This window comes from Erpetoichthys calabaricus, chromosome 1 (assembly GCF_900747795.2).
Source record: "Erpetoichthys calabaricus chromosome 1, fErpCal1.3, whole genome shotgun sequence".
Classification (NCBI taxonomy): domain Eukaryota; kingdom Metazoa; phylum Chordata; class Cladistia; order Polypteriformes; family Polypteridae; genus Erpetoichthys; species Erpetoichthys calabaricus.
Genome location: NC_041394.2, coordinates 18,454,176 through 18,742,533, shown reverse-complemented (window position 1 = coordinate 18,742,533; position 288,358 = coordinate 18,454,176). Strand labels below are relative to the sequence as shown.

General features: G+C 41.5%; 3 protein-coding genes across 5 annotated transcripts in view; 2 read left to right on the top strand and 1 right to left on the bottom strand.

Moving 5' to 3' along the window:
- The first annotated feature begins 72,749 nt into the window (after positions 1-72,749).
- Positions 72,750-170,762, top strand: hif1al (hypoxia inducible factor 1 subunit alpha, like). Of its 2 annotated transcripts, none has more exons than XM_028795926.2 (15): positions 72,750-72,845; positions 129,599-129,789; positions 130,375-130,511; positions 134,341-134,425; positions 134,783-134,907; positions 136,047-136,249; positions 153,964-154,070; positions 157,614-157,761; positions 157,941-158,131; positions 161,608-161,783; positions 162,351-162,449; positions 164,793-164,935; positions 165,574-165,676; positions 165,784-165,901; positions 167,479-170,762. In XM_028795926.2, the coding sequence occupies exons 1-15, from the start codon at positions 72,820-72,822 to the stop codon at positions 167,535-167,537; spliced, it is 1,911 nt and encodes a 636-aa protein (XP_028651759.1). In that variant the 5' UTR covers positions 72,750-72,819; the 3' UTR covers positions 167,538-170,762. The 2 variants fall into 2 exon arrangements, with proteins under 2 accessions (XP_028651759.1, XP_028651768.1); XM_028795935.2 differs by lacking the exon at positions 72,750-72,845 and adding an exon at positions 115,144-115,283.
- Positions 170,763-174,184: 3,422 nt separating this feature from the next.
- opa3 (outer mitochondrial membrane lipid metabolism regulator OPA3) lies at positions 174,185-178,419 on the bottom strand. Its single transcript, XM_028795947.2, has 2 exons — positions 178,245-178,419; positions 174,185-175,133 (listed from the first exon to the last, which is right to left on the bottom strand). Exons 1-2 carry the CDS (start codon positions 178,384-178,386, stop codon positions 174,811-174,813), a joined length of 465 nt encoding a protein of 154 aa, XP_028651780.1. The 5' UTR covers positions 178,387-178,419; the 3' UTR covers positions 174,185-174,810.
- A 15,820-nt stretch (positions 178,420-194,239) lies between these two features.
- ppp1r13l (protein phosphatase 1, regulatory subunit 13 like) overlaps positions 194,240-288,358 on the top strand; it is a 215,275-nt gene continuing 121,156 nt past the window's right edge. The window contains exons 1-2 of one of the 2 annotated variants that reach the window (XM_051933989.1): positions 194,240-194,418; positions 280,042-280,196. The gene's annotated coding sequence lies outside the window, so the exon portion shown is untranslated. Of the gene's footprint in view, positions 194,423-280,041; positions 280,197-288,358 lie in introns of both variants that reach the window. The other variant, XM_051933986.1, reaches the window with a different exon arrangement.

Here is a 288,358-nt window from a genome sequence, read left to right as displayed (position 1 = left end):
TATGGACATGGGATTTCTCAGTTTTTTTATTTTTAATAAATTTGCAAAAACCTCAAGTAAACTTTTTTCACGTTGTCATTATGGGGTGTTGTGTGTAGAATTCTGAGGAAAAAAATGAATTTAATCCATTTTGGAATAAGGCTGTAACATAACAAAATGTGGAAAAAGTGATGTGCTGTGAATACTTTCCGGATGCACTGGATATTAATGTTTTGTTCACTTTTTTGAGGGGTGCCAATATTGCTGGAGTTGACTGTAGTTATCTGCCATAAGGCAGGTCTTTCAGTCTCCAGTTCCTCCATTGTACTCTTCTCTTCTGCTCTTCTTTTCATTTCTTGTTATGATTTGCCATCTTTCAACTAATATCTTACATGTCTTGGCCTTGGCTTTCCTCTTTATGTCTTTCTCTCCAGTTTACCCCCAGAACTCTTTTCAAGAATCAATCTCCTCCTAGTCCAAGTCCCATCCAGTTTTGTTTCCTTCTGCTCACTGTTTCAAGCATGTTCCTTTCCTCATCAATCCTACCCAATTCATTAGATAATTTATCCATTCAATTGATGTTTTCCACAAGTGGCAGATTTAGGTATGAGTTATATGGACAGTAAAAAATTTGAAATGGTTGTTACTGCCTGAGCCAGTTGATCCATTAGGGGCATCGTTTCTGAAAGTTAAGGGGTGGGCAAACCGTAAACCCCTCGTTATATACACAGAGGTCTGCCTATTAGGTAACTGATGGGCTGCGACACAAAAGGGGAAGGTTGTCTAAGTCTGGTTGCAACGGCCGACCCCTTACCCAAACCGGCCACTACACTACCAAGACTATTTCTTGGATCACCTGAGGCTTCTTGCTCTAATAACAAGGCATACTCCTTACAAGTTGTCTTACTTTTCCCAACATGACAAAATAACCAGAAAACAGTAACAGATATGTAAAATCAAACATGGATATATTGTAAATTGAAAAGACAAACAAATATTCAATAATATAAATATATATATGTGCACAAAACACCACTATCCCAATGACATCAGTGACTAATTACTATATGAGACACGACTATACAAATATTTACATTGAAACCTCCTTTGCCCGTAAACAATAAACAAAAACACGTAACACAACACAGCAATTGAAATGTGGTGAAAAATGAGCCCAAAATAAAGTCTGGCGGTATTGATACTGACCGTAGTGTTATTGTGCTCCTTCCCGAAAACAAAACGACCTCACAGTGAAAAGTCCTGGCAATGGCTGGTATGTATCCGAACCCCGGGGTTACTCGGCTCTGGCTGTCGTGATGTTCAATTGGATGTTGAAAAAGCAAGCAGTAGAATCTTAATACATAATTCGCCAGCCTCCTCACTCACTCACTCACGTCCGTCCGAAGCCGAATGTGCAGTCGCCTTCTGCGCAGCTGCCCGAAACACCTTATGAGACAGACATCGCGGCAGACGGCAGATTTACTGCCGTTAAAATTCAAAAAGAAAGGCGACTTCGACCGATATCCAACCCCAACATCACAGCAGGCGGCGGATTTACGGTCGCAAAAATTCAAAGAGAAAGGTGACTTCGATTAAAGCTCTAGAGGCCTGAAAGGCGGTTTCGACTACAGCTCAAGGCCTAATTACACATTCTGATTCAATTACGCATTCATTTAATACACCTTTATCAGGTTTGTGGTGCTTATACTTATTACTATTCCACTCGTGCCCGTTTCATCTTATGTTGTCGAAACAGGCTCTTTGTCTAGTGATGCAATAAACGGCAGTGATGAATTTGTAAATGAACGGGTCAATTGTCTTTTTTCTCCTCTCGATTTGTCTCCTCTCTCTCTCTCCTCACCTCTCTCGCCTTCGCTCCTCTTTTTTAATACAGAATGTTCCGGATGTGAGTTTAACAGGTGATTTCCGTCTCGGGCTGCAGTTTCTCTCCATTATCCTTCCCCTCTTCACTTATGGGGACAACATTTACTGACACACATATAACGGACAGTAAACGGGACAATGAAAATAAAACGCATTCAGCATAGACAAAAAACAAATACTTATTATTATGTAGCCCCGTTACATAGTAATACTGTTTGCGTGGTATCACCCAAGTGGCACTGTATATGAAATGTAAAGGACGAGGGCTCCATAAATTCCACAGTATGTATGGGCTGCTGTTTATGTAACTGAAGGGGCGTGTGGCCCAGACACTGAGTGGGGGCACCACCCCCTGGTTGTCAAAGTCAAATACTAACTACCAAGGTGTGCTGTGGGCACCTTTCTGCCTAGGGTTTCAAATGGGCTTTGACTGGCACAGTTTTCCATCCTTCCCCACAGCCACAGTTTAAATGCTTCCAATAGATTCATATCCATTTTCCTCATTATCCATGACTCTGCTCCATATAATGCAGCACTCTAGATTACTTTTTTTTAATCTTTTATTGAATTTATTTAAAGCAAGTATCATTTCATACAATCAAATTAAACGTAACAAAACTAAATTCTAAATTCAATTCATCCCTCACCCATGAGAAAGAGAGAAAGGCCAACAGCCCGAGTAAAACTTTGAGGGTAGTATAGAGGAAAAGGAGTCTTTCTCATCAATATATAGTAAATGCTTGTTCTAAAATATTATAGATTAGATCCTGCCAGATTTTAAAAACTTTTTGAACAGATGTGAGAATTTGATTTTTTCCAGTTTCAAATGGTATATAACATCAGTTACCCACTGACTTAGAATAGGAGAGTTAAGATTCTTCCAGGTGAGCAAGATAAGTCTGCTTGCCAATAGTGAAGTAAAGGCAATCACAGTTTGTTTGTCCTTCTCCATTTTAAGCCCCTCTGTGAGCCCACCAAACACAGCTGTTAATGGATTTAGGGGGATTGTGACACCAAGGCTGTCTGAAAGGCATTTAGAAATTTTTGTCCAGAATGATGTTAATGTGGTGCAGGCCCAAAACATGTGACCCAGTGAGGCTGGAGCTCGATTGCAACGTTTGCAAGTTGGATCTTGGCCTGGAAACATTTTGGACAATTTTAAACAAGACAAATGTACTCGATAAAAATTTAAAGTTGAATAAATTGTACGTTTTGCGCATATGGAGCTCGAGTGAATTCTGTGCATTACGGTCTTCCATCTCCCTTTCTGAAATGTTGGGTAAGAGATCCTTTTCCCACTTAACTTTGGGATCTTTAAAAGGAAAGGGACTTTAAAATTGTTTTATATATTACAGTGATCCCTCGCTATATCGCGCTTCGCCTTTCGCGGCTTCACTCCATTGTGGATTTTATATGTAAGCATATTTAAATATATATCGCGGATTTTTCGCTGCTTCGCGGGTTTCTGCGGACAATGGGTCTTTTAATTTCTGGTACATGCTTCCTCAGTTGGTTTGCCCAGTTGATTTCATACAAGGGACGCTATTGGCAGATGGCTGAGAAGCTACCCAACTTACTTTCTCTCTCTCTCTCTCTCTCTTGCGCTGAGTAGGGGGGTGTGAGCAGGGGGGCTGTTCGCACACCTAGACGATAGGGCCGTTGCTACCTTCTGTGTGCAGCTGCTTCCTGAAGGACATGCTGCACGGTGCTTCGCATACTTAAAAGCACGAAGGACACGTATTGATTTTTTTCTCTGTCTCTCTCTCTCTCTCTCTTTGTCTGCTCCTGACGGAGGGGGTGTGAGCTGCCGCCTTCAACAGCTTTGTGCCGCGGTGCTTCGCATACTTAAAAGCAAACAGCCCTATTGATTTGTTTGCTTTCCTTTGTCTTTCTGACAGACTCTGCTCCTGACGCGCACTCCTTTGAAGCGGAAAATATGTTTGCATTCTTTTAATTGTGAGACGGAACTGTCATCTCTGTCTTGTCATGGAGCACAGTTTAAACTTTTGAAAAAGAGACAAATGTTTGTTTGCAGTGTTTGAATAACGTTCCTGTCTCTCTACAACCTCCTGTGTTTCTGCGCAAATCTGTGACCCAAGCATGACAATATAAAAATAACCATATGGTTTCTACTTCGCGGATTTTCTTATTTCGCGGGTGGCTCTGGAACGCAACCCCCGCGGTGGAGGAGGGATTACTGTATAGGAATGCTGTCTGAATCCTCAAGACTGATCAATATCTTTTCTGGAATAGAAGTAGGTGGGAGTTGAGGAAAGTTGGCGAGATTTTGTTTAGCAAAGTTTTCTAATTTGGAAATAGTGGAAAAATTGTGTTGATGGGAAACTGAATTTGGAGTGTAATTGTTTGTAGGATGCGGTATCCTTCAATAAGGGCGCGTAAATAAAGGCGAGCCTCAATTGGGTGCAGCGAAAAACAGGAAGTTGTCCAACAACCGCTGATGACAGACCTTGGGTTGCTGTAGCCACGAGTTCCTGCGGTCCGTCAGTAGAAGAAGTTGCTCATTATTTGATGTCCACTATTGCTTTCCTTGTTTCGATCTTCGCCACATCTGGAACATGGTTGTGCGTAGATGGTCTCCTGACGAATAATCCATTTTTGGTATGACAATGAGACAAACATTTTCCAATCCTATATTCAGTGCATTTCTAGATGTGTTTCCCGTTGATAGTATTCTCCTTTCTGAATGTGTAGCCTTCGACTACGAGTAGATCTGCACCTTTGTTGCTCTTCACATATTCCAGAGCCATTTGAACTAAATTATCTACGAACGCCTTTATTCGCCTAGCTCAATTGAGGTTGCCCTTTTGAAGCTCGCCTTTATTTACGCGGGCCTTTATTCGCCACGCCCAATTGAGGTCACCCTTTTGAAGCTCGCCTTTTTGTGCGTGCCCTTATTGAATAGAGCCATAGGATGCAAAGATGTTATCTATGTTCAGATCTCTAAGTGATTTAATTCCATATGTTTTCCAAACATTAAAAACTGTGTATGTTTGAGAGAGTGGAAAAAGGTGGTTGTCATGCAGAGGTGCCACAGATAAAGTATTCTGTAAAGTAAAGTGCTTCTTACATTGGTTCCATATTCTGAGTGAATGAAGCACCATTGGGTTGTTAGTATATTGACACTAGCTTGTATCTACTGGGGTACAAAACAAGGAATATTAAGAAGTGCTGCAGGATTTCCTTTCTATTGCAGACCAAGCCTGTGTATGTTCATCTATTTGTGTCCATGTCCAGGTTTTTATAGTTTGTATGTTTGCCACCCAATAATAAAATTGAAAATTAGGTCGAGCCATGCCACCTTCTGATTTAGGTCATTGTAGTGTTGCCTTTTGGAAGCGTGGATATTTGAAATTCCAAATAATTGAGTTTATGATTGAATCTAATTTCTTAAAAAATGATTTGTTAATGTATATGGGAATGTTTTGAAATAGAAACAGAAGCTTAGGGAGGATATTAATCTTGATAGTGTCATTTCTTCCTGCTAAAGTAAGATGGAAGGTAGCCCATCTATGCACATCTTGTTTAAGTTTGTCCAGGCAAGCAGCAAAGTTTTGTTGAAAAAGAGCTTTATGTTTACTTGTGATGTTTACCCCTAGGTATTTAAACTGATCTGCGATGATAAAAGGGAAGGTGTCTAATCTAATGCTGTTTGCTAGAGAATTCACAGGAAAAAGCAAAGTTTTGTCCAAATTTATTTTGAGACCAGATAACTGTTGAATTTCTGTTAGTGCTGTTAGGGCTGCAGGCACTGAATGTCGTGGGTCTGATATATACCGTACCATATCATCTGCATAAAGTGATATTTTCTGTTCAAGTCCTCCTCTGAAAATACCTTTTATCTGTGATGTGTTTTGAAAGTGAACAATGGCGATTGCAAATAGTAGTGGTGACAGGGGATATCCTTTTCTAGTACCACATTCTAGTTTGAAGTAGTCTGAGATCATGCTGTTAATATAAACTGAAGCATCTGGACTGGTATACAGTAGTTTGATCCGTGCACATATGTTAGTGCCAAACCCAAATTTATGCAAAGTGGTGAACAGGTAATCCCATTCACCCATATGAAATGCTTTTTCTGCATCTAAAGATAACATGATCTCTGGAGAGTTGGACTTTATGGGGGAATATATTGCATTAAACAGGCATTGAAGATTGGAAGCCAAATGTCTACCTTTAATAAATCCAGGCTTGGTCTTGTGATATTACTGAAGGGAGCACTCTCTCAATCCTTCTAGCTAGGACTTTGGAGAGTATCTTAACATCATTATTCAGAAGTGAGACTGGTCTGTATGATGCACATTGTAATAAGTCCTCATTTTTCTTAGTGAAAACAGTAATTAATGCTTTGCGGAAAGTTTGAGGTAGAATTTTATTGTCTCTGGCTTCTATAAAAGTTGCTAATTAAAAGCAATATTGATTGAACATTTTTTATAAAATTCAGCAGGGTAGCCATCAGAGCCTGGTTCTTTCCCACTCTGAAGTGAGTTTATAGTATCTAAATTCTGATCATGTCAGAGGTTTATTCAATTCCTCTACAGTGAGAATATATAGCTGTGGTATACGTAATGTATCAAGAAACGCATTAGATTGTGTCTTGTATTCTTTAAAGTGAGTAAACTGAATATAAGGACTTATAGTAGTCTCTGAATATGTGCATTATATTTTCATGGCCAATGATTTTGTCTCCGTCTGTGTTGTTAATTACTGATATTGCATTGGGAACTTCCTGCTTGTGGATTTGTTCAGTGAAGATCTTAGAAGCCTTCTCTCCGTGTTCATAGTAATGATGTCACAATTTAATAATACATTTTTCTGTTTCTTTTGTTGTCAAAAGGTTGAGTTCTGGTTGCAAAGCCTGTCTTTTCCTAAAAAGTGCCTTGTTTTGAGACCTAGCATGTTCTTGATCTGTTCCGGTAATTTCACTGAGGTCTTCTTGGTTTCCGATTTATTTTTGTGGTAGAGATATGACGTAATTTGTCCTCTTAAAAATGCCTTCAGAGTTTCCCAGAGTATTCCTGCAGAAACCTTTGAGAATGCATTTGTCTCTAAAAAAATTCTGTACAGTTCTCATCAGCTAACAACAGGGGCTTAAGGTGCTAGCTGCGAGATGAGTATGTGGGGCGTAATGATGTGAACTCCAAGATCAGAGGGGCATGGTTGGCGATAACAACAGTGTCATATTTGCAAGATAGCTATCTATAAAGAAATGATCGATTCTTGAGTAATAATGATGTACTGGTGAGAAGAAGGAATATGCTCTTAAGTATGGATTTAGAAATATCCATAGGTCTGATAAGTTATGATCAATTAAAAACTGTGTGATTATTTTTGCAGTGTTAGAAGTTGTCGCTCCTGTAGCTGAAGATCTGTCCAGGTCTGAATTTAAAACACAATTAAACTTTCCAGCCATCACAATTTTGCGAAAGTTCAAGTTAGGAGTCAATGCAAATACATTTTGGATAAAGTCTCTATCATCCACATTAGGTGCGTAGATATTTATCAAAATCACTTTACAATTAAATAAATTACCCATCACCATCACATATCGCCCTTCAAGGTCAGATTCTACATCTGATACTGCAAATGAAATTGTTCTATGAATTAAGATTCCCACGCATCTAGTTTTCTTTGTATAGCTGGAATGGAATATTTAGTGTTTTTATTTTTCATTTGTTCAGTGTTTGATCCATCCAATTTGTTGGCCATGTGCGTTTTGCATTGAAGGTTGCTTTTCCCATTGCAATCCACATTTTTATTTCTTCTTCACCTCTTCTACCCTTTGACAGCATGCTTCCCAAATACTGAAAGCTGTCCACTGTCTAATTGTTTCATTGTTCTTTCCTTCGATATTCACATCCCTGTTATTTTCTTTATATTGTTCTTCATTCCATAGATCTTGCATGTGTAATCTGATTTGTTCATTAGTTTCTGTAGTCCTTCTTCACTGCTGGATGCTACTGCTTTATCATCCTGCAAATCTTACCAATGTAATCAGTCTTCCTCCTGCTTTTCCCACCAGAGTCATTGTTTGCCAGTGCTTCTTTGATTATTCTCTCAACGTAGATGTTAAACAGGATTGGTGAGAGTGAGCATTCCTATATCTGACATGCCTCCGTTAGCTTGTGTATCGTTCCTACTTCTGCTGACTGGTTCATGTATAGGTTTCTAATTTGTCTTCTGTCCTGCCAATCTTCTCCTGTGTCTTTCAATATTCCTGGCACTTTTACTGCATTTACTCGGTCAAATGCTTTCTCCAGGTCCTACAAAACAGACACATAGCTCTTTGTTATACTTCTTTCACTCAACGTTCTCAGCAATCTGATAGCAATTCTTATTCCTCTCCCTTTCCTGAATGAAAAATTAATCTTCTTCCATATAGCACTGCCCTCCGTTATGTTTAGGACAAAGACACATTTTTCATTGATTTACCCCTCTGATCATGTCTCCTTTTTTCTGTCCAGGACACTGCCCCATATTCAGTCTTGCTTTCACCCTATTGGTTACTGGTGCTGTTTGCGTGGCCCGTCAATCACTTCTTCTGCTTCCTTCATTTGAATAAAGCCCACTCTCTGTGCAGCACAAAGCATGTACCTTGGCATAATATTTAAATTTCTGTTTATCTCACCAAATTTCTATCAAATCAGTCAAAGTATTTTTGAGATTTTTGGGGAATTTAGTTTTTGTGTTGTCAGGGGATTAACCCCTAAACATTGGTATATAGAAATGCCCTTCCATAGCAGAAGCATCATATGTCAGTCAACCACAGCATTAAACCATCTGCCTAATATTCTGTAGGTCACCCTCCCTTGTACCACCCAAACAGCTCTAACCGGTCAAGGCATAGACTCCACAAGTTCTCTGAAGGTGTCCTGTCCTGTGGTATCTGGCACCAGGGTATTAGTGGTAGATCCTTTAAGTCTCGTAAGTTGTGAGTTGGGGCCTCCATGGATCAGACTTGTTTTCCCTTCATAGCCCACAGCTGCTCGATCAGATTGCAATTTGGGAAATTTGGAGGGCAGGTCAGTGCCTTGAACTCATTGTCATGTTCCTCAAATGATTCCTGAACAATTTTTGCTGTGTGGCAGGGCTCATTAGTCTGCTGAAAGTGGCCACTGCCATCAGGGAACACTGTTGCAATGAAGGGGTGTATTGTGATCTGCAACAATCTTTAAGTAGATGGTACATGTCAAAGTAACATCCACAGGAATGACAGAACCCAGTTTTTTAGCAACAGAACATTGCCCAGAGCATCACATTGTAGTGGTGCTACTGGAGAATGAAACTTCAACTCCCAGCAGTCCTTTCAGTGGGTCTGATTGGTCATCTGCTGATGGTGCAGGGGCTGCTGGGGACAAGGAGGCCAGCACGACATTTAAAAGGGGGCCAGTTCTACAGTGTCTGGAGTTGCCTGTCTGTTTGCCTTCTCGTTTTGATACCTGTGGATTCTTGTTTTATCCTGGATTGTCTTCTGTTTTGGGTGTATGGACTGTCTGGTGTCTTCCTGCTGCATGAGGACTGCCTAAGGATTTGTTGTCATCCTACGAACAGAGCAGCGCTCCTGATCCCATCACACATCATCGTCTTGTCAGGAAATACCGGTAGGACTGACCTTTACATTCACATACAGCGTACTGATCTCTGGACTATCTACCTTCATCATTTAATTTCATCATTATTCATGGACTTCATCGTGTGTGGTTTTTGTTAGTAGTTTTGTATTATTGAATTTGTGTTTATTGTATAATAGCCGGAAGGGAACTGGGGTGGGATCATTGTAGTTTGTATAGTTATATTTAGTTTATTACTGTTTAATGCATTCTTTAATTTCTGCTTTATTACTAGTTGCTTTTTTGTCACTGTGAGGGAGTGTGTATGGGTCGGGCCAAGGCTGGGTGCGTTCCTGGGATCCCCACCGAAAAAATAAATAAATCACCATCCTATCGACGGTGTGAATCTTAACTGGGTTTTAGTCTGCTACAACACTGCCTTTATCATCTTGCAGTCTTCCCATACTTGCATCCTGCTACCATCTCTTACCCAGACAAATGACACACACACACACATTGACATGATCATCAGACCAGGCCACCTTCTTCCATTACTCTATGACTTAGTTCTGATGCTCATGTTCCCATTTTAGGCACTTTTGGTGGAGTACAGGGATCAGGATGGACACTCTGACCAGTGTGCGGCTATGCAGCCCCATATGCAGCAAGCTGTGATGCACTGTGTGTTTGGACACTTTTCTCTCATGGCCAACATTTCTGTGGGATCAGACTAGATGGGACAGCCTTCTCTCCCCACAAGCATCCATGAGCCTTGGGAGCCCATGACACTGTCGCCGGTTCACCAGTTGCCCTTTGTTTTGACTTGGTAGAGAAATATATTGCTCTACTTTCCCCTTTTGTATTATTAATATGTAGCCTTTGTCAGAATGCCTCAAATCCCACAGACTTACCACTGTTTATAAGGTACTGTACCATATAACTTCTCCCCACCTTCCCTTCTACATCTATAACATCAGGCAATTAGGTGTAGTAAAAGACAAACAAGAGTTAAGTTACAATTTAAATAATGTATTATTGATAATATTCATAAATAATAACAATATGCAAAGTACATTTAAATATCAGCAACCATACAACCTCATAAATGGTGATGTGTAGTTTTAGGCGGCACACATACTTGTTAGTTACTTAAAATGTCTCTAGTTAAGGCATCATTGGTGGTCAGCTTTCTTCAGAACAGGCCGCATGCCTGTCTCAATATGGCTGCCGAGCTGTGCTCTTCATTGTGTTGCCCTTTTCAGTTCATGGTGTGTGAGATGCTCCTTCATCATTTGGTAAGAGCGAGGGAGTGAGGGAGTGAGCAAATTTATAGATTCTCTGTCCAACCCCTACAGCCAATAGGGTGTTATGGTACTTAAAGGCTTCTGACACAAGCCAGTCCCAAACAGCCATACTTCAGACCAATGGGGGAATAGAACACCTTCACACCTGCCCTCCAAAACATTTGTTGAGTTAAAGACTGCCAGTTGGGAAGTCTGACTTTCCTATGGGGGTTGACTGAGAGACTTCAGAGAAACATTAGCCAAAGTTGTTTAAGGCACTTGCCCCCAACTCTGTCATAAAATTCAAAGAGACCCATAACTGAAAGGGGGGGGGGGGGTTGTAAACATGAAGGCTTCTCACTAATGTTACACTAATATTACATTGCTTTGCCTAAGTTACAAATAAAGACATACAAAATATTTATCAACTTATATGCAAAATCTTACATCACAATACCCTTACTTAGACCACTTTTGGTAGGTACTAAGTACTGCATACTGGGAACATCCCACAAGACCTGCCATTTTGGAGATGCCCTGACCCAGCTGCCTGGTCACAATTTGGCCCATGTCAGAGTAGCTCAAATGCTTATGCTTGCCCATTTTTCCTACTTCCAACACATCACCATTGTGATAGAAACACAGACCAGACATCATGAAAAGGTTTGGAGTAGCCACCCGTATATAATCCCTGGCTGCAAAAGGCTTTTGAACATAACAAAGTTGCTTACAAGACTGAGTCCAAAACAGAACTGATTCATTGGTGGTAAGATGGCGGCTTTAAAGGCCCGTTTAGGAAGTAACATCATCTAAGGGCCCGGTACCAGAAGTGACGTCATCGAAGGACTCAGAACCAGGGGTGACGTCTGCTGGACCGGAAGTTACATCATCTAGGCTGGAAGTGATATCTTTGGAGGCGCCGGAACCTGACAGGATTTCTCGGGAAAGGTCTGCAGGGAACTGAGAAAGACAGTCAGTGCACCCCGCCGCCCCCTAGTCGGATGTGGTATTACCATTAGTTAAGTCCTTTATCTGCCTCCTACTCGCACGTGTGTAATACCATCAAGAACTGAATGTTCACTTGCTGCTTAATCTGTCCCACCCCATGGCAGGTGTCATTGTGACGAGATAATCAGTGGTTTTAATGTTGTGGCTGATCAGTGTAGTGCCATCTTTTCTAGAATATTTGTCATGGTGTTTTCTCCATTAGGTGTCAGGAAATGGGAACGAGTGGTATTAAAATAATGTGTTTTAATACATCATAATTTAGCATGACACTGGAGAGTTTTCATGTGTTGCATTTTGGGTGCACATGCAAGTAACAATTTCACTGTATGCTGTACACATGGCAATACTATCTCACTATTTTGTTTTGTTGAAGTTGGAGCTCTAAGGTTGCCAGTCTAATACTGTTAGTGTCCCATCTGCAGATTTCCGCTCCTGGTAGGTCTTAATTGTCATTTTCCTGAAAGTACAGCATGATGAATCAAAATCTGTTGTATTTCTCAACAGTTATCACTCTATCATTTCTGGCCAGATCTCCTACACCATTGTTAGAACAATCTGGAAGAGAACAGGCCAGTCAGCCCAACAAGCTCACCAGTTGTATCCACTTAATACTTCCAAAATAACAACAAGTCAAGTTTTGAAGGTCCTCAAACTTCTACTGTCTACCACATAACTCGGTCACTTATTCCATGAGTCTGTGGTTCTCTCCATAAAGAAAAACTTCCTAATGCTTGTGTGAAGTTTACACTTAACATGATTCCCATAGTGTCCTCATATTCTTGCTGAAGTCATTTTAAAGTCACAGTCTCCATCCACTGGACTAATTTCCTTCATAATTTTAAACACCTCAGGTTTTCTCTTAATCTTCTTCTCCTTAAACTGTATAGGCTCAGCTCTTTTAATCTTTCCTCATATCTCATCCCCTGTAGCCCTGGAATCAGCCTAGTCGCTCTTCTCTGGACATTTTCTTGTGCTGTTATGTCCTTTTTGTAGCCTGGAGACCCAAACTGCACACAGTACTCCAGATGAGGCCTCACCAGTGTGTTATAAAGCTTCATCAGAACCTCCTGTGACTTGTACTCCATACATCAAGGCGCTATATAACCTGACATTCTGTTAGTCTTCTTAATGGCTTCTGAACACTGTCTGGCAGTTGAGAGTGTTGACTCCACTATGACTCCTAAATCCTTCTCATAAGGTGGACTTTTGATTTTCAGACCACCCATTGTGTATTCAAACCTCACATTTTCACTTCCCACATGTAATACTTCACATTTAATGAAATTCAATTTCATCTGCCTCAAATCCACCCAAGCCTGTCTGCTGTCCAAGTCCCTCTGTAATAATTGAATGGATCTGAGATTATCTGCCAATCCACCTATCTTGGTATCATCTGCAAACTTAGCCAGCTTGTTATTTATATTCCTGTCTAAATCATTTATGTATATTAAAAATAGCAGCAGCCCCAGCACTGACCCCTGCTGGACACCACTTGTAATATCAGCCAATTCTGATAAGGTTCCTCATACCATCATCCTTTACTTCCTGTGTGTTGATCATATTATGTTATATGTCGTTTTGTTTATAATGTAACCTTCTCAAATCTGCTTAATCCAACTGAGAGTCACGGAGGGCCCTGAGTCTTTCCTGGCAGCCCAGGGCATGGAGGAGGCCAGTGTTTCATAGACACCTACACTCCAATTCACAAAGGGCCTCTCACTCCATCACCCTCTGCTTTCTGTGTTTTAGCAAATTCTGCACCCATCTACACACACCGTACCCTGAACTGCCACTTCTTTTAATTTGATGCCAGGCCTCTCATGTGGCACCTTATCAAATGCTTTCTGAACAACAACAACAACAGCAACAGCAACAACATTTCTTTCTTATCGGCCCGGGGGAGAAACTGTCCTGATAATACACTCTCTCCCAGTCCTTCCACACACTGGGTGTCTTGGCCGGGTAAGGATTCCAGTCGCCCACCACAGCACATTTTTGTACAAATGATGTAGCTCAAAGTGCTTTACAAGATGAAGCTGAATAATATTAGGCAATACAACAAAGAACAAAGGAAGAACAAAGAATAAAAAACAAAAAAAAAAACTCCAGCGGGCTGGAGAAAAAAAAAAACAAAATCTGCAGGGGTCCTGAGGCCACGAGACCACCCAGCCCCCACTGGGCATTCTACCCAACATCAATGACCTCAATCAGTCCTCATGGTATTCAGGCTTCACATGGAAGAACTTGATGATGATGGTCATGTGGACCTCTGGCCTTTAATCCATCAATGGAGGGACATTACGGTGGTTTGATCAGGTGGTGGTGGCGCAGATCAGCACCACAGAAAAACGGAAAAAGAACAGCAGAGTAAGTAGGGGTTAGTACAGATTGTGAAGATATGATAAAAATGATAATTAAATACATATAAAGAATATCAGTGTTACACTAAAATGAAGCTGTGAGAAAGCCGTGTTACAGTAATGAGTTTTTAGAGTTTTTTAAAGTGCTCCACTGTATTAGCCTGGCGAATTTCTATCTGTCAGCTATTCCAGATTTTAGGTGCATAACAGCAGAAGGCCGCCTCACCACTTCTTTTAAGTTTATCTCTTGGAATTCTAAGCAGACACTCATTTGAAGATCTAAGGTTACGATTTGGAGTGTAAGGTGTAAGACATTCTGAAATATAGGACTGAGCAGATTATTGAAGGCTTTGTAAACCATAAGTCGTATTTTAAAGTCAATTCTGAATGGCACAGGTAACCAGTGTAGTGAGATCAGAACTGGAGAGATCGGCTTGGATTTTCTTTTCCTAGTTCAGATTCTGGCAGCTCCATTCTACATGAGTTGCCATCGATTGATGTCTTTGTTGGGTGGTCCTGAGAGGAGTGCATTACAGTAATCTAGCCGACTGAAAACAAAAGTGTGAACTCATTTCTCAGCATCTTCCAATGTTTTAAGAGGTCTAACTTTTGCTATATTTCTTAAGTGAAAAGATGCTGTCCTAGTAATCTGATTAATATATCTCTCTATTATAAAAGGAACTCCTGGGATGAGACTATCTCTGAGATCATTTTTGTGAAGAGATTTTGCCAAGTCCTCCTGTCAAACATTTACAACCACGCCGATGGTCCACGCACTTCTCATTCGTGTGAATGCGATTGTCAGACTCAGTTCCTGAGCTCTCAGCTCCAAGCGGGGTTGGAGATAAAAGACAAAGAGTAGAAGACAAAGTAGAACGTCGTAAAGAGGTTCAAAATGTTGGCGTGATACACATACAGAGCAGGTTAGACATAATGAAAGTACTAAAAGTCTCAAAAATCATTTAAAGCTAGACTGATTACAAGCTGGACTGCTGATTTGGCTGCGTATGGACTATTTTTCAGCCTATCTCTGCCTTGAGACTTACCTGGCTTTGTTCTCCGGACATCCGAGTTGTCTGTGCCTTCGCTTAACCTGTGGACCGGTAGGATATTTATTTAGTTTGTGTTTGTTTGATCCCTCCTGTCTCTCGCTATCCTACCTGTGATGGGCCTGCTTCATTACTCAGCTGCCGAGGTATTCCTCCCCTGTCGGAGATACTTCCACCACGGGTCCCGCCGGAGTATCCAAGCTGACAATTCGAAAATAATAAACTGCATCTGGTCCAGTTCTCGACGTCCTCCACGTAATTTAGGCAGAGTCGCTGACCACAGTGTGTTAGCCAGCCTAGCCCAGTCGGCTAAATGCGATAACGCCTTTGTTAACTTCGGTCTGCTGAACATCCGCTCACTGACGAGCAAGGGGCCTCTCATCCATGATCTTCTCACTGATCGTAAGTCTGACTTTTTCTAACTGAGACATGGCTACAACCCCACGACTTTTCCCAACTCAATGAATCCACTCCCCCGGGGTTTGTTTACATCTCTCAACCCCGTGGCTCTGGCTGAGGTGGAGGACTCGCGTTAATGTATCGTGAGAAATGGAAAGTCCTGCCGTTGTCTGTTCCTGCCTTCAGTTCTTTTGAATCTCTTGCATGTCAATTAAATGGACCTATTCCTACTACTATTGCAACTGTTTACTGGCCCCCTAAACCAAATAATGACTTTCTGAATGATTTTGCTGTTTTGTCCTTGAGTGTTTAGAAAGGCGCCTACAAGTAAATAAAATGTATTATTATTATTATTTATTATATGACAGAAGTATGTAGATATTGTTTGGCTTTAAACTTTAAGTCGGAGACTTCTAGATCGTCTAATTCGTGTTGCCATCATGGAAAAGTAGTGTTTCCTCCTTATGAAGTGGCGTATCCACAAGAATCAAAAGATTTGTTGTTTGGTGAAAGTGAAACCCACATACACGAGCGGCAGAGATGCAAAGTGGCTGGTGCGTAGCGCCCGCCCGGGGGTTGGCAAGTGAAGCAAACAGCGGGCAGAGCCCCCTAGTGATTAAAAAGATGAAGATAAATAATCTTATCTGATTATATCCATTTGTTGCGTCCTCATAGAATTCCAGCATGTTAGTAAAACACGACCTCTCTCTTCTGAACCCATGCCAACTGTTCAGAATAACTCCTGTTCTTGCCATATTCTGCTCAATCTATTCCTTAATAATTCCTTCCATTAATTTACATGTGATGCGCATTAAGCTTTACTGGCCTATAGTTGCTTGGATCTGCCTGGTCCACCCTTTTTGTAGAACTGGATCATATTTGCCATTTGCCAGTCTTTTTGAATTTCCCCAGCGCACAGTGGGCATGTCTAAAGGATGCCCTCCAGGTAGCTCCCACTAGAGCTTCCCTCGGCTGGCTTGAGACCCTGCAGCAGACCCGGGGCACTCTGGAGGGTTTATATCTCTTGGGTGGCTTGGGAATGCCTGGGAAATCCCCAGGAAGAGCTGGAAACAGAGATGGCTGGGCTGATCTGCTTGGCCTGCTGCCACCACAAACCTCACCAGGAAAAGCAGTTCCAGAAAATGAGGTGAGATAAGACTTTAATTTATATACTGCAAAAAATAAAAAAAAAACATCTATTACTCATATATTGTCATGTAACAAGACCTTAACAAGGGCTTCTTTTGGTCTTAACAACACTAACTTAGCATCAGGAAAATGGCTATTCATCTCTGTGACACTGCATATTCAGAGCCTTTGACTTTTGCATAGGAAGCATTCTGAAGGCTGCAATGTCGAGAGAGATGTGTGTCACTTAAACCACCTCAGACCATTGCAAAGTGAAGTTATTTTTGTAGGCTACGCTGCAGAGATGAATGTCCACTTTATACGATATATACGATATACTTAGCATTACATGATTCATGAGCTTGAGGCGCAGCATCCTGTCCATACGTGAGTGTGTAAATCTGGAGGATCCCACCAGGTGGCAGTGCAAGAAATCATCATGGAGAGAAAACAATGTCTGGTTTTGCTGTGTTGTGAGCTGAGTGAAGGAAGATGTTAAAAATAAAGTTCTTTGTTAAAAAAAAAAAAAGACAGCAACAGTGACACAGAAGATGGTGTGTGAGACCTTTACATTGTAAATGAGTGGACGCTTGGTGGCACTGTTGCTCACCTTTTCCCCAGCAGACAAACGCACTGGACACAGGTTAAAATCACCAAGAAGTAAATTCATTTCTTCTTTTTTCTGTGTTGTCGCTAATTTCTCCTCCACACCTCCCAGCAAGCTCTGTCACACTCCCTCCCAACTGCGGCTCACCTGCTGGGTTCCCATCAGTCCTTAAACTAGTCTTTGACCCGGAAGTGCCTCTCTCCTTCCGACCACGTGACTGGCTGGCACTTCCGGGTCTAGTAAAGTTCAGGGATTTTCTTCAGCCCAGAAGTACTCCCAAGTCATGGAGACAGAAGGACAGACGTACTTCAAGGCTGAAGAAAATCCCTGTTCTTTATTAGACCCAGAAGTGCCAGCCAGTCACGTGGACGGAGGGACAGGGCTATATGGGAAACAGAAATTCCCGTGTCTCCCTGCAGCATCACCCATGTTACCCATCACAGTGGCGGACCGTGCGTTTCACACCTAGGCCTTCAGTAGTGCTCCGTCTGAATCAACCCGCCCCTCAAAAACTAATTTATGGTTATAAAAACCATCTTAATATGCAGAAATGCAGTATAAAGAGCCGTTGCACCACAGATAGATAACTCCTGTAGCCACAATAAATGCCTTTATTGAATAGACAAACCAGGGGTGAACAAGTTCCTTTCTACTGCAGCTACAGCCCACGACACACATAAAAAACATCAATAATAACTCATAAACTTGCAATATTATTTAGGAAAATCGCAACATTTTATTCACCAAAAATTCGGATTATTTGTAAACAAAATCCATCCTCCTCTCTTTCCTCAAAAACAGTTCAATTACTCTGTCGTACAGATTATCCGTGCGCTTCAGTTCCATCACGAAGTCCCTTTCTATCGCCATTGAAGCTAATGCTGAAAGTCGAACCTGCCCTGTCGTATTTCTGGCATAAGTTTTAATTCGCTTTAGGGCTGAAAATGTCCGCTTGACAGAAGCAGTGGACACGGGAATGCTCACCGCCAAACATACCAATGTGTACTAGCTGCCCCATGATGCTCTCATTCAGATTTTTCTATTACACCATCTTATCCAATCAACGGGTCTGAATACGGTGACGTTGCCGTACGCCTGCTAGAGGGCCCTAGTGAAACCAACTCAAAATCTGATTGGTTGAAGCTACGGTTTAATCGACATCTATTTTGTGTTAGAGGGCCTGCAGAACGGATTGTGAAGGCCTCCTGGCAGACTTCTTTGACTTTGACCCTGCCTGGCAACAAATGATGGCTCAAATGTGATTGGTTAAATGCTTTAATACGAAAATACATGTCTCAGCCATCGGAAAAGCTATGAAAGGAAGCGGACAGACTATCTGGAATTATTTAATAAGTATTCATGGACAAAATATAATTAACATCAGTTTGTGATTCAGATCTTTTTTTAGGCCAGCAGAGAAGGCCTTGCAGGCCCTGATGACCCGCCACTGACCCATCAGGGATGTGAAGCCGAACTCCATCTCCCATAGTGCCCTGCGGGAATCCGGGGCACCGCTATGCTGCAGGGAAGTCGCCATCTAGCGTCCTGGGCATGCCGGCCGTCCATCACAACATATATCACATCATTACGATGGAGAATATGCAAAGCTTGTATTACATGTGTGAGAAATGGATGAAGAAAAGCACCATAAAGACATTTGTGTGTCAGCATTTAAGTTTGATGATTTGCTTCACCGCATCAACCCATTCATCAACACTGAACAATTTACATTGATCCTGTTGGAATGGCAGGCCTGCTGTCACGTGTAGCTGATGTCACGTACCAAAACTTGAATGCTCACGCCAACCCATATTCGTGCTGGTGCTGCAACTCGGCCACATGTCTCATTAATTTCTGAAAATGTGCTCAAAAGAACGCTGGGAACGTGCGGCAGCCATGATGCGGGTTCATAAGTGTTCTGCGGCCCTAAGTGTCACTAAAACCAAAAGAAGCCTTTGTTAAGGTCTTGTTACAGGACTTTCTATCAGCAAACAGGCAGATAAACTTTTGAGCAAAAACCGGGAGATGCGTATAAAAAGCAGAACAAAACAAGGAATAGAAATAAAGCGAAACAAAACCGAAGACCATTACAGGAGACAATAATCATAGCTGAGAGTATACTTCAACGATTTGGTATCCACAGATTAGAGAAGGATGTGCACTCATAGTTGTCCTTTCATCCCATTGTGGGTCACGACCTCAGAGGCCATGCCCCTAGCAACACTGGAAGCAGACCTAATGGTGGAAATAACCACTGGTGACCTTTGAGGACCAAAAATCATAGCAAATCATGACATGTGACAGCTTATGAGGAAAGTATATGTCTGGGTAGTTCACTGATTTAGCATTCTAGCTGGGCTGTACAACATTTTAGTTACTTATACTCTACTAGCGGTGCCCCGCGGGTGTGCCCATGTAGTAGTGAAACAGGACAAACTCTAAAAATCAATAGACGCTGGCACTGTATCTGATTGTGTTCAGGTCTGATGAGAGAGAGTCCCCAGGCACGCGTGGGTGTCACACTGGTATACACGTCCATTACTGACATGGTAGAAGCCACTATGTAGGTGGGGGTAAAGTATTTTAGTATATTAGATTACATTTTTAGATAAAACTTTATTAATTCCATGTTGAAACATAAAAAGCAAGGTTACAGACTCATAGGACAAATAATGCAATCAATCGATCAAATGATAAATAAACTTAACAAGTGTGCGCACATGTATGTTTAATTTAGGTATGAATATTGGGGTTCAGATATATGAGAGAGGACATACAGGTGATGGGTGTAACAGAACAAGATGCAGAGAACAGAAAGATATGGAAGAAGATGATCCGCTGTGACGACCCCTAATGGGAGTAGCCAAAAGAAGAAGAAGAATATTGGGGTTCAGATATGTGGTTCCTTATGCTGTATTTCTCTTTCCTGTCTTTCTTTTGTATGTAAACCCTTATATCTATGTTAGTCTTTATTGATGCACAAACCAAATGAATCAATCTGCACCTAAGAACCCATAATGACAAAGTGGAAACATGTTTTCAGAAATTGAAAAATGACAACCAACATCTCTTATTGCTACATATCTTAATTCATTACTTTGTAGAAGCCCCTTTGACAGCAATTACAGCTTTGAGGCTACTTGGCTAAGTTTCCACAAGCTTTACACACTTGGATTTGGGCAGTTTATCCCATTCTTCTTGGCAGATCCTTTCACACTCTGGTTAGATTGGATGGAAACGACCAGCTTCTGGCCTCTCCACACATGTTCTACGGGGTTCAAATCTGGGCTTTAGAGTTGGGCCACTCAAGGACACTCACAGACTTTCACTGAAGTCACTCTAGTGTGCTGCTGCAAGAATTATTACAAGAACAAGAAAATATGAACACATAACTCCAGTTCTTAAATCCGTACACTGGCTCCTGGTTAAGTTTAGGGCAGATTTCAAAATCCTCTTTTTAACATATAAAGCATTAAATGGCCAAGGTCCGGCTTACTTTTCTGAACTTATCATGACTTATAAACCTGAGCGCACATTAAGATCTCAAGATGCCGGTCTGCTTATGATTCCAAGGATTAATAAAATAACAATGGGAGGTCGAGCTTTTAGTTACAGGGCCCCTAAACTGTGGACTGGTCTGCCTGCTACTATAAGAGATGCCCCTTCGGTCTCAGCTTTCAAATGTCACTACTTCAGTTTAGCACACCCTGACTAGAGCTGCTGATTAACTGTACAGACTGCGTCTCTGTTGTTAGTCATTAGCACTGAAACATAAGTAACATGATCGTTATAATTTGTTACTAACCCTCACTTATTCTGTTTCTCTTATCGGTACTCAAATGTGGCACTTGGTGCCACGGCCCACCTGCCAAGTTGTTTTGCCTGCCTAAGGTAAAGTCGTCTCTAATGGAGGAACACAGGAATCATGGGAAAGAGGGGTCCTTTCATTGGACTCAGCTGTGAAATGGCCAATGGGGGAGGCAGCTTGATGGCTGAGATCTCCAGGACTCTAAACAAATGCAAATCATATTATGTGAGATCATCTACTGCTAAATTCTACCCTGTACTTCTAAAATTTTTATTTTTATACTGTATTGATGATTTGTTCTGTTCTGTGTATTGTATTGTATTGCCCCCCTTCTTTTTGACACCCACTGCACGCCCAACCTACCTGGAAAGGGTCTCTCTTTGAACTGCCTTCCCAAGGTTTCTTCCATTTTTTCCCTATAAGGGTTTTTTTTGGGAATTTTTCCTTGTCTTCTTAGAGAGTCAAGGTGGGGGGGCTGTCAAGAGGCAGGGTCTGTTAAAGCCCATTGCGGCACTTCCTGTGTGATTTTGGGCTATACAAAAAATAAATTGTATTGTATTGTATTGTTGTCATGGCTGAAGGTTTCTGGTTATCGTCTTGCTGAAAGGTGAACCATCACCCCAGTTTGATGTCCAGAACAGGAACAGGCTCTCCTCAAGGACTTCTTTGTATTTGACTGCATTCATCTTTCCAGAACCCCACAGCATGATGATGCCACCATCATGTGTCACCGGGGATGATAACAGACAGGTGATGAGCAGTGCTTGGTCTTCGTCAGCTCTGCCAAAGAGTTTAATTTTAGTCTATCAGACCAGAGATTCTTTTTCCTCATTTGCCCTCAGAGTCCATTAAATGCCGTCATATACCTTTAATTCAAGAGTGGCTTTGTGGTGTTATGGGTCCACAGCTCTCCCAGCAAAGGCTGTTTTTATTTAAATAAATAATTGCCGCGCTCGCGGCTTAGCGAGGGGGTGTGGTGGCTTTAGCAAGCCACAGGGCGATCTGCGGTGTGGGCGTTTCTCACCTAAGTGCACAGGTGAGCGACTGCCCGCATCCGTGATTGTTCCTGTGGCTAATGGGCTGCAGCTGCTATGTCCTCTCTGCATATAAAGAGAAGCGCGAGCCGGTTAGAAAAAAAAGAAGTAAAAGGAAGGAAAGAGAGAACGGGAGGTAGCAGGAAGCAGGTGGAGAAAGCCAGTGTGAGGAAGGAGAGCGAGCGAGCGAGCGAGAGTAGGCTCGTATTAGAGAAAGCAGGCAGCTGGAAAGAGAGCCCACGTGGGGAGTGTTTGGCCAACACTCAGTGAGGATGAGAAAGCGGTCGCTCCAGCTGAGCGACTAAGTAGCTGGAGCGACCAGTGGAGGAACTGACTTGACCATAGAAGACAGTGGGAGTCGATGAGGCTTTGGACTGGCGTAGCCTCAGTTTGAGTGCCTTGGCCGCTGGTGAATGATCCAAAGTCTTGATCCGGTTGGGAGCCCGATGAAGCCAAGGAACAGAGGGCTACCGGACTAGGTTGAAGGGCAGCTGATCTTGCAGGTAGGCGACTCTCCTGTAGAGCAGACCAGATGGGCGTAGCAGGGGAGCCGCCGTGGAAGCAGAAGACACCGGGCTTGTGGTTTTAACATTACTTCCTGTGACATTTTACCTCGTGGTTTTTAGAAGAGTTTTTCTATTTATTGATTTTAACCTCCACATTTCACGTTTCATTTTATTGGATTATTTACAGTGGGTACGGAAAGTATTCAGACCCCCTTCAATTTTTCACTCTTTGTTATATTGCAGCCATTTGCTAAAATCATTTAAATTAATCTTTTTCCTCATTAATGTACACACAGCACCCCATATTGACAGACAAAAAAAAGAATTTTTGAAATTGTTGCATCTTTCCCCCGATTGCAACCAGTCGTCCTGTCCCTGCAGCTGAAAAACACCCCCACAGCATGATGCTGCCACCGCCATGCTTCACTGTGGGGACTGTATTGGACAAGTGATGAGCAGTGCCTGGTTGTCTCCACACATACCTCAGTGCAAGACACATGACAGCCCGCATGGAGTTTGCTAAAAGACACCTGAAGGACTCTGAGATGGTGAGAAATAAGATTCTCTGGTCTGATGAGACCAAGATAGAACTTTTTGGCCTTAATTCTAAGCGGTATGTGTGGAGACAACCAGGCACTGCTCATCACTTGTCCAATACAGTCCCCACAGTGAAGCATGGCGGTGGCAGCATCATGCTGTGGGGGTGTTTTTCAGCTGCAGGGATAGGACGACTGGTTGCAATCGAGGGAAAGATGAATGCGGCCAAGTACAGGGATATCCTGGACAAAAACCTTCTCCAGAGTGCTAAGGACCTCAGACTGGGCCGAAGGTTTACCTTCCGACAATGACCCTAAGCACACAGCTCAAATAACGAAGGAGTGGCTTCACAACAACTCTGTGACTGTTCTTGAATGGCCCAGCCAGAGCCCTGACTTAAACCCAATTGAGCATCTCTGGAGAGACCTAAAAATGGCTGTCCACCAACGTTTACCATCCAACCTGACAGAACTGGAGAGGATCTGCAAGGAGGAATGACAGAGGATCCCCAAATCCAGGTGTGAAAAACTTGTTGCATCTTTCCCAAGAAGACTCCTGGCTGTATTAGCTCAAAAGGGTGCTTCTACTAAATACTGAGCAAAGGGTCTGAATACTTAGGACCATGTGATATTTCAGTTTTTCTTTTTTAATAAATCTGCAACAATTTCAAAAATTCTTTTTTTTGTCTGTCAATATGGGGTGCTGTGTGTACATTAATGAGGGAAAAAATTAATTTAAATGATTTTAGCAAATGGCTGCAATATGACAAAGAGTGAAAAATTGAAGGGGGTCTGAATACTTTCCGTACCCACTGTATTTATTTAAAGAAGACATTGAACTGCACAGCACTTTGTTTGCACTTTTGGATTTGTTGTTTAAATAAAAGCACTTTTGCACAATTATACATCATCCCCTTGCTCAAGTGTTATTGCCTCACTGTCTAGCTCATCGGTGACATTACCGACGGTGTTGGGTTCAAGAGCTCCCTAACAGGAGATGGGAGCATGTTGCAGAACCCGCATCGTCACAGGCTTCCTACTAGCACGCCTCTGCCATGAACTCCTGACTGCTGGAGTGCTACTAAGATGGTTATTCTGCCATCTCAGCTGAAGACTTCTGAAACTCTACTAGAGTGACCTTTGGGTTCTTGGTCACCTCCCTGAATAAGGCCCTTCTTGCCTGGTGTGACCACCAGGGGGGCGCACAGCTCCCCAAACACCTGACACAAAGCAAGCACACAATACACAATTCCTACACAGCCACTGATCATTTTTTTTGTATCAAAAGCATGTCTCTCTATTATAAAAGAAAATCTGGAGACGAGACGAGACTATTGCCAAGAGATTTTTTCAAGTCCTGTCCTCCTCCCAACCATTTCAGGTTAACGGCCCACACCCGCGGTCCTCTCACCTCTCATTCATGTGAATGCTTTTGTCAGACACAGATCCTGCGCTCTCACCTCTTATAAAACTGATAGTAACGATCGCATTAGCGCTAACAAACAGAAATTATGACTCGGTGAAATAATGGAACAGTGAAAAGAGATCGAATATATGGACATAGGTGATATGACAGAAGTATGTAGCTATTGGTCGGCTTTAAACTTTAAGTCGGAGACTTGTAGATCGTCTAATTCGTGTTGCCATCAGGGAAAAGTAGTGTTGCCTCCCAATGAAGAGGCCTATCCATGAGAATTAAAAGATTTGTTGTTTGGGGAAAGTGAAATCCACATACATGAGTGGCAGAGACATGAAGTGGCTGGTGCGTAGCGCAGGCAGGGGGGTTGGCAAGTGAAGCGAGCAGGGGGTGAAGCCCCCTAGTCTTAATAAAATGCATTGCATTTGTTATTGTGACAGTTGAAACAGCACAAACATTTGTAGATGTAATTAATACTACAAACATTTGTGATGCGCCATCTGTTGGAATTACAAATGCAATGCATTTTATTAATACAAATGTGCCATTAGTGGGAATGACTAAGACACAGTGACCAGACAGACACACAGACATCTTACCCTTCTATTACAGTAATGTGGATATGGCAGACTCTGAAACCCAAGGCGGCCTCCCAAATCGGTCTGTTTTGTAATTCATTTAGAGCAGCTGCCCAGACTGGTTAAGTGACTTGTTTAGGGTCACAAATAGAGGTGAAGGCTGAGACTCAACCAGCAGCTGACGGCTTTAAAGCCCCACACCTTCGCCCAAGGCCACACTGCCACTTACGCAATTACCAGCCTGTTGGAGTTTCAGACACTGGCCTTCCCTCAGGCCTTCAGCCCAGGTGCACATCAGTCATGGCGACGCTCACCTCTGTGAACTCTCTGCTTAGATCAGCCCGCTGGGCTTTAGGCATTTCTCGCCTTCATGTTGAGATCTGATCCCGTGTTTTAATTCTCTGTGGCACAATGGCTGTACTACTGCTTTGTGGTAAGAAGACAGGGGTTTGGACCTTGGATGGTCTCTTTGTGGAATTTGCATGTTCTCCCTGTATTGCTGTGAGTTTTCACCAGGTGCACTGGTTTATAGCCAAAGTCCAAATATGTGCAGGTGAGGTGGACTGTTGTTGCTACATTGGCCCTACTGTGTGTGTGTGTGTGTGTGTGTGTGTGTGTGTGTGTGTGTGTGTGTGCGTGCGTGCGTGTGTGTTTGTGTGTGTCTTTGTGTGGACCCACTGATGACTTGCTGCTCTGTCCAGGGATCATTCCTGCCTTGTTTCTCTGTGACCCTGCTCAGGATAGTTAGGTGTGGAGGATTTACTACTTTTATTTTGTCATTATCATAAATCACTGTCATTGAAACAGTTCATTACATAGTCACTGGAACACCGGGTGGCAGAGGGCATTTAATCATTCTTTCAAATGATCTGCAATCCTTGTCTATTGTGCAGATAAAATACAGAAAGTTCAGTAAACACAATGAATGGCCACCTTGAAAGTAGTTATTTATACTTAGGCTGAAAAACAAGAAATACAGACACTCCGCTACACTGCCAGTCAGCTCCGGTGCGACAGTTTACTGTCTGAGTCTATGCCAGAAGGTTTAAACAGACAGACAGACAGACAGACAGACAGACAGACAGACAGACAGACAGACAGACAGACAGACAGACAGATAGATAGATAGATAGGAGAGGCACTGTATAATAGATAGATAGATAGATAGATAGATAGATAGATAGATAGATAGATAGATAGATAGATATGAAAGGCACTATATAATAGATAGATAGATAGATAGATAGATAGATAGATAGATAGATAGATAGGAAAGGCACTATATGATAGATAGATAGATAGATAGATAGATAGATAGATAGATAGATAGATAGATAGATGTGAAAGGCACTATATAATAGATAGATAGATAGATAGATAGATAGATAGATAGATAGATAGATAGATAGATAGATAGATAGATAGATAGATAGGAAAGGCACTATATGATAGATAGATAGATAGATAGATAGATAGATAGATAGATAGATAGATAGATAGATAGATAGGAAAGGCACTATATGATAGATAGATAGATAGATAGATAGATGTGAAAGGCACTATATAATAGATAGATAGGAAAGGCACTATATGATAGATAGATAGATAGATAGATAGATAGATAGATAGATAGATAGATAGATAGATAGATAGATAGATAGATAGATAGATAGATAGATAGATAGATTGTAACGATTTTTTCCACTACACTTCACTAAGTTTACACTGAAAAATTATACTGATGATTGCAGGTCAACCTTAAACTGCCTTCAACCCCTTCCCACAGCGCCAAAAGATGATTTATAATAATAAAACTGACATTAACTAAACCACATAGAGAAAAAAATGCAACAACAAAAAAACTATAATTAATACATTTTTACAACACCCCCACTTCCAATATATACAATGAACACAAAGCATAAAATTATATATCCAAGAATTTTCCCCTCTGTCCTTTCGATTTTGTCTTTTTTCCATTTTCCTATGTCCCCATAGTTCAGTTCATTAGACATGCCAATCCCGGAATAAAAGATTTACGGTTCACACTGCTTTCGATCCCTTTCACGGTAACCTCAGCGTATCTGGAATCTTCGAGGTGGCCATCCCAAACTGCGATGGACTTGTGGTACTCCCCAAAAACAATCTTTCTCCTGGACTCAGATGTGTCATGTTCTATCCTCCTTGGCCATAAATACTCGGGCTGTCTTTTCTTCCTTCTCTTCCTGCCTTTTCGTGCCCCTATTTAAATAGTGTGTCCGTTTCCATGGCACTCCCGGAAATCGCAGTGACAGCCCTGTACCTCCCAAAAGGCCCTCTCTATCCAACCCGCCTATCTTATTAACTACTTCACTTAAACAGTATGAGTTTATTTAACTGTGGAGGCAATAAAAGGGTTAAATGGCAACGGCGAGTCAAACTGTCACCTCGTGTGCCAAGAATGTGTGGCTTGGAGCTGTCCAGTTCCTCATCTAGTTAAGTTCACTAAACTCTCACATAGACTCACTGAACAAATTATTAGGACCACCTGTCCTCCTGCTTATCCGTGCAATTATCTAATCGGCCAATCATGTGACAGCAGCGCACTTCACATATGGGTCAGGCGCTTCAGATAACGTTCATAGCAAACACCAGAATGGGGGGAAAAATGTGAGCTCAGTGATTTGGACTGTGACATGAATGTTGGCTGCTTGGAGTGTTTCTGTAACTGCTGGAATACTCGAGTGTTGTACCGTCTTAGCCATTCTGGATGGAATGAGAAGTCAAGCAAAATGACACCTTTAATTGGCGAACTGAACAGAATGACAATAAGAAAATTTTTGAGGCAACTCAGGGCCCTTCTAGGCAAGATGTGTGGGATTTTCACGCACAACAGTCTCTCGAGTAGGGGTGTTGAAGTCCGGTCCTGGTGGGCAGCAATGGCTGCAGCTTTTCATCCTAACCATCTTCTTCAGTAAGTGACCAGTTTTTGCAGTTAATTAACTTCCTATGCCTTGGTTTTAATTGACGTGACTCAGGCCCTTTAGTTGTCTCTTTTTCTTTAATTAGCAGTCAAACAATAATGAGACATAAAACAAGACGCCAACCTGAGCAGCTTATCTGTGCCCATCACACAATATCTCTCTATATACTGTATAAAATCCAACGTCTGTCTGTCTGTCTGTCTGTCTGTCTGTCTGTCTGTCTGTCTGTCTGTCTGTCTGTCTGTCTTCTATTCATGAGTGATCTAGTTAACGGATTTAGATCGGGTTTTTCTTTTATAATTTGCTTGATCATTCCAGTTGATTTTGTGAATTCTCTCAGAGTTCACTTGCAGGAGCGATGTATTTGTGCTAATCCGAGACAGAGACTCGGGCTGAGGGGAGGGCGAAGCGTGATGTCAGGAGTGGGGAGGCAGGCAGGGTCCTCCTCACTGTCCTGTTTCACTTCTACGTGAGGGACGGCTAGTATATAAAATCCAACATCTGTCTGTATGTCTGTTTGCTTTTCTCGAGAGAACTACTTAACAGATTTAGATCGGGTTTTTTTCTTTAATTTGCTTGAACATTCCGGTTGATTTCATGACTTCTCTCATTGTGCTAAGTATCAGAGTTTGTTTGCAGTACCAATATATTGTGTGCGAATCCAAGAGAGGCACTGTGGGACCAAGGGGTGGGGGGTGGGGCCAATTGGTGGAGGCGGGGCCATCCTCACTCACGTGCCAGCCTCGTGGCGGGTACCTTACATCCGCTTAGCTAGTGAATGAGAGAAGTGCTATAAGAAGAAGGCCCTCAAGCACCTGGAACTTGTCAGGGTGCTCTATAAAAGGAGCTAGCCGCCACTACCCCAGAGGCCAGAGTCGTGAGGTGGAGGATGAAGCTTGTCAGGAGGAGTGGAGGTGGACAGAGAGGAAGAGACAGAGAAGAAAATGAAGATGATGAAGCAGTAAGTTACCACATGTAACTTTTACAAGGACAGACATTACCATTTACAATGAGAGAACTTAAAGTCACATGCAATTGCATTCACTTTCTTTCCTCCCTAATACTGCTTGATCACCTTCATTTTTGTGTTGAGATCAATTGCCTTTATTCCTATAACTGTAAGAAAAATGTAACTGAATGTAATCGAAACCAGTGCTGGTAATAAACTGAGATTGAGATGAACAAGACACAGCATATGGAGCTGGCGTGGTGGAAACTGCCATTTGCCTGAGAGAAGACATGGTAGGAGTCGTAAGTTGAATATCTATCTATCTATCTATCTATCTATCTATCTATCTATCTATCTATCTATCTATCTATCTATCTATCTATCTATCTATCTATCTATCTATCTATCTATTATATAGTGCCTTTCATATCTATCTATCTATCTATCTATCTATCTATCTATCTATCTATCTATCTATCTATCTATCTATCTATCTATCTATCTATCTATCTATCTATCTATTATATAGTGCCTTTCATATCTATCTATCTATCTATCTATCTATCTATCTATCTATCTATCTATCTATCTATCTATCTATCTATCTATCTATCTATCATATCGTGCCTTTCATATCTATCTATCTATCTATCTATTATATAGTGCCTTTCATATCTATCTATCTATCTATTATATAGTGCCTTTCATATCTATCTATCTATCTATCTATCTATCTATCTATCTATCTATCTATCTATCTATCTATCTATTATATAGTGCCTTTCATATCTATCTATCTATCTATCTATCTATCTATCTATCTATCTATCTATCTATCTATCTATCTATCTATCTATCTATCTATCTATCTATCTATCTATCTATCATATCGTGCCTTTCATATCTATCTATCTATCTATCTATCTATCTATCTATCTATCTATCTATCTATCTATCTATCTATCTATCTATCTATCATATAGTGCCTTTCATATCTATCTATCTATCTATCTATCTATCTATCTATCTATTATATAGTGCCTTTCATATCTATCTATCTATCATATAGTGCCTTTCATATCTATCTATCTATCTATCTATCTATCTATCTATCTATCTATCTATCTATCTATCTATCTATCTATCTATCTATCTATCTATTATATAGTGCCTTTCATATCTATCTATCTATCTATCTATCTATCTATCTATCTATCTATCTATCTATCTATCTATCTATCTATCTATCTATCTATTATATAGTGCCTTTCATATCTATCTATCTATCTATCTATCTATCTATCTATCTATCTATCTATCTATCTATCTATCTATCTATCTATCTATCTATCATATCGTGCCTTTCATATCTATCTATCTATCTATCTATCTATCTATCTATCTATCTATCTATCTATCTATCTATCTATCTATCTATCTATCTATCTCTCATATAGTGCCTTTCATATCTATCTATCTATAAAAATCCAATGTCTGTCTGTCTGTCTGTCCGCTTTTCATGAGAGAACTACTAAACGGATTTAGATTGTGTTGTTTTTTTCTATAATTTGTTTGATCATTCTGGTAGATCTTGCGACTTCTCTCATTTGGCTAAGAATCATAGTTCACTTGCAGGAGTGATATATTTGCACTAATCTGAGGGGAGGAGGCGGCGTGACGTCAGGAGTGGAGAGCCGGGCAGGGCCCTCCTCACTCTCATGCGCCAGCCTCCGTTCAAGTCAGTCTACCTCTGGTCACGTTTTGGACTGTACTTTGCCTCCACTTAGCTAGCAATACCTTTTTCTTTATTGATTTTTAAAGTCTGTCCTGTTTCACTATTACATGGGCAGAGATGCAGGGGACAGCTAGTCTGAAAATAAAAAAAGGTGAAGGTCTCAGTAAGGTTGATCTCTCAGGTCACTAAAACATCTTGATGGTGCTCTTGGAAAAAACAGAAATATCAACAGTTTTAGAAATGTCTGCTGTGGTAGAATGAGAGCAACAACATGTCATGATATTCAATAATAGCTTTAATTAACAGTGAGAATCGGCTTCTAATTAAGAGACTGGTTTGGGGTTTAAAATCCCAGTTTAGCTGGTCATCTGTTGGCTTGTTTCACGTCTCATTTCTGTTTGGCTGCCATTTAATAAAGAAAAGAATCAATTCAGAGGACTGAATCCTTAAAAACAGGGCTGTTAAAATGAACGGAAAAAGAGTTAATTAGCAATGAAAACTGGGCACTGATTAGGAAAAGGGTGTGAATGAAAACCTGCACTGTGGCTGATCACGCCTGGAGTTCAACACCCCTGCTGTAGAGGTTTCCTGTGAGTGGTGATTCTGTGGATGGAAAGGCCTTGTGGGTGAGAGCGGTCAGAGGAGAACGGCCAGAGTGTCCATGATAACTGAGCAGAAAAGCATCTCAGAATACACAGCATGTTAAACCTGGAGGTGGATGGGCTACAACAGCAGAAGACCACGTCAGGATCCACTCCTGAACAGAACGCTGAGGCTGTTGGGGGGCACAAGCCCACCAGAACCGGACAGTTTGAAGAGCAGACAAACATAACCTGCTCTGATTAATCTCCGTTTTTGCTGAAGGATGCCTGTGGCAGGGTTAGACTTTGGTGCTACCGAGATGAATCCATGCACCCCAACCCACCTTGTGTTATAAGTTCTGGTTGGTGTTAGTGGTGCGATGGTGTGGTAAATGGCACACGTTGAGCCTGTTAACACCAGTCAATCATTGCTTGAATGCCACAGCCTATTTGAGTAGTGCTGCTGACCATGTGCATCCCATCATGGCCACCCTTCCTCTAATGTCTGCGTCCAGCATGGTAATTCACCAAGTCACTAAGCAAGAGTAGTCCCAAAATGGTTTCTTGAACATGACAATGTGTTCAGTGGTCTTCAGCGGTCTTTCCCAGTCACCAGATCTGAATTCAGTTGAACATCTTTGGGATTCAGTAGAACAGGATGCACGTGCGGCAAAGAATTCTACAGAAATGGAGTGACATGATTACGTCAACATGGGCCAGAATCTCAAAGGATTGTTTCTGACATCACGAGGAATCCATGCCACGAAAAACTGAGAGCAAATGTAGGGCCCCACCCAGGGACAGTATGGTGGTCCTAAGGATATGCAGGGCCAAAGTCTATCCTGGCAGCATCAGACACAAGGCAGGAGCCAAACTGCGGACAGGGTGTCATTCCATCCTAAGGCCCACTTGAAGACACAGTCAAACAAGACTCATTTTCAGAGTCAGAATCATCTTTATTCACCAGTGCTTAATGTACAGGAATTTGACTTGGTAGATTTAGAGCTGCTTATAATGGAACACAACATCACATCCAAATAACATTCTTCTTCTTCTTTTTCTTTCGGCTGCTCCCGTTAGGGGTTGCCACAGCGGATCATCTTCTTCCATATCTTTCTGTCCTCTGCATCTTGTTCTGTTACACCCATCACCTGTATGTCCTCTCTCACCACATCCATAAACCTTCTCTTAGGTCTTCCTGTTTTCCTCTTCCCTAGCAGCTCTATCCTTAATATCCTTCTCTCAAAATACCCAGCATCTCTCCTCTGCACATGTCCAAACCAACACAATCTCGCCTCTCTGAATTTGTCTCCCAACCACCCAACTTCAGCTAACCCTCTAATGTCCTCATTTCTAATCCTGTCCATCCTCATCACACTCAATGCAAATCTTAGCATCTTTAACTCTGCCAACTCCAGCTCTTTCTCCTGCTTTCTGGTCAGTGCCACCGTCTCCAGCCCATATAACATAGCTGATCTCACTGCCATCCTGTAGACCTTCCCTTTCACTCTTGCTGATACCCGTCTGTCACAAATCACTCCTGACACTCTTCTCCACCCATTCCACTCTACCTGTACTCTCTTTTTCACTTCTCTTCCACAATTCCCATTACTCTGTACTGTTGATCCCAAGTATTTAAACTCCTCCACCTTCGCCAACTCTACTCTCTGCATCCTCACCATTCCACTGACCTCCCTCTCATTCTCACACATTTACAGTCATATGAAAAAGTTTGGGAACCCCTCTTAATTCTTTGGATTTTTGTTTATCATTGGCAGAGCTGTCAAAGTAGCAACTTTCTTTTAATATCTGACATGCCTTATGGACACAGTAGTATTTCAGCAGTGACATTAAGATTATTGGATTAGCAGAAAATATGAAATATGCATCATAACAAAATTAGACGGGTGCATAAATGTGGGCACCCCAACAGAGATATGACATCAATACTTAGTTGAGCCTCCTTTTCAAATCTAACAGCCTCTAGACACTGTCCTCCTGTAGCCTTTGATGAGTGTCTGGATTCTGGATGGAGGTATTGTTGACCATTCTTCATACAAAATCTCTCCAGTTATGCTCAATTTGATGGTTGCCGATCATGGACAGCCTGCTTCAAATCATCCCATTGATTTTCGATGATATTAAAATCTGGGGACTCTGACGGCCATTTCAGAACATTGTACTTCTCCCTCTGCATGAATGACTTTGTAGATTTACAACTGTGTTTTGGGTCATTGTCTTGTTGGAATATCCAACCTCTGCATAACTTCAACTTTGTGACCGATGCTTGAACATTATCCTGAAGAATTTGTTGATATTGGGTTGAATTCATCCGATCCTTGACTTTATCAAGGCCCCAGTCCCTGAACTAGTCACACAGCCCCACAGCATGATGGAACTTCCACCAAATTTGACAATAGCTAGCAGGTGTTTTTCTTGGAAAGCGGTGTTCTTCTTCCGCCATGCAAAGCGCTTTTTGTTATGACCAAATAACTCCATTTTTGTCTCATCAGTCCAAAGCACTTTGTTCCAAAATGAATCTGGCTTGTCTAAATGAGCATTGGCATACAACAAGCGAGTGCAGAAAGGGCTTCTTTCTCATCACCCTGCCATACAGATGTTCTTTGTGCAAACGGCGCTGAATTATAGAACGATGTACAGATACACCATCTGCAGCAAGATTTTCTTTAGGTCTTTGGAAGTGATCTGTGGGTTGACTGTAACCGTTCTCACAATCCTGCTCATATGCCGCTCCTGTGTTTCTCTTGGCCTGCCAGACCTGCTGGTTTAACAGAAACTGTGCCTGTGGCCTTCCATTTCCTTTAACTCTATTTAACTTCCATTTCCATTTAACTTTAACTTTAACTGATTCCATTCCTTACAGTTGAAACTGACAGTTTAAACCTCTGAGATGGCTTTTTGTAGCCTTCTACTAAACCATGAGACTCAACAATCTTTGTTCTCAGATCTTTGGAGAGTTGCTTTGATGATCCCATGCTGTCACTCTTTAGAGGAGAGTCAAAGGGAAGGAAGCACAACTTGTAATTGACCACCTTAAATACCTTTATATCTCATGATGGGACACACCTGTCTATGAAGTTCAAGGCTTAACGAGCTCATCAACCAATTTGGTGTTACAAGTAATCAGCATTGAGCAGTGACAGGCATTCAAACCAGCACAATGACAAGGGGACCCACATTTGTGCACAGCCAGTTTTTCACATTTGATTTAATTTCATACAACTAAATACTGCTTCACTAAAAATCTTTGTTCAGAAAACACCGCAGTACTCAGATGTTCCTAGGAAATGAAAGACACACCACTGTTATCTTTTTTGTTGAAAGGAGAGTCAATTATTATGCAGGCTGAGAGGGGTTCACATACTTTTTCATATGACTGTATTCTGTCTTGGTGGTCCTACTGACCTTCATTCCTCTCCTCTCCAGAGCATATCTCCACCTCTCCAGGGTCTCCTCAACCTGCTCCCTAATATCACTACAGATCACAATGTCACCAACAATCATCATAGTCCACGGGGACTCCTGTCTAATCTCGTCTGTCAGCCTGTCCATCACCATTGCAAATAAGAAAGGGCTCAGAGCCAATCCCTGATGTAATCCCACCTCCGTCACTCCTACCTCAGACCTCACCACTGTCACAATTCCCTCATACATATCCTGTACCACTCTAATAGCATAAGTTAAAAAGAAAAACTTCAAACAAAGTTACAGAATAGTCCAATTATAATGGCGATGTGCAAGTGAAAGTCTGAGTGTGTAGTGTGTATGCATATGCACACACTCATACGTGTCCATACACTGTACACACACGTGGTGAGGTGTTTAATTAGCTTATCATGCTTGTTTTGGGATGGGAGAATCGATCTGGAGTATCTGGAGAGAACACCCCACCGGAGCACGGAGAGAAGCTGTAAATTCCACATTGATAGTGTCTGTTAAGGTCGGGATTCAAACTCAGAGACCTTGAGTCTGTGAGGCAGCAGCACTAACCTCTGAGCCACCCAGCACTCAGGTAGCTCCTCTCAATCTCTTTCTTTCAAGTACAACCCTTAAAATTCAAGACTCCAGCCAGGGCCGGATTTATATGAAAAGAGGCCCTAGGCTATTCCACTTATGAGGCCCTTTCACCTTCCATTTTTAAGTTTGTAAATTACATGAGAGATAATAAAATTTTGCTAACAATTTGAATGTAGGCCCCTCTTGATCTTGAGGCCCTAGGCTGAAGCCTAGTTAGCCTATAGGAAAATCCGGCCCTGACTCCAGCACACACTGCAGTTTTTCAGGGTAATAAATAAAGTGCCATTTAAATTGTTGTCTGGTTGTTATCATCTACCAAAATCAGCCCACCTTACAGGGAAAACTTGGGGGATAATAATAATAATAATACATTTTATTTATATACAGTTAGGTCCATAAATATTTGGACAGAGACAACTTTTTTCTCATTTTGGTTCAGTACGTTACCACAATGAATTTTAAATGAAACAACTCCGATGCAGTTGAAGTGCAGACTTTCAGCTTTAATTCAGTGGGGTGAACAAAACGATTGCATAAAAATGGGAGGCAACTAAAGCATTTTTTGAACACAATCCCTTCATTTCAGGGGCTCAAAAGTAATTGGACAAATGACTCAAAGGCTATTTCTTGGGCAGGTGTGGTCAAGTCCATCGTTATGTCATTATCAATTAAGCAGATAAAAGGCCTGGAGTTGATCTGAGGTGTGGTGCTTGCATGTGGAAGATTTTGCTGTGAACAGACAACATGCAGTCAAAGGAGCTCTCCATGCAGGTGAAAGAAGCCATCCTTAAGCTGCGAAAACAGAAAAAACCCATTGAAGAAATTGCTACAGTATTACGAGTAGCAAAATCTACAGTTTGGTACATCCTGAGAAAGAAAGCAAGCACTGGTGAACTCAACAACGCAAAAAGACCTGGACGTCCACGGAAGACAACAGTGGTGGATGATCGCAGAATCATTTCCATGGTGAAGAGAAACCCCTTCACAACAGCCAACCAAGTGAACAACACTCTCCAGGGGGTCGGCGTATCGATAGCCAAGTCTACCATAAAGAGAAGACTGCATGAAAGTAAATCCAGAGGGTGCACTGCAAGGTACAAGCCATTCATAAACCTCAAGAATAGAAAGGCGAGATTGGACTTTGCTAAAGAACATCTAAAAAAGCCAGCACAGTTCTGGAAAAACATTCTTTGGACAGATGAAACCAAGATCAACCTCTACCAGAATGATGGCAAGAAAAAAGTATGGAGAAGGCGTGGAACAGCTCATTATCCAAAGCATAGCACATCATCTGTAAAACACGGTGGAGGCAGTGTGATGGCTTGGGCGTGCATGGCTGCCAGTGGCACTGGGACACTAGTGTTTAGTGATGATGTGACACAGGACAGAAGCAGCCGAATGAATTCTGAGGTGTTCAGAGACATACTGTCTGCTCAAATCCAGCTAAATACAGTCAAATTGATTCATGATACAGATGAACAATGACCCAAAACATACAGCCAAAGCAACCCAGGAGTTTATTAAAGCAAAGAAGTGGAAAATTCTTGAATGGCCAAGTCAGTGACCTGATCTTAACCCAATTGAGCAGGCATTTCACTTGTTGAAGACTAAACTTCAGACAGAAAGGCCCACAAACAAACAGCAACTGAAAGCCGCTGCAGTAAAGGCCTGGCAGAGCATTAAAAAGGAGGAAACCCAGCATCTGGTGATGTCCAGGAGTTCAAGACTTCAGGCTGTCATTGCCAGCAAAGGGTTTTCAACCAAGTATTAGAAATGAACATTTTATTTCCAGTTATTTAATTTGTCCAATTACTTTTGAGCCCCTAAAATTAAGGGATTGTGTTCAAAAAATGCTTTAGTTGCCTCACATTTTTATGCAATCATTTTGTTCACCCCACTGAATTAAAGCCGAAAGTCTGCACTTCAACTGCATCTGAGTTGTTTCATTTAAAATTCATTGTGGTAATGTACAGAACCAAAATTAGAAAAAAGTTGTCTCTGTCCAAATATTTATGGACCTAACTGTAGCACCATTCCCAGTCCAGGTGGTCTGTCATGTGGTGGGTGTAGCCATTCTCTATCAGCGGATCTTCCCAACAACTGCTCTCCTTCCAATCAGATAAATCAGACCAGCATGGCCACAGCCGGATACAGGATGAGCAGAGCTACCCTGCGCTGTACAGTGGGGGAAACCACCAGCCGGGGAAACGTTTCACTTCTTTACATCTTCATGTCCAGACTCTTCCATAGAGATGGATGCTTCCTCAAATTGCCTTCCATGCAGGTTTAAAAAATAAAAAGAAAAGAGCAGCAGTCATGTTGTGCACACACAGGAGGTCTTTGTGTTGGGTCCTTTCATTTACGAGACGCTATTATCATTTCAATGAGGCGCCTGTTTACAGGTCACTCTGTGCCCTGGGCGTGCTACAAAATGAGCCATTGTCCACATTTCACAGGGAGAAGGGCTTATTTTTTTCTGGTTGGCAGATGCTTTTCATTGTGTCGTCTGTTGTAAACTGATTTTATATGAATTAATTATGGCATATTATCATTGTTTGTTTTGTTTTTTATATTTCTTCAGAGTTAAGTGACAGCTTCTTTGTTCCATTCAAAGCAACAGAAGAGATGACAAGGAGTACACGGTAGAGTACGGCTGTGGGAGGCACCTGGGAACATTTATGAAGCACGGGTTCAATGCCACATGGATTTAGAATAAAATTCAATAGAAGTAGTGGTAGTGCCTCATGGTCAGAGGACAGGAAAATTCATACTTACATATACAGGAAACAATGGCATTTATGTGCTTAGCAAACACTTTTAAAGAGAGATATGAATGACACTATATAACCGATAGATAGAAAGATGTGAAAGGCACTATATAACAGATAGATAGATGAATAGATATATGTGAAGGGCACTATATAACAGATAGATAGATAAATAAATAGATTGTGTGAACATGTCAATGTTTTTGCAGCAGTTTTGTAGCCGGGAAATATTATATGGGTGGCTGCCCCAAACCGTTGCAATGTCTGATGGTCATTCTTCTTACAATATACTGTATATATATAATGTCTTTTTTGATTATATTCCTGGCATTCATTATATATGGTATATGTTTTTTTCATATGTAAGGATTTTAAATTTTTGGTCAGAAATGGTGTATCTGGCTTATTTTGGAGGCGTATCTATTGCCCTCCATAATGTTTGGGACAAAGACATATTTTTCCTTGATTTACCCCTCTGCTCCACAGTTTAAAATTACAAATCAAACTATTCAGAGATTGTGATTAAAGTGCACATTGCAGACTTTCATTTATGGGTATTTGCATACATTTCAGGCAGAGCAAATAGAAATTACACATGATCTCTCATTTCAGGGCACCATATTGTTTGTGACACCGCAATGGCAGGTCGCTTGACTCTTGCATTCAATGACTGCTTGAAGTCTGCAATTCATAGATGTCACCAGGTCTCTGCCAAACAAACCTCTAATGCAGCCATCTTCAGCTCCTGCTTGTGTCGGGGGACTGTTCCCTTAGGTTTTGTGTTCAGTATATGGAAGGCCTACTCAATTGGATTTAGAAATTTAAAAATTCAGTAGAAATAGTGGTAATGCCTCATGGTCAGAGGACAGGAAAATTCATACTTACATATACAGGAAACAATGGCATTTATGTGCTTAGCAAACACTTTTAAAGAGAGATATGAATGACACTATATAACCGATAGATAGAACGATGTGAAAGGCACTATATAACAGATAGATAGATGAATAGAAAGATGTGAAGGGCACTATATAACAGATAGATAGATAGATAGATAAATGTGAAGGGCTCTATATAACAGATACTGTATATATGTGAAAGGCACTATATAATAGATAGATACATTTGAAAGGCAGTATATAACAGATAGATAGATTTTAAAGGCACTATATAACATAGATAGATAGATAAAAAGATATATGTGAAATGCACAATATAACAGATATAGATAGATGTGAAAGGCACTATATAATAGATAGATTTGAAAGGCACTATGTAACATTGATAAATAGATAGATGTGAAATGCACAATATAACAGATACTGTAGATAGATGTGAAAGGCACTATATAACAAATAGATAAATAGATGTGAAAGGCGCCATATAACCGATAGATAGATTTTAAAGGCACTATATAAAGATAGGTAGATTTGAAAGGCATGATATAATAGATAGATAGATAGATAGAAAGGCACTATATAATAGATAGATAGACATGAAAGGCATGATATAACAGATAGATAGATAGATAGATAGACATGAAAGGCACTATATAACAGATAGATATATAGAGCCCTTCACATTTATCCATTTATCTAACAGATACTGTAGATAGATGTGAAAGGCACTATATAATAGATAAATAAATTTGAAAGGCACTATATAACAGATACTGTAGATAGATTTTAAAGGCACTATATAACATAGATAGATAGATAAATAGATAGATGTGAAATGCACAATATAAAGGATAATGTAGATAAATGTGAAAGGCACTATATAACAGATAGATAAATAGATGTGAAAGGCGCCATATAACAGATAGATAGATTTGAAAGGCACTATATAAAGATAGGTAGATTTGAAAGGCACGATATAATAGATAGATAGATAGATAGATGAAGGGCACTATATAATAAATAGATAGATAGATAGATAGATAGATAGATAGATAGATAGATAGAAAGGCACTATATAATAGATAGATAGACATGAAAGGCATGATATAACAGATAGATAGATAGATAGATAGATAGATAGATAGATAGATAGATAGATAGATAGATAGACATGAAAGGCACTATATAACAAATAGATAGATAAATGGATAAATGTGAAGGGCTCTATATAACAGATACTGTAGATAGATGTGAAAGGCACTATATAATAGATAAATAAATATGAAAGGCACTATATAACAGATAGATAGATTTTAAAGGCACTATATAACATAGATAGATAGATAAATAGATAGATGTGAAATGCACAATATAACAGATACTGTAGATAGATGTGAAAGGCACTATATAACAGATAGATAAATAGATGTGAAAGGCACCATATAACAGATAGATAGATTTGAAAGGCACGATAGGTAGATAGATAGATAGATAGATGAAGGGCACTGTATAATAGGTAGACAGATAGATAGATGTGAAAGGCGCTATATAATAAAGATCTGAGATGAAAGGCACTGTATAAAATATACATACCATACAATACAATACAATTTATTTTTGTAAAGCCTAAAATCACACAAGAAGTGCCCCAATTGGCTTTAACAGGCCCTGCCTCTTGACAGCCCCCCAGCCTCGACTCTCTAAGAAGACAAGGAAAAACTCCCTACAAAACCTAGTAGGGAAAAATGGAAGGAACCTCAGGAAAGGCAGTTCAAAGAGAGACCCCTTTCCAGGTATACATCTGGTGAGATGCACTATATATCTGATTGACAGACAGATATAAAACACATTGTATGATAAATAAATAGATAAGAAGGATTATTGGCAATTTTCATGTTATTCTAGCTGTGTGTTTCAATGGTAAGTTCTTTTATGTTATTTTGACTTGTGTAAAAGCTCTATCTTTAACCACAGGAGGAGGACATGTTAGTGGAGATAGCAGACAGAAATCGAAATTATCAAAAATAAACGTTATCAGTGTAAAAGGAGCATTCTTGCAAAATGAAAGGTTAGAAACCTGGCTGGTCATTTTCAGGACTTCCCATTTGTGTAAAATCGAAGCTTGTGATCCATTGGTTATCTTCGTGCTTGCACACAGTGAATGTGTACTGATAAATGACGTTGGACAGAGAGGGGCCAGGGATGTTCACCTTAAATGTGAAAGTAGTGAAGTGACTAGAGAGGGAACAGCAGGAAGAACACAGCATCAAGACGTCAATGTAACCTTAAGAGACTGAATGCCATATTGGGTGGGTCGGCCAGCACTGTGTATGGCAGCTCCTGAAACAGTCAGGTTGAATTATTGATGATTTGCCACAACTATTTACTTTTAGTTGCTTTCGCTTTTTGCACATTAAGAATATTTAACAATGTTACAAGTCTGTAATGATTAGAAAGATTTCATAACCCACTCCCCTTGCTAGCCTTGTTGCTGTTTCTTGCCATCTGGGGGTACTGAGAAAAGAGGAGATGAAATCTAATGTTAGAAGTGAAGCACCCTAGCAGTCAGTTGCAGGTTAAATCAGAGTCCAAAGTCCAGCAACAAGTGCGTTGTGTCAGCAGGCTGCGTCTCCTTCCAGGCCAGGTAAGCAAAAGGAAACATAGAACTAGAGATGGGATCTGTGGGTCTGCGTAACAATGAATCTGGGCCTGGGAATAAAAATGTCTTTGTGTCAGGATGGGGTCACCTCAAAACCTGTCCCAGATGAAACAATTGGGATCACCAATCTTGATTTTGCCCACTTTAAAATACCCAAAGCAAATCTTTGAAAGACAGATACAGATTATCTACAGTACATGAATAAAGCTGACTTGCCGTCTGTTTGTATTTATGTTTGTTCTGGCATCACTAAAAAAGAATTGAGAGTATTGTTTCCCAGCCTTTGTGGTGTGATGACCCAGTTTTTCACATGCCAGTGTGTTCTTGACTCACGGGGGAGTGGTGGGGTGGGGGAGAGGAATTTCCTTCTCTGTGAATTTAGCGTGACCCACCCTGTCCCACTCCATGAATCAGTCGCGATCGTCAAAGTGCTGGGTGGCGGTCCAACATGATCAACAGAGCATTAGATGAATCAAGCGTGATTGTCAGGGCTTTTTCTGCTTGGCGATTTGAGTGCGATCATCAGAGCGGAGTTTGGGGAAATCATCCAAGGATGGCTGTGATCCACCTGTGATGCTGCTGCTGAGAATCGACGGTGGTTTTGGGTTGGGTTAGGATTCTACCAGGGGTCAGCCGTGGCCCACGTACACTCGTAGCCAAAAGTTTGGAGAATGACACAAGTGTTGATTTTCATAATGTTTGCTGCTTCAGTGTTTTTAAATCTTTTTGTCAAATGTTTCAATTGTAGTACTACAATCATTTCATAAGTTTCAAAGGCTTTTATTGACAATGACATTAAGAATCAATATTTGCAGTGCTGGCCCTTCTTTCTTTTCAATTCGCCCTGGCATTGCTGTCAATCAACTTCTGGGCCCAATCCTGACTGATGGCAGCAGCCCATTCTTGCATAATCAATGCTTGGAGTTTGTCAGAATTGGTGAGTTTTTGTTTGTCCACCCGCCTCTTGAGGATTGGCCACAAGTTCTCAATGGGATTAAGGTCTGGGGAGTTTCCTGGCCATGGATCCAAACGTTCGATGTTTTGTTCCCCGAGCCACTTGGTTATCACTTTTGCCTTATGGGCCGGTGCTCCATCATGCTGGAAAAGGCCTTGTTGGTCACCAAACTGTTCTTGGATGGTTGGCAGGTGGCCCTGCCTCTTAGGAAACCACCCAACACTACAGAAACCTAATAATCAACAAAGTTAACATAATAAAAAAAACATAAATGAGATATTTGAACAAAGAGACCCTGTGGTGGACGACCCGGGCTGAAACACAACAGTATTAAGGATCTCCAACTCTACCTTTAAAACTGACTGCTTGAATATGAAGGGGCAGAAGAAGAGGCTTAACTTAACTTAATTTGTATTTATTTCTCCACCTCTGAAAGGCAAACCAGAATAGATAAAGGAATAACAAATTAGCTTCTATTGAATATGGCTTCATATTCTTTATGCTTAAGATCAGCTGTGAAAATATAATGTTAAAAGCCCTGACTTCATGAGCGCCCCCTAGCATGAGACAGAACAGCATCAAAGATATGAAGTGTAATGACCTGTAATTTTATTTAAGAAGTGGCAGTGTTTATCAGATATGCCCTACATCTTCAGAGCGCGCCTTACTTATTAGTTCCATTATTTTTGTGCTCCCATCCCTTTCCCGTTTTCCTCTCAAAATGTTCCCATCAGCACTAAATCATAATTTGCACCCTGAGTAGCACAGTTAGATATCTGATGCTGTCTCTTTGGTGGCATCTCAGTGCTGTCCCAGCAGATGGTGACTTTCACACTGAGGTGTCAATGAGATAGATAGATAGATAGATAGATAGATAGATAGATAGATAGATAGATAGATAGATAGATAGATAGATAGATAGATAGATAGATAGATATGAAAAGGCACTATATGATAGATAGATAGATAGATAGATAGATAGATAGATAGATAGATAGATAGATAGATAGATAGATAGATAGATAGATAGATATGAAAAGGCACTATACGATAGATAGATAGATAGATAGATAGATAGATAGATAGATAGATAGATAGATAGATAGATAGATAGATAGATGTAAAGGCACTATATGATAGATAGATAGATAGATAGATAGATAGATAGATAGATAGATAGATAGATAGATAGATAGATAGATAGAGGTAAAGGCACTATATGATAGATAGATAGATAGATAGATAGATAGATAGATAGATAGATAGATAGATAGATAGATAGATAGATAGATAGATAGATAGATAGATATGAAAAGGCACTATATGATAGATAGATAGATAGATAGATAGATAGATAGATAGATAGATAGATAGATAGATAGATAGATAGATATGAAAAAGCACTATAGATGGATAGATAGATAGATAGATAGATAGATAGATAGATAGATAGATATGAAAAGGCACTATATGATAGATAGATAGATAGATAGATAGATAGATAGATAGATAGATAGATAGATAGATAGATAGATAGATATGAAAAGGCACTATATGATAGATAGATAGATAGATAGATAGATAGATAGATAGATAGATAGATAGATAGATAGATATGAAAAGGCACTATATGATAGATAGATAGATAGATAGATAGATAGATAGATAGATAGATAGATAGATAGATAGATAGATAGATAGATGTAAAGGCACTATATGATAGATAGATAGATAGATAGATAGATAGGTAGATAGATAGATAGATAGATAGATAGATAGATAGATAGATAGATAGATAGATAGATAGATAGAGGTAAAGGCACTATATGATAGATAGATAGATAGATAGATAGATAGATAGATAGATAGATAGATAGATAGATATGAAAAGGCACTATATGATAGATAGATAGATAGATAGATAGATAGATAGATAGATAGATAGATAGATAGATAGATATGAAAAAGCACTATAGATGGATAGATAGATAGATAGATAGATAGATAGATAGATAGATAGATAGATAGATAGATAGATAGATAGATAGATAGATAGATATGAAAAGGCACTATATGATAGATAGATAGATAGATAGATAGATAGATAGATAGATAGATAGATAGATAGATAGATAGATAGATAGATAGATAGATAGATAGATAGATAGATAGATAGATGTAAAGGCACTATATGATAGATAGATAGATAGATAGATAGATAGATAGATAGATAGATAGATAGATAGATAGATGTAAAGGCAGTATATGATAGATAGATAGATAGATAGATAGATAGATAGATAGATAGATAGATAGATAGATAGATAGATAGATAGATAGATAGATAGATAGATAGATAGATAGGAGGGCTTGTGCCTCCTCCAGGACACGAGGGGGCATCCTCCCTGGTTGCCTTGGGGACCACAGAGCTTTGAAGCTCTACCCTGTAGGGGCCCGTGGTCACTGCCAGGGGGCGCCCCGATGCCTTGGGAGCCCTGGACCTCAGTACTTCCGCCACACCCGGAAGTGCTGGGGGGAAGAGGATTGGGGACACCCGGAGGACTTCCGGATGTACCGTCAGAGCTTCCGCCAAACAGGGGTGTGGCTACGGAGCCCCTCAGGATGCACCTGGAGTCCATCCGGGGTGAATAAAAGGGGCCGCCTCCCTCCAGTCGGGGGCAAGAGTCGGGTGGAAGTGGACGAAGCTTGGTGGAGAGGAGTGGAGGTGGACCAGAGACTGAGAGAAGGCATTGTGCGTGTGGCCAAGGACTTGAGGGGTGATTGGTGCTGCAGCACTGGGTTTGTGCTCACGATAAGTGTAAATAGTAGTTGTGAATAAACGTGTGTGGTTTAAACATCATGTCTACCTGTCTGTGTCCGGGCTGTTCCCCACAATAGATAGATAGATAGATAGATAGATAGATAGATAGATAGATAGATAGATAGATAGATAGATAGATAGATAGATAGATAGATAGATAGATAGATAGATAGATAGATAGATAGATAGATACTTTATTAATCCCCAAGGGGAAATTCGCATACTCCAGCAGCAGCATACTGATAAAGAACAATATTAAAATAAAGAGTGATAACAATGCAGGTATACAGACAGACAATAACTTTGTATATGTTAACGTTTACCCCCTCTGGTGGAATTGAAGAGTCGCATAGTGTGGTGGAGGAACGATCTCCTCAGTCTGTCAGTGGAGCAGGACGGTGACAGCAGTCTGTCGCTGAAGCTGCTTCTCTGTCTGGAGATGATCCTGTTCAGTGGATGCAGTGGATTCTCCATGATTGACTGGAGTCTGCTCAGCGCCCTTCGCTCCACCACAGATGTCAAACTGTCCAACTCCGTGCCTACAATAGAGCCTGCCTTCCTCACCAGTTTGTCCAGGCGTGAGGCGTCCCTCTTCTTAATGCTGCCTCCCCAGCACACCACCGCATAGAAGAGGGCGCTCGCCACAATCGTCTGGTAGAACATCTGCAGCATCTTATTGCAGATGTTGAAGGACGCCAGCCTTCTAAGGAAGTATAGCTGGCTCTGTCCTCTCTTGCACAGAGCATCAGTATTGGCAGTCCAGTCCAATTTATCATCCAGTTGCACTCCCAGATATTTATAGGTCTGCACCCTCTGCACACAGTCACCTCTAATGATCACAGGGTCCGTGAGGGGTCTGGGCCTCCTAAAATCCACCACCAGCTCCTTGGTTTTGCTGGTGTTCAGGTGTAGGTGATTTGAGTTGCACCATTTAACAAAGTCCTTGATTAGGTCCCTATACTCCTCCTCCTGCCCACTCCTGATGCAGCCCACAATAGCAGTGTCGTCAGTGAACTTTTGCACATGGTAGGACTCCGAGTTGTATTGGAAGTCTGATGTATATCGGCTGAACAGGACCAGAGAAAGTACAGTCCCCCGTGCCGCTCCTGTGTTGCTGACCACAATGTCAGACCTGCAGTTCCCGAGACGCACATACTGAGGTCTCTCTGTAAGATAGTCCACGATCCATGCCACCAGGTGTGAATCTACTCCCTTCTCTGTCAGCTTGTCCCTAAGGAGCAGAGGTTGGATGGTGTTGAAGGTGCTAGAGAAGTCCAGAAACATAATTCTTACAGCACCACTGCCTCTGTCCAAGAGCTCTCAGTTTACTAATTGTCGTATCAGTGTCCAAATAGTCAACTCCCTTAGCTTATTCTGGTTCTCGTATAGTTAGTACACTTGTCAAATTTGCAGAGGACAATAAAATTGGAAGAATTACTGTAGAAAGAAGGATGTATCCAAGAAAGGTAATGTAGTACATCTTCTGTGGATAACATTAGACAACAAAGGAGATCTTGATATGCCATTCATAATAAAACGTTAACAGTTTCCTGTTAGAATAGCTTTTACAAAGACAATTATCAAATCTCAGAGCCAAATATTTGAAAAAGTTGTTTCACTCACGGGCAGTTATACGTTGTATTGTCACGATGAAAGTCCAGACGCGGAGTCAAGATTCAATGTGATATTGACGAAAATTTAATTCAACTTTTTAGTGAAGTTTTACAGTAAAAGTGTAAGTTTAAAAAGTATTTGAGTGTTAATTTCAAAGCCAAACAGAACAAAATCGTATAACACAACAAATAACTTTAATGCAACATGAAACATAATTTTATTTCAAATTTTACTATTTTTTACAATGGTTAATTACACGATGTAATGTAAAATAGTTATTTAGTTGCATATGTAACAATTCTATGGAAGCCGAGAGAGGATGTGCAATATCGTTATTTTTTTAAATTGTTTCCTTGAGATAACGGACTAATTTTATCAAGATCTCGAGAAAACGAAAGATATTGTTTTCTCGAAATTATGAAGTAATTGTATGTAACGTTTAATGTTTAGGTTATTGAAGCCACATCCTGTTTGAAATGGCAGAAGAGCAAAACTGTATTGATCAGCGCGTCACATTTTTGTTCAATCAAGGGCTGACGCAGGCCGAAATAAGTTTATGCCTTATTTAAGAAGACAGTTAGCGAGGCTTCAGCTGTATAGGTGTCACAATCTAAGCGAGCCTGATGCCAAGAGCAAAGGTTAAGTTTCGTTTTCTTGAGATTGCAATAAAATTATTCCGTTATCTCAAGAAAACAAATTTTCGTTTTCTCGACATCTCGATAAAATTAGTCTGTTATCTTGAGACAACAAAATTCGTTTTCTCGAGATCTCAATAAAATTAGTCTGTTATCTCGAGGAGACAATTTAAAAAAATAACGATATTGCATGTCCTCTCTCGGCTTCTATACAATTCCCATGAAAATAGAAATCTGTTTAAATTGTACATCCAATTCCCCATACACGAGCAGCAAAAACGCAAAGTGGCTACCGTGTAGTGTCAACCCGGGGTTGGCAAGCGAAGTGAGCAGGGGGCAAAGCCCCCTATTTTTAAACAAAACTATTAATACAAAATAAATAAAATAAAAATCAGATAAAGCTTGGGGAGAGATGAAAACACCACCTAACCCATATAGCGTCCACCATGCTTCTGGTGGCAGAGCTAAGAGACGTGGTGCATGCAGGTTGTGAGGTGTAATGCTGATTAACGCCCGTACTACAGCATATTATACAATCGGTGCTCTACTAACTATTTACAAGAATTAATTAATTTTGGGGAAGTTCATTACTAAAACAAAACAAAACTATAAGTAACATATTACACTTTCTGCGGTGGGTTGGCACCCTGCCCAGGATTGTTTCCTGCCTTGTGCCCTGTGTTGGCTGGGATTGGCTCCAGCAGACCCCCGTGACCCTGTGTTCGGATTCAGCGGGTTGGATAATGGATGGATGGATATTACACTTTGCTACATAAGCAATGACCAACTCAAGTGCCTTGTAAATGTAAAGTGATTCCATTGCATGATGCTGCCAGGATAAACTTTGGCTCTTCACCTTCATGTAGGGCAATCAGAGGAGTACACAACAAAGAAGAGATACAGTAGCTGGCTAGACATGATAAAGATGAAATAATCCCCCTGTAACAGCCAGGTCTTAAGACCTCTGTTTGTTAACTCATTGTTGCTGTAGTTAATCATAACATGTTAAATAAAGAGAAGATTTATCAAGCAGAATTATCTCAGGAGTCAATGATGTGGGCATGTTATGGAATTATCTAAAGAGACAATGCAGATTTATGCACATTAAGCTGCTATTTCAGTGAAATAATAAATGATCACATTGCCGTTTGTCACACATGCGCGTTGGAGGATCTCCTCACAGGTAGTTGATATCCTGCTGGGATGAGAGGGGGCACTGTCTCCAATGTTGTCTCCTCCTTCTCTCACCCCAAATCTGAAGGGGCACTCCGGGAGCTCCACCCCTTCTGGTCTGTGTGACAGAACAAGCCCAGGCCACCTGGAAAGAGGTGTCTTTTGCAATCAGAGTGACCCGCCAGACAGAGCTCCAGTAAATAACCCTCAATTCTGTAGCGAACAGCAGAATACTTTCATCGTTAGTGACGCAAAAGGGCTGCTTGTATAGACGCCAAGAGGGGTGATTTTTGTTGGACCGCATTGAATTAAACGGGTTGACCCGCTGGAGTCACAACTTTTTATTCTTTCTGTGACCTGTCATTCCTGCACCCAGCAGCACCTCATTAGGTGCCTTGTTTAAATGTTTATATCACTACACTTTTGTCTGAATTCTGTCTGAGTGCAGGATGTTCAACCAGCCATCCAATATCAAATACACTTAAGTCTTTGAATATCTTCATATGGCGACACAATGCTGTGCCTCGTGGGTCTTTTTTGACCCAGTTCTGACACCCTCCCTTTTCAGGTGCCATGGACATCAAATGTTGTGTGTTGTGTTGACAGTCCATCTTCACCTGTAGTACCGATGATTTTAGAATAACTGTTAGAGCTTGTGGAACGAGACAGGCAGACATGTTTCAATCACCACCACACGTTTATTTACACTACTAATATTTACAAGTCTTTAAGTGCTCCACAAACCCCAATCTTCCCCAAAGTCCAGGCCAACCACACTGCCTCCTCTTCGGACTGCCTCCTTCTCTTTTTCTCTCTGACCTCGTCTTCTTCCACCCGACTCCAGCCTCGAATGAAAGGAGGCAGCCCCTTTTATCTGTACCCAGATGTGCTCCAGGTGTGCACCGGCAATCTTCCACCCGACAGCCCCAGTGTGGCAGAAGTACCGGCTGTCTCCCCAGAAGCATTCCAGGTGTTCCCTCTCTTCTTCCCCCCAGCACTTCCTGGTGTGGTGGAAGTGCTGGGGTCCAGGGTCCATCAGGCATGGGGACGCCCCCTGGTGGTGACCAAGGGCCCCTACAGGGTTGAGCTTCTAAGCCCTGTACCGTAATCCCCAATACAACCAGGGCGGTCACCCCCTCATGGTCTGGAGGAGGCATGAGCCCTCCTCCTGTCTCCCCTAGTAGGAATCCCAGCCGGGTGCCACAGTGCCCCACAGCCAGTGAAGACCAATCAGGAGGAGCGTCATGCCCCGCGAGGGCGGCACACCCCCGAAGCGGGTCCTACTCCTTAAGTGCTGGGGTCCAACTCAGCCTCTGAGGCTGTCGTGCCCCTTTTGTTAGCACCACTCGCCCCTCTGTAGCATCCACCTGCTGTGGTGGCACCCCATCGCCAGCGAAGTGTCCTCCTGCCAGACGGTCCGTCCGATGAGGGCCGGCTTCCCACGAAGCACGTCCTACTGCTCGTCCCGAGTCCGGTCCTGCAACACACAGAAACAAGGGGGCAGAGCCGCTGCCTGGACACCCTTCCCTGGCGTTCCTCTGTGCCACGCACTGGCAGCGCTCCCCTCTCTGACGGGGACACCGGAACTTGCCTGTTCGGCACCCCCTCCGCGGGTTCCGTGTCCCTCCTGATGACGACACTGACGGGACCGCCTGTATTCCTTTTTTCTCTGCTGACTTTGGGGATCGGCCCTTCTCTGGACGTGCGCACCCAGCTGCACGTCCCTTCCTATCGGAGAAACCGGCATTCACCCCTCGATTCCTCCTATCACTCTTGGACGCCCCGACGGTCTGGGTCTGCTCCCCTCACCTCGCAAACAGCCTGCACTGCCGCATCCGCTGTTGGAGACCCACCTACTCGGTTCTGATCATGAATGTCACGGGCCCCTTCGGTTGGATCTCCCTTATGTTTTACGGGGTTGGCTTTACCTACCTTCCCGACCGTACAGCTCCGGCCAAAGGATCCAGCGACGCACCCTTCCACCGCAGCATGCAGCGTCTGTAATGACGTGCCTGCCTTCACCTCCAGCTCCTGCAGGTCCGCATGGAGCATACTGAGCACCTGCAACAGCGACACTACGGCCTGAAGGGACTCCTCCAAGACACGCAACACTACAGGCAAGGACAGGAAGTCAGCCGGCCAAGAGCCTACCTGTCTGTCAGCCCCTTGCTTCGACTGCTTCCTGTGGGCCTCCTCCTCCGGCCCAATCGGGTCCCGGTCTAAACCCCTAACCCGGCACGAGATGACCATTCCTTGGTCCCGCCTCTATCCAATCATCGGCAGGTACGCAAGACACACCACACAATCCCGTGCCTGTCACGGGGAGGGATTTCTGGCCCGCGGCCATTTTGGCTGTTCTCCTCCTGGTGCGGTGATGAGCCGGCTCTTTGAGTTGCAGCGTCTCCTTTTTTGCAGCCTCTGCTGCTGCTGCCGCTTCCTGAAAGCCCCGCTGAGCAGCGCGAGTCTGCCACCGACAAGGATCTGGGCAGCCCCTGCCTGCTAAGCACAAAACACACGCGGTCCCGCAGGGCCGGTTGCTGACAAGCAGGGAACTCACCTCCCGGGTCCCATCTGTCTGGGGAAACATCCTCGGCATGGCCTCCCTCGACACCGCGCCATCCCAGGCGCCCTCTGCGACAGCACACTCCCTGGAGCCCGCTGCACTCAGGTAAGGCCCGTCGATCTTCCGCCACACCAGAAGAGAACCTTGTGACTGCAGTCCGTTAACGGTCCGTGGGGAGACTTTCTCGCAGGGCTGTGGGCACGACACTCCTGTGGCACATGGATGGGGTCCCCTGCTGCGTCGGGCCGTCCACAACATTGATTTTTTGTACAGGTCCCCCGCCTTGTATCAGGCGGAGCATCCTGCCGGCTACGCCAGTGTGGAATGAGCCTCGGACACAGACAGGCAGACATGTTTCAATCACCACCACACGTTTATTTACACTACTAATATTTACAAGTCTTTAAGTGCTCCACAAACCCCAATCCTCCACAAAGTCCAGGCCAACCACACTGCCTCCTCTTCGGACCGCCTCCTTCTCTCCTTCTCTCTGATCTCGTCCTACTTCCACCTGACTCCAGCCTTGAATGAAAGGAGGCGGCCCCTTTTATCCATACCCGGATGTGCTCCAGGTCTGCACCGGCAATCTTCCACCCGACACGCCCCAATGTGGCGGAAGTGCTGGCTGTCTCCCCGGAAGCACTCTGGGTGTTCCCTCTCTTCTTCCCCCCAGCACTTCCGCCACACCAGGAGGCATGAGCCCTCCTCCTGTCTCCCCGGGCGTCCCGGCCGGGTAGGAATCCCAGCCGGGTGCCACAAGCTGAGCACAGCATTTGACACCATAAGCCAAAGTGTTCTTAGAAATCACCTTAGATAATGGATGGGCCTCTCCAGCAGCGTCTCAAAGGATGTTAATATGGGCTGTGAACAAGCAAAGCACATTAAATGGATAATATAATCCAGTAAAATCAATGGTGAGTCAAAACCGACCTGAAATACGTGACGGTGCACAAAATATGTAGAGCCTGTACAAGAATTTCACATTTGTACAGTCATATGAAAAAGTTTGGGACCCCCTCTCAGCCTGCGTAATAATTGACTCTCCTTTCAACAATAAAGATAACAGTGGTATGTCTTTCATTTCCATGAACATCTGAGTACTGCGGTGTTTTCTGAACAAAGATTTTTAGTGAAGCAGTATTTAGTTGTATGAAATTAAATCAAATGTGAAAAACTGGCTGTGCACAAATGTGGGTCCCCTTGTAATTTTGCTGATTTGAATGCCTGTCACTCCTCAATGCTGATTACTTACAACACCAAATTGGTTTGGTTGATGAGCTCATTACACCTTGAACTTCATAGACAGGTGTGTCCAATCATGAGATATAAAGGTATTTAAGGTGGTCAATTGCAAGTTGTGCTTCCTTCCCTTTGACTCTCCTCTGAAGAGTGACAGCATGGGATCCTCAAAGCAACTCTCAAATGATCTGAAAACAAAGATTGTTGAGTCTCATGGATTAGAGGAAGGCTACAAAAAGCCATCTCAGAGGTTTAAACTGTCAGTTTCAACTCTTAAGGAATGGAATCAGGAAATGGAAGCCCACAGGCACAGTTGCTGTTAAACCAGCAGGTCTGGCAGGCCAAGAAAAATACAGGAGCAGCATATGAGCAGGATTGTGAGAATGGTTACAGACAACACACAGATCACCTCCAAAGACCTGCAAGAACATCTTGCTGCAGATGGTGTATCTGTACATCGTTCCACAATTCAGCACAATTTGCACAAAGAACATCTGTATGGCAGGGTGATGAGAAAGAAGCCCTTTCTGCACTCATGCCACAAACAGAGTCGCTTGTTGTATGCCAATGCTCATTTAGACAAGCCAGATTCATTTTGGAACAAAGTGCTTTGGACTGATGAGACAAAAATGGAGTTATTTGGTCATAACAAAAAGCACTTTGCATGGTGGAAGAAGAACACCGCATTCCAAGAAAAACACCTGCTACCTACTGTCAAATGTGGTGGAGGTTCCATCATGCTGTGGGCCTGTGTGGCTAGTTCAGGGACTGGGGCCCTTGTTTGTTAAAGTCGAGGGTCAGATGAATTCAACTCATTATCAACAAATTCTTCAGGATAATGTACAAGCATCAGTCACAAAGTTGAAGTTATGCAGGGGTTGGATGTTCCAACAAGACAATGACCTAAAACACAGTTGGAAATCTACAAAGACATTCATGCAGAGGGAGAAGTACAATGTCCTAGAATGGCCGTCACAGTCCCCTGACTTGAATATCATCGAAAATCTATGGGATGATTTGAAGCAGGCTGTCCATCAAATTGAACTGAACTGGAGAGATTTTGTGTGAAGAATGGTCAACAATACCGCCATCCAGAATCCAGACACTCGTCAAAGGCTACAGGAGGACAGCGTCTAGAGGCTGTTAGATTTGAAAAGGAGGCTCAACTAAGTATTGATGTCATATCTCTGTTGGGGTGCCCACATTTATGCACCTGTCTAATTTTGTTATGATGCATATTGCATATTTTCTGTTAATCCAATAAACTTAATGTCACTGCTGAAATACTACTGTTTCCATAAGGCATGTCAGATATTAAAAGGAAGTTCAGCCAATGAGAAACAAAAATCCAAAGAATTAAGAGGGGGTCCCAAACTTTTTCATATGACTGTAAATGTTTTTACCTTCTTGTAAAGTCAGGTGACATTTTTCGAGCTGAAAAGATGCTGTTTAGAATGTTTTTGAGGATTGTGAACAAATGGAAAATGCAGTACAGTGATCCCTCGCTATATCGTGCTTCGCCTTTCGCGGCTTCACTCCATCGCGGATTTTATATGTAAGCATATTTCAATATATATCGCGGATTTTTTGCTGGTTCGCGGATTTCTGCGGACAATGAGTCTTTTAATTTCTGGTACATGCTTCCTCAGTTGGTTTGCCCAGTTGATTTCATACAAGGGACGCTATTGGCAGATGGCTGAGAAGCTACCCAACTTACTTTTCTTTCTCTCTCTCTTGCGTTGACTATCTGTGATCCTGACGTAGGGGGTGTGAGCAGGGGGGCTGTTCGCACACCTAGACGATACGGACGCTCGTCTAAAAATGCTGAAAGATTATCTTCACGTTGCTACCTTCTGTGTGCAGCTTTTAAGTATGCTGCCCGGTGCTTCGCATACTTAAAAGCTCAAAGGGCACGTATTGATTTTTGACTTTGTTTCTCTCTCTCTCTCTCTCTCCCTGCTCCTGACGGAGGGGGTGTGAGCTGCCGCCTTCAACAGCTTTGTACCGGCGGTGCTTCGCATACTTAAAAGCCAAACAGCCCTATTGATTTGTTTGCTTTCCTCTCTGTTTCCTTTGAAGAGGAAGATATGTTTGCATTCTTTTAATTGTGAGACAGAACTGTCATCTCTGTCTTGTCATGGAGCACAGTTTAAACTTTTGAAAAAGAGACAAATGTTTGTTTGCAGTGTTTGAATAACGTTCCTGTCTCTCTACAACCTCCTGTGTTTCTGCGCAAATCTGTGACCCAAGCATGACAATATAAAAATAACCATATAAACATATGGTTTCTACTTCGCGGATTTTCTTATTTCGTGGGTGGCTCTGGAACGCAACCCCCGCGATGGAGGAGGGATTACTGTAAAGTCAACGGTGGGTCAAAAGTGACCCGAAAGACAAGGTAAAGATAAAATATTCTAGAAGTTGTATATGTAATGTTTCATTTTGTTTTTCTTTTACTGTTTGTTAATTGAGGGAAATGTAGAGAAAAATCACAAAGTTTTATTCTGAGCAGATGAACTGTAGGGTACTTTTACTGGTTTCAAACACAAATCTGGGTCAAACGTGACCTGAAGTTGTTAAGGGGTTAATGCAGCTAGGTGTCAATCTCAACCACATCAGGAGCCAATCATCTTTCTCAACCAGGGTTCCTCCTGTAGCTGGGGTTCAAAATCTTGTTTTATGTCTTTTTATTAACAAAGTATACATTTTAAACAATTGCAAAAGCTTACAGAAAGCTACATTATAATATACCAATAAAAACACCCGCCCCACAGTGCCCACCCATTTTATGTCTTTTTTGTTCAGTTTTGTGCTGCTTATTTATGTTAATGTTCCTTTTGTCGATTATGTGCTGTGGCAGACGACCGGAGACCTTGCCCAACCAGGACGCCTGGAGAAGGGAAGGACCAGGAGAGGGCCAGGGTACAAGAGGGCATCTCCCCTGGATTACAACTTGGAGCTTGGAAGCTCAACCCTGTTGGGGTCAGTGGCCACCATCGGGGGCGCCTGGATGATCCCGGAGCCCTGGATGACAGCACTGTCACCACACCAGTGTTGCCGGAAGAGGAACCAAAGGTACCTGGAGTGCTTCCGGGTGCCCATGCAGCACTTCTGCCATACCAGGAAGTTCATCAGGGTGCACCTGGAGCACATCCGGGTGCAACATAAAAGGGGCCACCTCACTCCATTCGGCGAGCCGGAGTCGGGTGGAAGAGGACGAAGCTTGCGAGTGCAGGAGTGAGGGCAGCAGAGAAGAAGGAAAGAAAAGACTACGAGCAATAGTGCTGGTGGGTTGTGCATTGTGTGTGGGGTGCAAAGGACTGTGCAGTGAGAAAACAATATAAATTGAGTGTGCTATTGGGACATCTGCCTGTCTCGGTGTCTGTCTGTGTCCGGGCTTCTTTTTACAGTGCATTATTCTTTGTTTGTGATCTTGTCTATAAGCTGCCTGTGTTATGTTCCATGAGTTTTGTGGGTGGTCCCCCAGGAGGCGGGGCCACCTGCCAATCACTGCCAGGAACTGCCCTCCACTCTTTAAATCCGGTTTGTCTTCCACAGTTCTTTATGGATCATTTCAAACATGCTAAGGAGTGGGTGAGTCATTGTGTTTTTTTGTTGTGCTTATTAGTTTGCTAGATTTTTTAACCTGTGCCCCATTTTTTGACTTCTTTTTAGATAATTGTATTGAGACGTAGTTGGCTCCAGCAGACCCCCATGACCCTGTAGTTAGGATATAGTGGGTTGGATAATAGATGGATGGATGGATGAGATGTATGCCATGGATTGCCCAGCTGGCAACTCCTTTTTGCCTTTTGTGCATTTTGGTGCTTCATAGTGAAACAGGGCATTTTTTTCTGAAAATAAACTATTTTTGTTTATCAAGACTCTATGTTTGCCATGTTGCTAGATGGGGTTCTATGGTGATATCTCCCTCTAGTGGGCGTTTCAGGAAGTGCACTTGGATCTTATTGTGTGTTTTGGTAAAGAGGGTCCACGGCTCAGAAAAAAAACAGCTATTTTAAATAAAAAAATAAATAAATGGATGTGCTCATTCTTGGGAGTGGAGCAGGTGTGAGCAATCTGCTGAGAAGACGGCTCGTCTCCGGGTTGGTGTGAGGTGGTCAGCCATTCTTGAATTCCCCCGTTGGCACACACGGGTGGTCTGATCGTTGCATTATCAGCCCGAGGTGGGAAACAGGCGATCGCACCTGCAACTGTTTCCTAGCATATAAAAGGAGAGTGAAGGAAAAGAAAGAGAAGGAAAATATATGTAAATGTACTCTATATATATATATGAAATCCTAAGCCTAAAAGTGCAATGATTTTCTGCAATGATTTTATGTGACGTTTTTATGTCATGTTTTTTGTTACACTTTAAATCTGGCTTATTTTAAAACCTACATATATGTTTGGTATCATTCCTTTCAGAGTTTATCGAACTTTAATGTGATGTTGTTAGATTTTCAGATTCTTATTCCTTTTTAAATTATAAACTAAAAAATATCAAAATCTCACTTCCCGTGAGATGAGACTTTGTGCCAAATGATTTAACCACACCTGGGGCCGGAAATAAAAGACAAAGAGTAGATGACAAAGACAGCTGCTGTACAGGCTTTTAAATGTTTTAAGTGCTGCGCGAGATGCAGGTCACACGGTGCAGCAGCAGCAGCAGCAGCAAGCCAGCAGTTGATCGAGCAAAGAGGAGTATTTGTTTCCCATTTTATCTCCGGGTTTCTGAGAATTGACAACATCTCCTTGGGGTGTGTTCAGCAATGTGAGCGGCAGAGACAAGAAGTGGCTGGCGAGCAAAGCAAGCAGGGAGGAGCCCCTCTAGTGAATATATATATATATATATATATATATATATATATATATATATATAGTCAAACACTGTTACCCCGTGAAACCTAACAGACAGATGTAGACACAGGGTAAAAGCAATAAGATCTTTTTAATTCTTCTTTTCCTTTGCAGTGCCTCCAAAGCACCCCAGCCACAATAAACAAGGAATACAATAAATAAACAAACACAATAATTCTCTCCTGTCACACTCCTCCCGACTCCAGCTCACTTGCTGGGCCTCCACCAGTCCTTTATATAGTCATTGACCCTGTGGCACGCGGCTGGGGGTGGTGCCCAGCCGGGACGCCCAGGAGGACAGGAGGAGGGCTCATTCCTCCTCCGCACCACGAGGGGACGGCCGCCCTGGTTCCTTTAAGGGCCACGGGTGCAGGGCTTGGAAGCCCAACCCTGTAGGGGCCCGTGGTCTCCGCCAGGGGGCGCCCCCATGCCTGAAGGACCCAGAACCCCAACACTTCCACCACACCAGGAAGTACTGGGGGGAAGAAGTTTGGGAACACCCGGAGGGCTTCCGGGAACACAGCCGGCACTTCCGCCACACAAGGGAGTGTCGGGGATCACCTGGAGCCCATCCAGGCACTTATAAAAGGGGCCGCCTCCCTGCAAAGAAGGACTGGAGTCGGGTGAGGAGTGGACAAGGTTTTGGAGGCAGGAGAGAGGAGGCGGCCTGACGAGCAGGCAGAGAGAGTGTGAGAGCCTGGACTTTGGGGGAGATTGGTGCTGGAGGCACTGGGTTATGCACTTTATTGAACTGTGTATTATGTACAATAAACGTGTGGTGGACTTGAATATGGTGTCCGTCTGTCTGTGTCCGGGCAGCCTATCACACCCGGAAGTGCTTCTGTTCCTCCACTCACGTGACTTGTTAGCACTTCCGGGTCAGATGGAGTACTTTGGGATTCCCGTCCTCATGACCTGGGAGTACTTCCGGGCTATAGATACGGCATGAGTCCTTCTGTTCCTTTACAGCTCCCCCTGGTGGTGCCCACGGCACCCAAAAGGGGTACGCAACTGGACTCCAAGTTCCAGGATGCCCTGCGGGAATTCGGTGCACCGCCAGATCCCAGAGAAGCTGCCATCTAGCGTTTTGGGGGAGGCAGTGACCGGGAAAAGCTGCCTTCCCCCGTCACAAGGGCGTCCCAGCCGGGATGAGCTGCCGTCCATCCACCACAATATATATACAGTTAGGTCCATAAATATTTGGACAGAAACAACTTTTTTCTAATTTTGGTTCAGTACGTTACCACAATGAATTTTAAATGAAACAACTCAGATGCAGTTGAAGTGCAGACTTTCAGCTTTAATTCAGTGGGGTGAACAAAACGATTGCATAAAAATGGGAGGCAACTAAAGCATTTTTTGAACACAATCCCTTCATTTCAGGGGCTCAAAAGTAATTGGACAATTGACTCAAAGGCTACTTCATGGGCAGGTGTGGGCAAGTCCGTCGTTATGTCATTATCAATTAAGCAGATAAAAGGGCTGGAGTTGATTTGAGGTGTGGTGCTTGAATGTGGAAGATTTTGCTGTGAACAGACAACATGCGGTCAAAGGAGCTCTCCATGCAGGTGAAAGAAGCCATCCTTAAGCTGCGAAAACAGAAAAAACCCATCGGAGAAATTGCTACAATATTATGAGTAGCAAAATCTACAGTTTGGCACATCCTGAGAAAGAAAGCAAGCACTGGTGAACTCAGCAACGCAAAAAGACCTGGACGTCCACGGAAGACAACAGTGGTGGATGATCGCAGAATCATTTCCATGGTGAAGAGAAACCCCTTCACAACAGCCAACCAAGTGAGCAACACTCTCCAGGGGGTCGGCGTATCGATATCCAAGTCTGCCATAAAGAGAAGACTGCATGAAAGTAAATACAGAGGGTGCACTGCAAGGTGCAAGCCACTCATAAGCCTCAAGAATAGAAAGGCGAGATTGGACTTTGCTAAAGAACATCTAAAAAAGCCAGCACAGTTCTGGAAAAACATTCTTTGGACAGATGAAACCAAGATCAACCTCTACCAGAATGATGGCAAGAAAAAAGTATGGAGAAGGCGTGGAACAGCTCATTATCCAAAGCATACCACATCATCTGTAAAACACAGTGGAGGGAGGCAGTGTGATGGCTTGGGTGTGCATGGCTGCCAGTGGCACTGGGACACTCGTGTTTATTAATGATGTGACACAGGACAGAAGCAGCCGAATGAATTCTGAGGTGTTCAGAGACATACTGTCTGCTCAAATCCCGCTAAATACAGTCAAATTGATTCATGATACAGATGGACAATGACCCAAAGCATACAGCCAAAGCAACCCAGGAGTTTATTAAAGCAAAGAAGTGGAAAATTTTTGAATGGCCAAGTCAGTCACCTGGGGCCTCATGTATAAACGGTGCGTACGCACAGAAATGTTGCGTACGAACCTTTCCACGCTCAAATCGCGATGTATAAAACCTAAACTTGGCGTAAAGCCACGCACATTTCCATGGTAACTCATTCCTTGGCGTACGCAATTTATCCGCCCGGTTTTGCAGACTGGCGGCACCCAGTGTCAAAGCAGTGCTACTGTTCCTGTGTGATCACCCTTTCTTTCTTAGATCCACATTCCTGGCGCGGCTTTATAAATACACTGAAATTAACTGCATATTGTTTATTAGTGTAATGCATCTGATTGTAATTAACCTGTAGCAATATAATGGTCCAGGGAATAGCCATAGTATTCCAAATACCATAACTGCTTTAGCGTTGTAACTCTCACTGCATCTTCTTTCAGCTGATTCCGTTAAGGGTTGCCACAGCAGATCATCTTTTTCCACATTACTCTCACTGCACCACTCGGAGTATTTATGTCACTGTATCTGAGTGGGAAATCACAGCAGCAGCTGATTGGAAAGAGAATTATCGGTACACAGCATGAAGCAGACGCTGCCTGAGCCACAGCAAACGCTTTAGTCCCTGTACGGACTTCGCGGTTTAGAAACAGTTTCATCCCAAGAACTCTAAACACACTAAATCAGTCCATCAAGTGCTCCTTGTAGAACTGTTTGTACTTATAAGTACAATTACCCCACTGTAAACTTGCACTACAGTTATAATATTGCACAACCTGCGCCACTTTATAAAGCGCGTATTTACATGTGATGACGGTATTCATTTCTAAGACGAAATGCAGCAAAACATGTTGATTATATTATACAGATAAAACTTTAACTTCATTTAAATAATCTGTATTGTTAATAATTAAACATGTGAGGACACGGTGCCGCAGCGCTAGCTAGTTCAGTAATTGTTCCTGCCTTGCGCTGTATTCTTGCTGGTGCTGACGCGACACTGGAAGGATAGACGGATATAATAATTAAACACGTACTACTAAGATATTTCAATGTTCCTTAAAAGTTTTGAAGAATCGAAGTTCTAAGCTTACAGATGACTTCACGTCTATTACATAGCTTATTGAGTGGCGATTGAGTTTTTGGAGAAAGAAAAGTAAGGACAGGAATTGGAGGTTAGTACGTTTGAAAGAGACAGTACTGCTGTGATAAATTATTTAATTGAAGGTCGCGCATGGCGCAGCAAGCCTCTTGCGTGAGACATGAACAAGCACTGCGCCACCGTGTTCCCATGTTTAATAACATGCTTTCATTCCTATCATCATGAAAAAGATATCACGTATACATCTCAGTATTTTAATTATTCAGAGAGCTGTAATATCACGAATGTAATGGATTATGTGTTCTGTCGGAGAAAGAGAAAGCCCATTTAAAAAGCAGGTAGTGATTCATACACATAGAGCACATAGAAGATCAAATACAGAACAAAGCATTTAACATGCCACTTTAGTTACAATGGGATTTGAGAAACTAGTAAATTAAACGATTTTAAGATGAAGTTTATGATGTTCTACTTTAATGGCAAAATAAACTACGTGATTAAAGTGGAAATTTCGAGATTAAAGTTGACATTTCGTGCTTTTTTTCCCACTGTGTGCCTTTTTTTTGTCTGTACCCTAATAAGCTTTCATATGACACTCAGACAGTGGGCTACGACTCGCTTTTTCACGGCGACTTTGATATGTGATTTCTTTTTTATTTCGGGCACTGTGCGACTTTGTGAAGTTGAGCCTTCGAGTTTCTCCGACACTCTGTCACTCGATCAGCTTTCTTTTGTTGATTATATCACTGTTTAAACCAACAAATAGTACATTTTTCCTTTGCCTCCACTTGGTATTCGCTGAAATTCTTATATTTTCCCCTGTGCTTTTCCCATTGTCTTTTCACAGAAGGCTATTTATATTGATTTGCATATTCAAAGAGGCGTAATTCTGGGAGGAGTTGGGGCGGGACAGAAGGCACGTGCACGTGCGTTACTTTTCACGCAAATCGGGATTTATGTAGTAGAAGAACGTGAAAGTATGCGTGCGCACAGATTCCTGCATCTGGATTTTTCTGTGCGTACGCACAATCCCGCTTTTGTGCTTACGCCATGTTATAGTGTGAGTTCTACGCACGGCGTTATACATGAGGCCCCAGGAGTTCAAGACTTCAGGCTGTCATTGCCAGCAAAGGGTTTTCAACCAAGTATTAGAAATTAACATTTGATTTCCAGTTATTTAATTTGTCCAATTACTTTTGAGCCCCTGAAATGAAGGGATTGTGTTAAAAAATGCTTTAGTTGCCTCACATTTTTATGCAATCGTTTTGTTCACCCCACTGAATTAAAGCTGAAAGTCTGCACTTCAACTGCATCGGAGTGGTTTCATTTACATTGTGGTAATGTACAGAACCAAAATTAGAAAAAAGTTGTCTCTGTCCAAATATTTATGGACCTAACTGTATATATATACAGTATATACTGTACATGGCCGATCGGAAAGAAAGAGAGAAAGAGTGAAAACAAAAAGAGGTTAAAAGATGCTGAGAGAGAAGGCAGGAGCAGCAGAAAGCCGGTGCGAGTGAACAAGACAAAGAGAAGACAGACACCCGGAAGGAAGTCCCTAGAGGAGCGTCTGAACGGTGTTCAGGGGCTGATGGCCACTCCAGATGGGTGACCTGGGAGCTGGAGTGGCTGAAGAGCTGCTCAGTTATAACAACTCACCGGTGAGAGGCAGCATGGCTGCAGGGGAGTGAGAGGAGTTCTGCAGGTGTTTCCATGAACCACAGAGGCGCGAGCCTGTTAGTGGGAGTCGCAGTTTTTGTCGTAGTGCCCTGTTGGGGCCACAGACGGCAGCAGGACCCTGAGCCTAGGAGCAGGACTGAAGGTGGGCTGAACTGCTGGATCGGCATCTCCTTGGCTTCAAGAGCCCATATTGGGTTAAGTCAAGGAGACTTCAGTTTTTAAGGACAGCTTCCTGCCATGTTTGTGACCTTGTTTGAATGGATTATTTATTTTAATTGCTTTTAACCTCCACATACTGTAGACACCTTCTTTTTGTGGATTATTTATTTGAGAGAAGATTTTGAGCACTGCTGTTTTGAACGCTGTTTGGTTTTTGAATTATTTTTCATAAAAGCACTAGAGCACTTTTTCACCATCCCCTTGCTTTGTGTCTGTTTTGTCCTCATCTGCCAAGCTCATCCAGTCATGACTATCAACTGTGTCGGGTTCAAGAGGCACCTCAAATTGATGTGGGGGCATGGAGCTGACCTGCACTGTCACCGTCTATGACATCTTTGAGGTGCCAGTCCCCTGGCAGGGCACACACTTTCACTTATATGCAACAAGTTTAGACATAATGTGCAGGTCGTTACAATACACGAGGAAAACTACACATAGAAATTGGAAAACATGAAAATTTCACAAAGACAATGCTTGTGCCAGACTCAAACCCAGAACTTTAGCAATAACTGTGAGGCAGTACTGCTAACCACTGTGCCACCACCAATCACTGATCCAGCACTGGTTTGGACATGTGCAGAGGAGAGATGCTGGGTATACTGGGAAAAGGGTGCTAAGGATAGAGCTGCCAGGCAAGAGGAGAAGAGGAAGGCCTAAGAGAAGGTTTATGGATGTGGTAAGAGAGGACATGCAGGTGGTGGGAGTGACAGAGCAAGATGACGAGGACAAGAAGATATGGAACAAGGTGATCTTTTGGTCGGAGTGGTGGCTCTGAGGCTAAGGATCTGTGCTGGTATCCAGAAGGTTGCTGGTTCGAATCCCTGTCACTGTAAAAAGAGATACTACTCTGCTGGGTCCTTGAGCAAGACCCTTAACCTGTAATTGCTCCAGGGGTGCTGTACAATCTCTGACCCCAAGGGGTAAGCGAAAACTAACAAATTCCTAATACAAGAAGTTGTATAAGGTGAAATAAAAAAGAATGAAGAAGAACAGGAGCAGCCAAAAGAAGAAGATTAATCTGTACTTTCTCTGCTTTCTTTTCTAGTTCTTCCATGGCGGCATTTTGTGCCACCACCACCTGATCAAAGCAACATGTAGGTGTCTGTGATATCCGAATGCATGTGAATGCCCCGGCTGTCCAGGAGTCCCACTGCATTGAATCCTTTGGAATAAAAAACAATAATGAACGACTCAAGAACATTTACTTTAGGGCAGCAGTTCTCAACCTGTGGGGCGCACCCCCCATAGGGGGGCACAAAGTAACAAAAAAGGGGGCGCAAATGTTGCCATATGTGCCGTAATTTTGCTATTCGTAGGGAAATTTTAAACTTATATCAGTGTATCGGCAGCAAAACATATAGGAATAAATTTTATTAGGGTTTGAAAAAAACATTAGCGGGTCGCGATTAAAACTGTTATGAAAACTTGGGTCACAAATACTTAAAGGTTGAGAAACGCTGCCTTAGGGAAAATGCTAACTCGGGGCTGGGTGGTCTTTTGGCCCTGGAGCCCCTGCAGTTTTTTTTTTTTTTTTTTCCAACATTGGGCTACCTTGAGTTTTTTTCTTACTTTTTCCGTCCTCCCTGGTCATCTGACCATATAATACTAATAATAATAATAATTCTTTACATTTATATAGCACTTCTCTCACTACTCAAAGCGCTCAAGCATCAAACTTAACATAGGGACTTAAAAAATCTCTATATGAGAACGGTACTTGTATATTTGTGTTATGAAAGTGCATATTGATTAACTTTTATCAATTATTTTTGGCGTGTTCTTCATTGTGCTCATTGTCATTACTTCGGATACAAGAAAGCCACCCATACATATCATATGCTGTTCCATTCTTCTCAAAGTTTAGTTATGCAATATGTCAAGCTTTCTGGGATTCCCCCTTATTTTAGGACCTCAAGACCTGTAAAACCCTCATATTTAGGCGATGTTGTACAGGAAATGACCTCTTATGATAAAAAGAAAAACACAATAGATGTCTTCAGCAAAAAAGGATCAGAAGGACTTGAAGTTGTGCAGGCAACATCAGTTGATCTCAAAGATTAAACCCCCTAATAGGAAATGACATTTGACATTTCCCCTTGGGATTAATAAAGTATCTATCTATCTATCTATCTATCTATCTATCTATCTATCTATCTATCTATCTATCTATCTATCTATCTATCTATCTATCTATCTATCTATCTATCTATCTATCTATCTAAAACTCGGAAAAAATGAAGATCAGTAATATAGGCATGCTGCATGCTGTTTTATGCCATTTCAATTTTACTTCTCATAAATAGGATATTTTTAATATTTGATTCTTTTCCGGTGGTCCTAGTCCCAACAGAGACACTTCCAGAAGGTTGAAAATGACAAGTTTGAAACATAAGCACATGGGGTATCGTTTTAGGTAAGTGATTATGTTTATGATGTTATTTTTTATTTTTGATCCTTTACCCAGGATCTAACCCTTTATGAACCTTGTCATGGATAAAACATCCAGGCTGGCATCCCTGGCAGGATGGGTTCAGGTCCTTTACCAGGCCGGAAGGCCAGGAAAAAAAAAGGCAGGTCCTTGCCATGAGATTGACCAGAAGGAAGACATCATAGAACACATGTGTCAAACTCCGGTCCTGGAGGGCTGCAATGGTTTTCATTCTAACCACCGCCTTAATTAGTGACCAGTTTTTGCTGCTAATTAGCTTGTTTGGCCTTAATTTTAATTAACTTGACTCAAACCGCTTAGTTCTTTCTTTTTCCTTAATTAGCAGCCAAACAATAATGAGACACAAAGCAAGCTTCCACGTGAGCAGCTCACCACATTTTCTGAACATAAAGAAAGGTGAAGATCTCAGTAAGGTTGGTCTCTCAGGTCACCAAAACATTTTGACGGTGTTCTTAGAAAAAACTTAAAATCAGGGCTATTAAAATGATAGGGAAAAGGAGTTAATTAACAGTGAAAACTGGTCAATTGTTAGAATGAAAACCTGCAGCCACTGTGGCCCTCCAGGATGAGGACACCATACCCTAGATGGCAGCATCCCTGGACCTTGATACGGAAATTGACACCTGCAATTGACACTTGCAATCAAGTGATAAGAACCCAACAAAAGTTACAGGTTGTAGGAGAATAATGGATGCCCCATCAGGGAAAGAGGATTATTTCTTACCCAGACAGAAGACCAGAGTCAAATGACAAATGGTGTGGCCGGCAGGATGGAAAGAATGACTTTGTCTCTGGCCGGCATGATATAATGGATGGACCAACAGAAACTAAGAGTTGGGAGCTGTTCAATCCCCTATATGCCTGGTCCTCGTATGGCAACTCATTCAGGACACCCGAAGTACAGCCATGTCAGATCCCCTGGGTACATACAGTATGTTTACCTCTTCCGGTTAGCGGAAATAGCTCAAGAGTTGATAGAAATCTACATTTTGTACCTTATACAATTGTATGCACAATTTGGTTGACCTTTATAAGTGAAAGTGTACTCAAGTTATCGTGTTTACACACACATACACACACAGACACACAGACATATTTCCAAAAATGATATTTTCAGACTTGGGGAAGTCTAAACCTCAAGATTCATTACAATCTCGAGCCCAAATTTTTAGGAGATTACAATGAATAATAAAATAGTAAAAAAGAATTGCAATTGTCATTCTAACAGATGGTGCATCACAAACATTAACACTTGTGGCAGGTGGCTGGGTTCCATGCCCAGCTGGGATGCCCATGCACACTATATTCAGGGGGAGCAGCCCTGGGCAGTGTAATACCTCCCCCTGGACGCTAGATGGCCACCCCTCTGAAAATCAACAGCTTTTGAAATGTCTGCTGTAGCAGAATGAGAGCAGCAGCAAGCTGTGGCATTAAGTAACGGGTTTAATTAACAGGGGCGGCACGGTGGCGCAGTGGGTAGCGCTGCTGCCTCGCAGTTGGGAGACCTGGGGACCTGGGTTCGCTTCCCGGATCCTCCCTGCGTGGAGTTTGCATGTTCTCCCTGTGTCTGCGTGGGTTTCCTCCGGGTGCTCTGGTTTCCTCCCACAGTCCAAAGACTTGCTGGTTAGGTGGATTGGCGTTTCAAAATTGGCCCTAGTGTATGCTTGGTGTGTTTGTGTGTGTCCTGCGGTGGGTTGGCACCCTGCCTAGGATTGGTTCCTGCCTTGTGCCCTGTGTTGGCTGGGATTGGCTCCAGGTGACCCTGTGTTCGGATTCAGCGGGTTGGAAAATGGATGGATGGGTTTAATTAACAGTAAGAATCGGCTTCTCATTAAGAAATTGATTGGAGTTTGATGTTCCAATTTAGCTGGTCATCTGTTGGCTCGTTTCACGTCTCATTTCTGCCATTTAATGAAGAAAAGAATAAATTGAGAGGATTGAATCCTTAAAATGAAGGGAGTTAATTAGCAGTGAAAACTGGTCAGTTGTTAGAATGAAAACCTGCAGCCACTGTGGCCCTCCAGGATGAGGACTCCATACCCTAGATGGCAGCATCCCTGGACCTTGATACAGAAATGGACACCTGCAGGGCATGCTGGGAAGTGTAGTAATGTTGAGCAGCCCTGTTGGGTTCCCAGGGCGGTGCTGCAGGGACTTCAGCTCCCTACTTTCAGGGAGTTCCATTGCACCTGGAAGTGCTTCCAATGGGATATGCCCGACCTAGAACTGGAAGTACTCCTGGGTCTTGAATAAAAGGAGTCGCTCTGCCTCACCCAGGCGAGTTGGAGTCGGGTGGAAGAAGGACAAAGCTTGCCTGGTAGGTGTGGAGGAGAAGAAAGAGAAGAAGAAGACGAGAACAAGGATTGTGATTATGCCTGTCTGAAAGTTATTATACTAAAAGAAGACGGCTTTGTTAAGGTAATTTAGTATAATAAGCTTTGCACCCAGGACTTGTGTCTGTGCAGTTGTGTCTGGGGTTTGGTGTGCTGTAACACCCCCTAGTGGTCGCAGACTCTAAAAGAGGATGACAAATTTTTGTGAATGTTTAGACTTTTAACATTTGATTTAATCCACACATTTTATACTGTATTTCAAATATCTGACACTGCTGTTTTGGTTTATTATGTACTTCTGTTTCATGAAGTTAATCATTGCATTTGTTATCCATCCATCCATTATCCAACCTGCTATATATCCTAACTACAGGGTCACGGTGGGTCTGCTGGAGCCAATCCCAGCCAACACAAGGGCGCAAGGCAGGAAAGAAACCCCGGGCAGGGCGCCAGCCCACCGCAGTGCATTTGTTATGAGCGGCAGAATTAGGATGGCTTACACTAATTCAAAGTTTTTGATTCATTTCTGTCTAATGTTTTCATTATGTTGTTTTTTTTTCGTCTTTACTCTTATCTGTTTTTAATTTCTTTTGTTTTTTTTCCGGCAACTTTTTCTTTGACATCTTGTAAAGCACTCTTTGTATGAAAATGTGCTGTAAACATTAATGTTATTGATGCTGTAATTAATTACAGAGATCTGCTTTCACTTTGACATTAGAGAGTCTGTTTGTATTAAAGCCAAACTAAATCCTTTGGGATTCAATGTTGCGTAACAATAAAATGTGAAAACTTTCCAGCGAGTTCATACTTTTTGGAGGGTACCGTATTTGATATTTTTATTTTTCGGCCACGTTTATAATGTTCTGGTAGAGTGTTGGAGTGGTTTGAGCTGCTATTTAATGGCCTAAATAAAAAGGGGATTGAATCTCCCACCCATTGACTGTCCATGTGGAGTCTACATGTTCTCCCTGTACCTGTGTTTGCTGTCCACTGGATACTTTGTGAGGTTTATATACTGTATCAGAAGTCAATAACGACATGTCCAAACAAACTCCAAATCTTAAGGGCTCATTCACACCTAAGCATTTTTCTAGTGTTTTAGCACTAGACCAGAATGTTCCAAAACTGCCTGAAAAGTAATTGCCATTATTTTTAATGACTCTATGCGAGCGGTTTAGAACATTCCTGGAAATATGGAAATATGTGGTGGACACTCGTAAAACACTGTGTGAAAGCTTGGGGGCGCCAGAAATCCCCAAACACACCAAGACAATCCCAGGTTCAAATGAATGGGTGTTTATTACTCCGATAACTCACAAAATGCACCAAAGCACAAGTTATCTCTCCTCCAAGCACCTCTCCTCTCTCCACCGCACTGCTCTCCTCCAGTCAAGTGCTGCTTGTCCTCCTCCTCTCAGCTCAGACTCACCTGGAAAAGACAGTGTGGTCCCTTTTGTTGAGGACCTGGGAGTACTTCTGGTATTAGGGCTGTTACCTGTTGGATGCACTTCCAGGTCACACATACATCTCCCTGCAGTATCCATGGACCCCAGCAGGGCTGTGCTGCTGGACTACAATTCCCAACATTCCCTGCTAGATCTGGAATGGGTGCCAATATTGAGTACCACTGCCACCTAGCGACAGGGGGGAATAAAAACTCCTAAGAAACAGTCCTTCCTTGTCCTCTTCTTCTACCCTGGCCAGGGATGGTGCTACACATACAGTATGTCTGGTCGGGACACCTATCCATTCATCTGGAGCTTCCCTCCTGGGTAAGGAACCATATTCTCAGTGTCCATTCATTTAGGGAGCCTTTTCTGGGTACAACATCTTTCTCTTTCTCAGCCAGGATGCCTTTCTGTCCACTCAGGGCCTCCCGTCCAGGTAAAGTATCATTCCGTCTCCATATTGGGATACCCGTGAATCCCGTGTGCCATCTACAGCTGGTAAAAGAAAACAACAAAGCTTTGGAATGGCTTTTATAGGAAGTCACTACTTCATGTTGGATGAGCAAAGAGTGGGGCAGCTCAACGAAATGCGTGTGTTTCAGTCGATTATTGACAGCAACTGAGAGACAGTTCAAGTGCGTACATAACTTGCAATCAAGTGACAAGAACCCAACAAAAGTTATAGGTTGTAGGAGAATAATGGATGCCCCATCAGGGAAAGAGGATGGTTTCTTACCCAGACAGAAGACCAGAGTCAAATGACAAATGGTGATATAATGGATGGACCAGCAGAAACTCAGAGTCGGGAGCTGTTCAATCCCCCATATGCCTGGTCCTCGTATGGCAACCCATTCAGGACACCTGAAGTGCAGCCATGTCAGATCCCCTGGGTACATATATTTACCACTTCCAGTTAGTGGAAATAGCTCAAGAGTTGATAGAAATCTACATTTTGTACCTTATACAATTGAATGCACAATTTGGTTGACCTTTATAAGTGAAAGCGTACTCAAGTTATCGTGTTTACACACACATACACACACACAGACACACAGACATATTTCCAAAAATGATATTTTCAGACTCGGGGAAGTCTAAAACCTTAAGATTCATCACAATCTCGAGCTCGAATTTTTAGGAGATTACAATGAATAATAAAATAGTAAAAATGAATTGCAATTGTCATTCTAACAGATGGTGCATCACAAACATTAACACTTGTGGCAGGTGGCTGGGTTCCATGCCCAGCTGGGATGCCCATGCACACTATATTCAGGGGGAGCAGCCCTGGGCAGTGTAATACCTCCCCCTGGACGCTAGATGGCCGCCCCGAATTTTTAGGAGATTACAATAATTTCCAGATACTTCGTATACAACAGCGGCTCTCAACCTGTGGGGTGCGCCCGGGGCGCGAAGTAACATAAAAGGGGGCGCGAATGTTGCCATATGTGGCGTAATTTCACTATTCATAGGGAAATTTTAAACTTGTAGTGGTGTATTGGCAGCAAAAAATATAGGAATGCATTTTATTAGGGTTTCAAAAAAAAGTTAGGGGGGTGCGATTAAAACTGTTATGAAAACTCGGGTTGCAAATACTTAAAGATTGAGAAACGATGGTATACAAGAAAGTAAAAATGAATTGCAATTGTCATTCTAACAGATGGTGCATCACAAACATTAACACTTGTGGCAGGTGACTGGGCTCCATGTCCAGCTGGGACGCCCCTGCACACTATATTCAGGGGGAGCAGCACTGGGCAGGTAGGTGGCCGCCCCCCTGGGTTGGAGCGATGCCTCGGTTTCCCACAGGGCTCCATGGGAATTGGAGTTGGGTGCAGCCCTGTTGGGTCCTGCAGGCCCCGCCAGGGGGTGCTGTGTTTGGGACTCCTGAGTCTGTGTGGACAGTATATTCATCACACCCGGAAGTGCAACCGGAATTTGGTGATCAAGCACATGGAGCACTTCTGGGTGAACTAGAAAAGGAGCCAGCGACCACCACTCAGCAGCCAGAGTCGGGTGGGATGAGGACAAAGCTTGCTGAGGAGGAGTGGTGGTGCCAAGAATAGAAAAGTGCGTGATTTATTTGTGTCTGTGCTTTGGGACTGTGTATTGCCTGTGGGACACGGGGAAGATGTGCACCCACAGGGGAAGAAAATAAAAAGCCTTTGTATTTTACACGTGCCTCCCGTGTCCAATCTGTGTCGGGTCGGGCGCTATATAACGTCTCTCTTACATGATGCTTTTACGAATTCCAAACAAATGATTTATAATGGAGACATAGCCATTGCGTGGTATAATGAAAATGTTAACGTTGAGCTCTACGTTGGTCATTTAGATTTCAATCAAAACACAGCTAGTCAATAAATACTCCCATGTGTGCTTCCCTGCAGTCCCACCACATCACAAAAGCATGACAATTACATTGAAATCCCATAGTGGGGTTTGTGTGTGAGTGTATCCTGTGATGCAAAAGTGTTCAGTCCAAAGTTGGTTCCCACCTCATCCTCAATGCCACCTAACAGACTCCGGCTCCTCGCCAGTTTAAAATGGCTTAGCGACTTTCGTCACTTGAATGATTTTAAGAAATTTGAGGATAATTTTGCCTCCATGTGAGGGTGGCATAGGAGGACATTGTGACTGTGCTGAGGTGTGTGGTAGGAATGGCACCCTGGTTCAGGGTGAGAGTGAGAATTACATCAAGGATCGGCTCTGAACCCTTTTCAATAGTGATGGACAGATTGACAGATGAGGTCAGACAGGACTATAATGTTCACAGGTGTCATTGTGATCTGTAGTGAGTGACAGTAAACAACAGGTTGAGACGAACCTGGAGAGATGGAGGTCCCCGCTGGAGAGAAGGGGAATGAGAATGAGTAGGAGTAAGATGGGGTACATGCACATGAATGAGAGGGAAGGTGGTGGAAAGTTGCGACCGCAAGGAACAGAGGTGGGTGAAGATAGACGAATTTAAATACTTGGGTTCAATAGTTCAAAATAATGGAGAGTGTGGCAGAGAGGTGAAGAAGGGAGTGCAGACAGGGTGGACTGGATGGAGCAGAGTGACAGGAGTGATTTATGATAGAAGATTAACTGCAAGAGTGAAAGTGAAGATCTATAAAACTGTAGTGAGACCTGCTACGTTGTATGGTTTGGAGTTGGTGACCCTGACGAAAAGACAGCCGGCAGAGCTGCAAGTGGCAGAGTTGAAGATGGCAGAGTAACGAGGGCAGACGGGATTAGGAATGAGTGGATCAGAGGGGCAACACAGGTACGACAGTTTGGTGACCAAGTTTGAGAGGCTCAATTGAGATGGTTTGGGCACGTACAGAGGAGAGAGGAGGGGTACATTGGTAAAATAATGTTGAGAATGGAACCGCCAGGCAAGAAGAAAAGAAGAAGGCAAAAGAGAAGATTTATGGATGTGGTGAGGGAGGACATCTGTAAAAGACAGGGATAGATGGAGATTGATGACTCGCTGTTGCGATTCCGGAATGGGAACAGGAGGAAGAAATGAAGATTTTGCCTCCAAACAGTAGATGGCAGTAACACCCCTATGACGGGGAATCACGAGTAGCACGAGAAAAACATGTGGCGCGCATGCGCAAGAGGAACCCCCCCAGGACCTTAGTTGTTGGGGTATTGGTAAACGTTGCAAGGAGGTATCATGGAGGTCGAAGCAGAAGCAAAAAGGTAAATTAAAAAAAAAAATAAACCCCTCGAAAATGCTACTTTCCAAAACTAGTCAACACGATAAGTACTTTTGACATTTACGGGAGTGCAGAGCGCGTTTGCTTTCTTTGCTTACACGCTGCAGCGCAGACTCTTGGGTTTGTTTGTGTTATTTTGCTGGGCGCCGTCGACGACCTAACCGCGGTTGTGCCTCGCGCTCCATTTGGGGGCGAATGCAGGATTCTTGAATTGCGGCGTTGTTTTTGCATTTTTGCTGGTTCGCCTGCTACACCCTTGCCATTCTCCCATCCCCTCACTTCTGGACCGATTTGGCTCCGTTCGCTTGGGAGGTGAAGGAATGCGTGAACTTCCGAGGGCAGACGCTTCAGGCCGTTGACGCGCACAACCCATTTGGGTTGACCTTTATAAAACTGAAATAAATTGGCCTGACAAACTTTAACATTTTTGACGCAAAGGGTCTCCTTTACGGAATTGATGTTTTTGTTAAGTTTTTTTTTTTGTTCCGTTCTTTGGGTGGAATATTGATAATGATTTTTACTGCCATTGTCCTTACGTTTGTGTTGACCAAATCCGATTGCATGCCACTTTCGTTGTAGGGTAGCAAAGTAAGCATCTTGGAAAAAAATAATTAAACGACACTCTTTTATTTATCGCATCAATGCTTATCTTATTCGCCGTGGGGTGTGAGGGGGTACATAAAATTATTCAAAGACAGTTGATATTTTTGTTGTTGTTATTCTTACCAAATATTTTGAATGCGTTTTTCGTTTCTTTGACATTTTGTGAAGCACTTTAAGCCATAACCTATTCATGAAAATATGCTTACAAATAAATGTTTTTGCTGTTATCATTATAAGAAATAATCGGTACTATTTTTTTTAACCCAATAAATATATTATGAATTCGTCAAAACACTTCTGTTTTCCTTTGTCATGCCGTCCGTCCGTTTAGTACACAAGTACCAAATAATCGTTTAGATGGGATTGTCCAGGCGGTGCACAGATTGCAGGCCAGTCTTTGTTAAATGCTAACGGCAGCAGTAGCATAATTTAATGAGAATATTGTGAGTCTTAGGTATGTACTGTATAATATCTGTGTCGGAGCAAGCATCAGATTGTTGTTAGTATTTTAGTTCCTCAATCTCAAGGCAGTTATCTTCTTCCTTCTGATTAACTCTTTGAGGGCTGAATATTTTTTCCAAAAAACTCAGTTTTCTGAAAAGCACACAAAGTAATGGTTTCACACAGAAAGCAACATAAAACATCTGTTGCTGCATGCTGTGGTTGCTGTTGGCACATGTTTGGCATCTTTGGAGGCAGTGGCTGCACGGGGGCACCTCGATGGCCGGTGGTGGCAGTTGCAGTGTGACACAGTATGGTCTTGTCATCATAAGCGGTGGTCCTCCCAGGCGAACGCTACCGTAGGCGCATCAGCTACACAAACGTGTTCAACACCACGATCAGCTGGGGACTGATCAGCTGAGGCTGATACCTCACTTTCATATTCGATGTCCATCTCCTGATCACTTGCATCAAATTCCAAGTCTGACAAGTCAGAGTCCGATTCAGCGATAATACGTAAAACATCTATGACATATATAGACTCTCGCCTGATCTCAATGCCATTTTTGAGGTTGTCTGCTGTTCGCTACTAGCGCAGGGAATCAAGGTTAAATCAACAAAGCTACTTAACTTTCCTTCTAGCAAAGAAAGTCAAACTTAAAATGTAAAGGCGAGTTTTGTTGCAGTTTGCAGCTGATTACCATCCTCTAACGCCGAATTTCGACAAAGTTGACATCAGCCCTGAAAGAGTTAATGATGAATGGCAACACCCGGTCCAGCAGCAGGTTCTCTAGGCAGAACCAGGTTAGCTGATCGCATCCCGGTTTACTTTCTTTCACTTTCAGCTCTCCTCTGCATCCTTAGGGTTGAGACTCTTTATCGTGTTATCCACCACCACCACCATGTCCACCTCACCCTTTTCACTTTAATGACAATACATTATATACATTAGAACTTTATTTCTCCCTAAGGGGAAATATTTATTTAAAGAGCTCCTATAAAACAAACAGGTATGTACATATTTACATGCACCAGACTGACTGAAAAGGAAGAACATTTTAAAAAGAAAGAAAACTTCTGACTTGGCAATCCCAGCCCCGGTGAGATGCTCTACAGGTGTATTGCTGTTGGTATAAAGGAGTCCAAGTCTTGTTTCTTGACATAATTTGTTGTCTGAAAGTCCTCAGAGTTAGTGTGCAACATTGTTCATAATGGCACTCAGCTTTGTTTTCAATCATTCTTCTTCACTACTGCCTTCAAGGGGTCCAGAGTGCCTTCTGTAACTGAGCCTGCTCTTTTAATTAGCTTGTTCATTCGATGGGCCTCTCTTGAAGTGATGTTTCTCTTCTCGGTACTCAAATGTGGCACTTGGTGCCACGGCCCATCTGTCAAGTTGTTTTGCCTGCCTAAGGTAAAGTCATCCCTGATGGAGGATCGCAGGAATCATGAGAAAGAGGGGTCCTTTCATCGGATTGGCTGGCCCAGCGCTGTTTCAGCCGTGGAATGGCCAAATGGGGGAGGCGGCTTGATGGAGGTTTCCAGGACTCTAAATATATCTAAATCTTCTTATATGATATTATCTACTGTTAAATTCTGCTCCGTACTTCTAAAATTTATTTTTTTATACTGTATTGAGGATTTGTTCTGTTCAGTGTATTGTATTGACCCCATTCTTTTGACACCCACTGCACGCCCAACCTACCTGGAAAAGGGTCTCTCTTTGAACTGCCTTTCCCAAGGTTTCTTGCATTTTTTCCCTACTAGGTTTTTTTTTAGGGAGTTTTTCCTTGTCTTGTTAGAGAGTTAAGGCAGGGGAGCTGTCAAGAGGCAGGGCCTGTTAAAGCCCATTGCGGCACTTCTTGTGTGATTTTGGGCTATACAAAAATAAATTGTATTGTATGTTACTAGCCCAGCATACCACAGCTGTAGAAGATGTGAAGGATTTCACTTCCGACATTAAAGGAATGCAGTCACCTAAGAATAAAGAGTCCGCTCTGCCCTTTCTTCTTTAGTTCTTCTGTGTTCCATGTCCAGTTCAACCTGTCATTGGTGTGGATCCACAAGTGCTTGTGGTAGTAGTGCACCAACTCTGCATCCACTCCCTAAATCACGGGTAGGCAAAGTCAGTCCTGGAGGACCGCAGTTGCGTAATGAAAAAACAATTCTTGCCAGTAATTACATTTCATGGCTTGCTAGTGCTTTAACTCTGCCATGTCAAGTCATTCTCATCTCCTAGATTTTTTTTTTTTTTTTTTTTTACTTTCTATGGGTATCATCCAAATGATTTGAAGTCTAAAACAGACGAGTGATTTTCAGTGTTTCACTTTTTTCTCTTCACTTTCCTTCCAAGTATTTAATTAAACCCAATAGTGCATGATAAATACACACAGGTGTAAATGGAAACAAGCTAAATGGAGAAATGCTTGTTTCTTTTGTCATTTGCATCTTATTGCTAATAAGGAGCAATTAAAAACTGAGAGTACAGTTGTTTAAGACTAAAATAAGCAGTAAGGGTTCAAAATCTTAACGAGCGAGACAACTAAAGTGAAGCAGAAGTGTTACTTGAGCAATAAGGGCTTCTTATTAAGCAGTTGAGTCGGAACAAAAACCTGCAGCCGCCGCGGCCCTCCAGGACTGAATCTGCCCACCCCTGTGGACGCAGAGGCTCTTTATTCAATCACCAGTTCCTTGGTTTTGCTGCTGTTAAGTTGCAGACAGTTCTGTTTGCACCAAGAAACAAAGTTCTCCCCCCCCCACTCCTCTCCTCTGTCTCATCCCCCTTATCAGTACACCCGATAAGTGCAGAATCATCTGAGAATTTCAGCAAATGACACGGCCTGCTGTTATATTTCTAGTCAGAGGTGTATAGAGTGAAGAGAGTAGCAGACAGGAGAGTACATGGTGGTGCTCCAGTGTTGCTCACACAGTCTTTGAGTCTGTCTGACAGACAGTTCATTATCCAGGACACCATAGGCTCATCTACCTGCATATCTCTGAGTTTATACCCCTTAACAGGGATGTCTGAATGGTACTAAAGTCACTTATGGAAATCAAAATATGCAATCTTCACAGTGCTGCCAGCTTTGTCTAGCCTTATGGAGCAGATAATTGCATCCTCCACTCCAGTCTTTCTGTTGTAAGTCAACAACATTTATTTATATAGCATGTTTTCATACAAACAATGTAGCTGAAAGTGCTTTACAAAATGACATAAAAGGAAGTTAATATACAACATAAACAAGAGTAGGCAGTAATATTATATAGTACATTATTACATTTCTTCACTTATTCCGTGGTGTCCAACTCTGATCTTGGAGGGCCTTATTTCCTTCATGCAAGTTATCTTAATCTAATCTGTGACCAATTTCATTTTTACTGACTTGTTTTGTGTTTGTAAGAATTGCTTCAGAACACTTTGAATCACTTCAGCTTTTTTTGTCTGCCACCTCCTGACTCATTGCTACAAGAAAACCCTCACATATGATACACTGTTCAACTCGTCTTGACCAGAAAATAAAAAACATTTTTAGGCCATTGTTCAGGAAATCACACCCTTATGATGAAGATTATACCAATATCTGTTTTTAGCAAAAACATATAGAAGGACTTGAAGTTGATCATGTCATACCAACCAACTCTAGGGGTTCACCCTCGATGCTACTCCTTTTCACAAAACTTAAAATGGGGAGCAGTGTTATATGTATACAGAATGTTCTGTCATGCTAGTTTGAGGTTGCTGAACATGATAGTATTTTTGTATTTGATTCTGTACCGGTGGTCCTAGCCTTCTAAGAGCCACCACCAGAAGGTTAAAAACGACAAATTTCAAGCATAAAAATTCCTGGCATCGTATTAGACTATTTCAAGTTCAGTGATTAAAACTATGATGTTATTTTTGATTTATTTGATCCTTTACTAGAGATCGAGTTCTCAATGGACCTCTATCAGAGGGTGAAAATGACACATTTCTATTAAAATAGAGAATATTTTGATGTTAAACATAATGCAGCAAATTATTACATTTATTACGAATACCTCAAATTAAGACAGTTTATGCTAATTCAAAGTTTTTTCAAGACACAGTCCTCTGAAATGCTCTTTTTTCATAAATGGCAGCCAAGCTAACCAACAGATGATGAAAAAGTCACAGCCTCAAACTCTAACCAGTTTCTTTATTAGAAGACGATTCTTGTTGTTAATTAAAGCCATTATTTAATTTTAATTCTATGGCTTGTTGCTGCTCTCATTCTTCCACAGCAGGCATTTCCAAAACTGTTGATTTTCTAAGAGAATCTTCGAAATGTTTAGTGCACCCGAAGTACTAGCAAGTCATGTGGGTGGAAGAACAGAAGCACTTCCAGGTCGAGGATTATATAAATCAGGGGTCGCCAAGACCACCGTGGCTGCAGGATTTCATTCTAACCCTTTTTTTAATTAACTTCTTGTGAATTCATTTTAATTGAATTGCATTTTTAAGATTTGTTCCTCTGAATTTCTTTCCTTTAATGGCACCCAAGTAGAAATGAAATGTGAAGTGAGGGAGCCGACAGAAGACCAGCTAAGTCAGGGCCTCAAACTTCAACCAGTTTCACTCCAACCGATTACTTAATGAGGTGCCGAGTCTTGTCGTTAATTAAACCCGTTCTTTAATTCCATGGCTTGTCTGCTCATGCACCACGAGAGCAGCAACATTTCTGAAATTGTTGATTTTCTCTTTCTAAGAGCACCGTTAAAATGTTTTGGGAGCTGAGCAGATCAGCATGCCTGAGACCTTCACCTTTCTTTATTTTCTGATATTGTATGATAGCCACAGGATAGCTGGTCATATATCAGTTTGTTATGTATCTCATTATTATTTGGCTGCAAATTAAGGGAAAAAAAAACAATTAAGGTGTCTTTAATCTTAATTAGCAAAATAATTAAAATTAAGGCAAAACAAGACAATTAGCTGCAAAAACAAGTAGCAAATTAAGAAAATAGTTAGAATGAAAGCCTGCAGCCACTCAGAGCCGAACACCCGTGATAATCATTCCCTGCCTGCCTTTTGCTGCACTTACCCAGGCATTTAGATCTCTGTTGGTCTTTTCCCCCATTATTTGACTTATTTGCATGCCAATCCTTTCTTTTCAAAGGTTCATTTGTCTTCCCTGCCAAAAGTCCTAAGTAGACAATGTAGTAGTGAAAGAACTGGTCTTGAAACAACAAAGTTGCCTTTGAGACACTCTGTGATCCTGAGCAAGTTACTTAATTTATCACTAGTTCTCAGACTCTGTCCTAGGCACCCACTGTGCCTGCAGGTTTTCTGTTTTAAATTTGACTCCTAGTCTATTTGTGCAAGCTGTCATTTCCTAATTTCTGTGTTCTGGGGCCAGTGTAAAATTTGCTAAACTAAGTTGGGTAAATCTTTATTAGAATGTACCAACTTTTTATGTATGGTATCTCCATCTGACCTTAACACCGGACTCGTCTTTAGAGACTTGCATCATAACATTGTGTAGAAGAATGTTACTCCTTGATATTTGTTTTTTTAAGATCGTATTGACTTCTTTTTTTCTTTAACTTATTCTTTAATATCTTGTTTTTCTTTTTTGTAACTCTCTCTTTGCCATCTTGTAAAGCACTTTCAGCTACATTGTTTGAATGAAACCGTACTATATAAATAAATAGAATGGGTACTTGTGTACTAACTACACGGACGACGTGTCTGGCAGTTCCTACCCATTCTAGTGTTGCGCTCTGTGGGGGAGGCCGCCACGGTTGCTTAATTTTTGGAGTTTAAATTATTAGACTGACCTACCCCAACCACAAATACTAAGCGCAAAGTTAGTGGGGTTGGAGCATAGTTGCCTATAGGTCCCTAATGTTAATGTCCCCTTTGGGTGCCTAATGTTAAAAAACAAAAATCTGGTTTGCGTCACGATAATAGAAAAGGGTACCAGCCGTCCGTTTAGTACACAAGTACCAATAGATGTTATGGTACTTGTTTATAATTTAGTGTTTTCATGATTTTTTTATTTTGCCTTTCTGGGTCTTCTGGTAATTTAATCTATTATGTTAGTGGGTCAGACGCTAAAGTAGATCTACAGAGGTAGAATTCTCCACAAATTACCCAATTATGTGACCATGTAAACCCTTAACTGGGTTACTGTTAAGGATTTGTGGTTGCTTATCCGCTGCACTCTGTCAACCTGTGCATGTTTATGCATCTTACATGCTTTCAGCAGTTACAGGTAGAAGTGTCCACAAAACAAATTTCCAGAGGCCAATATTTGGGTGATCACATTATTCCTTCTCTTAGCTGAAATTATCGGTTTCAGTTTGTTTCAGAAATCACTAAATTTGTATTGATGAGCTGAATGTACAAAGTTAAACTCCACAGCATAATTTCAAGAGCAGTAGGGTAACATGTTAAAAGTAATGTGTATTACTTTGTGTTAGGTTATTCTAAAAAGTAATTCATTATCTTATTGAAGTAAAAAATACCTGTCTTCTTGTTCTTGTTGTAGCAGCACTGGGTATAAGGTAGGAAGCACACGTACCAGGGCCTTTACAGGGCTTAGTCTCACAGCCAAGCAGAAAAAAGTGATGGAATCTGATAACAGAAACCTGTAAATAAAAAGGCAATTCGACTAGCCATATTTATAAAACACAAGAAAATGATGGCAGCCGACATGTTTATTTTCTGATTCACGATGCCCAATGATTTTTTTTCCCCAAATAGAACTGCAGAAGATCACTTGTGTATGTGAATGGGTATTTTTAAGAAATCAGGTTTCTGCCATTACCAGGTTGCTCCTCTTAATCCAGTTATGTTTGTGCATGTAAACACACTCATTGTTCTAATGATATAAAATATTTTCATAAGCAAATAAACACATAGACCTAATTCACATGAGTAGTTATGCTGGTTTTGTTTTCACTGTGTTTTTTTTTTTTTGTTATTGCACAAACATTCATGTGTTTTCATTTGACAATTTGATCATTCTTCAGGTCTGTTTAAGGTCACTAGGGTAAAAAAAAAATCATGGGGCAATTTCCTTGTCACATTCAAACACTGTGTAGAGCAGGGATCTCAAATTGTAGTCCTGGGAGGGCCGCAGTGGCTGCAAGTTTTCATTCTAACCCTTTTCTTATTTAGTGACCTGTTTTTGCTGCTAATTCACTTTTTTTGCATTCATTTTAATTGACTTGTTTTTGAAGATTTGTTCCCTGGAGTTTCTTCATCGTTCTTCTGAATTGCATCATTTCTTTCCTTAAACAGAAATGAAATGAGAAGTGAGTGAGCCAACAGAAGAGTCCTCAAACTCCAACCAATTTCACTCCAACCAGTTGCTTAATTAGGCGCCGAGTCTTGTCGTTTTTAATTCCATGGCTTGTTGCTGCTCTCATTGTGCAATAGTAGACATTTCTGAAACTGTTGATTTTCTCTCTTCTAAGAGCACTGTGAAAATGTCTTGGGGACCTGAGAAGATCAGCATTCCTGAGACCAACACCCCTTTTATTTTCAGATATTGTATGATGGTCACAGTTTGCTGGTCATGTTTTGGTTAATTTTTTATCTCATTATTGTTTGGCTACTAATTAAGGAAAAAAGGAATAATTATTGGGTCTGAGTCTTCAAGACTAAAGTGTACATGTGAACAGGCTTCTTTTTGCAAGAAACAGGAAAGGGGAAGAAGATGGTAAAGGTGTGTTTCCTGCGTGATGTGCTTTTTTGCAGAGCAACAAACACTAATCTTTATGCTCTGCAAGAACAGAGTAGTTTGTACTATTGTGTTGTATTTCTGAGGTGGCAGTGATAGATTGGCCATCTAGCTCTGGGAAGAGGATTTATTATTTTCTGTTTTGTGTGTTGTACTTACCGCATTTGGGGTGGCATAGTGGCGCAGTGGTAGCGCTGCTGCCTTGCAGTACGGAGACTTGGGTTCGCTTCCCGGGTCCTCCCCGTGTGGAGTTTGCATATTCTTCCCGTGTCTGCGTGGGTTTCCTCCCACAGTCCAAAGACATGCAGGTTAAGTGCATTGGCAATCTTAAATTGTCCCTAGTGTGTGCTCCCTGCGGTGGGCTAGCGCCCTGCCCAGGGTTTGTTCCTGCCGTGCGCCCTGTGCTGGCTGGGATTGGCTCCAACAGACCCCTGTGACTCTTTGTTAGGATATAGCGGGTTGGACAATGACTGACTGACCACATTTTTTTTGAGATATATTGAAAGCCCAGTCTACCTGTAAGGGGGGTCTCTGAATTGCTTTTCCCAAGATTTCTTCCATTTTTTCACCCCTACAAGATATATATATATATTTGGGAGTTTTTTTCTTGCCGCCTTAGAGAGTTAAGGGTGTGGGAGCTGTCAAAAAACAGGGCCTTTTAAAGCCCATTGATGTATTCTTTGTGTATGTTTGGCCTATACAAGAAATACATTTTTGTTGTTGTTGTATGGTGCTGTTTTTTTGTGCATCTGTGCAGATAGTATGCACCTTGTTACATTTTTCAAAAGCACACCATACTCCTCAGCAGTGAAATAACCGGGGGCAATAGAACATACTTAATCTTACTGGTGTGTTGAGAATTACTTTTATTACATGACTAAAAAAACACAAGGACATGCAGAATGTAAATGTGTCTTAATTGACTGGATGACAAGCTTTACAAATAATTTTCCTGGCACAGTACTTCAGGTATTTCTTCTTTTTCTACCTTCTGTGTTGTGTAAGATTTTTCTTTAATGAATAAGGTTGGAATATAATTGTTTGTTATGAAAGGGCTTTTCAAAGCATTTATTTTCAGCTTCAACACACTTGCTTTGTGTTCATTGTAAGGCTACGAGTCAAAGTTATGCAAGATCTGAAAAGAATACATAGTGACTTGCTAAATTCATTGTTCAGAAGCAATTTAGATTTCATGTCATAGCTTTTTACCTTTCTGAATAAAGTGAAGTAGGTGAGTAAAGGTTTAATGTGTGAGCTTTGGTTTGAAAAATGTTCTACAGTTTTATTACCTGCTGAAATGACACCTTGGATGTTGTTTTTTTTTCCAGAAAAGGCTTTAAAATCTGTTTTGCTTAAAGCATATTTTTTATATATTGTATCTGAGAAATCTGATGCAGTTTTTTGAAGTGCTTCTAAAGCTGGCAAATCCCAACACTTTGTGAGTTAGTCCAGGGATTAGCCAAAAAGAGAATTTATCTTCCAGGAGGGATTATTCCTTTTGTAGAAACTTGTTTGAAGGAGCTGTCTTTCATCGGAATGCTGGGTTTGACTTACCCTGCAATGGAATAATTTGAAGTGTTCCATTTTGATTTTAATTTACTTTTTCTAGGTTTATTAGCAATATAAGGAAAGCTATATTATTTGGCACTATTGATGTAATGCCTAATTTTCTGATGAAGGTAATTTCATCTAAAACTGAAAAGTTTTATAACAACAAGACTGCTGTAGTGAGTGAAGCAGAGCTTGATATACGTAGACAGGTAATATGACTCTTCAGTATTGCATGAATAGTGAATACCGAGGCTCAAGGCTGGCCGATTGGGTTGGTAATGTAAATTTTTAACATGGATTTGTGAGAATCACACTTCTCACTCTCCCTGGGGTAGCCTGTGTCAGAGCGCTGGAAATGAGGCCCTTTCCAAATAGACAAACCTCAGGTACAGAAATATGTCAATTGTAGCTTTTTTACCTTTGCTTGGATATTTGAAGAGACATGAACATTTCTCAGCCCTGTCTACACATGCTGTTTTTTGTTTGGAGAACATTTACAAGTCTGCAGTTTGTTATAACTGTGTGGCTTGGAGATCACACATGCATGTGTCGTACAGAGATTGTCTTTGAGCATACCTGATATTAAATCATATTTCTTTAAAATATACATGGAATTTTGACAAAGTTGTGTCTTATCTCAACCCAAGTAGATTTTTTTTATTTTTTTTTATTTTATAAATACCATGGATGGGGTGACAAGGCCCAAATGAGTCTTGGGTGTTGTCTTGGCTTAATTTGACGGTGATCTCTAATGTGTCATGGAGTAATTGGCAGGTAGGTGTGACACTGCTGGGAGGAGAATCAGGGCCTCTGCAGCTGAGATAATGGTCTACTATAGGAAAAATGTTGTATGCTCTCTTGGAGGTGAGGGAGATAGTAATTGCCTCAAGCAAATGAGTTCCAGCAGTCATCTGATCAACTAATAAATCAGTGCAGTGGCTGCAGCAGTACGACGGGTTTTTGTACTGAATGGTGGTGGTGGTAAAGCGGGGGTGAAGTCTACCAAAAAGTCTCTGTGTTCAAGTGAGATCATTATGTCTGGTAAAAAGCCTAAGGTAGTGCCTGATAGAGTGAGATTTTATGTCAGATTTACAAAACGATATGCCTACAGAGGGTTGCTAGGCTCACTTTGAAAGATAGGGTGAAGAGTTTGTCAATACAAGGAGATCTTTGAGTGGAAAAAGCTAGTTCTCTGGGCTGAGAAAAGCCAGTTTAAAGTGGTTTAAGGCATCACCCTCACAAGGTCACCCTCTGGAAGTATATTAGGCATGGTCCTCCAGAAGGAGTCAATGAGCCAAACTAGAATACACTGGCCATACTATAACTCTGTTTACCTAATAGCACCTTTGAATTTGTTAAATGTAGATGTTGAGGCTGGGCAGAACTGATCAAGTTGGTGTTTTGCTGCTGATTATCTAGGTTGGTGTCATCTGTGCATCTAATGATTTTGCATTGAGGCAACCCATCATATTGAGAGTGGGGAGACAGACAAAATCCATTTTGCAGAGCTTAGTGCCTACTTGAATTACTATGAGATAATGGGACCTAATTAAAACTATTGTATGCGCTTTAGTTAAAATGTAAAGACTAATTTAATAGATTCTTCTCCTTTTAGCCTTTTTACTGCCCAAAATAACAGTGACCCAAAGGGGCTATTGAAATGCGCTGATGAAGGATGATGGTGTTTTTAAGATATGACATGACATCTCTCTATTATTTAAAAAAAAAAAACCAAAAAAAAAAAACCACTGTGACGTCACGTGCAGTGCACCAAGCACAACATGATCCGTCCGCAACTCCTTAGCTTGCGTTCAGCTTCCCCCCTTCACAACGTGAACAGAGAGATGCGAAGTGGCAGGAGCGTAGCGTGCCTCCAAGGGGTTTTGCGAGTTGAGTGAAATGATCGAGACCTGATCATCTCGGAGAGACACTTTGACGACACGCGACTAGACATTAACAACCTTAGGAAGCAAAACCCGTGAGACGGTGACTTTTGCAAGACATGCCCTACTTACAAACAATTTAAAACAAGTTCATGGACATCTAACCTAGCAGTTAGACACACTTCAAGTACTCCCAGCTCTAAAAACAATGACAAGCGACAAGCAGAACATGCAGCTCGCCAGCAGCAGCTGCAGCAAGCCAGCAGATGAGCCGAGTGCAACTCCTTAGCGTGTGTTCAGCCCCCAACCCTTCACAACGCGAGCAGGGCTGATGCGAAGTGGCAAAAGGACAGCTGCTGTACAGCCTTTGAAATGATTGACGCAAAGCACGACAAGCAGAACATGCAGCTTGCCAGCAGCAGGAGAAAGCAGGCAGATGATCCGAGCGCATCTCCTTAGCGTACGGTCAGCCCCCCCCCTTCACAAGGCGAGTAGCGTTATACATTCCATGAAAAAGAGATTTAACCACGCCCGGGGCAGGAAATAAAGGACAAATATTGTTTTTACTAAAGTTTAGTAAGTTAAAGTAAAAGTGAAAATAATGCATATGTAACAATTCACATGAAAATATCAATCTCTGTGGGCGAGTGAAGCGAGCAGTGGGCAGAGCCCCCTAGTTAATGTTAATATTAGTCCTCATTTTACTTGAATCTAACCTGATCTGTTATCAAAACTGCATAACTTAGTTAATGCAAAGATTGTGATAGAAGTCATTTTAAAAAGGAATTACAGTAATCCCTCGCTATATCGCGCTTCGCCTTTCGCGGCTTCACTCTATCTCGGATTTTATATGTAAGCATATTTAAATATATATCATGGATTTTTTGCTGGTTCACGGATTTCTGCGGACAATGGGTCTTTTAATTTCTGGTACATGCTTCCTCAGTTGGTTTGCCCAGTTGATTTCATACAAGGGACGCTATTGGCAGATGGCTGAGAAGCTACCCAACTTACTTTTCTCTCTCTCTCTCTCTTGCGCTGACTTTCTCTGATCCTGACGTAGGGGGATTGAGCAGGGGGGCTGTTCGCACTCGATGCGGACGCTTGTCTAAAAATGCTGAAAGATTATCTTCACGTTGCTACCTTCTGTGCAGCTGCTTCGTGAAGCGACAATCTGCACGGTGCTTTGCATACTTAAAAGCTCGAAGGGCATGTATTGATTTTTGATTGTTTGTTTTTCTCTGTCTCTCTTTCTCTGCTCCTGACGGAGGGGGTGTGAGCTGCCGCCTTCAACTGCTTTGTGCCGCGGTTTGCATACTTAAAAGCCAAACAGCCCTATTCATTTGTTTGCTTTCCTATCTCTTTCTGACAGTCTCTGCTCCTGACTCGCACTCCTTTGAAGAGGAAGATATGTTTGCATTCTTTTAATTGAGAGACGGAACTGTCATCTCTGTCTTGTCATGGAGCACAGTTTAAACATTTGAAAAAGAGACAAATGTTTGTTTGCAGTGTTTGAATAACGTTCCTGTCTCTCTACAACCTCCTGTGTTTCTGTGCAAATCTGTGACCCAAGCATGACAATATAAAAATAACCATATAAACATATGGTTTCTACATTTACAACATTTAGCAGACGCTCTTATCCAGAGTGACTTACAACAGTGCTTAGTAGTCTATGACTGTTCTTCAGTCTTTAAGGCTAGGATTAAATCTACTGTCATTAAACAAGTTACCGCTGACCAAGTTGTACACAAAACCATGCTAGAAGAAAATAGTAAGTTGTTAGTACATTTTTTTTTTTTTTTTGAGAAAAGGGTAGGAAAGAAAAAGTATGGGGACTTTAGTCCCCCAAGTGCTGTTTAAAGAAGTGTGTCTTCAGACGACGTTTGAAGACAGTGAGGGTCTCCGCTGTTTGTACAGCAAGAGGAAGTTCGTTCCACCACTGAGGAGCCAGCACTGCAAAGAGTCTTGATGCATGTCGTCCTCTTCTTTTAAGTAAGGGTGGTTCGAGACGAGCAGTGCTTCGCGGAATTTCACATTTTGTGGCTGGGGTGGGTCTGGAACGCAATCCCTGCGATGGAGGAGGGATTACTGTACTTCTTCTAAACATGCTGGAGCCTGCAGAAAAGTACTGCTATTTTTTCTTGGAGGTTTAAAAAAGCCAGAAGAAGTGGTGTATAGCTGAAGAATAATAGAAATAAAGTATTGTTTAGTGGCTACCCTTGTTGATCATAATTTTTCTTTCTTTTTGTGTCCTGATGGAATTTTGTGCAAGTTCTTATTCAATGTTTTTTTTTTTTTTTGTACCTTCCTGGTCACTTTTCTGTAGTGCCTGGCTATGGACAGTGGCTCACAAATCTTTCTAAGATTTACTTTCAAGTTTGAGACCCTCCATAATTTTCATTTCTGTGTGCAAAATGTAATATGTATTTACAGTATATCTCATGTACTTTTTTGTTATCAATTTTCTATTTAAGAAAGTCATCAAGAAATGTCAAAATGAGAAACAATCAACATGTGAAATAAACTGTCAAGGTGCCCATGTACCATGCCGAACCACCAGGAACCACTGCAGTGTCAACCGACTGCACCACCACACTCGACATAAGGAGTGACTGCATCACAAGTATCTGCTCATAACTGTAGAAGCAGCAGAATCCCACTTGCGAATGGATTCTCTGAATGTCTCATTAATTTGTGAGGCAGGTAGGTAGAAGGATCAGGTTGTAAAAGATAGGCAGCCAGAACTTCAGCATAATTAGATCAGGAGTCTTCCATGTGGAGGCAGGAAGAAGTGCAACAACTACAATGCACTGCCAGGCATCAGAATATGCACTGGTATACTAACAGAACAATGCCTGAAAGATCTAAAAATACATATGTGGCAATTTACAAATAGGAACTGGTGGTATTGAAGAGAGTGAGCAAGCAATTAGAGTTCAAAAGCCAGAGAAGGAGGACAAAACCATTTATAAATGTCCCTGGAGCATCTCAGGCTCCTTAAAAGCGTCATTACAATGAGTAAAATGTGATATGTACAAATTTAATTTAAATAAGCTTGTTTTTGAGATTTCTGGATGAAAAATATATTTGGAAAACTGTACCTCAGCAAAGTGGCGAGGATAATGTGAGGTCCTGTGACCACTGAGAGATGAGGAATAGGGGTTTATAGGAAGCCTTACATAGCAGGGAATAAAGAACTGTGACAGGCCTTCTGAGAGGAGAAAATAAACTAGAAAGAGAGAAAAGAGGATGATAGGGTCAAGGAGAAATAAGGGAGGCACCATATGCCCTAAGCGCTGATCTAAGTTGTAGAAAACCTCATATCTTCTGATGTCTCGGCTCAGATTATTAATTACATATAATCTAGTGCCCTACATCTGGTATCAAACTGTACGATTTTGCCTGAGTTCAGTGGTAGCCTTCAGTTACGTAATCACAGTGAGTTCTAGACAGTCACAGCACATTCATATTGCCACCAGGTTTGTAGTGTGACACCACAAGTGCCCTCACTGTTAAAAGCTCCTACAACTCTATGTGACTTGCCATTGCAAAATTAGTTTCTCCTGAAATACATATGAAATGGTTTATTATTTCTAGGATAGGTCACACCAATTTTTTAAGAATTTAGGTATGTAATACTCTTCATTTACACACCCTCACATCCAGTCCCCATCAATAAATATACACATGCACACAGCATCAGACTCACTAGCCTCCTTAAACACTATAAGATAAATGTTATCTGGTCCTAGTGACTTATGTGATTTTTTTTAACATTGCATTCTAGAATTACTAATGAATATATTGAAGTGAAAGAGAGAATTAAAACAAAACTGAGTGCCATTAAGAACAATGCTGCACACCCTCTCTCTGACACATTAACACTGAGGACTTTTAGCCAACGAACTATTCAGCAGAAGTGTTTCAGACTCTACAGGGGCTCCTCTATACTAACAGCAATACGTCAACATAATGGCTTACTGTGACCAGGAGAGGCAAGTCAGAACTATTCTTCCTTTTTATATTTTTTACTTTATAGTCCTTCTGATGTGTGTTCAGGTCAAAGTATCAGCCTATTTATGTATTTATTTATTTAAATAGTTTCAGTTAAAAGCCATCTTTCCCTATGGGGACAAATAAAGGTTTGTCTTATCTATCGGTCTGTTGTCTTTATTGTTTATAGCTTGATCTCATACTCAGATTACGAGAGAAATCTAACTCTTCACTGAAGTAAAATTATTCAAAGAAAAAATAATTCCGAAAGATTTATTTATTTTTTTCTTCAAACCACTTTTGGCACAAATATTGGCACCCCATTAGAATATGAATGAATAAATCCCTGGCTTTCACTGGAATATCTACCAGAATAACCCTTTTTGTGGCATTGTTTTGTCCCTCTTCTCTCCCCCCTCTGAAAGGGGATTAGCAACAAGGAAGGTTTTGTTGACATAACCTTTGAAATCAACTCTCTTTAACTTCTGTTATATCAACTGGCTAAAAGATATCAACTGGCTAAAAGAAAAATTATTTTATTGATTGCATTTTGACACTGTTGAAAAGACAGCAGTATACATGAACTGTGGATCCAGGGATAGTTACAGTTAACAAAGGCAACAGTTTGCCTGTCCAGAGCCCAGCTTGTCATTTTCAGTGTTCAGTTGATTGATTATCTAGCAGCTGTAACCATTAAACTGCTGCCCCTTACAAAACGTTGGACTCTACACATGTGCTTGCTCTTTCGGAAAGGCTGCTGCCTTCTCCTACTCTATGTGTTTATTCTAATGGTTTAAATATTTTGCCCTTTAGAGGAGATCACTGCAATATCCACAGCACTCAAAACTAAATGCTTAACATGGATAGATAGACAAATGGGCAATTTTGTGTGAGACTGTGCACATTTTAATTTACAGAAAACTGTTTGTGTTTGATTTGATTATTGCATTCGTTCTCTTTTGGTAAAGTATGGAAATAATCTTTATTTTCCTTTAGTGTCAGAGAGTTTGCTTTACTCTTTAATTTTCCAGTATACATTCTTTCCTTGATTGATTTATATGTGGTAATGCTTATAATTAAGTCATGTATAGTGTTGGTAGATGTTTAGAATTTGTTCTTCTTTTTCATTTGTTCTTCTGTATGATGAGGAATGTTTCTTCGTGTCATTTGATTTATTATTAAGACTGCTACTTTTCTCCAAGAAGATTCTTGTTAGTCTTGCATTTAGTCTTATCCAGTGCTAATTTTTGTATGTCACGGAGCATTAAATTAAATTTGCCTATGCAATGGTGTTATTTTATTTCCTTTTAGTTAGTTTCCAGTTTCTTGTTTTCAGTAAATGTTTTCTTTCAAGATGCACACAAAATAATAAAGTATATCTTTATTTGGCATGTTTAACTCTATAGTTTCATACTCTGCTAGCAAAATTTAACTATATTGAGTGTCTCAGTAGTAATTGTGAGCACCTTTAAGCTATGTTTGAAGCTGTTGTGCTGTGAGGCGCCCATCACGCAAGCTGGTGACCCTCAGAAACTTGTTTTCTGATTGGTTTGTGACTTAGGAGGAGATCTGGCAGACCCAATCAGAGTTTCTTCCAGTTTCCAATTGCTTTTTGCTTGTGTACCACACCACTGTACTCATTTGACACTTTGATTTTATTTTGCAATTTCTTCATGTATAAGGGTAATAACACTTTGTCTCATTTCATTTATTAATTGCTGTTTTCTTGCCATTATTACTGGAATATTGTCAAAGTAGTACTTCAAAGGGTGTAGTAACACAGTCTGTTCCAACTCTGCTTTAAGACAGACACACGGTTTGTAATCATCAGAAGTAGGGACACCTGTGCAAATTGTTTTCTTCAACTTGCAAGGTTTAATTTACTTTAATTGCTGCAGGATATCAGTAGGTTGTAGCCTATTGGTTGTTCCCTGAAGAAGGCCCATCTCTGTACAGGGAGTCCTCAGGTTACAACGTTTCAAGTTTACGACGCTCACTCCCTTTAAAAAATGTAAAAAAATTGAGTTGTGTTTCGGCTTGTGCTGTTAGTGTCATCCTTACAGACTGCGTGGGCAAACTAGTTTGGTTGCACGTGGTGGAAGAATACGCAGTAAAGTGGCATATGAGTGAGGGACTTGGCGAGCTAGTTTGGTTGCGCGCGGCTGAAGTACATGGCGTATGAGTGAGGGAGTTGACGAACTAGTTTGGTTGCGTGCGGCACAAGTGTTCCGTTTGTGTTGCTTTGTTTGGTGAGTCTTCAGATGGTAGTGCTTTGCAGAAGAGGAAAGCCATCACGATGGAAGTGAAATTAGACATTATAAAGAGATCAGAAGGAATAAAAGTAAGGATTTTTTTTTTTACACTAATTTTTTCTGTTACTACGGTACAATGTACAGTATATATATATGTCCTTTTCGTTTTTCTGCGGCTTAGTTGTGTTTTTATGTTCTAGATTATGATTTTGCAAATGTGTTAGGATAGGTGAGTGACTTAGGCTAGGGTGTGTTTCGATTTACATCACTGTTGTACGAACGGAACTGTGTCGTAACCCGAGGACCCCCTGTATATATAAAATCCAACTTCTGTCTGTCTGTATGTCTGTCCGCTTTTCACGACAGAACTACTTAACGGATTCAGATAGTTATTTTTTTTTTCTATAATTTGCTTGAACATTGTGGTTGATTTTGCAACTTCTCTCATCGTGCTAAGAATCATAGTTCGCTTGCAGGAGCGATATATTTGCTCAAATCGAGACAGAGGCTGTGGGCCGATGGGAGGGGGAAGCGTGATGTCAGGATTGGGGAGCCAGGCAGAGCCCTCTGTCCTGTTTCACTACTACTCAGGCAGAGTCGCTGGGGACGGATAGTTTGTAATATTCTGAAGTTTCCTACTTTCAGTTTTTTGCTAACCTAAACTTAAGTTTAAACCTCTGTTAGTTTATTGCTTACCTTTTCACCATTTTAGGTCATTTATTGCATTTCAGCTGATTAAATCTGAAGAAAAACCGAGAGAATGGAGGTGATCTAAAACTTTTGAGCAGTAGTGCTGTGCAGGGTAGTAGTTAAGACACTATGTTATAAACCACAGTTTTACCAGACCACCATCCACTTTTGGTTCAACGTCTGACACTGAGCAAGTCACCTAACCTTTTACATTGAGGAAATCTAGAAATAATTATACTGAGAAGTTGTAATTTACATATTGTTATGTATAAATATATTTACAGCAAATGCGACGTTTATCGTACCTTAAAATGTATATTTCAAGGCTGTTTCCAAAGACATGTTCGTGTTTTTTTGTTTTCCCTGAACAAATTTCAGAAAGCCTCATTATGATCCTCTTCATTCCTTTTTAGTGTAATTTATTAAGTTACCATTATGAAAATGTTTTCAGAATGGGGTAGACGTGGCCCCTCCTTTCAGATGCTGAACACACTGTTCCCTCAGCTTTGCCACATAATCAGATGTCTGATTATGATGAAATGTGTACAACTGATAAACCACAGACTTTGCCAAAAAAAGAAACTGGCTGACGACAGAAGGCTTGTTTTCAATTTCAAGTGTTATTTCTGTGTGTGTGTGTAGGCTGCTGTTTTTTGTTTATTTTTTTAAACTTAGACTGCTTTTGACATTAAGAGGGAAGCTAAAATGCAAACTAAGGTAAATTGTACTTCATGTTCATAACTCCTGATTGGTTCACATGACATTTTAAAATATGGAAAGTTTTGATTGTGGCTGGAACTAAATAAACTCGGAGACCTCGCACCATCCCCCACCATTTTTGTTTGAAGAATGCATATTGTACTGGGAATGAATGAGTTTTCTCTACTGTGTAAATCTCCTGGGGTTTGCCATGCAACAGAATACTTGAACATCAAGTGTGGTGTTCTTCTGAGCTCATATTGATAACATTTCACAGATAAGTGTGCCAGAATCAATATTAGAAGACCAGTTCTGAATGTTTAAATGTCTCCTACACAGTTTATAAGCTGAGATATGGGGGTGTGTTTTCACTAGAGGACTTGCTGACGGAGCTGTTCCTCGTTGTCTAAACCACCACGCACCTGGCATTAATGTCTGCAATATTGGTAAACCCTCTGATCCACATAGGAAGTGGGTGACTGTTTTTCTGGAGACGTGAATCAGTATGCTATAGCTTTTGAGCCTTATTAAATACTGGTATAATCCTCAAATCATGTCATTAGAGGGATAACAGAGCTCTTAGCAATTATTAGTATATTCTAAAGTAGGTTTACAGATTTGTTATTTCCACATGTACAGAATACCACGAAATTCTTACTTGCATGTGAAACATGCAACACTTCCCCACTCTCTGGCACCATAACAGTATTACTAACTTTCCTGCTGTCTTCCTTACCTTGAATCAGCACAGTAGAACCTCTTGTCATTGAACGTTTCTGAACACGTACTGATCGGGTTGCAATCAAAAAGTTTGCCAAAATTTTGCATCTGTTCGTTCTGGTGGCGAACAAAAACAGTGGCGGCCAGTTTCCCTATGTACGTTTGTACGCGCCAATGATTTGCCATTCTCCTTTTTCCATTTTCTTTTGTTTGCGTATACAGGGCCTAACAAAGCAGCTGGTGTTGCAAAAAGTTACAATGTTAACCAAGCAGAGGCCTCAAGTGCTGGAAAAGGTGGAAAAACTGTTGCTAGTGTGGTTGAACGAGAAGCAACTTGCAGGGTAATAGTGTAAGCGAGCCGATCATATGTAAGAAAGCCAGGAAGATTCATGGCGATTTGCTGAAAAAAAAAAAATCCTTCTTAGAGTGGCGAAGGTGAGGAATTTAAAGCCAGTAGAGGATGGTTTGAAAAGTTTTGCAAGTGAAGTGGCATTTAATTTTTCTCCCCTTTGCTTAAAACTCGTAAAAAAGTGTTTACAGCGAGCGGTTTGTAAGGGTCTAGCGTGAACTCTTACAAAATTAGTTTTCTCTGTTGTTCAAGGTTTTCTCAGTGTTATTCAATGTTTTCACATTTAGTTTACTATTACACTGTGCATTCTATGGTATAATTACATTTTTTTTTTGTGCTTAAAATATATATCTATATACAGTTCATACGGTCTGGAACGGATTAATTGTATTTACATACAATTTTATGGGGAAATTACATTTGGGTCGTGACCAAATTGGGTCGCGTCCAGAGTTTTGGAACGAATTACGGTTGTGACCAAGAGGTACCACTGTATGTCTATTTACCGATGCTTATGATAATGCAGTCAGTTAAAAGAGGATTACAAAATATCTAGAGGCAGATGATGAAATATTTCTAAGCAGAAGTTACCCTCCGTTCTTCCTCCAACTCCACTACAGTGATCCCCCGCTGTATTGCAATTCAGCTATCACGCCCCAGCTATATCGCGGAAAAATTCAATAAGTACATCCTACCTGTAGTGTACTTTGCAGCCAATTCATAACAAAGCATACGGTTTTCAGCAGTCACTACGGTAGACAGAGTTTCGCGTTACAGTACCGAGATGATTTCTTACAAGGCCCATTATTGGCTGAAAGAGGAGACTCAACCAATCAGAGCGTGATTTTCATTCTCTTGGGCTCTGATTGGCTGCTGCTAACGCGGTGTAATCTCACAAGAACAGCGAGCGCGGGTCCCCGACGCATCTCAGTTCTCTGCTTATCGCATGCATACCTTGCTTGTGGTCCGATTGTTGTGAGCAAACTTTTTGTGAACTTTTCGTTTTGTTTTAAGCCCAATGATGGCTCCCAAGCGTCCTGCATCTTCTAAGAACGGAAGGAAAGCGTTACACAGACGTCGCTTGCCATTATGGCTTGAATGAATCGATGGTACGCTACATTATTATTATTATTATTATTATATTATTATTGTTATGTTACTCATATCCTTAGCCCGACATCCACATATCATATGTGTTTACAAAGTGTGTTTTAATAAGTTTACATGTATTTAAAGCATGTAGGAGGGGTATTTTAAGACTTAAACTATTAAAAAAATGTTTATTTATATGGTCTTTCTATATCACAGATTTTCACCTATCACTGATGGGTCTGGAACATAACTTCCGCGATAGGCGGGGATCACACTATTCTGAAGCTCAGTCTTCAAAACTGATTGATGTAGAGCAGTGTTTCCCAACTCTTGTGGTGTCATGACCCAATTTTTCATTTGCCAGTGTGTTCGCATCCCACCCTCGGTATCTCTCTGTGTATTTATCAAAATCATTTGAGCAGGAATAGTGTGGTGATCCCTACTGTGACAATGCCGGTCCCTTACAGACTCATTCTTCCCACATGGGAGTCTGCTGAACCAGCACCGTCGATAGTTATGACCAAGATGAGCTGGCAAATGAGGACAAATCTCATTGACGCCAGGGGATGGTGTAAAATGGTCAGGTGCTTTTATGAAAAGAAAAAAAAAAAAAAAACGATCCAACACAAAAATAAAACCAAAAGTGTCCATTGTGCATTGTTAATAAAAAATCAAATCCATAAAATAAGTGAAATGTGGAGATAAAATCAATAAATAAATCTGTTAAAATAGAGGTTAAAATGCAGTCTCTCTTCACCTGATCACAGCCCACCACCTTCTGTCTCCTCGGCTCACCCATCACAGGTGTTGCCGGCGGAGCCTCTGCAGCACAAACTCCTTTCTGCTGACCCCCGTCTTGGCTGCCGCCACACTGCACAACCAGACTGTCCGAGGTCGGCACACCTCCTGTCTTCCTTCACGCTCACGCAGTCGCTTCTCTGATCCACTGGGAGGTCTTACTTCCCACTCGCCTCACTCTGCATGCTTAGTCAGTGGGGCGAACCAGCCCCTAGAGCGCCTCAGCATGCGCTTCCTTCTCCTTCCTGGTGTCTTGATCATCTCCTATGACTGCCCTTTTCCATCCTTTAACCTCTTTCTTTTACATCATTTTTTCTCTTTTATGTTCTCTCATCCCTCTGTGCCGGCCTGTATACATGCAGGAAGCCAATGAAGCAATTGAGAACGATCGCACCCGCAGGTGCAACTCGCCCCAACTACCTCATTAACTCCCCGTGACTGTGCAGTCACGCCCACGGAGTCTGACACGGCTTTATGGAGTTAAAATCTGGCCATATTTTGTTATAGCCGCAGACCTGCTATACCACCCCTACCAGTGAATTGAGTGAGATCATCAAAGCGTGGGAATCCCGCTCAATCACCAGACCGTTAAGTGAATCAAGTGCTATCTTCAGTGCTTTTACTCCTTGGTGAATTGAGCGTGATTGTCATCCATCCATCTACGATGCTGCTTCTGTGAAATTCCATCTCACGCTTTTGGGCAAAGTGTGGTGTGGTGGTTAAGATATTGGACTTTGGACAAATCCTAACATTGTGAGTTTAAGTCTCTATTGATGTTGTGTGACCCTGAGCAAACCACTTCACCTTCCTGTGCTCCAATTATTAAAAACAAAAAGAAATCTAACCAGTAATATCTCAAATGTTGTAAATCGCCTTGGATGAAGGTGTCAGAGAATAAGTCATAACAGTATTTCACAGACCACTGATAATTAGAAGTGGAGTAAAATATCTATACTGAAGACTATCGTGGTGGATTTGTTTCTGTGTATTGGTACAAAGAAAAGATATTATTGGGAGTTTTTGTTTTTTCTCCTTTTGGCTGTTTTGTAGTTGTCGGAATTCTGTAGTAGTGCTAATATGAAACAAACCATTTGCAAACATTTTAATAGGAAAATGCAGTCAGGCAATTTACATACTGGGGCCATCACATTTATATTCAAATTTTGTAGATACTGAAATGCACATTACAACTTGGAAACTGAAGTAAATCTCGGATGTGTACAGATGTCATCATATTACTTGCTTGACACAGTATGTAGCACAGCATGATTTTTCAGATCAATCTCCCATCTTCCCTTACATGAACAAAATATTCATGTTTTTTGATAGAATAGTATTTACTCTGTTGTCATCAATGATACAGATAACCTTTTAACCTTTTCATTTTTATATGGTATTGCATATTTATCTGTAGGAGGTGCTTGGAGGCTCTCTTCCTTCTAACTGCCAAGTGCACTTGCCAACTGCTTAATTTACAATTATCTGCATGCTGTAGCAGTGCTATTATTAGTTAAAACTGCATCTCCCAGCAGTCCCTGCAGGGGCTGTTGGGGTCAAAGGTGATCAGAGGTGTTTAAAAGGAGGGCAGGTGTCCAAGGAAAAAAAAAAGGTGTTTTTTTGTTGTTGTATTTTGTGTTCCGTTTACCTGTTGAAGTGCCTCCTGTTGATTAAGCCATATTTAGTCTTTGTGTCCTGGATTGTGTCGTTGTTGGGGTCTGGATCGTCTTCTGTCAACCTGTGTGCTGAGGAATGATTGTGGATTCATTGGCTTCCCCGCAAGAAAAGGAGCACTCCTGAACCATCCATTCGTCTTCACCCTTACAGTGTCTACCGGTAGGACTGTTTTTTCATTCCCTTTCAGCGGGCAGATCTCTGGACTCGCTATCATCATCTTTCATTGCATCCGGTGTTGTTTCCATGGACTTTGCTGAGTGGAGTTGTTTGTGTTTATATGTTTAATGTAATATCGCCGTAGGGGTGTACAGGGGTGGTATCATTGTTTTCATTTATATTATTTAATTTCATTATATTCTTAATTGTTGTTTGTTCCCAGTGTGCTTTAATTTGTCTTTGATTTTGAGTTTGTCGGCCCAAGGCTGGGAGCGTCCCTGGGATCTCCTCTACAAAAATAAATAAATCACCGTCATATTGACGGTGTGAATCTTAGCGGCACTGGACCGCTACAATGCACAATCTGATACAACTGAGAGAGAAAAAGAATTATTTTTCGCACTTCTCATGAGGAGTGTTTTTCTGATCGACATGCGCATTGAGGATACGAGAATTTGGTATACAAGAAACCAGAGCTGAAATTGCTCATCATGTTTGGGTACGGTTTTCAAAATGGGTTCTTTTGAGGCAAAATTTCTTGAGAGAATAATTTCTGAGAGACGGACTTGTTGGTGAGCATTCAGTGTTGTTCTCCAATAGTTAATTACCCTGAAATATTTATTGTTGCTCAAGAATTTAATAGTGTTTTGTTACATTTTGCTTAACATTCCTTGTCTCACTGTGGAGATTGTTTTGACATGCGAATTCTGTTTCCTTAAAAAAAAAAAACTTGGTATGTTAAACACATTAGTCTATTTCCTCCAAATCAAAAAAAAAACCCATTGCCCGCAGAGCTATGATTTTGACTTGAGCTTCAGTCAAATAAAAAAAAAAAACATAGAATCAAAGTGTGATACTTAATAACTAAACATAAGCAACTTAAATATTACTGTAGCATTGGCCCCTGGCAATTCCCAACCTTATATCAACAACAATGGTGCTAAATGTGAGAATAAAAAAGAGCTGTCAAAGATAAGATAGATGGGATCGTGATTGCAAAAGTCTCACTTTACCTTAAAGCGTCTGTTAAAAATGTTTCTGCAGTTGAATATACAATCATCTCCTTAACCGGTGACCAAGACACCTTCATGTAAGCACCTGCCCAATTGTCAGACAATATTATTAACCATTCTATATTTCAGTTTTATTGATTTGTCTAACATTTGTGCATTCCTTCTGATGTGAGTTCTGTTTTGATGCTTGATATTTATAATTTGCAGTTTATTGAATTATTTTATTAACTTGTCACTGCTTAGTCAAAGGACCGTGCACTGCACTGTTGGTTAATTTTTATTTTTTTTCCTGAGTTAGCAACAGATACTTCTAATAAAATATCATCCTCAAAACCGCTTACTGCAATTCAGGGTTGCATTGGGCCATAGCCAATCCTGGCAACACTGGTCACTTTTGGTTAGAGAAAATGCACTGATCCCACAATACAATTCATACCGTGATTTAGGCCTCATAATACAATATTCCCATGATCTGAAATCTTCATTACAGAAATGTAGTGAATGTTTAGTGTCGCTTATTATTAGACATTTGTTAATCAAAACATTGCAAATTAAATTCAACCTACCATGCAGAAACGTATGTTTTTGTAACCCTTTTATTTTCTAATATTATAAAACAGAATAATCTTAAATATTGTAAAGAACCCCAAGGTGGAAAGAGACACACCCAATGCAAGGCCTAAGAACAGATACGTTTAACAATGAAAGATTGTACTTTGAGAAGTAACACCTTCCCATTGTTAAGACCACAGAGCGAGAGAGCAAGTGAGCGAGCGAGCAAGGACATGAGAGCATGCACTGATACAGTGTGTTGCCGCATGCACCACACGACAAACCGCCACCTTAGGATCTCAAATTAGGACCTGAGTGCAGCAGTGCAATGGGTGACACCTCAGCCCCACACTAGTTTGAAAGGAGTGGAATAATGTGATTTTTTTTTTTTTTTTTCTTTTTCTGTTTATTAATTTTTATTGTAATCATTCCATACAAATAGATCAATTTATAACCAAACAAAATTTCTCAAACCCCACCCCTGAGAAGGAGAGCTTATCCAAAGGAGAATTGCTTAGGGCTTTTTAATAAGGCAACAAAAAGCAATAATGTGACTCTAATAAAATTTTTTTTTTTTTTTACTCTGTGGCTAGAGTGCCAGTCCTGCCAACAACCCCTCAGTTTTCTCTGTAATGCCTCATAACGTAGCAGACACCAACTGACAACTAAGTGTAGATTTTTTGCCCCCGATCACCCACTAGTACCACATGCTGTCTCAGTCCACTAAAGACCACTTATCTTCTGCCAGGGCTTTTATTTATCCTATGCTCCGAGAATCTCATCCTGCATTCTTGAGCATTGTAAGGTGTGTTGCAAATAATTCTGGGGTTTATGAAATGCAGCACTTACAGTATATGAAGCGTTTGACAGGTCACTGTCAGTCATGCATCCAAATCCACACATGTTAAGGGTAATATGCTGACTACTATAATAGCGTAAAATGTTTGCACTGCTGTAACATAATATATGTTACATGTTGATTAGCACGCGTAAGAATTTCACTGTACTCTGTACACATGACAATAATGACCCTATAAAACAATATGAAGTTATTGCACTGCAGAACCATTTAAACTTATCTTTTTGTTGACTGAGTTAACATCAGACATTGCTCCAGCAGTGGCTGTATATTTATCCTTCTTGAATGCCTTACAGACCCATTAGCTGAAGGTCATGACTGGATTTGTGAAGAATGTATACTTCCTTTTATGGAAAATGAGAATGTCCATACTCTGCATGAACCCGAGACCCATCTACTGTGTCAAGAGCCCCTTCACTCACTAGCTATTGAAGAAGCAGGGACAAACATATCGTTTGACCAAAAAAAGTAAGAATTGGGAATTTTGCTGTTGAGAGCAATGCAAGATCCAATGTTGTGTAATTCCTTCTTTCTTTCTGTAAGCTACTCCATTTTGGAATCAATATCAGTGAAAAGTGTATTGATGTCTTGAGCATTTGTTGTCACATCCACTGTTCTTGAGAGCATACAGCTTAATGCTCCTTGTACCATTTGAGTATATTATAGGGAGGACTGTTCCAGTATAATAAGTTTGTGCTTTTCCAGTCCCAATAAATCTTCATTTGAGAACAAGCTTTTGTGTGCAGTGGCACATTCATTAAAAGTGTTGTGATTCGCCGTACTTGTCTGAGAATATGGCTCACTAATAAAGTGTGTGTGTATAACATGTAATCTGTGGTACCATCCCACTTTCTCGTATAGAGATGTCTATGTTGCATGCTGAGAATTTTCTCCCTCACATCATTATACAATAGGTTGAATAACAGTTCTGTTGAAGTGTGGTCAGTTTGCCATACAGTGGAACCTCGGTTCACGACCATAATTCGTTCCAAAACTCTGGTCGTAAACCGATTTGGTTGTGAACCGAAGCAATTTCCCCCCATAGGATTGTATGTAAGTACAATTAATCCATTCCAGACCATACAAACTGTATGTAAATATATATTTTTTTTTAAGTTTTTAAGCATAAATATAATTAATTAAACCATAGAATGCACAGTGTAATAGTAAACTAAATATAAAAACATTGAATAACACTGAGAAAACCTTGAGCAGAGAAAACTAACACTGCAATAGTTCGCGCTATAGCGCTACCAACCGCTAGCTAAAAACACTTTTTTTTTTTAATGAGTTTTAAGCACAGGGAAAAAAATGAACATTTGAAAAAATCCGTAATTTAATAAACCACCAAGAAAAGTAACATTGCAACAATGCACGCTACGAACCGATCGCTGTAAACAGAAGTGAAAACAAAATCAAGCCCAGTGCATTCTTTAACTGCCTTTCTACCTTATGCGTCCAGCTCTCTGTCTCGTGCTGCCTGTGTGTGTGCGCGTCTGTCTCTCTCTCGCGCTGCCTGTGTGTGTGCGCGTCTCTCTCGCGCTGTGTGTGTGTGTGTGTGAGTGTCTGTGTGTGTGTGTCGCGCTCGCTCTCTCTTACTCGCTGCACAGGAAATGCACAGGGAGAGACTGAACATGTACATACCGACAGGGAAACTGGCTTGTTTGTATACCGAGTGTGTGGTCGTGAACCGAGGCAAAAGTTTGGTGAACTTTTTGGTCTTAAACCGATTTGTACGTGTACCGAGATGTTCGTGAACCGATGTTCCACTGTATTATACTTTAGTTCATGTTTTTAAATAATCTGACAGAAATATCCTGCCTTTTGCAGAAAAAAGTTTTTTAGTTTGTGTTTCAATTTAGTCATGTGGTGATGTCCTACAACACATGCTACAAAGCCAGATTTTGTATTGGCAGTATTTGGTTTTGTGAATTTTGATAGTGAAATAATTGATTTATGCCAACTGCTCACAAGGCAAGAAACAGCCCTTGACAACTTTTCTTCATTCATATTCAGCTTATCCCTGCCTGACTGGGGTTCAAGATATGCGCTTGTGTTGTCTTATGCCTGGCCCCCTGCTTTTATTTTGAATGAAGAGCGAGGGCTGGACTAGGGTGAAGTACATGCCTTATAAAATCACATATAAAAAAAATCGATCATAAAATCAGACCCCAACTTATATTCCCGTTCAAAAATTATTTATTTATTTATTTTAAACATCTTCTTGCCTCCTCCAATCTTACACCAGTTTCTCAGGCGCATTGAATTTTGTTGCAGCAGCACAGTTACCAATTTCTTTTGCTACTTCAACGACGTTTAATTTAAAACCAGCTTCATATTTTCTTCTGATCGAACACTCCTTCATAGATAAGGGATGCTCTTATGATAAAGATTTATGATACAAAGGTGTGAGTTACAAAAAAACACAATACAGTACAAATGTTGCTTCGGAATAGTTCGGGTATCACCGTGTGGTCACGTGGCCCAATAGAGAGAGAGGTTAGGAGCACACGCTGATACAGCGCATTGCTGCACCCACATAGAAAAAAAGGCCGTGTGCTCCATGGTTACTCTCTCAGGTGGGCGTTAGCATATCATAATCCCTTGGACCAATAGCGTGAATTTTCCGCATTCGACTTATACGACCGACATTATAAAAAAACAGAAATTATACGGTAAAATCAAGTCCTGACTTATCCGCAGGAGAACTTACCTGCGAGTTTATAAGGTAACTGGATGTTATGACTGGGTGTCTGGGACTTGTAGTTTTTGTTTAAGGGTTGCAAAGAAACAAATTTCTTCTATTTGTAGACAATTTGTGTCACTGAGGTTTGATGAACACCCATTCCTTTAAAAATGCTTTTCATGATTTTTTAAGCTTTATATCACTATATAGTCCACATTCAGAGGCCTTCTAATTTTTCATAGTTTACATAAACAATTTTATTTTTTGACACGAAAACAAATAAACTTTCCGTGCCTTTTTTTTTTTTTATATATAAAATAGGTCAGCTCCACCCAGCAATTTCAGTCTCATGTCATTGAATGGAACACAAATATTTCCAACTCAGATTGTGAATGTTTAAATGACAAGTAATGTATTTGTTATTAACAAGAATTTCAGTTATTTGTTTATTGTTCGTTTACACAGGTTGTTTGCCTTCCATTATAAACTGTTAAAAATCGGACCACATTGTTATAAGTAACTAATGGAGAAATCCAGGTACAGTAGAACCTCTGGTCACGAACGTTTCCGAACACGTACAGATCGGGTTACGATCAAAAAATCTTGCCAAAATTTTGCATTTGTTCATGACCACACTCCTTGGTGGCGAACAAAAACACTGGCAGCCAGTTTCCCTTCTGGTTCGTACGCGACAGTGATTTCCCATTCTCCGTTTCCCATTTTCTCCACTAGAACTTGATTCATGCAAGGTTAGTTTTCTTGGTTATTTAGAGTTAGTTTTTGTATAAATTAAGGATTTTTCAAACTTTATTTTTTCCCTGTGCTTAAAACCCTGTGTTTACAGCGAGCAGTTCATAAGGGTGTAGCGCGAACTCTTACAATGTTAGTTTTCTCTGTTGTTCAAGGTTTTCTCAGTGTTGTTCAATGTTTTTACATTTAGTTTACTATTACACTGTGCATTTGATGGTATAATTAACTATTTTTGTGGTTAAAAATCTTGAAAAAATTTTTTACATACAGTTCATATGGTCTGGAACGGATTAATCATATTTACATACAATCTTATTGGGTCGCGACCAAATCAGAGTCCAGAGTTTTTGAATGAATTACGGTCGTGACCAGAGGTACAAAAGGGTTTAGAAACTTTTTCTTGCAACTTTGCATCTCCAACTTCTGTAATAAAACTGAATTATAATATTGTTTCAATAATGCTAAAAGGCATATTCTCAGTCTGATTTTGAATAAAGCAAAACCCTATATGTGAACTTGGCACACTCTGCAACAAATGTTGTAGTGTGGTGAAAACCTGGCACAAGTGAGATTGCAGGATTTCCAAACTTCAGAGGGATCAGGTCACAGGGAAAGTGTAGCTGTGTTGGAAGAAGATGATCCGCTGTGGCAACCGCTAACGGGAGCAAACGAAAGAAGAAGAAAATGCCAGACTTTTGCGTTGTGAAAATTTTGTTCCAATGCACATACACCATGTTTGTGAAGAAGAAACTTTGACTTGAAAAACACTAAACTTTCCTTTAACACAAAAGTAATGTTGAAGTTAAATGCTTAACATAGTACCTGTTTTGTAATGTGTACGTAAATATGTAGCATTCCTTTTTTATATCTATCTGTGTAACAGTTTCTCTTTCATCTTACACCTTTTGGTTTGTACATTTCATCAGCTTAAAAAATAGACATGCTGTACTACATATTCATTTTGTCATTTCAAAGTACATATTTACAGTGCATCCGGAAAGTATTCACAGCGCATCACTTTTTCCACATTTTGTTATGTTACAGCCTTATTCCAAAGTGGATTAAATTCATTTTTTCCCCAGAATTCTACACACAACACCCCATAATGACAATGTGATAAAAGTTTATTTGAGGTTTTTGCAAATTTATTAAAAATAAAAAAACTGAGAAATCACATGTACATACGTATTCACAGCCTTTGCTCAATACTTTGTCGATGCACCTTTAGCAGCAATTCCAGCCTCAAGTCTTTTTGAATATAATGCCACAAGCTTGGCACACCTATCCTTGGCCAGTTTCGCCCATTCCTCTTTGTAGCACCTCTCAAGCTCCATCAGGTTGGATGGGAAGCGTCGGTGCACAGCCATTTTAAGATCTCTCCAGAGATGTTCAATCAGATTCAAGTTTGGGCTCTGGCTGGGCCACTCAAGGACATTCTCAGAGTTGTCCTGAAGCCACTCCTTTGATATCTTGGCTGTGTACTTAGGGTCGTTGTCCTGCTGAAAGATGAACCGTCGCCCCAGTCTGAGGTCAAGAGCGTTCTGGAGCAGGTTTTCATCCAGGATGTCTCTGTACATTGCTGCAGTCATCTTTCCCTTTATCCTGACTAGTCTCCCAGTCCCTGCTGCTGAAAAACATCCCCACAGCATGATGCTGCCACCATGCTTCACTGTAGGGATGGTATTGGCCTGGTGATGAGTGGTGCCTGGTTTCCTCCAAACGTGACGCCTGGCATTCACACCAAAGAGTTCAATCTTTGTCTCATCAGACCAGAGAATTTTCTTTCTCATGGTCTGAGAGTCTTTCAGGTGCCTTTTGGCAAACTCCAGGCGGGCTGCCATGTGCCTTTTTACTAAGGAGTGGCTTCTGTCTGGCCACTCTACCATACAGGGCTGATTGGTGGATTACTGCAGAGATGGTTGTCCTTCTGGAAGGTTCTCCTCTCTCCACAGAGGACCTCTGGAGCTCTGACAGAGTGATCATTGGGTTCTTGGTCACCTCCCTGACTAAGGCCCTTCTCCCCCGATCGCTCAGTTTAGATGGCCGGCCAGCTCTAGGAAGAGTCCTGGTGGTTTCAAACTTCTTCCACTTATGGATGATGGAGGCCACTATGCTCATTGGGACCTTGAAAGCAGCAGAAATTTTTCAGTAACCTTCCCCAGATTTGTGCGTTGAGACAATCCTGTCTCGGAGGTCTATAGACAATTCCTTTGACTTCATGCTTGGTTTGTGCTCTGACATGAACTGTCAACTGTGGGACCTTGTATAGACAGGTGTGTAAATTTCCAAATCATGTCCAGTCAACTGAATTTACCACAGGTGGGCTCCAATGAAGCTGCAGAAACATCTCAAGGATGATCAGGGGAAACAGGATGCACCCGAGCTCAATTTTGAGCTTCATGACAAAGGCTGTGAATACTTATGTTCCATGTGCTTTCTCAATTTTTTTATTTTTAATAAATTTGCAAAAATCTGAAGTAAACTTTTTTCACGTTGTCATTATGGGGTGTTGTGTGTAGAATTCTGAGGAAAAAAATGAATTTAATCCATTTTGGAATAAGGCTGTAACATAACAAAATGTGGAAAAAGTGATGCGCTGTGAATACTTTCTGGATGCACTGTATGTCTCACAACTGTCTGGTGGTGTCTAGCGCACAGTTGTCTGAATTCTGTATTGAACTTTTTACCAACAAGTAGAAGCTATTCAACTGCTTCCACTCCAGAAATTAAACAGCCTTGAACACATGCTGCCTTTGCAAAGGCAAATTTATAATCACTGAAAATTAATTTTAGTAAGGAAAGTGTGTAAATTTGAACATTTTAAGGTATTGTACTTTTGGCAACTATTCTTGTGGTTTTGTGCTTACCATTAAACCTACTACTTAAAAACAGCTTCTAGCAAATATAAGCATATATTTTGCCCAAAAATACAAATGCAGAGTATTGTCAAAAGAAATATTTCATTATATAGTACACCCCCAAAATTCGCGGGGGGTTACGTTCCTAGAGCACCTGCAAATTGTGAAAAACCGCGAATTTTGGCTGTGGTTTAAAAAAAAAGAAAAAAAAAGAAGCCTATTTTTGTAGTTTAAACCCTAAATATGCCCCCAAAACACTTTAATTTCAAACTCTGCTTAATACATTACCTAAAAAAAAAAAGAATATAAAGGTAACCCCATATACTGTGCAGTACTGTACTGCTACTGTATGTCTCTTGCAGTGCTAGAATGAAAAATACAGATGTTACCGCTATATGAAATGTAATTCATACAAGCATGTTTTCATTGCCAGAAGCCTTAGAAGGTGCAGGGTGTTTCGGCAACATCTTGGTGCTTTAACCCTTAAACTGCCACATACCTGGGGGTTAATGCACCCCTGGACACCAAATACTTTTTTGCTGCACTTTTTAAGTAAACATCACACTTCACAAAGAAAAAGTGAAATTTTAATGGAATGCGTATTTTTTTTTCATGCAAAGAGCATCACAATTACTGCAACACTGATCATTGTACACACTGCCAATGAACTGTAAAATCTATTAAAAAAACTACTGGAGCAGTATGTACAAGGTGCAACTGACGCCATGGATTAAATTCAGTAAATCACCAAGCCCACTGCGCTTGAACTGGCTGCACGCAAGCACACAGAGGTCAACGCTGATGCTTGCAGACTAGTCTAGTGCAGCGGCTCAATCCCAGAGACCATGAGGCTGCAGTGGTCATGAGCTGGCTGCTCAATGAATGTACGGCACTGACTGATCAGCGCCGGCGTGCTAGTAAATTGCACTGGGAACCGATTATAGCCGGTTGCGACGTTCAATGAATGTACTTCGCCGAATACACTCTGCTCCAGTGAGAAAAGAAACAAAAAAAAAATTAGCCCTAAAAGAGTTAAAGCAGAGCTGGAACAGACTGTGTTACTACAACCTCTGAAGTACTTCTTGGAAAATATCACACTTGTGGAATTTCAGTTATAATAGCAAGAAAACAGCAATTAAAAAACGAAATGGAACAGACCATTATTACCGTTCGTAGTGTAGGCCTTTCATTTAAATAAATTGCAAAAAAATAAAATAAAAGTGTCCGTGATTACAGTGGTGTCTTATACAATCCAAAGGCCAACTGGAAGAAACTCTGATAGGAAGAGAGATTTAGCAGACCCAAAGTCACAGCCCAATCAGAAGACAAGTTTCTGAGGGTCACTAGCTTATGTGATAAGCACCTCACAGCCCAACAACTTAACATTGCAGGTCGAAGAAAGCAAGTCTCAGTTTGTACTGTGAAAAGGAGACTTTGTGCTGAAGGTTTGACATTGCAAGTGGCAGTAAGAAAGCAATTCCTTAAAGGACAATATAAGGCATTGAAATACCAGCTGAAGACTACTGGAAGAAAGTCTTATGAATCGATGAATCAAAATTTGAAATCTTTGGTTCATCGTGCAGGGTGTTTGTACACCGTTGAGTTGGTAAAAAGATGTGACACCATTTGTCAAACATAGAGGAAGAAGTGTGATGGTGTGTGGTTTTTTTTGCTGGAGGCTGAGTTGGTGACTTGAACAGGACAAGGTGACTGGCATTCTGAATCAAGAAGGTTGCCATATTTTGGCTGTTATATCAGCAAAAGGTGGCTACTTTGATGAATCAAAAAAATTGAACAAGATTTTGTACACTTAATGATTCTTTGACTTATATTTTTATTTGCTATTGTTTATTTGTTCTATGCCTTGATTTCGTGAAACATTGAGACATTAAACTGTGTGCATTTCTATAAAAACTGAAAAAACTGAGGTGTAGTGACCAGTAGTGTAGTATACTTGGGAACTTACACAAAAGACACAATTTTTAAAACAAAGAGTTAAGGATTGGAACGAAAAGACTGTGAATGTTAAACCATAGTCTAAAATATCCACAATATGAATGTGATAATTGCTTATAACCTACATCTGGTATTGAGACTGCCTTCATTTGTAGCATGACCAGTTTGTATCCAGAAAGTTTTTGTTTTTGCTAAAGGCCTCTGGAAATGATTAAAGAGCAGGAAATGGGTTACTATTCATCTAGCCTGCTGCCTGCTCATGTTGCATATCTTTTTCTCCAACGTGAAGGGGAGTGTGTGTATGTTTGGTGGTTGGGGGTGGTTTTCTATTTGTGGTTGTAGGAATATGTTGAATATAATGCATTGGTCTGAACTGACAAAACAGTGTGTACTGCTTCCAGTGTTAGAACTACAGAAATTGTCTTGTATGCTTAAATGTAGTCTATGCTGCGCTAAAGGATTTCTTGCACAAACTATATTAAACTCAGTGGTTAGTTCTCCAACATTTTGTGCAGTACATCTAGTTCCCATTGTCCAAAATGGCAATTCACTTTTTGTTTTCCTTGAAATACAATATGTTGGCTTAAGACTGCTTTAGGACGGTTGCCAAGTTTCCCCTGACTTTTCCAAAGAATTCTCATTTCAAAAGCTTTCAAAATATTATGTGCATTCTCCTCCTTACTACTTACATATTTTAATTTATGAAGATTTAGTCTCAGCTGATTATATAGGGTTATCTCAAAAATGTATTTATTTTTTTTTTGTAGAGGTATGCTTCATGCTCTGTTATGTGTAGATAAGTGCTTCTGATAAGGTTACCCACAGCTAATTGGCCTGAGGGGAGGGGACACATAAAGAACAATCCATAATTTTGACCACCCCTGTGGGTTTTAATAAAATAAGACAACCTTGCATGGAACAGGACCTACTTGTGTTGGGATGCCTGAGAGTGGTGTTCACCAAAAACACTTGGTGACTGGGTGAAAACGCTGTATGGACTAACCACCTAAAAAAACAAAATGTGATCGACACTTGCAATACTGTTTTGGTAGGGATGTGCCGATCAGGTTTGTTTTTTAGGCCGATACTAATCACAGATTTTTATGTTGCTTGATCGACTGATTCCGATTCCGATTTATTTATTTTCTTTAACCCTTTGAAAAACCTTTTATACCAAGGTTCTGCATTAATTACCAGGCACAATAGAAGCCTTGTGTCCTATATTAAAGTGTATTTTTATAAGTAAACTATAGACCACTGTTGTTAAATGTTCATTTTTTATTAACAAAATGAAATTGTGATCGTAAAATACTAAAATAAAATGCCATTAAAATGCATACTTTAACTAATGAAATATACACAAAAATAAGTATACATAATATGTATATCATAAAAGAAACTACAAAGCTTCTCATGATTACAAGCTTTCATACTGATAAATTTTTCTGTTATGTACCTATCTAAAACAAGTATTTTTAAAGGTAGTTTTCACCATTTCTCTAAAAACAAATATATTATTTTTTTTCACACAACTAATTAATGCATATTGGCAATTAAACACTGCTTAAATGTATATATGCACTTTTAGGTTTTAATAATTTTAAACCATTAAATTGCACTACAGGGTTTTGCTGCTAAAATATATATTTACTATATTTATAAAAGTGTATCAACTAGACATTCATAATTCTTTAGGAGTTTCTTACCAAAACTTATGCTGTGTCACATACAGCAACAAATAGTATTAATAAATAATAATTATTTGCATTTATATAGCGCTTTTCTTACTACTCAAAGCGCTAAGCAATTGCAGGTTGAAGGCCTTGCTCAAGGGCCCAACAGAGTAGAGTCCCTTTTGGCATTTACAGGATTCGAACCGGCAACCTTCCGATTGCCAGTGCAGATCCCTAGCCTCAGAGCCACCACTCCACCACAAACACTGTAAACAGTAAACACTGTAGAAATCTTAAAAAAAAAAAAAAAAAAAAAGGGCCTATTGTTTTCTTAGCGGCAATTTCAAATTCGTCCTTCTGTATTTTAAAACAAGCTCACTGTCCAAAATCAAGTGGCGTCCATTTAAAAGACAAAATGAAGGCCTGAATTCAATTAACTTTTTTTGGAGTTAATTACTCCACTTTCTTTAACATGAAAGGCTCATATACCAATCGCCTCTCGTTCACTGATAAAACAAGTCTCCACTGCTGCTCTTTGTTTACATGGCAGGAATTTTTACTGATCACTTATCAAGTCTTTTTTTAGTAATTGTCCAGTTCTGATTGGCGTCTGATCGATTGGATCATCTCAACATTTTGGTGACAGACATGACTGAGACAGGTCCTTGCATGCCAGATTTTGTCAATGAAAACAGATTCTTTAAGTGTGGAAAGTATCTTCATCAGAATCATGTGGGAAGGTGAAAAATACTTACTGGATGTAGCTGGGCAGACCTTTGTTCATGGCATTGGCTCTGGAACCAAACTTAGTGGTCAAATATGATCTCATTCCTACTTTGGAATGAACTCATGGGAAAATGGCCTCGGACAGTGGTAGGTTTGGGGTATTCACCAAGCCCTGGTTGGATACTGTATAGTTAAACTGTTCCATTGAATGAGAGGGTTAGCTCAGTAGAACAATTGTTTGTACACCCAGGCAGTGCAAGGTATTCAGCTGTTTTAGGAGACACAGAATTAGGTGCTTGAAAGGGTACAATCTACCAATTACAGTCTGACTTGGAGACTTTGTTGTTAAAATCTTGAATGACAGATATACTTGAAGGAGAAGCTTACTTAAACTGAATCCAAATGATAAATTGTTATTGGACTACTGTGCTAGGTAGTGATTATCCACAACAAACACAGTTTGAAAACAAGGTTGCTCACTTGATGTACCTCAGGCCAAATGTCAGTGATCAGTTTTGTTGGTGCATCATCTGATTTGAAACAAAAGTGTTTTTGATGCTTGATTAAAGAAAGGCACTGATCTGACAACTGTTTACCACTTTGTAGTGTTTTAGTTCAGATGGAACAGTGTTCTTTCTGCACAGATATTGAAGTCGAAATGGTGGTTTAGGGTGGGCTGAGCATGTTATTAAATACCTCTCTCAGAATGAGCTCAACTTCCACCTCTGGAAAAGTTTCTTTGGTAGCACTTTACATTAAGTGTTCATAATTACTCTGTAACTACTATGTAATTACCTGTATAAGTACAGTGTAACTGAGTTATTATTCAGTACTTACTGTGTAATACAAAGTAACGCTATAGTTAAGTACTCAGTTGTCATTGTTATTCCACAGTTTAAAAAATATCTTGAAATATCATCAAAAACCTATGTAGTTATCACTTCAATTCTCCATTACATTTGGCCAGACCATGGAACATCTGTTACATAGTTGTAATTACATACCCTGATGTTTTTATTACATTTTGAAAGTACAGATACAATGTAACTATGTAAGTACACTTGTTTTTGGATCAGTGATAAATTGTTACATTGTAATTATATAAACTGGGGAATAACAATGACAACTGAGTAATTATAACATTACTTTGTATTACACAGTAAGTATGGAATAATAACTTGTAGTTACACTGTAGTTGTACAGGTAATTACATAGTAGTTACAGTGTAATTATGGACACTTAATGTAAAGTGTTTCCTTCTTCGGCATCTTAGGAAAGAACAGGGATGAAGTGATAGCATGGATCTTGTTGAAGGCCTTAAATAGTGTAGGTTATTCAAAGGAAGGAGCTAAGGCTAAAGGGCTGTTAACGCCTCATATGGCAGAAACGTTAGGAACTGTTGGCATACACTATGAAGTAAGTTGTCAAGGTGAAAATGTTCTTCCTGATAACAAAGAACAAAAGGTCTTTATATTTGACACTGAGGTACCAGCAGGTCAAAAAAGGTGTCAATGTGGTTGAAGTTTGGTGAAGGTGAACATTTGTACAACTTGATGGAGTTTTGGCAAACCTTTGACAACATGGAAATGCTGCCCAGACTGCTCTGAGTAAAAGTTGAGAAACTTTAATGTTAACTGGGGCTACCATTGAGAGAGCTCTTAGAGGAACTTCTGGACCCATCTCATATGACCTTCTTGCAGGTTAAGTGAACTGCTGTTGTTAAATTGCCCCAAGTGTGTTTGTGTGTATTCACCTTGCCATAGAGATTGTTCTTGTCTTGTGACATATGCTTGCTGGGATAGGCTTCATCTTCCCCACAGCCCTACCCTGGATAGACAGATTAGGAAAAAAGGTTGGATGGATATAGTAAGCAGTGCTAGAAGCATAGGTTGTAGTTGGATCCATCTCTGTTGGTGAGGTCGCTGCACTGATTATTTGATTATTTATTTTATTTAAAGGTCAGGTTGAAAGTGGCAGTGAGATTTGACCTGTAAATGCCGACAGCACTGGCTGTTATGGGAGTGTTTTGAACAGCATGTCCCTTCTGTATGGCAGGTGAGGACAGTGCAGACTAAGGTGTTGGTCCTCACTTTTAAAAAAGGGGGACAGGATGGTGTGTTCCAGTTACAGGTCTTAGCCTCTTTGGAAAAGCCTTGGAGACAGCATTGGAAATAATCAAAGGAAAGTGGGAACACATCCCCAGATTAAAACAGTCTTGTCTCTTAAAAGGCTAGGATGAGCAGAGAGATGCCCCCAAAATTACAGCTATTGTTATCAATTTAATATACTGATTGTATACTGCATTTCATTACTCGTATTCCTTCTGACGTTACTTTTTTTTTAATGCTTCTGTCTCGTGTCTCATGCCTGATTGCCATGCAGGTGCACTCATTTGTGGGATAGGTCACATTGTTGTATTCTGCTGAAATAGCTGTAAACACCACCACCAACATAACAGACATAGCAACATAAACAGGTCAATCTACAATCTGTCTTTGAAAGTGAAATACATATTGATTAAATACTTCAAATGCATTGTAAAGATTGACAAGTTTTCCCTTGGAGTCTTGCTCAAGAATGAGATTTGAGGTGATCATGGGATGGACTAATGAATTGGTGTAATGGCAGGACAAGGCAGAGGAGCCTGTTGAGGCTGTTTGAGTATGCAGTTAGAATGCCCTTGAGCACCCTTCATGTAAGGTATACAAATCACGGCCCGGGGCATGCTGGACGGATTATATGTCCCTGTTGTTCTGTGTGTGTCTGGTCAGCAGCCCATCTCTGCATGCTGCTACTGTTATCTTTACTTATGGGGAAAGAGGGAAGTAAAATGATAATGGTGACCAGATTTCTTGCCTTTTTTCAAGCTACATATTTTTCAGTAATTTTCTTAAAAAGAAGCCAGTTCCTCTTTTAACTGAAATTCTTAGTTCAATAGGTGGGAAGTGCCCTGAAGCCTTGACTAAGCTCGGAATATTAGGTGTCAGTCATTGCTGCTTGCAGCTATGTACATTTCTTATGTAATATTACTTTCGTCAACCTGCTTAATTGTAATTGAAGGGTGGGGTGCTGCAGGAACCAATTCTGTCGGCAATGTGAACACATTGCAGGGCTCAGTCGCATACACCTACACTTGCACTCATGTTGGGCCAATTTGGAATCCCTTACAAATTTAACATGCACACCTTGGGATGTGTGGGAGGAAAATTAATTCTCTTCTATTAAATCTGTTTCATAAATAATATTGTTCATCACACTGGCTATTAAGAAAAAAAAACATTTCTGGTAACTTAAAGGTTCCAGTTAGCTTTAAATTATTAGGGTGTTGTACCATGTTAGCCATTATGAATGTAGTGAGAAGTCAAGTAAAATGACACCTTTTATTGGCCAACTAAAAAAAGATTACAATATGCAAGGGGCCTGAGTTGCCTCGAAAGCTTGCATATTGTAATCTTTTTTAGTTAGCCAATAAAAGGTGTCATTTTACTTGACTTCTTACTTTAAATTATTAGAATTCTTTCTTCACAGCTATCCATTTTCCAGCAGTGGAAAGTAATTTTTTTTCTTCTTCTATTTGGAATTCCATCTATTATCCAACCCGCTATATCCTAACTGCAGGGTCATGAGGATCTGCCAGAGCCAATCCCAGCCAACACAGGGCGCAAGGCAAGAAACAAACCCTGGGCAGGGTGCCAGCCCACCGCAGGGCACACACACACACACACACACACACACACACATACACACTAGGGACAATTTAGGATCGCCAATGCACTTAACCTGCATGTCTTTAAGACTGTGGGAGGAAACCGGAGCACCTGGAGGAAACCCATGCAGACACGGGGAGAACATGCAAACTCCACGCAGGGAGGACCCGGGAGGCGAGCCCAGGTCTCTTAACAGCGAGGCAGCAGCGCTACCACTGCACCACCGTGCCACCCCTATTTGGAATTAATTCACTTAACTGTAGTACTTGAAAATATTTTGATCATAAAGATGTTTGGTTCAGTGGTAACCACTGTTGGTATTAGAAATTGGGAGACCCTGGTGTACATCGCTTCAAGAAGGTATAATAGTGGTTTGAGATGTTTGTTTAAAGGATTAAGATGACATGACAACAGTTGTGTTTCCTATTAATGGTGGGGAGTGGAGATGTAAGATGAACAATTTTTATGACATTAGTAATTTTAATGGGTGTAAACTGAGAAGAATATCTTCATATGCTTTATCTCTGGCTATTGTCAGAGGTTATGTCACCAATGTGAAATATGTCCTTTAAAGAGTAGTAAATTATGTTTAGTCTATTCTGTACGTCAATTCTTCAGCGTATGCTGATTGTATTTTTATGTGGCAGTTAGACTTGAAAGGGAGGTTGGAAAGAAAAAAAACACACACATCTGTTTTAACTATCATGAGACAAGTGCCTGAATCCCTGGCAGGACCAAACCAGTTCTGCAGCTTAGAATGCAGGACATTGTTTGGCACTGAGTTTCAAAGCGGAATGGAGGCAGGCCAATAAGTGCTTCAACTAAGTAGGCGTTTCTTGCTTTCGTCAGGTCCTCCTGCTAGTCAGAAACAAACAAGAGCTTGTATTACTGAAGTGCAAGAAGACGTAGGAAAGGAAGACAAGAGTGTTGGAACATTCAAAGAAATAGAGATTGCTGTTTGTTTTGGTTTATTTCACTCTGTTTTTAGCTTTGAATGTATCTTGGAGAATCTTGACCTGGGAATCTTGAATCATGTAAGATTTGAAGGTTTTATTTTTTTATGTTTTCAAAAGCTGGCATTTGAGTAATCAAAAATTATTTTAGTACAGTTTTTTTTCAACTGTTATTATGTCAGTGATATGGACTATGTAGAAATGTATATGCTCAAAGCAGACTTTTGTATGACTACAGTTTGGTCTTGCCATCTGTTAAGGTAATTTTTTTTTTTTTACATAAACAGATTATTTGGAGATGTGTGATTTTTATTTTTGTTATATTTGGTCAATTTAAATGCAAGTATTAAAAAATAACAAAGAATTGTGAAAGCATATTTTATTTCCTTGAAGTTTTTAGTCTTTAATTTTCTTTTCAAAACTCTCAGGCTTATTCAAACCAATAAATAATTCTACTGTTCCTGATAGGTAAGTTATGTAAAGAAGGACATTTTTGTAGGTTCGGACATTAGTAGTAGTTACTACATCGATCCTTAATGTTTTTGATTATTTAAGAGCTATTCTATTGCAATTCTGAAACTGGACTTAAATTATGCTAGTGTTTGTATTTGCACCAAATGGTGTTGCAGCTTCTGTGAAAATTGTTGAATCTGTTGTCTTAATTATGCATCTGTTCTTTAGCTTATGTGGGAAACTCTCATGTATTGTGGCTTTGTTGTACTTCCTCTGTGCGGCCTTTAGACCTTCTCCTGTCCTATCGTTCAAATTAAAGTTGCAGATTGTTTACTGTTGTGTCTTAAAGCTACTTTGTCCGCATTTAATTTGAGACATCCGTACAAACTTTTATTTTTGCATTTTTTTTAAGTGTTGTCCCATTTCAACTTTTATGATACTGTCTGCCTGCTGTTTTGTTACTTTGTTTCTGCGACTTGATTATTCTACCTTAACAGCTTTGTAAATGATTTTGTTATGAATTGCACAATATTATTTAAAGACTAAGTCTTTACAGGTAAAAGTACAGCTATTTGCAGTGTTTTACCTATGCAGCACTAACATGTTTTTAAATCAATCAAGCTTTTATATGCAGTGTCCTTCAAAATGTTTGGGACAAAAACACATTTCTCCTTGAATTCCCCCTCTGCTTCACAGTTTGAAATTACAAATCAATTTAGAAGTGATTTAAGAGCACATTGTAGACTTTAAGGGTATTTGCAGACATTTGTGGTCACAGCATGCAGAAATAACTCTTTTTCTACATGACCCCCTGCAACTTCACCCTCCAGTTTTCGGGGCTCCATAGTGTTGGGGACACAGCAATGGAAGGTCTATTAAAGCAGTCTTATTTAGAACATTTTGCATATGCCTTGCATGCAGTGACTGCTTGAAGTCAAGGTGCTGAGGATCTTCTCTGGTGATGCTCTGCCAAGCCTCTAATGTAGCCATCTTCAGCTCCTGGTGGTTTCAGGGGCTTGACTTCTTAAGTTTTCTTTTCAGCATATAGAAGGAACATGGAGCAGGGGGCTAAATCGAGGAAAAATGTTTCTTTGCCCCAAACATTATGGAGGGCGCTCCATCACAAAGCATTTCAGGAAGCACACAAAATAGAATTTGAAGCAAATTTCAAAGGTGTGAACAGTGTAGTGGACCCTGCAATAATTTAAATGAACTAAGACTGGTTTACAATAGTTTGAAAAGAAGATGTGGATTTGTACTCCATTAGATTAGATACACCTACTGGTTGGTTTCCTTTTGCTCTAAGAATAGCTAGAATACATTTGGCCACAAACTCCGCAGGATGTCGAAAGTGCTGCACGAGGCTGCTGGCCCACGTCCTGTTCACTATGTCCTGAAGGTGCATCTATGTTCCATATAACTTTTTCCATTTCCTCCTTTAGAGGGCCAAGAGGACTGAGATGGAATAGATAAGGTGTCCACTTTAAGAAGCTTTTAATTCATTATTTTTCTCCTGGAACGATTCCAGATATTTATTAGCCTTGCAAAAAATGTGGCATTATGTTGCTGAATAAAGACGTTTACTAATGAGTACATAGTTGCCAACAGGGGATATATCTGGTTGTCTGGCTGTCTTTTTGCAGTGATTCCCAAACTCGATTCTGGGGACCCACTGTGGCTTCAGGTTTTTGTTCCAACCAACTCCTGTTTTTCATTGGACTCGTAGCCTAATTAAGTGAGTCATTATTTCCCAGTTTCTGTGTTTTGGAGTCAATGTAGAAATTACAAAGAAAGTTTCTTAGATTTTTATTAAAATATAATAAACTCTTATATGGGGAACTAGGGGGCTTCACTCGCCAACCCCAAGGCATTTACTACACTGCAACTACTTCGCATCTCTGCTGCTCATGTTGTGAAGAGAGGGGCTGAATGCACCTCAAGTAGGCGCAGTCGCTCCTCTGAAACCCCCTCTTAAACGGTGATGCAATGGGAAACAGTTATTTTTTTTTTTTTTAAACCTCCTTTTTGCTCGATCAGCTGCTGCTGCCGTGCCACATGATCTGCATCTCGCGCGGTGCTTCGAACATTTAAAGCCTGTACAGCAGCTGTCCTTTTGTCTCACTGCCTTGTCTCTCTTCTCTCTCAGACATCCTCTGCTCCTGTTGGGGGGTCCCTCTCCCGAGACGCACCCCTATGAAGACGCGCCCCTATTCTTTTAATTGACAGACGGAACTGTCCCCTCCGACTACACACAGAGCTCAATTCATTCCTGAAAGAGATTTGTTTGGTTGTAGTGTTTGAATAACGTTTCTGTTTCTAAAATCTCCTGTGTATCTGTGCAACTCTGTGACCCAAGCGTGACAGCGTATGTGGATTTCACTTTCACCAAACAACAAATCTTTTAATTCTCGCAGATAGGCCTCTTCATTGGGAAGAAACACAACTTTTCCCTGATGGCAACATGAATTAGACAATCTACAAGTCTCCGACTTAAAGATTAAATCCGAACAATATATTCAATCTGTTTTTTGCTGTTCCGTTATTTCACTGAGTAATAACCTGCTCTGCATGTGTATGGCGCTGCTTTTGACTTCTTTACGATGTTCTACTTTGTCATCTACTCTTTCTCTCGCGGGACATGAAAATGACTTTCTGAAAAAGTCTTGTCTCATCCCAAGTGGTTTGGACATGTGCAGAGGAGAGATGCTGGGTATACTGGGAGAAGGATGCTAGGAAGGGAAGAGGAAAAGAGGAAGGGCTAAGAGAAGGTTTATGGATGTGGTGAGAGAGGACATGCAGGTGATGAGTGTAACAGAACAAGATGTAGAGGACAGAAAGATATGGAAGAAGCTGATCCGCTGTAGGCAACCCCTAACGGGAGCAGCCAGAAGAAGAAGAATAGAGAGATATTTAGTTTTTTTTTTTTTTTTTTTTTTTTTAATATATATTATAAATCGCTAACAGTATTTTCAACGTAATTTTCATTCAGCTTTTCCAGGTGTTCTGGTTATTTCATTGATTATTTACTAATTAGCGAGTCTGACACTGAAGTCAACAACAACAACATTTATTTATATAGCACATTTTCATACAAAAAAGTAGCTCAAAGTGCTTTACATAATGAAGAAAAGAAAAATAAAAGACAAAATAAAAAATTTAAAATAAGACAACATTAATTAACATAGAAAAAGAGTAAGGTCCGATGGCTGGGGGGGACAGAAAAAACAAAAAAAAACTCCAGACGGCTGGAGAAAAAAATAAAATCTGCAGGGGCTCCAGGCCACGAGACCGCCCAGGCCCCTCTGGGCATTCTACCTAACATAAATGAAATACAGTAATCCCTCCTCGATCGTGGGGGTTGCGTTCCAGAACCCTCTGCGAAAGGTGAAAACCCGCGAAGTAGAAACCATATGTTTATATGGTTATTTTTATATTGTCATGCTTTGGTCACAGATTTGCACAGAAACACAGGAGGTTGTAGAGAGACAGGAACTTTATTCAAATACTGCAAACAAACATTTGTCTCTTTTTCAAAAGTTTAAACTGTGCTCCATGACAAGACAGAGATGACAGTTCCGTCTCACAATTAAAAGAATGCAAACATACCTTCCTCTTCAAAGGAGTGCGCATCAGGAGCAGAGAATGTCAGAGAGAGAGAGAAAAGCAAACAAATGAATAGGGCTGTTTGGCTTTTAAGTATGCGAAGCACCGCCGCACAAAGCAGTTGCAAGGAAGGCAGCAGCTCACACCCCCTCTGTCAGGAGCAGAGAATGTCAGAGAGAGAGAGAGAGAGAGAGAGACAGATAAAAACAAACAATCAAAAATCAATACGTGCCCTTCGAGCTTTTAAGTATGCGAAGCACCATGCAGCATGTCGCTTCACAAGGCAGCTGCACAGAAGGGAGCAACGTGAAAGTAATCTTTCAGCATTTTTAGACGAGTGTCCGTATCGTCTAGGTGTGCGAACAGCCCCCTGCTCACACCCCCTCCGTCAGGAGCAGAGAATGTCAGAGCGAGAGAGAGAGAAGTAAAAATCAAAATACATGCTGTTTGATCTTTTAAGTATGCGAAGCACCGTGCAGGAAGCATATTGCTTGATAAAGTAGCCATATGTAAGCCCAGCAAAGAAGAGAGCAATGTGAAGGTAATCTTTCAGCGTTTTTGAGGAGTGGCCGTATCCTCTAGGGGTGCGAACAGCCCCTGTGCTCACAATATATTTGAGGAGTTTTATTTAATACGTAATACGCGCTCTGGTTGGGTAGCTTCTCAGCCATCTGCCAATAGCGTCCCTTGTATGAAATCAACTGGGCAAACCAACTGAGGAAGCATGTACCAGAAATTAAAAGACCCATTGTCCGCAGAAATCCGCGAACCAGCAAAAAATCTGCGATATATATATTTAAATATGCTTACATATAAAATCCGCGATGGAGTGAAGCTGCGAAAGTCGAAGCGCGATATAGCGAGGGATCACTGTAGTCCTCTGTGTATTGAGGGTTCTCTTGGAAAGACTTGATGATGATGGTCATGCAGACTTCTGGCTTTTAATCCATCACTGGTGCAAGCTACCACCAAAAGGACACCGGAAAAGGAAACAGAAGAGAGAGTAGGGGTTAGTACAGATTTTAGAGCCACCATGAATAGTTATTATAATGAGTTGGATATACAGAGTATCAGGACTAAATTACAGTGAAGTTATGAAAAGGCCATGTTAAAGTAATGTATTTTCTGCAGTTTTTTAAAGTGCTCCATTGTATTAGCCTGGCGAATTCCTTTTGGCAGGCTATTCCAGATTTTAGGTGCATAACAGCAGATGGCCGCCTCACCACTTCTTTTTTACGTTTTGCTCTTGGAAGTCATTGCTGCTTTCATCATCCCGAGTGTCTGCTGTGCTGGTTGTTAATTGTCACTATTAGGGTTAAATGAAGAGAAAAGCTAAGCAAAATGACACCTTTTATTGGCTAACTAAAAAGATTACAATATGCAAGTTTTTGAGGCAACTCAGGCCCCTTCTTCAGATAGATAGATAGATACTTTATTAATCCCAATGGGAAATTCACAAATGAAATTCAGGCAAGATGTAATCAAAATAAATTTTTGATAATTTTGAAAATTTGATTACATCTTGCCTGAAGAAGAGGCCTGAGTTGCTTCGAAAGCTTGCATATTGTAATCTTTTTAGTTAGCCAATAAAAGGTGTCATTTTGCTTGGCTTTTCTCTACATTCATAATGGCTAACACGGTACAACACCCTAGTACTAGGGTTAAATGAAGGCAGCAAACTACACAGGAAAAGCGGAAAATAATAGGAAAACAACAAGAGAGAGATAAGCATATATAGCTTTAGAAAAAAATAGAAATATTTTTAAATATCTTATAAATGTAAAAACCACACTGTTGTTGTTCTGAATGCAAAATAAGAGAAGAGTTAAAAAGACCAGCTAATTAAATGAGATCAGTTTTTATTGATTATTATCACTGATTGTGAATCTGGTTGGAACAAAAACCTGCAGCCACAGTGGGTCCCCAGGACCGAGTTTGGGAAACACTGTTCTATTGCATTCATCATTGGTCTATTTATATTTAAGGGAGCTATTGCTTGCCATTAAAATATAGCTCACACCATTAACACTGCTACCATCAGTCTGCATTTATGATCTCCCAACTCTGTGGATTTATGAAATAACATGCATCTTCACCATATTGTGGTCCTCTCATCACCATAAATCTATAGAAAACAGAATTCATCAGGCCAGTCAACATTTTTGTTTTGTCCCTTTTCTTCTAGTTTTTATTTCTTCCCTTTGTCCATGAAGTCAGGATTTGAATTTGGTTAGATTATTGACTGCTGTACACTTTGTGTTCTTGTACACAGCTGTTAATTGGCATACTGTAGCACATCTATTACAAAGACCACAGACCACTTTTTAGTCATATTTTTTTTCAGGCCACAGGACTGTCATTGGCTGGATCTGTTTATGGTGGTGGCCCATCCTTAATACACCTGTAACACTATCATGTAATATAACCCTGACACGGTTGCTGTTCTTAATTTATTCATGATAACATGCACGATTCTTAATCTGAAGAAATCAAGCCTAGCGCTGGGTCATCTGAAAAAGAAAACTGATCAAACTTTGGGACATAATTAGTTATCTGATGGGATGCAGTATGTGACAGATTTCTGGCTTTTGGAAAGAAGGAAGGATAGAACTGAGGTTTGTTTTGACCACCGTAAGCTTGAAGCTTGCATTTTTTCCTGTTTTGCATAGCCAGTCCTAAATTGAATGTATTTTTTGTATAGCTAAATGTACATTCATGTTTATGTTGTTGCATTTTCTTGTTTATGTTTCATAATATTGAATTTGTGAATGATTTCAGTACCTATCTTAAGAGAAAACATGAATACATGGAAATACAGTACATGTAAAATTTTATCCATTGAGTGGTTCTTTGTACAAGGGGAAATTTGTATGCTTAAAAGTATTAGAATGATTACTAAAGCTTGAATATTTCAGTGTAACCAGTTGGGGGCACCAGTGAGCCTCAAACCCTTTAATACCCAACACAGTCACTGGTTCAAGTAATGGATTTTTCAGTCCAGCACTCACACAAACAGTGAAAGTTGGTGCTAAAACCATATAAAGTTTTTGTCTCCTTCCACCTCCTTTTATACTGGACCCGGAACAGCTTCTGGTGACCCAGTATGACTTGTGGGGACTACTATTGGGTTGTTTAAAAACCAAGGTAGTCTTCCCCCTACAGCGCCCCCTTGTGGCATGAACCCCGCCAAGGCTGAACTTCCAGATTCAAGTTTCCATGAAACCCTGAGAATGTCCAAGTTGGGAGACCTCCAGCAGGCCACTGCCACCTAACGTATCAGGGATGGAGCTGCTCCTGGCCTCCAGCTTTTGCTTGACCATCCCCTGTCACATCCATTTTATCTCAGTCTAGCCAGAATGCCCATCTGTTCTCTGTGGCATTCACATTAGTTATCAGTTACAGCAAAACTTTTCCATATGGTGCACTTTTATTTCATCCTATCATCTCAACTATGAAATCAAAGAGGACTATTATGTTAGATAGAATGCCCAATGGGGGTTTGGGTGGTCTTTTGGCCTTGAAACCCCTCCAGATTTTTTTTTCTCCAAACTAACTGGAGTTTTTTTTTTTCTTTTTTCTGTCCTCCCGCCATTTGATCTTATCTTGTTTTGTTACTTATTCTTTAATATTGTTGTCTTATCTTAATTGCTTTTCTTTTCTTGTAACTTTTCTTTGTCATCCTGTAAAGCACTTTGAGCTACATTGTATGAAAATGTACTATATAAATAAATGTTGCTTATCTGGAAACGTTTCTCTCTCTATTATAAGAAAAAAAAATCTTGGGTCGAGATGTGATTTTCTTGGAGACACTTTAACGTCCAGAGACAAGGTAGTGAGACAAAAGGACAGCTGATGTACAGGCTTTTAAATGGTCGAAGCGCTACGCAACATGCAGATCACGCAGCTTGGCACAAGCAGCAGCAAGCCAGCTGATCGAGCACAGAGGAGGTAAAAAAAATGTATTTGTTTCCCATTGTATCACCATTTAAAAGGGGGCTTCGGAGGAGCGACTGCATCTCCTTAGCGTGCATTCAGTCACCCTTTTCACAACACGAGCGGCGAGCAAAGCGAAATAATGAGATAACAAATTTAATGTGAATTATATTAGTAAGTCAAGACTGTGCATTACAATGTTTTATATGAGCTGTTTGCACGGTTTTTCTTTATTTGAGTTACATAATAGTTTGACAAGGTGACAGAGTTCAGTCGACGGCTTCTAAATCTTCACATTTACTGTATTTTTGGTCCTATGCTTGTTAATTAACAGATCAGAGCTCCAAATCTATCCATACACAAGCAACTGTAGTATGCACATGTGGTTTGTTACTTTTAGAGAAGTGTTTTGTCAACTCAGCAGACAAAAGTGTAAATGTCTCTTTTCATCTGTTGAAAATAAAATGTGTTAAACCTGGTAGTACTGGCTGTCCATTGCTTTTATTCAGTTGCAGATGCAATATATGTATATTTTTTATGCTAGAATACTGATATGCTTAAACACTAAAGTTTGAATTTTTTGTGCATCAATTGTAGCACAAAGTTCTTATGCAAATAGTTAAGTAGTCATTATTCAGATAGTCCTTAAAATGTGCATATTACTTAAACATAAATAAGAATATCGGGAAACATAAGTATAGCCATTGACATCAGTGAATGCACGATTAAACTTCAGTAATGAACAATGCTTCACTCTAGTTCCTTTTTATGGCTTCCATTGTGCTTGATCTGTTGCACAATAAAGGACTTTGACCAAAAACATAATATTGGCTGCATTGAAACCTTTGTAATTTGGAAAGAAGCCCGAGTGTAGCATTTTTAAATAAGCCATGCTGAAACGAGTAATGTTTTGTGTCCTGTCTTGCAGAAATGTTATACAGTAAATTGTAGTGGCATTTTTGGTAGTTTCCATCAAAACAAGTCATTGTATCATTTATTTACACAACACAATTGTTGTAATCCTCATGAAGCAAAGAACAGTGTTTGACATGAGCAGGTTAAACATTGGACAGCAGTGTACAGAATTTGTTTTCAGGAATACTTGGTGTTTTTCTGAAGCATTGTGAAATTTCATGCACTACATAAAACTGAACATCTGTTAAAAATCTGATTTACAGTAATACTTTAATGGGAACATGACTGTAGTTGTTTAGGAGCAGTATTATTCTAGAACTAGTCCTAACCAACTGTAGATATAATAAGTAGAGAAATGGATTTGGTGTCGAGTTCGGTGACCTCAGGATCACATCTCTACTTTTTGCAGATGATGTGGTGCTATTGCCTTCATTATGTTGTGAATTCAGATACACACTGGGCGGGCTTTCAGTCGAGTGTAAAATGGCCAGGGTGAGGATCAGCACCTCCAACTCTAAGGTCATGGTTCTAAGTCAGAAAAGGGTAGAGTACCCTCTCTGGGTTGGGGATGAGGCTCTGCTGCAAGTGGAGGAGTTTAAGTATCTAAGAGTCTTCATGAGTGATGGATGTAGAGAGCCGGAGTTCGACAGGTTGGTCGGTGCAGTATTCACTGTTATGTAAAAATGGTAGACGGTTACTGTAATAAAGATTTTATCAACATTGAAAACAGAATATCAAGCAAGAATTAGGCTTAGTTCACAGTAATACAGGGTGATAAATGAGAGAGAGACAGCATAATATTTTGGGCACTTTCCGGGAGAAGGTGGATTCTTCCTGGACTGAAAAAGGGGAATGTGTAAGCAACAGCACCTCCTTTTGGCTTATATTGGCCTATTTTGTTTTACTGATTTTGGCATTCCATCCACACAAACAACGTTTTCAACCAGCAGGAATTATTCCTTTTGAAAATGCTTTCTGAAGTGTAGAAATTCAAGTATACCAAGTCTGTCATATCAGTGTGGATGGAGAAAATAAAAGTATGATTATCATATTATCAGACACTGACTTCAGATTTGTTGTGATAATGGCATTTGTGAGTGTGAGCTCATCTTTACTGTGTGGATAGTACTTTTCTAACTTCTCTAAATCAGCCAACCCATACTGCACCGCACTGTTTGTTTTGGCTGGACTCCTAGCCTGCATTTTCTTTAGCTTTGGCTACACATTGTCAGTCTCTACACAGAAGTCTGGTTTAGTAATTTCTTCAGTTCTTTGTTTTCTTCATGCTTTCAGCATTTTCACATACATTGCATTTGCTCCATAAACAAATATAGGTCTCGGCTGTCAAACCATGTATGGCCAATAGCACATATTTACACAATGCCATGTATGGCACTTCAGCGATGGAGAACATGTGAAATGAAAACAGCATTTAGCCACTGTTTATCAGTGTTAGTTTGGCTTAAGTCTTACTTTAGCTCTGTGTGATGACTGATTATTTCTCCTTGAATAATACAATATGCTTGTATTATGAGAACACTGCTGCTGTAATTCATTGCATTTTTGGGTGCTGTTTAGAGTTAATTCCTACCTTGTATGTAGTGCCCTTAAAATATGCTGTACCTCCTGTAACCTGACCTGGATTTAGCTGGTTGGAAGAATACATGTTTGGATGAATTAATGTTTTAATAGCTCTTCTCAATGTCTACTTTGTCTTTTATCACATTGAACTTGTTGTTAGTTACTGTTTATTTTGTCAGATTTTTAACCATTTGTTATTTTAACATCCTGGTTATGTGCACTTATTCACTGTTTTAGCTGTAGGCTATTTTGTACTAAAGAGCTATCGACATTCTGCAAATTTAAGCTGTTCAGGGTTTTTTAATACTATTACTAAATAAAGCCTAATTATAAATGTAGCAATATACCAAGTGTATTTAAACTTGACTACCTCCAAGGTTCAGTTGGAGAACATATTGAAATGATTTAAGCGTATAACAGGGTGCCAAGAGAGGAGTTATGGTACTGAATGAGAAAGTCTGGAGTAGCAGAAAAGTTTGCGAGGGTGGTACAGGATATGTATGACGACAGTGTAATTATAGTGAGGTGTGTGGTTGGAATGCCAGCCTGGTTCAAGGTCAAAGTGGGATTATATCAAGGATCAGCTCTGAGCCCTTTCCAGTTTGCAGTGGTGCTGGACATATTGACAGATGAGGTCAGACATAGTCTATGGACTATGATGTTCGTGGATGACATTGTGATCTGTAGTGAGAATAGACAGCAAATTCAGGTGACCTGGAGAGGTGGAGGTATGCACTGTAGAGAAGGGCAAAGGAATACAGTAGGAGTAAGAATAGGTACAGGTGTGTGAATGAGAGGGAAGGTGGTGGAAGAGTGCGACTACAACGAGCAGAGGTGGTGAAGGTAGATGAATTTAAATATTTGAGTTCAACAGCCCAGAGCAAAAGAGAGTATGGCAGAGGGGTGTAGGTGGCGCAGTGGTAGTGCTGCTGCTTTGCAGTAAGGAGACTGTGGAAGATTGTGGGTTCGCTTCCTGGTTCCTCCCTGTGTGGATAGCGCTTTGAGAACTGAGAAAAGCGCTATATAAATGTAATGAATTATTATTAGTAGAGAGTGCAGGCAGGGTGGACTGGGTGGAGAAGAGTGGCATTAGTGATCTGTGATAGGAGAAGAGTACCTGCATGCGTGAAAGGGAATGTTGATAAAGGGTAGCAAAGCCAGCTATGTTGTATGGTTTGGAGATGGTGGCGCTGATGAAAAGACAGGCAGAGCTGGAAGTGGCAGAGTTGAAGATGCTACGATTTTCTCTTGGAGTAACGAGGGTAGACAGGATTAGGAATGACTATATTAGAGGGTCAACACAGATACGACAGTTTGGTGACCAAGTCAGAGAAGCTCGATTAAGATGGTTTGTTTGGCTACGTGCAGAGGAGAAATGAGGGGTACATTGGGAAAAGAATGTTGGGGATAGAACCGCCAGGGAAAAGGAAGGCCAAAGAGGAGGTTTATGGATGTGGTGAGAGATGACATGAAGGCAGTCGGTATGGAAGAAAATTATTTAACAGACAGGAATAGATGGAGATAGATGATTTGCTGTGGCAACCTTGAATGGGAGCAGCTGAAAGAAGAAGAACAACAGCACACAAACTATTAATGTACCATGTGATATAGAGCATTCAGTTTCAAATGTGACAACAGTCATCTCAAGGGTTTGCAAAGGAACCAAATTTGCAGGCATGGCTTACCAGAAATACATTTTTCTTTCACATTGTACTGCCTGTGATTACTTCTTTTACTAGGTTGTTAATACATCTCAGACATCCAACATCTCTGGTGCAAGGAAAGCTTTAAATCCCAATATGCTAAATACAGATAGGAAGTGATTTGTCACATAAAGTAGGCCAAAAAAAAGCCTTTGAAGGGGGAAAAAAAAAATCAATTCATGCAACAAGTATGTTTATGTAACCCTTTGCTTTCATTATGTGGCCTCCTAGCGGTTAAGACTTTGGGCTGTAAACCACATGGTGGCCTGTTAACTCCTCTCTGCTGACTCTTGCTTTTAACCCTGATCATCACCTTTTGCCTGATAGTGCTTGTGCTGCAGAATATTAAGAAACTATATATATATAACATGTAGTATTTTATTATTGTTGCCTTGAGAAAGAGATTGAAAATATTTTAAATACTCAGAATGAATTGCCAAAACTGTTAGTACTGGTCATCTTGTGATCCAGCATTTACCAGTTATCACGGTGAGGATTATTTATTGGTTCATTATTGTTGAAGTGGCATTTTTAAAGTACAGTGGAACCTTGGATTCCGAGTAACTTGGTTTGTGAGTGTTTTGCAAGACGAGCTAAAATTTTTAATAAATTTTGACTTGATAAATGAGCGAGGTCTTGCAATACAAGTAGTACGTATACGCTTTGTCTACTGAGCGTCACGTGATCACAACTGAGCTGATGGTTCTTCTCTCTCTTGCTGCGGGATTGTGGGCAATCGTCTCCCATGCTCGGTCTCAGTCGGTTTGCCTCACTTGTATAGTCAACATCCGTACAAGCGTATACTGTTTACTATAGCATTGTGACCATGTGTGTGTGTTGTAATGTGCGAGTCCCTGTCTTGCACCCCAAAACACGAGGCTGAGTCTTAGTACTTTAGCGACAGCAGCTTTATTCAGCTTGAAACAGGAACAGCACGGTTATATATTGTAGTGGCATCTGCCACTCTCCTATACACAGACACAGCAGTCAGGCAGGGTCATGCCCAGGATAGTGGCCAAGTAATACTGTGCCCTGTGCATTTATAATGTTCCTTGTTCCTTGTATCACCCATCAACGGCAGGCGCTTATAGCATGTTAACGATCTTTTCGGATTCGCTTTTATGGCGAACTGCTACAGCGCTGGGAGCCTGCAGTTGCTTCGGGATGCTCTTCCACGTGTCGTCCTGTTGGGTAGAATTCCACAAGAGTTTTTGAAACTCACTCGCACCAATCCATGATTCTTTGTTAATTTGTTTTTTGTATTTTTATTTTATATTTTTTATTAATAATTTTTAATTGAATAGTTTTGGGTTGTGGAACGAATCATCTGAGTTTCCATTATTTCTTATGGGGAAATTTGCTTTGATATACGAGTGCTTTGGATTGCGAGCATGTTTCTGGAACGAATTATGCTCGCAAACCGAGGTTCCACTGTACTGTATGTCAGAAAACTGCATCTTAGGAATGTTTATGCAGCCTGTCCATTCTTAGTAGGATTGTGTTTTTCTGTAGATGATTATATTTACTTTAAATGTTCCATCATTTTATCTTGATAACAGATTGTTATGAACTACAGTTTGAGGGTAAAACTTGCTTCACTGGTTAATGCTGTTTTTAGAAATTTTAAGCTGTTTGTTTGCATATTGCCTTTGCCACATAGCATCAAACGTCCAACGTTGTAATTTCCTTGGCCACATTCTAGCAATTTTATGTCTTTTTTATTTTAGGTCTAGCAACATTCAAGTAATTTTATAACTTTGTCTGCTATTTTCAGAAGTCACTAGTCATTAAAGTTTCAAATTTGTCCTCTGCAGTCAGATTATATATTAAAAGCTGAAGTCTTGAGGCAGCCTTTTCAGATTACCGGTACATAGACTGTTGAAATGCAGTACAACAGAAGTTTTTGGGTTGTGTGTAGATTGCTGAGGGTTTCATGCTCATGTACAGTTAGTATAGTTTATTTACTACTTTGAGTGACAATTCAGTTCTCATTTCCAACAAATTATGCAGCAGCTTTGGAATATGCAAAAAGGAAATAAAATTCAAAATGAATGTCTGAAATTCTAGAATAACATTGCCTATAATTGAATTAACAGACACATCTTTGTTTAGAATGTGGAAATGAAATACTTAGCTTTATTGATATATGATTCTGTTTTGAGTATGCTTACCCAGCTCATCTCAAGTGTTGCCTTTTCTCCTGTGTAGGCCACGTTCAGAGCTGCGGAAAGAGCGCTCACGTGATGCAGCTCGCTCCCGCCGTAGCCAAGAGACGGAGGTCTTCTACCAGTTGGCGCATACGCTACCCCTGCCTCGGGGTGTGACTTCTCACCTGGATAAGGCTGCCATCATGAGGCTGACTCTGAGCTTTCTACGCATGAAGAGCATTTTGCAGAATGGTAGGTATCCTGTGTTTTTTACCCAGAAAAGCTTTAAGTGATTCTGATGTTGCTACATTTAATTCTAGTTTAATACAATAACGTGTACAGTGTGGCATGTTTTGAAAGGATTGCATATTTTTGACTTTTAGAAAATCTCATTTTCTGTGAACTGATTATGTCCTACTTAACACATAAACGCGCGTTGTAGAGTATATTGAGCTTCTTTATGTATGTAATCATTTATATATCATTGTATGTTTTTCCATGATATAGATTAATTTTAAAGGCAGAGTGGATCATTAAAGGCAAAGTGGATGCTATTCATAATAAATAATAATTTTTAACATTATCTCGAAGTTTGTTGTAATGAAATTGATCCAGTCTTTATTTCAGCTGCATCACAGGTTCAGAAGTTTAACTTTGCTCAAAAGCATTGTCTACTCTTATTTGAATTCTATAACTAGATTAATTATTTTTTAAATTTGCCAGTCTTGATGTATCATTTGATTCTAGATTAATTTAATTAGCATTTCCTTTTTGAGAACTAATGAAAGTGAGCTCTCTTTGACTTTTATTTTGACTTTGATATTATTTTCACATCAGATTCCTGCCGAAAAGCAGAAGACGATGTAGATGGTTACTACTTAAATGCCATTGCAGGATTTGTAATGGTTCTGTCCTCTGAGGGTGACCTGATCTATTTATCTGAAAATGTCAGCAAGCACCTTGGTGTGCCACAGGTGAGTTTAGAGATCACATTTTTGCCAAGCTTTTAGTCTACTTTGAAAGTGTATGAGCTGGTCTGCAATAATTTTAACATATTATATGAGATTGTGAAGATAATAATAATTTACATATTATAGATGCAGATAATAGAATGTTGGCATGTAAAGCCCATAACATTTTACATGACTTCTGGTTGTGTGGTATGTCAGACTTCTTGACAGCAGTTGCTCATCTTGTCCCTAGACCATGTCAGTTTAAATGACTAAAAATTGTTGGGCTTGTGACATTTACTGAATGCTGACCTTCCAGCGCTGTCTTTTCTGACAGCCAATAGGAGCTGATGCTGTACAAAGGGTTAACAGGTATGGCAAGTTCAGCTGAAGCCTGGGACCCTTTTGTTCCTCCTCCCCTTTTCTCTTGTGATACATAAAACATGAGACCTGAGACAGATGAGCTTCTTTTCTGTTTGTGAGGTCCAAAACACCTGCGTTCCTTATTCCTCACCACTGTATTTTATGAATTATGCTTCTTGTTGAACATTCATTGATTGCCACTTCTCATGTACACAGAGGCCATTCCTTACATTGAAATCAAAACCAAAAACCTTTTTGATTTTATCAGAATGAATCTCAGACTAGTTGTAATGAAGCTGCTTGGCATGTCGTATTACGTGTTTGACTTTACAAGAGTGCACTACCAACTGCCTCTGACTCATTAAGGTCGTGTAAATCTATATAAGGGCAGACCTGTGCGTACTGTCCCTCCCCCCTCCTAGAGGAAGGGGGGTGCGGCAATGTTTCCCCTCTTGCCTCCCCTGGGCAGAGTTAAAGGGGACCTGCCGGCAGTCAACGAACTATATAAATAAATAAATGAAGGCTATGACTGAAAATCACTAGAAAGATAGTTAAATGTGACATAGCCTTAAAATCGTATAGGTATAGCTTCTTCGCAAATTACATTTTATGCATACAACTGTAATATAGTGTAGTGAAGCAATATTCTTAAAAATGTAGAAATGTTTTAATTTTAGCCTTCAAAATATATAGGAAGATGATGATAGTTTTTGCAGTTTTATTACAATTTTCAAAGATCTTGGAGTCTGATTCCATGGAATTTGGTTGCTAATTATTGTGTTTTGAATGCCTTGTGGTAAAAATAGATTAATTGGTGAGTAAGGTTCTTCAGTTCCTATATTTTTTAGTATTGAATAATAATAATTCATTGCAGATGTAGGGTGCAATACATCTGTGTTCTCTTGTAGTTTTATTGATTTTTCTTGTGAGCAGTGTTTTCACTGGAGCATAAGCAATGTGTTTAGTAAGCTAGACTTAAAATAAGAATATCCTAGAAAAGTTTCTAGTTTAAGCTTTAAGGAGATATCTATTTAATAACATTGCTTGATCTCTTTTTACTGTTATAAATATGTAAGTGTGCCAGTTTATTTTTAAAACCACCTAAAAAGGAGACGTATAGTCATCGGTAAACTTTAAAAGATTTGAGTATTGAAAAAGTTTCTTTCCTCTCTTTCTTACCCTGCAGAAGTCGCATACAGCAAGGTAGACATTTTTATAATTTTACTTTCAAACCTTGAATGTGAGTGGTTCTTTTAGTTGATTAATTCAGCAGTACTAAATGATTCATTGTTTCTTTCAATCACCATTTTATTCCTGCTTATTTTCTAGATCTTTGTTGTATGTAACTGCCTCATATTTAGACTATGATCTCACCTTTCTTGCAAAGCAGTGGTGAAAGTTAAACTTGGAGAATAGCAGTTTGCTGGCTTCAGTTTAGGAACTGCATTCTGGTTTTGCTACTGAGTCATGCATACCACAACACATTAGTTGAATTTTGTAACCTTAAACAACTCTTCTACAATAAAATATGTGCTATTGCAACACTGTTTATGTTGTCAAGAGATGTTTATTTCATATTAAGTTTCACATAAAAATTAAAGCAAAAAGTTATCAAAATAGCAATACAAATATTTCCTTGTCCAATACTTACTAACAATAGAAAAATATCCATCTATCCATTATCCAACCCGCTATATCCTAACTACAGGGTCACGGGGGGTCTGCTGGAGCCAATCCCAGTAAACACAGGGTGCAAGACAGGAAACAAACCCCGGGCAGGGTGCCAACCCACCACAGGACGCGTACACACACACACACACACACACACACACACCAAGCACACACTAGGGACAATTTAGGATCGCCAATGCACCTAACCTGCATGTCTTTGGACTGTGGGAGGAAACCGGAGCGCCCGGAGGAAACCCACGCAGACATGGAGAGAACATGCAAACTCCACGCAGGGAGGACCCGGGAAGCGAACCTGGGTCTCCTAACTGTGAGGCGGCAGCGCTACCCACTGCGCCACCGTGCCGTCCTACTAGAAGAATATTATACATTGTATGGTATTATATTAGTTGTGTGTTTTTGTTATAATAATACCTTTTATTTATATAGTGCCTTTCCCATGCTCAAGGCACTTATACATTTGAGCACTTTCCCTATGGGGATTTCCTCTGAATATAAAACTTACCATCAATACATGCAAATGAAGGGAATAAAAAGGCTTACCACCCCAGTACCCCCTCCTCGGTGTAAATAGCCATTTGCATGTGGATTTGAGGTTGTTCCCAGAGTGTACGCTTTTTACTAAGTGAACATGAAACTGCAGTCATTATGTCACTACATAATTGCTTGAGAAATTAAGATAAAAACCCAACCCTTTCTGTATACTGTAAAAAAAAAAACAAAAAAACACTGAATTCTTAATATACTAGGGGGCTTCGCTCGCCAACCCCCCGTGCCTGCTTTGCTTCCGCAGTTTCAGATGCGCGTTGTAGGTGCCTATGTTCATTGTATTTGTCCATGCTGGCGCGTTTTTGTAGCTCTGTTAGTCGAGCTGTTTGGTTCTGGAGCCGAGACAGTTTTGCTTCCGCGGTTTCAGACGCTCGTAGTAGGCGCCCACGTTTATTTTCTTTATCCATGCGGGCTCGTGTTTGTAGCTCCGTTAGTCGAGCTGGTTTGTACAATCCCAAGCAGCACATTATTCCTAACTTCACTCCACAGTAGTGCCACTCACAATATGGCGGTGACGCCTGCGCCTTCAATCCGCAGTAGTGCCACGCACAATATGGCAGTGACGCCTGCGCCGTCCGTACTATGTCGGGTTTCACTATGCTGTGTAGGCGCCTTTGCCTTTCGTACTTTCCCACGCCTTCCATACCATCTTTGTGGACCTGTTGGGCCTCTGTAGCCTCTTCCGTTTGAATCTGAGCTGCAGCGCAGAATCCTCTTTTTTGTGTGTCCGTGTCGGTAGTCGTTAGCTATGGGCGCATTGTTGCTTCATTTCTCATTCACGTCAAGAGCTCTTTCGTTTCTGAGCGGTGACTCCTTCGTGCACAGTGGATCACACTTCGCTGGCGGTTTATGAGATGCGCGCTGTCGGCGCCTGCGCAGTACGTCTCCTGCGTCCATCGCCATGTACCTGGGTCCATGCCATCCGGTTTACCATTCTCGGTTAGTAATATGGATTAAGCATTAAAAATACACTGTATGTCATCTTATTAAGTAAGCCTATATACTCTTCATGGTGTATGCAAAGCCATCTTTTAGGAGCTTATGATAATCTAGCACAGGGAGGTGTAAGGACGATTGGAATTTTGCTATCAAGAATGTCATGATAAAAGAATGAAAAGGTTTTTCCCATATAACTCAGATATTAATACATGCCTATTTTATTTTCTGATAATTGTTCTTTAAAATTGTTTGGTTCTATATTTGTATAACTGTACGATTTATTCTAACATTCACCTAATATCTGTTGTTTTAGCTGGAGTTGGTTGGTCAAAGTATTTTTGACTTTGTTCATCCTTGTGACCAGGAGGAACTTCGGGATATCCTGACTTCAAGACATGGTGAGAATAGAGAGCAAACGCTTGTTGGTTGAATGTTGGGATCAAGGGCTTTGATAATTCAAGTTTTTGATTTTTTTTTTTTTTTGTAACATTGCTATATTTTGAGCACAGGTCTCAAAATTGAGAGTAATCTGGCTTTGAACATAGTGAATTCACAAATTTTGTTTTGCTCTGATTGTGTAGTATAACTCTAACCTAGAGTTAAGGCTCTTAATGTTATCGTAAAGAGAAAGAAAGTGTATGTAAGTAACTTCTCCACTCACTTATTCCTGTCCTAGTGATAATTTTCAAAAACATTGTGTAGATCCTGAATGTTGTACTGACACAGTTTTCCCACTTCATATCCATTCAACACAGGCTATTTAAAGAAAAAGAATTCTCAGAATCAGGATGTTCAGACTGAAAGAAATTTCTTCTTAAGGATGAAGAGTACTCTAACCAGCAATGGCCGTACAGTGAATCTTAAATCAGCAACATGGAAGGTATTGGCCATTAGTGTCCTCTTATTTTGCTTAGTTATCTGGTGGTGTTTTTGTTTTTCATATAGACATTGCAACTTTCATTTGCCTCTCACTTCATGTGTTACGCACTCAGAAATGCTTATAAGCCTTGATAGATATTCCTTCTTTGCCATCATTCTGAGGCCTTGTCCGCGCTAATCTTCATTTAAAAATGCAGACATTTGTCACCATTTTGCTTTTCGTCCACCATGGCCTGTCATTTTAGTCCTTGACAATGAAGATTTCTGAAAACGCTCCCACAGCTCAATAATTTCATAAATACAGTGTCTGCATTATAGTTTTTTACAGGTGAAAATGATACTCTAATCACACTCTGGTTGATTCACATTTCTTTCGTGGCTCTTCCCTGATTAGGTTCTGCTCATTACAACATCTCAGTTACTAACTGAGGAATTGATCACCTTTCACAAAGAAAAAAAACATATTCCATAATATCAGGCATAGAGTTACTTTCCACAACACTTATATGCATCTGTATTATGGTTTGTACAATTTCAATGCTGTATAAATGCACAAAAAGCAAATAATTTACTGCTTATAGCAGTTTTATGATGAATCCCGTGATCGCCAGCATTACAGTTGTAGTGAAAAATTTAGAGCCAGGTGAAAATCTGGAAATCACCAGCTCTCCTACTTTATCATTTCTCTCTTCTTTAACAGCTTAACGTTCTGAATATATTTTGTGCTTTATCTTGATTTTGTGTTGTTTATTAACTACTCCAGTTGTATATTTTAAATAAGACCTTTAAAATAGAATGTTTAAGTTATTCACATTTTTAACCACAAATAAAAATGTACACCCAGATATATTTCCATTGGAATCCTTTTATGTTGTATATGGCTTTGTAATAGCTTTTATTATATAGTTTGTTTGCTCTCCAAGAACACTAATAATTTTATATGTCATTCGTAGTCTGAATAATCTGCTAGGATCCTGATGTGTGTCTTGTTGTTTTCAAATTCGTTTATTGTTACAGTTTATTTAATTTTTTTGAGTATCTTTTTCTCTTTCTTCACTGTATTTTGATGGCTAGGATTGGTCAGGTTTTGATTTTTCAAAAAAAAAAAAAAAAAATCACCTTCCTTATTCCTTTAAATAGGTACTTCAGTGTTCTGGACATCTGCGCACTTACCACACTGAAGAGGATTCTACAAAAGAGGGCTTCACTCAGATACCTCTCACCTGCCTTACGTTGATTTGTGAGCCTATCCCACAACCGTCCACTATTGATTTTCCCCTGGACAGCAGAACTTTTCAAAGCCGTCATACCATGGATCTTAAGTATACACATTGCGAAGACAGGTGAGAATATCAAATTATTGTAATGCAAGTTTCAAAAACAATGACTTACGAACATGGAGGAAGTAGAATTGTTAATAGCATAGAGAAATTCTGATTCAGCAGCCACATTTCAGTAAAATCGTTAGGTCATAACATTTAATTGTAAGGATGCAAAAGAAAAAAAATCCACTTTTATAAATATAAATTCAAATGCATACAGAGGCTTAGTTTTGGAGAAAACCTACCTTTGAACGTGTGGCAGAGGCAATCTCGTTTAAAGATCTCATTGTTGCAACAGAAACCAACCCCATCAGACTGGTATATTTAATTAGTTTCAGCGTAAGTGTGTTATACTTGTATTGAAAGGTCTTTTATTGTAGTTAGAATGCAGAATAGAGTATACAACATAAATTGTTTTACATTATAAAGGCAGTAAATTTCAAGTTCTACATGCCAAACTAAGAAATTAAATGAACATGTTTTCTTAAATGGGTTGCCTGTGTTGTTGCTGCCAAACAATTAACTGTTTTGAAACAAGCTTGTTATGCCTCCTTTTGACTGAGTTTGAATTGGTAGAAAAGTAGGGTATGTACCCTTCTGCATGTGTAAACTTTACTAGATAATAATAATAATTCTTTGCATTTATATAGCGCTTTTCTAACTACTCAAAGCGCTCAGCAATTGCAGGTTAAGGGCCTTGTTCAAGGGCCCAAATGAGCAGAGTCCCTATTGGCATTTACTGGATTCGAACCGGCAACCTTCCGATTGCCAGTGCAGATCCCTAGCCTCAGAGCCACCACTCCGATGTCCAGTTTACCGGTTTGCTGCCTGTGTATTGCATCAGCAAATCAATTTTGGAAAACTAGTGATAAACTCATTGCGTCTTCTGTGTCTAATTCTCTTCCCATTGGCTTTTTTTTTTTTTTTTTTTTTTTTTTTTGCCCGCTTTCCATATGCCATCTTTGCTTTACTTCCAAGTTGTGAAGCATTTTTTCTGAAATAATTTCATATCAAAAAATGAGTTCTATCAGTATTTGTTATCCTCCAATAAATAATATTTCCTTTTGTGCCACATTGACATGAGTAGAACACTCAAGAAATGATCTGCCATTATAGGATTTAAACCCCACACAAAAGTATTAAGGATAGAAAACAGATTTGGTGATGACACTGGAGCAACAAAAATACTAGAGTAGATCAGATTTTTTGGGGTCACAACTCCATCTCTTTCCTTGTTTGCTAACAATACTCAGACTCTTCAGTTAATGTTAGTTGTGGATTCTTTCATCACTAAAATTAGACTAAAATGATGCTGACATCTTCCATTTACACGAGGTTCACTTCACATAGCCAGGAGAGGTCACTTGATTAAATGACTGAAAAATAACATCTAAAATATTATTCATGGGTTACTTTGTGTGACATAAATTCTTAAAATGAGCAATTGTGCAACTGTTGCAGAATCGTGATATGCCGAAAGCAATTGGCCTTAGGTAGAGATTGGACCAAATACTCCTAAATCCTAAAATTGTTAATTAACAAAAGTATGCCAAAATTTTATGCTGTTCACTGCTTATTAGTAAGGCATCCTTATTAAGTATAAGCAAGTGTCTGCCATTTGGCTGAAGGGCTTAACTGCTTTTCTGTTTTTTCTTAGAATTTGATAATGTGTGCTGTAATTGTCCTTAATAAGATTTACAAATCTTAAGATTCAGGTTAGCTTATGGGGAGAGAAATTGAAGACACTGTGGGAATCCAGACAAGAGAGACACACAGGCCTTGTGATTTAATTTCATATCTGGAAGAAGGACCCCCTGAATTACACCTGTTGTGTATGACAACAGAGTATTTGACCTTTAGTACCAATCCATGTACATCTGCAGAGTAAACAAATAACCTGGAAGAAGGTCTAGGAGGTAGACAGATCATAAAACATATGAAGTCAAATATGGAAGCAACATTCATCTTGACAGTGACTAGCTGGAACAGAAAGAGGAAAAGGAATTTTCAACCATTTTAATACTGAGATCTTGACATCCATAATGCCAGAACAGAAAGTTGAAGTAGTAAAGTAATAAAAGGAGAAAAAATTAGGTCAGTGCCTAGCTGTTTAAACAAGTGATTAAGAGAGGTAGTAGTTATGAATGTGTTAGGCCAGACAGGAAAATTGGGCTATGATAGGCAAGATTTCAGCCAATTAATTTTATTGCTTGACAAATTTTGAAGACATTTTACATTTGGGATACCCTTGAAAGCATAGGGAGATACTCTGGGTATATTATCCAGTAAAGGAGGTGCAAGTAGCTTTATATTTATGGTCTCTGCCTGTGATTTAAGTGATGAAGAGAACATGACAGAGAAGATAGTGGTGTCCATGTCTTTTCCACATGGAAAATGGGCAAGAAATATCTGCATATCATAGAATGCTGCTGAGGCAGTGGAGTGTAACATTTATTATGTACACAAGCTGTGCACTAAAGTCCATCTTGTCAGTTGTTAAAACTATTAGCTTTTGTTACTTACTGCACAACTTTTGTTAATAGACATCCAAATGCATTTTCAAAGACTGAATTAAAATTTTGCATAAATATAGGTTCCGTTTATGTTTTACATTCTTCATTTACCTCAATTAAATACACTATTTGTCTTTAACTCTTCAAAACCAATTAACATTTCAGATTGCTGACTTTTACTCAAAAAACATTCTCATCTAGTACTAGCATGTATTCTGTAAATCCTTGAAGGCATTAATCTTGTTACAGTATAAATTTCACTTGATGGAAGGGCCAATTCCCTGAAGCGCTGTTTCATTATACCTCATACAATTGGTGTTACCAGGTCCGTGGTTTTCCTGTCCATGTGGGCTGTTCTTGATCGTGTCAGTTGGGAAAAATGGGCTTTTACGAATTGTGTTTTTTTTTGGGCTTATTTTTTTTTAAACTACACAGTGTTTTTGCTATTTCTCAAGCCAGTTTTTCCGCTCTGTTAGCATGATTCACCTTTCACGAATATCCCCTCCCCTGCTCTTCAGACTTTTATGCCTACTTTATCACTCTCAAACCTCAGAGGTGTAATGCCCCCATACCCACACACTCTTTAATAGTAGATATTGATTATATCAGTCTCAAATCTTCGATGGGGAATCCCTATCCCCACTTCAGTGGCACATACCTAATCCATTGCTCTCAAATCTTCAAGGTGGATCCCACCCCTCGCTTTTTGGTGTGTCAAATGTTATAGGTCGGGTATTGGGCTGGTTTCCTGAGCAACTATACGGATCTTGAGATATCTTTAGCACCTGAATTTTTTTTAGGACCTGGCCACCCTGAAAACAATAGCAGCTTGTCTCATGACTGCTCACCTTAATGATCAGTAGATCCAATTAAACAAAAATAATACATTGTGTTATTGTGCATACGTTTTATTTAAATAACCCAGAAAATGTACTCACATTTCACATATTTGTAAGCTGGTAAAAGACATTGTTCTCCTCTAAAATAATTTTTAAACATACAGTATTGTCAATGTAAAATTTTCAAATGCCAGGGTGGCTTTTGCCTCTTGCATTAGGAGTGATAGAAAAGACACATTTGGTTAATCTTTGTTTTTTTTTCTCTCTTTATTCTAGAGTATGTTGTAATACACTGGTTCATTTTTTACCAGTTTTTAAAATGTTTTAGAACTCTTGAGAATCAGACATGATGTAAGATTTATTTGCAACTCTTAAATAATTTTTTTTTATTTTATATATATATATAGATATATATATATATATATATATATATATATATATATATATATATATATATATATGTGTGTGTGTATGTGTGTATGTATGTGTGTATATATATGTATATGTGTGTATATATATGTATACAGTGATCCCTCGCTATATCGCGCTTCGCCTTTCGCGGCTTCACTCCATCGCAGATTTTATATGTAAGCATATTTAAATATATATCGCGGATTTTTTGCTGGTTCGCGGATTTCTGCGGACAATGGGTCTTTTAATTTCTGGTACATGCTTCCTCAGTTGGTTTGCCCAGTTGATTTCATACAAGGGACGCTATTGGCAGATGGCTGAGAAGCTAGATTGCTTACTTTTCTCTATCTCTCTCTTGCGCAGACTTTCTCTGATCCTGAAGTATGGGGATTGAGCAGGGGGGCTGTTCGCACACCTAGACGATATGGACGCTCGTCTAAAAATGCTGAAAGATTATCTTCACGTTGCTATCTTTTGTGCAGCTGCTTCCTGAAACGACATGCTGCACAGTGCTTCGCATACTTAAAAGCTCGAAGGGCACGTATTGATTTTTGACTGAAAAACAAACTCTGTCTCTCTCTATCTCTATCTCTCTCTCTCTCTTTCTCCCTGCTCCTGACGGAGAGGGTGTGAGCTGCCGCCTTCAACAGCTTTGTGCCGTGGTGCTTTGCATACTTAAAAGCCAAACAGCCCTATTGATTTGTTTGCTAGAGATTGTTTTCTCTATCTATGTGACATTCTGTGCTCCTGACACGCACTCCTTTGAAGAGGAAGATATGTTTGCATTCTTTTAATTGTGAGACAGAACTGTCATCTCTGTCTTGTCATGGAGCACAGTTTAAACTTTTGAAATAAAGTATCTATCTATCTATCTATCTATCTATCTATCTATCTATCTATCTATCTATCTATCTATCTATCTATCCTATCTATCCTATCTATCCTATCTATCCTATCTATCCTATCTATCCTATCTATCCTATCTATCTATCTATCTATCTATCTATCACAAATATTTGTTTGCAGTGTTTGAATAACGTTCCTGACTCTCTACAACCTCCTGTGTTTCTGTGCAAATCTGTGACCCAAGCATGACAATCTAAAAATAACCATATAAACATATGGTTTCTACTTCGCGGATTTTCTTATTTCGCGGGTGGCTCTGGAAAGCAACCCCCGCGATGGAGGAGGGATTACTGTATATGTATATATGTGTGTATATATATATATATATGTTTGTGTGTGTGTCTTTTGGTAAATATAATCTGTATTTTATACTGTGGTGCTTTCGTTTTTTTTTTCACCTCCTCGTTCTGTACTAGTGCAATAATAAAATGAGGAATGCTGCCAGCATGTGTTGTAAGTGTTTGTGTTGGCAGAGATCCAGTTCTAGGCTTAATGCCAAGCCCAGAGGTAAACTAGAACATTTTGTTCCTCTGATGTTAATCTGTTTAGGAGAGGCAAAGTGAATAGCTCAGAGAAAGCACTTTTTTTTACTACTGCTCCTTTAATTCAACAGAATAAAAATATTTATCTCTATATATTGTGCCTGGCTAGACACTGGTTCAAATGGTTTAAATCTTACATATTTTGCCAGCATTGGAATATTATTTCAATGCTTTATTGAATTTAATAAACTTATTTTGATATGCATTTTCATAGAAAAAAATATTAGATATTGGCATCTGTATTAAGGTTATTTTCATGACAAAACAATCCATATTTGATTGCTTCTAGATATCAAAATTTGCAGATTATTTTTTAATTTGAACTAGGGGGCTTTGCCCCCTGCTCACTTCGCTTGCCCACCCCCTCCCATCACCCCCAAGGCGCGCTATGGTCTAACCTCTTCGCGTCTCTGCTGTTCGCATTATCAAGGTGGGGCTAGGGGCGGGGGGCTGAATGCATGCTGAGAAGAATGCGGTCTGATCAGCTGCTGTTTTTCTCCTGCTGCTGCTGAGCTGCGCGTTCTGCTTGTTGTGCTGCGCATCGATCATTTAAAAGCCTGTACAGCAGCTGTCCTTTTGTCTCACTGCCTTGTCTCGCGTGACGTCAAATTGTCTTTCGAGAAGATCACGTATCGTCTCCTTCCAAGCCTTACGAAATTTTTTTTTATAAATACAGAGATATGTAGCCATATTCATTTATTTAATAGGATTTTAAACTTCCTTGTTTATTAAAGATGCATGGTTTAATCCAGCTGTCTTCGGAATAGTTAGGAGCATTTGGCATTACCTGAGGTCTGTTATTGACTGGAGTTCAGGTAAAGGTGAAGGTGGTTATGCTTGCATAAAGTGTTCCTTAGCAACTACTTATTTTTACTGTACAAAATTATATCAGTGTTGCAGGTTTTTTGCTAATTTTGTTGCATGTACCTAAAGTAATTTCTAAATCTTTAGCATCAAAAATGTTTTGATTTGAATTTGCTTTTGAAATAATCGGATTTTTAGTTTAGTTTGCAAAGCTTTTAGGGGAATTCTAAGTGATAGGTGAACTAATTTAGATCACTAAGTTTTCATGTAATTAAACGATGTGAGACATAAAAATAACCGGACTGGGCAAGGGGCTTTATCCTAGAAAACCTTCTGGATGTCGGCCGAACGCTATTCATAGAACTATGTACCCTCCTACACGCCCTCTCAAACCGCCGACCGGCTAGGTATATCCTGTGAATAGCCCAGTCAAGTCAGTAGTTGCACTACAATTGCTATACAAGTCGCGGCTATAATGTCGGGTGAAAGAATTGAACAGCGAATCAACATCAAGTTTCTTGTGAAATTGAACAAAATGGCCACAGAAACATATGAAATGATAAAAACAGTGTACGGTGATGACAGTTTGTCTCGCACAAGTGGCAAGGAAGTACAAGAAAATATGGAACACGTTGAACGCCCAGGTTGCCCACGCTCGTATCGGACGGATGAAAACATCAAAACGGTGAATCAGATTGTTCGAAATGATCGTACTGATTTTTCCGTAAAGCAATTTTTGACTGACAAACATTCCTGTCCTTGATCATCCCTCCCTATTCGCCCGATATAGTTACCTGTGATTTTTACCTGTTCCCCAAAAAACAAAAGTAACCTGAAGGGAACACATTTTTCTTCAATGGATGAAGTGAAGACAGAAACAGCAAGCCTGTTGGAGAGCCTCAAGCAAGAAAACTTCCAGCACTGTTTCAATCGATGGAAGATATGTATGGTGCGGTGTAGAGATCGGGAGGGGGAGTATAGAGAAGGTGAGAATGCTGTTATTCATCAATATTCTTTTTTTTTTTTTTTTCTTTTTATATAACCAATCCGGTTATTTTTTTGTCTCTCACCTCGTATATGTATTTTTTGTGCAAGTTTTTGAAGTTACGTTTGAAAATGATAATAATGGTAACAACTAAAAGATTCTGTTATACAAGTCTTACACTGTGTGCTGGTGGTGTATTGTACTGTTGTCAGGCAGAAGAACTTTCCAGAAATGTTAAATGATATCTGGATATGGTGCATGGATAGACCATGGACGGTATTTGAGTTGATCCTGGTGTTCATGAAACCACTTTTGAATTATTTTAGCTGTGTGTGAGGAGACATTATCATCCTTGAATAGGTGAACCTCATAAGAGGACAGTGTTTGCACTGTATGGTATATGTGATACAACGTATAACTTGGCCTCCTATTCCTTGCTTCATGTTTAACCAATCATCAGAGTAATTAATCACATAAATGGCTACTAATATCATTCCAGATCCCCTATTATGTTTAACAGTTGTCAACAGATATTGTGGTTGAAGTCGACATTTGGAGTTCTCCAAATGTAAGCCTGTCTGGATGTCAGTAATAGGGTGAAAGATGACTCCTTAGACCATATTAGTTTCTTTCCAGTCATTCAGAGGTTCGGGATTTGTGCTCCTTACACCAGGGTTTGAGTCTATATGTGATAGCTTGGAAAGCAAATGGTTCCCCAATCGCAGCCTTGTCATAATTTTCAGCTTTGTGACACTCTTGATGTACAGTTTATGTTGAGACTGTGTCTCAGAAGTGATGTTTCAGTTCTGTTGTTCGATTCTTTCCTTTTCTGACATTTATCAACTATCATATGAAGAGTCCATTTGTCCTTGATGGAAACTGCTGTTTCTTTTGTCCAATGTAGTTTGTCAGTATTTTGGATATCCTGCTATTATTTTGAGGCCGCTTTTCCCTTAACATATGAAATCATCTTGCATTTTTTGAGACATCTGCCATTCGGACACCAACTCTTTGGCCTCTTTAGAACTGTGATAGTTGTCTCATGTTGCTTTAAAAACCTGCATATCAAAATACTAAATGCCATATCTTTTTATAGCTGACACATACTACTAGTTGGCAGTTGGAGTGATATGAGCTGCTTTCATTTAGAGCAGTGATTTAAAGTAGTTATTTCAAAGTTAAACTCCCTTTTTCATGCAATGTTTTGTGTTGTTTTGTCTAAGGCCGGATTTATACTTCACGCGATGCATGCTGCAGCGGACGCTCCTGCTACGCAAGCGTTGCACTGTTTATACTTGTGTGCGTACTTTACGTAAATCTGGAGGAGTCCGCCAGGTGGCAGTGCGAGATATTATCACGGTGAGAACACGTTCAGCTTCTCTGTGTTGTGAATTGCCTAGAACACCCATTAAATTCCGATGACACCTTACAGCAATATCTCTGAAAAGGATGTTTATTGATTAAATCCAGGGATGTGTCCATTCCAGCAAGTATTGGGCACGAGTGAGAAACAATCCCTGGACGAGGCCTCGGCTCATCGCAAGGTGAATACAAGCACACACATGCACTAGTGTCATTTTAGTGGCACCAAATCCCCAAATCTGCATATCTTTGGGAGGAAACTGGAGCACACCGAGAAAACCCAGCAGGAAAACATGTAAACTCCAGGCAGGGAATATCAGCGATGTGACTCCCTGCAAGACAGCAGCGCTATCGCTCCCCCACTGTGTCACCCCCATGTGTGTCATTATTAACAGTATTCATTATTTAAACGAAATTACCGATTTATCAGTAAAATGTAACATACAAACTTTAATGCTTTTCATCATGAAAGTGATATCAAGTATAAATGTAAGGATTCTAAATGTGCAGAGAGTTGGAATATCATACATTTAATGTGTCTGTGTGGCGATCTATTGCTGGCGATTCGCTGCTGTCAGGAGCAGAGGAAGCCCTAGAAAAAAAGACAGCACAGAAGACGGTATGTGAGACTTTTAAAACGTATCATGTCATTATGATCGAGAATATGCGGCGCTTGAATATAAAAGCACCACGAATACATCTGTATATCGGAATTTTGCTTCACCACATCGAATCATTTATCAAATATTGAAGCGTGCACACCAATCTTGTAGGATCCGCATAGCGGCTTTCTGTCACATGTAGATAGTAAACAGAGACTCTAACGTCACATTTCAACTTTTAGCACACTGCGCCCCCCCCCGACTTTTTGCTGGTACTGTAACTCGCACATGCATTGCGTTAATTTCTGAGGACCAGCTCAGAGGACGCAGCCATGATGCGGGCGCGTACGCGTTCTGAGCGTGAAGTATAAACGAGCCCTAACCCTGTACTTGCATTTTTTAGTGGTGAGTTATTCAGACTTTAGCATTACTATGTGAAAAGGATATGAGCAGATATGCCTAGAGGTAGGTTAATATGAATGCATATTCCTATTTACATTTTTTCATCTGGAAACTAGTGATGACAAGCAAAAGTTAATGTTAGTCATTGTATATCTTTAAAAAGTTTGCACCTCCATTGTCTGTCTGTCACGCAAAAACTTGTGAACCCCTGTGCTTTCAGCCTTGATCTTGGTATCAATCAACAGCTTACAACATGAACCATGAATTGGACATGCGGGCTACCTCAGCCATGAAATTTAGCTTTTAGTCCTTCTCACGGCAGGCTGTGACACACCTGTGGCCGACATTGAAAGCACAGGAGCATGTGCCACAGTCAGTAAAAGCTGTACAACAGAAAATCATACATAGCACATGAATTGGATTTGTGGGCTACCTCAGCCTCAAAGTTTAGCATTGTGTCTTTTTCATGGCAGGCATTGATATTGTGCTTTTCCTGTCAGCACCACTGCTTGCTGTAATGAATGCGAAGACAGGAAAAGCACAGCAACATACAACCACGTACAGGAAAAGCTACACAACAAAGCCATACACATTCAGAGATTTAGAGGGAAAGGCTTCTTCCACCATGTTGTTGGGCTTTTGGGTCCATCAAGCATGTGGAGGTGAAGGATATTGCAGCAACCTCGCCATAGTGGCCTGGGGGTGCTGTGTTTCATGAGAGGCTCATTGGAGGACTCTAGGTCTGAGTTTTACTAATGTTTAATATTGCAATATGGTGACACATTAGTTAATTGAGCCGTCTCACTGTTCCACAATCCAGAGTTGAAAAACTAGGCTAGTTTCTGTATGACCGAGACCCTAAATTGGACTAGGTCGAGATGTATAGAAGTGTTTTTCATATGAAGTTTGTGAGCTTCACTTTAAAAGGTTAGCTACTTAACACTTCTTCAGAAAATAAGTTGTGATTTAGTAGACTAACGCACCCCAAGGAGACGCGCTCGCTCGCTCCTCCGAAACCCCACTTAAACGGTGATATGTTGGAAAACAAATATGTTTTAAAGTCACTGCCTTGTCTCTCTTGTCCCCCAAGCATCCTCAAACACTATTCAATCTCTTTTTGCTGTTCCGTTATTTTTTCCATTTGTTTGCACTAATGTGATCTTTACTCTCATTTTTTTAGTACTAAGAAGGGGCCTGAGTTGCCACAAAACCTTGTATATTGTAATCTTTTTAGTTAGCCAATAAAAGGTGTCATTTTGCTTGGCTTTTCTCTCTTTTTTTTTTTTTTGAGAGTTTCGAATTCTCCTACTTCCATTATCTCTAACCTGCTCTGCATGTGTATGACTGGACTTGCTTCCAAAGGTTGTAAGTATGACGTGACTTGACCATCTCGTGGGACGTGAAAGTGTCTCTTTATCTCTCTTCAAAAGATCACATCTCGTCGCAAGTGTTTTTTTTTTTATAATAGATTATTACTTTGAGAGATGAGTTATTCAGTGCTGTTTTGTTTCTTTCTGGAACTATTCATTTAACAGTTCACACATTTTTGAACTACATACCTTGATTTGTGTTAATTAAAATTATAATTAAAAAAGTAACTCCCCTGCTTGCACAAAAGATAAATATAATAAGCTTATTATTAACAGACATTTTGAAGGTTATAGTAACTTTGATTATTTTGTAAGTTGAAACTTTCTAACCTTTACTTCTTTTAAATTTCTTAATAGCCTTAAAATAGCACTGTGATGGTTTTCCTACCATGTCTTACAGGTGTGCAGGTTAGGTGATATACTGACTCTGCAGTTGTCAACTATGATAAATAGTGTAATCTCCGACCCCAAGTTCCCTGCAACCCTTAAATGCATAAGTGGGTTAGAAAACTGAAGGAAGTATTTATATTACCTGGTTCCACTTAACTATATGCTGCTTCTTTTGTCAATTTTTAAACATGTTTAGCTGTTACGGAATGATTTTAATAAAGAGTTTATAGGTGAATGAGGTTTAATAATGATCAAAGACTTAAAAACCCACTGGAGCTTATCTATGAATTTTTCATACACACAAACATCCTGGAGTTTGCTCCCTCTTGTGGACGTTGATAGTAGTGTGAGATCGATCTTAGGAGTTACTTCTCTGTACATAAATGTTACAGTATTTTTCTTAACCTTTTTTGCAATCAACTGAGCAAAACAATTTCATCTAGGTTTTCTTTTACTCAGAATAATCTTTGCTTTTGAATTATGAAATTTCTGTGTGAAGTATAAATAAGATTTCAAGCTCTCTCATGTTTGGAGGAGAGACAATTCACAATAGCATGCTTACAAAGGGTCCACACAACTAAGTCGTAATGCAGATTTTTTTTCAGTATGCTTATTATACAGAATGCTGTCAATTGCGTTGGGGACAATAGAGCAAAATCTGTCCAACCAAAAAAATCTGCAGAGGCTGTTTTAAGAACTGATGTGAAGCTTTAGAACAGTCTGCTGCAGTTTGTCCTAGGGTCAACATTGCCAACAACATTGGTTAGCCTTTTAAGCAAATTTTAAAAACCTTTAAAATCTGCATTTGGTGTTGCATAGTGAGTTATTCTTTTTTCTATATATTATGCCATTTCATATATTGTTTTTATCAGTATGCTGCTGCTAGAGTATGTGAATTTTCCCTTGGGGATTAATAAAGTATCCATCCATCCATCCGTTATATAGTGCCTTTTCATATCTATCCATCTGTTATATAGTGCCTTTCCCATCCATCCATCCATCCAATCAATCAATCAATCAATCAATCAATCAATGGATTTTTTTAGAGTATTCTTGTTCTTGCATGTTCTTCTATCCTTTGTGAAGCACCTAGAGATGACATTTAGTGGGTTATACATAAAGTTTTTATAAAATAAATTATTATTAACATGAAATAGCATCATATAAAGCCCCCAGTGCTGCACAGTGTGCCTTGAATCATGCAGTGCTGATTGGAGACATTTCAAATACTCCATTGACTTCTTGAGCAGTATTTTTAAACTTTTATTGTCTTCTAAAGCATAAGTTGCCAAATTGAATAGAATCTTTTTGGTTTAGCCTAAAATGTGTTAACTGAGATGTTAGAGAAGTATGCAGGGAGAAAGTGTAGAGGAAAACACATGAAACTGTTTCCGAGAATTTCTCATCTGGGCATGTTCCGGAAGATGCCATGACTAAACAGTTTGTGACTATGTTTTGGCTACAAATTTCTGATTGTGTAATTCTTTATTGTTTTTTGTTCTTCCATTTCTTCACATATAAAGAAGAATCTTTTTTTAAAAAATAAACAGATGTTAATTTATCCTGGCAATTCGTTTGCTTGTATGGTATTCAAAATGCATTTATTTACTTCACACATTGCAGACTGACATTCTAGGTAATTCTTGTTGCAGTGGACTCTTCTTTTTTTTCCCAACATATTTTATTTTTTTCTTTAATTGTAATTATACTATTTACTTTCAATAGGCATAAAACATTTACTCTTATTGAAGTAGTTCAAGGGCATTATATGTGTAGTTCCTTCATTGGTGATTTAGTTTCATTGCCACTACTGTATTTTTTGTTATTGCTGCTCTAGGCTCTTAAGTACTACGATGATCAGATGTTGCAGACAGACAGAATATAAAGTCATAATGCAATGCAGTAAACATAGTCTGTGAATTGTTACAAGACCCAGAACTTTATATACTTAATATCCTAAGTGTACATTAAAAAAATTGGTCCTGTGTCACTATCTTCTGCAGATGGTCTAGGATACAACCGAATTTACTGAGGGCTTTTTTCTTGATGGAGATGTTACTCTTGCTGTGCCCTTAGAGAGGTGGTTAAGCTGTGAATGGTGTCTGTTCAGTGCACCATTGCATGGATTATTTATCGAGAATACAGTTCAAAACTGAGTAACAAAAAACAGGCATTGGTTCGACAGGTTTTATGACAACTAAAGTGTTACTGTAAAGATTAGATAGGAAATTATCCTAAACTTAATTTAGCATAGAATAAGGACATTATCAGTGATGGAAGGTGGGATGTAAGAGACGGTATGCAGAGGTCATCAATAAAGAATAAACAGAAAAATAAGCAGAGGTGTAGAGACAGATTTCTTTAATTTCTACTCTCCCTGTCGTGTTCCATTCCTTAAGATCTGTGGTTTGTCATCCTAACCTGAGACTGAAATCTTGTTTCTTAAACAAATTGTTTGTATGAGCAGCGAGATTGATAATCTCTGATTCAGTGATGTTTCTTAAATGGTTGCTGATGAAAGAGCAAGGTCCCCCATCATAAGAAATTGTAAAATGCTTTAACTTGTTACACTACCCTAACCTTTGTTACCTGAAGACAGAATCAGGTAATTTGTATTTTCTCTTTGATTTAAGGCTAGTAGGCATTCAAAAAACAACTACTGGGAAAGTTTTGAGATGGAAACAATGTAGGTTACAACATACACAGTAAAGCACACATTATATAATACAAAGCTCACTTATCAGCAAAACCTTTAGTTAAGAAGCTGAAAGTTTGGCCAGATGGTATTGCAGTAGGTATCTGTTAAGAAATAACATTTCAGTTTACCATTATTTTGGGGTAGATTCCCCTCCACAGCAAAAACTAAATCCATAAAAATCTTAAAAGTGCTTCGATGGATTTGATTGAAATTTGGTGACAATATAGAAAAAAGAAAATTAACCAGTTTGTATTTATTGACATTTATTAATATTATGCTAACTTATATGTGCTGCAGTGAGAGCATGAAAGGTGGAGCAGAAGTGATTGATGTATCATTTAAAGAGAAGCAGTAACCAACAGGGTGAACTGACAGCTGAAGGTGGGGAGATGTCCCAGACAAGAAAAAAGAGACACGATCACATTGTGAAGTAGAAATAGAAAGTTCGGCAAAGCTCAAGGAAGTTACCAAGCTCAATGGTTAGCATTTGCCATTTTTTTGCTGTTGACTTCCAGCACTCTTATACAGTTTTTCTGTACTTCAACTGCATCCGAGTTGTTTCATTTAAAATTCATTGTGGTAATGTACAGAACCAAAATTAGAAAAAAGTTGTCTCAGTCCAAATATTTATGGACCTAACTGTATTTGCAACGGCTCTCATCTTGGTTTTCCATTCTTCTTTGTCAACCTTCAGGCCCTGTGTGTGTTACTTTGAAAGCTACAGTGAAACAATGCACAAATACCCCCTCTCCCCCAATAATGTTGCTGAAAATTCCTAGGGAGAACCGCTCTTCAATCAGTGCTTAAATTGAGCAATACCACAGCGTCAGTCTTAGAAAATGGCATTTCAGTTTGTAATGGGGAAGCCACAGAAATTGTGCTGTGGTGCTCAAATGCAGCTGCTCTGATCTGCTCACGCTTCACATGAATACATCAGGGTAACACACAGGGTTTAGCATGTATGTACAGTATGTCCCATTTCAAGCAGTACTTTGCATATACATTTACATTAGCAAACTTTAGAGGGGGGCTAAATACAACTGAAGATAAACATGAAATGTACTGGAGTGAGTGACATAAATTAAAATCCAAACATCAAATGATACTATTAATATATAGTCAAATTTCACATTATTCCTACTAATTACCCATTTCTATCCAAACGTATGCACTTTCCTGTAAAGTTGTGTTTTGCATTGACCATCAACAAAAGCCAAGTCATTAGGAATAGCAGGAATTGATATAATGCAGGAATGTTTTACTCATGGAAAATTGTGCATAGCATGTTCAAGAAAAATTATTATTGCTTGACTAATGCCTTTATCTATGGTGACTTGCAACATTTGAGAAACAATTGGTTGTGTGTGTTTCACAGGCAGGTTAGTAGTAGAATTTAAATCCACTAACTCGGGATTCGAAGTCGCAAGTTTAAAGCCTTAACCGCCACACCACACTACCTGCCAATAATATTAGCTCTTCTGATCCATCCAACTAATCGACAGCAGTATAATGGAGGCCCATTGTCTTACAAAGTAACAAAGCTAGTAAACTAATATCCATATTACTAACCGAGAATGGTAAACCGGATATGGACGCAGGGACATGCCCGTGGACACAGGAGACATAGTGCGCAGGCGCCACACAAAGCCTCCCTCCCCAGAGTGAAACGGGAGAGACTACGAACGTGCGCAGGCTCCACACCAAGCCCCCCCGCCCCAGAGCGAAACGGGAGAGTCTACGAACCGTCTGACATGCCGCAAACCAGGCAGGCACGGCTCCAAAAAGAAACAGCTCGACTGACCGAGCTACAAAGTCAAACGGGAAACACTACGGAATCCGCAGTGGTCCACAATGCACCGCATAATAGTACGGAAGGAGCTCCGTATTAACATTGGGGGGCCCCAGAGTGACACGAGCGGATGCTCCATATTAAACGTACGTCATCCTCACACGTTCAAACTATACAGCATAGGTGGATCACATTACAGTGATGCATTATTGACAGTACAGTAAAGATCACAGTATCGCAAACAAATGGAAATTAGTACTCGAAAAAGGGAGAATATAATCACCACGGACCAGGTGCCATTGAAACAAAAGCAGGATAAAGCGAGGTCAGAAATAAAAGACAGAGTAGAAAACAAAGTAAAACGTCATAAAGAGGTTAAAGAACGGGGACAAACACTTGGAGAGCAGGTTAGAGATAATGAAAACTGGAATTCAACAGCTTCAAAAAAACCTAGGCACGAAACACATGCACAGCAAGATACAGAATATGAAAGCAGAAAAAAACGACAGTTAAACGTCCACACCACACAGCGGAGGCAGACCCGGAAGGTGCGGGCGCCTACATCGTGTGTCGGAAGGCGCGGGAAAGTACGAAAGGCAAAGGCGCCTACACAGCATGGTGAAACCCGACATAATACGGAAGGCGCAGGCGTCACCGCCATATTGTGAGTGGCACTACTGCGTAGTGAAGGCGCAGGCGTCACCGCCATATTGTGCTTGGCACTACTGCGGAGTGAAGTTAGGAATAATGTGCTGCTTGGGATTGTACAAAACGCTGAACGCGACCCACCTGGATACGATCAATGAACACAGGCGCCTACAACGCGCGTCTGACACTGCGGACGCAAAGCAGGCTCGAGCACGAGCTCGACTGACGGATATACAAACAAGAGGCCGCCTGGATAAACTCAATGAACGGAGGCGCCTACAACGCGCGTCTGAAATGCCACGGGCAATGCGGGCATGGCTCCAAAACGAACGAGCTCGACTAATGTATTTCAGGATACCCAACGCCGGGGGTAGGCGAGCGAAGTGAGCAGGGGGCCTTGTAGCACACTAATAGTGGCTGCACAAGGGCAGACAGTTACTCTGCTGTCTTCATTACAATTAATGAGTATTTGCATATCACAACCAGCTATAATCACTCTTTTAAAACGATCCAGTAGCCACATTTTGGAGGAAAAATGCACTCCTATAGTGTTGAAACACTTGGCAGTGAGCAAGTAGGCAAACCACCTGATAGGCAGGGACCTTTACCTGTAAAGTAGGCTCTGATTCAAATATGTTTACAGAAGGAGTATACAAACAGAAATGTTAATTCCAGTAACTCCCAACTCTTTTGAAATAACATGGTATTATTTACATTTTAGCAATATGAATGGCAACTTGTATTCCGGTTACAGCAGACAAACAGAGAGGACATTGCATGCGTACCTAACAGTTACAATGTCTGTATATCCCACTGTACTGTTTAAGCATAGAGACTGTCCTTGTCTGTTGGTGTATCTCACTGCTGCATAGTTAAGGAACATATTAATCCACACCAAAATACAATTTTGATTTACTGAAAATAAATCCCTTTGGGAATACATAACCACAGTCACGTACAAAAATTAAGGCACTTCTCTTTCTCAATAATAACCACATACTCTTTAGCCTGTAAATGAGCCTCAACACACTAATAGTACCCCATAAGGTGACACACTCAAAACATAAAATAGTACTTTACATTCAAACCCGTGTGACTCTTCAGCTCCTATGAAGGAGGAAGATACTAGTGGATGGTGTAAAGTGTCATTTGTAGTGCTTATATTTGTTAAGTTTGACACAGCTTTACAAATAATTTGTTTTCACATGAGAATTGTAATTAGAAAATGTTTTGATTGTTAATAATGTTAATAGCATTACATATTTAAGTAACAGTTCCATATCATGTTTGTATTCTTTCTAAAACTGTCATAATTTAAATTTATTAAAAGAAGTGTTTTGTTTGTGATTATTAACAGCAACTAGCAGAGCAAATTAAATAAGCAAATATAAAATATCTACAGTTTCAAATTTTTTGCATAGAGCCTCCTCCACCACCCAGCTTCATTATTAATAGTACTGTTTCCTGTTCACAGAGTCTTTGAGTTGCTGGGTTATCAGCCAGAGGATCTGATTGGACGGTCTGCCTATGAGTATCATCATGCCCTTGACTCTGATCACATAACCAAGAGCTTCCACATCTGTAAGTGACACATTTTGGAATGGAGAATGAAGATTAGTTTTTTGCTTGTGGATTTGTTAATGAAATGTGTTTGTAAAGTAAGATTTGTACTATCATTATATTACTAAAATGTGAGATTTATTGGAAGTTTTGATTTTACTTGTGTTATTAAAAATATTTAAGGTAAGTACAACATTGCTGAAAACCAAATGTTATGGTAGAAAGAATAGATCATGCCTGTTTCTAAAACTAGTAATTCAAGAATCCGTTCACTTTCTGAGTGGCAGGCCCCAGTCTGTCAGGATTGGTAATAGGATTTCAGCCACCATTATCACAAACACAGGCAGCCCACAGAGATGCGCCCTCAGCACCATCCTCTACACCCTGTTTACCCACGACTTGTGTCGCCTCCCACAAAGATGACATCATCCTAAAGTTCAAAGATGACATCATCCTAAAGTTCGCAGACGACACCACAGTGATAGGATGCATCACTGGTAGGGATGAGGCAGCCTACAGGAGGGAGGTGGACAGTCTGGGGTCATGGTGTGAGGACAACAACCTCACCCTCAACGCAGACCAGACAAAGGAGATGATAGTGGACATGAGGAAGGAGAGGATACCTCACCGGCCCCTGTTCATTCGAGGGCTTGAAGTGGAGAGGATGAGCAGCGTTAAATACCTGGGCGTCTACATCAGTGAGGACCTCACTTGGACACTTAATACCACACAGCTGGTCAAGAGGGCTCAACAGCGGCTGTACTGTCTGAGGAGGCTAAGGAAGTTTGGTATGTCGACCAAGATCCTCGGCAACTTTTACAGTTGCATTGTTGAGAGCATCTTGACCAGCTGCATCACCGTGTGGTACGGCAACACTACTGCTATGGACCGCAAACACCTGCAGTGGTAAAGACTGCTGAGAAGATCACCAGGACCCCATCGCTCTCTCTGCAGAGTTTCTACAACTGCAGAGTCTGCAGGAGAACTGCCTCGATCCTCAAGGACCCAACCCACCCCCAACACAAACTGTTCACACTTCTACCCTCAGGCAGGAGATATAGATGTATGAAATGCAGGACTTCCATGCTGAAGAACTCTTTCTTTCCTAAGGCCATTAGACTCCTAAATAAATGACTGGAGTTTATAACCGTGGTTCGCCTCATTCTATGAACCTCACACAACTGTAACTGTATTTGACTTGTCCATCACACACCTACCTGCACATTACACTTTATATTTCTATTCTATTTTTATACTTTATGCTGCCTCTGTTACTTATTATCTATCTGCTACTTATTATTTATGTTTATCTATATACGTTGGTTTTGTCATTGGTGTGGACAGCAAAGAAAGAATTTCATTGTACAGGGAAACATGTTTCCTTACTGTGCACATGACAATGAACTTTGAACATCACAAAAACTTCACATTGCATAAAGTAAAAGGATTATATTGAAATGTTAACAATTGTCAAACTACTGAATCACATTTCAGTTCTCTACCATTTAGTAATAAATAAGTTGAGTAAGTAAAACCTTCCTTTACCTAAGCACTAGTGAAAATTTTTCCCTGGACATTCACCATGTGGCTGGCTTAGTTGCAGATTTTTTCCCAAGCGCCCCATGATGCTTTGCGAGGCAAGTGCCACATCAGAACTTTCATGCATGCCTAGTAAGATTGCTGACTTGGCCATCGCTGGGTCGCAAGCTCACTAGAAAGGGAAAAAAAAAAAAAAAAACATTTTCAGCTACTGAGATGCGCTGAAACCACCCTGTCTACCGAAGCGCTTGATGGTTGATGTGGAGGATTATTTTTTCCCCATGTGTAACTGTGCTCGTTTCTTCCACTTGCAGCTGTTTCAACCCCGAGCGCACTTTGATTGCTGTTTGTGCGTCATGAATGAACTTAAAATAGTTAAATTATGTTCCAAAACCACAAAGGTTGAGAAACACTGCAAGATTTCCATCCTGTATTTGTGTTTAAAAAACAAAAAAAATACAAATTTTTATTAAAAACTGCAGTATTATGAGTCCTGCCAGATAAAACAAGCCTTAAAGGAGCTGTTCCCCTCCCCTCATCAGAAATCATAGGGCATGCAGGGAAATAATAAAATCAAGTGATATATTCTTACAAGATGTTTTTTATTTTATTGGAAAAAGATAGTGAAATGTGTCTTTTTAAAAAAGAGAAAAAAAAAGACATCCCGCTGTGCCCAAGGCCATGACTGTGCCGCAGCTCCATGGGATGGCCATTGTGTGCCCCAAGATTGGAACTCCAATAATTTGTTTTATGTACTTATTACTAGTTTGCGAATTTGTTGTTTTTTGTTTGTAGTATTGATTCTGTGTGCATCTTATGTTGTTTGAGGCACAGTAGTGCAGTGATTAGCACAACAGCCTTACTGCTCAGATCACATATTTATTCACAATAATTAGTCCAGCAAAGTTGGCAGACTTTTCCTTAGCACGTAGGGACACTTAAAAGACCAATGTACAATTATAATCCACTCTGAAGTAGTTCAGTTCTTCTTTCCCCATTGACTTCAGTGCATTTCGTGGAGTTCGACGAAGTTTGCAAACATTTCAATGATTTTGCCAAACTCAAGGCATTTAGAATTTAGAATGGTTTGCTCATCACTGCTAAGCACTAACGTAAGTTATATTTAGTAGTTAGTCCCTCTGCCTCTCAGTTGCAGTGGACTGTGGTTGTATCCTGATGTGTGCTTTTGCTCTATGACACTTGCACGTTCTTTCTCTGTGTGTGTGCCTTTTCTGTGGGTACTCTGGTCTTTCCTCCCACAGGTTAGGTAGGCTGCCAGCTCTTACCAGATACAGATGAGTAAGTACGAATCCATGCTTGTAATGGACTGGCATAACCTTCAAAGTTTGGTGCCAGAATAGGTTTTGACACTGAATAATCATAAATTGGGATGAGCAAGTACAGAAAATGAATACATTTTAATTAAAATAATTTGAGTTTATCTTCAATATTGCTTGTAGTTGTTGCTTATTATTCTACCTGTTTGAGTTCAGTTGCCAGCATTTCCCATTTTATTAGAATACGGTGGTGGGGCCATAACTCTGTGACATTAAGGGGGGTGAAGGGAGGACTTGCACTTACAAATACAGTAAGTGGTTTGTGTGCAATATGCACAATTATTACATTTGTGCTGGACCATATGGGAAATGATATAAAAACAAATCACCAATGTAGCTAAAGCCTTCTTATAATTAAATATACCACATATACAATATAACCATGAGTTGAAATCATCTGGAACAAAAGTATAGAAATGAAAAAAAAATTAGACTAATACATATTGATAATTGAAAATAGCAAAAAATATGTCTAAAGACAATACATAAAAGTAAAATGAATTATATAGATATGGGTGATACATATGAAGTTAGTACAACAGTGATAAGTCAAACAAGTAGACATTCTTAAGTTAAAACAGAAGAAATGAAAATGGTAAGGAATCATTATTCATGCATCTAGCTGTGAAACGTCACTCTCCTTGATAACCCTTTGTATATACATTTCTCTTTTTTTATATCATTACAGTGCTTTCTAAAGGCCAGGTGTCCACTGGCCACTATCGCTTCCTTGCCAAGAATGGTGGTTTTGCATGGGCCGAAACTTGTGCAACAGTCCTGTACAACAGAAAGAGTTCCCAGCCAGAAGGGGTGACCTGTTTGACTTTCATACTAAGGTACAGTAACCTTTTACTATGTATGGGTTATTTTGAAATTAGTTGCTTAATTTTATAGTCACTGTTCACCATACTTATATAAATAAAATGTATTATTATTATTATTATTATTATTATTATTATTGCATCACCTTTCCCATGCTCAAAGTGCGCTTACCTATGTTTATTCCTTTTGACAGTGGCCTGGAGGAGACCGATATTGTTTTCTCAGTTGAGCAGACTTTCCGAATTATGAAGCTGAAGAAGGAGCCTGGCAGCCTCGATGAAGATGAAAATAAAGAAAATTGTCTCTTCCTGAAAACGAGTGAGACTACAGAGGAGCATACAGGAATGGCCACAACCTTAGGAAATAACAGTGTGTCTCTTCCAGGTAAAGTTACTCTACTTGCAACGGTGTTCCCACAAACACATGATTTCTCCACTTAATGATAACCTACTGTTTGGAATATGCTATCTGATTTGTTGAGTATTTTCTCATGCTAATGTGAATGTTTTTTGGCTGAGAGAAGTATTGTATTTGAAGTAGTAAGCACAAACTTACCGATTCATTTCTCAATGTAAGCTCAGTCTGTTGTCCTAAGTAACTTTCCTAACCTGCCAGTGATAGAAATATTTACATATTTTTACTTGTGTGAAAAATAAAATGCTTTGAGATCCTGTATGTTGCAGTGCTTTAGTTTTGAGAAAAGAGTTGAGTTGATCTCAAAATCCAGCTGACACTTCTGTATTCATATTATTCAGAGGCCATGTCATGTGTAATATTACGCTGAAACTTATATTATGCTGAAAGTGTACATTGACAAATGTTTAATTTGTTAGATACACAGTCATATGAAAAAGTTTGGGAACCCCTCTTAATTCTTTGGATTTTTGTTTCTCATTGGCTGAGCTTTCAAAGTAGCAACTTCCTTTTAATATATGATATGCCTTATGGAAACAGTAGTATTTCAGCATTGACATTAAATTTATTGGATTAACAGAAAATATGCAATATGCATCATAACAAAATTAGACAGGTGCATAAATTTGGGCGCCTTAACAGAGATATGACATCAATACTTAGTTGAGCCTCCTTTTCAAATATAAGAGCCTCTAGACACCTCCTATAGCCTTTGATGAGGGTCTGGATTCTGGATGGAGGTATTTTTGACCATTCATCAATACAAAATCTCTCCAGTTCAGTTCAATTTGATGGCTGCCGAGCATGGACAGCCTACTTCAGATCATCCCATAGATTTTCGATGATATTCAAGTCAGGAGACTGTGACTGCCATTCCAGAACATTGTACTTCTCCCTCTGCATGAATGCTTTTGTAGATTTCAAACTGTGTTTTGGGTCATTGTCATGTTGGAATATCCAACTCCTGCGTAACTTCAACTTTGTGACTGATGCTTGAACATTATCCTGAAGAATTTTGATATTGGGTTGAATTCATCTGACCCTCGACTTTAACAAGGGCCCCAGTCCCTGAACTAGCCACACAGCCCCGCAGCATGATGGAACCTCCACCAAATTTGACAGTAGGTAGCAGGTATTTTTCTTGGAATGCGGTGTTGTTCTTCCGTCATGCAAAGCGCTTTTTGTTATGACCAAATAACTCCATTTTTGTCTCATCAGTACAAAGCACTTTGTTCCGAAATGAATCTGGCTTGTCTAGATGAGCATTTGCATACAACAAGCGAGTGCAGAAAGGGCTTCTTTCTCATCAACCTGCCATTTAGATGTTCTTTGTGCAAACTGTGCTGAATTATAGAACGATGCACAGATACACCATCTGCAGCAAGATTTTCTTTAGGTCTGTGGAGGTGATCTGTGGGTTGTCTGTAACCATTCTCACAATCCTGTGCATATGCCACTCCTGTATTTTTCTTGGCCTGCCAGACGTACTGGGTTTAACATCAACTGTGCCTGTGGCCTTCCATTTCCTGATTCCATTCCTTACAGCAGTTGAAACTGACAGTTTAAACCTCTAAGATAGCTTAGTGTAGCCTTCCCCCTAAACCATGAGACTGAACAATCTTTGAGAGTCAAAGGGAAGCACAACTTGCAATTGACCACCTCAAATATCTTTTCTCATGATTGGACACACCTGTCTATGAAGTTCAAGGCTTAACGAGCTCATCTAACCAATTTGGTGTTGCCAGTACTCAGCATTGAGCAGTGACAGGCATTCAAATCAGTAAAATTACAGGGGGACCCATATTTTTGCGCAGCCAGTTTTTCACATTTGATTTAATTTCATACAACTAAATTCTGCTTCACTAAAAATCTTTGTTCGGAAAACACCGCAGTACTCGGATGTTCATGGAAATGAAAGACATATCACTGTTATCTTTTTTGTTGAAAGGAGAGTCAGTTATTATGCAGACTGAGAGGGGTTCCCAAACTTTTTCATATGACTGTGTGTGTGTATATATATATATATATATATATATATATATATATAATATCACAATGTTCAGTTACATAACACAAAGGAAGACGAACTTAAGATCAGATACCCCTTTTACTATTTAAGATTAGGCATCCGATCTCGGACTTAACATCAGGACTCTGGGGACCACACCACTGTTATCTTTTTTGTTAAAATTAGAGTATATTATTATGCAGGCTGAGAGGGGTTTACAAACTTTTTCATATGACTGTATAAAGGATTCTTTTTAAAGGTACTTATGTACCATTTAACAGGCATGCTTCGTTAAGACACAAATGAAACATACAATCCACTTTTACACAGTTAATGTCCAGTTACTGTTAGCTTTAACGCCTTAACAATATCCATAGCATGTCAACATGGAGATCAGCTTTGAACAATTCTTAGTTGTAGACTTTAAGTATATTTAAGAATCTAAGAAAGATGTAGGAATCTCCTGTGACCACCACTATTGTGTTTTGACATCCCCATCAACTCGGTCATACCAGTCTGTTACTTGTCAAGACCGCTCACCCACATGTACAGTGCATGCAGTGCCAATGCAGGAAAATAATAATCTCAGAAAAGAGGCTCATCTGCCTGATGCCTCATCTTTGTTGTACCACAACAGTATGGAAGCTAGAAATAAGTCCAAGACCGTGGCTGAACTTGTCGTACCTAGAAAGCATTCATACAGGCATTGGTGCTCTTTGGCAGTGTGTCATTTGGCTGTAAAAATGTGTCAAGCTCACGATATGTTGGAAATATGAAACTGTGCAGAAAAGTCATCACACAATGTTGTACTGTATTTAGTCATCCTCTACATTTCCTAGTCAGGCAATTTGATACTCACAATGTTATGAATTTCAGAGACAGCAGTTTTTACATTTCACATGCTGTCTGACTGCCAGATTTAGGTAAAGTAAGTGCAAGTGCATTCAATCAGTGGTGACTTTAGTCTCTTTGTTGGAATTTTTACAGCTGCAATTATGGAAAGATTAATACTTTCCCTAGTTCATGTACAACACTCCATTCAAATAATAAGTTACTTTAAATATATGGTTTCATAGTTAAGGCACATCTTAAGACACATTTTCAGTCACTTGTGGATCTTTTACAGTCTTCTCCTTTTTATTTTATGGCTCCTGTATGTTAATTGGATTCCACTACATAAGTAAAAGTACTATAGCTATATTGTAATATATACTTTATTTAGCACTATTAAATAAGCCTTTGTTCTTGAATTGTTTTCTAGCATTTCTGTACTGTGGTTATTGTGTATGGTGTGTCATGCATACATTTATTTTAAATGTGCCAGTATTAATGGGGAAGACGTTTAATCCTGTCTACTATTGGAACTTGTCCCTGTTAATCTTTCGATTAAATAATTCAAGACTTTTCAATAAGTAAATTCTTGCTTATTCTCTTCCAGATTATGTACAGCCCAAGGAATTGTCTTTCTCCCGGGCTCCCAATGATTCTTTACCTGAGTCTCCCCAAGACCTGTGCACTCCTGAACTCCGACAGTTGCTTGCTCCAATCTTTGAAAAGAATGTCAGTGAGGATTCTGGAATTGGGTCTCCACCCAGCACATTTATGTCATCTCCGGTATGCTGAGATACCTGTCTGATCACTTTTCTTTACCAAATGTGCCAAGATATTTCAAAGTTCACATACATGCTTGAATGAAATTAGCAATAGTCTGGAAAAAGATGGGAGAAGTCTTTACTGGTGTAACTTGAATTATCTAATACTTTTATGGTACATTTAGGATCTAGGCATGAAGCTTCTATAGAGTAACAGCAGTGTGATGATAATATCACTGTTCAAGCAAAATATGGGAGCTCAGGGAACTTTAGCTTTAATTATAGCTTTTTAGCACTAGGAAAGGAAACTGTGTTTTATTGTTGCATTATCTGTGTATTTTATTCTTTATAATGAAGCAACGTCTTTCTAAAATCGTGTAGGTTTCTGTACTGTATGGTTCGGAGTGGTACTGGGAAGCATTATTTTAACTGAGGCCTCTTTGAAAAATGTGATATGATTTTTACATGATTCACAGATATGATGACTCAGAAACATTAAAACGCAAAAACAATAGCAAACATTAAAAATTGAGTTTGGGCTTTAGTAATACTAATAGTGAATGATAACTGCGGAATTCTTGTTTTGCAGAGAAGTGTTGATGAACAGCCTTTTGATATGGATGAAATTGAAAAGTTTTTTGCTAACAAAAAGGAGAGTGAAATGGCAGCATATGCAGGAGTTCCACAGGTAATATCAGCTGCTGTGTGTAAGCTCAAGTTATTGTATTATAGTATAAGAGGGAAACTGCAGTTAAAGGAACCACAAGCTGCTGTTTACTGCTGCAAAATATGGCAGAAAAGTAAAAAGAATACAAGCAGCTTATTAAAAAAAACACACAAGATTGCCTGTTTGAAGGTGTACAGTGATCCCTCTCTATATCGCGCTTCGCCTTTCGCGGCTTCACTCCATCGCGGATTTTATATGTAAGCATATTTAAATATATATCACGGATTTTTTGCTGGTTCGCGGATTTCTGCGGACAATGGGTCTTTTAATTTCTGGTACATGCTTCCTCAGTTGGTTTGCCCAGTTGATTTCATACAAGGGACGCTATTGGCAGATGGCTGAGAAGCTAGATTGCTTACTTTTCTCTCTCTCTTGCGCTATCTGTGATCCTGACGTATGGGGATTGAGCAGGGGGGCTGTTCAGCACACCTAGACGATACGGACGCTCGTCTAAAAATGCTGAAAGATTATCTTCACGTTGCTATCTTTTGTGCAGCTGCTTCCTGAAACGACATGCTGCATAGTGCTTTGCATACTTAAAAGCTCGAAGGGCACGTATTGATTTTTGACGGAAAAACAAACTCTCTCTCTCTCTCTCTCTCTCTCTGCTCCTGACGGAGGGGGTGTGAGCTGCCGCCTTCAACAGCTTTGTGCCACAGTGCTTCGCATACTTAAAAGCCAAACAGCCCTATTGATTTGTTTGCTAGAGATTGTTTTCTCTATCTATGTGACATTCTGTGCTCCTGACACGCACTCCTTTGAAGAGGAAGATATGTTTGCATTCTTTTAATTGTGAGACAGAACTGTCATCTCTGTCTTGTCATGGAGCACAGTTTAAACTTTTGAAAAAGAGACAAATGTTTGTTTGCAGTGTTTGAATAACGTTCCTGTCTCTCTACAACCTCCTGTGTTTCTGTGCAAATCTGTGACCCAAGCATGATAATATAAAAATAACCATATAAACATATGGTTTCTACTTTGCGGATTTTCTTATTTCGCGGGTGGCTCTGGAACGCAACCCCCGCGATGGAGGAGGGATTACTGTATACTCTTTGTCATAAAATAGCCTTAACTTTCTTCCTGCTCAGAGTTGATTTTGCGGTTTAGTTTATCTTGCATCTCCATGGTTTAAAAAATTTCAAGTATGTTATAAAGACAGTTTCCTTCTCTTTTGTTAAAACCATTGGATAAGACCTTAAAGTTCTACATTTCAGCCATGAAATGTGAACCAAGCTTGCAAAACTCATTTCGCTGAATGCTTTTCTCAGTTTGAAAATACAACATTGTCATGTTTTGTAAACCTCAACTAGCTGTCATATTTTAGAATTCTACAAAAAGGGCATTGATGGAAAACAAAACATTTATTAATAAATCCCGTGGTAAAAAGCAGAAAACGTTTTTATCCTCAGTTTTACAAATCACACTCCTTGTACAGTGTTCCAGTAGTGGAGTTTCATCTAATACACATTGTTCTTTTGTAAATTAAGTTTAAAAGATTTATTTATTACTAATTAAGATTTTATTTATTACTTTAGTAAATTTGAATCATTTTAGTGGTTATGTGGATCTCAAGCTTTTAGAAGCTTGATAGGTGCAATATACATGGCAGAGCTGTATAAAATCAGGAATGGGTTAAGCAGGGTGACTGCCATCTGAAACCTTTACATATTTTCAGTAGAAGCATTCAGCCACAGCTTGGATGCTCGTTAGATGAACCAGAGTTTGCAAATATTTCTTCAAATAAGTGCATACAAAATGAACAAGCGGCCAAGCAGTCAAGTCAAACGACACCATTTGGAGTCCATTGTGTCAAGAGGAAACAAACTAAATTTGGGATAAGCGATGTCTTCTAAGGGTTGTTTTATTTATGTCTTAACACAAGTGCAAATTTCCTTAGTAGGTATGTTTTAGTAATCGATTGTTTAGAAAAGAATAATACTGATTTGTTTTTTATTTAGTTTTCCTAAATTTGGTCCATGGATTACAAGTTGCACTGTTGCTTTAGGATGCTGCTTAATGCATATGACGCTAAAGCAAGACATCATATCTCAGTGTCATAGTTGTGTGAAATATGGTTAATTGCAATTAGTTTTAGTTTGTTAGCTTTTTTATATTAACTGTCAAGTGTAATGTGTTTTGAGAGAGCACATCTTGTGACTTCTCCAAATCCTCTGTGAAAATATATTTCCTTATTTGTGTTATTTATTAAGATTACATAGCATAAAAATTGACTTTTATTACATTTTTATGACCATTCAGCAAACTAACTAACTAGTTCTGATATGTTCTTTTGAATTTGTTTAGGATGAGCCTTTGGATCTGGACATGCTGGCCCCCTACATCTCTATGGATGATGATTTCCAGCTTAACTTTTTGAGTCACCTTCCTGAACCTCTGTCTCCTAATGCAGAGTCACACACTGTTAGCCGAAGTAATGCAAAAAAACGGTAGGAAAATATTTTCAGTAGTATAAACTCCCAAAATGCAATAAATATAGTAATGGGTGTATAGAGAAAAGCCAAGCAAAATGACACCTTTTATTGGCTAACTAAAAAGATTACAATATGCAAGCTTTCAAGGCAACTCAGGCCCCTTCTTCAGGCAAGATGTAATCCATTGATTTCCCCTTGGGATTAATAAAGTATCTATCTATCTATCTATCTATCTATCTATCTATCTATCTATCTATCTATCTATCTATCTATCTATCTATCTATCTACACAAATATATAATACATTATATTGATAATTTTTTATTAATGCTTAAGCAAGGTTTTTGTTAATATTCATATTATTTAACCCAATCTGCATATATGTGTAATAACAATGTTTAAAGTGGTCGTGAGAATTCTACGAGGACCAAGAGACGGTATCATTGGGGCTGTCAGTGCAGTCTGTTCTGCTGATTGGATGTTGATTCATGTCTTTAACTGTTAGACGTTTAAAATGAAATGTCTTAGAAAGAATCAAATGAAATATAACAGAAATACATATTATGGACTTTAACTTGTAGCTGTCAAATGTCTTTAATCTCCTTTAACTGTTCCAAGAATGTTCCTGATTGTCATCCAATATCTGTTTTCAGAGCTCTGGAAGAAGAAGGTGATTTAAGTTCAAAAAAGATGGCTTGGGAAAAACCAGACCTAGATTCAGAAGGTGAACCAGTGCTGCTGAAAGATGCCCTTCTGGTAAGAGAAGAAATGCTGACTTTAGGAAAGAGGCCATTATTATTTTTACAGTGCAAGGCACGAAAATTCAGACATTTTTGTTGTTCTGTCATACCTTCTGTATTTAGGGCTACATGGTAGATGATGATGATGATCAGGACAGTCTGCTGATAGTCAATCAAACCAAAAGCATTTTGGATGCTGGCGATTCATTAGATGGAGTGAGAAGCTTATGCCATGCTGCAGGTAATGCTGATATTAATTAAGGGCTTGTTTAATTTTACATCTTCTGGTATTATGACTTTGGTCCGCAAAAGGAGCATATGTGCTTTACTTATACTGTAATTACACTTATAGTGTTAGAAGTTGTAGTGTAGAAGTTATTAGTGTTGTAGTCTTGATAGTACTACATAACTTGGATATACCAATTCATGTATAAAGAAATGTAACTTCTCAGATGGTTGTAATATATCCAGATCCGCTTTGCCTGAAACAGGGATACCCGGACCTTCCCTGTTGCGTTCATCTTGAAGAAGTTAAGTGGTGCCATCATATAGGCTAACCACCAGGAGGGTGATAATGTTAGGGGCAGTATGAGGTGAAATGCAGAAGGCCTAGACTTTGGTATTGGAAACTAGCTTTTTCGACATAGGATATCACTTTGCCAGCTCTGAAGGAACAGGTACTTGAAGGCAACACTGAAAATTTTGATTAGATATAATTGGATTCACCTCACTAAACAACATAGACTTCTACAGCAGATGTAGACTCTCCTACTGTGAAGTTTCCCTATTTGGTGAAGTCCCATATGGGTGTGCGAATAGTCATAAGGCTATTTCAACCTCCCAGCAGTTACAGGAACTATTAAGGAGAGTTAGGGACAATGGAGAGAGAGGTGCTGGAATCAAATAAACTGGCAGTTAACATTTAACATAGGTTTAGTGAGCACAAATTCTTTACAGATATTTTTCAAAAATAACTGTTCAATGGGAAATTGAAAAATGAATCATTTTTGTCTCTGAGGTTTCTGCAGTGGTTAAAAAGGTTTATGCTCACAATGAGATTTTTTGGTAGATATTGTATCTCTTCAATATTGGGTTGAAGGAAGAGTCAGTAGCTTTAAGTTGGAAGATTGGGATGATAGTAGCCATTTTCATTATGTGCGACTTGAAGGGTGTATTCCACCTGATAGATCGCACTTTTTGGCCTTTGTGGTACAAAAAATAATTTAAGAAAGACAGCTCAGAAACTGCCCAAGAGACCTGGTCTTGTAAAGACTAGGGATGTCACAATACCGGAATTTTTGTATTCAATACCAGTGAAATTTTTCAATACTCAGTGCCTTTCAGTACCACAGTTAGAAATCCCATTCAGTGGCTTTTTTATTAAAATACATCTGTTATTTAAGTGATGGTGCCTTTTTCTGCAATACAATATAAAATATATATATACTAACAATAGCAGCTTTTAAGTCCATCAAGAAGTTACCCAATTTTAAGTAAACTAGTATTGGCAGTCATAAGTATCAGCGTACAATGCAGGGCTTGAGTTTTAATGTGTGGCAGAGGTGGGAATCCCTCGACTTACAACAAACATGGAGTTTGCAATCCCCTTGGGGTGGTTAGTTGTGGAACGTTTGGAGGACACGGTGGGGGATGCATCAAACTGATCTGGGTATTTATTGTCTTGTTAGCAAGAACATTTTATATGATTCACAAGCATTTACACAGTCTTGTTTGGATTTGATTTCATAGTTTAAGCAAAATTTTTGAAAGTTAATGTGTGCAGAATGCATTAAAGATTTTTTTTCTTCTTCCTTGCAGCATTGATGAGCGATTTCCTGACCAATAGCCAGATGGATGATGGGGATTGTTTGACCTGATTCAACTTTTTCACGACAGCTTTGTTTAGGATTTGGATTGGATGCTAAGTTTTCTACTCATCGCTTCTGGCGCACAGAACATTGTAAACCTCAGCTAATCCACTCAGTTAGCCTGACACAGTGCCTAAATATCAGCAATATATATTGAGCCATCTGTGCTTGTTCTGGGGGTGCTCAGATTGGACAGGAAACAGCCATCAAGAAAGTTGTACAATTGTATGTCGCTGTATGTTTTTAATGATGCCTTGGATCAGAGGTTAATTAATTTGATGGGGGGGGGGGGGGGTTTGGGGGGGTTGGACATGTATTTTTACTTAGTCTTCACATTTTGGTGCCCTACAACTTCATGCAGAAAGTACTTTTTTTTTCCTTGACCAAATGCACATTTACAGAACATTTTTGGTACGTGTCTTCAGATCTAAACAAGTTGCAAGAAACGGAGAATGTGATGTGCAGTATTCTCTGTGGCCATTTCCTGTTGAATGTGACCTTCCCCAGATTACACAGGGATTTACAGAATTTAGAGATGTTTGAACAACTCTCTTTTCTGTTGGGTTTTAAAAAAAAAAAAAGGAAAAAGATTCCGAATTCATCATCAGTCAGGCAAGCCAATTGTCACAACGCACAGAAACCAATAATTGCATAGAAGCAAAAAAAAAAAATAAAAGTCTAACATAAAGATCCAGACTCCAATTTCGGTGCTGCTTACAGCGACCACTTATAAAGACTCTTTATTGAAGATCTCTCCCAGGATATATATGCAAGTGGTCTTTATAAGCAGCCCGTTTTTCCTCCCTTTTATTGCTTTCTTAGAGTAGAGGGAAATTGCACAATTTTTAACGATCATTCATGCAAAAGTCATGTAAGTTGAATGTTAAAAAGCATTGTTTCAAAGCAGGCTTTCTATGTTAAATATTTTACAGTGTAAGAAATTAACAGTGGCATCATTTTTGTAATGTTTTTCATGATATTGAATTTATTTTAGGTTTTTGTATTTTTAGTATTCTAAACTCTTGTGACTGATACAAAGAAAATCTAAAGCATATGTAGAGTCAATCTGTATGTTGTACGGGAGAATGAGGGGCTACTGGTTTTATTCAGAAGTCATAACAATGAGTTTTTAAATGTCTTTTCAGGTTTTTATTAGGACATTTTTTTCTCTCTCTCCTTTAAGGTAACAGTCCACATTAGCAGTTTTTGGGTGTTAGTTGTGAGCCTGGCACTAAGACGACACGCACAATCACGTCAGGTCAATTCCCTGGACATCTAGAAAATCAGGTTTTTTTTATATTGTGGAAAGCATAAATCACACTGCTAGTGAATGTAGGGAAAGAATGTTTTACAGACATTCACATTGGATATTTTATATATGTATGCAAACTTTTTTTTGGTGGGGGGGGGGAATGTTCTGTACTGTATGCGGAATTAGCATATACCTTTTATTGTATCATGATTCCTAAGTAGAGTTTCATACATTTGCTTATGTTAAAGTAAAAACAGAGAGAAGGTGCTAAGGAAAAGTCGCTAAATCTTATCTGTGTTGTTTTGGTGACAGTGCGCTTTTGTGCTTAACCCGGACAGCATTTCCATTCTTGAGAACACATTAGGAGGCTGGCCCAGCGTAATCTCCCATCAGTTAAAGGTGCTGTTTCCATTTTGTTTGAATTTTTTTTACATATTTTTCTTTAAAAAAAAAAAAATAAAGCCATTTTATACTATGCCTGCAGGTAGGTGAATGAGTTCAAAATCTGTAGTGCAGAATAGTGACGCTATTATTACTTTGATAACTTATGATGTAGCATTTATTCTTCTTGTGTCCATCAGTTTGGAATTTTTTTTTTTTTAGTGTTCTGTTGATTAATGTTGAGCAATGTGAAAGCCGAGTGCAGCCATGTTATTCCAAGCGCATGTGCCTCTTAAATTCAGAGAGGCGAAATTGGATATATGTTAGACCAACTTCAATCAAAATGATTTTAGTAAATCTCCTGCCATGGCTCTGATATCCATCCATCCATTTTCCAACCCGCTGAATCCGAACACAGGGTCACGGGGGTCTGCTGGAGCCAATCCCAGCCAACACAGGGCACAAGGCAGGAAACAATCCCGAGCAGGGTGCCAACCCACCGCAGGGCTCTCATATCTGTAAGGGATAGTGTCAGAGCAATGCACGTCGCTCCAGTTGAGCTTAAATGAATAAAAGCAAATCCTGTTCTTCCATTTTTGGAGTAGAGTAGCAGTGTTCGCTTTGGTATTTCCGATCGGTGGCAGATGCATGTAGCAGGGTCAGTCGTGAGACGCTATAAGTGGTTCTCACCCCAGGGCTTGAGTGGTGCCTGTAGAGTGTTCAGCTTAAATTTTAAAACTTAATATCCTTGGATGGGGTGGAGAGGGGAAAACACATTTGCCAACCTGTGCCCTTTAAAAAGTGCACTACCCACTCTTTACATAGAACAAATCTGGCCACATAATGCAGAGTGCAAGATGTCCAGGTAGAAAAGGTAGACATTTTCTCTTCACACTTTAAAATCCCATTTGAGATGCCAGTGTGCAGTCCCACAAAGCAGGGTCTTGAGCCGAAAACACTCGACTCTATAAGAGTGTGTTGGCAATGTCATTACCAGGTAAGCTGAAGGTGCACATGTGATAGGGAAACTCTCTAGGTAATGGCGGATGGGAGTGAGCAGTTAGTTTTCTGAGCTGTGCCCTTTTCTATAATGCTGTCAGTTCCCACGAGATCCTGTCTGATTTCGATAACAGGAGTTGATTGTGTGTTCTGTTCTCGCCAGTTGGCGCGCAGTGTTCTTCATTAACCTCTGCGACTCCCAAGCAGCCAAACAGAAGGAAACAATTTTCAGTGTTATTTCGCACATATCTTTCAGTGTCATTTTTAAACCTCACTCTTTTTGGTACAAAGGGTTTTGCACACTTCATTGTTTTACCTCAAAGAAAGCAAACGTGTCTATACTGCATTACTGCATTCAGCACATCTTGTTTTCCTAAAAGAGCCTTAAATGTTCTTATTGAGCTTTCTTCACGGAGCGTGCAAAACTCCTTCAACTTCGGCAGCCCTTCAGCTGTTGGGGGTCACAGCTCTGTAAAGGTTTGGGAGGCACTGCACGTACAAGCTGATATCCTGAGCTCTGTTTGACATTTCTGTTTATTGTCCCTTGTGGTGAATGTCTTTTTTTTTTTGTATATACATCAATAAAATAGCACTACAAATGAGATGCTGCTGGAACTTTGTCTTAATTTATGGGATTTGGAGATTGGGGACTAGTTGATTTGTTTGAAAAGGCTGAACTTTGTCATGTTTGCAGATGCTAAAAGGTGGGCAAGTGTGAGCCAATTAGTAATCATCCATCCATCCATCCATTTTCCAACCCGCTGAATCCGAACACAGGGTCACGGGGGTCTGCTGGAGCCAATCCCAGCCAACACAGGGCACAAGGCAGGAACCAATCCCGGGCAGGGTGCCAACCCACCGCAGGACACACACAAACACACCCACACACCAAGCATACACTAGGGCCAATTTAGAATCACCAATCCACCTAACCTGCATGTCTTTGGACTGTGGGAGGAAACCGGAGTGCCCGGAGGAAACCCATGCAGACACGGGGAGAACATGCAAACTCCACACAGGGAGGACCTGGGAAGCGAACCCAGGTCCCCAGATCTCCCAACTGCGAGGCAGCAGCGCTACCCACTGCGCCACCCCAATTAGTAATCACAGGACTCAAATTTGGGTATTTCATGTTTAGCACACCTGACTTCATAATGGCAGGTTGAAAAAAAACTGCTGAAAACACATCAGAATTATAATTTGTCAGTTGATTGTGTGATGGCTTGCCAGCCTATGTCCATGTTTTTGAGCTTTAGTAATGAACTAGAAATGTGGTCTATAAAGAGGTGAATGTGTCACATGGGATGAAGTCATCAGTGGAGGGTCCATCCGTCCTGGGCCCATTTCTTTTCCTAATTTGCATTAGCAGTGTAGCTACTAAACTTGTGAAATTTGTGGATGGAGCTAAAATTGGAGGAATAGTAGACACTGAGGAGGCAAAAAGACCTGGCAAAACTTCAGAACTGGGCGAATACTTGATGCCGAAATGTGCAAAGGGCTGCACGTGGGCAAAAAGATTGTCAATTATAGCGATGGCAGACTCTGCCCTACAAGAAGCAGTCTCTGAAAAAGATTTTAGGGGGTTATGTTGACACATTTTTATCGACTAAGCAATTAGTGGAAAAGTTTAAAAATGCAAAATAAAATGTTAGGGTATGTTGCAAGAGCTGTTGAATAAATCGGGATAATCTGACCTCCAAAGATCATGTTAAAAGAGAATTTCCCCTCTTGGATTAACAATGTGTATCAAATCAAATGTTTGCCAAAATTATGCTCAAGGTATATAATGAACTAGTGCACGAGGGGTCCAACTCCGACCCTGGAGGGCTATAGTGGCCACGGGTTTTCCTTCCTGCCACTTAATCGGTGACCAGTTGTTCCTGTTTATTGATTTTTGTTCCCTTCATTTTAATTCTTAAGTTTTTAAGACTTTTTTCCTTAAATGGTTTTCATTAGTTTCTGTCCATCTTCTGAACATCCGTTGTTCAAATACACGTCTCGTCTTTTTTTTTTTTTTTTTCTGTTCAACACATTGTGCGCTGTTTCATGCCATCTTACCCGAGAATTAAACCAAAAGTTTACGGTTCCCTGGGACAACATAAAGAGTCAAGTTGCCACCAACCAGACGAAGCAATGACCAGCAACACATAGAAACACACATAAGCTCTGTATTATTAAAAAAAATAATTTAATTTATATTTTTGTTTTTTTGCATATCCGATGTTGTTAAAACAGCATTTTAATTAAATCAAATTCCTTTTCTGTGGGTCACCAAGAAGCAAACTTTTGCGTTAAGGGTTGAAAAGCAATGTGTGCAGCCCACAGTATGATGTAGGTGAACATTCCTTATCCCCGATGAACTCCCCCTCTTTTCTGTTGATTTGAAACTGGAGCGGTTGTGTTGACCTGCTCGGCCTAGCCAGTTGCTGCCAATGAGCCCCACCAGTCTATGCAGCTTGGCCAAGAAGGTGGCAGGGAGAGACTGGAGTGTCCTGTTTTACGGGGAGGCCACACCCCAAATCCCAGTTACCTCCAAACTGGAGGTTAACGCTCACTTTACCATGCGGGCTGCCCTCTGGGTTCTTGTGTTAGGAGGTTGGCGCTGCTGCCCATCATTGCACATCTTTATTTTCAGGTTATCTGGTCATGCGGCAGCTTGTTGTGTGTCTCATTATCGTTTGGCTGCTCAATAAGGAAAAAAAAATGACTAAGGGGTCCGAGTCACGTGAATTAAAACGAAGGCAAAACAAGTTAATCATCAGCAAAAACGGCTCACTAATTAAGAAGACAGAATGAAAACCTGCAGCCACTGTGGCCCACCAGGACCAGAGCTGGACACCCCTGACTTAAGAGGGTAGAAAGTGGCATCGACGAAAGTCAACTTAGAGGATAGAAAGTGGTCGTCAATGACCGTCAACATAAGAGTGTAGAAAGTAGGTGTTGACAAAACTCAACATAAGGTGGACAATGGGTGTCAACAAAAGTAAACTTAGAGGGTAGAAAGTGGGCATGAACAAAAGTCAACATAGTGGATGGAAAGCTAAACATTCAAGTTTAGAATGATCAAATGTATTAGCTTTATCTATTAGATGGTAGCAAAGTTAAACTGGCATTCATTTTCCTTACAGCTTGGCATCAAGTTACTCTCGTCAAAATACTGTTAATCCTCTGTAAGAAGAGATTTTGTGCATTCTCGACAATTTGGCTTCTACTGTGTAAGATGTGGATATTGAGCTGTCGGAAGAAAGTGACAATGCGGGTAATGGCTCAAAAATGGCATGGGCAGTGCAACACGTGTTACGCACAGTGTGATGCGCGCATGTGGGTGCCTCGTACAGTAATCGTATTCTTCACAATGATCATGTATAGAGCATTTCTTTTTTTACACAGTAGGCAGCTGTATGTTTTATGCACAACTTGTGAAAAATAGTGGCATCCTTTATTACACAAGAACAGATTTTCTGAATCCAGGAAAACTAAAAAAAAAATCCAACTCAAAAGGTTTAACCTGCAATAGCTGAGAAATTGTCACATGTGGCCATGGCCTGTCACAAATACACATGAAGATGCCCTCTACCTCGGGACTCGTTCTCAAGAATGCTTGAGTCCAACTCCAGTCTAGGAGGCAATGTGCAGCCATGAGCAGAGTTCCGCATCACAGACAGCTGTGCCCACAGTCTGAGGCATCATCGAGTGTAGATGGCGTCACCACAACCAATCCGGTGAACACCTTTGTAAGGTCAGAGGGATGCACTGCCCCCTAATGGGTATGGAGCGAATAGCAGACAGCAAACTTAAAAGTTTTATGTAATTTGCATACTAGTCCTAATCATTAATTAGTTATTCAATAACTTAGATAATGATTTGCATACCAGGTCTGGCAGTTTCCCCCATTTTCGTTTTCCTGCACATACAGTAGATTTTCTAACCACCAGTGACAGGGCTGATATTCATTTAGTTATCCAATATTTAATATGAGTGTACAATTTCCATTTGCTTCATTTTATAAAGTCTTAGATACAAATTCATCCAGCCATGTCCTTTTTTATTAAGCCAAAAATCTGGAGCGAATTTAAAGACAAAGCCATTTTTAAGAGAGCAATTTAAGTAGAGCCAAGTTCAACGGGATGACCCAAAAGGGAATTAATGGTGCCAACCGTTGAAATGTAATTGGCAGATGGTGTGACTTTTTTCCTCCTACTTTTTCCATATATTTTGGTAATTATTCCCAACAGCAGGGATGGAAGAGGACACTCCAAATGCCCACCAATCTCAAGCCCCTAAAGCCCACACCCCTAACAGCTTCTTGGTGCCCCTTTGTAACCAAACCTGATGCGTTATTCATTCGTATTTTTTGTTCCTTGGAATAAGCAGGAAGAGGGTACGACAGCTCCAGAGCTCATCCGGTGGGCATTTAATGGTATGTGAAGCAGAAATGGGACATTTTCACTGCAAACAAGTCTTAGTAATTGGGAAATGTGCGATTAGACCAAAGGTAGGCAAAACAAATACTGACATTTTTGGCCATTCTGCACACTAACCCTGCTCTGCCTGTCTGCCCTCCACAAGCCGACACGCTTGACAAAAAAAACTTTTTTTTCCCCCCCTATCTCAGGCAGGATGCATACATGGTGACAGGTGTCTGGGGGCTCATTTCTTGCCAGAGTTGGTGAGGACGAGTCTATTGACTTCCCTCAGTTGTGCGTCCAAAGTCTCCGTGACGAGCGACAACTCGGCGACTTGCTGCTGCAGGCTCTGCAGTGTGCTGTTCAGCTCCTCCTCCTTGCGCCGAGAGTTGGAGGCCTGCCGGCTGTACTCGGCGATGATGCAGGCCCCGCCCACAAAGAAGATGATGGCTTCGCCCAGGAGCTCCGCCCCAAGTTCAGCCGCGACCTCTTCATTCAGCGGCTTAATGTGTGCACCGCGGAAGCCCATGATCCTCATCTTGGTGCTCATCTCCACCCAGTGGTAAACTGTGGGATCAGGAAAGAAAAAAGAGAAAATAAATGAATGGCAGAGGGCTGGAAACGTCATCACACTACGCGCCATGCTAGCGGAATATACAGTTGTGTGAAAAAGAAAGTACACCCTCGCTCAATACAAACGTTTTACAGATTGTATACACATCTATACACATACATAATCTCACAAAAGTGAGTACATCACTCCCATTTGTGTAAGTATTTTATTACAGTGATCTCCCGCTACATCGCGGTTTTATTATTATTATTACTAGGGGCCCCGCCACCAGGTTTGGTTTACCAGATAATTTAAAAAGAGATTGTTATTTTCGTGGGAATTGTTACATATGCATTATTTTTTACTTTAAAACTTTTGTAAAAACAATATTTGTCCTTTATTTCCTGCCCCGGGCGTGGTTAAATCCCTTTCTCACGGGACTTGTAACGCACGCTAAACAGAAGTGGACGGATCAGCTACTGGCTTTGTGCTGCTTCTGCTGAGATGCCTGTTCTGCTTGTCACTGTGCGCGTCGATCATTTAAAAGCCTGTACAGCAGCTGTCCTTCTGTCTCACTGCCTTGTCTTGCATGACGTTCAAATGTTTCTCGCGGGACGTCAATTGTCTTTCGAGAAGATCACGCCTCGTCTCCCTGCCAAGATTTTTTTTTATATAATAGAGAGATGTTACTCAAATCCTTAGCCAGACATCCACATATCATGTGTTTACAAAGTGTGTTTTAATAAGTTTACATGCGTTTAAAGCGTGTGGGAGGGGTATTTTAAGGCTTAAACTGTAAAAAAAAAAAAAAAAAAAAGTCTATTTATATGGTCTTTCTATATCGCGGATTTTCACCTATCGCTGATGGGTCTGGAACGTAACTTCCACGATTGGCAGGGGATCACTGTATATCTTTTCATGGGACAACACTGAAGATCTGACACTTTGATCCAATGTAAAGTAGTCCGTGTACAGCTTGTATCACAGTGTAAATTTGCTGTCCCCTCAAAATAACTCAACACACAGCCATTAATGTCTAAACCGCTGGCAGCAAAAGTGAGTAAAAAATGTCCAAATTGTGCCCAATTTGCCATTTTTTTTTATTACAAGGTCTCAGGTGTTAAATTTGGTGTTATCGCTCTCACACTCTCTCATACTGGTCACTGGAAGTTCAACATGGCACCTCATGGCAAAGAAGTCTCTGAGGATCTGAAAAAAAAGAATTGTTGCTCTACATAAAGATGGTGTAGGATATAAGAAGATTGGCAACACTCTGAAACTGAGCTGCAGCACGGTGGCCAACACCATACAGCGGTCTAACAGGACATGTTCCACTCAGAACAGGCCTAGCCATGGTTGACCAAAGAAGTTGAGTGCATGTGCTCAGCGTCATATCCAGAGGTTGTCTTTTGAAAATAGACGTATGAATGCTGCCAGCATTGCTGCAGAGGTTGAAGGGGTGGGGGGGGTCAGCCTGGCAGTGCTCAGACCATACGCCCGTCGCACACTGCATCAAATTGGTCTGCATGGCTGTCGTCCCAGAAGGAAGCCTCTTCTAAAGATGATGCACAAGAAAGCCCACAAACAGTTTGCTGAAGACAAGCAGACTAAGGACATAGATTACTGGAACCATGTGCTGTGGTCTGATGAGACCAAGATGAACTTATTTGGTTCAGATGGCGTCAAGCGTGTGTGGCGACAACCAGGTGAGGAGTACAAAGACAAGTGTGTCTTGCCTATAGTCAAGCATGGTGGTGGTAGTGTCATGGTTGGAAGGTTTCTGGTTCGAATCCCGTAAATGCCAATAGGGACTCTGCTCTGTTGGGCCCTTGAGTAAGGCCCTTAACCTGCAATTGCTGAGCGCTTTGAGTAGTGAGAAAAGCGTTATATAAATGCAAAGAAAGAATTATGGTTTGGGGCTGCATGAGTGCTGCCGGCACTGGGGAGTTACAGTTCATTGAGGGAACTATGAATGCCAACATGTACTGTGACATACTGAAGCAGAGCGTGATCCCCTCCCTTCGGAAATGATTCCATCTAAATTAAGATTGGAAGCATTAAACCTCTCCAGAGGGTCTCGTCTGATACAGCTGTTATTGTCTGCACCAGAATGCAACCGGCATGTTCCCATCTGAAAAATCGCACCAGAGGTCAAAAAACGGAACCAAACAAATTTAAGTGTGAAAACGCCTTAAAAGGGTTCTAAAATGGACAGATGAATGGATTTTTAATTTAGAAATCATTGCCCGAGTAAAGAACATAATTCTGATTGGTAAATGTTACAATAATAAAACTAGAACAAATGAAAATACCTCTACTTTTATGAGTGGTGGCTCTGAGGCTAAGGATCTGCACCAGGAATCGGAAGGTTGTCGGTTCGAATCCCGTAAACGCCAATAGGGACTCTGCTCTGTTGGGCCCTTGAGCTGCAATTGCTGAGCGCTTTGAGTAGTGAGAAAAGCGTTATATAAATGCGAAGAATTATTATTATATAAATGTCATTAATTTGTTTTTGTCCTCATGTTCTGCTCATATTAAAGTTGCGTGTTTTGTTACATGGTTTCCTTTTACTCTGCAGACTTTAACTGGTTTTATAAGAGATTTCATTAATCCATAACAAAGTGGGAGAAAAACGCCCGCCCTCGAATCGAGATCTCTTTTTTAACCTCCCGTTAATCTTTCCGGTACTTTTTCACGCCACTCAATTCGTTTCACGCTGTCGTAATCGAGAGCAGGGACTTCAGTTCAGTCCTACTGCTCTCGAGACCTTTCGTCTGCTGTATTTGCACTCGTTCGTTAAATATGACACTTTTGCCATATAAAGCATTTGAAACATAAAACTCCCTTGTCAACGAAGAAAGGTGAAAACACTGCACACCGCGACCTTCGTCGTGTTTTCTACTGGTTATCGTAATATTCTCGCCGGTTCATATTGTTGTTACTGATTGGCTAATATTACAGTCAGTCAGGCAAAGACAAGCACTAGCTAAAAACAACCAACCTGATTGGTTCAATCCAGATACACCCTTGCCTCTGACTGGTCCTCTAACTGTGACATTCAGGCGCTGCCTCCTCGCCTCTTAGCTTTTCAGGTTCCAAACTGCCGGTCACGCCGACTAACTCACCTTGAGCCGGTGGTAGGCATACGTAGTGTTTGAAGAATTCACTCCGGCGAGCACCAGCCTTAATACGGTTAGCCAAGGGTTTACTGAGCTGCCGGACTCCAAGGTACAGCAATTTAGCGATGGGAAACGCTCCAGCCACCATCTTGGCGGAAACACGTAGAAACGGGGGTGGAATCCGAGCTGGTGACGCCAGAAATGAAGGGGGTGTCCGCAGGAAGAGAGCGAACCCACGGCCGCTTGCGTCACGAGGCGGTACCGCGCTGTAATCGTTAAAGGTGCTCGGTGTAGTTCTGTCTCGTTTGGGCAATTTCAGTGTGTGAGTGGTGCAGACAGTCGAAGGTTATAATCAAGCGGAGCGCTGAAATGTGTGCAGACTGTAGTGGGGCGGCGTTTTCTCCGAAACCGTAATTGGAATAAATCCAAAACGCGAAACACCAAAGGAACGCCTTCAGCAAACCTAAACGGCCCCTTTTCATTTTAAGCTTACAGTTTTCCAAAGTTGCTTAGGACCACTTCTTGAAACACTGTTAACATTCTCCTATCTCCAGGTATAATCGTCCATTGTGCTACTGCACAACACCATAGTACACCTGCAGACGCTGGGGTTGCCACCAATGTCTGTCAAAGAAACCTGGACGTGGTCATACTGGTATCAATGAATTAGAGAAGGCCTTGTGAAGTAGTGTCGTGTATAGCCCTGAATATTTTAAATATCTTCATGAGGAAAAAAAACAGCCACTTACCTGATTGCATAGATACCGGTTATGTGCTTTGCTTGTGCTTGATTTTGCTCCCTCTTCACTAAACAAATCAGTAAGGTGATGGCATTAGATTTGCATTTACCATATTTAAACATAATCTTGTACAGGATATGCACGAGGGAAGTGTGACAGTGGTGAGGTCTGCAGTAGGAGCGACGGATGCATTCAACGTGAAGGTGGGATTACATCAGGGATCGGCTCTGAGCCCTTTCTTATTTGCAGGCTGACAGACGAGATTAGACAGGAGTCCCATGGACTATGATGTTTGCTGATGACATTGTGATCTGTAGCTATAGTAGGGAACAGGTTGAGGAGACCCTGGAGAGGTGGAGATATGCTCTAGAGAGGAGAGGAATGAAGGTCAGTAGGCACAAAACAGAATACATGTGTGTGAAAGAGAGGGAGGACAGTGGAATGGTGAGGATGCAAAGAGTAGAGCTGGTGAAGGTGGATGAGTTTAAATACTTGGGATCAACAGTACATAACACAGGTGTCAAACTCCAGTTCTGGTGGGCCGCAGTTGCTGCAGGTTTTCATTCTAACCTTTTTCATAATAAGTGACCCGTTTTCACTGCTAATTAACTTATTTTCTTTAGCCCTGTTTTTAAGGATTCAGTCCCCTGAATTGATTCTTTTCTTCATTAAATGACAGCCAAACAGAAATTGGACGTGAAACGAGCCAACAGATTATCAATTAAACTGGGGATTCAAACTCCAACCGGTTTCTTAATGAGATGCTGAATCTTGTTGCTAATTGAACCCGTCATTTAATTCCATGGCTCGTTGCTGCTCTCCTTCTGCCACAGCAGACATTTCCAACACTGTCAATTGTCTGTTTTACTAAGACCTTCGCCCTTCTTTATTTTCAGCTATTGTGTGATGGGCACAGGTTAGCTGGTCATGTGGCTGCTTGTTTTGTGTCTCATTATTGTTTGGCTGCTAATTAAGGACAAAGAAACAACTAAGGGGTCCAAGTCACGTCAATTAAAACAAAGGCAAAAGAAGTTAATTAGCAGCAAAAACTGCATATTCTCCCCGTGTCAGGGTGGGTTTCCTCCCACAGTCCAAAGACATGCAGGTTAGGTGCATTGGCGATTCTAAATTGTCCCTAGTGTGTGCTTGGTGTGTGGGTGTGTGTGTGTGCGCCCTGTGGTGAGCTGGTGCTCTGCCCGGGATTTGTTCCTGTGTTGGCTGGGATTGGCTCCCTTGACCCTGGTTAGGATATAGCGGGTTGGATAATGACTGCCTGACTGACTTCCTTGGGTTTTTGAAAAACTAAGTTGTGCCAACCATAATTAACGGATGCATTATCTGCACCATAGGTGCTAATCTTGCTTGACTGAAAGTCCATTGTTTTCAGTGATGGACACTATCTGTTTAAATATGGTTTCACTAGATTTGTTGGGATCGTCGTAATCCATACTTTACACCCTCAGATTTTCAGAAATACTGGATCGTTTATGGGAGCAATTTTCTGTGGCTAGAATTGGATGCATCAGAACACCCTGTAAAGTACTGTCCTTTCTGCAACTCCGCTGCTAACCTCTCTTGACTAAATGGTGCCAACACATTTTCAACAAAGTCCTTACTCTTAGTTCTGCCACAGCAGGACATCTTAGTTGCAACATTAGTTGCATTGAATATTTTCGCACGGGTCTAGTTCCCGCAGTCAGTGGACATGTAGCTGTGGCCATGTTGTACACCATGATACATAGCTGTTAATTCAGCTACGGTGCTTTTGTCTTTCTTGATTGTGAATGATGAAATTGCCTTGGTTTGCCGAGTGATTTGAGCCTGATTCTGGTGTGTTTTTGTTTTAGCATGGTCATAAACTGGTTTTGCTCTTATGTTTAATCACAGTTTCAACTGAGCATAAGGAGCAAGTAGCAGAAAGTGGATCACATGGTGTTGGCATTAACCACGTCGTGTCATTTTCACTTTTCATCCAGTCATTATTGATAGACGTTGAACATTTCAGTTTCTTTTTTACTAGCCTGTCAGACTTAGAAGACAAAGTTTCATCTTCATCTTCTGTCTTGCCACCCATCTCAGCACAATTGTGAGTTTACTGCACATCTAGTGCTGCCAATAGTAGGTGCACAGGCTTGAAGGGGCTAGTCATGTCACATGATCTCGCTGGAGCTAATGGCAGTGCACAGCAGTGGGAAACCAATGTATATTTCAAGAGGATGGTGTTACGACCTGCTCTAGATCTATTTGGTAAATTAAGCTTGTTTCCCTTAATTTGGTGCAGATGATGTAATTGGGTCCTGCCCTAATTACCCACCGATTGAATTGCCCACTGTTATTACATCATCTGGGTTTGTGGGTGGGCAGTAAGCTAGCCATCACCATTCAGGTGATAAATGTGGATAGTGTGTATCTAACTGTGTAAACGTTGTTTAGCTAGATAGTAGAGAAAAGCCAAGCAAAATGACCCCTTTTATTGGCTAACTAAAAAGATTACAATATGCAAGCTTTCGAGGCAACTCAGGCCCCTTCTTCAGGCAAGACATCTTTATACATCTTACATCTTGCCTGAAGAAGGGGCCTGAGTTGCCTCGAAAGCTTGCATATTGTAATCTTTTTAGTTAGCCAATAAAAGGGGTCATTTTGCTTGGCTTTTCTCTACATTCATAATGGCTAACACAGTACAACACCCTAGTACTTTAGCTAGATAGCTAAGTTAGTGTTGTCCTCCCGGCTTGCTTCTGTTTTGTGTGTAACTGCCTCCATATCTTTTGAGGTTTTCTTTTTGACAATAAACGAAGTCGTTTTTTTTAAGCTAGTTCCGTTTTTTTTTTTCTGTGTTTTGTCCAGAGGTGGGTAGAGTGGCCAAAAATTGTACTCAAGTAAGAGTAGCGTTACTTCAAAATAATATTACTTGAGTAGAAGTAAAAAGTAGTCATCCAAAAAATGACTCCAGTAAGAGTAAAAAAGTATTTGGTGAAAAGACTACTCAAGTACTGAGTAACTGTTTGATCATAATAAATGATTTATTTTTTAGAAATGTTGTAATAGGACAGACAAGAATATAAAATAATGTGCAAATTCTGCTATTTCCAAATAATACAATAAAAAAATGAGTAAAAATAAATAACATCTTTACAAAATAAAGATGCACAAATAACACAAAGTTCCAAATCTCAGTTTTTCACAACAAAGCTTTTGAAACCGATACCTACAGTAGGTAACATGTACAGTATGTCTGAACAGTGCACACTACTTACAGTGACAAGATATACTGTACACCAGGGGTGTCCAACTCCAGGCCTGGTGGGCCGCAGTGGCTGCAGGTTTTCATTCTAACCTCTTTTCCTAATCAGTGACCCATTTTAACTCCTTTTCCCTTCATTTTAATAGCCCTGTTTTAAGGATTCAGTCCTCTGAATTGATTCTTTTCTTTCTTAAATGGCAGCCAAATAGAAATGAGACGTGAAATGAGCTGACAGATGACCAGCTAAATTGGGACTTCAAACTCCAACCAATCTTTTAATGAGAAGCCGATTCTTGCTGTTAATTAAAGTCGTTATTTAATTCCATGGCTTGTTGCTGCTCTCATTCTGCCACAGCAGACATTTACAAAACTGCTGATTTTTCTGTTTTTTCTAAGAATGCCATCACAATGTTTTGGTGACCTGAGAGATCAGTCTTAGTGAGGCCTTCACCTTTCTTTATTTTCAGATATTGTGTGATGGGTACAGGTGAGCAGCTTGTTTTGTGTCTCACTATTATTTTGCTGCTAATTAAGGAAAAGGAAACAAAAAAGGGACCTGAGTCAAGTTAATTAAAATTAAAGCAAAAGAAGTTAATTAACAGCAAAAACTGGTCACTGATTAAGAAGACGGTTAGAATGAAAACCTGCAGCCACTGCGGCCCTTCAGGACTGGAGTTTGACACCCGTGCTGTACACTGACAGTATAATACTGTATATTCACTTGCCCTCCAAATAGCACAGCTGATAGAAAATAACATTAGAACAAGGCAGCTTGCGCACGTACAAGAAGTCTAACTTTACCATGACTGTCTGTGTCTGTGCATGTTTGGTTAAAACCTGCTTGTTCTTCACTCAGTGAAGTGTTGGTGAAGCTTCAGCAGGAGTTGGCTGTCAAGGTTCTTGCAGTAAAGCTGTGACCGTTGCCCCGCATGACTAAAAAGTCTCTCACAGGCTACAGACGCAGGAGGTTTGTGTGTGGTCATGTGACTGCATGGCTACGTCTGATTGGTGAAACAGTCATGCAGTAGAGCCACTGGCGGCTTCTCTCTGACAAAAATATAGTGCATCTAATGTGTAAATGGAAAAAAAGTAACGAGTCGAGTGTTGCCCAGTGTAGCAGAGTAAGAGTAGCATTTCTTCTTCACAAATGTACTCAAGTAAAAGTAAAAAGTATGGTGCAGTAAAACCACTCTTAGAAGTGCAATTTTTTAAAAAAGCTACTCAAGTAAATGTAATGGAGTAAATGTAACTCGTTACTACCCACCTCTGGTTTTGTCCCCCTCTCTCTCTCACTGGTGTGCGGCCTATTTATGTACCCGTAGGTCTTTGGTAGGCTGTAACTGATGGGCATAATGAGAAGTCAAGCAAAATGACACCTTTTATTCGAAAGGCCTGAGTTGCCTCGAAAGCTTGCATATTATAATCTTTTAAGTTAACTACTAAAAGGTGTCATTTTGCTTGACTTCTCATTACATCCATAATGGCTAGTATGGTACTAAAGAAGATGGGCATAAAGACAAAATCTAAATAGTCGGTTAAACGGGAAACAGTACAAGCTAATCCAGTGTCCCGGGAGAGAGGATATTTTTCTGGGACTGAAAATTAAAAAGAAGGATAATCCCGGGAAAACTGAAACAGGTGACAACCCTAGAAAACGCAACTGTTTCGCCCAAAACGTTTAACTTGTGCTTCAAAATAAAATTAGTATGTTAATGAATATGTTGGGGTGGCACGGTGGCGCAGTGGAGTTTGCATGTTCTCCCTGTGTCTGCGTGGGTTTCCTCCCACAGTCCAAAGACATGCAGGTTAGGTGCATTGGCGATTCTAAATTGTCCCTAGTGTGTGCTTGGTGTGTGTGTGTGTGTGCGCCCTGCGGTGGGCTGGTGCCCTGCCCGGGGTTTGTTTCCTTCCTTGCGCCCTGTGTTGGATGGGATTGGCTCCAGCAGACCCCCGTGACCCTGTTGTTAGGATATAGTGGGTTGGATAATGGATGGATGGATGGATGAATAAGTCAATGTCACCAAAATGAGAAGTTCCCTTTGACATTTGCAGAACCATGGTGGTCAAAATAATTAGATGTTTTGTGAGAATGACATTGGACTCTGGAGGTGTGCTCCTTATCTTCTCGTTCTACACGGTCTTATTGTACGTTCTTCCACTTCACAATGCGTGTCTACTGTACCAGTCTGTTGTTATTCTAGTTACTGTGTCGCAAGCTGAATACTCTTTAGGCACCAGCATTACACTTTGCATCTCCCAGTCTGATAGCATTGTTTTTTCTATAACTGTGTTGCAGATTTGTTGGTCTTGATAAGACGTCAAAAGGTTTCTTCTGCCCCCAGCATGAGGTAGTCCACTCATCCTATACAATGCCATTCACAAAGTGAACAAGTGTCATGTAGTGTACTGTGTGTTTCAGTAATTTCTTACTGAATGTCTTTCAAACGTGTGTCGCATTACTGTAACTCCAAGTTACTATATTGCTGTAACTAGAACAGCATGAAGAGCTACAGTGTTGAATTACACGGTAACATGCCTGTTTTCATGGCTGGAGGATAGACCACAATATAGACCAGCTTACATTAGGCGGCATCCGGCGTCCAGCCTCTGCCATTGTAAGGCCATGGTTAATGACTTGGTCCACAAGTGTGGCCTGTATCTCATCTGGGACTGCTCTGTTCCTTTGCACTCTTCTGCCTCTTCCAATATTTTGCTGTCTTGCCCTCATACCAGGTCAGGTCAGGTTGGGGAGCATGCACTGGTACAACGTGTTGCCGCACCCACCACGTGACAAAACAGCTTGGGGTCCTGGTTGGCAACCCCCCAGGCAAACATGCGGTCCAGTACCACCCGATGGAAATGACCCTCTATCTGCCGCAGCCAGGTGTTATGTGGGCTTCCCCTTGGCCTGGTCCAGCCACTTGGGTCCTCAACAATGAGTCAAATCACCCTCGGGGAATCGCACCACATGGCCGTAGCGATGTAACTGACGCTCCCTCACAATGCAGGTAATGTGCCTCTTTCGGCACTCTATGAGCAACACAAAGTCAAACCAGCGGTACCCAAGGATTCTCCATAGAGACACGGTACCAAAGGAGTCTGGTCATCATCTCAGGTCGCTGGATGGCGTCCATGTCTCGCAAACCATATAGCATGTCCCTCATACCACTGCCACACATTATTATTACTCCTCCTCCACAGTCAGGCTGTTGCCCAAGTTTTTTTTTCTTTCTTTTTTCTCCGATGAGCAGGTTCCTCCATGTTCAAAAAGTAGATAAATAGATAAGAAAGGCACTATAAAATAGATAGATAGATAGATATGAAATGCACTATATGATAGATAGAAATAAAAGGCACTATATTATAGATAGATAGATAGATAGATAGATAGATAGATATGAAAGGCACTATATGATAGATAGATAGATAGATAGATAGATAGATAGATAGATAGATATGAAAGGCACTATATGATAGATAGATAGATATGAAAGGCACTATATGATAGATAGATAGATAGATAGATAGATAGATAGATAGATAGATAGATAGATAGATAGATAGATAGATAGATAGATAGATAGATAGATAGATAATGTTAATGTTTTCCCCAGTGGGTGGAATTGAAGAGTCGCATAGTGTGATGGAGGAACGATCTCCTCAGTCTGTCAGTGGAGCAGGACATTGACAGCAGTCTGTCGCTGAAGCTGCTCCTCTGTCTGGAGATGATCCTGTTCAGTGGATGCAGTGGATTCTCCATGATTGACAGGAGTCTGCTCAGCACCCGTCGCTCTGCCACAGATGTTTAACTGTCCAGCTCCATGCCTACAATAGAGCCTGCCTTCCTCACCAGTGTGTCCAGGCGTGAAGCGTCCCTCTTCTTTATGCTGCCTCCCCAGCACACCACCGCGTAGAAGAGGGCCACAACCGTCTGATAAAACATCTGCAGCATCTTATTGCAGATGTTGAAGGATGCCAGCCTTCTAAGGAAGTATAGTCAGCTCTGTCCTGTCTTGTACAGAGCATCAGTATTGGCAGTCCAGTCTAATTTATCATCCAGCTGCACTCCCAGGTATTTATAGGTCTGCACCCTCTGCACACAGTCACCTCTGATAATCACGGGGTCTGTGAGGGGTCTGGGCCTCCTAAAATTCGCCACCAGCTCCTTGGTTTTGCTGGTGTTCAGTTGTAGGTGGTTTGAGTCGCACCATTTAACAAAGTCCTTGATTAGGTTCCTATACTCCTCCTCCTCCTGTTCACTCCTGATCAGCGAACTTTTGCACGTGGCAATAATTAGTAATCAAATTCAGTTGCACCCAATCTCCATAGATTTGCTAGTCAACTACCTACGAGGGCGGAGTGGTGGCCCTGAGGTGAGGGATTTGCACTGGCAATTAGAAGGTTGCCAGATCAAATCCCGTAAACGCCAAACATGACTCTACTCCATTGGGCCCTTGAGCAAGGCCCTTAACCTGTAATTGCTCCGTCCTGGCTATGACGTTAACCTGCATTCAGCCCTGCATGTAGGCCCTCCAGAATTGGCACTCCATCCACCATAAAAAACCTCCCACTGGTTCCATTCCATCTGAACTAGTGTGGTGCTGAGGTGTCACCTGTCGCATGGCTGCACTCGGGTCATACTCTGGTTGGTTTTGTCATGTGGTGGGTGCGGCAATGCGTTGTATCAGTGCGTGCTCCTAGTCTCTACCTGTGAGCTAACTTGACAGCAACTGTCAATGACGGATCTAAGCTGTGAAAACTTTCCACCTTGATAGTGAAATTCAGGCTTCACGTGAGGACAGGTTCAGGTTCACTTTATTAGTACCATAGGGAAAATTGGGTTGCAGTACAAGAGATTGACTGAAATGGACATACACACAGACACAGATTTCCATTCAAGTACAATACAAACACTTGGTAAAATAAAAGGTTTCATTGAAAACACAAAATAATTAAAATGTAAATAATAAATCATTCCTAAATCTAAGATTTATTGAAATTTGTGATTGCTGCTGGCACAGAACTATTTTATATCTTTTTTGTTCTGTTTTGGGGAACATTATATCTTTTTCCAGAGGGAAGTAACTGAAATTCAGAGTTCAGAGGAAGGGGGCCGTTACTTGAGATAACCATTTCCAAACCAAGAAACCAAAGAGAAAGATAAAACAGGTTTCAATTAAAGCACAGTACAATAGTCTTAATGGGGTCTCATCAATTTGCAAAGTCGAGCAAAATGACACCTTTTATTGGATAACTAGAAAGATTACAACATGCGAGCTTTCAAGGCAACTCAGCTAATGGCTGCCATCACATCATCCAGGTGGGTGCTACACATCTGTGGGGGTGTAAGTGGCTCCCTATTCTTAGGAAAGCACTATATGAATATAAACAATTATTTTATTATTAGTGTGGCATGGTGGCGCTACTGCCTCGCAGTGAGGAGACCTGGGTTCGCTTCCCGGGTCCTCCCTGCGTGGAGTTTGCATGTTCTCCTGTGCCTGCGTGGGTTTCCTTCAACAGTCCAAAGACATGCAGGTTAGGTGTATTGGTGATTCTTAATTGTCGCTTGGTGTGTGTGTGCGTGCCCTGTGGTGGGCTGGCGCCCTGCCCTGGGTTTGTTTCCTGCCTTGTGCCCTGTGTTGGCTGGGATTGGCTCCAGCCGACTCCCGTGATGCTGTAGTTAGGGTTTAGCAGGTTGGATGGATGAATGCATGGATTTTATTATTATTGTTTTTCAGTTGGTCTCATACAGAATATGGGAGATAGTCAAATGCCTGAACCTAAAAGGGGTATTCTCTGGTGCCCATTTTGGCCAAAGCTGAGCTCCCGTCTACTAAAATATCTGACTTACAACTGTGTATCTTTTGTGCTTTATAGCAGGGGTTACCAAGTCCGGTCCTGCAGGACCACCGTGGCTGTAGGTTTTCATTCTAACCCTTTTTTCATGAGTGCCCAGTTTGTGCTGCTAATTAACTCCTTGTGAGTTCATTTTAATTGAATTGCTTTTTTAAGATTTCTTCATCGTTCCTCTCAATTGCTTCATTTCTTTCCTTAAATGGCACCCAAACAGAAATGAAATGTGAAGTGAGTGAGCCGGCAGAAGACCAACTAAGTCAGGGCCTCAAACTCCAACCAATTTCATTCCAACCAGCTGCTTAATGAGGTGCCGATTCTTGTCGTTCATTAAACTCGTTCTTTAATTCCACGGCTTGTTGCTGCTCTTGTGGTACAATAGCAGACATTTCTGTAATTGTTGATTTTCTGTTTTCTGTTAAAATGTTTTGTGGACCTGAGCAGATTAAGTATTCCTGAGACCTTCATCTTTCTTTATTTTCAGATATTGTATGATGGACACCCGTTGCTTTGCCTCATTTTGTATCTCATTATTGTTTGGATGCTAATTAGGGAAAAAGAAACAATTAAGGGGTCTGAGTCTTCAAGAACAACTCAATTAAAATTAGTTCAAAAGAAGTTAATTAGCGTCAAGAACAGGTCACTCATTAAGAAAAGGGTTAGAAAGAAAACCTGCAGCCACAGTGGTCCTCTAGGACCGGAGCTGGCAACCCTTGCTTTATAGCATTCACTTTCTTGTTTCAGAATGGAGTCAACATGGTGACAGAAAACTGCCAAATGAGCTACGGTGCTTCCATGGAATTCCACTGTTGAACAACAGTCGAGGTGTGACAGGTCCAGTCCACTCCGTATGCCACGGGCAAGAAATGGGCAGCAGACCTCCGTCGTGGCAGGGTGTCTGGGATTCAAGGTCAGAACAGAATGTTCCCACCATGAAGTGAATCTTAATGAAGAACTGAAGAGTGATGGGACGGTAAGTATGATTACAGTCGCTGTTGGGATTAGCTTGGCGTGCCAGTATTCATGAACAACTAAAAGTGAAAGAGGTCTGTGCAGGCTGAGTGTAGAAAACTCCATATGTGATGAAGTATGCTACACAACTCCTGGTCCGGCTCTTGTCACAAGTCTGGACTGCTGCAACTCTCCACTGGCAGGAGTACTTGGCATGTGTCACTGTGCTGTGGCAGGTGACCCCTAATTCAGCAGCAAGTCTGGTGTTCAACCAACCAAGGTGGGCACGTGTCACTCCTCCTTTCAGATCACTACATTGGCTTCCTGTAGCAGCACACATTAAGTTCACATCCTTGAGTAGTTGGTGGGTCACCACTAGTATATACGGAGACTCTCATGGAGTCCTGTGTGCCGTCTTAGGTCTGCTGGTGTACAGCATCTGGTGATGCAACAAACCTCAGTCCAGACTCTTCATGTGTAGTTCTTGTCTGGTGAAACGAGCTGCCCACCTCCATCCAAACTGCCGTCTCCCTCAATGTGTGTATCTTAGAAGTGTTTGAAGACCCTCTTGTTTGGTGAATTTCTGTCAAACTGATAAAGAAAAAGAGAGCATTCAAATCTGGTGACAAAAAGGCTCTGAAGGACGCCCAGCAAGTGCTGAAGAAAAAAATCTGAGTAAAGGAAAGGAAACTTAGAAAGCTAAAACAGAAAACAAACTGACGCAGAATAACATGCAGCAGGATGGGTAGAGTGGACTGGGTGTCATTACTGGACTCAAGCAATCCAGGGCTCAGGTGATCGAAGGGGATATGGACAACGCTAACACCCTGAGCCAATGTTTTAATAAATTTGCCCTCCCACTGACACCTTCTTCCAGTGACCAGTCTCCATCACGCCATCCCTGCTACATCAACAACTCCTACCACGTCAACAGAAATGGCCAGTGACAAGCCCACCTCTGACCATCAGCGTAGACTGTCTGTCCATAATAGAAGACCAAGTAAGGAGACAACTGGGGAAGCTACACACAGGCAAAGCCATGGGACCAGATGGAGTCAGTCCTTGAGTTCTTAAGGCCTGTGCTGACCAACTTTGTGGTGTCCTCTGTCACTTGTTAAGTTTGTCCCTAAGCCTTCACAAAATGTCACTGCTGTGGAAAACATCCTGCAATGTTCCTGTTCTAAAGAAGTCAAGCGCCTCTTCACTTAATGACTACACACCAGTGGCAGTTATGTCTCACATCATGAAGACCCTTTGAAAGGCCGGTCCTGGACTATATGAGTCCTCTTGTGGTAGACCACCTGGACCCAGTGTAGTTTCCCTATTGGACAAAGATTGGAATGGAGGATTCAATTATCTGTCTGCTCCACAAGGCTTATTCTCACCAGGACAAAACTGGCAGCACCATAAGGATGATGTATTTTGATTTCTTCAGCACCTGGAATACCATCCAGCCATCCCTATTAAGGGGTCCACTCAGAGATGTGCAGGTGGATGAGCCTGTGGTGTGCTGGGTAATGGACTGTCTGTCGGGCAGACCACCGTTTGTTAGACTTGAGGACTGCGTGAGCAACACTGGAGCACCACCATGAACAGGCCTGTCTGCTTCACTCTTCACCCTGTACACCTCTGGCTAGAAATATAACATGAGGTCACGTCACTGGCAGAACGTCTCAGACGATTCTGCACTTATTCATAAGGGGAATGAGACAAAGGAGAGGAGTCAGGGGGAGAACTTGGTTTGTTGGTGCAAAGAGAACTGTCTGCAACTTAACATCAGCAAACCAAGGAACTGCTGATTGACTTTCACAGCACCAAGCAGCCTCCATGTCCAGTCAGCAATCAGGGAGTGGATGTAGAGCTGGTGCACTCTATCTATCTATCTATCTATCTATCTATCTATCTATCTATCTATCTATCTATCTATCTATCTATCTATCTATCTATCTATCTATCTATCTATCTATCTATCTATCTATCTATCTATCTATCTATCTATCTATCTATCTATCTATCTATCTATCTATCTATCTATCATATAGCACCTTTCACATCTACCTATCTAAATGTAAACCAGTGTAAACTCCATGTAAGGAGGTCTCTCTCTGGTCTTTCAGGGACTTAAGCCCAAATGTATTTTTTGTAAGCCAGCAGTGTTCCCCACCAGGATGGACGTAGCATTTCATAAGCAGGGATGACACTTGGACCCATCAGTCTGACCCCACAGTCCATACATTTAAAATGTGATGGTTCATTAACACCAAAGACGTTCAAGGGCCCAGCGGGTGTCAGTCACATCGTGCGTCCTGTTTTTGATGACACCGATGACATACTGAATGTGTGCCTCAACAAGCTGGCCTCAGTGCTCCAGATTACGCTGACATTCTTTACTGTTTGTGGCATTCAGCTGGGGAAATGCGCCAAGAAAAGGAGTGCTGAGTGATTCTGTGCTATGATGGCGCCCCCACGTACACTCAATAGGTTAGACCCCAGAAGTGTGCTTCTGGATACAGAGGACATTTTGTTATTTAAAGTTTTATTTGGAGATGTAAGCGCCTGTTCACGGTCCCTGAAAGCAGCTCAGGCGAAGTGTCCAGTGGCGTCAGCTAGTATCGTGTAATGTTGATGCCCAATGATCTAAACCCCTGCCAGACTGACTGTGTGTGTATGAAAGTCCTGAAGCAGATAGCTTTAATAATATGAATTGTTTTCACTTTGCACACCTATAAATACCTGGGAGTGCAGCTGGATGATAAATTAGACTGGACTGCCAATACTGATGCTCTGTGTAAGAAAGGACGGAGCTGGTTATACTTCCTTAGAAGGCTGGTGGCCTTCAACATCTGCAATAAGATGCTGCAGATGTTGTATCAGACGGTTGTGGTCTTCTACGCGGTGGTGTGCTGGGGAGGCAGCATTAAGAAGAGAGACGCCTCATGCGTGGACAAACTGGTGAGGAAGGCAGGCTCTTTCCTCCATCACACATTATACAAAGTTATTGTCTGTCTGTATACCTGCATTGTTATCAATCTTTAATTTAATATTGTTTTTTGTATCAGTATGCTGCTGCGCTGCTGGAGAATGTGAATTTCTCCTTGGGATTAATAAAGTTTATCTATCTATCTATCTATCTATCTATCTATCTATCTATCTATCTATCTATCTATCTATCTATCTATCTATCTATCTATCTATCTATCTATCTATCTATCTATCTATCTATCTATCACTTGTCAGAATCAATAGCAAAGACAAGGGCTAGACAAGGGGTGTCAAATTCTAATCCTGGAGGGCCATGGTGGCTGCATGTTATCATTTCTTCCACTTCCTTAGTCAGTAGTCGATTTCTGCTCTTAACGGCACACACATCGATAGCCTTCATTTTAATTAACTTGCTTTTTAACATTGATGACTCCTCGTTGTTGTGAGTTTGACGCTTCTGGTGAGATGCTGGTCTTGTCCACTAGGGGGCGGTGTCGTCGTTCTTATTGTTTAAAATTCGGCGCTCGTCGCTTTTTTTTTTTTTTAACGGACCGCTGACTGCGCGGCTCACTCGAGACTTTTAACACAGCGCGTTATTTCATTCCGTGGCGTCTTCGTGCTCTGATTCAGGCACAACAGACATTTCCAAAAAAACTGTCGAGTTTCTTTCTTTCACTTTTTTTCCTGAGCAACAGCCCAATGTTTTGATGACCAGGACATGTTCATATTTCTGTTGTCCTCACGTTTTTCTTTTAAAAAGAAACTATTAAGGGCTCGGAATCTCAAGAAGTACACTGCCAATAAAAGTCTGGACACACGCAAAATTTTTAATGTTTTTGATAGAAGTTAATACCCGTTTTTTATTCAAGAATCAATTGACATTCTTTTAAAATACCTCCAAACATCACTAACATTTCTAATTGCTATTAATGTTTGAAATGATAGATAGATAGATAGATAGATAGATAGATAGATAGATAGATAGATAGATAGATAGATAGATAGATAGATGTGAAAGGCACTATATAATAGATATATAGATAGATAAGAAAGATACCATATAATATATAGATATATAAGAAAGACACAATATAATAGATAGATAGATAGCTGTGAAAGGCACTATATGATAGATAGATAGATAGATAGATGTGAAAGGCAGTATATAATATATATAGATAGATAAGAAAGGCACCATATAATAGAATGATAGATATATAGATGTGAAAGGCACTATATAATAGATAGATAGATAAGAAAGGCACCATATAATAGATAGATAGATAGATAGCTTTGAAAGGCACTATATGATAGATAGATAGATAGATAGATAGATAGATAGATAGATAGATAGATAGAAAAGGCACTATATAAAACAGTTAGGTCTGAAATGAAAGGCACTATATAAGAAGTTGATCTGATATGAGATGCCATCATAGGGTCAGATAAGTTTCTTCACTCAGGGGTTCCCTTCTTTATTTTATGTAGCACCATTAACCATGCCCGCCATTACAAGGCACCTTACAAAGTACACAAGAGTGTATAACTGTAGACACAGTATATTATAGTCAGATCTGATATGATATGAACTGTACAATAGATACTGTATACAGATTTGATCTTAGAGGCACTATATAATAGATCTGATATGAAAGGGACTATATAATAGAGAGGTGTGAAAGTCACTACATAGGATGGTCGAACATCATATGAAAGGCGCTATATAACAGATATGTGCATACGGTTACTTTTTTCTTCTTCATTTATATAGTGTCATTAACGTCACCTACAATCCCAAAGCACATTCAAAGTATGCAGGAGTGCAGCACAGATAAACGCGAGACACGGGGTTACGGGAGGCTGGGGTGGTCGTTGTTGTTCCAGCACTCTGCGCACTCTTTTGGCAATTTAGCTAACTATTTGTATTGACTCTTTAAAAAAGAAAGTGACGGCCGTTTTCGCCACGAGATCTTGAAAGACGCTGTAAATGTTGGTCCGTCAGTCCAGTTCCAGACCTCCTGTTTCCAATGCAGGGTCGCCGGCCCAAACCTCAACACCACTGGAATCTGAGCTCAGAACTTACGAACTTTAAGACGTCCCAATTGTCCCGGCAGTTATTTTGTAGTTTTGTCCAGAAACCAAAACACTTCATTGCCCACAGTGCCCTGGGTGGGCGGGCTCACCTGTGGGGCTGGTCACCTGCCTCAGATTCGTCGGCGGGACCGGAGGGAGGGAGCGAGCAGTCGGCCGATTTGGCGCATTCTTGTGAGATCGCATCAGCGTCGGGGACGCGAGCTGCTAACACCCCTTTGACGAGGAGGGGGGGCTCCACGACTGACTGCGGCTGCATTGTGCGCTCGACTTGGTCGCGTCTGTAGAAGCGATTTGAGAGCCCTTCGTGAAGGCAGGGGTGAGTAGAAAGGCTTCACTACGACCGTCCGAATCCAGTAATGTGTGTGTTGTAAGATTGAGAGCGGATGATCGCAAAAAGTCAGGCGCACTTTTGGAGACTTTTGTTGCAGAAGTTTGCAGATCGGACGTGTAGTGGACTTGGCTCTCTGTCTCTTGTTTTAGACGGTTTACGTATAAAAAGTGACATGTGGTTTGTGCTTTGCGATGTGTGCGGACAGGGCGTCGGACGTGTGGGATTACAAAGTGAGGCACCTCCGAGGTGAGGACTCCGTCAGCGGGCACGATGCCCGACTTTAATCCTCCGTCGCGTCGCGGCTGAATCAAAATGAAGGGCATTAGTAGGCTACTTTGCGCTCTTCTTCACTGCTGCAGCGTGATGCCTAGTTTTTGAGACCCGTACCCCGACACCACCCGGTAAGGCTGCCCTTTGTGTAGAAAGTCATCCCAAGTTTGCGTGACCACCCGCCCACTCCAAAACGACTTATCACTTCCACCCTCATAGCCTGCCACTGTTTTCAAGATACGATTTAAGAAGAAGCGTGAAAATCCCGTTCAGAGCAGGAGGCGCAGATTTCAGCGCTCAGTTCCTACATGCAGGACAACAAACTGAGTCGGAAGGCACCGGGGGCTCCGCCGTTTGCGCAGAATGCACACCTTTGTGATCCACGCACTTATTGTTTACTGCTGTTTCATTTGTCCATTTTAAGCGCTCTTTCTTTCTTTCTTTCTTTCTTTCTTTCTTTCTTTCTTTCTTTCTTTCTTTCTTTCTTTCTTTCTTTCTTTCTTTCTTTCACACTATGCAATCTTCTTTATTTTATATAGCGCCTTATTTAAAAGTTTTGTAAAATCTAGCGCCGCACATGGCAACTGTATATTAATATCAAAACCACTCGATACTGATGGCACTTTAAAACAATCCCAGCGGCCATCCATTATATCCATTTATTGATATAACAGGCCGTTAGATAGATAAGAAAGGCACTATATAGTAGATGGGTGGATTGATCTAGTATGAAATGCACTATGGAGTACATCTGTTATGAAAGGCACTATATATTAGATCGCTCGATCAGAAATCAAAGGCACTTGATACATGATCTGAGATCAAAGGCACTATATGAGAAATTGCTCTGACGTTAACTTATTAGATGGATCGATCAAGTTGAAATGCTCAACAGTATACTGTATATATTATGTTGGGTTGAATGCCCAGTGGGGTCTGGACTGGTGGTCTTTTGGCCTTGGACCCCATGCAGATTTTGTTTTGTTTTTTCTCCAGCTTAACTGAAGGCTTCTGATCTGATAGTATAAAAGGCACTATATATTTGATGAATCACTCAGAAATCAAAGACACTATATGATAAATTGTTCTGATATGAAAAGATCTGACATGAATGGCACTATATAATAGATGTGCTGAAGCATCTGATGAAAGGCCCTCTATAAAGACAGATAGACCAGGACAGGCATTATATTACACAGATCGGACACAGCAGGTACTAAATAATAGAAGTACTGTAGATCAGGTATAAAAGGCGCTATATAACAGGTGCACAGATACAGCTGATATGAGTGCGCAGTATAATAGATACATTCATCTGATATTAAAGGCACAATATTGCAGATATATATGACATGAAAGGTGCTATATAACTGATATATTTGAAACTTTTGATGAAAGTCAGTATATAATAGGTAGACAGGAAAGGTATTATGTAACAATAAAGCCTGATATGAAAGACACTATATAATAGAAACGTCACTACACGATATCTTAATCTGCATCAGAGGAACTGCACTATATAATGTGTATATATATATATATGCATAGACTGGAAATGCATTATATTACACATAGAGTGGACATAACAGGTACTAAATAATAGGTAGATTTGATTTAAAGGCACTATATGACAAAAACACTGGTACAGCTGACATGAATGGCACTATATATTAAATTGACCTGATATCAAAAGATGTAATGTAAAAGACTCCATATAAGTGATATGCAGATACATTTAATATTAGAGACACTCTATGATAGGTAGATAGACATGAAGGGAATTATATACCAATAAGGTCTGCTATGAAAGGCACTATATAATAGAAAAGACACTACATGATAGCTTGATCTGCTATCCAGGACCCCCGTTAATCTAATGTGTCCCTGTCTGGCATATGAGATGAAACCAAGGAACATCTACCTGGACCAGGGGAGAACACTGAACCTTAGAGAGAAGACGACAATGGTGGTCTGTGAAGCGCCATGCCGCCCTGAACAGCAGACTCCAATGGGCTTTTGAAGTGTTCTGAGCCGAGGCTGCCATCTTTTGAATCCATGCACACACAGAAGCACGTCATCCTCGTTGCTTGTCACGTGGATAGTGGCTGGCACTGGTGCCGCGTGACATTCAAACAGGGATCAATATGTTGGAGGTTCAAAGATGGCATGCAGATATGTCCGTACACTCTGTATAGCGCCTTTCACCGACAGCCCCATCACTTGGCACTATGCGGTGCTTTCTCATTATGAGAGGCTGCATGGTAACTTCAGGTTTGCCTGCTTGACTCCTCTGCATGTTGGGCGGGTACTCTGGGTGGAGGAGCTTTAGAGGTGAATGGCAGTGCCATCGAGATGAGTCTATTTTATGAATAGTCCTAATTATTTATCTTGGACCTGTTTGTGGTTGTGTTCTGGGCAATGGCTTCCGTGACGTGACATCTGGTATGAAACCAAGAGCTATGATTCAGAGTTGGCACACCAATTGAAGCTTGTTGGCACCTGGCAGAGGAATGAGGGCATAAAAAAAAAAAAGTAACTTGGTGGGAGTTCTACCTAAATGACGCCGTTTAAAACTTCACACCTTCATTGGCTCTCCGTCTCCTGATTTCCTTATGCACTAAAATGTTGGGACGCCTGCCTTTACACACACATGAACTTTAATGGCATCCCATTCTTAATCCATAGGTTTTAATATGGAGTTGGCCCACCCTTTGCAGCACTAACAGCTTCATCTCTTCAGGGAAGGCTTTCCACAAGGTGTAGGAGTGAACATGTTTATGGGGATTTGTGACCAGGAGAGCGTTTGTGAGGTCAGGCACTGATGTTGGACCAGAAGGCCTGGCTCGCTCGCAGTCTCCACTCTCATTCATCTCAAAGGTGGGATTTGTGACCAGGAGAGCGTTTATGAGGTCAGGCACTGATGTTGGACGAGAAGGCCTGGCTCGCTCGCAGTCTCCTCTCTCATTCATCTCAAAGGTGCTCTATCAGGTTGAGGTCAGGGCTCTCTCTATGCAGGCCAGTCAAGTTCCTCCACACCAAACTCGCTCCTCCATGTCTTTATAGACCTTGCTTTGTGCACTGGTGTGTGCGTGTGCAGTCATGTTGCCATCCACAAACTCTTCCCACAAAGTTGGGAGCCTGAAATTGTCCAAAATGGCTTCATATACTGAAGCATTAAGAGTTCCTTTCACTGGCACTAAGGGGCCAAGCCTAACCCCACACCATAATCCCCCCTCTTGGCACAATGCAGTCAGGCGAGTCCCGTTCTGCTGGCTGGACTTGTTCATTTTTTTCCGTGATTTGTCACTCCAGAGGACACGTCTGCACTGCTCGAGAGTCCAGTGGCGGTGGGCTTTACACCACTGCATCCGGCGCTTTGCATTGCACTTGTTGATGTCAGGCTTGGCTGCAGCTGCTCGGCCATGGGGGCCCACTGTCTCTACGCTGCACTGTTGTTGAGCTTTGTGAGGTCTGTAGCTATTAACTCTACAGAACGTTGGTAACGTCTGCACACCTCAGCATGCGCTGTCCCCGCTCTGATTTGACATGGCCTACCACTTTGTGGCTGAGTTGCTGTTGTTCCCAACTGCTTCCACTTTTGTCCCACTAACAGGTGACCGTGGAATATTTAATAGCAAGGAAATTTCACAAATGGACTTACTGCTCAGGTGGCATCCTATCACGACACCAGGCTTGAGTACACTGAGCTCCTGAAAGCGACCAATTCTTTCACAAATTAGAACAATTTAGACGAGAACAGGCCATTCAGCCCAACAAAGCTCGCCAGTCCTATCCACTTATTTCTTCCAAAAAAACATCAAGTCGAGTTTTGAAAGTCCCTAAAATCTTACTGTCCACCACACTACTTGATCGCTTATTCCAAGTGTCCATCGTTCTTAGCGTAAAGAAAATCTTCCTAATGTTTGTGTGAAGTTTACCCTTCACAAGTTTCCAACTGTGTCCCCGTGTTCTTGTTGAACTCATTTTGAAGTCACCATCTCGATCCACTGGACTAATTAACTTTAAACACTTCACTCAGGTCACCTCTTCATCTTCTTCTCCTTAAACTGTAAAGGCTCAGCTCTTTTAATCTTTCTTATTAATACTCATCCCCTGTAGCCCTAAGTCAGCCTCGTCGCTCTTCTCTGGACCTTCTCTAGTGCTGTTATGTTCTTTTTGTAGCCTGGAGACCCAAACTGCACCCAGTACTCCAGATGAGGCCTCACCAGTGTGTTATAAAGGTTGAGCAGAACCTCCTGTGACTTGTACTCCACACATCAAGGCGCTATATAACCTGACATTCTGTTAGTCTTCTTGATGGCTTCTGAACAATGGCTGGCAGTTGAGAATGTCGAGTAAACTACGACTCCTAAATCCTTCTCATAAGGTGGACTGTCGATTTTCAAACCTCACATGTGTAATGCGTTACATTTACTGACATTAAACTTCATCTGCCACAAGTGTTTGTAGAGCCGTCTTCATGCCAAGGTGCTCGATGTTATTCACCTGTGGCCATGGAAGTGATTGGAACTCCTGAATTCAAAGATTTGGAGGGGAGGTCCCAAGACTTTTGTCAGTATAGAGTATCAGGGAAAGAGAAGTGGAGGCAGCAAGCAGCCCTGGTTGGGAGGGCATCATGCCCAAGTCGATTTAGGGCTGCAGATGAACCCAACCCAAACAAATCTGGGATGTGATGAAACCAAACTGGATAAGACGTTCAGACACAAAATGAGTCCAAGTCACTTCCCTGAAGTGTTCTGTAATTCTACACCACCATATATTTAACTCCAAACCCATTTATTAATTATGGGTTTACTTGCACCTGATGAGCCCCCACAACCCCCCCATGCCCAGTGCCACTCAGAAGGAAACTGGAATGTGTGGAATTCCAGCTGCGGAGATGGTGGTTGGCGAGGGGGTTTGGGGAACTCCTGAAACTGCTAAGCATTGTGGTAGACAATAATGTCGTGGAGACCACCTTCAGATTTCATCTCGATTCTGTTTTGGAGAAGTTAAGTGACTGGGATTGATGGGGCTGAGTGGTCTGTTCTCGTCAAGACTCTCCTGTTTGAACCTTTGCACTCCTGAATAATGCAATCATAAAATCCGCACGACTTGTACATCACAGCCGAGGCGTAGCGACAGGGCAGGGCTTAGTTATGGGACACACTCTGGACCTTCTTGGAGGTCATAGAAGAGGAGAGAATGAAGACCAAACTGAACAATGCTGCACATCCTCTCTGTGGCACACCAAACACTGAGGACTTTATTCAAGAAATGCTACTGGGGGTCCCTTATACCACCGGCAATGCACCTTTATAGTGCTTTACTTGGGACTGCTCTCTCATCTTTAGCCAAGTGAGATGTTTTTGTTTTTTTTCATCTATCTTGTAATTATTGTACTCTCGTTTGTTTTATTTTTAGGACTCATTGGTTAATGAAAGGGGCAACTAGGTGGGCACCTTCAACATTTCTTTGGTGATCGCCCGAATGTCCTCAGGAAACTGATCTTATGGGTGTTCCCACCATTTTCTACCCATAGTTGCTGGATGCATGTGTGAAGCAAATTCACGCAAAGTCTGACAGAGTGCAATGGGCATGTGTAGACCACTTGGCCCCCAACAGTAACCCAGTTAAGGGTTTACATGGCCACACAACCAGGATACTTGCCGAGAAACCGACGAGTGTTAATCCAGTTTCTCAGAGACCAGTAACCCGGACTCCCTAACTGGAATAAGGGTTTACATCAAATTACTGTAAATAAGCGGGCTATTAAAGTGCATATAAACACACTCAATGTCACGTAGAGCAACCCCGGAGAATTCTGGGACACATCTCCATGGCAACCACCGACGTCATTGCCAGGAAACTGTGACACTCACGAGAAAAAGGAAGCACTAGAAAAATGAGAGAAACCCATCATAATAGCAGGACCCTCACAAGAAGCCCTAATTCAAGCCCCCTCTGCCTTAGCCCTCCTTGCTGAGGCTTTAGTCGTGTTCTAAGTTAGGGTGTCGGCGAGTCCTCCTGTGCTTTCCCTCTTTTGATATTTTTGGGATTTTCTGGATTGTCGTGACCCTTTTTTACTCTGCCTTTTGACCTTTCTTTAGATTTTCATGTATTGGGGATCTGTTTGCTATTGCAATGGCCAATTTGGATGGCTTTGCCTTCTGTGCCTTTTGCCTTTGTGCTCCTTGTGGGCTCATTTATTGTTTAATGGAGGTTTTTATTAAGAAAAATCTCTTCATCCGTAAAGATTCTTTGTTGCCCTCTTTTGTGACCTGCCGGGGTTTGACGGTATTTCACCCTCTAGGGGACATTTTTGGGATTTTTTTGTGACTCTTTAGAGCTTACCACCACCTGTCTATCATTGTCAAGGGACTATGAAGGATGAGAATACCCATAATCCCTTGCGGTACATTGTATGCCCTGGCATTGGTGAGCTTTTCTTGTTCTTCTTGTTCTTGTTGTTCTTCTTCTTGTTCTTGTTCTTCTTCTTATTATTCTTCTTCTTCTTGTTCCTGTTGTTGTTCTTCTTCTTGTTGTTCTTTTTCTTGTTCTTCTTGTTGTTCTTCTTCTTCTTGTTCTTCTTGTTGTTCTTTTTCTTGTTCTTTTTCTTGTTCTTTTTCTTGTTCTTCTTGTTGTTCTTTTTCTTGTTCTTGTTGTTCTTGTTTTTCTTGTTCTTGTTGTTCTTCTTCTTCTTGTTGTTGTTCTTCTTTTTGTTGTTGTTCTTCTTCTTGTTCTTTTTCTTGTTCTTCTTGTTGTTGTTCTTGTTGTTCTTGTTCTTGTTGTTCTTGTTGTTGTCGTTCTTCTTCTTGTTCTTTTTCTTGTTGTTGTTGTTCTTCTTCTTGTTCTTGTTCTTTTTCTTGTTGTTCTTTTTCTTGTTCTTGTTGTTCTTCTTGTTCTTGTTGTTCTTTTTCTTGTTCTTCTTCTTGTTCTTTTTCTTCTTGTTCTTCTTCCTGTTCTTGTTGTTGTTCTTTTTCTTGTTCTTGTTCTTGTTCTTATTATTATTCTTTTTCTTGTTCTTCTTGTTCTTTTTCTTGTTCTTCTTGTTGTTGTTCTTTTTCTTGTTCTTGTTCTTGTTCTTTTTCTTCTTGTTCTTCTTCCTGTTCTTGTTGTTGTTCTTCTTCCTGTTCTTGTTCTTATTATTATTCTTTTTCTTGTTCTTCTTGTTGTTCTTCTTCTTCTTGTTCTTGTTGTTGTTGTTCTTTTTTGTTGTTGTTCTTCTTCTTGTTCTTTTTCTTGTTCTTCTTGTTGTTCTTTTTCTTGTTCTTGTTGTTCTTTTTCTTCTTGTTCTTCTTCCTGTTCTTGTTGTTGTTTTTCTTTTTCTTGCTCTTCTTCCTCTTCTTGTTGTTGTTCTTTTTCTTCTTGTTCTTGTTGTTGTTCTTTTTCTTCTTTTTCTTGTTCTTTTTCTTGTTCTTGTTGTTCTTTTTCTTTTTCTTGTTGTTCTTGTTCTTGTTGTTGTTGTTGTTCTTGTTCTTGTTGTTCTTTTTCTTTTTCTTGTTGTTGTTGTTGTTCTTGTTGTTGTTCTTTTTCTTGTTCTTCTTGTTGTTCTTTTTCTTGTTCTTGTTGTTGTTCTTTTTCTTGTTCTTCTTCTTCTTCTTCTTGTTGTTGTTGTTCTTTTTCTTGTTGTTTTGTTTGTTGTTCTTTTTCTTGTTCTTGTTGTTGTTGTTGTTCTTCTTCTTGTTGTTGTTCTTTTTCTTGTTCTTGTTGTTGTTGTTGTTCTTCTTCTTCTTGTTCTTTTTCTTGTTGTTCTTTTTCTTGTTGTTGTTCTTGTTCTTGTTGTTGTTCTTTTTCTTGTTCTTCTTCTTGTTGTTGTTGTTGTTGTTGTTTTTGTTGTTCTTTTTCTTGTTCTTGTTGTTGTTGTTCTTCTTGTTCTTTTTCTTGTTGTTCTTCTTCTTGTTGTTGTTGTTCTTCTTGTTCTTTTTCTTGTTCTTCTTCTTGTTCTTCTGATTTTGTGTGCTTGTGGATTTACTGAATTGTTTTCACCCATTGCTCTGTATTCCGACCTCTCTGAATTTCCGTATTGAGACTCGTTTGATATGACCATGAAGGTCTGTTTTCAGGAAGGAAGCTCCTCCAGTTCTTTTTGTGCTCTTCAGAGCTTTTGTGCTGCTCAGTGTTTTATGTGTAAAGTAAACCTTTTAAGTTTGGAAAGCTTCTTCTTATCTGCCCTTTATGTTTGTACAAGCTGAAGGCTGGCAGACCCTTCCACTTGCTGTGTTGGGGACTTTGGGCTAAGGTTCTGTCTGAGTTCTTTCACCCAGAGGAAGACTGTAGATCAGCTGGTAAATCTTTACCACGAGTGACCGCCCGCGTGAGCATCCATCGGCCGTCCGCTGTCCCGCACACAGAGCCCACCGCTATGGTTAAAGACAAAATCAGAGCTGTTGATTTTATGAGAGCGAGTCGTGGACCAGTCGGACTACACGACTGCAATTCCCGCGCCGGCCTCTGACTCGCCAAGATTATGTAAATGAAGGCTACGACTGAGAAGTCGCATAACGTGACGTGGCCTTTAATGGCTTATTTTAGCCTCAAATAGCCGCACCCCCCTGTATCTAATGGCTTCTCATTAGCGATACGGTGTAAAAATGACAAAAAGGAACCCGCAGTTCTCCATCTCGCTTGTTTCCGTTTCTGCCTGTGAGGATTTACCGTGAACTTTCTGGAAGGAAAACCAAAGAGGACTGAGAATTCACTTTAGGCCACAAATCATTTGGGTGACATCCATGAAGGGCGGCGGATCTGCGCTGGTATCCAGAAGGTTGCCTGTTTGAATCCCCGTCACTGCCAGAAGGGATCCTACTCCGCTGGGCCCCTGAGCAAGGAAGGCCCTTAACCTCCAGTTGCTCCAGGGGTGCCGTACTGTGGCTGACCCTGCACTGTGACCCTCAGGGGTCTGTGAAAATGAACAAATTCCTAATACGAGAAATTGTATAAGGCAAAAAAAATTTAAGGGACATCAGAATGAGCCGACATGGTGGAATGAGAACACTAGCAAGCCATCAAGGGTCATACTGGCTTCTAATGACGCAGCAGTCAGGGTGCAACAGAAAGGAGCAGCTTAGTGACCCTGGTATAGACAGAGGGCAATGCAGCAGGACCCTCTTTTAAATGCTTGTTGTTTATCATGTGATGCTCTTGGTGTGAAGTTTCTCATGCAGCTGTGGCCTGAGGGTTTGTGATGGCCGCTGACGAGTGCCTTTCCAGGGCTCTCTGTCCATCAATACAAAGAAAAGCCAAACGGCGTCCATCACTGCTGCATGACTCTGGCCGGGTCTGCCATCTCAGAGCTGCTCTCCTGTCTCTCATTCGAGATTCGCTTTACCCGTAGCTCAGGTGCCACCTGACTGAGATGAAGGCCGTTTAATCTCAGCCGACTGAAACGTCCCAGGACAATTTATAATCTTTAAAATCTCTTATCAGGATTGTGGCCTATGGGGGGCGTTGCAGCACAGCTTTGCCACACAAGTCCAGGGTTCAAATTCCAATACTCAAATTTTCAGTAGTAACGAGCACAACACAATACTTTCTCCTTCCTCTCTTCTCCTCAACACCTCCCAAGTGGTCTTGTCCTCCTCCTTTTATAACGGACTCAGCAGAACTTCACTTTGCACCCCAGAAGCCATTCCAGGTCAGTCTGCCTCCAGTAGCTCCCTCTAGTGGCACCCAAGAACCCCAACAGGGCTGTCCAGCAGAACTACAAATGCCATTCAGCCCTGTGAGGTGTCCAAACGGGATGCACGCCAGAGGGATGTCGCCACCCAATGTACTGGCGAAGCGCATGGCCCTGGGAAGCAGGGTCCCCCTGTCCATCCAAAATAAAGGCCTCCCGACATTGGAAAGGCACAACTGACCAATCTGGACGGGATGTCCGTCGTCCTGTGTCCTTCCATTACAAGGGCCAGGTAAGGGATAAACTCCAGTAAGGGGTCTCGCATCACTCTGATCTTTTCTTTACTTTATTAGCTTCCGGTGGAATTTAGAATCCGTTTTAAAATTTTTAATAATCACCCGTAGAGCTCTGCACGGTCAAACGCCACAATTTATTTCAGATTTTTTACAACGTTCCACTACCAGTCGCCCACTGAGCTCATCTCACCAGGGCCGCCTTGTTGATCCTGTTACTCGGCTCAAGACTCTTTGCACTAAAATGGTGGATTAGCCTTCCTTGTGCTTTATGGTCTGCTGATACAATTGATACGTTTAAAAACAAACAAAACAAACGGTTGAATTGGCACCTTTTTAGGCTGGCACATGGGTAGCCATTTTTGAATCCACCCCCCCACCTTTTATATTCATTTTTTGAAATGTTAGTTTAATTTTTATCTTTTATTGCTTGTAACTGTGTGTGCTTTGTGACTTTGTGTCCGTGAAAGGCGCTATATAAATGAATAAAGAAAAAAAAAAGAACTATTCATCCTAGCCAAGATGCCAGCCATGCCATGTTGCCCGTCACAGGATCTACAAGTACCCAACTGACCATCCATCCATCCATTTTCCAACCCGCTAAATCCGAACACAGGGTCACGGGGGTCTGCTGGAGCCAATCCCAGCCAACACAGGGCACAAGGCAGGAACCAATCCTGGGCAGGGTGCCAACCCACCGCAGTACCCAGCTGACCACATTTTGTGAAAATCTGCTTCAGTTACTCAGGCAAAACGTCCTTCAGCATTTTCATATGCGAGCACAGCAGCCTGCACACACTAAAGCAGGGTCCCCAATGCAATGGCTGTGGGTTTTCATTCTAACCCTTTTCTTAATCAGTGACCTGTTTTTGCTGCTAATTAATTTCTTTTGAATTAATTTTAATTGACTTGTTTTTTTTTTTTTTTTTAAGAATTGTTTCTCCGAATTTCTTCATTTCTTTCCTTAAATGGCACCCAACCAGAAATGAAATGTGAAGTGAGTGAGCCGACAGAAGACCAGCTAAGTCAGGGCCTCAAACTCCAACCAGTTTCATTCCAACCAGCTGCTTAATGAGGTGCCGAGTCTTGTCGTTCATTAAACTCGTTCTTTAATTCCACGGCTTGTCGCTGCTCTCATTGTGCAATAGCAGACATTTCTGTAATTGTTGATTTTCTCTTTTCTAAGAGCAACTGGTCAAATGTTTAGTGGACCTGAGCAGATTGACGTTCCTGAGACCTTCATCTTTCTTTATTCTTCGTTCTTTCTGATATTCTATGAAGGACACCAGTTTTTTTGGCTCATTTTGTATCTCATTATTGTTTGGCTGCTCATTAAGGAAAAAGAAACAATGAAGGGGTCTGAGTCTTTCTAAATGAATTCAAAATTAGGTGCAAAAACAGATCACTAATTAAGAGAAGGGTGAGAATGAAAACCTGCAGCCAATGTGGCCCTCCAGAACCCCTGCACTAAAAGGTCTTAAAGCCTTAGACGTTTCAGCTGCTGTAATTGCTGATGACTTTAGCTATGGTGGAGTCCTCGGACCCCCTTTTATTTTCTGCATGCTTCACTGCTGTTTCAATTCCAGCATTCACTGGTTGTCCGCTCTCAGCCCCCCCCCCCCCCCCAACTAAACACAAGCTGGGGTGACAAGCTTCACGGGTGCCACTTGCCTCCAACTTGCTAAGCGTTTATGAGCTGCGACTGGAAAAACGTGACACAACTTTAAGGAACGGTTTTTATGTTCTATTAAACAAAGTCGAACAAACACCAAGTGAGGCTAAAAAGGATTTGTCAAAGGCACAGTGAACGAGATCCAAGATGAAACCCAATGCTCAAAAACCACACACAGAAGCAAAATATCCAGTCTGTAAAAATTTAAATATAAACTCACGAGATGGGCTTCTTCTAAATGTTAATGACCCACTGAAGGGATCCACTTCTCAGCCTGACAATAAATGGGCTGGGGGTGGTCCTTCATTTTTGATGTCAGCGAGGCCCCGCCTCTTGGGGCACCACCCACAAATCACAAGGAACACATCAGGACAAACAATACATAGATAGTAACTGAATAAACTAAATAACAGTAGTCAAAAATGAACATCAGAAAAACATTTATAAAAAAAAAAGAAAATAAGTATAAGCTAGGAAACACACTCTGGCTGAAATCTAATCCCCTTGTTCATAGCACTATATAAACAAAGACCTCGGCGTTAACATTTGCACTGCAACATCTATTAGAATGCATGTAGTAATAAAATGTGTTACATTTGTCATTCCAACAGGTGGTTCATCACTAATATGTGTAGTAATTAATGGCATTACAACGAATGCTTGCGATGCACCATCAGTTGGAATGACAAATGCAATGCATAGGTCTCTTTTAAATGCCATTTGTTGTGGAATTTCTAAAAGCAGCTGTAACAAGAAGAGAAAGAAAGAGAAAAAGGTTTGGGGATCCACCCCGTATATTTTAAGGCAAAAAAAAAAAAATAAATGGCTGAGATATCATATAAGACTGAGTCCTAATAGACTACATGGGGAGGAGTGGTGTGGGCTTTTATAGGTGGTTTGAGGCGGGTCCGTGTGGGGAATGGCAGAAGCGAGGTCAGTAGGAGGGTGTGATCTGGACAGGAGTGCTGGAGTTGATGCCGGTTTAACTGGGTTTCCCTTCTGTTGATCTATAGAAGAGGGAGAAAAGAGGTTGTTGGTGCATTTCATCAACCCCCGAGCTGACATCTTACCCTCAGTTAAACCCTTTGACTGCTTCCTATTTGTGATGTGCTATCTAGCTGAATGACAAATGCAATGTACTTTATTTCTAAAAATGTTTGAGATGTAGCATCTGTTGGAATGACAAAAGCAACACCTATGTCTTTGTTATGTGCCATTTGGTATGGGATTCATAAAAACAACGCTAATGTCTGATGCAGCATCTATTTGAATGTCAAATGCAATGTATTTTATTACTATAAATGCCTGTCATGCACCATCAGTTGAAACGACAACTGTTACATGCCATGTGGTATGGGATTTGTAAAAGCAGTGTTCATGTTTGTGATGCATCATCAGTTGGAATGGCAAATGCAATGCTTCTGTTATATGCCATTTAGTATGGGATTCATAAAAGCAATGTTAATGTGCCATTTATTTTAATGACAAATGCAATACATTTTATTACTACAAATATTTGTGATATGCCATCAGTTGGAATGATAAATGCAATGAATTTATATATGTTATGTGTAAAGTGGTATGAGATTTGTAAAAGCAGTGTTCGTGTTTGTGATGCGTCATCAGTTGGAATGGCAAATGCAATGCTTCTGTTATATGCCATTTGGTATGGGATTCATAAAATCAATGTTAATGTGCCATATATTTTAGTGACAAATGCAATGCATTTTATTACTACAAATGTTTGTGATGTGCCATCAGTTGGAATGATAAATGCAAGCCATTTTCTTACTAAATATTGTTAGTGATGCGCCATCTGTTTGAATGACAGAGACAAAGCAATCAGACGGACACAGAGGCAGACACTTATCCTTCTATTAAGTTGGATAAAGCGATCATTAAAAGTCTTTAAACATTTTATTAACTATGGAGTTAGGATAGGGGTGCGTCAGAGTGCAAAAAAAAAAAAGTTTAAAAGTTCTTTCCATATTGAGAAGAAGCTTAAAAGACGCAACATCTCGACTGTTTAGCCTCCATCTTGATTGCAACTCAAAAGGAAAGTCCAGGCAACATAAATAGGAAGGGGAACAAAAGTCAGGGCAGATGAAAGGTGAAGGAGTGAGAGAAGAGGAGCAAAAGCTGCCATTAGAGAAGATGAATCGAGAAATTACAAAGTTCGTCACTCATTGAGACCTGGAGACCTCAAGGTGACTGAGCTGAGCTTCTTCTTCTGATTTTCTTTGGAAGGTGTCTTTGAAGCCCTGTGAAAGAACACAAATGGAGAGATCAGTGTGGCTGTGATCAAGGGATGCGAGGTGTCCTACAATGGCCTTTGGGAAGTCTTTGATTTGAACGGCTGTAACGTGTCCCCCCCGACTCTGCTAGTCCTTTCTCTGGCTGGACACGTCCCACAAGAAGTGCAGTAAACGTGATTTTTCGACTGGCACGAGGCCCGTTGTTTAACATTGAATGTACCAGAGAGACGAGCTACAAGGGTGTTTATTGTTGGTGAGATATTTACAAGTGACACAGCGGCTCCTGTCACAGCTCAAAGTGCCAGGTGAGAGAGGTGGCTCTCCGGCTGCGGATGAGAAGTTTGTGTAGTTTAGGCGGTCGATGGAAGGAGACTCTAGGGAGGGTTAGGAGTTCAAAGGTGCCCGTCTGCATTATTTAGGAACAATGATTGGGTGGGATGGGAGGACCAGCGGGGGGATGCGGGTTTCAGTATCGGGGTTCCTCTTATAGAGTGGACGTTCCAAGGTCTACTCCTGACTTGATTGAGGACCCTGCCTACAATATGAGAAGGAGGGTCCTGCATCACAGAGGATACTCCTCATTCTGAGTGCTCAGCAGTCAGAATATCGAATACTGTGGAATATTCAATGAACAAAGGCCGCAAAACTCCCAAAGAGAGAAGGATGGAAGGGCTAGAAAAGGTCTGATGAAGAAAGGCCAGTGAACCGTGCGACCTGCGTCTGGGCGTCACATCGTCAGGGGCCGGAATGTTAGATGAACAAAGAAGGAGGGATGTGATGAGGCCTGTCCGGCCAACAGAGGTTCATAAATGCACGACACAATCAAAAACGCCCATTTTAATAAGCGGGTGATCTGCACTGGTGGGCATTAATGTACCTCTGAAATACGGCGTGTTGCTGTCATTGTTTTATGTCATATTAAGAGGCTGGCAATTCAATTTATTACACAGTTGCTAATCATGGAGACCTAAACTGAATAGAACTGAATGTCCTGCTCTCGTCCAGACTGCTCTTGTGCTCTAAAGTTGATTTACTAAGACAGGCCGACTACGCCATTTGTCCCCGACACCCTAAATTCAACCGTAAGAACAGGGGACTCTCCACCTTTTTGTAGGCCTCTTGCCGTCCGTTGGTTCTGCTGGATTTCTCGTTTGTCATCGGCCCTCTGAAGCTGACCTGTCCTGCTCTCCGTGTGTGTGTGTGAACTGTGATGTGTGTTCCTTGGTGATTGTCATGCTGTTTCTATTTTTGTCTTATCTTACTCTGACTAAGCACAGGCAGGAGACGTGTGTGTGTGTGTGTGTGTGTGTGTGTGTGTGTGTGTGGCGATGCAGGCAAAGGCTCAGAATGGAGAACAACAATGAAGTCTCTCCTTGGCCCCTTCCTAATACCAGACAGGCCCTATCAAGCCTGCTGTCTTAAAGATTTTTGCACCCCGTGACTCTGCCCAAAGCCCAGTAGAGCCTGTCGGAGCAGGCCCGCGGCCGCTCATTCTGCTGTGTCTTTGGCAGTACAAACCACTGAGCGACTGCTGGATCAGGCAGAGTCATAAATGGAAAAAAATAAAGAAAACAAAAAGCCTCTTTCCACAGGCTGTCCCACCTGGAGCGGAGCCGTACCCCTCTTACTCCTGGCATCGACGCTCTCAAAGGTGTGGGAAACCAGGTTTGCTCTGCTGCATTATTACCTCATGCTGTTTTGGAATGAATTCATGTTTAACTCTTTCAGGGTGGATGTCGACTTTTGTCGAAATTCAGGGGTAGAGGACGGGAAACTGTGACAAAACTTGCCATTATGTTTTAGTTCGACTCTCTTTAAAGTTAGCTTCGTTGATTCGACCGAGATTTCCTGCACATGCATGAGTAGCGAAGAGCAAACAACCCCTCAAGTCGCATCGACATCTGGTGAAAGACCAAAGCGAATGCACAAAGCAAAATACTCTGTGGAAGACATTTTGTGTTTCGTATCGCTGAGTCAGACTCTGAGTTGTCGGATTTTGATGTAAGTGATCTGGAGATCGAAAATGAATGTGGTGCTGAACATGTCCGTGTAGGTAATGCAGCTACGCACCTCACCAGGGAGGACTGCCTCTTACCGATGACAAGAGGTACAAACCAGACTGCATCACACTGCGACTGCTACTGCTGTGCGGAGACAGCCAGGCACCCATCCAGAGAGTTGACAGACCGCCATCGCGTATACCCGCTGGTCCTTGAGCTGCTCCATTGTATCCACTGCTGCCAGAGACACTGAGCGGGCGCTGACAGCGGCCCCGGCATGCAGCAAAAGACATTTCATAATGTGAATCCATTGCTTTGTGTGCTTTTCAGAAAAATGGAAAAAATATTCAGCCCTCAAAGAGTTAATGTGTGAAATGCGTAGTAAGGATTAAAGGTGCTTTATGAAACTGATTAATGATAATTGATAAATGTATGGCGCTATATAAACTAAATAGGCTGAGCAAACGCTGCCATGTACAGTAAAACAAAGAATGAAATAAAACAACACCCCCCTAATCTAATTCAGGGTCCTAGGGAGCTGCTGCCTAACCCTGGGTCTGCCAGTCCACCATGGGGTCCACACTCACACACACCTGTCACCTGTCACCTGTCACCCTAACCTGCAAGTCTTTGGTGATGAAGAAGTAAGTTGTGAATTTCCCCTTGGGATTAATAAAGTATCTATCTATCTATCTATCTATCTATCTATCTATCTATCTATCTATCTATCTATCTATCTATCTATCTATCTATCTATCTATTATATAGTGCCTTTAATATCTATCTATCTATCTATCTATCTATCTATCTATCTATCTATCTATCTATCTATCTATCTATCTATTATATAGTGCCTTTCATATCTATCTATCTATCTATCTATCTATCTATCTATCTATCTATCTATCTATCTATCTATCTATCTATTATATAGTGCCTTTCATATCTATCTATCTATCTATCTATCTATCTATCTATCTATCTATCTATCTATCTATCTATTATATAGTGCCTTTCATATCTATCTATCTATCTATCTATCTATCTATCTATCTATCTATCTATCTATCTATTATATAGTGCCTTTAATATCTATCTATCTATCTATCTATCTATCTATCTATCTATCTATCTATCTATCTATCTATCTATCTATCTATCTATTATATATAGTGCCTTTCATATCTATCTATCTATCTATCTATCTATCTATCTATCTATCTATCTATCTATCTATCTATCTATCTATCTATCTATCTATCTATCTATCTATCTATCTATTATATAGTGCCTTTCATATCTATCTATCTATCTATCTATCTATCTATCTATCTATCTATCTATCTATCTATCTATCTATCTATCTATCTATTATATAGTGCCTTTCATATCTATCTATCTATCTATCTATCTATCTATCTATCTATCTATCTATCTATCTATCTATCTATCTATCTATCTATCTATTATATAGTGCCTTTCATATCTATCTATCTATTATATAGTGCCTTTCATATCTATCTATCTATCTATCTATCTATCTATCTATCTATCTATCTATCTATCTATCTATCTATCTATCTATCTATCTATCTATCTATCTATTATATAGTGCCTTTCATATCTATCTATCTATTATATAGTGCCTTTCATATCTATCTATCTATCTATCTATCTATCTATCTATCTATCTATCTATCTATCTATCTATCTATCTATCTATCTATCTATCTATCTATCTATCTATCTATCTATCTATCTATCTATCTATCTATCTATCTATCTATCCATCCTTGATGATGGAGGTGATGTGCTTGTCCCATTTTAATATTTTAGTGAGAGTAGACTGCCTAATACCATCTCTATGGTGACACATGGTGGTGTCGGCTTTGTGCGGTGGGCTGCTCCTCAGCAGCATGGACAGAACTGAGGGTGGGACGAGTGCAGGGAGACCCTTGAAGTAAACCTGCTCAAGAGTGCACACCACCTCAGACTGGTGTCACAGTTCGTCTTTCAACATGACAATGACCTGAAGCACACGGTCACAACCATACTGAAGTGGCTTCAGGGACACGTCTGTGAGTGTCCTTGGGTACCCAGACTTACACCTCATAGGACATCTGAGGTGAGACCTGAAGATGGCAGACGTTTCCCACCCAGTCTAATGGAGCTTGAGGGGATCTCCCTGGAAGAATGGCATCAAGTGCCCAAATCCAGGGGTGTAAAGCTTGTGGAGACTCACCCAAGAAGACTCCGTGCCGTAATCGTCTACAGGGTCTGAATACTCACAGGAATGAGAGATTTCAGAGTTTGATTTTTTTAATAAATTTGCAGATCTCTCTGAAAATGTGTCTTCACTTTGTTATTATGGGTTATGGAAGATAAATTGATCTGCAAAAAAAAAAAAAAAGAAAACTGTAGGCATTTACCAATTAAATCTACAGCCCAATAAAGTGTGCAGAAGGGACGGGGTCTGATTACTTTCTGAACCCACTGAACGTCTTCTTGGTCTCCAGGTCTTTTTCTTACCTTCTCCTTTCTGATTTCCCACTCATTGCATTCCCAAATCCCTGAAGCCAAGGGTGGAAGGAGGCTTTAAGCTGCAGTCCCAACGCTTGGGGTCTTCTTTATAGACACCCCAAACCTCGGTGGCTCAGGCCTACAATTAAAGGTTCAGACAAACCTACATAGGCAGCTCACTGCTGCCACCTAATGGCTTGGTGGGGTACTCTTATTCTATTAGCCCCCACATGCTACTTGGGAATTGCTACAGCCAGTTTTAACTTTTACATTTGTCGAAAAGATCAGACTCGACACACACAAAAAGGTTTGGGGCCGCCACCGTATGTTGGTATCCCTGACTGCAATGGGTTGATTTTTTAGACACGTGTTTTGGTTGGTGTCCAGACATGAACTGCCGAAAGGTTTGAAAAGATGACACTTTTAAGCGATTGAACCAGAAGTGACGTTCTTCTGACGTCAGTCTAGACGTCGGGACCGGAAGTGACGTCATCCTGGGCGCCGAAACCGGGATTTGACGTCTTCAGTGATGAGTCAGACAGGTTTTCCCGTGACTGGTCTGCTAAAAACAACAGGAGAAGGTTTACTGCACCCTGCCACCCCCTGGCCTGGCCTGGCGTGGAATTATCTTCACTCGGTCCATACAACGTCTTCCTACTCGCACGCGCAGGTGACAAGTATATATATAAAGTGTACATAAAGTATTCAAGATTGCTTTGCAAGAATGAACTTTTTCAAGAGACACATCCATAAGGCATCTAAACTTCGAAATGCTTTCCCATTTAGTTTGAAATAGTAACATTTCTAAAGACTTGAACACCTAAAGCGGACTAAACTTAATTATTAGTGAGGAAGAGTCTGGAGGGCAGCTTGGAAACCTCAGTTTATGATTACAGATCTTCATTACAAAATTTTTTTCTCTTTAAAGGCCCCTTTGAAAATTTTGAAGCCCATGGGCTACATCAGACAACCAGTCGGACGACATTCTGACCGACTCAAAGCCCCATCGTGGAACCGGAGATGAGACGGAGAGCGTTAGTAACCGGTGTTGGCCAGTCTTTAACTTGAGACGGCTTTGTGTTTCCAAATCGCAGGCCCTCATGTATTGTCCAGCCATGGGATGGAGACCCCGATGGGATTACACTTCATTTTATGTTTGTCTGCTTTCCACATTTTCATCCATCCATTATCCAACCCGCTATATCCTAACTGCAGGGTCATGGGGGTCTGCTGGAGCCAATCTCAGCCAGCACAGGGCGCTAGGCAGGAAACAAACCCCGGGCAGGGCACCAGCCCACCACAGGGCACACACACACACACACCAAGCACACACTAGGGACAATTTAGGATCACCAATGCACCTGACCTGCATGTCTTTGGACTGTGGGAGGAAACCCACGCAGACACGGGGAGAACATGCAAACCACACGCAGGGAGGACCTGGGAAGCAAACCCAAGTCTCCTAACTGCGAGGCAGCAGCGCTACCCACTGTGCCACCGTGCCGCCCGTTATTGTTAAACTATCTAACTAATATATGTTATCCATCCATTATCCAACCTGCTATATCCTAACTGCAGGGTCACAGGGGTCTGCTGGAGCCAATCCCAGCCAACACAGGGCGCAAGGCAGGAAACAAACCCCGGGGCAGGGTGCCAGCCCACCACAGGGCGCACACCAAGCATACACTAGGGACAATTTAGGATCGCCAAAGCACCTCACCTGCATGTCTTTGGACTGTGGGAGGAAACCCACCCTGACACGGGGAGAACATGCAAACTCCACGCAAGGAGGACCTGGGAAGCGAACCCGAGTCTCCTAACTGTGAGGCAGCAGTGCTACCCACTGCACCACCATGCCACCTATAATAATAACAATCCATCCATCCATCCATTATCCAACCTGGTACATCCTAACTACAGGGTCACGGGGGTCTGCTGGAGCGAATCCCAGCCAACACGGCGCAAGGCAGGAAACAAACCCTGGACAGGGTGCCAGCCCACCACAGGGCACACACACACACACCAAGCACACACCAGGGACAATTTAGGATCACCAATGCACCTAAGCTGCATGTCTTTGGACTGTGAGAGGAAACCGGAGAGACGCAGACACGTGGAGAACATGCAAACTCCACGCAGGGAGGACCTGGGAAGCGAACCACAGGTGTCCTAACTGTGAGGCAGCAGTGCTACCACTGTGCCACCGTGCCACCCGTTATTGTTAAACTATCTAACTATCTAACTAATATATGTTATCCATCCATTATCCAACCTGCTATATTCTAACACAGGGTCACGGGGGGTCTGCTGGAGCCAATCCCAGCCAACACAGGGTGCAAGGCAGGAAACAAACCCTGGGGCAGGGTGCCAACCCACCACAGGGCGCACACCAAGCACACACTAGGGACAATTTAGAATCGCCAATGCACCTCACCTGCATTTCTTTGGACTGTGGGAGGAAACCCACACAGACATGGAGAGAAAATGCAAACTCCACGCAGGGAGGACCTGGGAAGCAAACCCGGGTCTCCTAAGTGGCAGCAGCGCTACCCACTGTGCCACATTTTATATAATAATAATAATTCTTTATCTTCATGTAGCACTTTTCCATTTTCTCATTTCCTCCCGACCTCACCACTCAAATTTTCTATGGCTGCAGTCGAGTTTTGGACTAAGGAGTTGGACTTGAGGTCCTGGGCTTACGGGTTCCAGCTCTCCTCTGCTGAGCCGCTCACACTTTACAGTTCAAAATTAAATGAGACGTGGACGGATGTTGTGCTGTCCTACTTGAAAAAGGCCTGACCGGCGCTTTAGCAAAAAAAAAAAAAGCCATACAGTGGGGGGCAATAATTATCTGATCCCCTGCTGAATTTGTACGTTTGCTCGGAAATAAAACATCTCTAATTTTTATGGTAGTTTCATTTTAATGGAGAGAAGACAGAATATCAACCACAAATCCAGAAAAAAACACATCACATCAAAGTTATAAATGGATTTGGAAGTCATTGAGTGAAATAAGAATTTGATCCCCTACATCCCGGCCAGAATTCTGGCTCCAATCAATCACAGATACTCCTGTATAAAGCACTCCTGTCCACAGAATCAATTTCTTCCATTCCAGCCTCTCCACCACCGTGGACAACACCAAAGAGCTGTTAGAGTACGTCAGGGACAAGACTGGAGTGGTCTACAAGACCCTCGGCAAGAAGCTTGGTGAGAAGGTGACAACTGTTGGTGGTGGAAGAAATAGAAAATGGCCATCAATCGCTCTCGGTCAGGAGCTCCATAGACAAAATGGAGAAGCCGTGTGTGAAAAAGTAAGTGCACCCCACAATTCAACATCATGTAGAAGCTCCTTTAGCAGTAATGGCTTTCTGTAGGACTCTGTCAGTCTCTCATGTCATTGTGAAGGATTTTGGCCTTCTCTTCTCTACAAAGTTGCTTCAGTTCATTGAGGTTTGTGGCCATTCGTTTATGCACAGCTCCCACCACAGTTGTGGTCCGGACTGGACCATTGCAACAGTTGGATTCTTTTCTTTGTCAGCCATTCGGTTGTTCTTCTTTTTTATTTTTAATAAATTTGCAAAAACCTCAAGTAAACTTTTTTCATGTTGTCATTATGGGGTGTTGTGCGTAGAATTCTGAGGGAAAAAAATGAATTTAATCCATTTTGGAATAAAGCTGTAACATAACAAAATGTGGAAAAAGTGATGCGCTGTGAATACTTTCCAGATGCACTGTAGATACATAAGATGAACACAGTATAAACAATATAAATTTAACATTTAAAATTAAAATTAAGTTAAATTTAAACACTCAAAGCTAAAAAGCAAGTGAATAAAAGTGCTTTTTTTTAGCCGACACTTAAAACTATGAAGTGTGGGAGCCGACCATCCTACAAGGGGCAATTTAGGCCCGGCCACCAGCATGGCACGATCGCCCCTCAGCTTCAGCCGTGTAAGCAACAGCTGATCTGAAGACCTCCGCTGCCTGGCTGCCGAATGTGCAACAAAAAGATCAGCTAAGTATGGAGGAGCTGGGCTTTAAAAACGAACATTAAAATCTTAAACTTCATCTTGTTACTGACAGGGAGCCAATGGAGGGAGGCCAACGCCAGAGCGACGTGATCCGTTATTTGGCTGCTGGTTAAAACTCTAGTGGCTGCATTCGGCACCATTGGCAGGCGAGACAGTGAGGATTACGATAATCCAAATGAGACTTGACAAGGGTAGGAATGAGCTTTTGTAAGTCCTTAGATGACAAAAACGGCTTGACTTGACTTGATTGATTGCCCTGAGGTAGAAAAAGCTACCGTACTTGATTTTATTGTATCATTTTGGGTATTTTACAATGTTGGTCGTATAAGTCGAATGCAGAAAGCTCACGCTATTGGTCCAAGGGATTATGATATGCTAACGCCTACCTGAGAGAGTCACCACGGGGCACACTGCCTTTTTTTTCTCTGTGTGTCTGCGGCAATGTGCTGTATCAGCGTGCGCTCCTAACCTCACTCTGTCTCTACTGGGCCTACGTGACCACACGGTGATACCCAAACTATTCTGAAGTGACGTTTGCACCGATTTGGGTTTTTTGTATCTCACACCCTCATACACCTTTATGGTAAGAGCATCCCTTATCTACGATGGAGCGTTCGATCAGAAGAAAATATGAAGCTGGTTTTAAATTAAACGTCGTTGAAGTGGCGAAAGAAATTGGTAACTGAACTGCTGTAACAAAATTCAATGTGTCTGAGAAACTGATGTGAGATTGGAGGAGGCAAGAAGATGAGTATAAGTCAGGGTCTGATTTTATGATCAATTTTTCAGGTTTTAAGACCTGATTTATAAGTGAGTATATATACATACGTTGTTCCTTTGTAAAAGTGACAATGACAATTAAGATCTATCTATAATATATATATAATATACGGTACTCTTTAACACAGCATTGATCTTCTTCTTCTTTCTTTGCACCCATTAGAGGTCGCCACAGAGGATCTTCTTCTTCCACATCTTCTGTCCTCCCCATCTTGTTCTGTCACCCCCATCACCTGCATGTCCTCTCTCACCACATCCATAAACCTTCTCTTTGGCCTTCCTCTTCTCCTCTTCCCTGGCAGCTCTATCCTTAGCATCCTTCTCCCAATATACCCAGCATCTCTCCTCTGCACATGTCCAAACCAACGCAATCTCGCCTCTCTGACTTTGTCTCCCAACCGTCCAACTTGAGCTGACCCTCTAATGTCCTCATTTCTAATCCTGTCCATCCTCATCACACCCAATGCAAATTTTAACATGTTTAACTCCAGCTCCAGCTCTGTCTCCTGTGCCACCATCTCCAACCCATGTAACATAGCTGGTCTCACTACCGCCCTGTAGACCTTCCCTTTCACTCTCGCTGATACCCGTCTGTCACAAATCACTCCTGACACTCTTCTCCACCCATTCCACCCTGCCTGCACTCTTTTTCACTTCTCTGCCACAATCCCCATTACTCTGTACTGTTGATCCCAAGTATTTAAATTCTTCCATCTTCACCAACTCTACTCCTTCATCCTCACCATTCCACTGACCTCCCTCTCATTCACCCACACGTGTTCTGTCTTGGTGGTCCTACTGTCCTTCAGTCCTCTCCTCTCTAGAGCATACCACAGCATTGATCTGTTTGTCAAATTTAAAACCTAAATCCAAAAGATATTTAGCACATGGCTTTAAGAAGCGGACAAGTGGACCCCCACAATACGGGACGACCACACTATGATATCCCAGAGAGCTTCACTAAGTACTGTACCTAATATGGTGCCCTGTTTCACTGAATGTATCATGGACCTGTACAGTAGATGTCTTATATAAAAGAGTACGACTTACTACCTCAGCCCACCTCATTGTGTGACCCCGAGCAGGTCACTTCACCTGGCAGGGCTTACATCATAGGACACACAGGACAATGAGTGCAGTACAATTACAATACAATACAATTTATTTTTGTATAGCCCAAAATCACACAAGATTTGCCCCAATGGGCTTTAACAGGCCCTGCCTCTTGACAGCCCCCCAGCCGTAACTCTTTAGGAAGACAAGGAAAAACTCCCAAAAAAACCCTTGTCCGGAAAAAATGGAAGAAACCTTGGGAAAGGTGTCAAAAAGAATTGGGGCAATACAATACAATACACAGAACAGAACAGAACAAATCCTCAATACAGTATAAAAATAAAAACTTTAGAAGTATGGAGTAGAATTTAACAGTAGATGATATCACATAATATGATTTGGATTTGTTTAGAGTCCTGGAGACCTCATCCTTCAAGCTGCCTCCCCCTATTGGTCATTCCATTACTGAAACAGCGCTGGGCCAGCCAATCCGATGAAAGGACCCCTCTCTCCCACGATTCCTGCGATCCTCCATCTGGGATGACTTTTCCTTAGGCAGGCAAAACAACTTGGCAGGTGGGCTGTTGCACCAAGTGCCACATTTGAGTACCGAGAAGAAAAACAGAATAAGTGAGGGTTAGTATACCATTATAACTGTCATGTTGCTTATGTTTAAGTGCTAATGACTAACAACAAAGATGCAGTCTGTACAGTTAATCAGCAGCTCTAGTCAGGATATGCTAAACTGAAGTAGTGAGTCTTCAGCCGGGATTTAAAAGCTGAGACCGAAGGGGCATCTCTTATAGTAGCAGGCAGACCATTCCACAGTTTAGAGGCCCTGTAACTAAAAGCTCGACCTCCCACTGTTATTTTATTAATCCTTGGAATCATAAGCAGACCGGCATCTTGAGATCTTAATGTGCGCTCAGGTTTGTAAGTCATGATAAGTTCAGACAAGTAAGCCGGACCTCGACCATTTAATGCTTTATATGTTAAAAGAAGGATTTTGAAATCTGCCCTAAACTTAACCGGGAGCCAGTGAAAGGATTTAAGAACTGGAGTTATGTGTTCGTATTTTCTTGTTCTTGTAATAATTCTCGCAGCCGCATTTTGGATTAACTGGAGGCTGTATAAAGAACAGTTTGAACATCCAGTGAACACCGCATTGCAGTAGTCAATCCTACTAGAGACAAATGCATGAATTAGTTTCTCAGAATCCTGTTTATTTAAAAAGCGCCTTGATTTCCCAACATTTTTAAGATGGAAGAAGCATGTTTTGGACAACTTTGTAATATGCGCTTTAAATGACATGCTAGAGTCAAAGATAACTCCTAGATTGCGGGCTGATTCAGTAAAATTGACTGGGATTCCCACTGAGTTAAATGATGACAAAATATTATTGTGATCAGCATCATTCCCTCCAACAATTAACATCTCTGTTTTATCTGTATTTAAAGACAAGTAGTTCTTATTCATCCACTCCTTTAATTCACTAACACAACTAATTAAAGACAACATCGGAGAAACTTCATTTGATTTAAATGAAAGGTATAACTGGGTGTCATCTGCATACGAGTGAAAATTAACATTATGTTTCCTAATGAGAGATCCCAGTGGAAGCATGTACAGTGAAAACAGTAAAGGTCCCAGTACTGAGCCCTGCGGGACACCATATTGAACTTCTGTGTATAATGATGGAGTACTGTCAGCACATTTCTGTACATATTGGAATCGATTTGATAAGTAAGAACTAAACCAAGCGAGCATGGGGCCTGTAAGCCCAACATCATTTTCTAGCCTGTGCAGTAAAATAGAATGGTCAATGGTGTCAAATGCTGCACTTAAGTCCAACAACATAATTACAGTGGAGTTTCCTTCATCAGAGGATATCAGAATGTCATTTACAACCCGTGTTAGTGCCGTTTCTGTACTATGACCAGTGCGAAAACCAGACTGGAATTTCTCAAATAAATTGTAATGCATAAGGTGTGTCTGAAGCTGACTGGCGACTACTTTTTCTAGTATTTTAGAGAGAAACGGTAAATTTGAAATAGGCCTATAATTATTTAGTATATGTGGGTCAAGGTCTGACTTTTTAAGTAATGCTTTAATGACTGACACTTTCAGTGCATCAGGTACTGTGCCATGCAATAATGAACTATTGATAATGTTTAGGATAGGCGCTGCAAGAACATCCATTGCACTTTTTACTAGTTTTGTTGGCACTGGATCTAGGGAACAAGTAGTGGGCTTCATTTTAGAAATTAAACTTAAGACTTCCTGCTCGGTTACAGGATTAAAATTACTAAAGTGCTGAGTGCAATGTGAGGCCGGGTCTGCTAAGCTAGTATTTGGTTTGTACTGTGATGCAGAGATCTGGGATCTTATATTTTTAATTTTCTCATTGAAGAAGTTCATAAAGTCTGTACTGCTAATGTCTGTTGGTATTTTGCACTGTTGATCTGAATTTCCATTTGTTAATTTAGCCACTGTTCTAAACAGTACCCGAGGATTTTTATTATTGCTATCTATTAATGTAGAATAGTATTCTGAACGAGCTTTAAAGAGAGCTTTTTTATATTTTTTAATACTCTCAGTCCATGCAATTTGAAAGACCTGTAGCTTTGTTGTTCTCCATCTGCGCTCCAGTTTTCGACACTCTAATTTAAGAGCTCGAGTGTTTTCATTGAACCAGGGAGAGTTTCTATGAGCTTTGATCACTTTTGTTTTAAGGGGAGCCACTGTGTCCAGAGCATCTCTCAAGGTCACATTATAATGTGATGTTAGCTCATCTAAATTGTTTTCTGTGTTTACGTTTGATGTTAACTGATCTAAATGGTTTTCCACAATTACACTCGACTTACTCAAAGTATCTATAAATTTTGAAACAGAATTACAATCTAGATGTCGCACTGTCTTTGTTTTAATCTGGGAGTGTGTTGGCAAGGGCAGAACTAAATCAAATGTAATTAAGTAGTGATCAGAAATAACTTCATTTAATGGAGTAATATTTAAGTTTTGAATTTCAACTTTGTAAGTTATAATTAAATCTAATGTGTGGTTATGATTATGAGTTGGACCTTTGACATTCTGACAAAATCCTACTGAATTTAACAAATAAGTAAAACATTTGCTAAAAGTGTCAGTTTCCACATCAATGTGTACATTAAAATCTCCCATCAGTACTACGTGATCATAATTTATAGCCAAGTCAGATAAAAGGTTGCTAAATTCAGACATGAACAATGAATACGGCCCTGGTGGTCTATAGACTAGCACTATAATTGTGTTGGAATCTGTTTTAATATTTAAAATGAATGCTTCAAAGGATGTAAAGTTGCCTAAATTTTTAGAAGTGATTTGCATTTTGTTACAATGAATTATTCCAAGGCCTCCTCCTCGACTTACAAGGTGCTTGGCGATGGTCTTCACTACAGTGTATAATATACCCCAGCAGCAAAGTTAACTGGGATACTCTGCATTTGTGGTTTTTATAGGTTGTAATGATGGTAATACGGTGGCTTTCCAGAGGGGGTTGAATACTTTTTTAACCCACTGTAAGTACCGTTCATCTAGAACAGACACTACACGAAAAACTAAGGGTCAATACTGGAACATTCCGCAGTGTGCCACTTCTGTGCCACTTTGCCCGCCTGCGCTCACATTGCATTGCAGTCACTGTGCTTTGGACTGGTGGTCACAATGGAAAACGGAGAATGATAATGGAATTGATGTGACCCTGACTGGTGGTATGCTGTGGTAGATGTGTGGAGTCAAGGGTGCAGGGGCTGATGTGTCCCGTCATCAGTTGAGTACACAGGGTGGGGTAGCAGCTTCACAGGGCCTTTGTCCTCCGACCTTCTGCCTTCATTTGCTTTTATGGCTGATCTGAATCGGCAGCGGCCTGATAAGCTTAGCAAACACATTCTCTGCTTTGGAAAGAAATCACCGGGTGCCCCACATACGAAATAAAACTGCTGTGCCTCTCGGCCTGGACGGTTAAAGCACATGGGACATTTGCTAGAGAAGAAAACACAAGTGATGGCTGATGCGGGACGGGTCATTTTATTTGGTGTTTGTGCGGCTCTTACACAAAATGTAAATATTTAATTTGGTCTACAATACATTCCAGCGAAGAGTTTCTGCTCCGAGCACTCTGGGAGATGGCGCCTGAGCATATGTGATTGGACCTGAACAATGGTGGATTGTGGCCTGCTTCTGTTGCACTGCCCCTCTCCCCACAGGGGGTGGGGTTTGGGGCTTTGTGGGCGGGGACTGCAGGCCAGTGAGTGGCCTGATCTGCACCTGAGGCGCTCACTCTCGGTCTCACTCTCTCTTGACATATTGTGACGGGCCGTGTGATGAAACATGATATAACATACTCTGACATGATATGGCAGGTCCACCTTATTAAAACGATAAATGTCAGGGTGTCTGCTACGTTTTTGTCATTCCAACAGATGGCACATCACAAACATTAGCACTGCTGTTACAAATCCTGTGCCAACTGGCATGTAACTGGAACATGGCAACTGGATGGACACACTGCACTGCAAATGTTAACCATGCTGGATGGACAGAAATCGGCTTATCCACCTTAATAAAAGGACCAAGTGTGTCTGTGTGTCCATCTGGTTGCTATGTCACTTGTCATTCCAATAGATGGCGCATCACAATCTTTTGCAGTAATAAAATACATTGCATTTGTCATTCCAACAGATGGCACATCACAAACATTTGTAGTAATACATTTTATTACTACAAATGTTTGTGATGTGCCATCTGTTGGAAAAACAAATGCAATGTATTTTATTACTATATGCATATGCATTCCAGTAGATGATGCATTGCAAACGTTCATGCTGCGGTTTACATTGATGACTTAGTTTTCAACCCCGTCTTAGAGAAGTAGCACAGTTAATCTACCTTACTAAAAAGATAAGTGTCTGTTCGCTAAGTCTCTGCCATTCCAACTGGTGGCACATCACAAACATCTGTAGTAAAAGAATACATTGCATTTGTCATTCCAACAGATTGTGCATCAAAAACATTAACCCTGCTTTTACAAACCCCATACCAACTGGCATATAACAGACCCACATGAATTGCAGTTGTCGTTCCAATAGATGACTCATTGCAAACCTTTGTACTTATGCATCTTATTTCTATAAATGCGTCTGATGCACCATCTGTTGGAACAACAACTGCAATGCATTTTAATGCTAACTGTATTACAAAATGCATTCCAAAAAATGATGCATTGCAAATGCTAACACTGAAGTCTACGTGGATTACATAGATTTAAACACGTCCTAGACAGTAGCGCAGCCTAGTGGTGACATACTGTAATATGTCATGGAGTATCGCGATGTCATGATCTACTGTACTGTTATATGTTGTGTCTTGACATAGTGTAACATGATATAAAATACTGTAATTCATTGTGGAATACCGTGATGCATTATAACATACTGTGACTTGACATGGCATATCATGATGTGACAGGGTGTACCATGATAGAAGATACTTGTGATGTGACATACTTTGGCATGCCTCCTTAACCATGACATGACCTGCCATGACAGTCTGTGATGTAACAAGATGTCAAACTTAAAATATGACTTGACATATCCAGACAAGTGATGATATGATGTGACATATTGTGACATGCTGTAACGTGCCAAGGACTACCACTATGTCATGACCTACTGTGACCTGATATATAATGACATAAAACATGATGTGACATTGCATACTGTGTCGTGACATGATGTGACATACTGTAATGTGTCGTGGCCTACCTTGATGTGCCATGACATACTCTGACATGTGACGTGGCATAATGTTACATGTGACATAATGCAGTATGACATGACACGATGCAATATGATGCAGCATACACCAGTGCTTTCTAACATACCGTGGTATGCTGTGTGCTGCCATGACCTTGTGACCTACCTTAATGTGCCACCTCGTACTTTGACATGACATAAAAGAGGATGTGACATAGCATACCGTGACACGTGACATGATGTGTCATAACATAATCTGATCTGATGTGACGTACCCTGATGTGTCGTGGCCTACTGTAACCTGTCAGTACGTACTGTGATTTGACATGGCATAATGTTACATGTGACATAATGCAGCATGACGTGACATACCATGACATGATGCAATATGATACAGCATACACCAATGATTTTTAACCTACTGTGTGTGGTATAGCGAGTCCGCAGCTTCAAGAAAGGGCCGGGTTTTAAATCCGTATAGCCGTGCCGTTCTCCGTGGGCGCGATTGCACAACCGCGGGGAGTTAATGAGGTGATTGGAGCGAGTCGCACCTGCACGTGTGGGTGCGGCCGTTCTCGATTGCCTCATTGGCTTCCTGCGGTGTGTGATTAAGGCGCTGCGCCCACGGAGGCACGCGGAGGTATGTGTGTATATATACGGGTCGACACCAGAGAAAGGGGGGAGATAGAAATGGAAGGATCGAGGAAAAGAGAAAGCATGAGGTTAAAGGACAGAAAACAGCAGGCATGAAGTTATGATCTGGCCACCTGGAAAGTGGAGACACCACAAGCTGGGGGCCCCGCGAAGGAGTGTTAGGCTGATGAGCTCTGGGGGCTAGTTCACCCCACTAAATGTACGAGTGAGTGGGGTGAGCAAGGCAGGTGTCCTCCCGAGGGATCCGAGGAGCGACTACGGGTGCGGGAAGGGTGAAGGGAGGAGAGCCGACCTCGACGGTCTGGCAGTGACATCTGAAAGGAGGCCAAGATGGAGGTTGGCCGAAGGAGCTCGTGGCTGTTGGGTGTCCGCCGGCTGAGGGAGCAATGGGTGAGCCGGGAAGAGAGTGACGGAGGCGGGTCGGAGAATAACGAGAGAGAGAGAGAGAAACTGCTTTTTAACTTCTGCTCATTTTAAAGGATTTATTTATGGATGACTGTTTTTATCCCCACTAGACACTGGTGACTTTGGACAATGCACTTTTTGTTTTGATGATTGTTTTAATAAAAGCACATATGCACTTTTCTGAATATATCCCCTGGCTTCATGTGAGATTTGTCCTCAGCTCATCTCGGTGACATTATCGACGGTGTTGGGTTCACGGACGAGGGGAGCATGGAGAGAACCTGCGACGTCACACTGTGATATGCTGTGTAGTTCCATAACCTCATGACCTACCTTAATGTGTCCTGTCAAACCGTGACATGACATAAAACATGATGTGCCACTTGACATGATGTTTTATAACATGACATAATGTGATCTGAAGTGTTCTCGTCTACTGTAACCTGTCATGACATACTGTGATGTGACATGACATGAGGTACCATGACGTGCCACGGCATACTGCAATATAAAAATGACCATTCTCAAGCTCACTTAACCTATTTCAGAACATCAATGGCAAAGTAGGAACAAACCTTAGATGGGATGGCAGGCCATTGCGTGGCCACCTCACTCACATGGGGCCAAACCTCAAATGTTTAGGACGTAGGAGGAAAGCCCACTAAGACACGGAGAGATCACGCAAGGTCCACACAGCCAAAGACTGGCCCAGGATTTGAAGCTAGATTGCTAAATTGGTGACCACTGTGCCACTATGCCACCCAGTTTGTGGTAAAGGTTTTTGACGGATCTCGACATTTTAGGGTCCCCCGATACCGAAAACATCAATAATCTCGCTGATGGGTGTGTGTCACAGTTTCTTGAGGACGGCCTAGAGCTACAATGGCTGGACGGAAAAATCCCAACCTCGAAACTTAGGCTTGTTATGAGATGATGATGTGCTGAGTAGTTTTTGAGCCAAACCATGAAAGAGAAAGAGGCGCTCTAGATAGATAGATAGATAGATAGATAGATAGATATGAAAGGCACTATATGATAGATATGAAAGGCACTATATCATAGATAGATATGAAAGGCACTATATGATAGATAGATAGATAGATTGATACTTCATTAATCCCAAGGGGAAATTCACATACTCCAGCAGCAGCATACTCATCCAAAAAAAACAATATTAAATTAAAGAGTGATAACAATGCAGGTATACAGACAGACAATAACTTTGTATAATGTTAACGTTTACCCCCCCCGGGTGGTACTGAAGAGTCGCATAGTGTGGAGGAGGAACGACCTCCTCAGTCTGTCAGTGGAGCAGGACGGTGACAGCAGTCTGTCTCTGAAGCTGCTCCTCTGTCTGGAGATGATCCTGTTTAGTGGATGCAGTGGATTCTCCATGATTGACAGGAGTCTGCTCAGCGCCCGTCGCTCTGCCACAGATGTCAAACTGTCCAGCTCCATGCCAACAATAGAGCTTGCCTTCCTCACCAGTTTGTCCAGACATGAGGCGTCTTTCCTCTTAATGCTGCCTCCCCAGCACACCACTGCGTAGAAGAGGGCGCTCACCACAACTGTCTGATAGAACATCTGCAGCATCTTATTGCAGATGTTGAAGGACACCAGCCTTCTAAGGAAGTATAGTCGGCTCTGTCCTCTCTTGCACAGAGGGAGGACCCGGGAAGCGAACCCGGGTCTCCTAACTGCGAGGCAGCAGCGCTACCACTGCGCCACCGTGCCGCCCTTTAAGAATTTTTACAGAAGCAATATATTTCTACATTTGGAGAAGTCGCAGGTGAAGAAGTTAACTCGCGGGTCACAGTAATGGAGAGCAGCCTCATCCAGATGCCTGCTAAAGGGTTGGCAATGAATCAGAAAGGTGAGCTGTTTTGTAATAATAATTCATTTTCATTCATGTAGCACTTTATGAAGTGCTCAAACGCCTTTGTATTGTGCCTTTCATAGTAAACACATCTCCAAGGTGCTTTACGGTTACGTCACAATTGTTCTTATTTGTGCACTGTGATCACTGACAGATGACGTGACTCCCAGCATGCATCACTGGTTGGCATTACACTTTATTTTTTTTATAGAGCCTTTCAGAGCACTTCATAGGTGAGTGTGACGAGTGTGAGTGCACACCTTGAATCGAGGAAGTGACTCACTCGGCGTCACACCTTTGACTAAGCAGTGTGGAGTGTTGGTTTACTGTGATTAGCGCCACTGAGTTTGAAGTCCCAGTCTGTGTGGAGTCCACGCGAGCCCCCCCGTGTTTATCTGAGTTCTCCAGTTTTAATTTGCACATCCCAATCAGACGGACTGGTGACTCTAAGCCGGCACAGTGTAGGTGTGTGCAGACTGGAGTGCCTCTGGGGTGAGGTGGTGGAACAGGAGATCCATCCATCCATCCATTTTCCAACCCACTGAATCCGAACACAGGGTCACGGGGGTGTGCTGGAGCCAATCCCAGCCCAACACAGGGCACAAGGCAGGAACCAATCCCGGGCAGGGTGCCAACCCACCGCAGGACACACACAAACACACCAAGCACACACTAGGGCCAATTTAGAATCGCCAATCCACCTAACCTGCATGTCTTTGGACTGTGGGAGGAAACCCACGCAGACACGGGGAGAACATACAAACTCCACACAGGGAGGATCCGGGAAGCGAACCCAGGTCCCCAGGTCTCCCAACTGCGAGGCAGCAGCGCTACCCGCTGCGCCACCGTGCCGCCCGGAACAGGAGATTCAGGGCATAAATGTGAGACTCAAAAATCTGGAAGAAGGGCGAGAGACCATCGAGTCAGCAGAGGGCAAAACCCGTAAGGAGAGTTTCTGTCATGCTGTCAACTCCCATGGCTTGGAGGACTTGGGGCCATCTGGGTGTCCGGCCTGGAATTTGGTGACATGTCCCTTACTGACTGACTGACTGATGAGAAGTTCTCACCTATTTACAGACAACCAAAGAAAAAAAAAAAAAAAAAGATGATCACTAATGGTTCAATCTCCGGGACCGAGACCCCAAACAAAATCCAACCTCAGTAAAAAAAAATGAATTTAATTGTGGATAAAAAATTGGAGAAACCGGAAGGATTTGTTGTATTGCACCTGATGCTAGCTGGGGTACATCCATCCATCCATTTTCCAACCCGCTGAATACGAGCACAGGGTCACGGGGGCCTGCTGGAGCCAATCCCAGCCAACACAGGGCACAAGGCAGGAACCAATCCCGGGCAGGGTGCCAACCCACCGCAGGGCTGGGGTACAATACAATACAATACAATACAATTTATTTTTGATTTAAAAATCACACAAGAAGTGCCGCAATGTGCTTTAACAGACCCTGCCTCTTGACAACCCCCCAGCCTTAACTCTTTAGGAAGACAGGGACAAAAAAACCCTTGTAGGGAAGAAATGGAAGAAACCTCGGGAAAGGCAGTTCAAAGAGAGACCCCTTTAGAGGTAGGTTGGGCGTGCAGTGGGGGTCAAAAAGAAAGGGGGTCAATACAATACAATACACAGAACAGAACACAAGTAATCCTCAATACATCCAACCTGCTATATCCTAACTACAGGGTCACGGGGGTCTGCTGGAGCCAATCCCAGCCAGCACAGGGCGCAAAGCAGGAAACAAACCCTGGGCAGGGTGCCAGCCCACCACAAGGCACACACACCAAGCACAATTTAGAATCGCCAATGCACCTAACCTGCATGTTTTTGGGACTGTGGGAGGAAACCCACGCAGACACGGGGAGAACATGCAAACTCCACGCAGGGAGGACCTGGGAAGCGAACCCGGGGTCTCCTAACTGCGCTACCCACTGCACCACCATGCTGCCCAAGCAGTAATTAATGCCTTAATAATGGAAACACACTGCGCCACCGTGCTGCATCCTCAATACAATATAAAAATATAGGGTGTCCCACTCGGGAGTACAACTTTAAAAATGCGAATTACTCTGCAACGCGTGCATGTATCATCATGCAACAAGGTTCAAGATATTCCTTATTTAATGAAGAATTGATTCTGTGTCATAAAGAGGCGGGCACTATAGCGGGTGCCGCTACGGGGCAACAGGACGGGGCAACGTGCCATACCTCTCATGCCAGTATGGAAGAGATCCAATCGTTTTTTGGAGACAGGGTGATCTCGAAAGGTTTGTGGCCACCTCGATCGCCCGATTTAACTCCCCCAGATTTTTTCTATGGGCATATTTAAAGGGCAAGGTTTATGCAAGCAATCCCAGGGCCATCGAACAACTGAAAGCAAACATCGAGCGTGAAATTGTTTCCATTGACAGTGACGTGTTGCAGAGGACATTCTCAAATATGGAGCGTCGTGTTTCCTTGTGCGCGGACATTGGGGGAGGACATTTTCAGCACCTTTTGTAATGTGGACTTGTTTTCCACTAAATACAGGTATGTTCAGTTCTTACAGCTCGCCTTTACGTTCACGCGTTCGCGAGTAATTCGCATTTTTAAAGTTATACTCCCGAGTGGGACACCCTGTATTACAAGCACAGAGCAGAATTTAACAGCAGATGACCTCACATAATAGGATTCTGATCTGTTCAGAGTCCTGGAGACCTCGGCCATCAAGCCGCCTCCCCCTATTGGCCATCCCACTGCTGAGTCAGCACTGGGCCAGCCAATCCGATGAAAGGACCCCTCTAACCCGACTATTCCTGCGATCCTCCATCAGGGATGACTTTACCTTAGGCAGGCAAAACAACTTGGCAGGTGGGCCATGGCACCAAGTGCCACATTTGAGTACCGAGAAGAGAAACAGAACAGGTGAGGGTTAGTAACAAAACCCTGGGTAGGCTCCAGCTTCCCTGTAACTTTGCTCAGGGTCGGCGGGTTTGAAAATGAAAAGGCTATGAAAGGCAAGTGAAATGGCAGTTGAAGAACAGCACAGATGGCAGCTTGTCCGACTGCCAGTCAGTGGCATGGAGGGTCGTGTCCCCTTCTGGAGCTTTCTGTCGGCCGTCTCTCTGCATTGACCTTCATTTCTTCACATGGCTGACTTGCTGCTTAGCTGGCATTTTAAAACTGGCACTGCCCCTCATAAGTATGTTGTTAGCATTCCATACATTTCTTTCTTCCTATATGGAATGTCATGATGACTGTGTTAACCCGTTCCACAAGAACAATGAAATCGCTTGGAGAAAGCAAGCCATGCTTACTAGTAGTATATTGGTATGTGTGAGTGTGTAATAGGGCAGCACGGTGGCGCAGTGGGTAGCACTGCTGCCCTCGCAGTTAGGAGACCTGGATTCGCTTCCCGGGTCCTCCCTGCGTGGTGTTTGCATGTTCTCCCTGTGTCTGCGTGGGTTTCCTCCCCACAGTCCAAAGACGTCCAGGTTAGGTGCATTGGTGATCCTAAATTATCCCTAGTGTGTGCTTGGTGTATAGGTGTGTGTGTACGCGCCATGCGGTGGGCTGGCGCCCTGTATTGGCTGGGATTGGCTCCAGCAGACCCCCGTCACCCTGTAGTTAGGATATAGTGGGTTGGATAATGGATGGAGTGTGTAATATGTGTTGTGATGGAGCAGCACTTCATCTGGAGTTGCCTCCTGTCCCTGTGCACCAATAATGTTCTTCTGGCATCTCTTCTGGTAAAATAAATAAATAAATAAATTAAATAAAACTCTGAATTCTGGAGCAAAATTTAACTACAAGCTTTCACAGATGCAAAATGCACAACACTGGAGCAAGCAAAGCACTTGAGGCAGACCCCACTGGCACTCTCATCATGTGACCGCAGTATAATTAGTGATGCTAGGGCAACGGAGACTGGTAGGAGGGGCCAAACTGCAGACCTAAAGGTCAGTTCGTCTGGCAGTCCATCAGTCCTGTCTGTCTATCTTTCCTCTGTCTGTCTATATGTAGTGGCGTGCAAAAGTATTCACCCCCCTTGAAAGTCATCCTAATGTTCTGCATGACTAAAGATATGTCCACATATGCAGGTGTGGTGCATTGGCGGTCCTAAATTGTCCCTAGTGTGTGTGCCCTACGGTGGGCTGGCGCCCTGCCTGGGGATTTGTTCCTGCCTTGCGCCCTCTGCTGGCTGGGATTAGCTCCAGCAGACCCCCGTGACACTGTAGTTAGGATATAGCGGGTTGGACGATGATGGACTGACTGACTGACATTTGAAATGATGTTTATCTGTTCCATTTTGATAGCGGGTGATGGAAAATTGTGGTGTTCGTTGCGTGATGAAGTTTCCCAGAATCCCCCAGAGCCATGTGATGCGTGATGGTCAACTCTGTGATCGTGTAAACTTCAGCGGGAGCACGTCAACACAATCAGATGCGTGAGAAAGACCCACAATCATTGGTGATTATTATTTTAGCTGCGTCCATACTACTTTATGTCTACCCATCTCCATCCAAACTAGAATTAAGATAGAGAGGTAGACAGAAGGATAGAGAGACAGACGGACAGATATGAAGGTAGGCAGATATAGTGGCGTGCAAAAGTATTCAACCCCCCCTGAAAGTCATCTTCATTTTCTACTCTACACGACGGAAGACATTTCTACGTATTTATCCATTCAGTGTTCTTAATGTGAACTCTTCCTGCTGTAACAATCTATTCCCAAAGTCACAATAAACCATTTTCTGTAAATACTCAACTGAAGAAGTTCGTGTTTGCCTAAGTCTTATACATTAATACTTTCTCAAACCCTTTTGCTACCATGACAGCCTTCATTGTTTTGCGATAAGTTATCTATCTGTTATATAGTGCCTTTCACATCTATCTATCTATCTATCTATCTATCTATCTATCTATCTATCTATCTATTATATTGTGCCTTTATCTATCTATCTATCTATCCTATCTATCTATCTATCTATCTATCTATCTATCTATCTATCTATCTATCTTATCTATCTATCTATCTGTTATATAGTGCCTTTCACATGATGTGAAAGGCACTATGTACAGAGATAGATAGATGTGAAAGGTACTATATAACAGATAGATAGATAAATAGAATGATGTGAAAGGCACTATATAACAGATAGATAGATGTGAAAGGCACTATATAACATAGATAGATAGATGTGAAAGGCACTATATAACAGATAGATAGATAGATGTGAAAGGCACTATATAACAGATAGATACAATAGAATGATGTGAAAGGCACTATATAACAGATAGATTGTGAAAGGCACTTATAACAGAATGATGTGAAAGGCACTATATAGCAGATAGATAGAAAGATAGATAGATAGATGTGAAAGGCACTATATAACAGATAGATAGATAGATCCAAAGGGGAAATTCACATAATGTAGCAGCAGCATACTGATAAAAAACAATATTAAGTTAAAGAGTGATACAAATGCAGGTATAGCAGACAGTTAACTTTGTATAATGTTAATGTTTAACCCCCCTGGGTGGAACTGAAGAGTCGCATAGTGTGGTGGAGGAACGATCTCCTCAGTCTGCCAGTGGAGCAGGGACGGTGGACAGCAGTCTGTCGCTGAAGGCTGCTCCTCTGTCTGCGATGATACATTGGCGCAGCGAGGTAGATAAAGATCGCATTAGTGCAAACAAACAGAAAATATTACTCGGTGACATAACGGAACAGTGAAAACAGATCAAATAGTGTTTGAGGATGTCTGGGGGAGAAGAGAAATTGAAATGCCAGATCACACGGCACGGCACGGCAGCGGCAGCAGCAAGCCTGCAGCTGATCAAGCAAAGAGGAGGTAAAAAAAAACATAAACTGTATTTGTTTCCCATTGTATCACCGTTTAAGAGGGGGTTTCGGTAGGAGCAGCTGCGTCTCCTTTTTTACAATGGCACGAATCGCTTGGCGGGGGTTAAAGAGGTTGGCGAGCAAAGTGAACCCCCTAATACTTCAAAAAAAAAATAAAAAAAGGAACACAGCTTGGTGTTGCATTGTGGATGAGCGAGAACTGAAGAGTTTTAAGAACGCCGATGCTAAACGCAATCTGATTTGTTTGTGCTTATTATGTAGCTCTCCCCTGATTGGATCCCACTCATTATAACATCCCATTCCATGACTGGTTGCTTTTGACCAAAGAAAACTAAATTTCCGAAATGGTGGACACAGAGGAGTTGCTCTGCATGGGGCTTGTTGTGCTGCTTACTTGTACGGTCTGAATGCTCCATGTATGTGGAAAAGGCAAATAATTTACCAGTAATTACAGTTTTCAGATTACAGTGTTAATAATAAAACTAATAACAATTCTTCACTATTTACCTAGCACCATTAATATGTAGCATCCACCTGAATGATGCAGTGGCAGCCGTTTTTGCACCAGCACGCTTACCACATTAGATGGTGAAGTGGTGGGAGAGAGAGCCCACTAGAGATGGAGAACGATTTGGGGGCCCGAATGACCAGGCCGTGGTGGCTAATCGGGATACACCCTACTTTTTATGAAGGATGCCCAGGGATCTTTTATGACCACAGAGAATCAGGCGCCATTTTTACAACACAGTGTTCCGGGTACGGCAGTAGCTCTTCATTTTTGAGTGTCTGTTGTTTTGGGGGCTCATCCTTGTCTGGTGAAGTCTCGTCTGAGCTCCCCCAGTCTGTCGGGTCTGAACAAATACGATTGTAACGTATTGCTTGGCTGAAAATGATGGAGCGCCTTACGGGCTTGGGGTGGAAGCTGTCACTTCTCAGGTCGGTCCCGTCTGTTTGTGAAAAACAGAAATGTTTTTATTTTTATTTGGCATTGTATTTCGTGATGAGTGAGTAGCCTTGTTTTACGTATCACTTATGCCGATTTCTTCACCAGTTACTAACGATGCTTCCGGATCGCCTGCCTTCCTGCATTCTGCCTTGTAGTTTGTCCTATTGGTTCGTATTTCTGATTTGGCCATCGAGGTCTGTGCAGAGGATGACTTGTGTTCTTTTTTGTGTGTGTTGGATTTACCCCATTTTTTGACGTCCATCGCACACCCAACCTCTCTGAATTTCCCGTCCCAAAATTTTTTTTCCCTTTTTATTTGGGGGGTCAAACACAAGGGGGGGGCCTGTTCAAGCCCTTTGCAGCACTCCATGTGTGATTTTGGGCTCGACAAGAAATGCACTGTTGTTCTTCTTCGTCGTCTTATCTTTAGACTGCAGACAATTAGAAAGAAGGCCCAGGCCTGAATGTCTTCCTCTTGGGATGTGACCCCCCGGGCTGTTTCCAAGAAATGAAATTTTAATATTAAATTAGTTGTGTTGTCGTTATTGCCGACAATAAGCCCCCTCTCGCTATTCAGTGTTTTAGGATTATTCATTCAGGCCCTCGGGGTGTTTTTGCTCTTCATTGTTTGACCTGCTGTGACAGGAACGTGTGGCAGAGTAGGACATTTGCCAGCTAAATGTGGCCGCTAATTGGCTGTGGTTTTTCCAGGTAACAGCCGCTAAATAACTGGGAAAATATAAACAGCTGCACACATGAAGCCCAGGCCTCAGGTTCACTTTGAAAAGTCTGGTATAATATTTGTTACGCTTTGTGCTGGCTTTGTAGAAGCACAAGGTAGAAGGTTCTGGCCCAACATGTGACCCAGAACCAGGCCTTTAGATACAATTTAGAAATGGAGGTTGTACACCTTGACCAATTTTCGAAAAGCCCATTGCTGCTCAGGTCATCAACAGGAGATCAAGAATATCTGACCCTAAACTAAACAGAGATAGTGAGAAACCAAGGAGGACGAGCCATTTATGAATAACGCTACCCATCCTGGACATGACATGTTGTCCACAAGCACCACAGTGCATCCAGCAGGGGGCGTTAACTCCCAGGGAATGAGTTCTTTTGTAATTGCGGTGTGTTACATAACCCAAAACTACATACAGTACCTCACCAAAGTGAAGTACACTCCTCACACTTTTGTAATATTTTATTGTATCTTTTCATGGGACAACACTGAAGATCTGACACTTTGACAAAATGTAAAGTAGTCCGTGTACAGCTTGTATCACAGCGTCATTTTGCTGTCCCCTCAAAATAACTCGACACACAGCCATTAACGTCTACACCACTGGCAACCAAAGTGAGTACACCCCTAAGTGAAAGATGTCCAAATTGTGCCAATATTTTGTGTGGCCACCATTATTTTCCAGCACTGCCTTAACTCTCTTGGGCATGGAGTTCACGCGAGCTTCACAGGTCGCCACTATAATCCTCTTCCACTCCTCCATGACGACATCACGGAGCTGGTGGTTGTTAGAGACTTTGCGCTCCTCCACCTGCCCCACAGATGCTCAATAGGGTTTAGGTCTGGAGACGTGCTTGGCCAGTCCAGCACCTTTACCCCCAGTTTCTTTAGCATCTTGGAGGTGTGTTTGGGGTCGTTGTCATGTTGGAATACTGCCCTGCGGCCCAGGGAGGGGATCACGCTCTGCTTCAGTATGTCACAGTACATGTTGGCATTCATGGTGCCCTCAATGAACTGTAGCTCCCCAGTGCCAACAGCACTCATGCAGCCCCAAACCACGACACTCCCACCACCATGCTTGACTGTAGGCAAGACACACTTGTCTTTGTACTCCTCACACACACTTGACACCATCTGAACCAAATAAGTTTATCTCGGTCTCATCAGACCACAGCACATGGTTCCAGTAATCCATGTTCCTTAGTCTGCTTGTCTTCAGCAAACCGTTTGTGGACTTTCTTGTGCATCATCTTTAGAAGAGGCTTCCTTCTTGGTTGACAGCCATGCAGACCAATTTGATGCAGTGTGCGGCGGGCGTATGGTCTGAGCACCGACAGGCTGACCTCTGCAGCAATGCAGGCAGCACTCATACGTCTATTTTCAAAAGATCACCTCTGGATATGACGCTGAGCACGTGCACTCAACTTCTTTGGTCGACCATGGCTAGGCCTGTTCTGAGTGGAACCTGTCCTGTTAGACCGCTGTATGGTCTTGGCCACCGTGCTGCAGCTCAGTTTCAGGGTGTTGCCAATCTTCTTATAGCCTACGCCATCTTTATGTAGAGCAACAATTCTTGTTTTCAGATCCTCTGAGAGTTCTTTGCCATGAGGTGCCATGTTGAACTTCCAGTGACCAGTATGAGAGAGTAGTGTGAGAGTGATCACGTAGGAGAAATAACTTAGCTTTCTTTAATGACGATTTACACGGTATAACAGATGAGGAAGCCATGACAAGACCTTGTGTAGAGTCTGCCATTTGCGTCACTATGTTGGAAGGATTTTCAGGATTGGATGACGTTATCTCCCATCCGTCCTTCAGCTTCAAAGGTGTGCCGGGCAATGTGTTCAAGGCTTTATACTCGTGTGCAGGCCCCCACTTAGGTGTATCATGCCATTCCAAACAAGGAAAAGAAGATCAAATGTCATGCTGACTCTGACACACAGAAATAGTCAGTCAGTCAGTCAGTATGCAACCCGCTATATCCTAACTACAGGGTCACGGGGGTCTGCTGGAGCCAATCCCAGCCAGCACAGGGCACAAGGCAGGAACAAACCCCGGGCAGGGCGCCAGCCCACTGCTTGGCACACACACACACCCACAAACCAAGGATAATTTAGGATCGCCAATGTATCTAACCTGCATGTCTTTGGACTGTGGGAGGAAACCCACGCAGACACGGAGAGAACATGCAAAGTCCACGCAGGGTAAGCAAACCCACGTCTCCATACTGAGAGGCAGCAGCGCTACCACTGCGCCACTGTGCCACCCCACAGAAATAGTATAATGTTGTCCCTTTCTTGTCTTCTAATGCTTCCCTAGCAGTTCTAAATGATGAGCCCCCTGTGTGCTAAATCTGGCCTCGTGTTACCTGTACATGTGAGTGGATTTATGAAATAGGTTTTGTACAGAACACAGTGACATATTAAACTTTTGCACTTATTACACACATGACACATGAGGGGGCCGTTGGGGCCTTTTTTTATGGCACAGCAATCAGACTGTATGACGCCTCAGGGATAGGCTGGTGACGAGCCCATGGTGTCCGAGATAATGGACCGTCTGTCCAGCAGACCCCAGTTGGTGAGACTCAAAGAGCGGGCAGGACGGTTTGTGTGTCTCTCTGGTGTGCCTATTCAAAGTCTTCACCCCCTTGGAAGTTTGCACATTTTCTTTGTGTGACTCGTGACGGTGGATTTAATGTGACTTTTATGACACTAATGAGCAGGAAAAGACTCCTTAATGTCAAAGTGAAAACAGATCTCTGCAAAGTAGTCTACATTAAGTACTAATATGAAACGCTAGATAATCGATAACCACTCATCAAGCCATTCATTGGTAGATGGCAGCCATGATAGCCTTCCGCCTCTCTCTGTCACTCTGTCTCTGTCTCTCACTGATCTTCTTGAAGTCAATGGAGGTTCTGATCGGGCTTCTCGAGAGACTGAGTGAGGAGTCTGAGTGTCTGGGCTTGCGTGTGTCCTGATAAAAACGAAAGAGCCAGGCCTTTAATGACCTCTTGGGCACGGCCATCAGCAGTGTGTCTGTCTGCGGAGAGTGTTGACCTCGTCGAGAGGTTTACTTACCTCGGCAGTGACATTCATGTGACTCTGGTGACTCTTCCTATGAAGTCAGGTAGACGGATTGGGAGAGCATGGGGGGTCATGAGGTCGCTGGAAAGGGGTGTGTGGAAGTCCCAATATCTATGTAAAAGAACGAAGGTCCAAGTCTTTAGAGTCCTGGTGCTCCCTGTTTGTGAGACATGGATGCTATCCAGTGACCTGAGATGAAGACTGGACTCCTTCACTACTGTGTCTCTTCAGAGAATCCTTGGGTACCGCTGGTTTGACTTTGTGTTTGCTCATGAAGTCCCGAATGAGGCACATGACCTGCATTGTGAGGGTGCGTCAGTTACGGCACTACGGCCATGTGGTGCGAATACTCGAGGGTGATCAGTAATGCAGGACCTTCATTGTTAGGGACCCGAGTGGCTGGACCAGGCCAAGGGGATGCTCATGTAACACCTGGCTGCTGCAGACAGAGGGTCATTTCCAGAGGGGAGGGCCTGGGCCGCGCCAGTCGTCTGCTTGGGGGGGGGTTGCCAACCAGGATCCCAAGCTGTTTCGTTGTGTGATGGGTGCAGCAACATGCCTGACCTGACCTGACTCTGTCTATCAATTCTGCCGTTTTTCTTCTTCTTCTTCTTCTTTGCAAACCTGCTCAACTCTCTCATGCCACGTGGCAATCGTGAGAGGGCAGCCTTTATGAAGTCCAGCCACAAAAGATTAGTTGGACTGAGATCTGTACCCATATTTATCAAGCGTCTCAGAATTACTCCTAGGAATGGCACTAAAAGGGTAAGAATTTCTCCAACCTCAAAGTTAGGACATGAGAAGCAGTTATGAAGGGTCTACACTGACACCCAGCGAGGAGCAGGAATGATGTCAGGATTTTATGGCACCCTGATCCACAGAATGGCTCCCATGATGATGTTTTGTAGTTTTTCTGACACTAATGCTATGGCTTCACCACAAAGATGACAATAACAATAATAATAATCTTTAAAGTAGTAAAAGAAGATGTAGGAAAAACCGAGTAAGGCAGGGTATCACACTACCTTTTGCCACTTGATTGCAATAACATCAAGAATAATACATCAATGAGCTCCGAGATGGAAGGACCAAGTCACACACACACACACACACCCCAAATGAGAGTGAAGCTCAATAGCGGGCACATTTCTTTAACCGCCGTACTTCAAGAAGAACCAGCTTCCCACTGATATGGGTAAAATAAAGTAACAGTTATACTGAAAGTAGCCACAGCTACTCCTGTGCTGTCACTTCCCCTCTTCTGGTGTCCCCAATCATCTTCCAGAGTCGCGTGTCCCCCCCCCCCCCATATCTTCTGCGAGACTTTATTTATCCAATCCTCCAGGAGTCTCCGCTGACCTTCTTGAACCTTCCCAGGCTTGTGAGGTGTGAAGTGAATGCAGAGCTCAGTCTACCTGGGTAACATTTTGCTGTCAATCACCCATCCAGCCCCGCCTATCTTCAAGGTAATTTCTGGCTACTGCAGTACAGTTGGCATCCAAGACCAGCCGTATTGATTATGTGATATCATTAGCGATTGACATATCCACACTCATCCATACTTGTAGTACAGTAGTGATCATTGCGTGTGTGTCGTTAATCACACCGACAAGGCCAGGAAAGCCAGAGATCTGCCTGAGTGCAGCTTGCTCTAACATTACCTCACGTAGCGTGGTGGTGCTCTGTATAAACCTCACGCAATGTAAGGGCATTCAACGTTTGGTGCAGAATTTTCAGAAATGGCTGGCTGCGACATAACCAATTCATCACCATTACAAAGCTGCATTACAGAAAAAAGGGAACGTGGCCACCGCTTTCATTTTGTCTGACAGCACACGGCTTCTCGACTTCACGCCATAAAAGATTTGTTACGAACATTATTGCTATCTTTGGATAAGTTCATTGTCATCGATCCATTATCCAACCCGCTATATCCTAACTACAGGGTCTCGGTGGGTCTGCTGGAGCCAATCCCAGCCAACACAGGGCTCAAGGCAGGAAACAAACCGCAGGACACACACACCAAGCACACATTAGGGAGAATTTAGAATCGCCAATGTACCTAACCTGCATGTCTTTGGACTGTGGGAGGAAACCCACACAGACACGGGGAGAACATGCAAACTCCACGCAGGGAGGACCCGGGAAGCGAACCCAGGTCTCCTAACTGCGAGGCAGCAGCACTACCCACTGCGCCACCGTGCCACCCTCATTGTCATCCAGCATTTCCAAAATAGTGCATGCTGATCTCTGGCTAAACGCCATCTTCTGGCAGCTGCTAGTGAGTTAGGAGAGCTCACAAGTTCCCCTAAATCCTAATGATGTTAGGAGCAATTTCCTAAATTCAGAAAATCGATCAAATGCTTTAACCCCTAAGAGCAGAACCACATTTGTGTCACTCTGAGATTTTTAATAGAGTTAGGGCAGTTTTCTTGATCAATACTCAGCCATTCCAGGACATTAAACCATGTATAACAATAAAATGTGAAAACGTTTAAGGGGGTGAAACTTTTATATAGGTACTGTACACTAAATGGCCACTTTATTAGGTACACCTTATCTGGTTGGACTCCTTTTTTGTCTTCAGAACTGCCGTAAATCTTTGTGGCATCGATTCAACAAGGCGCTGGAAACATTCCTCAAGGATTTTGGCCCATTTTGACATGATAGCATCACACAGTTGCTGCAGATTTGTTGGCTTCCCCTCCATGTTGTGAATCTCCCATTCCACCACATCCCAAAGGTGCTCTACTGGATTGAGATCTTGTGACTGTGGAGGCCATTTGAGTCTAGTGAACTCATTGTCACGTTCAAGAAACCAGTTTGAGGTGATCTGAGATTTGTGACGTGGTGTGTTATCCTGCTGGAAGGAGTCATCAGAAGATGGTAGTCATAAAGGGATGGACATGGTCACCAACACACTCAGGAAGGCTGTGCCATTTAAACAATGCTCAGTAGGTACTAAGGGGTTCAAAGTATGCCAAGAAAATATCCTCCACACCATTACGGCACCAACAGCAGCCTGAACTATTGACACAAGGGAGGATGGATCCATGCTTTCATCTTATTGATGCCAAATTCTGACTCTACCATCTAAATGTCGCAGCAGAAAACGAGACTCGTCAGACCAGGTGACATTTTTCCAATTTTGGTGAGCCCGTGTGAATTGTAGCCCTCAGCTGCCATTTCTTAGCTGACAAGAGTGGCACCCGCCGTGGTCTCCTGCTGCTGCTTCAAGGTTCAACGTGTTGTGCATTCAGAGATGCTCTTCTGCACATCTCAGTTATAACGAGTGCTTATTTGAGTTCATGTTGCCTTTCCATCTGCTCAGACCAGTCTGGCCATTCTCCTCTGACCTCTGGCATCAACAAGGCATTTTCACCAACAGAACTGTCACTCACTGGATATTTTCCCTTTTTCAGACCATTCTCTGTAAACCCTTAGAGATGATTGTGTGTGAAAATCCCAGTAGATCAACAGTTTCTGAAATTCTCAGACCAGCCCGTGTGACACCAACAACCCTACCACATTCAAAGTCACTTCACTCAGCAGATTGTCTTCACAATGTCTACAGGCCGAAATGCATTGAGTCGCTGCCATGTGATTGGCTGATTAGATATTTCTGTTAACAAGCAGTTGAACAGGCGTACCTAATAAAGTGGCCGGTGAGTATCTATCTATCTATCTATCTATCTATCTATCTATCTATCTATCTATCTATCTATCTATCTATCTATCTATCTATCTATTTATATAGTGCCTTTCATCTATCTATCTATCTATCTATCTATCTATCTATCTATCTATCTATCTATCTATCTATCATATAGTGCCTTTCATATCTATCTATCTATCTATCTATCTATCTATCTATCTATCTATCTATCTATCTATCATATAGTGCCTTTCCTATCTATCTATCTATCTATCTATCTATCTATCTATCTATCTATCTATCTATCTATCTATCTATCTATCTATCTATCTATCTATCTATCTATCTATCTATCATATAGTGCCTTTCACATCTATCTATCTATCTATCTATCTATCTATCTATCTATCTATCTATATCTCTATCTATCTATCTATCTATCTATCTATCTATCTATCTATCTATCTATATAGTGCCTTTCATATCTATCTATCTATCTATCTATCTATCTATCTATCTATCTATCTATCTATCTATCTATCTCTATCATATAGTGCCTTTCATATCTATCTATCTATCTATCTATCTATCTATCTATCTATCTATCTATCTATCTATCTATCTATCTATCTATCTATCTATCTATCTATCTATCTATCTATCATATAGTGCCTTTCCTATCTATCTATCTATCTATCTATCTATCTATCTATCTATCTATCTATCTATCTATCTATCTATATCTATCTATCTATCTATCTATCTATCTATCTATCTATCTATCTATCTATCTATCTATCTATCTATCTATCTATAAAATATAATTATAAAACATAGAGAGATGAAGAGAGACTTTTTAATTTTTTGCCCCAGTCCCTCTGCTCCTGCTACTTTGGCCAGAGAGGAGAGCTGCCAAATCCTGAACACTTCAAGAATGCGTGTGCCATGTTCTCACTTGTCCTGCCCGCACTGCCCTATCTCTTTTTCCTCTCCACACATCGCTTGCCAACTCCTTTTATTTCCATTCCAAGTTTATCAGAGGGGTTTTGGTGCCAAACAATCCCTTTCATCAGCTCCTTGTTTTCATCATCGAATGCCACAGTTTGGAGCAGGCCATGGGGTGGTGAGAAGGGAGTGCCATGGAGTCTTTCTCCTCCTCCCTCCTCCTCCTGCGTCACGCAGCTGCTGCAAGATGTTACAACATATTATGATAAGCCGTGCTGGAAATGGAGAATGGAAACAAATTGAAATAAATCTAGTCCATAGCACATCCATCCATCCATCCATTTTCTAACCCGCTGAATCCGAACACAGGGTCACGGGGGGTCTGCTGGAGCCAATCCCAGCCAACACAGGGCACAAGGCAGGGAACCAATCCCGGGCAGGGTGCCAACCCACCGCAGGACACACACAAACACACCAAGCACACACTAGGGCCAATTTAGAATCACCAATCCACCTAACCAGAATGTCTTTGGACTGTGGGGAGGAAACCGGAGCGCCCAGAGGAAACCCACGCAGACACGGGGGAGAAAATGCAAACTCCACACAGGGTGGACCCGGGAAGCGAACCCGGGTCACCAGGTCTCCCAACTGCGAGGCAGCAGCGCTACCCACTGCGCCACCGTGCCGCCCTCCATAGCACATTAAGAAGCAAATAAAATTTTGGGGTCCACAGGCATTTAGATAAAGACAGCTCAAAATCTCTGCACTGAATGGCTGTCCGAGTACACTTTCAATATTTTACAATAGACGTCTGTGTGGGATGGAACTGATGATGATGTGAATTTCCCCTTGGGATTAATAAAGTATCTATCTATCTATTTATTTGACTGGCATATCTGAGTCTGGGTGGGTGCTTGAGTGGGTCCTGTGATGGACTGGCTGCCATTAAGCCTTAGCTCCTGCTATGTTCTCAATGCCAAAACAATAAGCCCTTACCCTCAAGACCCTGAATTGGGTTAAACAGCTTTCAGAATCTGATGTGAATATAAAAGACCAAAGTTGCACCGACTGTAAGACTGGTGATGACACGTCTGTTCTGACATCCTATTTCAAGATTAGAGAGGGCACAATTACCAGGAAAACTGAAATTATGGTAAAGACATGGAAACAAACATCATTCCATCTATCCGTTTTCTGTTGCTTATCTGGGTTCGGGTTGCGGGGGCAGCAGGCTAAGCAAAGATGCCCAGATGTCCCTTTTCCTGCCACCTCTTCCAATTCATTTCAAAAAGATGCTGAGGGGTTCCCAGGCCAGACGAGAAATATAATCTCCCCAGCGTGTCCTGGGTCTTCCCTCAGGTCTCCTACTGGTTGGTCATGTCTGAAACATCTCACCAGAGAGGCAGCCAAATCTGATGCCCAAACCCTCTCAACTGCGGGAAGCAGTTCTACTTTGAAACCCAAATCTCTAAGGCTGCACCCAGACACCCTGTGAAGGAAGCTCATTTCTGCCGCTTCGTATCCGCGATCGAGTTCTTTCGGTTACTACCCAAAGCTCATGATCACAGGGCGGCTTGGGTGGCAGTTAAAGGCAAGTGCCTTGGTGGACCAATCATAATTAATAATAAAATTATTAACAAGATGACAAATCCACTCACCAACCGTTTTATCAAGAGTGCTTTGAGGGCCTTGAGCCTCGACTTGTACAGGGTGGCACAGGGAAACGGGAAATTCTGGAACTAAGTGTTGGCGACCCCGGGGCATTGGCAGTTGTTTCGGACCAATGTGACCTCGTTTAGGACCCCTTGCCATTGGTTATGATGGAGCAGTGGAGTGATGGGCATTGAGCATCTGCTGTGAATGCCTTTTATAAGAATGGTGAGAGTGTAACTGTTGCGCAAAGGGAATTTCGGCGTCATTACCAGTTAGGACATCACGATCATGTCCCGTCTGGTCATGCGATTACAACATGGGTGAGTAATTTCGAAGAAACGGTTTCAGCTTTATAAGAGAAGTCCCAAGGTGGTGTTCGAACGGTTACAGTATGGTAGGCTGTGTTATTGCATGGTGTCATAGGCCCTCACTTTTTTGAAAATGAGGAGGGCATTACAACAAGAGTTACATCCGATCGGTGTGTTGCTGTGTTGCTGGTCAGCAAGAATACTCAGGTAGGCTGTGTCATTTAAACGATGCTCAGCTGGTGCTAAGGGGCCCAAAGTGTGCCAAGAAAATATCACAGACACCATCCCAGCACCACCAGCAGCCTGAACCATTGATAAAAGGCAGGATGGATCCATGCTTTCATGTTGTTTGGTGTCCCATCTGCTCATGTGATTACAACATGGGTGCGTAATTTCGAAGAAACGGGTTCAGCTTTAAAAGAGAAGTCCCCAGGAGGTGTTCGAAGGGTTATAGTATGGTGTGCTGTGTCATCACGTGGTGTCACATTTTCTTGAAAAATGAGAAGGGCATTGCAACCACAGTTATATCCGATCGGTGTGTTGCTAGGCTTGAAACGTTTTTTTGTGTGAAGGTTGCAAAACTTTACACATCTGAATATCGAAGACGTGTGGTTTCAACGGGACGGAGCCACTTCGCCTACCGCCCAACAATCGATGGCAAGCTATTCAACGATTGTTTGGAAGGCAAACGGTGACATTCTATGACCTCCCCCAGATCTCACTGTTTGTTTTTTTTTTCCTGTGGGTACATCTTAAAAGCCAAGTGTACCGCACATGTCCTGCAACCACTGCTGAACTAAAAAGGAGGACTGAAGAGGAAATTGTTGGCATTCCTCTTGATGTGTGACATCGAGCAATTCAGGCTGTCAGAATGTACAAAGAAATGGACAACACCTTCATGACGCTATCTTCAAGACATAAAATGAATACTGATTATCAACTTTAACTGCATGTCCTATTTCACCTTTAAACGTAGTTTGTAATGTGTTTATTCGTGAATTGAATGTCAATTGAAAATTTCCGTTTCCCTGCGCCGCCCCGAAAAAGTGAAAATTGTATATTATTGGTTTATCTTCCTAGAAATTATTATCGGTGTAATGTTTAGGTTTATTTTTGTTGTTGCCTCATAAATGTCAACTGCTGTGTCTGATGCCGTCACAGAAGGACAGTCTGAAAATCAGAGAATTTGACTTTTTTCATTCATGAGTGATATTTTTTCCGAACCCTGCTGCTTACACACGGATTGTACTGAGCCTTTAGGCCCCCAAAAATGTGCCGCCCGGGGCAGACCGCCCCCAGATACGCCTCTGAGCCCAGATGCTCCATGATGCTGTATGCTGAGACTGCAGTAGGACAGAGAGTGCCCTCCAGAATTGTAAGAGCTCTTACTAGTTTGATGCATCCTTCTGAGATGAAGGTTCACTTCACTTTTAGGGTTTAAGATATTTGTTATAGCCTGAGGCAAAAAGAACTTTCTGTAGAGGTGAATATGCTCAGCGAGGTACCCTCCTGATTCGAAGCAGCTATTCCACCTGGTGGTTCCTAACAGGCTTCTTGAAGAAGGCAGACTTGACCCACATCACTAGTGAGGCAGCCTCACTAAAGTATTTCTAGTGCTGCCAGGTCTGTCCCACCAAACTGATGACATGACACAGTACACTGTTAGACGTAACCCCTTTTAAAACGTCCTGGTCTACTTTCAGACATCCTGATGCATTGTGGGTAACCACTGCTTAAATGTCACTAAGACTCATCTGGTTGTTGTGAAGGGACTGAAGTGCTGCTGCCTGTGAAAAGGTGAAAAAGTTGCAGCTCTACATACGGATAACATCTGCCAAAAAGTCCTGGTCTTCAGTACCTGTCATTGTAATTATGTAAATTATTTCTAATGATTCTTAAACCTTAAATGTTTGCAGATGGAAAACGTGCATCATTACATCTGTAGCTTCATCTAGATTCAGTGGTGGGTAGCGTCAGTTCTGGAGGGTGTCAGTGGCTACTGGTTTTCATTCCAACCCAATTGCTTAATTTGAAATCAATCCTTGCCAGTCTCTGACCTTATTTAATTTTATGGCTTGTTAGTCTGCAATGTCAGGTTCTTATATCGTAGATTTTTCCTGTGCAAGGATGTCATCCAAATGATTTGAAGCCTAAAATGTTTGATTTTCAGTCTGTCACATTTTTTCTATTAAGCGTTTTTTTTATTAAACCAAATAGTGCATGATGAACACACACAGATGTAAATAGAAACAAGTAAGATGGAGAACTGCTGGCTGCTTTGTCGTTTACATCTTATTGCTAATAAGGAGCCATTAAAACAGCTCCTTAAAATTGAAATAAGCAATTAAGGGTGGGGAACCTTAACAAGCGAGACCACCAAAATGAAGCATCAAAATGTCACTTGAGCAGTAAATGCTTCATCAGCAATAACTGACTTCTCATTAAGAAACTGGGTTGGAGCAAAGACCTGCCGCCACTGCGGCCCTCCAGGACCGACATTGCCCACCCCGATCTGGTGTCAGTCATCAGTAAGCCATTGTCCAACCTGCTATATCCTAACACAGGGTCATGGGGGGGTCTGGTGAAGCCAATCCCGGCCAGCACAGGGCGCTAGGCAGGAACAAACCCCGGGCGAGGCGCCAACCCACTGCAGGGCACACACACACACATCCACACACACACCAAGCACACACTAGGGACAACTGCCTTGCAGTTAGGAGACCTGTGGTTCGCTTCCCGGGTCCTCCCTGTTTGCATGTTCTCCCCGGTTCTGCGTGGGTTTCCTCCCGATCTAGTGTACACCTTAAAATAATTAATTACAAAGCAAAAGCGAACTAATCTGCAAGATGCTAAATCCTGGAATTAAGCAGAAAAAAATGGAAGAGTGACCCGCTTTTATGGGCTCGTTGCATCCGAGGAGACGCCTGCTCTTCTGCCCAGGTTTGGAGGGGCCGGAAGAGTCAAACATGGACTGTTGTGAGGCAAAACATTTATTAAATCCAGAAACATCATTATTAATTTTTAAAAGGGTACTATGGTATGCTGGCAAAACTTGCAGAAAAGTTGTGGTCCAGATTCGTAAAAGTCGCTGGGATATTGTTGTGCCCTCAGTTTTGCAGTTAAGCTCGTGTTTCTTAGTTTTTTCGACGTAGTTAGGGTATCTGATGCCATTCGCTTCGGTATTTTCTGTCTCGTGCAGCTAGCTAGCTAGCGAGAAAATGTGCAGGAAACACACGCGCAAATAGATAGCGGCGCGACTGGATTTCTAGGAAGAATTGCGTTTGCTTGAAAAAAACAACAAACTACAAACCAGTATCTGAATGATAGAACTACAGATCATTCAATCGTTTAATTTATTGGGAAGTTTTGTAACAGTCACCCCTAAATTCTGCACATTTCCGTCTTTAAGCTTTAATTCCGTGATTCCGTCCTGTGTTTTCTGCATTGCGGATATCATAGGGCCCTAACTATCGGGCGCAATGTGCCTAATAAGAACGGTGACAAAATCTAAAGTTATACTGTATATGACAATGCATTATTGTGACATCTGGTAATAGAGAGTCTCAGACAAGTAATGCAAAAATGTAAAAAAATCCCATTTTGTCACTAATGATGTATTTGGGTGCAATGTGCCGGCGGGATCTCTGACACCATATCTGCCTTCCACGATGTCGAATCTGCGATTACTCGTCACGGTGTTCACAGGCACGTGATGTGTGAGGTTGGTTCACAGGCGGGTCCAGCTCCGCCAATCAGAACACGAGATATCCGAAATCGCGTCATTTGTGTGCCTGTCAGATCAGGTGCGCCCGACGGAGGGTTAAATGCACGGACTAAGCTGATCATTTAGCTCCTTGTCTTGGTGCCATCTTTATTTTCTTTATTTTCGTGGGTCCTGGTTGCCAGGGTGGCGTGGTCACAAGGGTTACAATGTCAGCCGTGAACTACCTGACAAAGCTAAATGGTCACCTCCGGCGACTATTCCCCATCGGAGTTTTGCAGATAACACTTTTCCTTTGCAATTTACTAAAAGCTTTGGTAACAAATTTCTTGCTCTGGTTCCCCACTCCTGAATTTCAACTTCCCTTTTTGGCTCTAACTAAAGATTGTTGTGACTCACGGTTTGGAGCTCGACTGGTTTCTTTGACTAATGTCTATCCATCCATCCATCCATCCATCCATCCATTTTCCAACCCTCTGAAACCGAACACAGGGTCACAGGGGTCTGCTGGAGCCAATCCCAGCCAACACAGGGCACAAGGCAGGAACCAATCCCGGGCAGGGTGCCAACCCACCGCAGGACACACACAAACACACCCACACACCAAACACACACTAGGGACAAGTTAGAATCGCCAATCCACCTAACCAGCATGTCTTTGGACTGTGGGAGGAAACCCACGCAGACACGGGGAGAACATGCAAACTCCCAGGTCCCCAGATCACCCAACTGCAAGGCAGCAGCGCTACCCACTGCGCCACTGTGGACTAATGTCTATTTCATTTTTATTTTATTGCTTCTCATAAGTCAATATAAAAACTTGGATTGGATTTAGCGACCGGAGGTGACCTTTGAACTCCTTCTCATGATGGACATCCGGCGTGGTGACCCCATCCCTAGCAACATGGACCCACATCCTGGTGACGGGATCAAGTAATAGCAAAAAAAAAAAAAATTAAATTCAACTTTTATGTTCAATTTATGAGTGAATATCATTTCTTACTCTCTACACGAACTGTGTCTGACAATCGCATTCCCACAAATGAGAAATGATTGAACCGTCTGCGTGGTTGTAAATGTTTCAGATGTGATCTGCACTTTTCCAAATCTCTTTGCATAAAGTCTTGTCTTGCTGGGCTTGACATCTTCTCTTGCGGGATTTGACTTTCACCAAGCAACAAATCTTTTCATTCTCATGGATAGGCCTCTTCATTGGGACGAAACACTACTTCTCTCTGATGGCAACGCGAATTAGACGATCTACAAGTCTCCGACTTAAAGTTTAAATCCGAACAATATAATTTCGTTAGTCTGTTATTTCACTGAGTAATAATTTCCGTTTGTTTGCGCTAATGTAATCTTTACTATCAGTTTTTTGAGACTTTCGAATTTTCGTACTTCCATTATCACTCACCTGCTCTACATGTGTATCGTGCCAACGTTTTTGAATTTTTTACGATGTTCTACTTTGTCATACTACTCTTTAATTAACAATAATAATAATTCTTTGCATTCATATAACGCTTTTCTCTCTACCCAATTGCAGGTTAAGGGCCCAACAGAGCAGAGTCCCTATTGGCATTTACGGGATTCGAACCGGCAACCTTCTGATTCCTAGTGCAGATCCCTAGCCTCAGAGCCACCACTTTGTCTTTTATTTCCGGCCCCGGGCGTGTTTAAATCTCCTTCCAAGATTTCTTTTTATGATATCCAAGTGAAACATATCTCTCTATTATAATTCACACTAAGTAAACAGACCTGGACAAATATTGTTTGCGTGCGTCTTCATTTTAGGCTGCACAGCAGCAAAATGTGAATGTTCTGAAGGGGTGGGTGATTTCTTTTCTATACCTACAGTGTAATTTTAAGTGGACAAATCTGACATTTTTGAAGTTTTTCTTTGTTTTTTCTGTCCTCCCTGGCCATCGGACCTTACTTTTATCCATCCATCCATTTTCTAACCCGCTGAATCCGAACACAGGGTCATGGGGGTCTGCTGGAGCCAATCCCAGCCAACACAGGGCACAAGGCAGGAGACCTTACTTTTATTCTTTGTTAATTAGTATTACCTAATTTTTTTTTATATTCTATCTTTTTTCTCTTTCTTCATCCTTGGGTGGGTGATTCTTTTCTATACTTACAGTGTAATTTTAAGTGTACAAATCTGACATTTTTTGCCCATCTGGCCACGCTCAATAACCCTCTAAAACAGCCATTGCTTGGTGTTGGTCCTGACATGCAGCGTTGTGAATTCTTGGACCTTCTATACACAGCTGTGTCTGCCTTTCTAAATGGGGTCCAGTCACTTCAGTTGGCCACCAGTCACATTCTTGACACAACTCCAGGAAAATTAAAGCAAACAGGAGGCACCGGGCCACAATTTAGAGTATGTGTGGCAGACAACTGAGGACCTTGCCCCACCGGGATGCCTGGAGAAAGAAAGGGCTGGGTGAGAGGCAATATCTCTCCTAGGGGTGCAAGAGGGCAGCCCCCCTGGATTGCATCGGGGTTGGTCCCATGGCCACTCTCAGTTCCAGAGCCATGGCATGGAACAAATCATTAGGGTGCACCTCACTCCATTCAGGGAGCCGGAGTCAGGAGGGAGAGGACAGAGCTTGCAGGAGAGGAGTGCAGGCGGCAGAAGAAAGATATAAGAGAAAGGAGAAGAGAATAAAGAAAGGACGGAGCAGTTTTTGGGCTGTTTGGTGCACTGTGATGTGTGCCGGAGAAAATAAAATAAAATCACGTGCGCTGTTTGTAAGTCAGAGGTCGGGCTGATCTTCCCCAAATGTCACAGCAAAAGGCTCTGAATACTCCTAGAATGAGAGGTTTTCGGTTTTTAATTTTTGTATAAATCTACCAACTGTTTCCGAAAGCACGTGGAGCCCCCTTTTGCTTTGATCCTTCTCTAGCACCTTGGCACACCTCGACTGTGTAATATTTGCCCACTCATCTTCACAGAGCTCAGTCAGACTGGACGGTGACCGTTGATGGACTGCAGTCTTCAGGTCATTCCACAGATGGGTTATTGAGTGTAGAATGGTGGGCAAAAATGGATAATGTATCCCTTTTAAAATGAAACCTACAACACAATACAGTGTGTAGAAAAGTGGAGGGGTCTGACTACTTTCTGAATCCGCAGTTTATAAAGAACAAATGTACACAAACAGCTTAATCACACTAAAATAAAGGTGGATTGACGTGAAGCTCTTGGCTAACATTAGGATTGCTATGACTCTTCATTACAAGTGCATACACGTGTGGGAAAGGTGCTATATAAATAAAATGTATTATTATTATTATTATTATTATTGTTATTATTATTATTTCCTTGGCGTCAGCCTCTGCTGCTATGGCCGGTTCCATTTGTCTCGTCAGCCCCACCTTTGCAAGGATGACCTTTGCTTCTCTGACTTTTATGCCCTGTGATTTGGGTGGGACGGAGCGCCGGTGATACCGTGAGGCCCTTGAAGCGGAGGTGGTGGCTGACAGTTGCCAGTTGGCCTCGCGTGTTACCCAGCATGCTCTGGGTTTTGGTATGCTAAGCGTTCCATAAATGAGGACAGTCTTATCACACTGGCAGGGTTTTACAATTCTCTTTCAATAACCTTAATAGAGAATAGATAAATCTTTATTGTCATTGGCACTTTTACAAAAGAACAATGAAATTGAAGGGTGGGGATTTATTTATTTATTTTTTTTGTTGCTTTCCCTTTTTTTGTATAGGGTGGAGAGACAAGCACGTTTCTTTCTGTAATGCCGAGTGCTCAGTTCTGGGGTTCAGTTGGACCCTCTGCCACCGCTTCCCCCTCTCGGAGGTGTGTGTCTCAGATCCGCTCCGTCTCAGATCCCTGTAGCCCTCAGGTAGTCGAGGGCTCTCGGTTATTCCAAATGGCTGCTTAACTTCAGATTCGCTGGTTGCAGTTGGAAGTTTCTAGATTTTTTTTTTTTTTTTTACGTTTAAGGAGACTTTCCTTTATGCAGCTTGTGTGCTCTCATCATACGAATCCATAGTGTGGTGGCTGCTGTTTGTAAATGACTTCCAGATGTTGGCAATCCCACTACTGGCTGAACAAAAGACCCTAATACAGAAGAGGGGGCAGACTGGCTCCTGGACAGACTTCAGATCTGTTGAAAGGAGGAGGAGGAGGAGGAGGGTCTGCTACTTGGCTGGACATTAAAACCAGATGGGCTGGTGATCGACTTGGACGCTTCAGGCGGGGAGACATTCTGACCGACATTAGAAGCACATGCTGGGGTAGCTCTTTTCACTTAAGAAATATAGCAAAAGTTAGACCTCTTATAACATTGCAAGATGCTGAGAAATGAGTTCACGCTTTTTTTTTTTCAGTCGACTAGATTACTGTAACGCACTCCTCTCAGGACCACCTAAAAAAAGACATCAAACGACTGCAACGAGTGTAGAATGGAGCTGCTAGAATCTTAACTGGGAAAAGAAAAACCAAGCACATCTCTCCAGTTCTGATGTCACTACACTGGTTACCTGTGCCATTTAGAACTGACTTTAAAATACTGTTTATGCTGCGGTGGGTTGGCACCCTGCCCGGGATTGGTTCCTGCCTTGTGCCCTGTGTTGGCTGGGATTGGCTCCAGCAGACCCCCATGACCCTGTGTTCGGATTCAGCGGGTTAGATAATGGATGGATGGATGGATACTGCTTATGGTTTACAATAATCTGCTCCATCTTATATCTCAGAATGTCTTACACCTTACACTCCAAATCGTAACCTTAAATCTTCAAATGAGGGTCTACTTGGAATTCCAAAAGAAGTGGTGACGCGGCCTTCTGCTGTTATGCACCTCAAATCTGGAATAGCTGACCAATAGAAATTCACCAGGCTTAACCCAATTGTGCTTTACTCACTCAGAATATGGAACCAATTTAGAAAGTAATTTAAGATGGAAAATCTTTTATCCGTGGCACCTCTGCAGGAGAACCACCTCTTTCAACCCTCGCAAACATATCCAGTTTTTAATACTTGGAAAAGATTTGGGATTAAATTGCTCCGAGATCTTTATGTAGACAATGTCTTTGCATCCTTTGAACAATTACGTTCCAAATTTAACCTCCCAGCTACACATTTCTTTTACTATCTTCAAATTAGAAATTTTGTTAAACAGAAACTGCCCGATTTTCCTAACCTCGTACCCTCCACCATGCTGGAAAAAATACTGCTCAATTTCGAGGAATTAGACACCATTTCCGCATTATATAAAATCTTATTAGAGTCCCTACCTTTCAAAGACCCAAGAGGACATTGGGAAGAAGATCTCTTAATCAATATATCAGAAAAGGAGTGGAAGGTAGCAAAGCAGAGAATTCACTCAAGCTCCATATACACAAAGCATAGAATTATTCAACTAAAAATTATATACTGAGCTCATCTGTCTCGCTTAAAACTGTCCAAAATGTTTCCAGGGCAAGATCCAACTTGCGAACGCTGCAATCGAGCTCCTGCCTCACTGGGTCACATGTTTTGGGCCTGCACCAAACTAACATCATTTTGGACCATAATTTCAGACAGCCTTGGGGTCACAATCCATCCTAACCCACTAACAGCTGTGTTCGGTGTTCTTCCAGACGGACTTGAAGTGGAGAAGGACAAGCAAACGGTGATTGCATTCACTACACTTTTGGCACGCAGACTTATTCTGTTAAATTGGAAGAATCCTAACTCTCCTCTGATAAGTCAGTGGGAAACCGATGTTTTATATTATTTGAAATTGGAAAAAATCTAATTCTCAGTTAGAGGATCTGTACATAACTTTTTCAAAACCTGGCAGGATCTAATCAATAACATTTTAGAATAAGAAGAAATAATTATGTCCGCATTTCTTTCCCTTCTCCATTTTTTATTTATATCTATATTACTAAACGGCAGTTAATTTATGCACTGCAGATGCACCGAAGCGCATGCACACTGAGGCACGGCGCCCCAGAGTCAAATGCAGCGGCTCTCTCCTGGGGGTGCAAGAGGGCAGCCCCCTTGGATTGCATTGGGACAACCCTGTGGGGTCCTGTGGACACTCTCGGCGTGCACCTCACTTCATGGTGTACTTGCCCCAGTATTACCTGATTTTGTTTTGTAATATTCCATCTCTTTTCTCTTTCTTCATCCTGTAAAGCACTTTAAGTGACATCACTTGTATGAAAATGTGCTGGAGAAAGAAATGTAGTTGCTGCTGTTGTAGCGGTTTCATGTGACTCAGACTTGCCTTTTGTATGGACATTAAGGCCCCTATTTTGCAGGTAATAGCTGCTGATTGGACGTGGTCGGGGTTTCAGGAGTGATGCTGTGTTCACGTGCAGAGGGAATTGCCACTTGTGACGTCTCACTAGCAGTGCTATTACCACAATACGGTAATCCCTCACTTATCGCGGGAGATAGGTTCCAAGGCCGACCACGATAACTGAATTTCCGCGAAGTAGGGACACCATATTTATTGAATTATTTAACGTGTATTTGGACGTTTTTAAACCCTCCCTGTATTGTTTACAACCCACCCTTTACTCTATTAATAACAGGGACAACTGCTAAGCAATATGAAATCGGTAGATAAGTTTACACTTACTGTATAGTGAAGTACACGTAGCTATATATGACATGATGATGTTGATGAATATGCTGCGCATTAAAAATGATGACGATGAAGGTGATAATCCCCTGAATGCAGTAGCAAGAGCACGTTAATGTTGAATGAGTGAGATGAGACTTCCTGGTTAATGCAGCACTCCGTCGCTGAGCCAATCAGCAGCACACAGGAACTTAACTGCGTGCTCTGATTGGGTAGCTGCTCAGCCATCCGCCAATAGCATCTCTTGTATGAAATCAACTGGGCAAACCAACTGAGGAAGCAAATACCAGAAGTAAAAAGACGCATTGTCTGCAGAAACCCGGGAAGCAGCGAAAAATCCGCGTTATATATTTAGATATGCTTACAGATAAAATCCGCGAAGTCGTGAATCCGCGAAAAGTGAACCGCGAAGTAGCGAGGGATTACTGTACATCAGAATACATAATTCTTAGGGACGGTTTATACTTCACATTCAGAACATGTAGACGCACGCATCATGGCTGCTACGCATTCCCAGAATTCATTTGACACGTCCTCTGAGCAGGTCTTCAGAAATTAATGCGACGCGTGTGCGAGTTGCAGTACCAGCTAAAAGTCAGGGGGGCGCAGTGTGATCAAGTCGGGACGTGACGTCAGAGTCTCTCTTTACTATTGTGTCAGATGGCTGGGGTTCTGACCCAGCCGGGACGCCTGGAAGGACCGGAAGGTGGCCTTTATATCTTCCTGGTCACGAGAGATCAACCACCCAGGGTTAGGAGAGGACCACGGGAAAGGAGCAAAGGAGATTCCAACCCATTGGGACCCATGGACACCGCCAGGGGGGCGCCTTAAGCCTCAGGGAACCCGGGAAACAATTACTTCCGCCACACCCGGGAAAATGGAGGAAGACCCTTCCAGGGACGCCCGGAGTGCTTCCGGGGCAAAAGGGCAGCACTTCCGCCACACCAGGAAGTGCTGCCGGAAGGACGTCATCGAACATCTGGAGCACATCCGGGCAGGAATAAAAGGGGCCGCCTTCCTACAATCGAGAAGCTAGAGTCGGGAGCGGGAACAGGACGAAGCTCCCATAAGGAGAGGAAAGGTGGCCAGGGACTGTGATAAAGAAGCCCGAAATAGAGGTAATTGGTGCTGGGGGCACTGTGTGTGCTGTGTGGGACTTGATTTGTGTGCTTTTATAAAGATGTGGTTTCCGGCTGGTGGTGTCCGGACAAGTCTCACACTATCTACATGTGAGAGACAGCAAGCCGCTTTGAGGATCCTCAGAGATCGACGTGTGTGCTTCGATGTTTGATGTGGTGAATCAAAATGGTGACATACAAATGCATTCGTGGTGCTTTTATATTCAAGGGTCGCACACTCCCCATCGTAATGACACAATACATTTTACATGTTACATGTCTCACATGCCATCTTCTGTGCTGCACCTTCACAACTGCATCAGAATGTACGGCAGAATATTTGAGCCAGTGACAAAAAAATAAATAAATTCGGGACACAGTGAAAAGGTCTGTTTTGTGATTAAAGTGGAAATTTCGGCTTTAATCTCAAAATGTCCACTTTAACCTTGTAGTTAATTTTATCATTAAAGTAGACCGTCGTAAATGTCATCTTAAAACCGACCCAGTTGTTAATGGCTACCTGCTTCTGGGGCTTCCTCCTGACCTGACAGCAGCGGCAGGCAGTGATCGCCACACAGAACGCGTTACACTTATGATATTCCAGCTCTTTGCACATTTACAATCTTTAGATTTATACTTGATATCACTTTCATGATGTAATGCATTAAAGTATGTATGTTACATTTTACAGGTACAGTGCATCCGGAAAGTATTCACAGCGCATCACTTTTTCCACATTTTGTTATGTTACAGCCTTATTCCAAAATGGATTAAATTCATTTTTTTCCTCAGAATTCTACACACAACACCCCATAATGACAACATGAAAAAAGATTTTTGCAAATTTATTAAAAATAAAAAAATTGAGAAAGCACATGTACATAAGTATTCACAGCCTTTGCTCAATACTTTGTCGATGCACCTTTGGCAGCAATTACAACCTCTAATCTAATCTCATCTCATTTAGTCTAATCTAACAAAGTTAGCCAGTTTGTAATAATAGAATAGCCAATAATATTTTAATTTACCTTTAGAATACTCATTGTGAGTCTTATTTTAAAGTGTTATTTTTAAAACACAAAGTTTGTAGCTTATGAATCGTACGACCTGTACAGTATAACACTCATATCGTCCTGTTTAAGTAAATGTTTAGTTCTGAGTCTTGATCATGTCTATGATAGCCGGAGAGTGGGCGGGGTCAAAAGAGAGATGACAGGGACGTCATCTTACGGGCCTCAGAGTGTCACTGAATGAGCGTCTGCAGCTGGAGTCTATTGAAAATTCCTGAAATAGTTAAAAAATAAAAAACCTTTATTATAAAACTTACAGCAAATCCCTTTTAGTCACATTCAAAATCCTCCCCTTGAGGTGCAATCCCCTTATCTCAGCGCTTCTTCCATTCCCGTTAACATTTCCTGTGCTCGTCTTTTGTTACCGTGTCTAGGGCCTCCTGCGTTATTGTTATTTTTTTCTTCTACGGTAGCAAATCTGCTTCCCTTCTTCTTGATTTTAATTGTAGTAACAAAAAGAAGTCACGGGGAGTGAGATCTGATGAAAACGGGTGGGGTGTGTGTGAAAAACTCTTTGACTAACATCGTGGTGCGTGCTGGTAAGCTGTCATGGAGCTAAAGGCAGTTTGGGATGATTCATTGCTCCAGATGTTTTCCCGTAGATGCCTCAGCAGTTCAATGTTATGTCGCTGAATCACAGTTTGTCCAGGGGAACAAATCTGTCAATGTCAACATATGAGATTTACTGAGGAAAAAAAAATCACCAAAGTCACCTGTGAGACTGTAGAATAAATGGCAGAAATATGATTCCACTCAATGGCCTGATTAACCAGACTGTAGACATATGATACCAAGTGGAATATTCAAAAACTCCTGTGCCATTGACCGATTCGGGGAATTCTGAGATTCCCACCTCGTATATACTGTATGTGTGCATATTTATAATATATATATATGCAATACAACAACTGTCCTCACTTGCAGACACCCTTGATGATGCTGAGATGAGGGTTTTGAGGAGGCCACTCCATCTGTTATTTACGTATCCACCTTAACAAAAGGATAAGTGTCTGTGTGACGGTCCGGTTGCTATGTCCCTGCCATTCCAAAAGATGGCGCATCACAAACATTAACACTGCTTTCACAAATCCCATACCAAATGACATATACTGTAACAGAGACATATACATTGAATTTGTCATTACAATACAATACAATACAGTTTATTTTTGTATAGCCCAAAATCACACGGGAAGTGCCGCAATGGGCTTTAACAGGCCCTGCCTCTTGACAGCCCCCCAGCCCTGACTCTCTATGAAGACAAGGAAAAACTCCCAAAAAAAACCTAGTAGGGAAAAATGGAAGAAACCTTGGGAAAGGCAGTTCAAAGAGAGACGCCTTTCCAGGTAGATTGGGCGTGCAGTGGGTGTCAAAAGAAGGGGGTCAATACAATACAATACAGTACAGTACACAGAACAATTTCTCAATATAGTAAGAAATAAAAAAAAATATATATATAAATTTTAGAAGTACAGAGTAGAATTTAACAGTAAATGATATATCCCATAATAAGATTTGTATTTGTATAGAGTCCTGGAGACCTCATCCTTCAAGCTGCCTCCCCCATTTGGCCATTCCACAGCTGAAACAGTGCTGGGCCAGCCAATCCGATGAAAGGACCCCTCTCTCCCACGATTCCTGCGATCCTCCATCTGGGATGACCTTACCTTAGGCAGGCAAAACAACTTGGCAGGTGGGCAGTGGCACCAAGTGCCACATTTGAGTACCGAGAAGAAAAACAGAATAAGTGAGGGTTAGTATACAATTATAACTGTCATGTTACTTATGTTTAAGTGCTAATGACTAACAACAGAGATGCAGTCTGTACAGTTAATCAGCAGCTCTAGTCAGGATATGCTAAACTGAAGTAGTGAGTCTTCAGCCGGGATTTAAAAGCTGAGACCGAAGGGGCATCTCTTATAGTAGCAGGCAGACCATTCCACAGTTTAGGGGCCCTGTAACTAAAAGCTCGACCACCCGTTGTTATTTTATTAATCCTTGGAATCATAAGCAGACCGGCATCTTGAGATCTTAATGTGCGCTCTGGTTTGTAAGTCATGATAAGTTCAGACAAGTAAGCCAGACCTCGACCATTTAATGATTTATATGTTAAAAGAAGGATTTTGAAATCTGCCCTAAACTTAACCGGGAGCCAGTGTAAGGATTTAAGAACTGGAGTTATGTGTTCGTATTTTCTTGTTCTTGTAATAATTCTCGCAGCCGCATTTTGGATTAACTGGAGGCTGTATAAAGAACAGTTTGAACATCCAGTGAACACCGCATTGCAGTAGTCAATCCTACTAGAGATAAATGCATGAATTAATTTCTCAGAATCCTGTTTATTTAAAAAGCGCCTTAATTTCCTAACATTTTTAAGATGGAAGAAACATGTTTTGGACAACTTTGTAATGTGCGCTTTAAATGACATGCTAGAGTCAAAGATAACTCCTAGATTGCGGGCTGATTCAGTAAAATTGACTGGGATTCCCACTGAGTTAAATGATGACAAAATATTATTGTGATCAGCATCATTCCCTCCAACAATTAACATCTCTGTTTCATTTGTATTTAAAGACAAGTAGTTCTTATTCATCCACTCCTTTAATTCACTAACACAACTAATTAAAGACAACATTGGAGAAACTTCATCTGATTTAAATGAAAGGTATAACTGGGTGTCATCTGCATACGAGTGAAAATTAACATTATGTTTCCTAATGATAGATCCCAATGGAAGCATGTAAAGTGAAAACAGTAAAGGTCCCAGTACTGAGCCCTGCGGGACACCATATTGAACTTCTGTGTATAATGATGGAGTCCTGTCAGCACATTTCTGTACATATTGGAATCGATTTGATAAGTAAGAACTAAACCAAGCGAGCACAGTGCCTGTAAGCCCAACATCATTTTCTAGCCTGTGCAGTAAAATAGAATGGTCGATGGTGTCAAATGCTGCACTTAAGTCCAACAACATAATTACAGTTGAGTTTCCTTCATCAGAGGATATCAGAATGTCATTTACAACCCGTGTTAGTGCCGTTTCTGTACTATGACCAGTGCGAAAACGAGACTGTAATTTCTCAAATAAATTGTAATGCATAAGGTGTGTCTGAAGCTGACTGGTGACTACTTTTTCTAGTATTTTAGAGAGAAACGGTAAATTTGAAATAGGCCTATAATTATTTAGTATATGTGGGTCAAGGTCTGACTTTTTAAGTAATGGTTTAATGACTGACACTTTCAGTGCATCTGGTACTGTGCCATGCAATAATGAACTATTGATAATGTTTAGGATAGGCGCTGCAAGAACATCCATTGCACTTTTTACTAGTTTTGTTGGCACTGGATTTAGGGAACAAGTAGTGGGCTTCATTTTAGAAATTAAACTTAAGACTTCCTGCTCAGTTACAGGATTAAAATTACTAAAGTGCTGAGTGCAATGTGAGGCCGGGTCTGCTAAGCTAGTATGTGGTTTGTACTGTGATGCAGAGATCTGGGATCTTACATTTTTAATTTTCTCATTGAAGAAGTTCATAAAGTCTGTACTGCTAATGTCTGTTGGTATTTTGCACTGTTGATCTGAATTTCCATTTGTTAATTTAGCCACTGTTCTAAACAGTGCCCAAGGATTTTTATTATTGTTATCTATTAATGTAGAATAATATTCTGACCGAGCTTTAAAGAGGGCTTTTTTATATTTATTAACACTCTCTGTCCATGCAATTTGAAAGACCTGTAGCTTTGTTGTTCTCCATCTGCGTTCCAGTTTTCGACACTCTAATTCCAACTTATGGCGCATCATAAACATTTGTAGCATTGCATTTTATTTGTTGAAATGACAAATGCAATACTTTTCATTTCTAGAGTTAGTATGTGTGTATGATGTATATATACACACATACTGGGGGGCTTTGCTCGCCAACCCCCCCGGTCTGCGCCACGTGCCAGTGCAACTCTGCCGCTTGTGTATGTGGATTTCACTTTCACCAAATAACAAATCTTTTAATTCTCACAGATAGGCTTCTTCTTTGGGAAGAAACACTACTTTTCCCTGATGGCAACACGAATTAGACGATCTACAAGTCTCCGACTTAAAGTTTAAAGCCAATCAATATCTACATCCATCCATTATCCAACCCACTATATCCTAAATCTACATACTTCTGTCATATCACCTATGTCCATATATTCAATCTCTTTTCACTGTTCTGTTATTTCACCGAGTAATAATTTCCATTTGTTAGTGCTAATGCGATCTTTACTATCATTTTTTTGAGACTTTCGAATTTTAGTACTTTCATTATCTCTAACCTGATCTGCATGTGTATCGCGCCAACGAGGAAATGATCTCTCATGGGAGTTTTCTCCGAGAAAGTCTCGTCACAGGATTTCCTTTTATAATAGAGATATATATACACACTAGGGGGCTTACCCCCTGCTTGCTTTGCTTAATAATAATAATAATAATAATTTTTTGCATTTATATAGCGCTTTTCTCACTACTCAAGCGCTAAGCAATTGCAGGTTAAGGGCCTTGCTCAAGGGCCCAACAGAGCAGAGTCCCTATTGGCGTTTACGGGATTCGAACTGGCAACCTTCTGATTGCCAGTGCAGATCCCTAGCCTCAGAGCCACCACTCCTGCCAACCCCCCTGGCCTATTCTATGCGCCAGCCGCTTTGTGTCTCTGCCGCTTGCATTGTGAAAAGGAGGGCTGATGCGGTCGCTCCTCCGAAACCCCCTTTTAAATGGGAATACAATGGGAAACAATTATAGTTCTTTTGCTCGATCAGCTGCTGGATTGCTGCTGCCGTATCGTGTGATCTGCGTCTCACATGGCACTTTGAACATTTAAAAGCCTGTACAGCATCTGTCCTACTCTTTGTCTTTTATTTCCGGCCCCGGGCCTGGTTAAATCTGTTGGCAAAGTATCATCTCGTGGGTTGTGAGTTCTTGATAGTTTATAATTTAAAAATGGAATAAGAATCTAAAAATCTAACAATATCACATTAAAGTTCGATAAATTCTGAAAAGAATGATACCAAACATATATATGTAGGTTTTAAAATAAGCTTGATTTAAAGCGTGACATAAAATCGTTCCACTTTTAGGCTTAGGATTTTATACAGTGCATCTGGAAAGTATTCACAACACATCACTTTTTCCACATTTTGTTATGTTACAGCCTTATTCCAAAATGGATTAAATTCATTTTTTTCCTCAGAATTCTACAGACAACACCCCATAATGACAACGTGAAAAAAGTTTACTTGAGGTTTTTGCAAATTTATTAAAAATAAAAAAACTGAGAAATCCCATGTACATAAGTATTCACAGCCTTTGCTCAATACTTTGTCGATGCACCTTTGTCAGCAATTCCAGCCTCAAGTCTTTTTGAATATGATGCCACAAGCTTGGCACACCTATCCTTGGCCAGTTTCGCCCATTCCTCTTTGCAGCACCTCTCAAGCTCCATCAGGTTGGATGGGAAGCGTCGGTGCACAGCCATTTTAAGATCTCTCCAGAGATGTTCAATCGGATTCAAGTGTGGGCTCTGGCTGGGCCACTCAAGGACATTCACAGAGTTGTCCTGAAGCCACTCCTTTGATATCTTGGCTGTGTGCTTAGGGTCGTTGTCCTGCTGAAAGATGAACCGTCGCCCCAGTCTGAGGTCAAGAGCGCTCTGGAGCAGGTTTTCATCCAGGATGTCTCTGTACATTGCTGCAGTCATCTTTCCCTTTATCCTGACTAGTCTCCCAGTCCCTGCCGCTGAAAAGCATCCCCACAGCATGATGCTGCCACCACCATGCTTCACTGTAGGGATGGTATTGGCCTGGTGATGAGCAGTGCCTGGATTCCTCCAAACGTGATGCCTGGTATTCACACCAAAGAGTTCAATCTTTGTCTCATCAGATCAGAGAATTTTCTTTCTCATGGTCTGAGAGTCCTTCAGGTGCCTTTTTGTAAACTCCAGGTGGGCTGCCATGTGCCGTTTACTAAGGAGAGGCTTCCGTCTGGCCACTCTACCATACAGGCCTGATTGGTGGATTGCTGCAGAGATGGTTGTCCTTCTGGAAGGTTCTCCTCTCTCCACAGAAGACCTCTGGAGCTCTGACAGAGTGACCATCAGGTTCTTGGTCATCTCCCTGACTAAGGCCCTTCTCCCCTGATCGCTCAGTTTAGATGGCCGTCAACTCTAGGAAGAGTCCTGGTGGTTTCGAACTTCTTCCACTTATGGATGATGGAGGCCACTGTGGTCATTGGGACGTTCAAAGCAGCAGAAATTTTTCTGTAACCTTCCCCAGATTTGTGCCTCGAGACAATCCTGTCTCGGAGGTCTACAGACAATTCCTTTGACTTCATGCTTGGTTTGTGCTCTGACATGAACTGTCAACTGTGGGACCTTATATAGACAGGTGTGTGCCTTTCTAAATCATGTCCAGTCAACTGAATTTACCACAGGTGGACTCCAATGAAGCTGCAGAAACATCTCAAGGATGATCAGGGGAAACGGGATACACCTGAGCTCAATTTTGAGCTTCATGACAAAGGCTGTGAATACTTATGTACATGTGCTTTCTCAATTTTTTTATTTTTAATAAATTTGCAGAAACCTCAAGTAAACTTTTTTCATGTTGTCATTATGGGGTGTTGTGTGTAGAATTCTGAGGAAAAAAATGAATTTAATCCATTTTGGAATAAGGCTGTAACATAACAAAATGTGGAAAAAGTGATGTGCTGTGAATACTTTCTGGATGCACTGTATACAGAGAGTAGATATATTTATATGACTATTGTATATGTTTACTGTAAATGACACAAAGAACACAGATAAAGAGTTTGGGTGCCACCTTGGTATCCCCGTATAATCTGACAGTCTTTGAGTAGATCAGGGGTCCTCAATCACGGTCCTGGAGGGCCGCAGTGGCTGCAGGTCTTTGCTCCAACCCAATTGCTTAATAAGAAGCTCTTACTGTTCAAGTAACACTTCTGCTTCACTTTAGTTGTCTCGCTTATTAAGATTTTGAACCCTTATTGCTTATTTTAGTCATAAACCGCTGTAGTCTTGGTTTTTATATTGCTCCTAATTGGCAATAACATGCAATGACCAAATAGAGCAGCATTTCTCCATTTAGCTTGTTACCGTTGTGTATTTATCGTGCACTATTGGGTTTAATTAAATACTTGGAAGGAAAATGAAGAGAAAAAAGTGAAGGACTGAGAATTACTCCTCCATTTTAGCCTTCAAATCATTTGGATGATATCCTTAGAAAGGGGAAGAAAATCTAGGATATGAGAATGACCCGACATAGCAGAGTTAAAGCACTAGCAAGTCGTGAAATGAAATTATTGGCAGGAATTGCTTTCTAATTAAGCAACCAGGTTAGAACAAAAACTTGCAGCCAATGCGGCCCTCCAGGACTGTGATTGAGGACCCCTGGAGTAGATCAACAGGCAGGTAGTTGTGAGATGTCTTTACAGACACAAATCCAAGCAGACCCCAAGTAGGTAACTGGTTAGCCAGTTTATGGAGGAAGATGGTAGGAAGGGGAAGGTCCAGGAGGTCAGACACTGGAGATGACGTCAGTGATGGTAGGGCCATCACTCGCCCGGCCTGTAGAGGGAGAAAGAGAGAAGGGGTCAGAAAACAGTGTCAACCCTTGGCTCGGTGGGTAGCCGTCTGTCTCCTCTGTGAACGAGCGTGACAATACACATGCAAACAGTACATAGTCAAGGACTGGGCACATCAGAATATTTTCCCATCATATCTGAACTGAAGATTGCCTTCCTCATTTTCCGCTTCTTTGTTATCTTCATCTCTGTCACTGTTTGTCCGCCTGTCAGGCGCTCTGTTGTAGTGGCATCACGCTGCTGCTGCTTCTTCCTGTGTATTATGTCAATATACAGTATTATTTGAATGACCTCACTTGCATCATTTAAGATGTAAAGTTCTCTTTGTGAAAGGAGCTATATAATACAATTTGTAATTGTGAGTCCGCTTCATGGCATAAAAGCTGCATTGATTCGGAGCTCAGGCTGAGAGAGCTGCTGAAATCTGATCTGCTGCTGCAGAAGCTCGAGGTGTTTAACCAGTCAGCCACTTGACGAGGTCAGGACTCTGCCTGCAGTTCATTTCTTTAAGTCTTCCAGAGGAAGCAAAAAGGAGCTGACTACACACCCTAAGAATGCGGAGGATCAACACACACATACACTGTACGGTATTTACAGTATATATAAATTACACTATACATACTATATATATAGTATGTAAAAAGACAAGATGGAGATTCCTGCTGCTCTGATTCCACCAAGCCTGTCCAAAGCACACGGAGGAATGCGGCCTTTCACTCAGGAGCTCCTGGCTCTCAGTTTTGTTGTTTGTCACCCTCGGCTCTGAGCTGACCTGCTTTTTCAACTTCTTGCTAATTGGCAGTCCGACATGAACATGTTACATTTTGCCTTCTTGAGGATCTTGTGGCATTCCAATCAATGAATAGTTCGTCCAATCTGTGGTTGCTACACAATGGACCTTTGACAGTGGACTGAGATGGTGTAGGTTTCTTCATCTGACCTGAGGTGACTGCCCGTTGGACTTGTTTGCCATTCTATATGCACCGGGTCAGCTGGTGCCCCCTGACCTCTAGGGAGGTTTAAGTGCAACTGTGAATTCTCAGTTAAGCCTGTTGAACTTAAGACCTGCATTTCTTAGCAACAAACCCCCTCCCCTCCCCTCCCATTCTCCTCCCACAATGCTTCATTATCTGTAGGTTGTGCGCCTGTGAAGTTGTTTTCAAGACCCCACAGCTTTGGTGGGCTGTCTCAAAGTAAACTATGTAATGTAAGAAAGAATACAGTGATCCCTCGCTATATCGCGCTTTGCCTTTCGCGGCTTCACTCCATCGCGGATTTTACATGTAAGCATATTTAAATATATATCGCGGATTTTTCGCTGCTTCGCGGGTTTCTGCGGACAATGGGTCTTTTAATTTCTGGTACATGCTTCCTCAGTTGGTTTGCCCAGTTGATTTCATACAAGGGACGCTATTGGCAGATGGCTGAGAAGCTAGATTGCTTACTTTTCTCTTTCTCTTGCGCTGACTTTCTGTGATCCTGACGTAGGGGGATTGAGCAGGGGGGCTGTTCGCACACCTAGACGATATGGACGCTCGTCTAAAAATGCTGAAAGATTATCTTCACGTTGCTACCTTCTGTGCAGCTGCTTCCTGAAACGACATGTTGCACGGTGCTTCACATACTTAAAAGCTCAAAGGGCACGTATTGATTTTTGACTGAAAAACAAACTCTGTCTCTCTCTATCTCTCCCTGCTCCTGACGGAGGGGGTGTGAGCTGCCGCCTTCAACAGCTTTGTGCCGCGGTGCTTCGCATACTTAAAAGCCAAACAGCCCTATTGATTTGTTTGCTTTCCTCTCTGTTTCTGACAGCCTCTGCTCCTGACACACACTCCTTTGAAGAGGAAGATATGTTTGCATTCTTTTAATTGTGAGACAGAACTGTCATCTCTGTCTTGTCATGGAGCACAGTTTTGAAAAAGAGACAAATGTTTGTTTGCAGTGTTTGAATAACGTTTCTGTCTCTCTACAACCTCCTGTGTTTCTGCGCAAATCTGTGACCCAAGCATGACAATATAAAAATAACCATATAAACATATGGTTTCTACTTCATGGATTTTCTTATTTCGCGGGTGGCTCTGGAACGCAACCCCCACGATCGAGGAGGGATTACTGTATAAAAAAAATAGTTACAGCCAGCAGTAATGGTCCAGTTTTTACAAATACACACCTGGCGGATTGGTGTGGCCAAATATTCAGAACTAGCCAACCCGCAGCGTAGCATACGCCGCATAATTATGTATTGATGGGTGAACACTTCCTGAAAGACACAGTTGTCCAAATGGGGTTGGTTTTGAGGATACGACTGTAGGTGAATGAAAAGATATAACTCTGGAGAGGGCAACATACAATACAGGGTTTTACACGCTGCATACAGCGATTCACATCAAAGCATAGACACTGCTAAGACCATAGGATACCCCTCGCAAACTGTTTTATACGCTGCATACAGCGATTCACATCCACGACAAACAAATCATTTTACACGCTGCATACAGCGATTCACAACCGCGACAAACAAATCGTTTTACACGCTACATACAGTGATTCACACCCGTGACAAATATGATTCTTCTTAGATATTGCTGTTGCGTCCACCCTCGCTCTCGAAGCATACACACTGCCTGGTCATGTGCCCGCTCACAAGAGCAACTAACATAGACCCGCCCACCAACTGTAAGACCATGGGATACCCCTCACAAACTGTTCTACACGCCGCATACAGTGATTCACATCCGTGACAGACACGCTTCTTCAGTGGTGCATGTGGAGTGTAGTAGAGACGAACGCGAATGACGCCCTGCTCTGTGAGTTACTGCATCCGAGTTGGTGGGCGTGGCTCTGCAAGTTGTCGTCGTATCCAATGATGCCGTGTTTTGTGAGTTGCTGTGTCCAAGTTGGTGGGCGTGGCTCTGCAAGTTGTCGTATCCAATGACGGCGTGTTTTGTGAGTTGCTGCGTCCAAGTTGGTGGGCGTGGCTCTGCAAGTTGTCGTCGTATCCAATGGTCTTAGAGTTGGTGGGCGTGGCTCCGTCCTGCGTGCTTCCATGGGTGTCTTGCTTGCGCTGGTGGCGGCTTAGTGAATTATATATATAGATATTAAGTTTGCTTGTCTGCTACGCTCATAACCACCACTAGAGGGACATGTATTGGGATTTGTTTAAGAAAAGCTTTACTGTAAAGAGACTTAGGGGTCAATCATGGTGACCATGTGCTGTATGGACAGCCACTACAGTGCACCATTTGTCAGTCATATGAATAAGTGAACGTGTTTGAGGGGGCCGAATCCTAAATCCGATGTCGCATTACGCAAACTCTAATCATTGGGGTATGTCAGACTTGCCAACTGCGGTTGCTGTTCTCTTTGCTGATCCGTGTTAATTCACATGACTGAAAATCATTGGGCAATGTCACATTTTTTGTTTGCACGCCGACTTTCCAGCACAGTCATGCTTCCCGCTTTTTCTGTTAGCCAATGGCGTGCTGCCTGACAGAGTTGGGGCTGTACAAACGGTTAATAGGTACAATGAGTTTAGCCACAATCCACACCCTCTACCCCTCTTTTTTTTTTCTTTCCATTTTGTCATGGTTCGTAAGACATGAGACATCAGACAGACAAGCTTCTCTTCTGTTTGTCAGGTCTAAAATGCCCACATTCCTTATTCTTTGTGACTACATTCTATGTATTGTAATTCCGGATGAGCATTCATTGGTTGTCAGCTGTCATGCACAAAGAGCTACCCGTACGACTAAAGACAAAATCAAACTGAGTCGTTGGGTATGTTGAATTAGGCAACTGACAGTCTCAGGAGCTCACCACCGACTTTTTCTGATTCACTAAGATTACGTAAATGAAGGCTGCTACTGAAAATGGCTGAAAAAAGTCATTTAAATGTGACCTGGCCTTAAGACTTAAAAAATGTCTCACAACTGATAATGCTGGATGGACCATTACTATGCTCTTTGTGACCTTAAGAGAGATACGAGGGGATACCCAAAAATAACCGGAATTGGAAAAAAAAAATTGTTTTAATAATTTTTACTTACTGAAAACTTTAGTCTCCTTATGAATGAATGCACTCGTCCCAATGGTTTCCCCACTGGTGGAAACATTTTTAGAAACGCTGAAGAGGAACGTTGTCCAAGGCCTGCAGCGATTTTTACTTTGACTTCCTCCATGGTACAAAATATGCAGGGACAAGAAAAAGTCGCATGGAGCAAAGATCAGGCGAGTAGTGAAGGTGGCAAGAACTCCGAGACACACAAGTCAATTCGGAAATCTCTTCAATAGTCCGACGACGATCTTCGTGAATTGCATTGATAGATTAGATAGATAGATAGGTGTGAAAGGCACTATATGATAGATAGATAGATAGATGTGAAAGGTAATAGATAGATAGATCATAAAAGATGATAGATAGATAGATAGATAGATAGATAGATAGATAGATAGATAGATAGATAGATAGATAGATAGATAGATACTTTATTAATCCAAAGGGGAAATTCACATACTCCAGCAGCAGCATACTGATGAAAACAATATTACATTAAAGAGTGATAACAATGCAGGTATACAGACAGACAATAACTTTGTATAATGTTAATGTGTACCCCCCTGGGTGGAATTGAAGAGTCTCATAGTGTGGTGGAGGAACGATCTCCTCAGTCTGTCAGTGGAGCAGGACGGTGACAGCAGTCTGTGGCTGAAGCTGCTCCTCTGTCTGGAGATGATCCTGTTCAGTGGATGCAGTGAATTCTCCATGATTGACAGGAGCCTGCTCAGTGCCCGTCGCTCCACCACAGATGTCAAACTGCCCAGCTCTGTGCCTACAATAGAGCCTGCCTTCCTCACCAGTCTGTCCAGGCGTGAGGCGTCCCTCTTGTTTATGCAGCCTCCCCAGCACACCACCGAAGAGGGCGCTCGCCATAACCGTCTGATAGAACATCTGCAGCATCTTATTGCAGATGAGGAAAGATTCCAGCCTTCTAAGGAAGTATAGTCGGCTCTGTCTTCTCTTGCACAGAACATCAGTATTGGCATTCCAGTCCAATTTATCATCCAGCTGCACTCCCAGGTATTTATAGATCTGCACCCTCTGCACACAGTCACCTCTGATGATCACGGGGTCCATGAGGGGCCTGGGCCTCCTAAAATCCACCACCAGATCCTTGGTTTTGCTGGTGTTCAGGTGTAGGTGGTTTGAGTCGCACCATTTAACAAAGTCATTGATTAGGTCCCTATACTCCTCCTCCTGCCCATTCCTGATGCAACCCATGATAGCCGTGTTGTCAGCGAACTTTTGCACGTGGCAGGACTCCGAGTTGTATTGGAAGTCTGATGTATATAGGCTGAACAGAACCGGAGAAAGTACAGTCCCCTGTGGCGCTCCTGTGTTGCTGACCACAATGTCAGACTTGCAGTTCCCGAGACGCACATACTGAGGTCTGTCTGTAAGATAGTCCACGAGATGAAGCAACGTCAAAAATAAGCGCAAGGTCGACACCAGAGTGACAAAAATAAGTTGGAGAACCGTTAGGAGAATTTAAATAGAGAATCACACCTCGAATGTGTGATGACCTTTGAACTGGTCATGCTGATGACTCCATGTGTCGTGTATTCCCAGAGTATCCTGAGAAAATTACCAAGGCAACAGCCGAGGCAAATGTCTGAAAATGTTGGCTTCTGGAAGAATCCAAACTGGACTCATGGAAAGACAATTAAAAAAATAATGTTTCTCAGGGAAAAACGGGTGACACCTCAGCACCACACTAGTTCAGATGGAGTGGAACAGGGTAAGGTTATTTATGGTGGCTGGAGTGCCAATTCCGCCACCAACCCCCAGGTTTTCCCTGCAGGTTGGAGGGCCTACCTGCAGGACTGGATGCAGATTAACGTCATACCCAGGCTGCACTTGGGTCCTAATCTGGGATCCTGAGGTAGGTTGTCATGTGGTGGGTGCAGCAACACGCTGTATCAGTGCAGGCTCCTAACCTCCTCCTCCTCCTCAGGAAAAATGAGGAAATCGAATTCCTAGAGTTCAAAAAACACAGCTTAGTCACAAAGAACTCCCTAGAGGAGTCACAAAAAATTAAACAAAATACACCAATCCTATTAACTGGAGGCAGTTTGACCCCATGTGGATTGGTGGATGACATCCTTTCACCCATTGTACCTTCTCTTAAGCTTCTCACCATCTCTGTATCTATATATATAAAAGCCAAATACCACTGAGTCACTCATCACGAAATCTTCCGAACCATGAGGACTTGGGACTTGAAATTTAGAGTGAAGGTTAAACTTGGCCCGTAGATGCTCACTAAGAAACAGTTTTAAAAATTTCATGGTCCAAGCGCAAAATTTCTTACAGTTTTTTAGACCCGTTTGTATGGCTGTCTGCTTTTCATGAGAGAACTACTTAACAGATTTAGATCGTGTTTTTTCTATAATTTGCTTGAACGTTCCATTGATTTTGCGACTTTCTCATCACGCTAAGTATCATAGGTATGGATTTATTAGCACAAATCCGAGAGACCCATTGGGCTGCAGGGGGGGGCGGGGCCCTCCTCACTCACGCGTCTGCCTCGGAGCGTAACCTTAACTCTGCTTAGTTAGCGAACAAGAGAACTACTTAACGGATTTAGGTCAGGTATTTTTCTATAATTTGCTTGAACATTCCATTGATTTTGCGACTTTCTCATCGCACTAAGTATCATAGGTACCGATTTATTAGCGCAAATCCGAGAGAGACTAATCGGGCTGCAGAGAGGGGGGCAGGACCCTCCTCTCTCACGCGTCTGCCTTGGGGTGTAACCTTAACTCCGCTTAGTTAGCGAACGAGAGAACTACTTAACGGATTTAGATCAGGTATTTTTCTATAATTTGCTTGAACATTCTGGTTGATTTTGCGACTTTCTCATCGCGCTAAGTATCATAGTTCATTTGTGGTACCGATTTATTAGCGCAAATCCGAGAGAGACTCATCGGGCTGTGGAGAGGGGGGCGGGGCCCTCCTCTTCTCACGCGTCTGCCTTGGGGCGTAACCTTATCTCTGCTTAGTTAGCGAACGAGAGAACTACTTAACGGATTTAGATCAGGTATTTTTCTATAATTTGCTTGAACATTCTGGTTGATTTTGCGACTTTCTCATCGCGCTAAGTATCATAGTTCATTTGTGGTACCGATTTATTAGCGCAAATCCATGAGAGACTCATCGGGGGGCGGGGCCCTGCATAGTCACACTCCAGCCTTGGGGCGTAACCTTAACCTCGTGTAGCTATCGAACGAGAGAACTACTTAAAGGATTTAGATTTTTTTTTCTATAATTTGCTTGAACATTCCGGTTGGTTTTACGACTTCTCTCATTGCGCTAAGAATCACAGTTTGCTTGCAGGAGTGGTATATTAGTGCTAATCCGAGACAGAGGCTGCGGGTCGATGGGAGGGGGAGGAGTGACATCAGGAGTAGAGAGCGGGACGGGACGGGACCCTCCTCACTGTCCTGTTTCAGTAATACGCAGGTGAAGCTGCGGGGGATGGCTAGTAGTCTATAAAATCCAACGTCTGTCTGTCTGTCTGTCCACTTTCATGAGAGAACTACTTAACGGATTTAGATCTTGTTTTTTCTATAATTTGCTTGAACATTCCAGTTGATTTTGCGACTTCTCTCATTACGCTAAGTATCAGAGTTCGCTGCGAGCTGAGGGGAAGGAGGGATGTGTGACGTCGACGTCAGAAGTGGGGAGCCTCCTCACTCACGCTCCAGCCTCCATTCGAGTCGCTTTACCTCTGGCCACATTTTGGAGTGTACCTTGCCTCCACTTAGCTAGCGATACCTGTTTGTTTATTGATTTATAAAGCCTGTCCTGTTTCACTACTACACGGGCGGAGCTGCGGGGGACAGCTAAATTTCAGTAAAGACAACGTCTGCACACAAACGCTGTCTGATGGTGGCATGAATTCCTCACCGTGTATGCCAGAGTCTGCCTCTGGTAGAGCACATATGGACAGTCGAGAACACTGACTACAGTCCACCCCGTACCAAAGGAGCAGTAGGACAGTTCTTGGCTAAATATGTGACAGGATGTGTGTAGTAGGCTGCCATAGGAGTTACCCCAGGTTGTAGTTCAGAACCAACCGCTTCTAACTCTTGTAATGGAACAATTTATTACTCATATCTCACCATTTCTGTTCCCTGGAGGTTCTGAGGAAGCCTGGAGATTCTAATCAGTGTCGACCCATTTGTAGCGGGACCTTCCACAATACTGCCCTCTGGTGTTAAGACTGTGCTGGGTGCTGCTGTAGCCTCCATCTCGGGTAGACCTTTGTATTGCGGCCACAAAAGGGTTTTGTCCAACATGTCTGTTTAATTCTCTGCAACATAAGATATGTACAGGGTCTCATCATCTGCATGTCCTCACAGCAGCCATCACACAACTATTTTAAAAGAACCATTGAAAACATTACATATATACCTGCAATATAAAATATATTTAGGGTATCATCACCTATATACAAAATATATTTACATTTAGCATTAAAAATTTTTTTTAAAATGAACAAATAAAAAATGATAGGAAATCCAAAGAAAAACCGTCGCCACACAGCGAGCGTTAACAGAACTGAGAGTGTGCCCAAAAGAACACCATTTTCATGGTGGGGATGTCGGTGTTAATTATCTCTCTCAGTTTTGCAACATCCTGCTTAAATGAAACTTTAAAAATATCCCTGAGCTTTTTAGCCCTTACAATCTAAGTAAAAATAATAATAATAATAATAATAATTGTAGTAATACTTAATGGCCATAAATGGAAGGCCTTTACACTACTAATGGAGGTGGTTTTGTTATGGAGGTATGCGTGTTTATGTATTTTACTGTTATGTTGGTTATTCTTATTTGTTGTTGTTATTATGTGACATATTTTTGTATCTTCTATTATATGTATGTTTGGTCTCTTTAAATGTACCTCTTGTTCTGCCTCTGCGTTAAAGAATCAGGAGAAAACTGAGATCAAGAGGCACAGAGAAATGCACGTGAAGTCTTTTATTTATTCGCACACGGATGCTTAAACGGCACATAAGATGACTATTCATAGGGTCACTCTGAAGTGGTCACATGACGTGTGTTCCCGGGAAATTCTGGGACATTACCTCTGCAACGACTGCTGTGAATATCTCAATATGACGCTACTGGTCAACATTCAAAATGGTGTTGTGAAAGAGGGCAAAAAAAACAGCAACTTCTTCAGGAAATGAGAGAGGGCGCAGTAAATGTCTGAGTCGGATTCCTTAACTCCAAAAATCCCAGATTAGCCACCAAGAAGTTCTAGAAACTCACTAGGAAAGCCACAAGAGATTAATAAAATGCACCAATCACAGCACCTCTGTTCTGTGTTCTTTGTGGGTGGAGCCCCCAGGAGGCGGGGCCACCCTGATTTCACCACTTCTGAGCCCTCCCTCTGGTTATGTAAATGAGCTGAGAAGGAAACAGGAGATCATTTGTTCACAGTGGAGTTAGTGATTATTGTGTCACACCATAAACCTTTTAAAGTATTTTTATTATATGATATACAGTCATATGAAAAAGTTTGGATTCTTTGGATTTTTGTTTCTCATTGGCTGAACTTCCTTTTAATATCTGACATGCCTTATGGAAACAGTAGGATTTCAGCAGTGACATGAAGTTTATTGGATTAACAGAAAATATGCAACATGCATCATAACAAAATTAGACAGGTGCATAAATGTGGGCACCCCAACAGAGATATGACATCAATACTTAGTTGAGCCTCCTTTTGTAAATCTAACAGCCTCTAGACGCTGTCCTCCTATAGCCTTTGATGAGTGTCTGGATTCTGGATGGAGGTATTGTTGACCATTCTTCATACAAAATCTCTCCAGTTCAATTCAATTTGATGGACAGCCTGCTTCAAATCATCCCATAGATTTTCAATGATATTCAAGTCAGGGGATTGTGACGGCCATTCCAGAACATTGTACTTCTCCCTCTGCATGAATGCCTTTGTAGATTTCGAACTGTGTTTTGGGTCATTGTCTTGTTGGAATATCCAACCCCTGCGTAACTTCAACTTTGTGACTGACGCTTGAACACCATCCTGAAGAATTTGTTGATATTGGGTTGGTTGAATTCATCTGACCCTTGACTTTAACAAGGGCCCCAGTCCCTGAACTAGCCACACAGCCCCACAGCATGATGGAACCTCCACCAAATCTGACAGTAGGTAGCAGGTGTTTTTCTTGGAATGCGGTGTTCTTCTTCTGCCATGCAAAGCGCTTTTTGTTCTGACCAAATAACTCCATTTTTGTCTCATCAGTCCAAATCACTTTGTTCCAAAATGAATCTGGCTTGTCTAAATGAGCATTGGCATACAACAAGCGACTGTGTCTGTGGCGTGAGTGCAGAAAGGGCTTCTTTCTCATCACCCTGCCATACTGATGTTCTTTGTGCAAATTGCGCTGAATTGTAGAACGATGTACAGATACACCATCTGCAGCCTGATGTTCTTGCAGGTCTTTGGAGGTGATCTGTGGGTTGTCTGTAACCATTCTCACAATCCTGCTGATATGCCACTCCTGTATTTTTCTTGGCCTGCCAGACCTGCTGGGTTTAACAGCCACTGTGCCTGTGGCCTTCCATTTCCTGATTCCATTCCTTACAGTTGAAGCTGACAGTTTAAACCTCTGAGATGGCTTTTTGTAGCCTTCCCTAAACCAGGAGACTGAACAATCTTTGTTTTCAGATCTTTGGAGAGTTGCTTTGAGGACCCCATGCTGTCACTCTTCAGAGGAGAAGGAAGCACAATTTGTAATTGACCACCTTAAATGCCTTTATATCTCATGATTGGACACACCTGTCTATGAAGTTCAAGGCTTAATGAGCTCATCAACCAATTTGGTGTTACAAGTAATCAGCATTGAGCAGTGACAGGCATTCAAATCAGCACAATGACAAGGGGACCCACATTTGTGCACAGCCAGTTTTTCACATTTGATTTATTTTCATACAACTAAATACTGCGTCACTAAAAATCTTTATTTGGAAAACACCGCAGTACTCAGATGTTTATGAAAATGAAAGACATAACACTGTTATCTGTTAAAAAAAGAGTCAATGATTATGCAGGCTGAGAGGGGTTCCCAATCTTTTTCTTATGATATATATAATATAAAATATGTATTTGGTATACTTTTTATTTATTAATGAGTTTATTATGAGTTATCTAATATATAGTGCCCAACTTGCAGGGAAAACTTGGGGGTTGGTGGCAGGATTGGCACCCCATAATAAAACCTCACAGTGTTCAGTGTGATGCTGAGGTGTCACCCATTGCACGGCTGCACTCGGGTCCTAATCCGGGTGGTTTGTCGCGTGGTGGGTGCAACAACGCACTGTAATCAATGCATGCTTCCAACCTCCTCTTCCTTCATATCAATCTATTTAGCTATTATACAGGGTGGGCCACGGAAAAGTAGCCCACCTCCGGCAATAGTATGACAAGACGAATGAGCAAGTGGATTGTTTTTATTCACTTACCCACAAGTTACAACAGCTGCTGAAAGTGGTCCCCGTTCACATCTATGCACCTTTGGGCACGTCGGAGCATGATGGCTGATATTGCTTGCAGCTCTTCAACAGTGATGCTGCGGATAGTGTTCGTGATGTTTTCTTTGGGTTCATCCATGGTATGTGAATTGTTGGCGTACACTTTCTGCTTTAAGTTTCCCCACAGATAAAAATTACATGTGGACAAGTCCAGGGGAACATGGTGGCCATAACCCCTTACTCACAGTTTGCTCCTCTATAAAAAGCTCATGAACCTGTGCCAGTAAGTCACGTGAGGTGTGGCATGTTGCCCCATCTTGTTGGAAAAAGCAGTACATTTTTTCTTCTGGTGTTACTTGGTCATAAAATTGTTCAAAGATGTCCAGGTAAACTGCGGTATTCACAGTTGATTCCAAGAAAATTGGGCCCACTATTCGTGTTCCTGACACCGCGCACCAAATGTCAATTTTCTGGTCGTTGAAGTGGCTGCGGCCTCCTCCAAAGAGCGTGGCGCTGGTATTGGAGGCGGCTACTTTTCCATGGCCCACTCTGTATTTTGGATTTCGCATCCATGATTATCTATCAGATACGAAAGGCACTCTCTATCTGCTTACGTATCTATTATATAGTGTCTTTCATGTCCATCTATTCATATTTATCATATTTTTCTACAGTATTTGTGTCTGTTTTTATCAAGCATCTCAGAGTAGGAAAACTGTCCTAACTGGCTCAAAAATATAGTCCTGCCCTTAGGAGTGAAAGCATTTTATTAATTTTCCTAATTTAGGAAACTACTACAAACTTCATCAGGCTTTAGGAGAGCTCCTGACCTGTCCACGCTTGCTAGGTGCTGCTAGATGACATTCATCATGCAAATTCCAGCAAGGGCACAAAGTTTTAGGAATGCTGGACAATAGTGAACTTGTAGAGAGACAGAAATGGAATAATAACTGTAACAAACCTTGTACGTTATGTGATCGGTCTGTCTGTGTGTAGAAGTCATGTGCTGTTTGCTGAAATTAAAGGGTTGGTAACGTTAACATGTAAAATCAGGTTTGCAGTAGCAATAATTTGGGTATGTTACAGCCAACCATTTCTCGAACTTTGCCCCAAACTTTGAATGCCCTTACAACACATGAGATAACATACAGAGTCATACATTTACCCAGCACTCCACGGGAGGTAATGTTAAAGCAAGCTGCATTTATGCAAATCGACAAGTGTGGATTAAGCATATGTGAATCTCAAGCGATATCAGCAGTATCAACACGCAGGTGGACGTGGATGCCAACTGTATTGTGATCATCTTCTTGCATATCTGCATGTCCTCTTCATCTTGCTCTGTCACATCCATCACCTGCATGTCCTCTCTCACCACATCCATAATCCTTCTCTTAGGCCTTCCTCTTTTCCTCTTCCCTGGCAGCTCTATCCTTAGCATCCTTCTCCCAATATACCCATCATCTCTCCTCTACTCATGTCCAAACCAACACAATCTCGCCTCTCTGACTTTGTCTCCCAACCATCCAATTTGAGCTGACCCTCTAATGTCCTCATTTCTAATCCTATCCATCCTCGTCACACTCAATGCAAATCTTAACATCTTTAACTCTGCCACCTCCAGCTCTGTCTCATGTGCCACCGTCTCCAGCCCATATAACATAGCTGGTCTCACTACCGTTCTGTAGACCAGGGGTGTCAAACTCCGGGCCTGGAGGGCCGCAGTGGCTACAGGTTTTCATTCTAACCCTTTTCCTAATCAGTGACCAGTTTTCACTGCTAATTAACTCCTTTTCCCTTCATTTCAATGGCCCTGTTTTTAAGGATTCAGTTCTCTGAATTGATTTGTTTCTTCATTAAATGGCAGCCTAACAGAAATGAGACGTGAAACGAGCCAACAGATGACCAGCTAAACTGGGATTTCAAACTCCAACCAATTTCACTCCAAACAGTCTCTTAATGAGAAGCTGATTCTTGCTGTTATTTAAACCTGCTATTCAGTCCCATGGCTTGTTGCTGCTCTCATTCTGCCACAGCAGACATTTCCAAATCTGTTGATTTTTCTGTTTTTTCTGTCATGTGGTGGCTTGTTTTGCGTCTCATTATTGTTTGGCTACTAATTAAGGAAAAAGAGACAATTAAGGGGCCTGAGTCAAGTTAATTAAAACTAAAGCAAAAAAAGTTAATTAGCAGTAAAAACAGCTCACTAATGAAGAAGATGGTTAGAATGAAAACATGCAGCCACTGCGGCCCTCCAGGACCGGAGTTCGACACCTGTGCTGTAGACCTTACCTTTCAATCTTCTCTTAGGCCTTTCTCTTTTCCTTTTACCGGGCAGCTCCATCCTTAACACCCTTCTCCCAATATACTTATCATCTCTCCTCTGCACATGTCCAAACCAACGCAATCTCGCCTCTCTGACTTTGTCTCCCAACCGTCCAACCTGAGCTGACACTCTAATGTCCTCATTTCTAATCCTGTCCATCATCATCACACCCAATGCAAATCTTAACATCTTTAACTCTGCCATCTTCAGCTCTGTCTCCTGTGCCACCGTCTCCTGTCCATATAACACAGCTGGTCTCACTACCGTCCTGTAGATAGATAGATAGATAGATAGATAGATAGATAGATAGATAGATATGAAAGGCACTATATAATAGATAGATAGATAGACACTTTATTAATCCCAAGGGGAAATTCACAACTACTATTAATAACTACTGTACTTCTCATGTCTCAACTCTTAATGAAGGACAAGCTATTCTAGCCAAACTGGTAGTGTAATTCCAAGATGGTTGGTAATTATGGGATACTAGTTTTAAAAGCTATAAGATTATCGAACTATATATAAAAGTCAATGTATGTGTGTGTGTGTGTGTGTTTGTATATATGTTTCAGCATCATTTCAAACAGCTGGAGATGTTTTTCATAAAATTTGTTACACATGTTTCTCATTGGTCGACTAAAAACACTTAAGGGTGAAATCAACCCTAACCCACCCCGTTCTGGGCAGGGTAGGGGGTGGTCTTACGGTTTTGTATGCATGTTATCATCCATTGGACATTCAGAACGACCACCAGAGGGCAAACTGGAGGCGACTGCCAGCATATGTTTGAGCTCCTGTTGCTGTTGAAATTAATTAGAGTTGCCCAGTTCCGAGCGTCAACTGGATGATAACAGACATACAAGACCGCAAGACAAGCACATTACTGAGTCTTCATTGTTTGTTAATTTATTTTTATTTTTAAAGTTGTGTGTTTTTTTAAATTTTTCTCAAACAACTAAAAAAAAACCTTTATTTTCCTCCTGGGCAATGCCAGGTATTTCAACTGTGTTAGCTAGTACTAAATAAAATCATGTGGCAAAATGACACAACTGTGTATTGCAGAAGACAATGATGGCACGCCTGCTGACTTACTATAAATCCAAATGTCAAGGCATGGGGATAATAACAAAGCCATTTTTGTTTTTATTTCCTCTTTTCTCCACAGAGAACGTACAGCCTTTGTGAGACGTGTGCGCCATCACACAGCGAGCCAGCGCTGTAGCCCATTATCTCCGTTGGCTTTTGAGGATGTGATTGCTGGTTGGCTCTTAAGAAGAGGACTACTGAGAAGCTGCGACCACTTTACTTGGAGCTGTACAGGTATGCGGCCATTCACCATGTCAGCTTTTTAGGAAGGAGTGAGCCTATCAGAGTGTAGTTGCTCATTCAGGACCACCACAAAATACAAAGGCCTAATTAGACCATTACTTGTATTAGAAGTTGTCTTTTGTTGGTTTTACAATTGACTATCCAAAGACGTTATCTATATACAGATCTCTAAGTGATTGAATCCCGTATGTTGTCCAAACATTAAAAACTGTGTAAGTTTGAGAGGGTGCAAAAAGGTGGTCATCATGCAGAGGTGCCACAGATAAAAGCTTCTCTGTCTTGAAGTGCTTCCTACATTGGTTCCATATTGAGGGTAAGGATCTGTGCTGGTATCCAGAAGGTTGCCAGTTCGAATCCCTGTCACTGCCAAAAGAGATCCTACTCTGTACATCCTACCCTTAACCTGTAATTGCTCCAGTGGCGCTGTACAATGGCTGACCCTGCGCTCTGACCCCAAGGGGTATGCGAAAACTAACAAATTCCTAATACAAGAAATTGTATAAGGCGAAATAAAGAGCAAAACAAAACATATTCTGATTGAATTAAGCACAATTGGGTTGTTAGTATATTGGCGATGACTCGTAATTATTGGGGTACAAAGCAAGGAATATAAAGAAGTGCTGCAGGATTTTATTTCTATTGTGGACCAAGCTGTGTATGTTCATCTATTTGTTTCCATGTCCAGGTCTTTATTGCTTGTATGTTTACCACCCAGTAATAAAACTGAAAGTTGGGTAGTGCCATGCCACCTTCTGCCTTAGGGTCATCCTTTGGATGTGTGGATGTTTTGAATTCCAAATAAATGAGGTTATGATTGAATCTAACTTCTTAAAAAATAATTTGTTAATGTATATGGGGGTGCATTGAAATAGAAAAAGAAGCAGAGGAAGGATATTCATCTTGACAGTGTCAATTCTCCATGGTAAAGTGATCGACTGTGATTAAAGCCAGCCTTGCTTGCACTAACACACCCAAACCAGTGCCCTCTCTGCATTGAGGGTCTCGGCCATAATGCTCTGGCTCGGGTGATATTTGAAATACAGAGAGAGTTTCCCCTTAAGTACTGGCAGGCTTTTGGGTGGTCACTTAAATATCTGCTGCATTTCAAGTTTGTGGTAATACGTTTTATGTAGTTTTCTGTTTATTTGGTGCACTTTGGTACCTTATGCCATGGGGGCACGGTGGCACAGTGGTAGCACTGCTGCCTCGCAGTAAGGAGACCTGGGTTTGCTTCCCGGGTCCTCCCTGCGTGGAGTTTGCATGTTCTCCCCGTGTCTGCATAGGTTTCCTCCCACAGTCCAAAGACATGCAGGTTAGGTGCATTGGTGATCCTACAGTTAGGTCCATAAATATTTGGACAGAGACAACATTTTTCTAATTTTGGTTCTGTACGTCACCACAATGAATTTTAAATGAAACAACTCAGATGCAGTTGAAGTGCAGACTTTCAGCTTTAATTCAGTGGGGTGAACAAAACGATTGCATAAAAATGTGAGGCAACTAAAGCATTTAACACAATCTCTTCATTTCAGGGGCTCAAAAGTAATTGGACAATTGACTCAAAGGCTATTTCTTGGGCAGGTGTGGGCAAGTCCGTCATTATGTCATTATCAATGAAGCAGATAAAAGGCCTGGAGTTGATTTGAGGTGTGGTGCTTGCATGTGGAAGATTTTGCTGTGAACAGACAACATGCGGTCAAAGGAGCTCTCCATGCAGGTGAAAGAAGCCATCCTTAAGCTGCGAAAACAGAAAAAACCCATCGGAGAAATTGCTACAATATTACGAGTGACAAAATCTACAGTTTGGTACATCTGAGAAAGAAAGCAAGCACTGGTGAACTCAGCAATGCAAAAAGACCTGGACATCCACGGAAGACAACAGTGGTGGATGATCGCAGAATCATTTCCATGGTGGAGAGAAACCCCTTCACAACAGCCAACCAAGTGAACAACACTCTCCAGGGGGTCGGCGTATCGATATCCAAGTCTACCATAAGGAGAAGACTGCATGAAAGTAAATACAGAGGGTGCACTGCAAGGTGCAAGCCACTCATAAGCCTCAAGAATAGAAAGGCTAGATTGGACTTTGCTAAAGAACATCTAAAAAAGCCAGCATAGTTCTGGAAAAACATTCTTTGGACAGATGAAACCAAGATCAACCTCTACCAGAATGATGGCAAGAAAAAAGTATGGAGAAGGCGTGAAACAGCTCATTATCCAAAGCATAGCACATCATCTGTAAAACATGGTGGAGGGAGGCAGTGTGATGGCTTGGGCGTGCATGGCTGCCAGTGGCACTGGGACACTAGTGTTTATTGATGATGTGACACAGGACAGAAGCAGCTGAATGAATTCTGAGGTGTTCAGAGACATACTGTCTGCTCAAATCCAGCTCAATGCAGTCAAATTGATTCATGATACAGATGGACAATGACCCAGGAGTTTATTAAAGCAAAGAAGTGGACAATTCTTGAATGGCCAAGTCAGTCACCTGATCTTAACCCAACTGAGCAGGCATTTCACTTGTTGAAGACTAAACTTCAGACAGAAAGGCCCACAAACAAACAGCAACTGAAAGCCGCTGCAGTAAAGGCCTGGCAGAGCATTAAAAAGGAGGAAACCCAACATCTGGTGATGTCCAGGAGTTCAAGACTTCAGGCTGTCATTGCCAGCAAAGGGTTTTCAACCAAGTATTAGAAATGGACATTTTATTTCCAGTTATTTCATTTGTCCAATTACTTTTGAGCCCCTGAAATTAAGGGATTGTGTTCAAAAAATGCTTTAGTTGCCTCACATTTTTATGCAATCAGCTTTAATTCAGTGGGGTGAACAAAACGAAAGTCTGCACTTCAACTGCATCTGAGTTGTTTCATTTAAAATTCATTGTGGTAACGTACAGAACCAAAATTAGAAAGAAGTTGTCTCTGTCCAAATATTTATGGACCTAACTGTAAATTGTCCCTAGTGTGTGCTTGGTGTGTGTGTGCCCTGCGGTGGGCTGGCACCCTGCCCAGGGATTGGTTCCTGCCTTGCGCCCTGTGTAGGCTGGGATTGGCTCCAGCAGACTCCCGTGACCCTGTGTTAGGATATGGCGAGTTGGAAAATGACTGACTGGCCTTATGCCATATTGCCAACAGTTAGTGGACATCTAACCATTATGTCTTTATATCCTTAAAACAGCCTCAGACCATTCTCCCTCCTCCAGCATATGTTACAGTAGGCACTATGCAGGCTAGAAGGTTGTGTTCTCCTGGCATCCACCAAACTCCGATTCATCCATCAGGCTGCCAGATAGTGAAGCGCCATTCATCACTCCAGACAACACATTTCCAGTGCTCCACAGTCCAATGGCAGCATGCTTTACACCAAACCATTGTGATCTTAGGCTTGTGTGGAGCTACTCGGCTATGAAAACCCATTTCATGGAGCTCCCGACACACTGTTCTCGTATTGATGTTGCTCCCAGATGCAATTTGGGCATCTGCTGTGAATGATGCCAAAGTCGATAGGTGATTTTTACGCGCTATGCGCTTCAGCAGTCTGCAGCCCTGTTCTGTGAGTTTGTGTCGTCTACCACTTCGTGGATGAGCTGCTGTTGTTCCTTGACACTTCCACTTCTCAGGAATAGCACTTACAGTTGACCGGTGGGCAGATCTAACATAGCGGAAATGTGGCATACTGACTTGTGGAAAAGGTGACATTCTATGAAAATGCCACTTTTAACCTCACTGAGTTCTTCATTATGACCCACTCTATCGCCAATCTGTCACAGCGGTGTCTTGATTTTACGCACCCTTTAACAATGAAACACCTGAACTCAATAATTTGGGGTTTCATATACAGTGTACAGTGTTTGTAATATGACTGACTGCCTGTCCTCATAAGCTGCTGAACAGCCTGCCTCTTCAATGTTGCTTGGCCAACCACTTTGCCATCGTTGACACAGGCAGGCAACAGAAGATGAAGGCAGACCGCGTTATATTGACCAGTTTTAACTGTCATCTGTACTGCAATTGACTGCAGCCAGGGACTGACCAACAGCCAGCATCGACATTGTCCTCTGCCCAAACTGACCAAGAGTACAATTCTGTCAACTGCTAAATGCTAGTGCAAGAATGGGCTCCTATGGCAAGATTCTCCTATGCAATAAAGGACGCAAAACCCATTTTGATATTGCCATCTTAATGACAAAACTTCTCTCAGTTGTATTCGTAGTTGGGTTTCTGCCACCACTATACAGTAAGGTAATTATTACCATACACACGAGTTTAGCCGATTTATTGCTTTCAATGGCGTGAAGTAAAGGAAGTATTCAGACTTCACTGCCAGCGTATGCCAAGTGTAATCCTTTAGGGTAGGGTTGGGTAGAAGAAAAACATTTAGAGTGTTTCTTAATATCAGGTTATCAGTTTATGTATGTTATTGTTGTTTTTCTTGTTCTTTTAATTATTGTTTTTCATATTTTTATGCAAAAAAATAAATAAACAATCTGTTAGAACGAGTTAATAACTTGTTCCAGAGGAGCATTTTTATATATTTTTTTACTTTAGTAGCTATTTGTTTTTCCTGGTATGCAGTTTAGTGAACCAGAACAGGAAGAGTATAGCCAGCCATTAGTTTCAGTGTTCAGCGCCATTATTAACTAGATTTAAATCTTACCATTTCATTTATTAACGTTTGCAGCACTGACTCCCAAAGCTCAAGAACAGTGCGTAGAGAGCTTCATGAAATGGGTCTCTTTCACTGATACACTTTATTGTCAATAGTATTGGGACGCCCCTCGAAATCATTGAATCCAGGTATAAACTCGAGCCCCTCAGCATGTGGACCGCTGGCTTCTACAGACATTTGTGAAAGAATTGGTCACACTCAGGAGCTCAGTGAATTCCAGCGTGGTACCATCATCGGATGCCACTTGTGCAGTAAGTCCATTTGTGAAATTTCCTCACTACTAAATATTCCACAGTCACCTGTTAGTGGTTGTGGACTTGGCCCCGGATGCAGACAGGCAGACATGGTATTATGCACCACCAAACGTTTATTTACAGTTAATAAGTGCACACACACAAACCCCCAAGACTCCCCCAAAGTCTAGGCCAATACCACACTATGCCTCTTCGCACTCTTCAGGCCGCCTCCTTGCCTCCTCCCAGACCTCGTCCTTCTCCTCACCCGACTCCAGCCCTGAATGAAGGGAGGTGGCCCCTTTTATGTTCCCCCAGATGTGCTCCAGGTGTGTTTCCTGGCAAACTTCCACCGGCATGCCCCAGTGTGGCGGAAGTGCCGGCTGCATCCCCGGAAGCACTCCGGGTGTCCCTGCTCCTCTTCCCCCACCAGCGTTACCTGGTGTGGCAGAAGTGCTGAGGTCCAGGGCTCTCCAGGCATTGGGGCGCCCCCTGGCGGTGACCACACGCCCCTACAGGGTTGTACCCGTGGTCCCCAAAGCAACCAGGGCTGCCGCCCCCTCGTGGTCCTCCAGTCCTCTTGGGCATCCCTGTGGTATTATAACAAAGTGGGAGCAGTAGGGAACAACAGCAACTCAGCCACAAAGTGGTAGGCCATGTCAAATCACAGAGTGGGGACAGCGCATACTGAGGTGTGCAGAAGTCCCCAAGTGTGATAGATGGCAGTGCTTCTCAGGGGTACCTCCAGTATGGACACCCACATGGGACTTGTCGTTCAGGTGCGCAGCCATGTTAGGTTCCTTGGGAGTCACCAGGAAGTAGACCTCCCTACTTTGAGGAGCAGAAGTGCTTCCATCCTACAGTACTGTACAGTACGCCATTAATAGTGTTAAATAAAACAATGCAGATCCTAACATGTCTAGGAACAGACAACACTGAAATGATGTGCCAACTGTCGGTTTTACTTGTATACATTTGACAAACGTTATTTGCCAAATGTATATGGCATTATATAGTGCCTTTCACATCTATCTATCTATCTATCTATCTATCTATCTATCTATCTATCTATCTATCTATCTATCTATCTATCTATCTATCTATCTATTATATAGTGCCTTTCACATCTATCTATCTATCTATCTATCTATCTATCTATCTATCTATCTATCTATCTATCTATCTATCTATCTATCTATCTATTATATAGTGCCTTTCACATCTATCTATCTATCTATCTATCTATCTATCTATCTATCTATCTATCTATCTATCTATCTATCTATCTATCTATCTATCTATCTATCATATATTTCCTTTCATATCTATCTATCTATCTATCTATCTATCTATCTATCTATCTATCTATCTATCTATCTATCTATCTATCTATCTATCTATCTATCTATCATATAGTGCCTTTCACATCTATCTATCTATCTATCTATCTATCTATCTATCTATCTATCTATCTATCTATCTATCTATCTATCTATCTATCTATCTATCATATAGTGCCTTTCACATCTATCTATCTATCTATCTATCTATCTATCTATCTATCTATCTATCTATCTATCTATCTATCTATCTATCTATCTATTATATAGTGCCTTTCACATCTATCTATCTATCTATCTATCTATCTATCTATCTATCTATCTATCTATCTATCTATCTATCTATCTATCTATCTATCATATAGTGCCTTTCACATCTATCTATCTATCTATCTATCTATCTATCTATCTATCTATCTATCTATCTATCTATCTATCTATCTATCTATCTATTATATATAGTGCCTTTCACATCTATCTATCTATCTATCTATCTATCTATCTATCTATCTATCTATCTATCTATCTATCTATCTATCTATCTATCTATCTATCTATCTATCTATCTATCTATCTATCTAATATAGTGCCTTTCACATCTATCTATCTATCTATCTATCTATCTATCTATCTATCTATCTATCTATCTATCTATCTATCTATCTATCTATCTATCTATCTATCTATCTATCTATAATAAATAAATCCTCCAGGTTCTCCGGTTTCCTCCAACAGTCCAAAGACATGCAGGTTAGGTGCATTGACGATTCTTAATTGTCTCTAGCGTGTGCTTGGTGTGTGGGTTTGTGTGTGCGTGTGCCCTGCAGTGGGCTGGCGCCCTGCCCAGGGTTTGTTTCCTGCCTTGCAGCCTGTGTTGGCTGGGATTGGCTCCAGCAGACCCCCGTGACCCTGCATTAGGGTATAGTGGGTTGGATAATGGATGGATCGATGGATAAATAAAGATAGTGCTGTCGTGTACCCGATTGACCCGCCAATCTTGCAGACGGCCATTCCAGTCTTTGCAGTGCTCTGTGCTGATCCCTCCAACACACTGATTAGTCCTGATGACTTCTACAAGGATTGAGAGCTTGTACGGTGTTTTAACAAAATATAAATTACTCATAAAGGAATAGTAATTGTGGCGATGTAACATGTCATTTTGTGGGTCATGTATCTTAAATCCAAGTCAAGTGGAAGTCATAAGGCAGAACAAGTCACGGTATCTGAGTCGGCCATCTCTGCTTGACCCTGCTGCTTGATTGCCGCGTCCCAGCGTTCACAGTCGCTCATTCTCTGTTACATTTCACACCAAGGTGTCTTGTACTCTGAGAATTTTTTTTTTGTTTGATTTGTTTGGAGCTCTTTAGAGAGCGGAAGCGCTGTAAACAGTTGAAATCCGATCGGTGTGACTCGCCTGATTCAGACATTAATCATCTCATGGGCAGTGTTTCAAAACCAGGGCACTGGCAGCTTGTTGAATGGGGGGTTTAAGGCACTCAAAAGCTGAAGACAATGATCTCACTATGACATTCACTTGGAATTTGATGATATAAAGTGAGCGAACAAAAGCAGTTATAGGTACTTTAGCGAGAAACAGTTTTGCAAACTGTAAAATATGCCCATGAGAATGTGAAGTCTGATTTAGACGGAGTTCATGATTTTTAAAAATCAGAGCCTGGTCTCCCGGTTAATTGATTGAGACAACTATGTCAGAACAGCAGCAGCACCCTGCCTGATCTTTGTCTTCCTTTGTATATTTTTTTATTTTCTTTGAAACCTTTACCAGAGGGCGGCATGGTGGCACAGTGGGTAGCGCTGCTGCCTCGCAGTAAGGAGACCTGAGTTCGCTTCCCGAGTCCTCCCTGTGTGGAGTTTGCATGTTCTCCCCTTGTCTGGGCAGGTTAGGTGC

Coding starts and splice junctions, on each gene's coding strand:
- hif1al (XM_028795926.2), top strand. CDS start 72,820: ATGGAGGTCGAAGCAGAAGCAAAAAG. Junction 136,250..153,963: donor TATACACATTGCGAAGACAG/GTGAGAATATCA, acceptor TCCTGTTCACAG/AGTCTTTGAGTTGCTGGGTT. Junction 165,677..165,783: donor TGCTGAAAGATGCCCTTCTG/GTAAGAGAAGAA, acceptor TTCTGTATTTAG/GGCTACATGGTAGATGATGA.
- opa3 (XM_028795947.2), bottom strand. CDS start 178,386: ATGGTGGCTGGAGCGTTTCCCATCGCTAAATTGCTGTACCTTGGAGTC. Junction 175,134..178,244: donor ATGCCTACCACCGGCTCAAG/GTGAGTTAGTCG, acceptor CTGATCCCACAG/TTTACCACTGGGTGGAGATG.